The sequence below is a fragment of the Nuphar pumila genome, chromosome 7 (assembly GCF_984573655.1).
Source record: "Nuphar pumila chromosome 7, dmNupPumi1.hap1.1, whole genome shotgun sequence".
Lineage (NCBI taxonomy): Eukaryota > Viridiplantae > Streptophyta > Magnoliopsida > Nymphaeales > Nymphaeaceae > Nuphar > Nuphar pumila.
The window spans coordinates 120964668-121225452 of record NC_143255.1 but is presented as its reverse complement, the minus strand read 5'-3'; the positions used below and the strand labels follow the sequence as shown (position 1 = coordinate 121225452).

General features: G+C 37.2%; 3 protein-coding genes, 1 long non-coding RNA gene and 1 pseudogene across 9 annotated transcripts; 1 reads left to right on the top strand and 4 right to left on the bottom strand.

The window, feature by feature from the left end:
• Positions 1-22003: 22003 nt before the first annotated feature.
• LOC149833230 (Tetratricopeptide repeat (TPR)-like superfamily protein) lies at positions 22004-169630 on the bottom strand. 3 transcript variants are annotated; one of them, XM_090015003.1, is made up of 16 exons: positions 169550-169630; positions 168222-168380; positions 164438-164490; positions 116813-116850; positions 115296-115386; positions 113792-113897; positions 113616-113686; positions 112803-112872; positions 99925-99987; positions 98192-98263; positions 98008-98109; positions 96479-96553; positions 94887-95000; positions 72450-72566; positions 25974-26030; positions 22004-22244 (listed from the first exon to the last, which is right to left on the bottom strand). In XM_090015003.1, exons 1-16 carry the CDS (start codon positions 169571-169573, stop codon positions 22185-22187), a joined length of 1272 nt encoding a protein of 423 aa, XP_089871129.1. In that variant the 5' UTR covers positions 169574-169630; the 3' UTR covers positions 22004-22184. The 3 variants fall into 3 exon arrangements, with proteins under 3 accessions (XP_089871129.1, XP_089871130.1, XP_089871131.1); XM_090015004.1 differs by lacking the exon at positions 25974-26030; XM_090015005.1 differs by lacking the exon at positions 96479-96553.
• A 24079-nt stretch (positions 169631-193709) lies between these two features.
• LOC149833229 (uncharacterized) lies at positions 193710-202692 on the bottom strand. The gene is made up of 4 exons (XR_016433150.1): positions 202575-202692; positions 195278-195380; positions 194422-194479; positions 193710-194202 (listed from the first exon to the last, which is right to left on the bottom strand). It is a non-coding gene; the product is annotated as an uncharacterized LOC149833229 (long non-coding RNA).
• An 18681-nt stretch (positions 202693-221373) lies between these two features.
• On the top strand, positions 221374-222490 carry LOC149833228 (arogenate dehydratase 3 pseudogene; annotated as a pseudogene).
• Positions 222491-224453: 1963 nt separating this feature from the next.
• LOC149833227 (putative xyloglucan endotransglucosylase/hydrolase protein 32) lies at positions 224454-225633 on the bottom strand. Its single transcript, XM_090012754.1, has one exon. It carries the CDS (start codon positions 225454-225456, stop codon positions 224812-224814), a length of 645 nt encoding a protein of 214 aa, XP_089868880.1. The 5' UTR covers positions 225457-225633; the 3' UTR covers positions 224454-224811.
• A 26055-nt stretch (positions 225634-251688) lies between these two features.
• LOC149833226 (Polynucleotidyl transferase, ribonuclease H-like superfamily protein) lies at positions 251689-256576 on the bottom strand. 4 transcript variants are annotated; one of them, XM_090012751.1, is made up of 11 exons: positions 256179-256576; positions 255409-255539; positions 255101-255289; positions 254889-255001; positions 254091-254207; positions 253897-254011; positions 253588-253803; positions 252521-253216; positions 252230-252310; positions 252006-252085; positions 251689-251904 (listed from the first exon to the last, which is right to left on the bottom strand). In XM_090012751.1, exons 1-8 carry the CDS (start codon positions 256481-256483, stop codon positions 252564-252566), a joined length of 1839 nt encoding a protein of 612 aa, XP_089868877.1. In that variant the 5' UTR covers positions 256484-256576; the 3' UTR covers positions 251689-251904; positions 252006-252085; positions 252230-252310; positions 252521-252563. The 4 variants fall into 4 exon arrangements, with proteins under 4 accessions (XP_089868877.1, XP_089868879.1, XP_089868878.1 ...); XM_090012753.1 differs by having other exon boundaries at positions 252230-252395; positions 252527-253216; XM_090012752.1 differs by having other exon boundaries at positions 252527-253216.
• Between the last annotated feature and the right edge of the window lie 4209 nt (positions 256577-260785).

Here is a 260785-nt window from a genome sequence, read left to right as displayed (position 1 = left end):
CACATTTATAGGCCCCTAACCGCATAAAAAGCAATGGAGAAGCCCGAAAAACCCATTTAACACGGGATTTAGCACCAAATTGGTTTAGCACGGACCCATTTTCCTATATATATACACGAAATATGAGAACAGAAAGTTTCCAACACTTTTTTACAAATCCAACTTGTTCTTGTGTTTTTTATGAGAAAATATGATTTTTGAATGCTTGAATATTTATGAATAATACATTGATTTTAAAGCCTTGAAAAAATATCGTTTATGCATCAAAGTAGGATGATTCAAAAGCTCTTCTTGTGAAACCAAGCATGCAGATCATATCCGTATGTTAGATTCAAGAGAAAAAAATAAAAAATTATAATATATAGAGAAAGAGAGAACTGAACATATTAAGCCTTATTTCTCGTTTGCCCCATCTTGCTTAATAGGTTTTAAGTGTTTTATGATAGATTTCAACTGTTAAATGTGTTTAGCATGCACTATTTAATGGGGATCAACTCTCGGATTATATTTTTTGACAAAAATATATTTTTTTGAGACAAGAAAAACTAGTGCTTTCATAGCCATAGATTTTGGATCACCAGAAAACCCTATATACAAGTCAGATTATGACAATCTAAAAGCTGATCACATCTGCAGTGTTAGATATGAGAAAAAAATACTTAAAATCATAATTTTTCAAAGGGCCTAACGAGACCTAACTGAAAAGGAGGCCTAAGAAATGAGTTTCTTGGGCTTCTGAAATAGTACCCATACTAGGTACACCTAAGATGGGATACATTGGCCAAAATAGATTTTTTTAGCAACTATGTTTTGGAATATGGAATTGCATTGTGGTTGTCATGGACTTAGAAGGGAAGGCCCCCGCGACGTAGCTTCGGGTAATCACAAACACCAAAAGCACGCATTTTTAGATGTCTCCTACATTGCTTCCCAGACTTATCTTTGTTATTCTCCTTATCGGTAGAGTTAACACAGTAGTGGAAATTCATGAAATATGAATTCCTAAATCTGACTTTGTAATGTGTGCTACTTTATTTCATATTCTCTTCTTACTACTATTTTGATTTGTTATTCAATTCAGTCGTGAAAATCTGGTAGCAAGTGTTGTGACAGTGGCTGGAACTCCAATGAGCATTTGAATCTCTTGTAGCTGATTTTATCTTTTAGTTCATAACCACTCAACTAGTGACATATTTTACTGAACATGCCACTGCACTGGAGCCTACATGTTTGGGTGCTTTGTATGTATAACTGCATATTCTAAAATTGTTATGCTCAGATTACTGCATGGTTTAGAATAGAAGCATGCACATAATGAATGATTGACAAATTAATTTTTTTAGCTTTGGTAGATCAATAACCTGTACACAACCGATCCATATGCAGGACAATATCTACAAGTATATATGGGTAGTTATAATAGAGATTGCCCTATGTATTTCCTTTGCTAATTGTTGTATAACCTAAATGATAGTTCTTATACATTTATATAATCATAGTTCTTACACATTTCTACAGCTCACACATTCCTAATGTGACATACTCGTATTACACACGTTACAAAACACATATATTCATGTGTTTTATGTTGTGACCTTGGTTGTGATTACATTCAGCCTTTGCTATAACTTTGTGTACACAGAAACAAATGGATATGAACTTTATGTTTAAAAACATTTCGCATTTCCATGGTACTCACACACTCATTACGCGACATTACCCTGCACATATTGGGGTGCGTACACAAAAGTATATGGGGGTTATACACGAAAGAAACCACTTATTTTCAGAAATGTTTGTCGTATAGGGTCATTACTAAATCTCTGAAACTGCATGTCTTATTTATGCAATGCGTATTTCCTAAGTAAATCAACTACTATTATGTGCCAGCTGCTCTGGAAAAAAAAGAGAACAAACTGTGTTTTAATCTTTATTGCCATTATGAACATGTATACGACATCCTGATTGTAGTGGGAAATATGTGATGCTATATATTTGTGAAACACTATGTTTTAGGCTTTAGTGATAGAATGAATTGTAACTTGATATAGAAATGGGCGTATGTGCAATTTGTTTATATCTGAAATTATGTCATGTAAGCTGCTGATATTCAAATCTGGAAATGTCTGAGTTTTGACTGCTTTCTATAGAAGAGTTGTGAGATATATTAAAGAAATGTCATTTATTGAAATTGTTTGTTGCATGCAGTCAAGTTATGTGAATTGCTTTTCATTGTCCACTGTGAAATCAAAATGAATGATAAAGTGTTTGGGAAATCTTGCCAAATTGGGCAATATGGGTTGGGTACCTGATGTAGGTACTTGGGTTGATAAGCTTGTACCCAATGTCACTAACACTAGTGAAAAACTTAAATTTAACTTTTGTGAGCCTGACTGGTTTAAAGATATCGGGGCATCCGTGCTTGACTGGTTTAAAGGTACCAGAGCACCCTGAGTGAGTTTGTGCAATCAAGAAAAAAAATTATGATGTTTATACCTTGGTAAAATGGCTAAGGTTGGGGACCTACTACTATGGTAGTAGACGGTAGTTGAGGAATTTGTCGCTATACTTTGGGAAATTTAAATAAATGAAAAAATTAATCCACTCAGTTTCGGGCTTACCTTGGAGAGGGTAGGTGGTACAAAACTTTAGGGACATGTGTTTAATTGTTTCAAGCGAAAAGGACTCGTTGGGCCTCAGTCCTCAGAGTTGGGAGACTCGGACTACCAATGTGTCCTAGGTGGTAGCTCTTTGTTCTTCTGCAGAAGTTAGGGATGCATCCTATTTTGGTTTGGGCATTTGAGAGGTTCTCTCGGTCACTGGCCGCTCTCTTAGAATTTACAGTTTCGGTTAGAACGTTCAGGTTAATAAAACACCCATGAATAATAAACCTCTGAATGTTCTCTTCTGTTACGGGTGATTTAGCCTGCGTGTACCCATGGGATAAATAATGATAAACATTAATTAAAACATTTTAGGTATCACATCTGAGTAGGTAGTGACAGATTTACAATTGTATTCATAAATAGTTACCTTTGAAATATGGTCATTCACTTTTAACATTCAATGAAAAATGTGGTTATGAGATATTTAAATGATGTTAATGATGTTACCTTAGCATGAATTAAATTCTTTATTCCTGTGATGGTTGATTTGATCATGTTAGTATTCATATATTCTAGCTAGAAACTTAAATTGGCAATGTGCAGTAGTTTAATCATGTTCATATTCTCATGCTATGCTTAGTGCTATGCCTTATTGTTTGTAATTAAACAAATCTCTTCCATACTTGTTACTTAGTATATTTGTCAAATTCACAGTAATTCCTACTTAGACAGTTGTAGTCTAATTCCTATAAATTACTAATTTCCATGTGAAGATTAGAGTCTGTGATTGGTTGCGGGATGAGGCTTCAATCAAGATTTTAGATTTACTGTTACTGGGATAGTTTGAGTTTATTTTATTTTATTTTATTTAAACACGTCATTACAACTCTGATGTTATTATTCATTGATAATGAAATGAAATAATGTTTTGGCTGGCACTCCACTGTTATGTTTCAAAATGCTTACCCTTATAGTATTACTTGTTTTCGCTGTTAAAAAAAATATCAAAAATTTGGGTTAAAATTTTAGGGTGTTACTATTATGGTATCAGAGCCTGAGAACAATAAATCAAAGATCACGATCATGCCACACCCTGCAATCGCTCTGTGAGTATAATTTATTTTGTTTTGTTATTGGTCATGTTACTTGTTCTTTTTATTGTGATGCTCATATTAGCATATAGGTGAATTCACGCCTACATAGTTTCATTGTAAATGATTGTCTGAATGGATCTAGCATACTTGCATTGCATGATTGATGTGTGTATCATGGACACATGGGTTTCATGTCGAAATAATCGAATGTGAGGTGATGTAAGAATTATCAATGCTCATGAAATGATCTGAATATCTTAGATGCATATATGATTTGAGTCATGTGTGCATAACTCAAAGTATGTAGAAGTTACGTATCTTAAAGTTTAGTTAATTCTTGATATATACAGGATCACATTGTATAGAACTCATGCTTCGAGGTTAGATTTGAAAAATACAATGCTCCTGGTGGCAATGATATGATGCATAGGATAATATGTTTTTGTATGATATGATTGAAATGCCACGTGATTTGAAATTTTGAAAGTATACGATATATGCTTAAGTTTAATAGTAAACTATGATTTATGGAACCTTATTGATGAAAGGTGTGATTTTATGATTTATGTGCCATATGAAGTGATGATATGTATGCTTGTGCCTATATTGGTGGGTATCGACCTTGAGAGCGGTCATTTGTCAGTGCAATGAGATGTCCTTCCTAGAACAACACCCCTCTGATTGCGAAGCTAGACACATTAGTCTGTACTTCAAATGGTTGCCGATAGTCGGACAACTTTAGCAATGGTTCCTCTGTCAGGGCATGCTTTAACCCATCAAAAGCCTTTGGCATGCATCAGACCATAGCCATGGTCTGTCTTTATTAAGCAGATTTGTGAGCGCAGTAACAATCTATGAATATCTCTTGATGAAGCACCAGTAGTAATTTGCAAGTTCCAAGAAAGAGCGTAATTCAGGAACCTTAGAAGACGATTCCCAAGATTGAATAGCCTCAATCTTCTTGTGGTCCATCTTCAATGTGCCTCCTCCCACAATATGGCCAAAGAAGTGAACTTTCTTCTAACCAAATAGGCACTCCTCTCGCTTGACATACAACTCATGGTCCTTCAGAGTTTGAAACACAATTCGAAGTTGTCAAACATGTTGCTCGATATAATCATTGTACACCACTATCTCGTCTAAGTACACAATGCCAAACTTATCAAGGTGAGTGTAGAAAATCTTATTCATCAGGGTTGAGAAGGTGGTGGGCGTGTTCGTCAAGCCAAATGACATAACAAGGAATTTGAATGCCCTATATCGCGTCACACAAGTAGTTTTTGGTTCGTCCCCTTCAGCAACTCTGACTTGTCAGTAGCCTGATCTCAGGTCCAACTTAAAGAAGACCTTCACCTTTCTGAGCCGATCAAACAAGTTCGTGATCAAGAGAAGTAGATACTTATTCTTCACAATCATTTTGTTTAGGGACCTATAGTTGATGTACAAATACTTTGACCTATTGTGCTTTGCCTAAAACAACACGGATGCTCCAAAGGGAGCTTTGGATGATCCCTTCTTCCAGCATATCATCAAATTTCTTGCTTGCAGCTCAGGAATTGTCATACGATAGGGAGCCATTGCGGGTGGTTGTGCACCTAGCACTAGCTCAATTTGATGGTTTACCTCATGCCTTGGAGGTAGCTTATTCAGCAATTCGGCGGGCATAACATCATCAAACTCCTTTAATACTGACGCTAAGGCCTCTGGGACATCCGTAGCTTCTTCTGCCTCGTCTGTAGTGCGAATTGTGACAAGAAGAGTCTCATCATTACTTTTCATGTCTCTCTTCAACTAGAGCGTGGATACCAAGTGCTCGCATGGATTCATAGATATCGCGGTAACCCTGCATGGCTAATTCTCACCCTCAAAACTAACAGCGTTGAGGTGAGGCATCAACACTGCCTTATTGCTTCTCAAGAATTTCATTTCGAGGATGACTTTGAAATCATCTATATGTGCGACTGATAGCGTGATCCTTCCTAACTAGTTATGGATCTGTACTGGAACATCATAAACAACACCGTAGATGGTCCTTGCTTCAAAGTTAACTGCTTTCATGTGTCCCTTATTCTTTTCCGACTGCAGTTTCAACCGTTCTGCCTCTTCATGTGAGATGAAATTATGCGTGGCACCTATGTCTACCAATGCCTTGGTGAGTCTTTCATTGAGTAGAAGTTCTAAGTACATCAGTTCTTTGCATACGATTTGTTCTGTAGTGTCTCACACCTTCACTGCATTCATCATTTGCATTGCTCTGACTGTTGACACCTCTTCAGGTTGATGAACTTCCTCACCCTAAACAACATTCGCGGCTCGGGGTGCATGGTTATCTCCATTCCCTTGGCCGTGATTTCTGTTGAGACATGTATCCACCTAATGATCATCATGGTAGATACGACAATCACGACGATGATAGTTGCCACCTGAAAGTTATTTTTGTTCTGGTTGTTATTTTGGCCATCCAGTCAGCTCTGATTCTGCTGGTTCCCATGGCCAGCATTCCGTGCGTGATCATTCTTTCGATTGTCCCTTTGATTGTTACAGTCATTTCTATGTTGTCTGCCTTGAAATGTTGCGTTGTTTTTATCAAGCTCAACAAGTTTCTCTGCAACCATAAGTGCCTCAACTAGCGTTGCAAGGTCATGCTGAATGAGTTATGTGTTTGCCCATCCTTGCAAACCGTTACTGAAATAGAATAACCGGTATTGACCATCCATTCTCTTGACTTTCAACATTATCGAAGATAATGCCTTAACATAGTCATGCACTGACCCTATCTGTTTCAATGTCAGCAATCTTTTGCAGGCCATTTTTTTCTTGGTTTTTAGGCAAAAAGTAGTCTCGTAATTCCTTTTTAAGGTCCTCCTACATGACTATAACAACCAACCACTGTTGAACATCACCCAAGCGATGTCTTCACCAAAGAGTTGATTTATCCATAAAGTACATTGTTGCGGTCTGCAACACATTTGTGTCTTCCTCTATTCTCGCAGCTTCCAAAAACTCATTCATTTCATAGATAAAGTTCTTAAGATCATTTGAGTCCCGCGTGCCCTTATACTTTGCGGGCTCAGGTAGCCTGTAACGTGGCCCATCCACATGCACCACAACACCGCCAGTTGGGGCAGTCTTTAACTGCCACTCCAACTGATCATTTTTTCGTCAGACAACATCCAATTCAACAACCATGATATTGAACCGACTCAATAGATCATCAATTTTGGTGGCAAGGTCCTCCACCAAATCGCTGAATCTAGTGGCACGATTTTTCATAGAGTCTTCCACCCCCTCTACCGTTGTCTTGATCTCCTTGTTGAGATCCATAAAAGCAACGTAAGTCCCATTGACCAATTTCTTCATATTGGTCATTGTTTCAGTCAGCTCAGCCATATCGTCCGAGATAACTGACACATGATCATCGACCATGAAGTCTTTTTTAGGAGGAATCATACTGCCTGAAGGAGTCATGGTATTTTTCTTCAATGCCATTATCAATCCCAATGTCGGCAAGGCTCTGGTACCAATTTGTCATGGGCTTAGAAGCGAAGCCCCCCTATGACATAGCTTTAGGTAATCACAAACACCGAAAGCAAGCCTTTTTAGCACACAAGCAACCCACAACATACACGCATGAGCGAAAGCAAGAGTATACACATGCATAATCAGAAAGGGAGCAAAGTGGTAAGGATGCAAAAAACTTATTTATAGATACTTGAAAGCAAAGTACATCAAGAGGAAAACAGAGGGTTCAAATACACGGGGTTCTTAATCCGTGAGGCCTTTTGGGGTACTCGAGAGTGCCAAAGAGGTATATACATCATAAACAAAAAAGTGAAAAACATGACGGTCCACAACAAACCATAGTCACATATATTAACTTTGTAAAAACATTGCAATAAAATCAAGATATTTTCAATAGGCAAAATTATACAATGTTGTCAGTATCGTGGTGAATCATATCCTATCAACAAAAAAATTAGCACGAAACGGGTTGGATTAGCTTGTTTTTTAATATTTTTTAAGGTTTTAAAATATTATTTAATATTTTCAATATTATTTTAATAATTTCCTAACGTGTTATGGTTAAAAATTGAGCGATTCAGTTCATAATCAAAACCGACCAATTCCCTTAATCGTTTTGAAATTGAATTTTTACAACTTGTTATATTAAGAAAAAATTGATAGTATACTAAGAAACAATTGGCATTTTCAAAGTATCACTTGTTATTAAAATATCACATTTTCAATCTGGTATTGACACAATGAATCACTTTTTGCCTAGTTAGTTATACAACAACAACAACAACTACGCCTTCATCCCAAAACAATTGGGGTTAGCGATATGAACCAAAAAAGAAATTCATTTTGGGTCTTCCACATGAATCCTTTTCCTCCAATCATTTCTATCCAATGCCATGTCCTCGGTGAGGTTCAAAGCATTCATATCCTTTCCTATCATCTCCATCCAAGTCTTCCTAGGCCTACCCCAACCTCTTTTAACTAATATATTTTCCCATTTCTCCAACCTTCTAACTGGAGCATCATTAGGCCTTCGCCGAATATGTCCAAACCACCGTAAACGATTCTATCGCATCTTATTTTCAATGGGTGCAACACCTACCTTCTTACGTATCTCCTCGTTCTGAATCTTATCTTTTATTGTATTTCCACACATCCATCTAAGCATCCGCATCTCAGCTACACTCATTTTTTGAATATGATGTCTCTTGGCAGCCCAACATTCCGTACCATATAGTAAAGCGGGTCTAATAGTCGTCCCATAAAACTTTCCCTTCAACCGCAATGGCATTCTACGATCGCACAACACTCCAGTTGCACTTTTCCATTTCATCCACCCAACCTTTATCCTATGATTTACATCTCCATCAATTTCTCCATACTTTTGAATGATGGATCCCAAATATTTGAAATAATCATTCACCGATATTTCTTGCTCACCAAGCTTCACTACACTCCCATCACTACTTCGTTGCTTACTAAACCGACATTCCATATATTCAGTCTTACTCTTACTCAACTTAAAACCTCTAGCTTTCAATGTCTGTCTCCATAATTCTAACTTAGCATTAACCCCAGCTCTAGACTCATCAATCAAAACAATATCATCAGCAAACAACATACACCACGATACATTTTCTTGAATTGATCTCGTAAGCTCATCCATCACTATCGCAAATAGGAAAGGGCTTAAAGCAGATCCTTGATGTAACCCAACCGTTATCGGAAAATTGGTTGTCACCCCTCCACAAGTGCGGACATTGGTTACTACTCCTTCATACATATCTTTAATTATACTAATGTACTTGAGAGAAACACCTTTCTTCATCATTGTCCACCAGAGAACGTCCCTAGGTACTCTATCGTATGCCTTCTCTAAATCAATAAAAACCATATGCAAATCTTTGTTCCTCTCTCTATATCTTTCAATAAGTTGTCTAAGAAGATGAATAGCTTCCATAGTTGATCTTCCAGGCATAAAACTAAATTGATTCTCCGATATCATGACAACCTTCCTCAACCTAGACTCAATCACCCTCTCCCAAAGTTTCATAGTATGACTCATGAGTTTTATACCACGATAGTTTGTGCAATCTTGTATATCACCCTTATTCTTATATAAAGGCACCAAAGTACTCTTCCTCCACTCATTAGGCATCTTATTTGTTCGCCAAATCAAGTTAAAAAGATTTGTCAACCATTCTAAACCTTTCTTTTCCAAGCATTTTCAAGCCTCGATAGGTATACCATCTGGGCCAACTGCCCTTCTTGATTTCATTTTCTTTAAAGCCTCTGCAATTTCTTTCTTTTGAATCTTGCGCATGAAGTCACGATTTATCTCATGAAAAGGAATGAAGAAGTCTCCAAGATCTTAAGCATGACTATCATTAAATAGCTTATCAAAATAATCTTTCCATCTCTACTTAATCTCCTCATCTTTGACTAAAACCCTTTGCGTTTCATCTTTGATACATCTAACCATACCCAAATCCCTCGATTTCCTATCTCTCATCTTTGCAAGCCTATAAATATCCTTCTCGCCTTCTTTGGTATCCAACTTGTCATAAACCTCCTTATATACCTTAGCCCTCGCGTTTCGAACTACTTTTTTAGCTTCCTTCTTTGCTATCATATACTTCTCCAAATTCTCATTATCCCAACTCTTACTTAGATTTCTATAACACTCTCTTTTAACCTTAATAGCTAATTTGACATCCTCGTTCCACCATGATGTATCCTTACCTAGTGGTGCACCGCCTTTAGACTCACCCAATACCTCCTTAGCCACTTTTCTCATGCCACCCGCTATCTTATTCCACATTGATTCTGAATCCTCCTCGAGACACCAATCAACTTCCTTAACTACCTGCTCTACAAACATTCCTTGTTTAGCTCCTTTCAGTGCCCACCACTTAATTCTAGGATCTATCCTATGTCTATCCCTTTTGCGGCATTGTCTAATTCTAAGATCTAAAATTAAGACTCTATGTTGTGTAGCTACACTTTCTCCCGGTATAACCTTACAATCGATGCAACAACCCCTATCTCTCTTTCTAAGTAGGAAAAAATCTAGCTGACTCGTATTAACCCACTTTTAAATGTTACTAGGTGAGACTCCCTCTTCCTAAACCAAGTGTTTGCTAAGATCATATCATAGGACAAACAAAAATCTAAAATCCTTTCTCCACTTTCATTTCTTTCTCCTATACCATAGCCTCCATGGATACTCTCAAATCCATCCCTACTAATGCCTACATGTCCATTAAGGTCACCGCCGATGAAAAGCTTTTCTCCATAAGATAACCCTTGTACTACTCCATCTAAATCTTCCCAAAATTGATGCTTAATGGAATCATCTAAACCTACTTGAGGTGCATAAACACTAATAATATTAATAATATCCGTACCTAATACTAATTTAATAAGTAAAATTCTATCACCCTTCCTACGGACCTCAATTACATGATCTATAAACTGACGACTCATAACAATCCCTACTCCATTCCTATTCCTATTTATTCTTGTATACCAAATCTTATATCCCCAAGGTTCTATCACTTTTGCTTTCTCACTTACCCATTTGGTCTCTTGTAGACATAAAATATCAATCTTTCTCCTACACATAACATCTACTAACTCTACCAACTTACCAGTTAAAGACCCTATGTTCCAAGTGGCTAACCTAATTTTATGGTCTTGGACTAACTTCTTTACCCCCACCCGTCCAACAAAGTGAGGGAACCCTTGCCTATTTGACACCACACCCGGGCGCCGGTGTGACGCGTCGCTTCTGGGCGACGACCAAGCAACCCTTGCCCATTTATCACTGACTCCGGGCCTAGAGAGTACAACGCGTCGCTCAGTAGGGAACGCCCCAACGAAATTCTCATATTGGTTCATTTTCATAGGGTATGACTAAGTTTTTATGCTGGCTGTCACAGGCCTACCGCAACCCTCCTCCTTTATCCGGGCTTGAGACCGGCAGTGTATAACTAAACAGTTATACACATGCGGAGTTAAAAAGTGGTCACAAGCCTGACTAATGAGCCAAAGTGTCTTTTTTTTTTTTTGCCTAGTTAGTTATATTTATATATTTTATATATTCACAAAAACTGATATTTTTTTGAACCTCCAGAGAAGAACAAGCCTTTTTTAGAACATCACAAGGTCTTCCCTTGCTGTCGTTTTCCCAAGAACAAGATTTGAGTTTGATGGCTCCTTTTTATATGTTTTGATTTTCATATTTGTACATTTATTTTATTGTTACTTTTAAATATTATGTATACCAAGAATTTTTCATACTTCGTACAAAACTATAAAGCCTAACAATTACATTGCTTGTCAAGAACAATATCAGAACAAAGTTTTTTTTAAGGCTTCAAAATAGTAGAAAAGATTTTTTCAATGAAAAAACATGAGCTCAGTCGCTGTGCTCCCTCACTCATTATCTCGCTATGCGAGCTCTATCATTCGATTGATTTGCTCCCTTTTTTTGCGTCCCAACGAGCAAAGCCCTAAAATTTTGCTTTGCTAGTGCTTTTGAGTAAACTTCATCCAAGAAAGTCTTGTACTCCCTCTTCTGGAATTTCACACATATTCTTCTATTTCTTTCTTCTTTTAGTAAGCAGGTTGGGCCCACAACAACGTCGGGATAGCGAGCCTTCTTTCTCAAGTTGGCAGAGTCAAAAGGGTGTGACTGTTGTAGACTCTCCTAAAAGAAGAAAAACATTGACGTCTGCTTAAGCCCCCCACCTCGCACAAGTAGTTTGTGCATACCTTGCTTAAGGGTTTTCATCTTCTATCCAAGCTAGAGAGACAAGTTTGATACTAAAGAGATAAAAAGATGGCTGGCAGACTCGTTCGCTGGCCCACTTCGATATCTCTCTCTCTCTTTCAAGAAAGTATCACACATTGTAGGCCACTGATTTTTTGAAGCCTTACAAAAATATGCCTACTTGTTGTAATGGGACCATTGAATAGCCGATCTCCACTAAGCAAAACGTGTATATTACATTTATAAGGTTAGTTTCATGAAAAAAAAAATAGCATAGTGTATGAGTGGGCACTGTTGTTTGCTGATGATATTGTTTTGATTGATGAGTCTAGAGCTGGGGTTAATGCTAAGTTAGAATTATGGAGACAGACATTGGAAGCAAGAGGTTTTAAGTTGAGTAAGGGTAAGACAAAATATATGGAATTGTCGGTTTAGTAAGCAATGAAGTAGTGGTGGGAGTGTAGTGAAGCTTGATGAGCAAGAAATACCGGTGGATGATTGTTTCAAATATTCGGGATCTATCATTCAAAAGTATGGAGAAATTGATGGAGATGTAAATCATAGGATAAAGGTTGGGTGGATGAAATGAAAAAGTGCAACTGTAGTGTTGTGCGATCGTAGAATACCATTGCGGTTGAAAAGAAAGTTTTATAGGATGACTATTAGGCCCACTTTACTATATGGTACGGAATGTTGGGCTGCCAAGAGACATCATATTCAAAAAATGAGTGTAACTGAGATGCGTATGCTTAGATGGATGTGTGAAAATACAATAAAAGATAAGATTCAGAACGAGGAGATACGTAAGAAGGTAGGCGTTGCACCCATTGAAAATAAGATGAGAGAGAATCATTTACGGTGGTTTGGACATATTCGGCAAAGGCCTAATGATGCTCCAGTTAGAAGGATGGAGAAATGAGAAAATATATTAGTTAAAAGAGGTCGGAGTAGGCCTAAGAAGACTTGGATGGAGATGATAGGAAAGGATATGAATGCTTTGAACCTCACCGAGGACATGGCATTGAATAGAAATGATTGGAGGAAAAGGATTCATGTGAGAAGACCCAGAATTATTTTCTTTTTTGGTTCATATCGCCGACCCCAATTGTTTTGGGATGAAGGTGTAGTTGTTGTTGTTGTTGTATGAGTGGGCACTAGCACAAACTCATGGTATGACTCTTTGGGAACTGGTATTTGGGATGAAAGTTTATGCATTTGATAAGAACTTAGTCAAACTACCTTGGTGGTAGATGTTTGGGATAATAGCATTATAAAAACGAGTCTATGCATATGGAAAAGAAGGTGACTACCACCTCATAAAAGTGGTAGCTGCCAAATATAGAAATGTGCTGCCGCCACTTTCTCAAATGCATCATTTTTTAAAGACCCTTCTTTCTTGGTGCTTTGTTGTTAATGCTTTTAGTCACCAATACGAGACCATTAGCCCTTTGTGTTCAACCACACTTGGTCCCATGCATCATTCGAGGCCGTACTGTCCTTTGTAAAATGACGCTTATTCGAAAATGCCTCACACTTTACTGAAATCTCCTCATATTCAAAATTTTGATTTTTGAATTTTTAGGATAATTTTACCCTTTCCTTACATTCATATATATATATATATATATATATATATATATATATATATATATATATATATATATATATATATATATATATATATATATATATATATATATATATAATGTGTGTGTGTGCACGCGCGCAAACCTCTTGATGTTGACACAAATATATTGCTAACCTCGTTAAGTTTGCACAAATATGTGGTGAACCTCCAGACGCTTGCACAAATATATTGAGAACCTCCTGACATTCATACAAATATGTTGCTAATCTCGTCGATAATTTTAACCATATTTAGAGGTTCCCAACATATTTGTGCGAATGGCAGGAGGTTTGCATGTGAACGGCAGAGGAGGTTCATATTATATATGTGTGTATGAATGTGAAAAGGTTCCCAAAGGGTAAAAATATCCTATTTTTTTTTAAAAATCAGACATGAGAGAGATTTTGGCAAATTGTGAGACATTTAAAAAAACATGCCATTTTACAAGGATATTACGGTCACTTCTGGTGATTTAATCCATTAACAAAAAGGATTGCTAAATAGAAAAGAGTTCTACTTTGATCACCCAACATAATACTAATACTGAACAGAATCATGTCAGGTCGTCCCATAAACAAATATCAACGAATAGAGAATAAGAATAACTTAGAAGTCTGCCATCAAATTATATTCACATATGCAAAAAGTCACGGTCCAAACTATTTCCTAACATTAATGGCTGCAATTAGTCAATATGAGAGATTTGGGATCCAGCCAACTTGATTAGATTATAGCTATCCATAGCTATCATGAGACTACAAGACAAGGACAATTCAAGTGTGGCAAAACAATAGAGTGAAGAGAAGAGTCCAGCTTTAAAGGTTTTTTTTTTCATGTTTTCCTGAAATCCGATCGTATAGATGTGTTTATACATGTTTGATTTTATAGGAATCAACTCTTGGATCACCCGGTTCCAAGGTAGTTTTTTATAAAGTTTAAAAACCGATGGCCTAAGATTTTCATAAATATTAAATGCTTAAAAAATCATGTTTTTTATAAAAAAAATGATCTAAGTGTGATCCAGCCAACTTTGATCAAATTATAGCAATCAAGAACTATTATAAGACTACAAGACAAGGGCAATTGAAGTATGGCAAGATAATGGAGTGAATACTATAAAGTGTTTTTTTTTGTTTAAATGGCAACTTAAGGTTGCATAAAAGGAACGAGAAGCATAAGTGCAAAACCAAGGGAAAGGGAAAACACCTCATTTGTTTCATGCAGCATTCATGAAAAAGTACTAAGCAGGCAATCCTTTCTCTTTTTTTCACCTTGAATGAAACAAACATCAAATCATCATCATAGTGAAAAGTGTCTAGTACAAGTAGGCCCAAATTTTCATACCACTTACCATAAAAACTTTTGTGTGAATCCTTTCATAATTGATACCTCCTTCCATCAAAACATTCTCATGAAAAGAGCGAAATGCAAGCCCTTTTTACCCTTCCATAAGAGTGAAACAAAAGAGGGAGAAAACATAAAAAAATGATCGTATTGAGCTTGTAAAATGATATGCTCTGCGAAATGACTATCAATTTGCCTAAACCCCTCATATCCAAAGTCTTTGATTTTCAATTTTTTAAGGGTTTGTTTGCCCATTTGTAAATATGGTACGAACATCGCAAATCATATTTGTAAATGTCACTCAAAATGTGTGAATCTCCTTTAACTAAATACACCTGACGTATGTCTGCAAACACAAAATGACTTTTGCAAATAATTTCTGTGAATGTCCTCAAAATATGTAAACTTATTTTAACTAAATACTTAAACATAGTACAACCTTTGCAAATAATTTGTATGAATGTTCCCAAAATGTGTGAACCTTCTTTAACTAAATACTTCTTATGTACCTTCTCAAACATAGTACGATCTTCACAAATAGTGTATGAATGTCCCCAAAACGTGTGAATCTTCTTTAACTAAATACTCCTGACATACCTCCACAAACATGACGTACCTTAGTAAACATAATATGACATTTGCAAATAATTTGTGTGAATGTTCGCAAAATGTACAAACTTTTTTTAACTAAATACTCTTGACGTACCTCCACAAACATAGTACGAATGTCTCCAAAATATGTGAACCTCCTTTAACTAAATACTCCCAACTTATGTCTTCAAGAATGGTAAGACCTTCACAACTCATTTATGTAAATGTCTACAAAATATGCAGAACTCCTTTAACTAAACAATCTCGCCATTTGCTTGCAAATATGGTATAATATTCAAAATTCATTTTTTTGAATGTCTTTAAAATGTGTAAACTTCCTTTAACTATTTTTCTCAAAGTACGGTCTCAAATATAGTACAATATTCACAAATAATGTTTGTAATTGTCTCTAAAATGTGCAAACCTCCTGTAACTAAATGTAACTAAGATGTGAATGTCCTGACCTTCGCAAGTGGATGTTGTTACACATTTGTGGATGTCCTCCCGATGTTTACTTGATAATTCACGAACATCCTTATATGCGAAACTTCTTACCTTATTTGTGGATACGTCAAACATTCATACATTCGACATGGGATTCGCAAAATTTCTTATGACTTTACAACAAATCATCTTTGTATGAGCATTAAATTTGATGCTTTATTTTTTCTAAATGCATTGTTCACATTTGAAGACTATTTTTGCATAAACTAGTGTTTTTGTGATCCCCAACGTGATTCTCCAGTTAATAATTTTTGGTGAATCTCTAATATTATTGCTTTCTTTCTATCACTCGATGGCACCTCAGCAATGAGTTTTTGAGCATCCAACACATCATCGGTGGCAAAATATTTTGATAAGCACATCTTTAATGATTAAATCAATTATGTTTTGAAACAGTGGCATGGATAAGTTATTTTTTGAAACATTTGCATGAATATGTTATTTTATGAAAGAATTGCATGGTTCTCAAGTTTTTTTAGTATTCAATAGCTTATTTTGTTTTTTTGTTTATTTAATTTTTTTTCATGTGAGTGTATGTTTCATGTTTTATTTTTTTAATTTGGTTGCTTATTTGTTGTGTATCTTATATTAAAAAGATGACTATGAAATACTTGCATGGTTTTCAATTTTTTGCATTGTGAATCACCTATTTCATTTGTTTTTTGTAGTCCTATTTTAATAGCCTATTCGGTGTCTCCATTACCGGCATGTTTACCTCTATGCTCTATTATGTTTTTTGCAAAGAAATTGTTTATTTATTTTTTATAAATAGACTATCATGGAGACAACAACACCTACACTAACACCTATTGATAGAACATAGCAAACACATTACATACTGGGTGATTCGTCCTACTACGGAGTATGAAAGAAGCTTGACATGTGGATAGAAAGAAAACTTGTTATATGACCAAAAGTATGGGTGACCAACATATTTCATAAAAAATGCAGCATCAGCAAGCGGAGGCCGAAAAATTTATGTTCAAATAAACAACATTGAACATATTCATTGGTAGCAAGAAGATCTATTGCTACTGCGCAAAAAAGTTGATGAGGTAGTGGACAAAATTTTGTCTCCCATTCTGTAAGCATTTAAGAAGGAGAATCCATGTGTGTAGTAAGCAGTGAAGAAGTTGAAGAAGCCATTGATTGGGTTTGAGGTTGTTGATAACTTGTGCGTTCAGTTAGAGGAAGCAAGAGACTTAGCCACTTGTAGTGGCTGTGAGATAGAGGGAGAGTGTGGACAGTGTGAGGGTGGAAAGGGCAAAGAAGAAACTTCAACAAGGGGGGATGTCAAGGTTGAGGTTGAGGAGATCGTGGAGAAGAGATAAGGTAAAGATGTTGAGTATGAAGTGGAGATTGATGTTGATGATCCTCAACAAATAGAGGAGGCGAAGGTTAAAGTGGAGAGTAAGGGTGTGGTGGGTCTAAGGGGTAGAGGAAGATCTTCAACAAAAGAATGAAGTTGGGGTGGAGAGTGTAGAGGAGGGTCCTCAAGGGCACTGAGGTGAAGAGATCGAAGAAGGAACCTCAGGAGTTTGAGGTGGAGAGGGTTGAGAAGGAGGTGGAAGATCATCCATTAGAGGAGGAAATACATGCTCTGAGGAAGATGTCACAACAACAAACAAAGTCCAATACTCATGGACACATACTTTATTAATTTGCTAGTGTGTGCAGTATGTTTATAAGATGTTTGCAAGCAATTTCAATGTTACATTCAATAATTAATTAAATTGGCATATAAGTGGTATGAAGCATGCTTATAAGATAACTAGTTTGAATATTATAATTTAATAATTAAATTATCATATATGTGTGAAGCATGTTTTTAGAATAACTAATTTCAATATTGTAATTCAATCATTAAATTATCACACACACACACACACACACACACACACACACACATATATATATATATATATATATATATATGTGTGTGTGTGTGTGTGTGTGTGAAGCATGTTTGTAATATAACTAGTTTGAATATTGTAATTCAATGATTAAATTGTCATATATGTGTGAAATATTTTTTTATGATAACTAGTTTGAATATTGCAATTCAATCATTATATTGTCAAATATGTGTGTATGAAACTTATTTATAAGATAACTAGTTTGAATATTGTAATTCAATGATTAAATTGTCATATATGTGAAATATATTTTTAATATAACTAGTTTAAATATTGTAATTCAATCATTAAATTATCATATATGTGTGTTTGTGAAACATGGTTGTAAGATAATTAATTTGAATATTGAAATTCAATGATTAATTTATCGTATACGTGTGTAAATTGAATTTGAGTGTTATATTCAATAATTAAATTATGATATGTGACTAATTTCATACAAATTTTAGTGTGATTGCAGGATTTGCAACAACAAAAAATAGAGGATTCAACAAGCCTTTTGCATTGGTTCTACTGATTCCAAGCACAAACACTATCAGAGGATGTGAACAACTTGTTAGATCCAATGCATTTTTGACAATTTTTGGAGGTTATATCATAGAAAATTGGTCATAGTCTCGTAGATTTCATGGTGCAGTTTTGAAATCCGATAATAAACACATTTAAGTTCTCTAATTTTGTGATAACCATCACCTTAGAAGACGTGACACACATCACAAGATTGAAGTTCCATGGAGATCCAGTGAATGCACCTCAGTTTAGATATTTCAAACACCTATGTCATGTTTTATTAAGAGCACACGAGGATGCATTCGAAAGTGAAAGGTTGAAGTTGTCATGGTTGAGAAAGACATATGACAACAACAAGGCAAAGAGAATGAAGGAGAAGATACCAAGTGTTGGATGAAAGGTCGGTCCTAGGGAAGATAAGGAGTTGAAGGCATTTTTCCTCTACTTCTTTAGCACTTGTGTATTCATCGACACTGGTGAAAAGTTGATTCATGCATCATATGTGCAATTGGTATAAGAACTGGACAGTGTCGATGAATATGCATGGGAAACAACTTCACTTACATACCTGTATGCAAGTTTGAGTTAAGTAAAATGTAAAAAAAAACTTTGCCGACATGTTGGTTTTGTTGATGGTACAAATATTGATTCATTAATTTGATTTGATTTATATAAAAATATAATTTTATTATCTTTATGGACTAATTTACGTATTAATATGTGTATTGATCTTTGCAAGTTTGGATATGAGAGTATATACCAATTAGAAGACTCCTTATACGTGACTAAGTTCTTAGGTTTTCATGTATTGCTATGTGGAGTAGGTCACATAAGGGAGAAAACTTAGATAAAGAAGATGAAAAAGAGGGAAATGATGGAAGAAAGATGGGTCATCAATTGGGAATGGTCATTTTCACTGCAAAGTTGCGCATGTGAACCAAAGTACATATAAGTATACATAAAAGAAGTGGTTATACTTTTTATAAATAATGCAATATAAGACTGACCATGAGTGCAATTTCATTATGTAGGTAACATAGCACCCCTACAAAAAAGATGCAGATGAGGAGGAGGATGTGGTTGTCCATGCCATCAACCTCGCAAATAAAGATATTTGGTTGCACAACAAGAATAAAGTTGAACACCAAATGGATAGCCGAGTGGTTCGGCAATTTAGGTATACTTAACAACAATGCAATCACCCTCCCATAGTTACCAGAAGTGTTTCATGTTGTTCGATGGATCAATTGAATGATTACTCCAAATTGTTCTTATTCCAACTTAAAAACTGACATGATGATGATGATAACATCGACTTGTATTCCATGGTATATGTCCGCCATGAGAATGTAATTGCTCCTAACCAACACTTGACAAATAGTTCCAACACAAAGAGGGGCAACAATATGGTAATGCACTTATATATAATGTGATTTTCGTATACACTTTGATATTCATAATTTAATTATACATTGATTACAAATTAACTTTGTTTATAAATTACTTTCATTACAAATTTATTACATTGTACACTTATATATATACTTTGATTACAAATGAAAGAAAAGAACAAATTAGAGTTAAGAGTTTGAAGCTTTGAAGGACTTCAAGTGGAGTGGATGTCGTGACATAGTTAGCTTTTGCAAGGACTGAAATTCATAGGTTGCATGACTTGCTTGAAGTAAATAAGATCCTTCTTAAAACCCGAGAAGAGATTTTGCGAACTCAGGTAGAGATGCACTTTACCAAAGATAAAGAGTTTGATGAGCTAAAAGCATAAGGACAATTTATGCAACATTCACAAGAGTCGCAAAGCTCTGAATTTATCGTAATTTTGATCGGAATCACAAACAATTATACATTGTATAGATACTCTTATAATTTGTATATACTTTTGCTACAATTAATTATAATTGAATATCAGGTTTAAATTGGAATAAACTTGTATATTCATTTGTATATACTTTTATTTCAATGTTTGAATGTATATATTGTGTTTTCTGTTTATGAATGTATTGATAGGTTTTTGTGTAAGGATGTATGTATAATTTATAACAGGTTTCTGTGTGTGAATGTATAAATAAATTGTAACAGATTTTTTATATTGTGACTGTGTGAATATATGACATGAACGTATGTAAACAACAAGTGTTTAAACAATATTTGAATGATGACGATTTATATCAGAGTCTGCGAACATGAGGACCTTCACATACTTTTCTATTTACCTTATCAATTGGACGACATTCACACACTAGAGTTTACAAATGTTCTCATGTTATTCACACACTCTAATATAAACCTTATCAATTGGACAACATTCATATATCAAAGTCTGTGAATCTCAAGACATTCACGCGCTCTGATATAAACCTTATCAATTTAAATACATTCTCATGCTCTGATATAAACCTTATCAATTGTACGACATTCATATATTAGAGTGTGCAAACCTCAGAACATTCTCATGAACTGGCATTTACCTTATCAATTGGATGACATTTGCAAAAGGTACCTCATTATCATCAAAGGGTTGCAAAGGTCAAGATGTTCACAACACATACAAACTTTCTCCTGTATTTGCAAACATCAATGTTGAACTTAAGTGTCTGTATACTTAGAGATCCACATGTAATGAACACTCAAGGCCCTCAGTTCTAAAAATATGTGACACCAATACGCAAACCTTGTAATCATCACATGGTTGCGAAGGTCGGGATGTGACCTATTTGCAAATGCCTTCTGTTTGCAAGATGTAAACTATATTTGCAAAACAATAATTTTTTACTACAAAAAAATTCAAAAACAGTCCAAAAGTTTTCATAATAATCAAAGGCACACCTAAGTTACCTAATTATAAAATACATTTAATGACATCTTTGGCAAAAGTAACTTTAGATTTTTTAAATTAACCATGCAAAAAGTTTAGTATTTTTAATTATATCAAAAACTTAGAAGTGTTTTTTTATTATCCCCAAAGTTTAGGTGCACTTTTGAAAATTTTTCTTCTCACCAAATTTTTAGATATTTCAGGAAACATGCCATTTTACAAAGACAGTACAATCATTATTTCTTTCATTTAGGCTTCATTTGTTTCACCCATTTTACACATGAAAATGAGGATTTACATATAAAACTCCCTATTTTCGTGAAACAAACATGCCAACTCCATTTTCTTGTGGGGCACACAATCAACAAGTTTTTTTTTCATGTTGACCATGCATTTAATGCGTCACATTCTCACCACCATCCTCTGTGAATGGATTTATTTTTTCACACATGGGATGCCTTTCCCATTGGGGTCTTTTCTTATTGGTTGGAATAAAACAAATGAATCCTGAGTTTCGTAACTTAAAATTGTTAGTATCTTTTATACATTAGTCATATTGAAAACCAAATAAAGGAAAGTACCAAGATAACCCATAATATCCAATCACACAGAGAGAGAGAGAGAGAGAGAGAGAGAGAGAGAGAGAGAGAGAGAGAGTACTCCCATCAAGGCCATGACCCAGTAAGCATTACAGCATAATTTTCTCATTTTAAAAGAAAAAACTAAACCTAAATTTTATGTTTCGATGGTGTACTCACCGTTGGAACTTGTCAATAACAGAAAAATAAAGTACAATTAAATTTGCACCAATATACCCTTTACATTGTTGTCTTCTATAGACTATAACAGAACCACAAGCTATGGAGTGATTAAAGACGTGAATAACGATCAACAAATGCCTTGGCTTTATCTGGTGCAAAGAATTTAGCCTGCAGTTTCATATATGAAAATGCACGCAATGGAGTAAGAGAGAAGGGAGGGCACAGTAAAACAAACATGACATAAACATCATTGAACTACAAACTTTTCTGCGAAGCTACACAAATTATTTGCACAAAATAGATTATAGATGACAATATTCAGAATCTACCAAGCTACAATCTGTGAAGATTACAAGCCCCAGCAGTCAAATGTTGGAAGGCAAGAATTCACTGGAAGCACCTTTCCCACATGTTTTATGTACTAAGCTACAATCTTCCCATCTTATGATGTAATCTATCACGACCTGCACTTTTCTCTTATGAGTGCTTTTTCCTATCAATAAATGGAAACATTGACAGATGTTTACCGCACAAAAAGCACAACCACATCTTGGGTATAGTGCAAACTAAAACAAGGTCTGTGAAGCTTAAAGCAAAAATCTCCCCCCTTCAGCACCTCACGCACCCTCATCCCCGTTTGCTATCCACATCCCATCAAGTACTCTCTTCCCAGACACCAGATTTGAGCCAACTTCTAAGCGCGTAACAAGTGGAAGACAGCTTTTAAGACTCGGGAGGGATTGCACAGTAATATCTGTGGCTCAATTTTCAAGCACCGATTTCTATAAATTAAAGAACAGAACTTGATTTTATAATCTTTTCATAAAAATGTACTTATTGAGATCTAGATTCAGGATATGCAGATGGCTTCTCTTATGTTTTTCAAACCTAGGGGGGCACAACGAGCCGAGCTAGCTTGGCTCGGGCTAGACTCATTTAAGCTTGATTTGAATTTGACTGAAAAAATAAACTAGCCGAGCTTGAACAATGACTCAGGCTCGTTATAGATAAATGAGTCGAGCTTGGTTAAGCTCAATTGGGCCAATTAAGATCGGTTGATGTAGATATATAATGCTGTATATTCATATATGTATATATTCTGTTGGCAAAACTATCAAAAGAAAAGGATTACCTCAATGGGTAAGATGTTGGGCTTTTACAGCAGAGAGCGGAGTTTTAATCTGGCTTCTCTTGCATGTTTTTTTAAGGTAAAGACGTTCAACTCGAGCTGAGCTGAGCCAAATTCAAACTCGGCCCTCGAACAGACGCCTTTGAAGCTCGAGACGAGCTTGAATTACAAATTTGTTTACGAGCCGAGTTCGGCTAGAACCCGGTTTGTGTGCAGCCCTACTCAAACCATTACCATTGGTGGCGATTGTTCTTCCTAAGATTTCTCTACAATCACTAGAAAATTTGTCACTTCTCATTTTCTGCAATTGGTGGAAGGACAAACAGAACTCCAAAACAAAACAAACCCCCATCACAAAACAACATAGCCTCATACTTCTATACATCTTGCCCAGGATTAGTGTGGTGGTGTCAGGCATGCGAGCACAGGTTGGTTTATCAATGACCACAATCAATCACCGTGGGAAGCTCCTCTTATGGATGCAATGGAGCTCTCTCAAATCATCCTGTACAGCAACTTTCTGTACTCTTTTCTTATCAGTCGTCTTATAGAAGCATGTTGGAGATTCTTTCATATCAAGTTGCACCATCACTTTGAGAGCTAACCAGTCGCCAGAGCTCGGAAGGGAATCACCCCCATGGATCCACTCTTCTTGAACTAAATTCCAATAGGCACTTCATTTCCGCTCTAATATAGCTGCAAAAATGGTATTATTTTGAAAATGACACATTATTAATATGTTATCTTAGACGCAGCTATTAACTCTGTTAACAGGCCCAACCATTAGTAAAATGTTTTCCCTCCATATCTAATATATAACATTGCTAACCTGTTTCAGCACCAACCATGAACCCCATTAAAATGACTTGTAAATTTTCAAGCAATTATTCAATTTTCTATATTTATCGGTATTTAATTATACATATTTGATTTGTTATTCATTGGAAAGGAGAAGTTTCTGCCATCAAGATCTGGCTGGATCTCCCTCCATCACTCAAGTTCCAACTTCCATATGGCCATCCAAGGGCCCCATCTACCCAGAGAGAGAGAGAAAGAGAGAGAGAGAGAGAGAGAGAGAGAGAGAGAGAGAGAGAGGCCAACATCCAGCCTAAGGATTAATGACTGGAAGACTGCTACATTAAATATGTATAGGTGTTTGCACCTTAATTGAGTATTTGCTCCTGTTTAATGGTACAACTCTATATGATTGGATATTACAAAAATGCCAAATTATTTGCCCTGTTTATGTTAATGTAAACATATGTATATATACACATGTATTTCTGTACATACGTATCCTAGGGGCATTTTGGTCTTTTCACATGTACAAAAAATCAATAAGTAGATTTTTATTTTTCTATTTTTTTCTACCTAATACATATTATTCTTTTATGTCTATCCTCTTCTCCTCTTGATTTAACTGCATATATATTCTGATTCTGATTGAGGGGAGACCCCAATGATCAACTACTGGTTTCAGTATTTTTTAGGAGATTCTTTGGTATCATGAAAGTGTAAAACACAACAAAAAAGTTTCTCTATCCTCTACAGAAGCTGAGTATCAGGCCATAAAAACTACTACATCTGAAATTATATAGTTGAGGCGTCTTCTCAAGAATATGTGAGTGACTGTGACAGATCCATCAAGAGTATGTTGTGACAATAAGAGTGTCATTTATATTGCTGAAAATCATACTTTTCATGAGCACAATAAACACATTGAGATGGACTATCATTATGTTAGAGAAAAATTCCTGAAGAAGACTATTTCATTGCCCTATGTGACCTCAGAATATCAACTTGAAAACTTCTTCACAAAAGCCTTGCCTTTCCCAAGGTTTCATTTCTTGTTGGGCAAACTTTCGGTGATCCCACCGTAAATTTGAAGGGGAGTGTTAATGTAAACAAATGTATATATATATATATACATGTATCTTAGGGGCATTTTGGTCTTTTTACATGTAAAAAAAAATCAATATGTATATTTTTATTTTTTATTTTCCCCTTTTTATTTTTTATTCATTGTAAATATTCCCAGCCACAAAGGGCATTTTGGGAATGTTGTAGGAGCCATTGGACCCTACCCAACGACTCTCTAAGAGCCCTTTCATGTATATAAAGGGGTAAGCCCCCTTTCCCATTTTGTTGTAATTTCAAAAGGGTTATTCCTTAATACACATTATTCTTTTATGTGTGCTCTCAGCCCTTTAGTGGCTCTTTCTTGTATTTCCTTTGTGTTGACTCAAAAGTGGTCATTTCTCAAGTTGTGTTTTAGCCCATAAGTGGCTCATTGTAGAATCACATTGGTTAGTGACAGTTTAATGGTACAACTCTATACTCTATATGACTGGACATTACAAAACTGCCATCAAATTCCTCTAACACCAGAAGTATACCATAATACCAGCTATCTTCATATGATTTCCGAGGTCATCCACTGATATCTCCTAACTTCTTATTTGCATTTTAGCAAAGTGATCAACCAATAATGACTTTTTTTATCTAGTGCCCCTTACTTCTTCCACTGTTAAGACAAACTAACTTTTTGCTTTATGTAGATAATATAATCTATCAAATTGGTTAAAATGTGACTGCATGCACTTTTTGAGATGGAAGATGCGTATTTGTTTGAGTGGTGCCATAGTTATCTGATGTTTCAATACAAGTACACTATGGATTGGGTGGTCGGATCATAATTGGAGGGTTCTTCTGCATGGTTTGTGGTTGCAATCTTGTAAAGAATAAGGCCAACGAAAAAAAATGCATACCTGAATAAACATTCTTTCTGCATCTCCAACCTTTCCATTTTCTTTCAAAATGATACCCTGCATAAACATAGAGTATTGAATCCAATTCTAATTGTGTTCACATGCTCAAAATGCTGTAGGACAATTAAACTGAGTGCTATAGTGTCTAATTATTGAAATTAAGTTTGAAAGCATCTCAATGTGCAGCATATCAATGATAAAAAAGAACTACTTAGATCTGGCAAGAAAATACAAAGGTTTCTGGCTCAAATTCTTAAAAAGGTATGCAACACAATAAAAGGAAGAATAGACAATACTTGGTCCATTCAATAATCTCTCAACTGCCATTATTGGAGTTTTCTGCTCTTCAAGACCAAGCCTGGATAAAAAAGAGTTGGTTCAGGTGGCAACAGGAGATGAAAATATTGCCATATCCTACAAGTATGATCAATCTGCCACTTTTCCTTGATTTTTTCCCCATTTGACTAATAGCATTTTAACTTCAGTTGTAGGCTAGTTTATTTCCTAGATCCTTAGAAGCAAGGAAGCTTCTTGTATGAAAATGTGGGTTAGTGGAACACTTGTGTTCTGACCTAGACGGCAGCATGCTACTTAGAAAACATCCAGAGTTCCAGACCCCTAGTCTACCACGCTCTAGGTAGAAAGAGCAAACTCTCAATGGCTGTCAACGTATTTTCATCAATCCATCATAGGTCCCAACATCATCATTTTCATGAAAGACTCTAAAGCATCAATGAAGGAGCATGAGCTGACTGACTCAGTTTGTGATTATTTCATGTGGGTATGGTCGAAAATCCAAACTGATCCAGATTTTATTAGGGAAATTAGGGCATTGGTTCTTATTAGCACATCTCGCACAGTAGAGGGATACACATGGTGATATTGATAAAAAAGGGTTTGATTCTCTGTAAGGTTCCTAGTTATCACTCAATATAAGAAAGATGCACTCATAAGATTGAGCTAAGAATATTCAACTTTTGGAATAGCACGCTGAGGAGGCGAGTTATGAGAATGGTTTGACATACTGTTTGGCCAAAGCATCATATTCATGTTTTAACGACATCTAGGCTGTCTATAATGCATATCAGGAGTCTCATTCATCTTTGTGTTGCCAAACTTAATACTAGTCATCCAATACATGTACGGAGTTTGTTTAGCATGCCCCAACAATTGTACATACAGAAGTGCAAGGAGACCTTGTTCTCCACAAGGAGCCCAAGGATTCGGAGTTGATCCCAGATTTGTTACGAGAGTTCCATGACTCCTATGGCGGGACACATGGGTATGTCCAAGACCTACATGCGGGTCAAGGCACGGTTTTATTGGTGGGGCACGAGGCAAGATGTTAGGGAATATGTGCGGAGGTGCCCGAAGTGCCAAAGCAACAAATACGAGGATACCAAGTTGATCGGTCACCTCAACGCTTTGCCCATTCTGGAGAGGGCATGGGTGGACATATCTATGGACTTCATTGAGTCACTTCCTAACTCCTAAAAGAAGGAGATGGTCTTTGTTGTGGTGGACCGATTCACCAAGTATGCTTATTTTATAGGTTTGCCCAAAACTTACATGGTGAAATCAGTAGCGGAAGCATTCATGGAGAACGTTGAGAAGTTATTGTTAAAATGTATCTCTCTTTATGTAAATATTTACATATATATATATATATATATATATATATATATATATATATATATATATATATAAAGAGAGATACATATACATATATACATCACGTATATATGTATATGTATCTATCTATATATATATGTAAATATATATGTTTCTTTTTTCTTGTAAAACCTGCAAGGGTATTTTAGTCATTTCTCTTCCTCTTGCGCATATTCATAATTATGAATATGTTGTAATTCTTTTAGCTTTTTTACTTTTCTTTTTTACTTTTTTCTTTTCCCTTTTTTGTCTTTTTTTCTTTATTTCTTTGTTGACTCAAAGTCAACCTTGGAGGGCTCAACACTAGCTGTTGAGCCTCTCCAACGGTTAGAATTCTAACCGTTAGAGGGGCTCCAACAGCTAGTGGAGCCCCTCCAAGGCTCCTTTTTCTTCTTATAAATAGGGGAGTTCCCCCTTTGTAAACTTCACTTCTTGGAGCTTTTGTTCTCCATTCTTCTCAATAAAATTCTTTATATTTTGTATGCCTTTGTGCATTTGAGTTTCTTTATTGTACCTTTGTGTACATTTGTTCTAAGTGTTCTTGTGCATTTGTGCACATTGGTGGTGTTGTGCTTATCGCACACTTTATCTCTTTTTTGAGATATTTTCACATGGTATCAAAGCTAAACTTAAAGGAAAAGAAGATCGTGCTCTTTTCTCTCTTCGTTGGAGTACCTCGAAAAGCATGCCATTAAGTTGTGGTAGTTGGAGTGAAGACTCGGCTCTTCATTCTATATTTTAGAAGCTTCCTACATCAAGAAGGGACTCATTTCGCATTGTGGTACACATTTATTTCTCTTTGTATCCTCTCTAATGGGCGAAAAGGATTCTCACTTCTCTCTTGGCTTCAAATTGAATGGAACAAATTATCATGTATGGGCCGGGAATATGGAGGCCCATATAAAAGGTAAGAGTCTTTGAGGATATGTTCAAGGAACTATTCCCGAACCCGAACAAAAAATTACTACCCTTGAGAGAGGGGAGATCAAGGTTCTTGAGAGAGAAGAAAGAGAAAAGGCTTTTGAAGATTACAATAAGAAGCATGAAGAGTGGGAAATGAAAAATTACAAAATACTCTCATGGTTTTTCTCTTCGGTTGAGACCAAAATTAATGCCAACATTCTAAAATTCAAAAAGGCATATCAAGTATGAAAATATCTTGAAAGAATGTATACCTCAAGAGATTTATCCCATAAATACTATCTCCAAAAGAAGGTTTTAACCCTTCAACAAGGAGAAATGTCCGTTAGAGAGTATTTCGCCGAGTTATCCACTATTTGGGATGAGCTTGCCCTCCAAGAACCTAAATGGAGTGATGAGGCTATTGAATTGAGGGCCAAACAATTAGAAGAGGATCATTTCTTTAACTTTTTAAATGGGCTTAGACCCGAGTTTGAACAAACTAGATCCTCTCTCTTATCTTCCTTCTCTTCCCCTCCTTTGGAAGATGTGCTTACCAAATTAAGTGGAGAAGAAACTAGATTGGGAATGAATAAAACCAATCTAAGTGTGTTGGCCGTTCCCTCTAAAGATGAGGATGAGGGTGCTTATGCCGTCTCAAGACCGGGGAATAATGTTAAAACCTATAAACCCCCTCATTTTAACAAAAATCAAGGAGGAAGAGAAAATGGTGGGCATTATGGAAGAAGAGATTATAGTAAGATCATATGTCATTTTTGCAAAGAACCGGGTCACATTAAACCGGTATGCCCTAAATGGAAGAAGATGGTGGTTATGTCTACTACTTTCCAATCAACCAAGGAGGAAGGGCCTTCTACTTCCAATCATGCTACTTTGTCTCTCAATCAAATCATGTAAGCTCTTCAACCACTCCTCAAGGGATCCGTTTCTGGAGCTGCCATGACCACCTTCTCTCCTCCCGGTAAGACTCTTTGGCTCTTAGACTCGGGTGCATCCTTTCATATGACTCCAAATGTTTTTTCACTTTCTAAATACTCAAAAAATTTGTCACCCTCTTTTGTCTCCACCGCGGATGGGGCTTCTCTTGAAATAAAAGGAATTGGTGATTTTGAAAGATAAGGTTTTTCTATTCCAAAAGTTAGATTTATACCAAAACTAAATTTAAATTTGCTTTTCGTCTCTCAACTATCGGATCATGGGTGTGATATCAAATTCTCATCAAATAAATGTTGAATACAGGATCGCCGGTCTGGGAAGTTGATTGGGGAAGGCTCTAGGAAGGGAGATCTTTATCTCATGGAATTTCTTCAAATTCCAAAAACCTCTTTTTGTAATGTTGCCCAACATAAGGATATAAATGTCTGGCATAAACGCCTTGGGCATCCAAATATTGTCAAGCTTTCGTATTTACATTTTGCTAAAACCTTATGTAAAGACAATTTCAATTGTAATGATTGTATTCTTGGAAAAATGAGAAGCTTACCTTTTGAACAAAGAACTATGTTTTCAACTAAGCCTTTCGAAATTGTGCATTCGGATGTTTGGGGACCGGCACCCGTTGTGTCTAAGGGAGGTTTTTCGTATTATGTTATTTATGTGGATGATTTCTCAAGGTATAGTTGGATATACTTCCTCAAACATAAACATGAGGTTTTCTCTACTTTTAAGGTTTTTCACATGTTAATACAAAATCAATTCAATAGTAAATTACAAATTCTTAGAACCGATTCGGGGGGAGAATATCTCTCAAATGATTTCAAAAGTTATATTGAAAATAATGGGATTGTTCATCAAAGGTCTTGTCCCAAAACTCCTCAACAAAATGGGTTGGCCGAACGAAAACATAGACACATAATTAAAACTACAAGAACTTTGCTAATTTCTCAAAAAATTCCAAAAAGATTTTGGGCCGAAGCGGCTCTTGCATCGGTTTATCTCATCAACCGACTTCCATCCAAAAACTTGAATCAAATATCTCCATATGAAATCTTGTATAAAAAAGAACCCGATTACAATAGGTTAAGAATTTTTGGTTGTAAATGTTTTGTTCTCACTGATAAGAATGATAAATTATCTCCCAAAGCTATTCCTTGTGCGTTTTTAGGATATTCGGAAACCCAAAAAGGTTTTAGGTGTTATGATATTAAGAATGATAAACTATATGTTTCAAGAAATGTAACCTTTTTAGAAAACATAAGTGGTTTTGAAGAACACAAAACTCATGAAGATAATGCCGATTATTCATTTTTGTTTGAACTATTATCTAGAAATGAAGATTTTTTTAGCGATGACGAATTAAATGAGAATGAGGATATAAGTGAAAGTATTCCTCAAACCATTCATGATGAAGAAGAAATGATAAATGAACCAATTACCTATACACATAGAGATAAAAGCACTTTTAGAAGTGCAATAGAGAAATATAGTGACCTTAGTGAATCTTCCAACAACTCTCGAAGAACTGAAAGATCTAGGAAAAATCCTTCTAGATTTATATCCTATGAGTCTTTTTCTCCAAAGCATAGGGCATGTCTTAGTGCTATTCACTCATATCAAGAACCTAGAAATTTTAAAGAAGCTAAGGAAATGATATAATGGAGGGATGCCATGGACAACGAACTTAGAGCCCTCAACAAAGCCAAAACGTGGGTTTTTCAATGTCTTTTAGAAGGAAAGAAAACAATAGGATGTAGATGGGTTTTTAAAATCAAAACCAAGAGTGATGGCACTCTCGAAAGATATAAAGCCCGTCTTGTCGCAAAAGGATATAGTCAAGAATACGACATCGATTACGAAGAAACCTTTGCTCCTGTTGCACGAATGGTTACTGTAAGGTGTTTGATCACCATTGCATCTATTAAAAAATGGAATATTTACCAAATGGATGTTAAAAATGCATTTCTAAATGGGGACCTTAATGAAGAAGCCTACATGGATGCTCCTCCTGGTATGAACATACCAAAGGGGAAAGTCCTTCGTTTGCAAAAAGCGCTTTATGGTTTAAAACAAGCCCCTAAGGCTTGGTATGATCGATTTAATGATGTAATGGTTCAAAATGGTTTTTCCTCATGCTACACTGACACTGCTCTGTTCGTCAAAAAATCTAATGCAGGAATTGTGATTTTACTGTTGTATGTTGATAACAGGTAGTGACATAAAGGGCATCAGAAACATTAAAACCACTTTAAAAGAAAAATTTGAAATGTCTGACCTGGGGTATCTGACTTACTTTCTTGGTATCGAGGTAGCCTACTCTCATAGAGGCTATTTTTTGTCTCAAACTAAACTTGCCTGTGAGATTCTTGACAGATCAGGTATTACTGATGATAAAATCTGTGAGACCCCAGAAATTGTGGGATCAAAAATGAAGATTGATGATGGGAAACCTTTGGAGGATCCTACCCCCTACCGGCAACTTGTGGGATCTCGAATGTATCTTAGCATCACAAGGCCGAACATCTCTCATGCCGTGCATACTGCAAGCCAATTTCAGCATGCTCCTACATCCGTTCATATGAGTGCCGTTCTCCGAGTTGTCAGATACATAAAGGGAACTTTAAACAAGGGAGTTTTCCTTTCCTCATCTTCTGAGTTAAATTTAATTGCATATACTGACTCTGATTGGAGAGGTGACCCAAATAATCGTCACTCCACTACAGGCTTTTGCATTTTTTTAGGTGAATCCCTGATCTCATGGAGATGTAAGAAACAACAGAAGGTGTCTCTATTATCCACCGAAGCAGAATATCGAGCCATGGCATCTACAACTATGGAGATTGTCTTGATTCATCAGTTGCTGCAAGACATGGGGATCCCAATTCAAGAACCCACAAAGTTATGTTGTGATAATAAGAGTGCAATCTATATTGCTAAGAACCACACGTTTCATGAGCGGACAAAGCATATTGAGATGGACTGTCATTATGTCCGAGAGGCATATCTACAAAAAGTCATCGATCTTCCTTATGTAACGTCAGAATATCAGTTGGCAGATTTCTTCACCAAGGCGCTTTGCTCTCCAAGATTCAACTTTCTCCTTAGCAAACTTTCGGTCATTGTGCCCTAAGTTTGAGGGAGGGTGTTAAAATGTATCTCTCTTTATGTAAATATTTACATATATATATATATATATATATATATATATATATATATATATATATATATATATATATATATATATATATATAAAGAGAGATACATATACATATATACATCACGTATATATGTATATGTATCTATCTATATATATATATATATGTAAATATATATGTTTCTTTTTTTCTTGTAAAACCCGCAAGGGTATTTTAGTCATTTTTCTTCCTCTTGCGCATATTCATAATTATGAATATGTTGTAATTCTTTTAGCTTTTTTACTTTACTTTTTTTCTTTTTTCTTTTCCCTTTTTTGTCTTTTTTTCTTTATTTCTTTGTTGACTCAAAGTCAACCTTGGAGGGCTCAACACTAGCTGTTGAGCCTCTCCAACAATTAGAATTGTCTGGATTCATCAGTTGCTGCAAGACATGGGGATTCCAATTCAAGAACCCACAAAGTTATGTTGTGATAATAAGAGTGCAATCTATATTGCTAAGAACCACACGTTTCATGAGCGGACAAAGCATATTGAGATGGACTGTCATTATGTCCGAGAGGCATATCTACAAAAAGTCATCGATCTTCCTTATGTAACGTCAGAATATCAGTTGGCAGATTTCTTCACCAAGGCGCTTTGCTCTCCAAGATTCAACTTTCTCCTTCAACCTTGGAGGGCTCAACACTAGCTGTTGAGCCTCTCCAACGGTTAGAATTCTAACCGTTGGAGGGGCTCCAACAGCTAGTGGAGCCCCTCCAAGGCTCCTTTTTCTTCTTATAAATAGGGGAGTTCCCCCTTTGTAAACTTCACTTCTTGGAGCTTTTGTTCTCCATTCTTCTCAATAAAATTCTTTATATTTTGTATGCCTTTGTGCATTTGAGTTTCTTTATTGTACCTTTGTGTACATTTGTTCTAAGTGTTCTTGTGCATTTGTGCACATTGGTGGTGTTGTGCTTATCGCACACTTTATCTCTTTTTTGAGATATTTTCACAGTTATATGGCGTACCCCATACTATCGTGTGTGAAGAGAGTACTTCACTCTCATGGGGATCAAGATGTACTACAACTCGGCCAATACTAACTGCACATTGGAGACATACTTTAGGTGTTATGTGAGTAAGCGCCCCAAAAAATGGAGCAAGTATTTAGCTTGGGTACAATATGCCTACAACAAGAGCCACCACTCCTCCCTTAGCATGTCCCTGCATGAAGCTCTCTATGGGCAGCCGCCCCTAGTTAGCGCACTTATGAGCATGGCAGTTCTTCAGTTTTTGAGGTGGATAAGTAGCTATGAACTCATGATGAAGTGTTGCATATCCTAAGGAAGAACCTCACTAAGGCCCAACGAAGGATGGATCAAATTTAGAGTTACCGGAAGCGCCTAGGCATATGGGGAAGAGCGCTTCCCCGATACGCGCTTTGGAAGCGCAAAACGTCGCACTTCCGAAATGCGTGGGGGAAGCGTCCCCCTTTTTTGGGAAGCGCGCTTCCCTTTTATGGGAATCACATTTCCCTTTTATGGGAAACACACTTCTCCCTGGCTTCCCCATTTTTTTTCATTTTTTTCGCTTCCCCCTCGCTTTCGGTTCACTTCCTAGGTCGCTTTCGAGACGGTTCATAATTTTCTTCTAATTGGTCCCACGCTTCCCCGCTTTCTAAATTTTTGAAAGTGCCTCGCTTCCCGCTCCCACTTCCTCGACTGATAACTCTGGGTCGTAGCGATCAAGAGTTCCACATAGGAGATTGGATTCTTCACAAGAGGCTTTTCAAGGGGCAAAAGTCACTGTTTAGGCAACCCTATTCCAAACTTCTTCTGAAGTTTTATGGCCCGTACCAAGTAGAGGAGAGGCTTAACAAGTCAGCCTACCATTTGAAGTTACCCCCATACTGCATTGGTTCACCCAGTTTTTCATGTGAGCTGGTTAAAGCCATTCTGAGGATATCCCCCTACGAGTGAGGTTGATGCCGCTGATAAGAGTACTCCAGCCCCTCAAGGTACTCAAGATGAGACACATGGAGTCATTCGGGCTCAAGTTCTTGATTGAATGGGATGAAGGTAGGCCCTAAGGAGCGACTTGGATGTGGGAGGATACGTTGCAGAAGAAGTTCCTGCACTTTACCCCTTGTGGGCAAATAGATAGAAAGTGTGGTGGAACTGATGCAGCCCAAGATGATGAGCCCATGCACCAGGCATGAGCATGCCCTCACACGGTTCTATTTGGGCATCCAAGGTCATTAGGCCTAACTTTTGACTTGTTTAGTCTTTTTAATTTATGGCTTAATGGATTGGATTAACTTGTTTGAATAAGATCCGAGGCCTGACCTGGATCTGTTTAGGGCAACTCTCCCTATATAAGCAACTTATGAGAGAGCCCCCATCATGAAATTATGAATTGAGGTATTTCTTTTAGAATCTCTCTCTCTCTATGTCTCTCTCTCATGGGACACACCCCTCTCTCTTTCTTTCCTTTCTCCTCTCCCTCTTGCCTAATTTCTCTTTCCTTCTTTCCCCCCTCTTTTCATTTCTTTTCTTCTCCCTTCCCCTTCTTTCCTTCCTTCTCCCTTTTCTCTCCCAAAGGGCGCACCCTTGCCGTGCCCTCCCCCCTTTGCTTGGGCATGAGTCTCTCTCTCTCTCTCTCTCTCTCGTTCTCTCCCCCTCCTGGTTGCAGTACCCCTAGGGGCTCCCAGGTCTGGCGTGGAGATTGTGGTGTCCTTACGAAGCAACCATAAGCCTCCAAAGGGTTTGCCCGACGCATAGAGCATGTCATAGCCGGTGATACGTCCTACTGTCAGCATAATGGAGGAGCTCGACATTCAACGCGTAGGGAGGGTCACATGCACACAAGCTGCGCACACGCATGCGCGCGCAAGCGCCCAACGACTGCAGTGCTCGCCACATCAGATTGAAATATAAGGCTGACATGGCGAGCTAGTCCCCTGTTAGTTACATTTTCAATTTGAGTTTGTTTTCTAAACCACTTGTTTTAGCTAAACTTAGGAGGTTTTCAAGCCCATGGTTTTTATGAGTTATTTTGGTTTTGTAATGAGCTTAAATAGCTCAATTGGAGCCATTTTTTATAACTCTTAAATCTTTGAAATTGAATTTGTGATTTTGCTTACTTAGGCTGATCTCATGATGAGAGGGCTTTGGCTCAACCCCTGGGCTAGCTGAGATCATCTTGATCTCGCTAGATTGGTTAGAGTCAATCTTGATCTCTAGTTTGGCTACCGCCTAGTCAATGGGCTTAGCGGTGGAATAGGCGCACATCCGACGAGTTTTGATCCCTTCTCCGACATCGTGAAGCTGTGAAGGTTGAGGACAAACAAATTTTCTAGTGAGGCAGAAGAAAATTGATGGATCAACAACGACATCACTTCCACCGGTGTTCCGTCGGATTCCAGTTGGCTCCTAGGTCTTGTTCTTGTGAACTCTCCAATTAAATTGAGTTCGATCGATTGTCTAGAGGCTTAGATCAGTGAATTATGCATGATTATTGTTCTAACATGGGTCTAAGGCCAGAGATCATGAAATGCACCGTTAGATCGCATTAATCAATAGTGAATTTCATTTGATCAAAAGTTCATCACCAACCAATAGTAGTTTAGGATTTTCTAGCAGAATTTTGGCCAAACCGGATGTCAACGAATAAATCTAAGGCCAGATCTGAGTTCCTCATTATGAGAACTTCAAGATCAAGCCATAGATCACTTGATTTGATGATGTTGATGCACACAGGACTAGGAGTGCGCATAGCAGCCCAGTGCCTGTGATGTCCATTTTCCTAGCAATCGGAGTTGTCCTACATGTGATCTTTGTCGGCAAATCCCCTCCTGTGTGTCGAGTGATCTGATCTTCGCACGAGGAAGGTGTTTCTGGTGGTCTGAGTGATGAGGCACCCTCATCCAGCTCCTGCGCAGAACCTATGCATCTGTCAGAACATGACATGTTCTTCTCTGGTGTTTTTCGATTGATCTCCACTGTTCTTGTGGGCGTTCTTTCAATTCTTGCCGGCAACCGATTGGTTGCGCATCTAGTGGGCTTTAGACCGCATGGTAGAGAGTTTCCCATGGGTCCTGCGCCTTGAGCCTGTTAAAATGTAATTCAAAATCATCATTGTACACACACACACACACACACACATATATATATATATATATATATATATATATATATATATTTCATTCATAATACCCGAAAAGGGTATTTCTGTAATTTCACCTTTTGCGCATATTCCCCTTGGAATATTGCTTGTAATTTCTTTTTCTTTTCCTTTTATTCTTATTTTTCTTTTTTTCAAGATTGGAAATCGCACCACATTGGGGGCCTCCCAAAAGAGTCGTCAACGGTCACAAATGTGACTGTTGGGAGCTCCCCAACGACTCCTTTGGGAGCCCCCCCATGTGGCTTCTCTTGCATGTATAAATAGGGGTGTTCTCGCCTTGTATTGAATAAGCTTGAGGGACTCAAGCATTCTCTTTTTATTGAAACACATGCCTTAGTGCATGTTTGCTATCTTTTCGCATTTGTGCGAAGTTGTTCAAGTGTTGTGTGAGTGCCTTCGTGCACATCTTTTGTAAAGCATTTATGCTTGTATACGTATTGTCTCTTTGTAGACATTTTTACATGGTATCGGAGCCAAGTTGGTGATAGAGGATCGTGGGATTCTTCGTTTTCCGAGTGCCTCGAAAAGCGTGCCTTCGGTGTTTTGAAGATTGAAGTGGTGGATCATCCTTCTTCAATATTTTAGAAGAATCTTGTGCAAGTAAGAATTAAAGATATCCTTTTGGTACGTATTTCTCCCTCTATCTTTACTCTCTAATGGGCGAAAAAAAGTCCTCCTTTGCTCTCAACTTTAAACTAAATGGCTCCAACTATCATGTTTGGAGCCGGAAACATGAAGGCTCACATAAAAAAGAAGGGTTTATGGGGTTATGTGCAAGGCACAATCCCGAAACCCGAACCGAAAATTGTTAAAATGTAAAATTGTACATATATGTATATATAATAATATTATATTATTATATATATATATATATATATAAATACATTTTTAATTTCTTTCTTTTTTGTATTTTTTTTCCTTTATTTTTATTTTTTGTCTTTATGTCATCTAGTTCAGTTTGAACTAGAATGACTGTTGCTAGTCAAGTCCTGTCCAGACTTGACTAGCAATAGAGCTGTTGGACTGACACATTCCAACAGCTCTAAATAGAGCTGTTGGACTGTGCCCAACAGCTCTATTGAGTCCTCTTTCAGCTGTGTATATAAAGGGGTGCAGCCCCTCTTGTATTTAACTCCAATGCTTCTTAAGCAATTGGTTTTTCATATCAATAAAGAATACATTTTTATTTTTATTTTGTTTCCAGTTATACCCTTTTTAAGGGTTATGCTTTAGTGTCATTCTTGACACTTGCTCTTGTTAATCAAAGCTCGTGTTTCGAAGATCCCCATTTCATTTCATGGTATCAGAGCCGCGGAAGTACTAAATCTTGAGGAAAAGCTGCCTCGGTTTCCGTGCCCGTTTGCAAAAGTGTTCGCCACTTGAAGAGAAGTGTTTTATCACTTCATTGGAGAAGATTTCACATCTTGTTGTATTGTTTTTTTTTCTTTCTTTCTCATTTTCCTTCTTGTTTCTCTTCTATCCCTATTCTTTCTCTCCTTGTAATCGATGGATGACAATGATAAAGTCACCATCATGCCTATGAAACTAAGCGATACGAACTATGTAACATGGACTTCAATCATGAAGCACCATATATGGGGAAAAGGCTTATGAGGGATTGTGGATGGTTCCGATTCGGAACCTAAGCTATCTCTTACTAAAAAGGAGGGAAATAAAGACGTCCCTCTATCGGAAGAAGAGAAAATCAAGGCTATTGCCTCATACGAGAAGAAATGGAAAGAATGGAGAATATCTCATGCGAAGATAATGTCATGGCTTATCAATAGCGTTGACATTAAAAAATGCTCAAGTCTTGCCAAATTTGATCATGCCGATAAGGCATGGGAATACCTTAAGAATATGTATTCCCTTAAAGATATTGCACACATGTGCAACCTCCAAGAAAAAGTTCGAATGATGACACAAGGAGACAAAACTATTCGTGAATATTACAATGGGTTGTCCGAACTTTGGGAAGAACTTTCCCTTTTAGAACCAAAGTGGCATTGTGCCGAAGACATCGAGCTTCGTCAGAAACAACTCGATGTTGAACATTTTTACCAGTTTATCACTGGATTAAGGCCGGAATTTGAAACCACTAAATCGGCCCTACTTCACCGGGGAAAAATTCCTTCTATTGTTGAAACTATTGAAGAGTTAACAATGGAAGAAAATCGTCTCCGGAAAGGTTCTTTAAAAATTGAAGATGATTCTATTTTAGCCGTGTCTAGACCAGGGAATCATGTTCGATCATATAGGCCTCCTCACTTTAACCGACAAAATGGTGACTATGATAAGAAGAAAGTTATTTGTCATCACTGTCATGAACCGGGACACTACAGGCCACAATGTCCCAAACTTAAGGAGCTGAGAGAAAAAAGAGCTGCAATTGCTGGATCAGAGCCTAAAGATCAGGATGCACCAGTTTTCCTAGCCCAACTAATGGAGATCCTTCAGCCTCTCATCAAAGGTGCCTCTTCCTCATCTGAAGCTTCAACCGGCGCAGCAGCCTCATCTTTTTCTGATTTAGGTAAAATTTCTTGGCTTCTTGACTCTGGTGCATCTTTTCATATGACCCCAAATAATCAAAGTTTATCCAAATGTGTTAAAAATAAAACAAGTGTGTCAAAGGTCTTTACTGCTGATGGGACTTCTCTTGAAATAGAAGGAATAGGAGATTTTGAAAAAATTTATAAAACAAAATTTTTTTTTATTCCAGAAATTAGACATGTTCCCAAATTAAATTTAAATCTTTTATCTGTATCTCAAATTTCTGATTATGGGTGTAATATTTCTTTTTCTTCTCATGGTTGTTGGGTACAGGATCGCCAGTCAGGCAAGCTGATTGGGGAAGGTCATAGAGAAGGAGGACTCTATTACATGGATTTTTTGGAAATGCCGAAGAAAGCTTTTTGTTATAATATTCAAAAAATAGAGTTGGAACTGTGGCATAAGAGACTTGGTCACCCACATATAGCCAAAATCCAACATTTTCCAAATCTAGGGAAATTTTGTAACTCTGAATCATTTGATTGTAAAGATTGTATTCTCGGCAAAATGAAAAGATTACCATTTCAGAACAGAACCTTTTTCTCTTCAAGACCACTTGAATTAATACACTCGGATGTTTGGGGTCCTGCACCAGTAATTTCTAAAGGAGGATTTGTTTACTATGTTATTTTTGTCGATGATTTCTCCCGACATACGTGGATGTACTTTCTCAAACATAAGTCTGAAGTATTTTCATACTTTCAAACTTTTCATAATATGGTTAAAAACAAATTTCAAAATGATATTACTATTTTTCGCACAGATTCAGGGGGAGAGTTTTTATCCACAGATTTTCAAAATTATCTTAAATTGCATGGCATCACACATCAAAGATCTTGTCCTTATACACCTCAACAAAATGGACTGGCAGAACGAAAACATCGCCATATTATAGAAACCACTAGAACTTTATTAATAGAAAATCAAGTCCCTAAAGACTTTTGGGCAGAAGCTGCCTTAACTGCCACCTATCTCATTAATAGGATGCCATCTTCTTCGTTACAAAATATCACTCCCATTGAAAAACTTATGAACATTTCTCCAGACTACTCTAGATTAAGAATATTTGGGTGCAAATGTTTCATATTTACTGACAAAAATGATAAACTTTCCCCTCGTGCGATTCCCTGTGCCTTTTTAGGATATGCTGAAAACCAGAAAGGTTATAGATGTTTTAACTTCAAAAATAATAAACTATATGTGTCTAGAAATGTTTCCTTTCTTGAAAAGGAGAGCTTCTTTGATTTTAGAAAATTAAAAGACGTCACTGAGTACTCCTTTTTGCTAGATCTAACATCAACATCTGATGAATATGACCTTGATTGTAACTTTGATGATGATCCAAGAATTATTGATCTTAATGTTGAAAATGAAGAAGTTCATAGAGATACTAGTATTCAATATTCCAGGCGACAAGAGTCTAATACTCCATGTGCACTTGAGAAATATTCTAACATTCCAACTAGACAATCATCCCGAATCTCGAGGCCTCCAGAAAAGTTTGTATCATACGAGTCTTTCTCACCCACATATAGGGCAGTTATTGCATTAATTCACTCATATGAAGAACCATCCACATATTTTCAAGCAAAAAATGATATCAAATGGATAGAAGCCATGAAAGTTGAATTAGATGCACTTGAAAAGGCTTCTACATGGAATATTCAAGATCTTCCTTCAGGGAAGAAAACTATAGGATGTCGATGGGTTTATAAAATTAAAACCAAGAGTGATGGTACTCTTGAAAGATATAAAGCCCGTTTAGTAGCCAAAGGTTATGCCCAAGAATATGGGATTGATTATGAAGAAACCTTTGCTCCGGTGGCTCGTATGACTACTGTCCGAACCTTAATTGCCTTAGCTTCTATCAAAAAATGGTCTATTTTTCAAATGGATGTCAAAAATGCTTTTTTAAATGGAAAGCTAGTTGAAGAAGTATATATGGAACCCCCTCCTAGTCTAAGTATTCCTAAAGGTAAAGTCCTTCGCTTAGAAAAAACTCTTTATGGACTTAAACAAGCACCAAAAGCTTGGTATGATAGGTTTAGTCGTGTTATGATTGATATTGGTTTTCAATTCTGTTTAACTGACACTGCTTTGTTTATTAAGAATTCTGATGCAGGGATCATTGTGCTTCTTCTCTATGTGGATGATATGATCATCACTGGAAGCGATAAACAGGGAGTTGAAACAATCAAAACACTTCTTAAATCTCATTTTGAAATGACTGATTTGGGCTTGTTGAGATATTTTTTAGGCATTGAAGTTGCTTATTCTCCTAGAGGATATTTATTATCTCAGACTAAATTTGCTTTTGATATTGTTTTCAGGTCTGGTATTACTGATGATAAGAAAGTTGACACTCCAGAAGTTGTTAATGTTAAAATGAAGATTGATGATGGAGAACTTCTTGCAGACCCTACTCCTTACAGACAGCTTGTCGGGGCACTTTCCTATCTATCCATTACCAGACCAGATATAGCACATGCTGTTCATACAGCAAGTCAATTTCAACATGCTCCTACTTCTGTTCATATGGGAGCAGTCATGCGTATTATCAGATACATCAAGTCCTCTCTTTCACGAGGACTTTTCTTATCTTCCTCTTCTCTTGATTTAATTGCATATACTGATGCTGGTTGGGGAGGTGATCCCCATAACAGACATTCAACCACTGGCTTTTGTGTCTTTTTAGGGGAATCATTAATCTCGTGGAGGTGTAAAAAGCAGCAGAAGGTATCTCTCTCATCCACCGAAGCTGAATACAGAGCCATGGCAACCACGACCATGGAAGTAGTTTGGCTCCGACGACTGCTTGCTGACATGGGAGTTGAAGCAACAAAGGCTTCACAAATGTGTTGTGACAACAAAAGTGCGATCTACATTGCCAGTAACAGAACATTCCACGAACGCACCAAACACATCGAAATGGATTGTCACTACGTCAGAGAGGAATATCTACACGGGATAATTGATCTGCCATATGTCACTTCAGAATATCAGTTAGCAGACCTCTTTACAAAGCCTCTCGCTGCTCCCCGATTTCACTTTCTCTTAGACAAACTTTCGCTCATTGTACCGTAAGTTTGAGGGGGAGTGTTAAAATGTAAAACTGTACATATATGTATATATAATAATATTATATTATTATATATATATATATAAATACATTTTTAATTTCTTTCTTTTTTGTATTTTTTTTTCCTTTATTTTTATTTTTTGTCTTTATGTCATCTAGTTCAGTTTGAACTAGAATGACTGTTGCTAGTCAAGTCCTGTCCAGACTTGACTAGCAATAGAGCTGTTGGACTGACACATTCCAACAACTCTAAATAGAGTTGTTGGACTGTGCCCAACAGCTCTATTGAGTCCTCTTTCAGCTGTGTATATAAAGGGGTGCAGCCCCTCTTGTATTTAACTCCAATGCTTCTTAAGCAATTGGTTTTTCATATCAATAAAGAATACATTTTTATTTTTATTTTGTTTCCAGTTATACCCTTTTTAAGGGTTATGCTTTAGTGTCATTCTTGACACTTGCTCTTGTTAATCAAAGCTCGTGTTTCGAAGATCCCCATTTCATTTCAAAAATTACTATTGTTAAAGATGGAGAAATCAAGGTTCTTGAAGGGGATGAAAGAACAAAAGCACTTGAGGATTATTCCAAGAAACATGACGAATGGGAAATGAAGAATTTTAAGATCCTTTCTTGGATTTTTTTGTCAGTTGAAACCAAGATTAATGCCAATATTATTAAGTTCAAGAAAGCTTCAGAAGCATGACATTATCTTGAAAAAATGTATACCTCAAGGGATCTTTCCCATAAATACTACCTTCAAAAGAAGGCTCTTACTCTTCAACAAGGTGACATGACTATTAGAGAATATTTCGTCGATCTTTTTTCTATTTGGGATGAGCTTGCTATGCTCGAACCAAAATGGAGTGGAGAAGCAATTGAACTCCGTCACAAGCAACTTGAAGAAGACCGTTTTTTCAACTTTTAGAATGGGCTAAGGCCCGAATTTGAGCAAATAAAGTCGTCTCTTTTATCCTCATTTACTCCTCCCTCCCTTGAGGATGTTCTCACCAAATTAAGTGGTGAAGAAACCCGTATGGGTATAAATAAACAAGGATCAAATGTACTTGACATTCCTTTTAATTATGAAGAAAATGATGGGGTCAATGCCGTATCAAGACCCAGAAACAATGTAAAAGCCTATCGTCCTCCTCATTTCAAACCACAAAATGAAGGATGAAATAGTGGACAAGGGGGAAAGAAGGACTATAGCAAGATTTTTTGCCATTTTTGTAAAGAACCAGGGCATATCAAACCTATATGCCCCAAATAGAAGAGACTTCTAGCCATAGCCACCACCGGTATACCGCAAAAGGAGGAGGCATCTTCAAGTGGATCTCTTTCACTAAATCAAATAGTTGAAGCTCTTCAACCTCTCCTCAAGGGAGCTACTTCTGGTGCCGCCGTATCTACCTCTTCCCCTCCAGGTAAGGTTTCTTGACTTTTGGACTCCGGTGCATCTTTTCATATGTCCCCAAACATATATTCTCTTTCCAATTATTCAAAAAGTATTTCACCATCTTTTGTTTCCACTGCGGATGGAACCTCTCTTAAAATTAAAGGCATAGGAAATTTTGAAACTCAAGATTTTTTTATTCCAAAAATCATATTTATACCTAAGCTTAACTTAAACCTTCTCTCTGTTTCTCAACTCTCGGACCATGGTTGCGATATTAAATTTTTTTTTGATAAATGTTCTATACAGGATCGTCGGTCCGGGAAATTGATTGGGGAAGGCTTTAGGAAGGAAGACTTATACTATATGGACTCTCTTCAAATTCCAATTTTTTTTGTAATGTTGCCCGACACAAAGATGTAAATGTGTGGCACAAAAGACTTGGTCATCCTAATATCACCAAGTTGTCTTATTTACATTTTGCAAAAGATCTCTGTAAAAGCTCATTTTCTTGTAATGATTGTATTCTCGGAAAAATGCGAAGTTTACCCATTGAGCAAAAAACTATGTTCTCTTCTAAACCTTTCGAAATTGTTCATTTAGATGTTTGGAGACCCGCACCAGTTGTTTCAAAAGGAGGTTTTTCTTACTATGTAATCTTTGTGGATGATTTTTCTAGATATTCCTGGATTTATTTACTCAAGCATGAAGTATTTTCGTGCTTCAAATCCTTTCATGTAATGATCATGAATCAATTCAACAACAATATAAAGATATTTAGAAGTGATTCTGGAATAGAATATCTCTCCAATGAATTCAAAAAATATCTTGAGGATAGTTGTATTGTTCACCAAAGGTTTTGTCCTAAAAGCCCTCAACAAAATGGGTTGGCCGAAAGAAAACATAGACACATCATTGAGACCACTAGAACACTTCTTATATCCCAAAATATTCTTAAAAGCTTTTGGGCCGAGGCTGCCCTTGCTTCAGTATATCTCATAAATCGCTTACCTTCTAGGAACTTGGGAAAGATCTCTCCTTTTAAAGTTTTACATAAGATGAAACCTGATTATAATAGGTTACGAGTCTTTGGTTGTAAGTGCTTTATACTTACTGCTAAGAATGACAAACTCTCTCCCAAGGCTATTCCTTACGTCTTTATTGGATATTCCGAAACTCAAAAAGGGTTTCGATGTTATGATCCTAGAAATGATAAGTTATATGTCTCAAGAAATGTGACTTTCTTAGAAAATGAGCGCGGATTCGAAACAAATGTCTACTGATTATTCTTTCTTATTTGACTTATTGTCTAGTAATGATGATATGTCGAGTGATGATGAAGTATCATCAAATCATGATGAGGAAAATGAAGTAGATATTGATGAACTTAACTCACCCAATATCCAAGAAGGCAGAATTTCAAATGACCCTATAACCTATTTTCGTAGAAATCGAGATACTTTCAGAAGTGCTATTGATCAATATAGTGAGTTTGTTCCCACTCCTGATCACAGAAGATCTGAAAGAAATATGAGACCTTCAACTCAATTTGTCTCCTTTGATTCGTTTTCACCCAGATATAGGGCTTGTCTTAGTGCTATTCATTCTTACTTTGAACCAAAAAATTTTAAAGAAGCTAAAAAATGTATAGAATGACAAGAAGCTATGCAAAATGAACTTAATGCTCTTAGGAAAGTTGAGACATGAGAATTCCAAACTCTACCTATTGGAAAGAAAACTATAGGTTGTCGTTGGGTATTTAAGGTTAAGACTAAGAGCGATGGATCTCTAGAGAGATACAAAGCTCACTTACTTGCAAAAGAGTATGGCAAAAAATATGATATTGATTATGAAGAAACTTTTGCTCATGTAGCCCGAATGGTTACAGTTAGATGTCTTATTACTATTGCCTCTATAAAAAACTGAAACATTTTTCAAATGGATGTGAAAAATGTTTTTTTAAATGGTGATCTTAACGAAGAAGTTTATATGGATGCCCCACCAAGCATGAAGATTCCTAAAGATAAAGTCCTTCGCCTTCGAAAAGCGTTCTATGGTTTGAAACAGGCTCCCAAAGCCTGATATGATAGATTTAACTGTGTAATGCTAGAAAATGGATTTTCTTCTTGTTATACTGATATTGCATTATTTACTAGAAAATCTGATGCAGGGATTATGATATTATTGCTCTATGTTGATGATATGTTAATTATAGGTGATGATGTTCAAGGAGTCAAGGGTATTAAGTCCGTCTTGACTTCGAAATTTGAGATGTCAGATTTAGGTTTTCTGACATACTTTCTTGGAATTGAGGTTGCTTATTCTCAACGTGGTTATTTTTTATGTCAATCTAAATTTGCCTGTGAGATTATTGACAGGTCAGAAATTTCCGATGGCAAAATTTGCGAAACTTCTGAAATAGTTGGCTAAAAAATGAAGATCCATGATGGGATCCTTCTAGCCGATCCTACTCTTTACCGGCAACTGGTAGGCTCGTTGATGTACCTTAGCATCACTCGGCCTGATTTGTCTCATGCAATTCACATTGCCAGTCAGTTCCAGCATGCTCCCACAATCACATGAGTGCTGTGCTTTGCATCATCAGATATTTAAAGGGAACTGTAAATAAGAGAGTATTTTTATCTTTTTCTTCTGAATTAAAGTTAATTGCTTATATTGACTCAGATTGGGGAGGTGACCCTAATAACCGTCACTCCACCACTGGCTTTTGTGTCTTTCTAGGTGAGTCACTGATTTTTTGGCGATGTTAAAAGCAACAGAAGGTCTCTCTATCTTCCACAGAAGCAAAATATAGAGCCATGGCGTCCACTACCATGAAAATTGTATGGATTCAGCGCCTTTTATAAGATATGAGAGTTTTTATTAAAGAACCGACAAAGTTATGTTGCGACAACAAGAGCACAATTTATATTACCAAGAATCACACTTTTCATGAGCGAACAAAGCACATAAAGATGGACTGCCACTATGTCAGAGAAGAATACTTGAAGAAGGTCATTGATCTACCGTACGTGACGTCCGAATATCAACTGGCAGACTTCTTTACTAAGACACTTTGCTCGCCCAGATTCACTTCCTTCTTGGCAAACTTGCGGTTGTCACACAGTAAGTTTGAGGGGGGTGTTAAAATATAATTTAAAATCATCATTGTACACACACACACATATATATATATATATATATATATATATATATATATATATATATATATATATATATATATATATATATATATATTTCATTCATAATACCCCAAAAGGGTATTTTTGTAATTTCACCTTTTGCGCATATTCCCCTTGGAATGTTGCTTGTATTTTATTTTTATTTTTATTTTTTTCAAGATTGAAAATCGCACCACATTGGGGGCCTCACAATAGAGTCGTTGCCCCCCCCCCCCCCCAACGGTCACAAATGTGACCCCAACGACTCCTTTGGGAGCCCCCCATGTGGCTTCTTTTGCATGTATAAATAAGGGTGTTCTCCCCTTGTATTGAATAAGCTTGAGGGACTCAAGCATTCTCTTTTTATTGAAACACATGCCTTAGTGCATGTTTGCTATCTTTTCGCATTTGTGCGTAGTTGTTCAAGTGTTGTGTGAATGCCTTCGTGCACATCTTTTATAAAGCATTTGTGCTTGTATAAGTATTGTCTCTTTGTAGACATTTTTACAGAGCCCACTCGGTTCAGCTGTGCATAGCCTGCCTGTGGAGACCTGCGGCAGCACCTTCAGAGGTGCTCCCTACATAGCTGTGTTAGATTTTCAATCTCCAGGTCATTCCACGCGTGAGAGCTGAGAAACAGAGAGATAGAGAAAGGGAGAGAGAAGCTGGGGAAAAACCGATACCCTCTTACATTAGGGTCGGCTGCTGTGTATACTCATTTATATTAACATGCGATTACAAAAATTAGGGTACTAAAGTACCCTCATTACAATAAATTATATTACACAATGCCATTAATGAGAAGTTAATGTCACGGGTCTGGATCTCCAGATCCATGACCCGTAACAAGGGAAAACACTTCTTTTCACCCCCCCTCAAGTTGTGCATGATCTTGAACCATGAACAACTTGCCTTTTAACATCCAAAATCTGTCTTTTGTCAATCCTTTTGTAAATATATCCGCCACTTGATCTGTAGTTCGTACAAATTCAAGCTCAATCTCTTTCTCTTCTACCTTTTGTCTCATAAAATGCTGGTCTATTTCAATATGTTTGGCACGACTGTGATGAATTGGATTAAAGGACATACTAATGACACTCTTGTTGTTACACAAAAGAAGTGATCGATTCTCCTACTTCTATCAGTAGGTGTCTAATCCAAGTAGCCTCAGCAGTGGCGGCTGCCATTGACCTGTATTCAGCCTCTGTACTGGATCTGGCAACAACCTTTTGTTTCTTACTACTCCAAGAAACCAAATTCATCCCAACAAACACACAATAGCCGGATACTGATCTGCATTCATCTGGGTCTACTGCCCCGTCCGTATCAGAATAAACAGTGATCTCATGTGCATTTTGCCCATTTGTCTTTCACTTATATATGAGGCCATCCCCAACCGTTCCCTTCAGATATCGAAGTATCTGTTTAACTGCTTCCATATGCCCTTCACATGGTGCATGCATAAACTGAGAAACTTGATTCACTGAGTAGACTATATCAGGGCGAGTAAAAGTGAGGTATTGTAACATACCCACTGTGCTACGGTACTGTGTGGGATTATCAAATGGATCTCTGTCTTGAGAGCTAAGCTTTTGATGAAGAACGCTAGGAGTGCTCAAGGGCTTGCAGTCTTTCATACCCGCTTTATTGAGAACATCAATGGTATACTTATGTTGAGTGAGAGTCATCTCTTTAGAAGTACTGTCGACTTCAACTCCAAGAAAGTACCGTAGTTTGCCAAGGTCTTTCATTTTGAACCTCTGATTCAAGAGATGTTTGACTTCTTCAATGTGCTCATTGGAATTACCAGTGATGATGATATCATCCACATATATCAACAACAGAGTAATTGTGTCTTGGTTCTTAAATATAAATAAGGAGTGGTCAAGAAGAGATTTCTTAAAACCATATTTTTGTATTTCAAGAGAAAAGCTGTCGAACCAAGATCGAGATGCTTGCTTCAATCCATATATCGCCCTTTTTAGTCTGCAGACATATTTTGTAGGATTGCCTTCTGCGTAACCAGTGGGTTGTTCCATGTATACTTTTTCTCTCAAATCTCCATGAAGAAAAGCATTCTTCACGTCAAGTTGGCTAAAAGTCCATTGATGTTCAATAGCTAAAGAAAGTATGACTCTGATTGTCCCCATCCTCACCATTGGACTAAAGGTTTCATCATAATCCTGTCCTTGCTCATGTGTAAAACCTTTGGCTACAAGTCTCGCCTTGTATCGCTCTATAGTCTCATCTGGTTTATACTTTATTTTGTACACCCATTTCGAACCAACAACGTTTCTGTCAGGTGGTCTTGATACGGCATCCCACGTACCACATTCATGTAGAGCTTCCATCTCCTCATTCATTGCTTCAATCTATCTTCTGGAATTTGATGCTTGAGAGAACGTTGTGGGTTCATCTTCTTTATTCAAGACTGTTAAAAAGAATTGAAAATCTAATGAGAATTTTTCATAACTGACCCACCTTTCAATTGGATGGCGAGAACGTGTGGATCTTCTAGTATCAACGATGTTGGATGTAGAGGATGCGTCCATATCCGAATTAACTATGGTGGGCGGCTCTCTTTCTCGTCGAGTGTAGACAAGGCCTTTATACCTTTCTGGATTCAAAGTTGGGTCTGTATTTTCATGGGCAATCATTTCATCAGTAGACACAGGTTTCTTATCCTTTTGAGTGCAGTTTGAGCAAACATCACTAGCTCCTGAGAGAAGTTCATAATTCAACCAAGGATAATAAGACTCAACTTTAGGTTTTGATTCTGAAGAACTAGTACATCGAGAATCAAAATTCAATTTATCGAAGATGACATTTCTTGATATTTTGATGCGCTTGTTCACCGGATCATAGCACCTGTACCCTTTATAGTCATCAGCATAACCCACAAACCTGCACTTCAGGGCCTTGTCCTGAAACTTATGCCTCATTGAACTGTCAACATGAACATAGCATAAACAACCAAACACATGCAAATCATAGTAGTTGGGATGTACACCAAAAAGAGACAAGTAAGAAGACTTGTTTTCCAAAATAGTCATTTGTAATCGATTTATCACATGAACTGCAGAATGAAAAGCCTCTGTCCATAAAGTGATCGGAAGACTACTGTCATGCATCATGCTCATCGCACTCTCAACAATATGACGATGCTTCCTTTCAGCAATCCCATTCTACTGAGGTGTGTGTGGGCAAGACACCTTTTTCCTTATCCCGTTACTTTGAAGAAAGTTAGTAAAGTCAATGGAAGAGAATTCACCTCCTCCGTCACATTGGAAACTTAGGATGTTTTCAGAAAATTGGTTTTTGACAAAGGAATGGAAGTTTTAGAACAACTTGAAAGTCTCAGATTTTTGTTTCATGAAAAATATCCAAGAATAGCGAGAATAACTGTCAACAAATAAAAGATAATATCTAGTTCCAGATATAGAAGCAACTGGAGCAGGCCCCCAAACATCAAAACAAATAGTCTCAAAAGGTCTTGAAGCTCTTTTATTGATAGAATGAAATGGTAAAACATGACTCTTACATAAGAGACAACTAAAACATTTGTTGTCATTGACATTTATTCCTAAACTTGACTTGGGAATGAAGTTATTTGAAACAAGTTTTTCAATGAAACTACTACTGCAGTGACCTAGACGACCATGCCAAAGGTTTGGCTTATTGATTTCAGAGACACTAAAAACACAGGTAGGATTTTCAGAAGGCAACGATGATTGGAGCTTCAAGTTTGGGTCTGCAGAGCGAATATGTGCTGAAGGATCTTCTTGAAAGACATACATATTGCCTTGCCGTTTTCCTCTAGCGAACGTCTCCTTCGTGCAGAGATCCTTGACAAGAACAGAAGAGGGAGTAAATTCAACTGAGGCTTTGATATCATCAACAAGTTTAGAAACTGAAACGATGTTTTTCTTGATATTAGGAGCATAAAAAACTTTTGAAAGGTTGATGGAAGATTCGGGCAAGGGTATAATGGAGTTTCCAATATGAGAGACAGAGTGGTGTGATCCATCTCCAGTAACTATACTACTTCTACCAATGTAAGGAACAAGTTTTAGGAGCTTACCAGCATCACCAGTAACGTGAGTCGCTGCGTCAGAGTCCACATACCAAGTACCTTGCTCATTTTGTTTCAGATTCAATTCTGCTAAAGCTGACAACAATAACTCCTTTACTTCTCCGTTGGTCTTTGTACTGTCTGTGCCTCTTTTTGCTTCAGTTTGTGTTGATTTTCCTTTATTTAAGGGATTGAACCAGCAGTTAGCTTTGATATGCCCCTTTTTATTACACAGAAAGGGGGTAGGAATTGGCCTCTGTCTTTGTGGATTGGTATATGTGTTGGGTGTAGGCAATAATCCATGACCTCTTTGACCACTTCTCCCTTGTGCTCCCTTTCCCTTGATATCATACCTTCCTCGTCCTCGTGCATAAGTAACCCCTGTAGCAAGAACTTCTTGTGCCCCAGTATGCATAGATGATTCTTCAGAAAATCCCTTTAGATTCATCTCATATTGTAACAATTTTGCACACAGATCTTCAAAGTTGGGCAACTCAGGTAAACATAACAGGGAAGTGACAATCATATGATAGTCGTGTCCCAATCCACTGAGGGTTTGCTGTACCAAATCTTTATCAATTACTGTACTTCCAACAACTGCTAGCTGATCTGTGATAACCTTCATTTTGTTCAAGTATTCCATGATGGTCATGGAATCCTTTCTTAACATTTGAAATTCTCTTTTAAGTAACATAATCCTGGCCTGAGAAACCTGTATGTCTGAACAAGTCTGTTCCAAAGTTGCATGGCAGTGCAGTCATCTGGAATGGAAACAAGTACCTCTTGTGACAGTGTAGATGTAATATAAACAACTAACGCTTGGTCTCTTTTCATCCAAGCCACAAATTCAGGATTTCTAACATATACTGTAGTAGATTCCCCTTTGCTGTCCCTTTCTTCTCGTGATATGAACTCAAGAGGAACTGGAATAGATCCATCCAGATGTCCAGAAAGATCCTGACTCCTAATGAAAGGTATGATTTGCCTCTTCCAAGTCAAGAAGTTACCATTATTTAATTTTTCAGACACGAGTTGGCTGAGGAAACTTGAAGAAAGAACCAACTGGCTAGGAAGGGAATCCATGTTTCACAGTATTAAGAGTGTGTTCAGCACAATCTGCCTACAGTTTCTGTAACCTTTTTTTTTTTTTGCAGAAACTAATTCAGATCAATGGCTATCAGATTGCTGATTTGAAACAGAAATTGAATATCTATCAGATTTCTGATTTGTATAGGAAATGGAATATTGGATATGAAAATCACAAAAAAATTTGTGAATATGAATTCCCACTCGGTATTGACGCAATGCTTTTAAGCTAAAGGAGATAAAATGGTAGAAATGAGAGTGTATCAGCTTGATTAGATCTGATCAAGGGTGCAACTGGATCAAAATAGGGCCCCGATTGCGTGATTAGATCACGCTCTGATCAAGAACGATAAACAGGGTATATTGATGACAGAATGAAGAATGAAAGAAAAAGGTATATTCAACAAAGGGTTTGGGGTCGAAAATTTGGGCTGAGTCACTCAGTCCTCTCTGAGTTGACTCAGATTAGGTAGGAAGATAGTTTGATCAGATCTGATTAACGTCAGATCTGATCGAGTTCAAGAGACAGGGAAAAAAAAAGGAAGGAAGGCAAATCTGATTATCGTCAGATCTGAATGAGAAGAAAAGAATGGACTGGGTCAGACGTAAACAAAAAAAAAAATTCAGACGAGATGGGGAGACAGAAAAAAATTTTCTTTACTTAGAAGAGAAAATCGAGAAGAGATAGATCTTTCAGACGTACCTTTGAGATCGATTCCAATTTCAGCTGAAGCATCGCTCTGATACCATGTTAGATTTTCAATCTCCAGGTCGTTCCACACATGAGAGCTGAGAAACAGAGAGAGATAGAGAAAGGGAGAGAGAAACTGGGGAAAAACCGATACCCTCTTACATTAGGGTCGGTTGCTGTGTATACTCATTTATATTAACATGCGATTACAAAAATTAGGGTACTAAAGTACCCTCATTACAATAAATTATATTACACAATGCCATTAATGAGAAGTTAATGTCACGGGTCTGAATCTCCAGATCCATGACCCGTAACAAGGGAAAACACTTCTTTTCAAGCTGTAACACACATCCTGTGTGTTTCCTACGACACGTTAAGGCTGTGGTAGTAAGCCAGCTTAGGCCACAAACCAAGGTTGAATAACCTCGGGAAAGCTAAGGACTGAATGAATCCCTTGGCCTTTGCGAACCTCCCTTGAGGTTGAATAACCCCAGTACTTTGCCGGGTGATTCCCTCAAGTGGGGCATTCCTGCAACTGCACACTGATAAGAGGTGTAGCAAACATAGGTGCGTTGCATGAGCGTGCGCACAACGGACGCAACGCAAGAGAAGCAGCAAAGCGAGCATCACCGCCCAACATGCACACGATAGCACTACCCGCACCGCAAGCGCAGTAGCGCACATGCGGGCACCTGTGCCACAATAGCCAAACCTCATTTGTACACGTGTCGCTCGTGAGTTCTCAAATTTTATGGGTTGCTGGATGACTGTATAAGGATCTGCGTGTCCAAATTTGGCCAAGTACAGTGGTCTATAAGTAGGGCTTGTACGCCTGAATTTATTAAGCTTGTAACCTAGCTTTAGAGCTAGATGACATCCCTTGCTCCCAGCCTTGTGATCTTCTTTTCCTTTTGTGGTGGGTGCTCACATGACCAAGGCTGGACTTTCTTGATAGTGTACCCCATGCGCCAAGAAATGAGCACGGAGGTTGGGAAATCCTAAGGCACTTTGGTCTTGTGTTGGTTGACAAGACTATTAAAGGCTCCCAAGAGGCTCTAGCCCTCGAAGGCAAGATATTTTCTATTAGAGACCCTTTCTTGCTTCGGGTCCGACCAGCCAGATTCGCCCCAGCCAAGACCCACCCAGCTGGGACTGCACAAAAGGAGTTTCCCTTTCTCCAAGGACTCCTAGAGAAACCCACCCAGCCTAGAGTCCTACCCAGGCTGGGACTCTGGTGGGACGCACCCCCTAGAGTCTTCTCTAGGGTAGAAACTGTGTATTTTTACTATTTTGCCCTCTTGTATTTCTATAAATAGTTGTATCTTGCTTAATTTATTTTAATGAAATTTATTCAGAGATTTCTCTAAGCTTTGTTCTTGGTTCATGTTTTTGTTTTATAAGGAAACATATTTCCTCATTGTCTCTCTTTTATGCCTGTCATCGACCCAGAGGTAGCTCCTTTTTTTTCCTCCCTTGTCGTCGACCCCACAACGCTACACGCCCCTCCTGCTTATGGTGCACGCCTCTCTCTGGAGTCGTGCCTCATGTCTAGCTTGCCAAAATTCGTAAGACCGTCATCCGTGGGAGTTTGGGTCCTAACATTGCCCACCGATCCTAAGGAGGTCCCATCATTGACCAATGGTCACCACAACCCCTGTTCGCATATTGGGCATCTAGATTTGTACTAACAATATGTGGGAGCCTCCCACACCTCGTAACAAACATCCAAGGTCAGATCGAAAAGCCTAGCAATCCCCTTAGGGCTTGCTTGGGTCGTTTGAGGTCTCGACACTATTGGGGAATTAGTAATCCTCTTAGGGTTCTGCCATGTGCGTTGAACGTACCGGAAGCACGTTCCTCATTGTTGTTGGTCCTTCCTGTAATGAGATATGCGAAAATATAAAGAGTGCTATAAGCACTTGCAATGTCCTACAATGGACAAACAAAAGAGACAATAGCCAAGTCCACTAAGGGACAATACATACACAAGCCTTAAGAAAGGCAAAAATATAAAAACCTCTTTATTGAGAGAGAGAGAGAGAGAGAGAGAGAGAGAGAGAGAGTTCTTAAGCATGAAGAAATTACAAAGGGGTTCACCCCTATTTATACAAAAAGAAATGAGAAGAAGGGAGGCCACATGGCCTCAAAAGAAGAGCCAAAAAGGGGGATCCCATGGAGTCGTTGGGAGCCCCCTGAAAAGAAGTCGTTTCTGGTTCCTAACCCAAGTCGGGTATGGACCCGATTTCTGTAGTGGATCGGATCCAGATCCAAAGTGATAAATGTCTGTTGTAAATGTGTATATTATTAGAGGGTATTTTAGTACCCTAAAAAGGTTATGTATTAGTTATATATTAAACCTCTAATACAATGAAAAAAAAACACCCTGGAACCTATTGACGTGTTTTGCAGCCTCTTCTTCCTCTTTTCGTTTTTCTCTTTCCTGCACAGGTGAACGTGGAGGTCTTCACGTTTTAACATGGTATCAAAGCAACGTTGAATGCTGGGCCGGAGATTACTTTCCAGAAAGAACGCCCCTATCCAACTCCAACTTTGCGTGCGCCTTCTTCCCTTTCTCTCTATTCTACTTCGGCCCTGGTAAGAACCCGACTTTTGGGTGCGTCTCCTTCTCTTTTTCAAATCTGGTAAAAACCCTCTCAGTGTGCGTCCTCTTCAGCGTGCGTTCTCTTCCTTTCCTTTCTGTTTATCTTCTTCTCTACTCTTTTTGACGTCAACGTGTCCTTATCTTCTTCATAACTGATTCTCTTATAATCAGTTAACTGATCCCAGAGGTGATATTTGTTCACTTAGATCTGCGTATTCAGTCGTTAAGATTAATGCTTGTGGTGTTTCTTGTTTTTCGAATTATTAATAGTCCTGTTTCATGTTTTATCAGATCTGAAACCACTTCCACGTTTGATATTCATTATTGAACTGCTTTAAGTCTGGATACTATACACTCAAAGATCAATATTGTGCTGCCTCAGTTTGCAACATTCTATTTCACGTTTTGACATTCTTTTGTGCGATATTCAGGCCTTGTCTTGAAAACTGTTTAATCAGTTACCTCTCTGGTCATACCCGAATATAATACGTCTGCCTTAATTTAAAAAAAAAAGGCAGGATACTCGGGTGACTGAATTTTTGTTTGATTCAAACTTTTCTTTTCCTTTTTTTTTGCCAATGCACTCACCCTTCCAACAGTCAGGCCTTTCCTCCAACTTTGTTAGCCAATTGGTCTCTGAAAAGCTGAATAATTCCAACTTCTTGACTTGGAAAAGGCAAATTGTTCCTTTTATAAGGAGCCAGGATCTCTCTGGTCATCTGGATGAATCGGTCTCAATCCCTCCAGAGTTCACCTCGCAGGAAAAGACATACGATAAAGGGGCACAATCCATCGTTCTTCTAAAAAATCTATATTATGTTGCTTGGATGAAAAGGGATCAAGCATTAGTGGCATACACCACCTCAACACTCTCACATGAAGTTCTTGTTGCCATTCCCGATGATTGTTCAGCCAAAGAGTTGTGGGACAAGTTAGTTCAGACATATTCACAGATCTCTGAAGCAAGAATTGTGTTTCTCAAGCGAGAATTTCAAATGTTGAAGAAAGATTCGATGTCTATTATGGAGTACCTGAATAAAATGAAAGGCATTACAGATCAACTGGCTATTGTGGGATGTCTCGTCAGTGATAAAGACAAAGTGCAGCAGACCTTGAGTGGATTAGGGTTGGACTATCATGTTCTGGTGACATCCTTGTTATGTCTCCCGGAACTTCCAAAATTTGAAGATCTTCGTGCAAAGCTACTACAATATGAAATGACCCTGAAAGGGTTCTCTGAGGACACCCATGTTCATTCAGGAACTCAAGATGTGCTGGCCACGGGACTGACTTATGGCAGAGGCAGAGGAGGAAATTCTTTTCGAGGAAAGGGAGGACAAGGGAGAAATGTCTTTGGTGATCGTGGTATCCTTCCAATGCCCAATATACAGGAACAAAGGCCTATTCATACCTGCTTCCTATGTAATAAGAAAGAACATATTAAGGCAAATTGTTGGTTCAATCCTCAAAATAAGAGAAAAACTCTACAAACAGAGGCTAAGAAGGATGGAGAAGTAAAAGAGTTGTTATTGGCAGCCTTAGCAAGCTTAAATATGAAACAAAATGATAAAGGCATATGGTACATCGATTCTGGAGCAACGACACACGTCTCAGGTGATGCGGGTAAACTCTTAAATCTTAATCCTTATGTTGGTAAGAGTAGCATAGTCACAGGAGATGGTTCTCATCACTCCATCTCACATATTGAAAATGCCATTATACCTATGTCCAAGTCTTCTCTTAATCTTTCAAATGTTATTCATGCCCCTAATATCCAAAAGAACATTGTTTCTGTCTCAAAACTTGTTGATGATGTTAATGCCTCAGTTGAATTTACTCCCTCCTTTGTTTATGTCAAGGATCTTCACACGAGGGAGACGAGGCAACATGTACATCTTCCAAGAAGATCCTTCCTTCGTTGTTCATTCTGCTGATTCATCCTTGAAGCCTCAATATTCGTCTTTTGTTCCTTCTAAATATGTGTTTGCCATCTCTGAATGTAATAAGCCAACTCTTTGGCATAGTCATTTGGGTCATTGTGGTCGTCATTTTATTGAAAAACTTGTCTCGAATAATTTCATTCCTAAGTCCAGTTTGGGTTCAGAAGCTAGTGAAATAAAATGTCCTAGTTGTCATTTATGTAAGAGTCATGTTTTGTCTTTCAATTTAATTAATAAGAGAGCTTCAAGGCCTTTTGAGACCATATGTTCTGATGTCTGGGGCCTTGCCCCATTTGCTTCTGTTTCTGGTAGCAAATATTACCTCATTTTCATTGATAGTTATTCCCGCTATACTTGGATATTCTTCATGAAACACAAATCAGAAGTTTTTGGATTGTTTCAAAATTTTCATTCCTTTGTCCAAAATCATTTCTCTACCAATATTCTCAATTTCCAACGCGATGGAGGAGGGGAATTCTCTTCCAGTGATTTTGTTAGTTTCCTTCAACATAATGGGATAAAGAGAAGAGTGTCTTGCCCACATACACCTCAACAGAATGGAATTGCAGAGAGAAAGCATCAACATATTGTTGAGAGTGCAATGAGCATGATACACGAGACTAATTTACCTATCATTCTATGGACATAAGCTTTCCACTCTATAGTTAATGTGATAAATCGATTGCCCATGACCATTTTAAAAAATAAGTCTCCTTTCTTTTCTTTATTTGAAATACACCCTGACTACCATGAATTACGTGTGTTTGGATGTATTTGCTATGTTCATGTTGACAACTCATTGAAAAATAAGTTTCAGGACAAAGCATTGAAATGCAGGTTCGTGGGATATGCTGAAGACTATAAGGGGTATAGGTGTTATGATCCATTGAGCAAACGCGTCAAAATATCGAGGAATGTAGTTTTTGACGAGATGAACTTTGACGATCTGCCCGTTAATCCAAGTTCATATTGCTAGTTCAGGTCTCAGTGTTGAGGTGTACGATCCATGGTTAAATTCAGAACTCTTCTCCAATGCTAGAGAAGATTGTCCTAAAGATTGCAGCCAGAAGGAGATATGTCAAGAGTCATCAAATGTATCCCAAACAGAAGAGGTTACCACACAAAACTTGGAGCCAATAAGGTATAAAGGTATTGTATACACCCGGCGAGAAAAAGAGCAAGAGCCCTCGTCTTTTTCTTGTGACAATGATTCTGGTCCTTCTACTTCCGCTCCACAGATGTTGGACAACATCAGAAGATCCACCCGGGCCCGACATCCATTTGACAGGTGGGTAAGTTATAAAAAATTTTCATTGGATTTTCAATTGTTCCTAACATCCATAAAGAAAGAGGATGAGCCTCTCACATTTTATCAAGTTGCAAACTCTAGAAGATGGATCGAAGCAATGAATGAAGAAATGGAAGCTTTACATGAATGTGGTACCTGGGAAGTTGTACTTAGACCACTAGATAGGAATGTAGTTGGGTTGAAATGGGTATACAAGATAAAATATAAACCAGATGTGAGCATTGAAAGGTATAAAGCTAGACTTGTAGCCAAAGGATTCACATAAGAACAATGACAAGATTTTGATGAAACCTTCAGCCCTATTGTTAAGATGAGAACCATTCGTATTGTGTTGGGCCTTGCCATTGAACATGGATGGACGTTGAGCCAGTTAGATCTTAAAAATGCATTTTTACATGAGAACCTAAAAGAGGAGGTCTATATGGAACAACCCATCGGGTATGCAGAACTGTAAAAGTATCTTCAACAAGATACTTTAGTCGATAACGCAACAACCTTAAGAATAAATGTGTGAACATACACACCCAAGAACACTTGTGCACAACAAACACAACACACCGAATCACAAATGTGCACTTGCACCCATAAGTTTCATAAACACTAAAGAGGTTGGGCTATAATCCCAAATCCCTTGAAGAAATACAAGAGGAGCTGCCCATATATATAGGGCTTTGGAGGAGGCCTTGGGAGGGGCTCCACATAGTCGTTGGAGCCCCTCCAACGGTCACAAATGTGACCGTTGGAGGGGTCCAACGACTAGTGGGTTGGGCCCCTCCCAATGCATGTACAATGCATTAAATGCAAAAGAAAAAATAAATAAAGAAAAAAGAAAAAAGAAAATACAAAAAACATATTCTTGAAAAAGAATATGTGTAAAATTCCTAAACTACCCTTACTATGACTATATATATTTTATATATATAATTGGTAAATACATATACATATATTACATATATGTATATGTATTACCTTATATATATAAAATATATATACGAAATTACAAGTTTGATTACATAATTTAACACCCACCCTCAAACTTAGGGCAAGATGACCGATAGTTTGCCAAGAAGGAAGTTGAACCGCGGAGCGCACAAGGCTTTAGTAAAGAAATCTGCCAACTGATATTCGGACGTGACATAAGGAAGATCGATAACTCCTCGGAGATATGCTTCACGAACATAGTGACAGTCCATTTCGATGTGTTTAGTCCGCTCATGAAAGGTGTGGTTCTTTACAATGTAGATTGCACTTTTGTTGTCGCAGTATAGCTTGGTGGGTCCTTCAATTTTGATTCCCATGTCTTCTAGCAGTTGGTGAATCCAAACAATCTCCATGGTAGTAGTGGCCATGGCACGATATTCAGCTTCAGTTGAGGAGAGCGACACCTTTTGTTGCTTCTTGCATCTCCACGAAATTAGTGAGTCTCCTAAGAACACACAAAAACCAGTGGTGGAGTGACGGTTATTTGGGTCACCTCCCCAATCTGAGTCAGTATAAGCAATCAATCTTAAGTCAGAGGAAGAGGACAGAAAAACTCCCTTATTTAGAGTACCCTTTATGTATCTTACGACCCGTAAGATGGCACTCATGTGAACGGATGTAGGCGCATGCTGAAACTGGCTTGCAGTATGGACTGCATGGGATATATCTGGTCTGGTAATACTCAGATACATCAGAGATCCTACAAGCTGTCTGTAGGGTGTAGGATCCAACAGGGGAACTCCATCATCAATTTTCATCTTTGCTCCTACTACCGCAGGAGTTTCACAAAGCTTCTCATCTGTAATACCTGACCTGTCAATGATCTCAGAAGCAAGCTTAGTTTGAGATAAGAAATATCCTCTAAGAGAGTATGCCACTTCAATTCCCCAAAAATAAGTTAAAAAACCCAAGTCAGACATTTCAAATTTATCTTTTAAGATAGATTTTATACTTTTAACCCCGTTAGAATCACTCCCAGTGATGAGCATGTCATCAACATACAGAAGTAAAATTACAATCCCTGCATTGGATTTTCTAACAAATAGGGCAGTGTCAGTAAAACAAGAAGAAAAACCATTCTCAATCATAACAGAGTTAAATCTATCATACCAAGCCTTGGGAGCTTGTTTTAGGCCATAGAGTGCTTTATGAAGACGAAACACCTTTCCCTTAGGAGTCTCCATTCCAGAAGGAGCATCCATGTAGACTTCTTCGCTTAAATCGCCATTTAAAAAGGCATTTTTCACATCCATTTGATAGATGTTCCATTTGTTGATAGAGGCAACGGTTATAAGACATCGAACAGTGACCATACGAGCTACAGGAGCAAAAGTTTCTTCATAGTCAATTCCATATTCTTGACTATATCCTTTTGCAACCAAGCGAGCTTTATACCTTTCAAGGGATCCATCACTTTTAGTTTTTACTTTGAAAACCCATCTGCACCCTATTGTTTTATTGCCTTTAGGAAGATTTTGGAATTCCCAGGTTTTGGCTCTTCTCAGAGCCTCAAGTTCATTATCCATGGCATTAATCCATTCAGGGCATTTACGTGCTTCTTCAAAATTTCTAGGTTCTATATAAGAGTGGATGGCACTAAGGCAGGCTCTATATCTTGGTGAAAAAGAGTCATAGGAAATGAACCTAGAAGGAGGCCTTCTACTTCTCTCAGTTCTACGAGGGATCACTTCATTCTGAGAGGCACTGGGACTGGCATCATTATATCTATCAAGAGCACTCTTAAAGTTGTTTTGATCTCTATGAGAGTAGGTGATAGGGTCTCTAGGTAAATCAATAGGTTGATGTGACGAAGGAGACAAGGAGATGTTTTCCTCAGTTTCAAGTTCATTTGGGTTACTTTGATCTGACTCATTATCACTAGTATCATCGTCCTTATCCAATAAATCAAATAAAAAAGAATAATCCATATTTTCATTATGGGGGTCACAACATTCAAATCCACTAACATTTTCCAAAAAACTCACGTTTCTGGAAACATACAATTTATCACTTTTGATATCATAACAACGAAACCCCTTTTGGGTTTCAGAATAGCCAAGAAAGGCACAAGGAATGACTTTTGGAGAAAGTTTGTCATTCTTATCAGTAAGAACAAAACACTTACACCCAAAGACCCTTAACCTGCTATAATCAGGTTCCTTATCATACAGTTTTTCAAATGGAGAAATTTTGTTTAAATTTTTTTGATGGAAGTCGGTTTATGAGATAGACAGAGGTAAGGGCTGCCTCAGCCCAAAGATTTTTTGGAATGTTTTGAGAAATGAGCAAAGTCCTAGTTGTTTCAATGATGTGCCTGTGCTTTCGTTCGGCTAACCCATTTTGTTGAGGGGTTTTCGGACATGATTTTTGGTAAAGAATTCCAAAATTTTCAAGATAACTCTTAAATTCATTTGAGAGGTATTCTCCTCCAGAATCAGACCTAAAGATTTTTAAACATCCATTGAATTGATTTGAAATCATCATGTGAAAACTTTTAAAGGTTTAAAAAACTTCATGTTTATGTTTAAGGAAATAGATCCAACAAAACCTAGTATAGTCATCCACAAAGATCACATAATATGAAAAAACCCCTTTTGACATTACCGGAGCCGGTCCCCATACATCGGAATGGACAATTTCAAATGGTTTTGTCGTAAACATGGATCTTTGAGGAAAAGGCAAACATTTCATTTTCCCAAGAATGCATTCATTACACAAAAAGTCACTTTTACAAAGATGTTTAACAAAAGGCAAATACGAGATTTTAACAATATTGGGATGACCCAATCTCTTATGCCATACATGAATGTCTTTGTTTTGGACGACGTTGCAAAATTGACTCTTGGGAACTTGAAGAAAATCTACGTAGTAGAGGTCTCCTCTTCTACAGCCTTCCCCAATCAATCTCCCGGACTGGCGATCTTGTATCCAACATTTATTAGAAGAAAATTTTATATCGCAACCATGGTCCGAGAGTTGGGAAACGGAAAGAAGATTTAGGTTAAGGTTTGGGATAAAACGAATTTTTGGAACAAAGAAGTCTTGTTTTTCAAAATTACCTATTCCTTTAATCTCAAGAGATGTACCGTCCGCGGTTGATACAAAGGATGGAAAAGCATTTTTAGAAAAATTTGAAAGAGTGCAATAACTAGGGGTCATGTGAAAGGATGCCCCGGAATCTAAAAGCCAAGATGTCTTACCGGGGGAAGAGGATGACATAGCGGCTCCGGAAGTACCTCCCTTGAGAAGAGGTTGAAGGGCTTCCACGATTTGTTGAAGAGAAAGAGACTCACTTGATAAAGAGGGTCGTTCTTCAACTTGAGATGCCATAGCCGTTGCAATCAATTTCTTCCATTTAGGACACAAGGGTTTGATATGTCCGGGTTCTTTACAATGATAGCAAGTTACTTTGCTATAGTCTTTTTTTGCCATACCGATCATTTCCTCCTTGACCTTGATTCTTGAAATGAGGTCTATAGGTCCTCATGTTATTTCCCGATCTTGACACGGCATTAGCCATTTCACCATCTTCTTGAGTAGAGGAAGTAACAAGAATGCTAGGATTATTTTTGCCAATCCCCATACGGGTTTCTTCACCACTTAGCTTGGTGATAACATCTTCGAGTGATGGGGATGTGAAGGCGGAGAGAAGAGAGGACCGAACTTGTTCAAATTCGGGTCTAAGGCCATTTAAAAAATTGAAGAACCGGTCTTCTTCAAGTTGTTTGTGCCTTAATTCGATTGCCTCACCACTCCATTTAGGTTCAAGGATTGCGAGCTCGTCCCAAATAGAGGATAATTCGGCAAAGTACTCCCGAATGGTCATGTCATTTTGTTGGAGAGTCAAAGCCCTCTTTTGGAGAAAGTACTTGTGGGATAGATCTCTTGAGGTGTACATTTTCTCAAGATATACCCAACCTTCGGAGGCCCTTTTAAATTTGATGATGTTGGCATTTATCTTGGTCTCAACGGATGAGAAAATCCAAGATAAGATCTTGAAGTTCTTCATTTCCCAATCATCATGTTTCTTAGAATACTCTTCAAGGGCCTTTTGTCTTTCATCCCCTTCAAGGATCTTAATATCCCCTCCCACAACAATGGTAATTTTGGGTTCCGGTTCCGGTATGGATCCATGAACGTAACCCCAAAGCCCCTTTCCTTTAATATGGGCTTCCATATTACCGGCCCAAACATGATAGTTTGAGCCATTAAGCTTAAACCCAAGAGAGAAATGGGAGTCTTTTTCGCCCATTAGAGAGGAAAGAATGCAAAAGATAGTATGTACCTTAATTACTTTTTGCGTCTTTCTTGACAAAAGAGGCTCCTAAAATATTGCTCGAAGAAGATGATCCTCTTTGATTTCAAAAAGCTTGAAGGCACGCTTCCCGAGGAATGCAAAAGAAGGCGAACCGCAATTCTTCTTCTTCAACGAGGCTCTGATACCATGTAAAAGTATCTTCAACAAAATACTTTAGTCGATAACGCAACAACCTTAAGAATAAATGTGTGAACATACACACCCAAGAACACTTGTGCACAACAAACACAACACACCGAATCACAAATGTGCACTTGCACCCATAAGTTTCATAAACACTAAAGAGGTTGGGCTATAATCCCAAATCCCTTGAAAAAATACAAGAGGAGCTGCCCATATATATAGGGCTTTGGAGGAGGCCTTGGGAGGGGCTCCACATAGTCGTTGGAGCCCCTCCAACGGTCACAAATGTGACCGTTGGAGGGGTCCAACGACTAGTGGGTTGGGCCCCTCCCAATGCATGTACAATGCATTAAATGCAAAAGAAAAAATAAATAAAGAAAAAAGAAAAAAGAAAATACAAAAAACATATTCTTGAAAAAGAATATGTGTAAAATTCCTAAACTACCCTTACTATGACTATATATATTTTATATATATAATTGGTAAATACATATACATATATTACATATATGTATATGTATTACCTTATATATATAAAATATATATACGAAATTACAAGTTTGATTACATAGTTTAACAAGAACAAGATGTCAATCATTATGTATGCAAGTTGAAAAGAGCTTTATATGGATTGAAGCACGCTTCTCGGTCTTGGTTCGAGAGTTTTTCGTTGGAAATACAGAAGCACGGTTTCTCCCGGTCTCTTCTAGATCACTCATTATTCATCTACAATGAACGAGATATAACCACTTTTCTGCTAATATACGTCGATGATATTATCATCACAGGAAACTACAGAAGCCATATTGTGGAAGTAAATAATATATTAAATCAGAGATTCAAAATGAAAGATCTCGGTGATCTGCGATATTTTCTTGGGGTGGAAGTTGATAAAACGTGTGATACACACTCTTACTCAACACAAATACACGATGGATATTCTTAGTAGAGCAGGCATGAAAGATTGTAAGCCATTGGCAACTCCAAGCATCGTCCATAAAAAATTGAGTTCTAAAGAAAGGGATTTATATGAAGATCCCACTAGATATCACAACATCGTGGGCATGTTACAATATCTGACCTTTACTAGACCTGACATAGTCTATTCGGTGAATCAAGTATCTCAGTTTATGCATAAACCTCATACATCGCACATGAAGGCAGTTAAGCGAATACTTCATTATCTAAAAGGTACAGTTGGTGATGGGCTGGTGTACAGGAAAAGTGAATTAAATAAAGGTGGTCATGAAATCATTATATATGCTGATGCTGATTGGGCGGGTGACCCAGATGAACGACGGTATGTATCTGGTTATTGTAGTTTCATTGGATCCAACATGGTCTCTTGGAGTAGTAGAAAGCAAAAGGCAGTTGCTAGGTCAAGTACAGAGGCTGAGTACAGATCGATGGCTGCTGCGACTGCTGAGGCTACGTGGATAAGACATCTCTTAACAGAGATGGGAGAACCGATTGTTCGCTCACTTCTGTTGTGTGATAATCAAAGTGCCATCAATATGTCCTTTAACCCCATCTATCATAGTAGAGCAAAGCATATTGAGATTGATCAACATTTCGTCAGAAAAAAGGTTGAAGAAAAAGAGATTGAACCTATGTTTGTGCGAACTGAAGAGCAAATTGCAGATATATTCACCAAAGGACTGACAAAGGACAAATTCTGGTTTCTAAAAGGCAAGTTGTTCATGGTCCAGGACCATGCACAACTTGAGGGAGGCTGAAAAGAAGTCGTTTCTGGTTCCTAACCCAAGTCGGGTCTGGACCCGATTTTTGTACTGGATCGGATCCAGATCCAAAATGATAAATGCCTGTTGTAAATGTGTATATTATTAGAGGGTATTTTAGTACCCTAAAAAGGTTATGTATTAGTTATATATTAAACCTCTAATATAATGAAAAAAAACACGCTGGAACCTATTGACGTGTTTTGCAGCCTCTTCTTCCTCTTTTTGTTTTTCTCTTTCCTGCACAGGTGAACGTGGAGGTCTTCACGTTTCAACACCCCCAACGGTCACATTTGTGACCGTTGGGGCCCTCAACGACTCTATGGTGGGGCCCCTTTTTGGTTATTGCAAAAAGGAAAAAAATAAATGAATTTAGAAAAGATAAATTAAAATATAAAATAGTTGTTTTCTAAAACAACTATGTGAAAAGACAAAAATACCCCTATCGGGTATTACATACACACACACACACACACACACATATATATATATATATATATATATATATATATATATGTACGAATACATGTTTTAATACCCCCTTCAAACTTTATGGGGAGATGAAGGAAAGTTTGCCAAGAAGAAACATGAAGCGGGGAGCAGAAAGGGCTTTAGTAAAGAAATCCGCCAACTGATATTCTGAAGTGACATATGGAAGAGTAATTATTCCTCGTAAAAATTTATCCCGAACATAATGACAGTCCATTTCGATATGTTTGGTGCGCTCATGGAAGGTGTGATTGCTTGCAATATATATGACACTCTTGTTGTCACAACATAACTTTGAAGTTCCAGCAATATCACCCCCCATGTCTTTGAGAAGACTGCAAAGCCAAACTAGTTTCATTGTTGTGGTTGCCATAACCCGGTATTCAACTTCAGTAAAAGATAGCGAGACTTTTTGTTGCTTCTTGTATCTCTAGGCAATTAAGGAATCTCCTAAACAGACACAAAAACTGGTAGTTGAGATTCTATCATTAGAGTTACTTCCCCAATCTGCATCAGTATAAGCAAGAAGATTTAATGAAAAAGATGATAAAAATAACCCTTTATTTATAGTGTTTTTGATGTATCGGATGACCCAGAGCACGGCGCTCATATGCACAGTTGTAGGAGCATGCTGAAATTAGCTTGCAGAGTGAACCGCATGAGCGATGTCTGGTCGGGTGATGGTTAGGTAAGTGAAAGATCCAATGAGTTGTTTATAGGGTGTGGGATCTTCCAGAAGAACCCCGTCCTCCAACCTTAATTTGGCATTAATGACCTCTAAAGTCTCTACCTTTTTATCATCTGAAATGCCAGACTTGGTACATATATTTGCAACAAGCTTCATCTGTGACAAAATATATCCTCTAGGAGAATATGTCACTTCAATACAAAAAAAATATCTAAGGAAGCCTAAATCAGACATGTCAAAATTATTTTTTAACATGGTTTTAACATCGACAATATTATTTTGATCATTCCCAGTGATAATCATGTCATCAACATAAAGTAATAAGATAACAATGCTAGTACCTACACTTTTAACAAATAAAACAATGTCAGTATAACAGGAGTAAAATCCCAATTTAACCATGATATCATTAAAACGATCATACCAAGCCTTGGGGGCTTGTTTAAGACCATATAAGGCTTTTAAGAGTTTGACCTTGTCCAATATTAATTCCGGGTGGTGGATCCATATATACTTATTCATTTAAATTCTCATTTAGAAAAACATTTTTCACATCGAGTTGATATATAGGCCATTTTTTGGTTGATGCGACAACTATTAGAGTTCTGACACTAGCCATTCGGGCTACAGGAGCGAATGTTTCCTCATAGTCTATTCCATATTCTTGCGAATATCCCTTCGCTACTAACCTGACTTTATATCTTTCTAAGGACCCATCGCTTTTAGTTTTAACAAAAAGACCCAACAATATCTAATAGTTTTTTTTATGCGGAGGGAGTTTGACTATTTCTTAAGTATTAGACTTTTTTAGCGCATCTAATTCTATTTTCATTGCTTCAACCCAATGTGGTAGAGTTTTAGCTTGATTATAATGAGCGGGTTCATAATATAATTGTAAGGTTATCAAACATGCCCGATAATTGGGTGCTAAAGACTCATAGGATACAAACCTATTAGGTGGTATTGATTCTCTAGAAGAGTGCCGAATGGGGGGCTCTTCTGAAGATTCGAAAATTCGAGAGTATTTCTCTAAGGCACTAATAGGCCTTTCTTGATCTCTTCAGGTGTAAACATTAATATTTTCATTACTGGTACCATTACTTAGTGATGACACATCAAAATTGGACACATCACAAGTGTCTTCTATACTTTCAAGATGATTCATAGAATCATCATTTGTCATCAATAAGATCACGTAAAAACATATAATCACTTTCATTTGATTTTCCATTTTTTCAAAACCATTCTCATCTTCTAAGAAAGTTATATCTTTTGAAACATACAACTTGTCATTTTTTAAATCAAAACACCTATAGCCTTTTTGATTTTCCCCATAACCTAGAAAAACACATTCAATTGCCTTTGGAGACAACTTATCTCTCTTATGTAAGAGAACAAAGCATTTACAACAAAAAATACGGAGGCGATTGAAATTCAGAGAGAATTTAAAAAGTTTTTCATAAGGAGAGGCATTCTTTAATTTTGAGGAAGGCATTCTATTGATTAGGTATGTTGAGGTTAAGACAGCTTCGACCCAAATTTTTTCCAGAATATTTCTAGAGAGAAGCAATGTTCTAGCAGTTTCTATAATATGCCTATGCTTTCTTTCTGCTAGTCCGTTTTATTGTGGAGTTCTAGGGCATGGTTTTTTGTGACAAATTCCATTTTGAGTTAAATAATTTTGGAATTCATTAGATAAGTATTTACCACCGGAATCTGTTCTCAAAGTGGATATATTACTTTGAAATTGATTTTGAATTTTTATATGAAATTCTTTAAAGGAAAACACTTCCGATTTGTGACTAAGAAAATAGATCCAAACATATCGAGTAAATTCATCGATGAAAGTGACATAGTAGGAGTAACCCCCTTTAGACATGACCGGAGATGGAACCCAAACATTTGAGTGCACCAATTCAAAGGGTCTTGAAGAAAGAAAAGTTTTAGTTGGAAAATGAATATACTTCATTTTTCCAAAAATACAATCTTTGCAATTAATGTCTTTTTCGTTACAAAATTTGTTTCCAAACGGAAAAAGATACAATTTTGAATAGCTTGGATAACCAAGCCTTTTATGCCAAGTTTCAATAATTTTTTCTTGGACATAAGAACAAAAATAGTTTGTAGGAAGGTTTAGAGGATCCATATAGTAGAGCCCCCCCCCTTCCTATGGCCTGCCCAATCCGCTTCCCGGACCGAAGATCCTGCACAAAGCAACCATTAGATGAGAAAGATATTTCACATCCATGGTCGACAATTTGGGAGACCGGAAAAAGGTTTAAATTTAGTTTTGGAACAACTCTAACTTTTGGAAAAAAAAGATTTTGAGAATTTTTTGAGTTTAGAGTTTCAATACTAGAAATTTTCAAAAAAGTTCCATCGGCCGTAGAAACACAAGAGCCTTTTAAATTGGTGCAAACATCGACTAAAGCATTTTCATGAGGGGCCATATGAAAAGATGCTCCGGAGTCTAAGATTCAAGTGTACGTACCGGGTGATGATGTAGACGCAATGGCCGCACCCGATGTGGAGGAAGTAGCTTTAAGGATTTGTTGAAGAGCCATGGATATTTGACCAAGGGTCTCTTTGAGATCACCATTTTTGCCTTCATCTTCTTTGGTGGTAGATTATTCAAGAGAGGTCACCTTAGGTTTGAAAGTTCCATTGAGCTTTGGGCAAGCGGGTTTAATGTGACCCGACTCATAGCAATGATGGCAAACAATCATTTTTCTTCCTCCATTGTAGTTTCCTTGTTTACCAAAGTGGGGGGGAGGGTTATAGGTTTTTACATTGTTGCCGGGTTTGGATACGGCATCATCAACATTCTTACTCATGCAAGGCCTTGTTTCTTCTTGAGTGATTTTGGCAATGACATCCTCTATTGGAGGAAAGATAGATCTATGGAGAAGTGATGACCTCACTTGCTCAAATTCAAGACGTAACCCAAATAAGAATTGGAACAATCGATCTTGTTCCATTTGCTTTTGTCTTAATTCGACATCTTCCATAGCAACCCATTTTGGCTTTAAAAGAGCCAACTCATCCCATAGTGGATTTAAAACACTAGTAATCTTGAATACTTGAATCACCTTGTTTGGTGGTTCAAATTTTTTCTTGCAAAAAATATGCTCTTGCAAGATCCTTTTGGGTATACATACCCTTTATAAAAAACCAAGCCTCATTGGGCCGGCGAAATTTAGCTATATTAGCATATACCTTGAGTTCAACATTGTTCATGAACCAAGCAAGGATTTTTGCGTGATTGCTTTCTCAATCTTCAACTTCTTTTTGATGATTTTCAATGACTTTGAGGCGAGCATCTCCTTCAAGAACCTTTTCTTGGCCACCTTCGATCTTAGTGAGCTCCAATCTAGGTTCCGGAATGGAACCCATAACATACCCCCAAAGTTTCTTACCTTTGAGGTTCTCCATAGCCGATGCCCACATCATGTAGTTCTTTCCATTGAGTTTAAAGGATAGGTCAATTTTTGCTTCCATAATGCCACCAAGAAGGGAGACAATAGATGAGAAATATACGTACCACGCTTTTTCCTCTAAGAACCGAGTGACTCTGATGCCATGTAATGAGATATGCGGAAATATAAAGAGTGTTATAAGCACTTGCAATGTCCTACAATGGACAAACAAAAGAGACAATAGCCAAGTCCACTAAGGGACAATACATACACAAGCCTTGAGAAAGGCAAAAATATAAAAGCCGCTTTATTGAGAGAGAGAGAGTTCTCAAGCATGAAGAAAATACAAAGGGGTTCACCCCTATTTATACAAAAAGAAATGAGAAGAAGGGAGGCCACATGGCCTCAAAAGGAGAGCCAAAAAGGGGGCTCCCATGGAGTCGTTGGGAGCCCCCAACGGTCACATTTGTGACCGTTGGGGGCCCCAACGACTCTATGGTGGGGCCCCTTTTTGGTTATTGCAAAAAGGAAAAAAATAAATGAATTTAAAAAAGATAAATTAAAAAATAAAATAATTGTTTTCTAAAACAACTATGTGAAAAGACAAAAATACCTCTATCGGGTATTATATATATATATATATATATATATATGTATGTATGTACGAATACATATTTTAACACTTCCACTATGGGTGACTTATAGAGGTCACCCTTTATGTGTTGAGACTCCCTACGACTGTACCAACCTACTGTGAGCATTTGAGAGACTTCAAGACCCGAACGTGCGGTGGGTGTCCCGCCGCAAGCGCTAAACGAAGCCCTGAGTGACCCGATTGCACAAGTATGCGTCGGATTTGGACGTTGAGAGCGTGGGCCGCACCACTTAGTGCCCAATTTTGTAATTTTAAAATTATTAAGTGTACTTTTTATGACTTAATCTTTTTATCATACAGCCATATGTTCAATTAAAATATTTTGCCCTCTAAAATATGTTGTATACATCACCGAGAAAGACCTTGAACTGTAAGATGGCCACTTGCACCTGTACTTCCCACATAAAGCATCCAATCCATTTGGATGTTTGGAAATCTAATCCTCAGAATTTGATCCATATTTAATGATGGCATTTCCTCTTCCCATCAATCACGATGATATCTTGAGGGGCATAGTTAGGCGGTGGTGGAGTAGAACCATCAAAATGAATTGGCATATGATAAAGGGGCCAACAAACATTCCACACCTTGATGTTGCTGTGATGTAACATATTGGGTGCTGGAAAAGGAAAAGGGTTAGAAGAATTTGATTGGGTCAAAGAAGGGTACATAATATGCAGATAAGAAACAAGAACGAAAAGAACACACAGATAAGATAACAACAGTGAAGGTGAATGTAAAAAAAAAATACAAGATGAGATCACGTGAGATCTTAATCATGCAAAAATCAATTGGCCCATGTGGCAGACATGGATAATGATCTCTCACAATAAAAAGCAATGAATATGTCTGCAGATGTGGCCATGGATGAGATATCAGCAGGTGATAGAGGAATTTGAGAAAGCCAAAATAAGGAAAATTGGTAGGATAAATGGATGGCAACTAAAGAAAGAACATTTTGCAGAAAGAATAGGATCACAAGGATCTAGGGTCAGGTTAACAGGTTGGTGACCACTTTGTATTTCATACAGCGATAAGATTGATATGGTTGATCAGTGGTACAGATGGACTACTGTAGACAATAGAGGCAAAAAAGGATGTTGGTCTTACCATGAGATACTGTGTACATAGCACAAACTACAATAAGAAGGGTATAAATATCACAACATTTTCCTTCACATAATAAATAAATTAAAACATAAAACACATGATTAAAACATTAGTAAGTACACAAATGCCTACTATAGCTCCAGAATGGAAATAGAACATACATTAAGATCTCTAATAATATATACAAGACCAAAAAGCTACAGTACCTTTGCTAGATATCCTCGAAAGTCATCAGGATAGGTAGAGATTAGTCGGTCGTAAACAGAAACAGCATCACTGACATGACCCCAGTTGGAATAAGCTTTCCCAAGAAGTAACTCAATCTTCACAGGAAGGGAAAGATCAAGTATCACTAGATAGTATTGCTGATGACTATATCAGAAAGCAATAAGATAGGCAAAAGACAAAAATAAGTTACACTAATGACAAAGAAAAAGTAAATAATTTTAGAAAAATAGGTTACAAGACATTTTATTTGATGGCATTTTCTGTTAATCGGTTTAACAAGCAAATTGATTACGGAGGCAAAAAAATATCCAGATCCTTGACACTATCAACAGCCTCAAATTTGTTAGTTATAAAAAAATGGACACAGCTCATGGAATTTAAGTGGAAAGAAGGGCAGATATCGATTCTTATCAGCTAAGCACTGTAATGAAATAAAAGGAGAGAGAGCGCACAATCACAAGGCCACTAATGGGCTAAGCACAAGAGTCACCATGGGAAAACACAACACAATCGAGTTCACAAGCACAAGCCACTAAGGGCTGAACACAATATAAAAAATATATTTTTATTAACAACACAAAAACTAGTTTAAACAATGCAGAGACCATATCAGGTAGATTCAAAGAAGGATGCATTTACACAAGACACAATCAAAGCTACAACCAGCTGGCCCTGCAATACCAACACCAATCGTCAAATCAAGAGAGTCAACTCGGCATTAACTTTTAGTGTTTTCTCATTCAAATTGGGACGCAGCAGGAACCCAAAACATTTTAGCATGCATTGCAATCAAATAGATGGATAGAAGCCATGAATGAAGAAATGCAGGCCTTACATGAGTGTCAGACTTGGGAGATAGTGAAACGACCGCCTAATAAAAATGTAGTTGGCTCGAAATGAGTGTATAAAATAAAATACAAATCTTATGGCACCATCGAGAGATACAAAGCTTGGCTAGTAGCAAAATGATTCACCCAGGACTAAGGGCATGAATATAATGAAACCTTCAATCCTTTTGTTAAAACAAGCAATATTCGAATCATTCTTTCTCTAGCAGTTGATCATGGTTGAAAATTAAGTCAATTGGATGTAAAGAATGCATTTTTACATAGGCATCTTAAGGAAGTATATGTGGAAAAGCCACTGGGGTATAGTGAGGATGATCCAAAGGCTTATGTTTGCAGGTTAAATAGAGCCATTTATGGGTTGAAGCAAGTTTTCTATGTTGCAATTCAAGGCTATTGTTTTACTCGATCCCCATTAGATATTCACTCTTCATTTATAAAGGTAACAATCTTATTACTGTGTTATTCATTTATGTTGACGATATAATTGTTACTGATAGTTGTGATGAACATATTGAAGAAGTGAAAAAGATTTTTGAATAAAAAATTTAAGATGAAAGATCTTAGTCTTTTGAGGTATTTTCTTGGGATAGAGGTAGATCGACTGGATGATTCTCTTATTCTAACTCAACATAAATACATGATGGATCTCCTAAGTAAAACGGGCATGAAGGACTGCAAACCGACTGCAACTCCAATTCCTATTCATCAGAAATTGGGAGAAAATGAAGGAGAATTATATCATGATCCCAAAGAATTTAGAAGCACAGTTGGAATGCTGCAATATCTTACGTCTACTCATCTAGATATCGTTTTTGCTATTAATCATGTGTCGCAATCCATGCATCAACCTAGATTGTCACACATAGAGGGCGTGAAAAGAATTTTGAGATATTTGAAGTGGATTGTTGAAGATGGTTTGCTTTTATAGAAAAAGGGCAACACATGAAGATACGATGATGGTCACGACTTAGATGCTGATTGGGCAAAGAGATCCTGATGAGAGAAGGTTTGTTTCTCGATATTGTGTTTTTATTGGAAGACATCTGGTCTCATAGAGTAGTAAAAAACATAAGGTTGTTACAAGGTCCAGTACAGAGGCAGAATATTGTTCCATGGTTGTTGTTACCGCTAAAATGACTTGGATCAGACACATGCTATATGATTTGGGAGAAGTTACTCCCAAGTCACTATTTCTATGTGATAATCAAGGTGCTATCAAGATTTCAGTATATCTCATCCAACATGGGAAGACAAAACATATTGAAATTGAACATTTTATTCGTCAGAAAGTAGAGGATCAAGAGATAGAGACCATATATATCAGGACTAAAGAACAAGTTGCTGACTTATTCACAAAAGGCCTCACGAAGAACAAATTTTGGTACTTAAGAAGCAAGTTATCCATGGTTGATAACCATGTACAATTTAAGGGAGGCTATTAGCATGAGGTTGGGGTCGGATCTGAATCTTGATCCAGATCCAGATCCAGATCACGTCTAATGTGGTCTAATATGTTTATTCTGTAAATTATGTCTTATTCCTTAAATGCTCCTCTTTAATATGCCTTTGTATTTTATGTAGTTGAGGGTATTTTAGTCATGATGTAATTTAAATTGTAAAGTCAATATAAAATCATAGTGATAGACAATTTTCCCATATTGGGAATCGTGTGTGTTCAGCCCAAACCCTATCGTCATCTTTTTTCTCTGCAAGAAATTCAGAAACCCCAAATCTAACAATATATTCAAATATGCTTTTACAAAGGGATAACTTCAGAAACCCCAAATCTAACAAACCCCAAGCCCTATCGTCATCATTAGCATTTACAAGGGAGGGAGTGCCTTTAAATAGGCATTGCCATACACAAGGGTCTGGCCCAATTAGTTGTTGGGCCAACCCCAATTTCTAGCCGTTGGGGATAGTCCAATAGCTAGTTGAACCAGCTCCCAATAGTCTGTTACAACAGTCTCAATACAAAAAGTAAAATGAAAAAAGAAGATAAAAAATAAGTCGTCAATCCCTAGTGAATTGACACCTATTATAATAATAAAATGATTGAAATACCCCTGATGGGTATTTCAAATTACATAAACAAGAAGGGATATATTTATTCATAATATATACATATACAAAATACATTTTAACCCCGCCCCCCTCCCTCGAACTTATGGTGTGATCACCGAAAGTGCCTTGGTAAAGAAGTCTACTAGTTGATACTCGAAAGTAACATAAGGTAGGGTGATGGTCTGCCTCAGAAATTCTTTATGCACACAGTGACAATCCATTTTTATAAGCTTAGTTCTTTCATGAAATGTATGGTTGCCAGCTGTGTATATTGCACTCTTATTATCACAACACAGTCTGGAAGGTGTCTGAAGATGAACACTCATGTCTTCAAGTAATCTTCGCAACCAAACAATCTCTGATGTTGTTGTAGCTATTGCACGGTACACTGCTTTAGTGGATGATAATGATACTTTTTGTTACTTGTTGCACTTCCACGACATCAGAGAATCACCTACAAAAACACAAAAACCAATAGTTGAGCATCGATCATTCGGATCTCCTCCCCAATTTGAGTCAGAATAAGCAATTAACTCAAGAGAGGAGGGGAATAATAAAAAACCTCTAGAGATAGAGGTTTGTAAATATCTAACAATTCTCATCACAACACTCATGTGAATTATGGTGCGAGAATATTGGAATTGGCTAGCAGTATGAGCTGCATGTGCAATATCAGACCTAATAATAGTTAAATAAGTCAGGGCACCAATCATTTGGCGATATGGAGTAGAATCATCAAAAGGTGTCCCATCATCAATCTTCATCTTGGCATTAATAACCTCAAGTGTGTCCACCATTTTTTCATTAATAATTCCTAACCTATAAATAATATCATTAGCAAACTTGGTTTGAAAAAGCAAGTATCTTCTAGGAGAGTAAGCAACCTCAATTCTAAGAAAACATCTACGAAATCCAAGACCAGTCATTTCAAAATATTTTTTAAAGATACATTTAATATACTTTACTTTCTGTTTGTCTTCACCTATAATGATCATATCATCAACATAAAGCTTCCCTCATTAAGCTTTATCAAATGTGCTAGCTTGATTGGGCATAACAATAATCAGGAAATGCGCACGTGTCAAATGCAAGAAACCATTTCTAAATTTCGTGATGGCTGTGTTACATTACTCGTGGCTACTAGCGTGGCTGAGGAAGGCCTGGACATTCGGTAGTGCAATGTCGTCATTCACTTTGATCTTGCTAAAACGGTTTTGGCATACATTCAGTCTAGGGGTCGGGCAAGAAAACCTGGGTCTGATTACATATTGATGTTGGAGAGGGGTAATTTATCACATGAAACATTTTTGAGGAATGCATAAAATAGTGAGGAAACTTTGCGAAAGGAGGCAATTGAGAGAACAGACCTTAGTCATCTTAAGGGCAATTCAAGGTTTATTTCAGTTGAGACGGCACCTGGATCCATGTATCAGGTTGAGTCAACAGGTGTCTTTGTCAGTCTAAACTCTGCGGTTGGGCTTATACATTTCTACTGCTCTCAGCTGCCAAGTGATAGGTACTCGATTCTTCGCCCTGAGTTCATCATGGAACGTCATGAGAAGCCCGGGGGTTCTACTGAATACTCATGCAAACTTCAACTTCCTTGCAATGCCGCATTCGAAAAGCTGGAGGGTCCTCTATGCAGTTCAATGCGTCTTGCACAACAAGTTGTTTGTTTGGCTACGTGCAAGAAGCTTCATGAGATGGGTGCATTCACCGACATGCTTTTACCTGATAAGGGGAGAAGCGAAGAGGCAAAGAAGGTTGATCAGAATGATGAAGGAGATCCACTTCCTGGAACTGCCTGACATAGGGAGTTCTATCCTCAGGGTGTGGTCTAATGTTAAGGAAGTGCGTACCTGACCCCTCGCATGTGATCCACTACGAGGCGATTGAGGTACGTCCTGACTTGACGACAGAAGAGAGGTCAGTGGAGATTGTAGAGCACCAGGAGAGGGCACTGCGCAATAGGACGATCCTGTTCGTGAAAGTGCGTTGGCAGCATCACGGGCTGGACGAGTGCACCTGGGAGCCGGAAGCGGATATACGACAACACTACCCACAATTATTCGATACATCCAAATTTCGTGGACGAAATTCTTTTAAGTGGGTAGGGATGTAATATCTTGTATTCTTACACTTAGTTGAAATTGAGTTTTCGAAAATTTGGCTAAGTATAAAAGAAAAAAATTGGGTAAATCTCGATAATAGGCCTGTGTTCTTTGAGTCTGGCATCGACCCAGGTCTCATCGACAAGGTCTAAACGAGTCAATTAAAAGGTGCGAAAAAGTTTTATTTTCGACCTTTAAATTCAAGCGAATTTCAAGCGAAATTCAGGTGAACTTTAGAAACGAAATTCAAAGTATGTGTCGTTGGATGCATCTCGGAATCTCGAGTCCAACGATATTTTACTTTCCCCAATCCGAGCTAAGGTTGGCCCAAACTTTTTTTTTTCCAGAAAGGGGCCGCCTCGATGGGCCAGGTCCAGATTTGGATCGGGCTAGATCCAATGTTTTTGATCCAAATTAACATGGATCTGGACTCTGTCCAAGACCCATAATTAATTAGGATTTGATCCAGCACAGGATCCAAATGGGATTTGGGTATGGATTTGGATCTTGGATCTAGATCCAGATCCAAACCCATACCCAACAACAATATAGTTGCAAATTAGTTTTTATATTAAATTTAAAGTTAAAAAGGCCCCCAGAGGGATAAGATACCCTTTGGAAGCTTATTTAGTAAAAAATAAGTCATAAATAATTAATTTATTATTTAATAGGTATTAATTCCGAATTTCAAAACTTACCTTATAGTTATTCTTGAGAAGATTCTACCCTACCCATGGAACGAGGAGAGAAAAAGGTAAGTAAAAAGGAGTAAAGAAGAGCAATTAGTGAAAAAGGGAAAGTAGTAAAAAGGGTTTGACAAAGTTAACAAAAATGGTTGAGGAAAAATGGGGAAGGTGGGATTTGGAGATAGAGTGAAACTCCATTTCCAGCCCACCATATTGGGAAACCCTAGAGGGGCATCACCTCTAGGGGCTTCCTCAATAAAAAGAAAAAAAGGAGAGAGAGAGAGAGAGAGAGGAAGAAAAACGTGAGATTCTTTTCACATCTCGGAAAAAGGTATGGGCCCTCTCTCTTCTCAAATGGGAAAAAGAAGATGTAAATCAGACTCTACAAAGTATGAATCCAATTCATTCTTCATTGATATCTTGTTATTGATTCCCATTTCATGAAAGAAAAATCTGAAAAAAAAGAAGTCTGGATATATGAATTTGTATGCAGATCTGTCCACTTTTACAAGTAGACAGATTTGCACATATCAGCCACATATAGTGTGGGCCGATCTGGACAGATCTGACACACACACACGTGATGTAGTTTGAAAAAGATCGACCATGACTGCCATGCGCAGATCTGGCCCAGATCCGATATAGAGTAGGATTAATAAAAAAAAATGTGTGTATAATGAATCTGCAATTTATAGAAACGATATTCAATGCATAGTGAATGCTAGCTTGGTACATTACAAAGTTTTTATTCAATGCATAATGAATCTGTAATTTTTTAAAGTTATGTTCAATGCATAGTGAATGCTAAATTGGTGATCTGTAGGACTGTCATCCAATACAAAATGAATTTGTTATTTCTAATGTTGTGGTGCCTAACCAATGTTAAATCTGGGATCTATATATACTGGGATGTATTATACTGCCGTAGTTCAACTCTTTACATTTCTATTTTTGTGCAAGTTTAGATCATGGACTGTCCAAGCATATGTCATGCAAGTTCATGTATTGAAACAGATTCTTTTTGCTGTTATGATTCTTGTTTTTACCAGGCCCAGCCGAACCCTGGGTTTCGGCTGGGCATATGCCTATGGCTGGACCCAGCCAACATAGTTGGCTGGCTGAATATTAGCAGGGCACAAACCCAGCCAACTGTGTTGGCTGGGTAAGCCTTAGCATGACATATACCTATGGCTGGGTAGGTCTCAGCAGGGCACAGACTCAGCTGAACTGGGTTCAGTTGGGCCAGGCGTCTGCAAGCAATATATATATATATATATATATATATATATATATATATATATATATATAATAATAATAAAAATAATAAAAAAAAAGATATTTCTTTTTTATTATAGTAGAGCATTTTTGCAGGCCCCGCTGAATCGGGTTCAGCTGGGTAACTGGCAGGCCCAGCCGAACCAGGCTAGGGCTGTTTCACAGCCTGTCAAGACCAGCCAGACTGGGTTTGGCTGGCAGGTGGGCTGAAACCTTGTCAAAAAAAAAGGGCAGCATGTGGACACGTAGAACACAATATATATATATATATATATATATATATATATATATATATATATATATATATATATATATATATATATATATATATATATATATATATATATATATATATATATAGTGTTATACTAGGGCAAACAGTTGCCCTTTCAAACCCAGTCAAACCGTGTTTGGCTGGGCAAGTGCAGAGGCCTGCTAGGCCCAGCCAACCTGGGTTCGGCTGGGTTGAACAGGGCCTGCCAAGCCAGGCTAACCAGTTGAGTTCAGTCGGGCTTACATGTGCAGCCCATGAGTCCCAGATGAACTCGGTTCGTCTGGGTATGCTTGAACATGTTATATATAAATATACGATCGGTATGTATATAGATTGTAACGGCCCCAACTCATACCCTTTGAAAATGCGGAATATTTTTTTTTATAAGAGTTGCGGAAAACTTCCCAGAGACCTGGGGTCCTCACAGTTCCAATTCCAACTGGATAGCCAAACACCACAAACGAACTTACAACCATCATCCATAAGAACCAAAACAATTTCTTTATTTATGAATAAGAGTAAATTTCAGATGACAATGTTTTATTCGACTGAAAATAAAGCAACAACTGAAAAAGCAAGAACTGAAACAAAAGAAAGAGCAACTCTGTCTCCTGCTGAAGCTGTCAAGCCCAAGTATGACTCTCATCCATTCCCAGTAGCCAGTCAAACCTCACTGCTCATCATTTCTTATGAAAAACTAATAAAGTATGATATATAATTTACTTCCTAAAAGTCTGCTGAAATATTTTGTTACTTAATGCTTGCTATATGTTACTGCTTTATTGTTCTCGATTGGTGAGTATATGCAATCTGTCGCATGTATGAATTGTTAGACACTGCAAATTGTTATATCTGCATTCACTCAAATCATTATATGAAATCTTATCCATGTTCTTTATCTCACCTGGTTTCTTTAGAAGTAGCTGTGCTCAGAATTTCGGTTACCATGTCATGATATAGAGAACAATTCAATTATGCATGATCTAGTGCAGAACAGGAGAATGCATGATACATTTTCAATGCATGAATTTCTTTATTATCTTACCTTTAAGTTCCCTTTTTCCTTTCCATATGCATGCCCTATTAAATGCATAGAAATTTAAGTTCCTCTTTTTAATTACCATTGCCCGCAGATACACCAAACGAGTACAATCCCCGAGATCAAGTAGATTCCCAGGGTGGCTTAGCACAATCATACCAACTTATGTGGTTTAAGTGATGTAGTTAAAAACATATGTGAAAAGAACCAAACCCACGACTCTACAGGCCGATGATGTTCATTTAAGCCATCGATGCATCACATAATAAAACCAAAATAGTGTTTTATTTATAACACTAAGCCAATAGTGCCAAAAGCATGTGCACTCATGCAAACATAACCCAACCATATGCATGTCATTTCTCAATCATATGCATCTTTACTATGTGTGGTACCTACATCACATACGGGTATTAACCAATGCATATCTCTTTTGAGTGCGTGAGTGTATATGTAAAATTTCACATATCCATCAAGCGTACATGCTCAAGAAGAAACATTAATTGAGTCATACTCACATTCAAGATTACACAACTAGTATCATGAAATGCAAAAACAACATTTACAAAATTTTTCGGGCAGAAGTGTAAGCTTTGACATATGCTAAGTCGAGCTTACCAATCCCGGACCCCCATCCTCCTAGGTGAACAATCATTTCGGTCCAGCCGACTACAAATCTACCCATCACACCGAAACTACACGGTCAATGTCATCAATGACTCCCCAATAGTTGCAGATCAGAGATATAAGGATGATCCCAACGACAATAGTATTGGGGATAACACAACTACTTATAACCCTCAAGCTATAGGATATTAGGTTGATGTGCAACATTCTGTCAATGTGAAAGTGAAAAGTAAAGTAAAGAAATTCCAACTTCTATCAATAGACCGCTTACAGAAAAACACTAATGAACCCATTCAAGATTCTGTCAATGAACAACCTGAAATATCAGTGAGGATATCCAGTATTTCTGTAAATGGGTAACTTAGAACACATTAATGAAAACCGTCAAACTCTCAATAAGATTTTGAAAACAAACAAAAATTCAGTGAGTTAATGATAACAAATGTGCCCAGATTACATGTTATACCGAATATGAATGAGACTGAAAAATATAGAGTTCAATTCATGTATAAAATTTTCTGAAACACCCTCATCACCCTATTATTCTAAGACCAACGGCAGATCAGCCAATCTTAGGTAAAGCTGGTGGCCAGCCAAATTAGGTGTCCAGAACCTCATACTGTATCATTTTCGGACTTCACCCTGGTCTGTTTACATGCTGCACACATGGTGTTGCTTGTGTACCTAATAATTCTGTCCTCCTATTTGGCACATCACAATATGAAATTGCAAGGCAAAATTTGAAATAGATTTCTGAGGCTTGATTACTCAAATAGAAGCAGCAAAAGCAAATCAAATCTGGAAATCATGTGTTGGACTTCAGATTTACATGCCCTTTCCTCTTCTTCTTTTTTTTTTCGAACAGGTTATATCGAACACTATTAGATATAACTGGCAACTCAAGTTATGTTTCAGGAATCCCATACTGCATCCTACAGTTATGTGTGGAAGTTGCACTCAAGAACAAGCTTGTGCCACTAAAAAAAAATGTAGGCATAGTCAGCATGTCACGGTATAGCCAGTGGGTGCCAAATAGGCAGCAAGAAGAAAACAAGTATTCCTCTATGCTCCTGACGTGCACCCATGACACGAACGCAAACCAGATTTGAAATATTTTTATTTTTCTTGACTAGGGATCATAGCATCCATAGCCTTTGCAATCATCTGCATACCCAACAAAATGGCAAACATGTGCTTTATCTTGAAATTTATTTCTCAATTGGCTGTCCACATGAACATAACACACATAAACAAACACCTTCAACTCATTATAATCTGGATGTTTCCTGCATAACATAAAATAGGGAGAATTATTTTGCAAGAGTTTCATGAGCAACCTCTTTATGATATAAACAATTGTATGAAATGCCTCAACCCATAGTTTTATAGGAATTTTGCTTTCATGAATCATGGACATTGCACTTTCTATAATATGGTGATGCTTCCTCTCAACAATGTCGTTTAGTTGAGGTGTCCGCGAGAATGAAATTTTCTGACTAATTCCATTATTTTATAAAAATGCAATAAATTTTTTTGACGAGTACTCACCACCACCAACACAGTGGAGATTTAGAATATTCAATAAAAATTTAGTACGAACATAGGCACAAAAATTTCTAAACACACGAAATACTTCAGATTTGTGCTTCAAGAAAAATATCCAACAATAATGAGAGTAGTCATCAACAAATGAAACATAATATTGACTACCATAAGAAGAAAGAAGTGGAGACGGTCCCCATACATCAAAATGAATAATGTCAAAAGGTTTTGAAGCCCTCTTATTATATGAATTAAATGGCAAAACATGACTCTCACAGACTTGACAACTAAGACACAAACTATCACGAGACTCTTCACCCAGAATAGATTTTGGCAACAATTTATTTGAGACTAACCTTATAATAAAGACTCCACCACAATGACCTAACCTACAATGCAAATAGTTGGCTGATCGGACTTTGAAATTTTGAAGACCCATGCAGGGGACTCAGGCTTCAAATAACTATCCAAAGTAACATGTGCAACCAAAGAATCTTCTTTAAAGACGTACATATTGCCACATCTTTTTCCTTCAGTGAACGTCTTCCATGTTTGAAGGTCCTTAACATATACAGAAGATGGAGTAAATTCAATATATGAATTAGTATCATCAACAAGTTTAGAAACAAACACTATATTCTTTTTTATGTTGGGAGAACATAATACATCATACAACTAGATGGCATGACATTTGGACAAAAGAACAAGAACATCTCCAGAATGTGTGATACAGTGGCGTCTACCATCTCCAGTAATAATGTTATTTTTTTCAAAATAAAGAATTAGTTTAGAGAATTTACATGCATCATCTGTAACATGGTTGGCGGCTCCTGAATCAATATACCAAACACCCTGATCATTCTGTTTGAAGCTCAATCCAGAAAGTGCAGCTAACAAAAGTTCCTTGTTAGGGCCACTCTGTCCTTGGTTTTGCTATTGATCTCTTGGAAAGGCTTACTTCTAGCTTCAGGATTGTACCTCAGATCATCCTTGAACCAACACTTTGCCTTTACATGACCCTTTTTTTTACATATGTAACATGTAGGGATGTTATTGTTAGAAGAACCTCTTCCTCCTAAAGGCATATTTGGAGTAGGGAGGATTCCCCGTCCTCCCTAATTGTAACCTTTGTCTCTGTCACATCCTCCTCCACATCCACGACCTGAAAAAGATCCCGTAAACAACACATTATGTGAAACTGCTTCAGTCTTCTCTGTATTTGACATACTCTTTAATGACATCTCATAACTGAGGAGTTTGACCTTGAGATCATCAAAATCAGAAATGGTCCTGGTATACTGAAGAGTTGTGGACAACACATGATACTCAAGTCCCAAACAAACGAGGGCTTGCTGAATTTTATCTTTCTTAGATATTTGGCATCCAATTAGGGCTAACTGATACGTAATGGATTTGATGTTATTGAAATACTCCATAATGGACATGGACACTTCCTTTCTCAACATTTGGAACACTCTTTTCAGGTACATAATCTTAGTTTCTGAAATCTGGGAATAGTTTTGCAGCAAGGTACTCCACGATGTCATGGCAGTAGAGTCATCTGGGATTCCTATCAATACCTCCTGCGATAAGGTGGAAGTGATGTAGGCAACTAGAGCTTGGTCCTTCTTCATTTAATTGGTGAATTCTAGATTGCGAATGGTCCTCGATGCAGTGATAGCCCCTTTGTCACCTTTATCTTCATGCATAAGAAATTCAGGTAAGCAACTACTGATCTACCCAGGTGACCAGCGAGATCCTAACTCCTAATAAAACGAACAATCTGTCTTTTCTAGGTAAGATAATTGGAATTGTTCAACTTTTACCAAGTTAGCAGAGATGGATTCGAAAGAACTTGAATCCATGAGGGACGAACTAGGGAACAAGATAAGAAAATTAAATCGGGACAATCAACAGGGAGCAAGATGAAATATTACTAGATAAAATTTTTGCAGAAAATCAGGGACAATGCAAGAACAATAATCTATCACATTTTTTTAGGAAAACATGATATCAGCAGTCAAAGGAGCTTCGCCACGAATGAAAATCTTGCAATCCAATATATCGATAAAGATTTTGCATTTGATTTTTTGATTGCTAAAAATTGAAAAACGTAAGTGCTAAGATGACGTCAAATCTGGTTTTCAACTTGATAAATCAGATCTGATAAAAATGAAATAACAAAGGAAAAGAATTGAAATAGTGACCCAAGCACCATTCAATACAAATCTATTTGAAACCTCAAATCAAAGATTTCAGAGATTTCAAGAAATAGAGCGCAGCCAAACACAGATCCGATTTAGAGAAAGAAAATAAGAGAAAAATGAATCAGATCTAAGAGAGAAAGAGGAACGAGAAGAAACAGAAATCTAAGAGGAGAATATCAAGAGAAACAGATTCAGATTTGAAGAGGAATGAAGAACCGAAAAGAAGAGAAGGATTGAAGAAAACCAATATCACCTGGAAGAAGAAGATCAGATCTTGAAGTTCACCAAAATATCATAGCCCTGCTCCGGATCATGGCTCTGATACCATGATAAAATTAGGGTTCTTGACTACTTTGTAGGAAGAAAAGAAAACAACAGAGTTGTGGGCTGAATTCACACGATTCCAAAAAACGGGAAAATCGTGCCCTCATTGAGACTATTTATATTTGCTTTTTACCTGTCACATGGGTGCCGCAAAAAAAAGTAAAAAAAAAAAAAAAATATATATATATATATATATATATATATATATATATATATATATATATATATATATATGTCACATGGGTGCGGGTGCGGGAGCGAGTGCGGGTGCGGGTGCGGGTGCGGGGATTCGGCACTTCCAAAAAACCCGGGTGCGGGGGTGCGGCAGGGGCAAAAATGTAAAAAAAAAATTATATATATATATATAATTTTGAAGTTTTAACAGTTTAACATTTGACAGTAAACATTGTCATAAACTCATAATATAATTCATCATGCATGCAGTATATCAACCTAAATATCAAATTATCAATCAAATAAGTAAAGCAATTACATAAATCGACCTAAATATCAATCAAATAAGTATTGCATAAAAGAACTAAATTACATACCAAAGTATATCCTGATGAAGTAATGGATGCTAATAATTTTCTTCTTCATCATCAAATGCATCATTAGAAGGAATACTGGGCTCAGCTAAATCCATGTTTGTTACGTTGAATTCATGTTCTCCCTCGAAGTCACACTCTTCTGGGTTTACATCCCAAAATTTGGATGTTCCTTGTCTGCATTATAAACCCAATTTGAAAATGATAAATACAATACAAGTATATTTAAATGAAAACTAAGAAATAATCAAATAACTAAGAGAGCAAATTAGTACCTGTATTCATCATTGCTTCGTGAAAGTAATCGAAGATTTGAATGAACATATACTAAATCCTCTGCACGCTTGCTGGTGAGTTTATTTCTCTTCATGTTGTGGATTTGAGAATATGTGCTCAAATTTCTTTCACAACAAGATGAACTAGCAGGCTGCGATAGCAATCTTAATGCAAGACGTTGCAGAAGAGGTGTTTCTGATCCAAATGTTGACCACCATGTGATAGGATTTTATATTATCTTCTTCTCTCGCGAATAATGCCGGTGCATATAATCTCGAAGATGAAAATTTTCCAAACTCTTGTGTGACTTGATGTAGAAGATATGTTTTTGGAAAAAGTCTTGTCATACACATATTTCTATGTCTTGATAGCTCTGGGTCTAAATTTGGAGGGACACGACCAATACCACCAGCCCGCCACTTATTTGCATAATATTTTGGATTAAGAGAATGTGCCATGCAATGCAAAGGAGTGTTGCTCTTATCCCATCTTCTGACTAAAATTGAATGAATAGGATTAAAAAAAATTGAATCATCCAATGCAGGATTTTTTTCTTCATGCATGAAAACTATAACTTGTATTTTTTCAATCATATTATCCCACATTTCATAAACTCTGTGAAGCATGGGCTCATCCTTATCAAATTCTCTTAACATTTCCCAAATAGGTTGCGTAAATTGAAGAAAGTATACCACTTTGTCCCAAAACTCATCATCAAGAATGAATTTCTTAATTTCTTGAGCCTTCATATCATCATCAACACGATAGAATGTCCAATTTTCATCAGTCACCATGTTAATCAAAGCATTCTTCACTCTTTTAATCCTCTTCATCATCACAATGATGGACGCAAAACGTGTTTCAGCGACCTTCAACAATTTCAAATCAGAATGCCTATTAAATATAGCATTAGCACGATGGTGGTTAACAACAAAATTCCTAATGCTTTTGACATTTCTTTCTAAATCTTCAATCCATTAACATAAAGCATATGCTTGTGAATTTTCTTCTTCTTTGGGGTTGCATATGCTCTTTAGGGCTAGATTTAAGTTGTGTGCTACACAGGGAGTCCAAAAAATATGAGGGTACTCACTCTCCAAACTCAACGCTGCACTTTTACAAACCGGAGCATTGTCTGTAATGATTTATACCACTTTCTGATCACTCACTTCTTTTATCACTTCTATAAACAATCCCTTCAAATACTCTGCATTTTTATATTCCCCAGATGCATCAACTGTTTTCAAGAATATTGGGTCACTAAGCGAACAAGCAATGAAACTGATTAATGGACGCCTTTGAATATCTGTCCATCCATCAGACACAATGGAAACTCCATTTTGCTCCCATGAATATTTTTAAATTTCTAGCAACCTCTCCACATTTGCCCTCTCTTCTGCAAGAAGTGTGGTTCGTATTTTTTCTGAACTTGGAGGCACATAACCACTCAAATTACAATTTGCCAAGGATGTTACTAAATCCTTCCAATAAGGATTTCTAGCCGCATTAAATGAGAGTGAACCAGAATAAAAATACCTCCCAACTTTTCTATCCAATTCTTCTCTTCCATATGTATTGAATGTTGCTTGTATCGTTCCTCTACCTCCTAGATTGACTTTTCTTTTCTTTTCAGCATCTTCTTGGTGGCTTGCAAATGGCACACTGACTGCAGAAGAATCGGCCATTGCCTTTCTCTTCTCATATTCTTCTTTTATTTTCTTGTATTGCCTTCGCATTGCCTCATCAACTTTTCTGCAAGCTGAAATGCCATGTCCTGGTATCTTCAACAAATGAGCCTTCTCTCTTGTGTAAGACCCAACAAAATCTTTTTCGCAGAGCTTGCATCGAAATCTTTTGTTTCCACCACCTCCTTCTCCAGTTTTTGCAAGTTTATCTACATGTATCCATAGTGGCCCCACATCATCAATCCCACTGCAACTATCAGCAAAACTAGCAGCAGAACTCACATGTTGGGATGAGGATGACGCAAGTCCTTTCCCTTTATCCGTCATTTTTATCCTGAAAACACAAAAAAAAATACATTACAATTTTCAAATCAATTCGAAAACACAGGGAGAAGGGGGGGCTCAGCCCCTCCCCTGCCAACCCAACAAGAGAGCGAGAGCGAGGAGGGCTCGGCCCCTCCCCTGTCGACCCCAAAAAAAAAAAAACAGATGGGGGAGGGGCCTCCTGTCGACCCAAAGAAAAAAAACAGATGGGGCTCGACCCCTCCCCTGTCGACCAAAAAAAAAAAAACAGATGGGGGAGGGGCTCGGCCCCTCCCCTGTCGACCCAAAAACGAAAAACATAAAAGGGAGGGGCTCGACCCCTCCCCTGTCGACCCAAAAAAGAAAAACATAAAGGGGAGGGGCTCGGCCCCTCCCCTGTCGACCCAAAAACGAAAAACATAAAGGGGAGGGGCTCGACCCCTCCTGTGCCGAAAAACGAGGGAGAAGGGGAGGCTCAGCCCCTCCCCTGCCGACCCAACAAGAGACCGAGAGGGGGGGGGGGGTGCTCGGCCCCTCCCCAGCCGACCCAAGACGAGAGTGAGAGACATACCTGCGAAAGGAGAGGAGGAGCCGAGAGGAGGAGCCTGGGAGGCGGAGCTGGGGGCGGCGGCGCTGGGAGAGCTCGAGCTCAGGGGGAGAGAGAGGAGAGATTAGGGCAAAAAAAATTTTTTGCCCTAATCCTCCTCCTTTTCATCGGGGGGAAATTTTTTTTTTCGCCCAAAATTATGGACAAAAATGACCCTGGGTGCGTTGACCGCACCCAGGGTCGTGTTGACCGCACCCGCACGCGATCCCGCGTCGCGTCGACGCGGGTGCGGCATCTGTTTTGCCGAGTCCCTGTGACATATATATATATATATATATAATTTGTGCAGGGGGAGGGGTCGAGCCGATGAGTTGTGGAGCTGATTCAGAGTTTTTGCCTATGCAGAAAGGGGGGTCCAGGGGCTCCCCCCGGCATGGGTCCCGCTGCGCGGTCAGCGGTCCAGAGGGGGCCGCCCCTGGCGAGGGGTTTAATAAAAAATTGGACCAAAATGACCCTAGGTGCTTTGACCGCACCCGGTGCCGCACCCGCGTCGAGTCCCATCGACGCGGGTGCAACACCCTGCTAGCCGAATCCCTGTGACATAGCTTTTTACACTAAAATACCCTTATTTACATAAAATACAAGAACAATGATAAAGGGTATTTTAGGAATAATATATATTGTAAAATACAATAGACAATGCAGGAAACGTGATCAGTGAATCACAGCTGACGTGATGAGATGTGACGGGTCTGGATCACGGCACAGTTGATCCAGATCTTGACCTCATACGCTAATAGAAAGGCTATATATATATATTGTAACGCCCCGAAATCTTAACCCAAATTTTGAGATTTTTTTTCTTCAATACAGCGGAAACAAATAATACTATAAGGTTAAGCATTCCAGAACATTACAGTGGGGAGCAAACCAAAATCATTTATTTCATTTCAATATCAATGGAAATTAACATTAGAGTTTCTCGAACTATCCCTGGAACAGTAAATCCAAAATCTCGATTGAAGCCTCATCCAGCAGCCGCTCATAAACTCTACCATTCACTTGAAAAATGATAAATTTATAGGAATTAGACTACAACTATCTAAGTAGGAATTACTGTAATTTTTCTTACAGGTATATCATGTGTCAAGTATGTGGTGCGGGTGCCGAGTGTAATTTTCAGCATATACCAGAATAAGCAAAGGTTTAAACTATGACAGTCAACAATTTATCAGAAGTTAACTGACAAGTAACATCGTTAGCAACATTTAAATATCCCATAACTACAGATATGAATTCATGCAATAATTCAGAGGAATGCATTTATGACAATTACATAATTCAGGTAAACATTCATACAACATGGTGCATCCATTAGGCATAAAAGAACATTAATCAATATCATGAATTACAATTCAAGTAGAACAGGGCATTTAACATGCATTAGAAGTTAACATCACGCATCTACCAAACATATAACAATTAAAGGAATAGATAACGTATGCATGTTCTAATGCATAACATGAATATACATGATTTATGTGAAATGCATGAACACTTTATTATCTTTCGTTAAAGTTCTATTTTCATATGTATGCCCTATTAAATGCATACAATTTAAGTTTCTCTTTTTAATTAATTATTGTTGACCGCAGATACACCAAACATGTAAAATCCCCGAGGTCAAGTTAGGTCTCCAGAGTAGCTTAGCAAAAATTTGTATTTTATTACTGGGTTCCAAACTTACCCCTCGACCGAATCACCTTCGGAACATTAGACCTCCACATCTAATGTCGGGGACACAAGGAACACCACACGCCCACAAGTGTCACTTCCTTGGTACAAAAACAACAGCTGTGTCAAACACACTACCCCCAGTTAAAGTGACGGACTCTCTCTAAAACCGTGGCCAGGAGAAGGAACCTCAATATCGGGTTCAGGGAACAAAATAAAGCACACGGAGTTTTTGTATCCTCACAGTCTCTCCAAGATCGGAACTCTAAGATTCGCATACTCCAGATGAGATATCCCAGAACGTATATTACATTGTTCTTATTCATTATCTTTTTATTAAGAGCCAATTATTGAGTTTTGCAATTCAGCATGCAAAAACAAGGCAAAAGCTCGCATCAAGCAATAAAATTACATTTGCAAATCCATATGCAAAATTAATAACATAGGCTTGCAAATCAACATGCAATAATAAGCTCGCAAATCAGCCTGCGCAACTCTTCACGATCTACCACCCGTGACAACAATAGAACAACGCAATTAAAACCATAGTATAAATGTGATTATTGCGATGCATTTAAACAATTAAAGAAAGAGCAAAGCAAAGCTCAAAGCTTTCCAGGCCTGTGATGGTTCATTTAGACCATCGTTGCATCGTATGCAAAAATCATAACAATATACAATTATGCAATGATACCAACATGATTCCAAATGCACATTCATTTATACCAATCTAACAATGTGCATGAGCTACCACAGTCACATGCATGTGTTCACCATCCATGTGCAAGTGCTTTCATGTAATCACTCAACACACATGCATTCATCCAAAATTCATAAGTACATGAGAACATTTATGCATGATTGTACATGCCAACCACACATCAATTTCATGTATGCACATGTACTGAAAACCAATTCATAAATGCACGATAATCAAACGTCCCATAAATGTAAGCACATGAAACTTTTCGTTCATAACATGTGTTAACATCCGCACACATGAACATAACCCGGATCTAGAAGTTGAAATTTCAGAGTTGCACACATTCATATCATGTATGCACCTGTACCAAAACAATAACATATTAACAAAAATCAAATATCTCACGTGTTACCAATTCTACAACACAAACATTGATGCCCCGGTACCTTTAAACCAGTCAGGCATACAACATTTAAGTTTAAGTTTTTTATCAGTTTTATTGTTATTGCGCACAAGTTAACCACCCAAGTACCTGCATCGGGTATTCAATCCACATAGCCCGTTAGACAAGGTTTTCCCAAGTGTCTGCCTCGCGGAAAGACACATGTCCATATGTCACTAAGTGCACCATCATATTTTTGGAACCAATATAACCTTATTCCTTAAACACAGTTAACATGTTGCATACAAGCAATTTAAATCATACATTTTCTGACAAAAAGCAGTTTAAGCACGTGATATTTCATGTAGATCAGTCACAACACTAGAGAAACCTGGAAGAATGCAATTTACTGTACAACATATTACAAAGTCTGTTGTTTCAACCTTGAAAACACGCAAACCAGATTTTTGTTTTTCTTGAAAGCCATGTAGCATAGTCACAAAACCACAATCTGTTTGAATTTGGTTTTATAATTTGACCATTCTCAAATATATTGGTAAACATAGCAGAACCCTAAATTGTGTGGATCCGATGCAAAATTTGAACATTCTCAAATACACAATATAACAGAACCTTATGTTGTCTGGATCAGATTTACAATAACAGAACCGTAAGTTATGTGGACCAGATTCATAATTTGAACAGAAATAATATAACTGGTAGTCATTGTATGTGTCAAATGCTAAGGATTTAACTTACTTCAACCTGTGTTACACAACCTATATTATCTTTCAAGGGTTGAAGTCTTCTTTATTGGGCAAAGATGATAAAACAAGAAAACATGCCAGTTGAATGTTGAATGTCAAGATCTCGCAGTATTGTCATTAGCATAGACTTGATTAGCTAAAGGGCATGTTCACTATTTCACTATCATTGTTCAGAACATGAACAAACTGATCAACATTAGCCAGTAGGCTGAAAACCTACGACACATCAATGACAAAATACCTTTGTTTATTAATTCAAGATTTTCATTAAAGACAACAATCTTAATAATAACTGTAACTTTTACCATAGATCATGAGTTCTGAACATTTATTCACTAGAAAATTATACAGGGTTTACATGCGGGAACAAACCGTAATGCTTTACAAAGAATTTCTGTAAGGTAATCCTTTAACAGTCATTATAGATTCTCATGTCTAAAATGTTGATTGCACACGTTTCAGCAACAACAAGAAATCAATACAAGTAGAAACACATGCATGTCAAGTCCATCTCCAGGCATGAATCAAATAAATCAACACAGTCACAATGTCACCTTCATATCAATTTGCCAGAACATAACAGTAAACTGGTCCAATAATGATATGCATGATAAAACACACAAATCGTCATATTGTTCTGGTACCAACAGTGTACCCAACAACGACCCAGTCTACATGAATCGAAGGGTACCCCTTAACACCAAAGGAAAAAAAATATTAATAGGTTATTAGGGATTCGAGAATCCCATAACAGAACTCAGCAAAATTTATCACCCCCTTCAAGGTAAGGTATGATTATTGCCTAAGCTAATCATTGCAATGAATTTGTGCAAACATGAAAACAAAGAATAACTAGTGTTTACTCATCCTTGAATAAAAACCTGAAATCACACTGTCGAAAAAAAAAACGAAATCCCCAAATCGGAGATTTGGGATTTTCAGCACCTTAACCCCACTCTAAGCAAGAATCTGCAACCAAACCCCTTCCTCATAAAAAAAAATATCCGAAACCCCCAAATCATGGATTCGGGGTTTTCGGCTTAGGGTTTAACAACACCCTACATCCATATAGCAATTTGAAAAAATAACCCCTTTTTCCGATTTGGGGTTCGTGGACTCCCACACACACACTAGCACACTTAATAACCCGAAAGCCAAGGTACAAAATCCTACCTGTTCCGACGAGGAGGAAGAGACTGCTGCGGTTGGGAGGTCGGCGGCGCCGGTGGTCCCGCCGCCATGCACGAAAACGAGAAATCGGGGCGAAAGACAGAGAGAGAAGGACGAGAGGTGGAAGAGAGGGAGAAAGCCAGCGAGAGTGGGAGAAGAGGTACCAGCCCTTTTAATTTGAAGGAGGATGCCCTCCGAATCATGGCGGAGGTCGTTACCATCTAGACGGTGGATGCGGCCCATCCTCCCCCCTCTTTTCCTTGTGATCAAGGTTAGGGTTTTCTCTTAACCTTAACGCCTGTTACAGAAAATCGGGCAACCCTTATCGGGTTGCCTTATTAACCCACCCACCCCCCTCCTTTTATCGTTTTAACGAGCGGGCCGGGTCCGCGACTCGGGGTCCAAACCTGGTCGCGGTTCTGGACCTGCACCTCCCACTCAATATGGGTTCACGGATTGGATCCAAATGAATCCAATCGTGGATCCCCCGAAAACTCTTGTATAATATATATATTTCATCATTTATATATATATATATATATATATATGTGGTATTTTACCTATATCCATAAGGATCCTATTTGGGTCTTGGATCCGGAATGTGGATCCCAAGCCCATTTATGCATTATATAAATAGCTATCACTTGAATAATTTGATTAATTAAAATTATTGCACTTATATATATACATATAAGTTTATACGAGATAAATATATACGTAAAGATACTTTTATGGGTCCCGGATCCGAGACTTGGATCCCAGGCCCAAATCACAATGTTATGAAATTTATATATAACATTCCTAAATAAATGCCTAAAATTTGCAGTTATTATATATATACATTTTATCATATACAAAATACATTTTAACAGTTTTGAAGTGTGGTTACATAGTCATGTAGCAATTGGCATCAATGATAAAAACAAACAAACAAACAGAAAATCAAAGATACTACCTTATTAACTGGTCTATTCTTGAGTGATAACTATGTCACATAAATACAGAGAATACAGACATGGATGCAACACAAATAGATGATTTTTACAAAAATGCGAACATGAGGACACTTTTTTTAATTTCATATTTTTTTCTAGTATTTATAATATAAACATATACTATGAATAAGTACAAAAAATATCAGAATTTATAAACTGTGTCAAACTTGTGTCACAGAATGTCATGTGGCATATCTCTGTGTTTACATGTCCCCTAGAGATGGAACCCCAACTTGTATATCCCTATGACAAAGTAATAAATATTTTTATCGCAGACAAATAAACCCAATAAATATTCAGGGGCTCACTTGAATGGGATCAACTTTCTGGGCACCCATGCCAGCAGTCTCAGCAAGAACTTCAGTTTTTTTCTCACTTTCAATGTTCAGTTGTTTGCGTGAATCTAGAAGTACCTGAACAGCCTGCAATAAAAGCACCTCTTTGAAAACTGCAAGAAAGGACAACAATTATCTTCAAAACTAGGAGGTAAACCATGAATCCTCAAGTCAGATAAATTTAGTGTCTAAGCTAACATGCTAACCACATTCATAATTCATATAGTAACAGGAAATTTGGGGCGCATTTGATAAGACAACAGTGACAGCATTTACAATTGGTTTTCAACGGATGCAAGAATTTTGTTCCCTTGTTAATCTTAGAGTAATTACATTCTTATTTGTCTCTTCAGACAAAATCACCTAAAACATGTGAAAAATTACATCATCATGGTTACATTATAAACATAACACAACATATCATAATAATACATGTATAAAAGTCACCCTCTCCTAAACATGCAAATCAAATTTATGGGTCTGCTGCTGCTGATTATGACAGTGCCACTGTTATCATTATCCCTAACAAAAGGTGCAAACTTTTTACTTTCAAGAACCTCATAGCTAAGACACCTTGCTAGCAAGTGCATGCTTTTGCTTAAACAATGAGGTAATGATGCTTCATCTAATCTTTTCACCCTACAACCATTTTTTATGGGGTCAGCAATTGAAGCTAGCATGGCCAGGCAATGAATATTCTTTGGCACATCTACCATGATTGGGATCTAGCTACTGGGTAGGACATTTGGAGGGAGAAAGAAATAACCAGTTTTTTATGGATAAGCATGAGCAGTACCTTGCCTTCCATTCACATGGCCATCTGCGAACTTAGTCAATCTAAGTTTGGAATACCCATGAATCAGCTCACAATGCTTGGGCCAGGTTCTCTTGATTTTGTGATGCATGTAACCATACCTTTTCCTTGTTTGCTTACCCATCTATGTTGGGTAACATCTTCCCCGCCCATTGCTTTAATAAAAACTCATCTTTCTGGATTTCAAAATAAAACACAAAAGCTGACATGCCCAACTATCGTATCTATGGATAGTTAATTGGGAGTTTATATATCTTAATTGAACACCACATAAAGCCTTTTTCTGATACACACTGACAATCCACCACATAAAGAATTATTAGTTTGATTTAGTTGCAGTTTTGAACATCGTTGAGATACAAAAAGTTTAACCTTTGCTCCTATTATCAACACCCTTTTCTGGAGTTCTCACCCTAGATTGGTCTTAAGTCCTAACATTAGGGTGGATCTGTAATTGAGCAAAAACCAACAGTGGAGTTTGTGTCCTTACGCTTTATTATTCCTTTCTTGGAGTAGGAATCAACAATAGATAGCTTAATCCATTATAAAAGTAGAGTATGGAAACATGATTAAACTAGTACACATAAAATATTGTGGTACAAACTACAAACAACCCAAAGACTGTACAAGGCAAAACCAATGTGTCATTCCTTGCACCAGTTACATAAACAAGAGGAGCTTATAATGCAGAATTTCATGTTCTTTTCCTTTTTAAGCAAGAAGTGGCAGGTAACAATTAGAATGAACAAACCTCATCTGGTTTCTTGACAGCTAGCAAAGCATTCACCAGACCACGCAGTACTTCAAAATTATCTGCATGTGAAAGCTGAAATGCACAAAAACCATAGAAGGTACATGATCTATACAAAGTGATGTCATGCCCATAGTATCAAATATTGAGTTTAACATGACGATTGTTAAAGCAGGCAATAAACATATAACCAAACAAGGTTTCTCTTCATATTTTTGGGAATACCACTTAAACCTTGGTGGAGTTCAGATCCAAGATATGCAGTGAGGAATGCTAAAATCATCCATTATAATAACATGTGCCAAAAGAAGATAAAAATATTATAGCCAATCACCAATCCATCTGCTATTTTATCGACATTGGGAAGATCACAGTACTGTATCTTGATTTTCAGAACACTCAACATCACATCATTCACTATAAGTGCCATGAAACATGCATATAAAACAAATAAAATGGTATTGAAATGATTACATTGGTTAAGATCTGTACAATTTCTAATTTCTCCATATCGGCCTAAAGATAAATTTCAGGGAAAACAACATCAATTATTTATCTGAATCAGAAATTTGCAGTAGCACATGCATATCCTGTTTTTTTTTACAGATAATTGAAATTATTTCAGTTCTGGAATATTTAAGCTTGCTTGTATGTCCCGTTTGATCATGGTTATCATGATTCAACATGTAGCAATAAAATATCGACAAGTTTCAGGGAGAGCCCCTTCTCTTACATGAAGAATATTGTGTTTCGTGTTACCAGTACAATTACTAAGTATGCAGCTGGGTAAGAGGGAAATTTGTGACTTTTGACTTAACTTTGGTGATATATATATATATATATATATATATATATATATATATATATATATATATACAGAGAGAGAGAGAGAATAATGTTGAATCCAATAACTTTGTCGGATCAAGATATAACTTGGCCAAGTCAGCTAATGACTTGTCTTGAGTTTTGAAGATAGGTTGACCAGGTTAGGTGCCAATCCTGGGGCCTCAAGCTAGTAACTGGGTTGACTCAGTGGGTTTGTATACACTGCATAAGACAAGGTGCTAATGGATAGCCAGTACGTATATAGTGTTTTCATGGTATTGTCTTATGCATCCTCGTTTTACGTTTGACTCTGTTTCTGACTTGTCTTTTTTAATGGCACTGTCATCATTTTGCAGAATATTATTAAGAGGTGCAGGAATGTAAATGAAGACGGATGATTTTTCTTCGTTCGTTTCCTTCTCCTAACCCATTTTACACTTCAATTCACATAAGGTAAGGAATCAGCTGTACATGCTAATGTTGGTAATTCTTTTAAACCACCAGTAGTTCCTTTATTTGTATAAATTTTGCTGGCTAAATTGGATTTCTTGATATTTTACTATATGGATACTATATGAAGCTGATAATAATATGGTAGAGTACATTAAATGTCGTGACACTATTTCTCGAGGTATAAGGAACAAGACATGATAGTTAGTACTAAATTAGAAGAGATCCTTGCAATTTGATTGCAAAGTACCAACCGATAAGGAATTTCTATAAGCAGCAACACTCCCAGTATAGTCTTTAAGCTCATATTTTACTTCTCCAAGAAGACGATAAACATCAGCGTCATTTTCCTTTTCCTGAAAAACATAGATAAGCAATCAAGTCAAACCCAAGCATATTTAACAGCCCCAAGACAAAAAGAAAAAGAATTCATTAAACCTTTGTAAGCTTCTCAAGAAGAGAGTCAGCACGGCCATAATCTCCCAATTCTACAAGAGTTACAGCAGCTCCCTGGAAAAACACTATTGAATAAAGGTAAATCTAGTAGGCTGCTATGGCAAAGTGACAATAACATGTGACAAAATTTGATGTCTACATAAGAGCCTTAAAAATTGATTTTGAGACACAAGGTAATGAATATGTATGACCAATCATTGTCATGTTAAAAAAGTGAAAAACCCACAAAGTAAAAAACATACAAAAATGCATGAATACCTGCTCAGAGAAAGGAACTTTGTGTAGAAACATAAAAAATGATGAGAAAATATGGGAGAAGCTATAAAGTTGCAAGGAGTGACCGAAATAAAGATGTCAACCTACTAGCTACCAAAATATCCAACCATCAAATGGATGGCCTCACATCACTCAAAGTGACCAGGACCCATCTACACAACTCCATCATCCTTGAGCCTACAAAGTTCAGAATTATAGAGCTCTCCAGATAAAACCCCAGAATACCAAGTGTCACGAACTGATGTTTATGCTTTAGTGAACCACTTATGGGCAAAAGAACACTTTGAGAATATGACCTCTTATAGGTCAACACAATAAAACACACGAGTAAGACACTTAAGGGCCGAAAATACACATAAAAAATAAGGAATATTATTAAGGAAGAACCCTTTGAGATTACATGAAATGAAGGGGTAGACCGTAGACCCTTTTGCATATACATCACAAAGGCTCATAGAGAGCCGTTGGGTAGGGTCCAATGACCTATGACGGCTGGGAATACTTGCATAAAGAATAAATAAAATAGAAAAACAAAAAAGATAAAAACATACTTATTTATGCCATACATATGAAAAGACAAAAATACCCCTAAACTACAAATATACAGAAATACATATGTAAACATATACATACATATATGTTTACATTAACACTAAGATGAACCTAAGCTGAAGAAAACCATTAAGCTACAGATTATAAGGCTAAAAAAGTCCATATGATGCAAAAAGAGCAAAATTGACAAACCAGGTCATCCTTTAATGCCAGGCTTTATAATTTTCAAAATCAAACCTCCACATGATCTGGTCCTGGAATTCTTAAAATTAGCATATAAGTTGGATCTGCCCCTCCCTCGTGCATGCACACACACACAGAGACACAAAGACACACAAATGCACACAAAGGGCGTGTGCATGCACACACACACAAAGCTCACACCAACAATGTATAGTCATAGGCGCATATCAAACCATTAACAACCAGGCCATTGTGGGCAGCAAGAAATGCATGCCGGTTACTTGGGTGCCAAGTCAAACTGAGCAACCTAGATGCCGATTTTGCTTGAGTGGCAAGGTAGAGCGGAAACCCTAGATTGGACTGACCATAGTTCACTTCATATCACATGAAATCTCTAGAGCCCACTAGTTACCATATATGGCATCACAACTTTGCAAAATCATTTGGTGAGATGTTGCATTTCTTTTCCCTAAAGCAGTTTCCAATTTCTATTCTTTTACTTGTCCATGTCTTGACACAAGGTTGATCACAGTTGAGATTTGACAAATTTGAATTTATAAATTTCAACACTTCTTATGCATGTGCACACACACACACACACTCACACAGTAGATAAACTTTTTTTCACTTTTCTTTGTTAACAACACTATGTTAACAGAAGAAATCTAAAAGTATTTCGAGCATTTTCAGAAATCATGACTCACTTCAAGAGCAACTGTATCACTTGGTGAGGAATTAAGTGCCACCTCATACTCTTGAAGCCTTGCCTGAAACACAAGAAAAATGTAAAAATCAACACAAAAATAAAACTTTTCCACACAAGGGAAAAAAGGTATAGCTAAATAATATGATAAATGGAAGTCAATAGAACATCAAACAAGAGAATAAAGAAATACGTGTAAGATGAGGAAGATAAAAACAGACAAATTGCAAGTGCACTCTGCCTTCTTTTTTCCTTGATCACTAAAAAGTGGTTAGTATACTACTAAAATTCGTTAAAGAGAAAGACAGAGTTATATCTGAAGCATTAGGATGTAAGAAAAGATTGTCCTACCACATAAATTTCGTTCTGCAACTGGACAAAACCAAACAGAAAACACAAACCAGCGGCATGTATTTAGTTGTCAGGATCAAAAAATATACCTTCAAAGGTATACTATGGCAAATAACTGCAACGATATACATACACCTTAACTTCAGCATTGGCTGGTGATCTTCTTGGGTCAACCTGGTGACCCAGGCAGGTTATGTTTAATATTATTCAAATCAGAAGATATTATGTAATAAAAAAAAGCATAATTGCAACATTTAAAAAGAAAATAGGAGGTTAACAAACATTCAACAATAGCAACTCTAAATTTTTACAGTATCAAATTGCCAAACAAAAATAAAAATCAAATTTGAGTTGATAAACCTTTCAAATGTTGATCAGTGGTTTGTCCTCCCATTTTGTGCTTATAATCAGTTTTTGTGAATGACAGTTTTGTATGTGCAGGGACTTCTTGCACTATTACATATCTGGGAGAGATCGCCATGCATCCCAGTTCCCCCTAGATCATGAAAACACAAGAATGCCTTTTGCTTTCTAGAAACGGACTGTGGAAGAGAGGAAAGGAGCATCTTGGTCTTTTCTAATGACTGAGAGTGGGCTCATAGCAGGGATATTTGAAATGAAACAAGGGTACACTAATACAATGTCAACAAAGGGCTAAACAAGTGCACAACAAGATCGTGGTCTCTAATGGACCGATCACAAACACATAAAAGGTAGAAAGCACAAAGGCCTATAAATGAGAAGGATTTTATAATACACACAATGCTTCAAAGAGCATTGAATTACAATTAGGGAGTGAGGCTCTACTCAAGGAGTGGGAGGCAGTCCAACGACTAGTTGGACCGTCTCCCATCAATCATAATATGACTGATAAAAAGTTAAAAAAAAACATAAATAAAAAGAAAGTGAAATATTATACTTAAGTCCCTAGTGGTTTGTACTTCATACAAAAAAAAAAAAAAGAAATACCCTTGTCGGGTATTTGTATACATATAATGTTAACACTCCTCAAACTTATGGTGAAATCACCGAAAGTTTGCTAAGAAGATATAAAAATTTGGGCAGTGGAAGAGCTTTGGTGAAGAAGTCCACAATCTGAAATTCGGACTGAACATATGGCAACGTAATAGTCCCCTTCAAATATTCTTCGTGAACATAGTGACAATCCATCTTAATGTGTTTCATTCGCTCATGAAATATGTGATTGTTGGCTATATAGATGGCATTTTTGTTATCGCAGCATAGTTTTGAAGATTCAGAGACATCAACACCCATATTGAAAAGTAGTACTCTCATCCACACGACTTCAGTGGTTGTGGTAGTCATTGCCCTATACTCAGCTTCTGTAGAGGATAAAAACACTTTCTGTTGTTTTTTGCATCGCCAAAAAATATATAAATCACCTAAAAACACACAAAAGCCAGTAGTTGAGTGACGGTTATTATGATCTCCTCCCCAATCAGAATCGATATAAGCAATAAGATATAAGGAAGAAGAAGAGGATAATAATAACCCTTTAGATATGGTTTTCTTGATGTATCAATGTAAAACCCCATTTAAAAAAAAAAATTGTTTAGACCCGGGTCGGGTCCGGACCCGACCCGGGCCCCTTTTTTTTATTAGGGTTTTAAAAACCCGAGCTTTCGGGCGCCGCAACCCCCCCCCCCCCCTTCTCCCCCTTCGCTTCCAGGCAAATTAGGGAAACCCATCGAGGGTTTCCCTATTCGGTTGCCACCTTGCGCCTTTAAGAGAGAGGTTGGAGGGCGAGGGGAGTCACGCCTCCCTCTCGCAGCCCTTGCCCCATTTGCGCCGAGCTCCTCCCTGCTGCGCACGCCGCCGACGCCGGCCACCACTCCCAGGTACGCCGCTCTCTTCTCCTCTCTCTTCTCTTCTCCTCTCTCTTCTCTTCTCCTCCCTCTTCTCTTCCTCACCCCCCCTCTCTGTCACCTCGTCGGGAGGCCGACAGGCGGCGCACGGCCCCTGTCGTGCCCTCCCGCCTCTCCGGTACTCATCGGAGGGCCGACAGGTGGCCTGCAAGGCCCCTGTCGTCCCCTCTTCCCTCTGGGGGTGCGTCGGAGTGCCGGCAGGGCACCAATGGCCCTGCGACACTCCCTCACCTCTGGGGGTGATAGGGAATCCGACAGGAGGTCGGTTGCCCCCTGTCACCCCCGTCCCGAACTCTCTCTCTCTCTGGCAGGGGTTAGCCCCTGCCGCCTCTCGATCTCCGGTAGGCAGGGGCAATGCCCCTGCCGTTTTCTATTTTTCGGCAGGCAGGGGCTTGCCCCTGCCGCCTCTTGGCCTCTGGGAGGGCAGGGAATACCCCCCCTGCTGCTCTTGACCCTCGGCACGCAGGGGGCCGGACACCCCCTGCGGGTCCATGATTTTTGCCAGGCAGGGGTCGAGACCCCTGCCATTAGTAGGTGTTTCTGGCAGGGGCCGAGGCCCCTGCCGTCCCTTAATTCATCAGGCAGGGGCTGGGGCCCCTGCCATTCCCCATTTTTCGACAGGCAGGGGCTGGGCCCCCTGCCATTTCCCCATTCTCGTCAGGTAAGGGCCAAGGCCCTTACCATTCTTTTTGTGGTAGGCAGGGGCCGAGACCCCTGCCATTTCTTATTCGTTGTGCAAAGGGTCGAGGCCCTGCCACCTTTTTATTTCAGGCAGTGGCTCAGCCCCTGCCACCTAATCGTTTCTGGCAGGGGCTCAGCCCCTGCCACTCGATTGTTTTGGCAGAGGTTCAGCCCTGCCACTTTGGTTGTTCTGGCAGGGGCTCAGCCCCTGCCACATTCATTTTTGCTGGCAGGGGCCCAGCCCCTGCCACCTTTTTTATTGCAGGCAGGGGCTTAGCCCCTGCCACTCGATTATTTTCGACAGAGGGCTCAGCCCCTGTCACCCCGCGGTTGTCTGCAGGCAAGGGCTCACCCCTTGTCGTCTTTCTGATTTCGGCCAGCAGGGGCACACCCCTGCTGCCTCTATCTTTTTCTATAGGCAGGCTCGTTTTTCTATTTCTTCGCATAATAATTAACGTAGTACTGTTGCAGACCTCGCATCGGACCCCCGCTCTGGCTCCGTGGCCTGAGCCTCGTATCATCTACATGCGTAGACGCACGCAGCTGCACGACATCCCGAGGTAGGGGAAAGTCGCACGAAAAGTTTGTATGAACAAAATAAAATAAGACTTCTGAGATAGAATAGTTATTTACATACCTGCTTATCTGAAGAAGTATTGGCTGGTCAGAGTTTTACTCATTTTGATTCTTTTGAAATTGCATGCTTAATGTAAATTCTGTGGTTAGACTCATTCTAGAAAGAATCAAGTAGTTTAATTGGCATACTTGTTTACGTGTCAGATTACTTAACTCGTGATTGTCTGTTCTGCATGCTTATTATTTTGAAACTGCATACTTAAGGTAAACTTTGTGAATAGACTCAATTTTGGAGAGAAAACCACTGCAATTGCTATTGTAACCGAACCTTAAGTCATGTACGGTATGAATTTTATGTGAGGTCATGGAGTATCCTGAAGTGGGAAATCAACACTTTATTGATTTCGATGTGATATTATCGGCCTCCACAGGCCAATTGCTCAGAAAAGCAATACATGTCATGTATGAACCAAAAGAATCATAAAACATTATATGTTGCCCTCTCATCGTAGTTGTACCTCTAGGGAGGTACAACCGTACTTTTGGACAAGTATGTCCCATGTGGGTTACGATGGTTGGAGGATGAGGTTGTGGCAACCTCAATGAGTACAATTAGCACAATGCTGAGATCACATAAATGGTGACCATTCGCCTTCACAGGCAAGATGCTCGAGTGGGTCTAATAGACCAGAGCATGCAGAATGGGGCGGCGGTTAAGAAACCCCCGTCGTACCCATCCGATCTTCACGGTTCATCAAGGGAGATGATGGATGGTACAAAGACTCTGATGGACAGGTTGTTAACAACCACCCCACGGGCAAAAGACTCGGTTTCCCCAGTCATCAGAGTTAGGGGAATTGGGATTACCATAAATTATCCTAGGTGGTAACTCCCAGGCACTTCTGCAGAAGTTGGATGCATCCATGGGCCACGAATGCCTTTAGGGATTTACTCTCTTGGTCACTGACCGTCCCCTTAGGAGCGGACTCAGTCAGCCATCCGGGTTAATGAAAACACCTGACATAATAAACCCCCGGATCAGTCTCGGCTGTTTCTACGTTTCGCGTCTGTGCGTACCAACAGGCCAGTTAATATCAGAACTTAAGGAATATCTTCATGAATAGTTGTAGATGACTGAGACTTACACTGTTTCAACTAACAGCTCTTTGCACTTATTACATTTGTTAGAATAAACTACAATTGTTTTAATTGCTTAAATATCATAACTGCTTATCTCATGAATGTCCTGTTTTATTTTCATTCTACTTATCTGTTCGTGCACCTACTGGTTTGTTATGAATCTGACCCATTTCATGAGCAGGTGAGGAGTAGGACTTCACTGGCGGCCGATGGCGTGGTGCAACATGGATCAAGATTTATCTTCTTTCTGCTGGCGGCTTGGCTCTGAGTCTTTTTGGAGTTTTCTTTAGATTTATTGAACTTTGGGACAAAATGCTCATTTTGTAATAAACTACAGATTTTTAATCTATTGCCTTATTTCTTAAATTCCTTTAAGTTGTTGTACATGTGAATGATGGTTTTTCAGCTAACGTACCCAGGATTGTTGACTTGTGTTCCTTTCTAAATGTCTTCCGCTGTCGTTTTTAAAAATTAAAACTTTAAATCTTTGAAAGGTTTTTTCGATAAGGTTTTCGAAATCACAAGTCGAAATTTTGGGGCGTTACAATCAAACTATTCTTAATACTGCATTCATGTGGACCGTCGTGGGTGCATGCTGAAATTGACTCGCAGAGTGTACAACATGCGCAATATCTGGCTTTGTAATGGACATGTACATTAATGATCTAATAAGATGTCGATAAGGAATTGGATCATCTAATAACACTTGATCTTCAACTCGTATTTTCGCATTTATCACTTCAAGAGTGTCAGCATATTTTGTCAGTGATTCCCGAACGCTAAACAATATCAGCTGCAAATTTGATTTGAGATAAAATATGTCCTCTTGCTGAATAGGCTACTTTAATTCCTAAGAAGTATCTCAAAAAAGCAAGGTTAGTCATATCAAAGGATTTTTTAAGCAAAATTTTAATATCTTCAATTTTCTTTTGATAATTCTCAGTGATGACCATATAATCAACATACAAAAGAAGAATGATCAATGAGGTAACTAAAGATCTCACAAAAAGAGCAGTGTCAGTGTAGCAAGATTTAAATCCAAGTTTTAACATCGTACTACTAAACCGATCATACCATGCTTTGGGAGCTTGTTTAAGCCCATATAGAGCTTTTTGAAGACAAATAACCATGTCATTTTCAATAGTCAGACCAGGAGAAGGATCCATGTATACTTCTTCATTTAGGTTTTCATTTAAGAATGCATTCTTAACATCTAAGTGATATATAGGTCATTTTCTAATGGATGCTACTGCAACTAGAGTCCTAACTGTAGTCATATGAGCTACTGGAGCAACAGTCTCATCGTAATCTATATCATATTTTTGAAAATATCCTTTTGCAACTAAACTTTATTTATATATCTCAAGAGACCCCTCACTTTTTGTTTTAATTTTAAGCACCCATCTACACCCTATTGTCTTATTTCTGATAGAAAGAGGTTGGATTGCCCAAGCGTAAGCATTGTGTAATGCATCTAATTCAATTTTCATGGCTTCAACCCATTCTTTTATGTTTTTAGCTTCGTTATAGTTGGATGGTTCATGATAAGAATGAATGGCTAGAAGACAAGCCCTATAGTTTGGAGAGAAGGATTTGTATGAGACAAACCTACTTCGAGGCCTATGTGGTCGTTCCGACTTTCTAACACTAGTTTCTTCGGTATTTGTTAGTTGATTATATCTTTCAAGGGCACATGGATTCTCGCCATTATTTCGTCTAGACTCTGGAGTATTGAAGATCATGAGATGACTAGCTACTTGAGTCATTAATAGACTCGAAAGTTTCAATATCATTACCAATACCTTTATTGGGTAATAAATCAAATAAGAAAGCATACTTGGATTCTTCCTTAGGAACTTCAAAATCAAATCCATTGTCATTTTCTAAAAAAGTAACATTTTTAGAAACGTAAAGTTTATCATTTGCTTTATTATAACATCGATATCCTTTTTTATTATCATCATAACCAAGAAAGACACATTTTATGGCCTTGGGAGAGAGTTTGTTATAGTTTTCAAGGAGAACGAAGCATTTGCAACCAAATACCCTTAGCCTTTTCAAATCAAGAGAAATTTTAAAGAGTTTTTCAATAGGAGATTTGTTTTCCAATGTTTGAGAAGGCATTTTATTTATTAGATATATTGCTTTTAGGAAGACTTCGGCCCAAAATTGTTTTGGAATTTATTTTGAAATAAGTAGAGTTCTATTCGAAAATTTGGCCAAGTCTGGGAGAAAAATTGTTTGAACCTCGATTTTTAACCAATGCTTTTAAGTTTGGGCTTGGCCCATGTCTCATCGATTAGGTCGAGGCGAGTCAATCGAAGCTTAAGAGAGAGTTTTAATTTCGACATTTAAATTTGAGTGAAATTTGGGTTATTTTTAAGCGAAATTCAGAATTTGATATTCGTGTAATATGTCGTTGGATGCGTCTCAGAATTCTGAGTGCAACGATATTTTATTTTATTTGATTCAGATTACGGTTGGCCAGAAAATCACATTTTTTAAAAATTAAACAGTTTGTCGAACTGGATCCGAATTTGGATTGAATTGGATCCAATAGATTTGATCTAAATTAATATGGAGCTGGACTCTAACCAAGACCCATATTAATCTGTATTTGGTCCAATCCAAAATCTATTTGGGGCAACCAAAAGCACATAAAGTGCTAAACCCACAAAGGGGTTAAGCCAAAAGGCTAAAAGAATATCTCTTTATTATGAATAATTGGGTAAAAACCCTTTTACAATGGAGCTAAAGCTCCCTCAAGAATAATCAAAATACAAGGGGAAGATCCCTATTTATAACACCTTAGAAGAGCCACATAAAAGGCTCCCAAAGGAGTCGTTGGGAGCCCCCAACGATCACATTTGTGACCGTTGGGGGCTCCCCAACGACCCTTTTGGGGAGCCTCCCTAGGTGACACAAACCACAAGAAAAAAATAAAAATAAAAACAAAAGGAAAATTACAATCATATTCCAAATGGAATATGCGTAACAATAAGTAAAATGACTTAACTACCCCTACAGCTAAGAATAGAGAAATATATATTTTATATATATAATTAAGAAGATACATATACATATATACCATATATGTATATGTATCGTCCTTTATATATAAAATATATATATATATATGATTACAATGATTAAAGAATACATTTTAACACCCCCCCTCAAACTTTGTGGGGGGGAACGAAAAGATTGAAGAACAAGAGGAAAAATCTCAAGGCTCCAAGAGTCTTCAGTAAGGAAGCCATTGAAATTTGCAAATGTCTTCCTCTAATTGTCTTTAATGGTGAGCACCTTTCATGATCTATCCAAGGTACCGCTTTTCATCTCATCTTCAAGATCCTGCGGAACAAACCAAGAAATGGTCCAAGTAAAAGATATCTTTGCACTTTAATCAAGTGGAATATTCCAAACAAGATGAATCAATCAAAACTATATCAGATGATTCATCCAAGAAACAATAGTGCAAAAATATATAAAAGCATAATTATTTTATTTAAAGCACAGGATTCGTTAGGACAAGATAATTACTTATGCATGCAAAATAATTTTAGAAGACCAATTTTCAAAATCATATACTTAAAAAATAATGAGAAAATTTTAAAGTGTATGCGGAAGTATATAATAAGAATGCTTAATGCATTCACACGATTCAATAATGAACAAACAAGAAACCACAATGAGGAACATTAAGATAGTTCATGAAGGGACAACATAAAGAGTCTTCAAAGAGCCAACACATAAGAAAATATATGAATCTTAATCAAATGCGAGCTTAAAAAGTCATTATGAGCATATGCATATTGAATCAACACTTAAAAGAGTCATTAATGAACATGCTCCAATCATACTTTAATCAAGTAATATTACTTGAGCTTACAAGATAGGAAAACAAGTGTTTATCGATTTGAGCAATTCTCTTGAAGGCAATTCACAAAGGAAATGCTCAAGAGCATATGATAAAAGAGTGTATAAAACACAAGAGTTCAAAAGTTTTAAGTCCACTTACGAGACAAAACAATCAAAATATATTCATTGATTTGAACAACATGTGCACATAGCAATTGTACTATAAAATGAACATGAGTTAGAAAATCTCATATTAAAACCAAATTTCAAATTCTCATAAATATGAAATTTTGTAAATATCAACAATAGTTTATCCACTACAAGCAATCACCTTATTAGACCTCCAAAAAACCCACAAATCAAGTGTATAAGCTACTAGAACAAGAACATAATGCCACTAAAGGCCAAAGGCACACACAAAGGTGTATAAACACATCTTGTCTACATGTAATAATACTTTAAATGAGTGTATCAGCGACTAGAACAAGAGAATAAATGCCAACATGAACTAAAAACATCTCTTGTCTACATAAAATAACACTCAAAATCAAGCATGTTTAGCTATTAGAACAAGAGTACCAAGCCAACCATGGGCTAAAACACACACGAAGGTGTGACAATACATCTCTTATCTACATAAAATGACACTTGAAATGAGTGAAAGAAGCCAACCATGGATACACATCTTAGCGACTAGAACAAGGACACAAATGTCAACATGAACTAAAATCACACACAATGGTATGAATCAACGTACCTTGTCTACGTATAATGACACTCAAGACAAGTGTGTTTAGCTACTAGACCAAGAGAACAAAGCCAACAAATGGCTAATAACACACACAAAGGTGTGAACAATATGTCTTGTCTACATATGATAACACTTAGATAAGAGGCATAAAAAAGGGAAAAAAATACTTGAGGTAAGAAAACTTGTAATGAAAATACAATTAAATAACATCAATTTCTCAATATACCTTGAAACACTAAGGTTTCAAACTTTAAACATCCATCACAAGTATACATAATTAAAAACATCCATAAAATCAATGGCCAAAAAACAAATGAGTGACACACTCATAATTAGAGATCTCAAAACAAGTCATTTTAGAGTCAAACTACAAGTTGACAATCTAAAATGACATAACACGAGGTGTCCATAACTCACCTCGACAAACATCTCTAATAAAACAATAACAAAGCAAAAAAGGATTGATGCATCATATAACAACTTGTGATAGATAAAATAAGTTTCATAAGAGGCAAAAATACTCTTTCAAAAATACAATGACATATACAGAAATCATCTTGGGATAATCAAGAGAAAAAAACAAGCTTTTAACAAAGGAATCACAAGAACCATAACGGTTCACAAAGAGAGCTTTAACACAATACCCAAAGAAAGGATATTAAAAAATACTTGAAAATTTTATAAAATTGGGATTAAATCCTACACAAGTTTTAATATTCTTTGATTGTGATGAGATATGCGGAAACATACAAAGTGCTATAAGCACTTACAATGTCTTATAATGATCAAACGAAAGAGTCAATATCCAAGTCCATTAAGGGACAATGCACTCACAAGCCTTGAGAAAGGCACTAAAATATAAAAGAATCTAAAACAGTTTCATTAAAAAAAATGTGCACAAAAGCTTCACAATGTAAAAATGTCTACAAAGAGACAATACATATACAAGCACAAAAGATGTGCACGAAGGCACTCACACAACACTTGAACAAATACGCACAAAGGCGTAAAAATAGCAAACATGCGCTAAGGCATCTATTTCATAGAAAAGGAATGCTTGAGTCTCTCAAGCATTAATTATGCAATTATATGCTTAACAAGTGCAATTTAAGACAAAGGAAACCATATTACGGCCAACGTAGGCATCATTTAAAAGAAGAGATACAATCAAGAGGTTTTGAAACCTTATGTGAAAAATACAAACAAACAAGTTTATAAAGTTGCATCATTAGAAGAAAATCCAAACTAATGAAATCTTTTATACCAAAAGATGCAATAGACACACTATGCATATTAAGATTCTATATAGTGTGGGAAGTTCTTTTAAAAGATCTTTCTTAATGAACATAATGGTTCATACAACATATTTATCACAAAAAAAAATTCAAAATTCTTTAAATAAACCAAAAACATTGAAAGACCTTTACAATCCTTCTTTTCACAAGAATCGTGGAATTCTCACAAATAGTTATCATTAACAAGAACCACTTAGAATTCATAAAAAAGTAAACAACAAAGATTTAGATGTGAGAAATTCTCATACAAGAATTATATCATTTTTTCACAAAAAATGCACTAAAACCCATAAACAAGAGAGGACCTCAAAAAAAATTAGATTTCATATGAGAGTCAAGAGCTTTAAGCAAAGATCATTAATTTAGCAAGAAAACATATATAATTTTAGAAGTTAACTTATAGGTCAATCATGAAACAATTATGTAAAAAATCATCAATCTCACATAATTGAAGACAATTTTGAAAAACATAAATTACTATTATATGTGATGGGTAATCGATGAATGCGTAGAGAAGTATGTGAATTATCACAATCCTTCATATACTAAAAATTTTAATCTCATCCAAACTTTCTTTAAGAACTTCTTACACATACAAAAGATTTTTATCACAACCATGTATGTTCATTTATGTAAAAATATCTAAAAAATATTTGTGTATAAACACAATGCTAAGAAGTGTGCACAAGGGCACAAGGAGAACTCTCACAAGTGCACAAAGGCACAAATACACATGCACAAAGACATGGAAAATATGAACTTCATGCTTTTAATACTTGAAGTCAACATAATAGAAAACTCCTAAAGCCATACGAGTTCAAGTAGGATTGACATCAAATTTAAAAATATGATATACGACCCATTTTTGAGCAATCATATATTTGGAAAACAAATAAGTTTACCAAATTTAAAAGCAGATATTTTAAAGCATGTGAACAAGTGAAATGTGATATGTGAAAAGAAAGGATTCAAGTATCATAAACACTAAATGTGCAAAATATATGCAAGAAAAATAGTTTTATAATGCATAATACTTTAAGAAAAGGGATACATACCGAATAACTTCAAAAAAGAGAAAAACAATGAATACTTCACCATTTCTTGAGTGACGCACTTTCCGATGCACCAAAAGACAACCCGATCATGACCTTGCTCTGATACCATGTTAGAAAACAAAGGGTTTGATAATAAACCCATAAATGCACACTTAAGGTGCAAATACACAAACCCACTAAAGGGCAACCAAAAGCACATAAAGTGCTAAACCCATAAGCCCACAAAGGGGTTAAGCCAAAAGGCTAAAAGAATATCTCTTTATTATGAATAATGGGGTAAAAACCCTTTTACAATGGAGCTAAAGCTCCCTCAAGAATAATCAAAATACAAGGGGAAGACCCCTATTTATAACACCTTAGAGGAGCCACATAGGGGGCTCCCAAAAGTGTCGTTAGGGGCTCCCCAACGACTCTTTTGGGGAGCCTCCCTAGGTGGCGCAAACCACAAGAAGAATAAAAGAAAAAAAAGAAAAATAAAAATAAAAGGAAAATTACAATCATATTTCAAATGGAATATGCGTAAAAATAAGTGAAATGATTAAACTACCCCTACGGCTAAGAATAGAGAACTATATATTTTATATATATAATTAGGAAGATACATATACATATATACCATATATGTATATGTATCATCCTTTATATATATAAAATATATATGTGATTACAATGATTGAAGAATACATTTTAACACTCGGTCGGGTCATGTTAACTTTATATTTTATATAAAATATATAAATATATGTATATATTATCTATATTTTATAGTATTTTACCAATATATTATATATAATATACATTATATGATATTTTTAAAATATATTTAATGTATAATTTTATTAATACATATATAATCATATTTTTGTATATAATATACATAATATTTATATTATATTTCATATGATATATGTAATTATATATAAAATATATTATATATGTATATATATATATGCATGACTCGTGACTCGACCAAGTCATGGCATGACTCGGCCGAGTTTTGTTAAAGCCAAGTTAAACCTGTTTTTTGACCCAGTGATTGGGCGATCCGGGCCGAGTCAACCGAGTCACCGGGTCAACCTGGCGAGTTTTTAAACTATGGCTCAAACAACAAACAAAATCATGCAGTGACATGAACCTTATGTTCAATTTTTCTGGAATTTCAGAAGGGGCAGAAACTAAAAGTGAGTAAACTTGCATTAGATCATGTCTAATAAATGGTGTGCAACATTGTTCATTAACAGAATAAACTTATCAACAATCCTCCCCTTTTCATTTTTGTTTACCTGTAATGCTTTTTTCTCCTCCTCTGAGAGCTTTTTGCTTTCCACTGAAAAATTATTACTGGTGCTAACGCTGGAAAAAGAGGTAACAGATAAAATGGGTTGGCATAGACATGGCATAAAGACATTAAGAGAGAAACAATTCAGAAATCAATCAATTAAGTGAAATGTGATGTGTATAATAAACAGAGAAAAATGAAAATTTTGTGCAACACAACCATGATATATGGTCTTCAAACACCAGATAGTAGGAATCTTCACCAAACTCAGCAGCCAGAAATACGCTCTGAATTTAAAAGCATATCTATATCATAATGAGTCAAATTTGAAGACAAATAAAATCACAGACAGAACCCCAACTTCCTTCTCACAGACTTTTCACTTTCTGTAGCAAACAAGCAATAACTTCTAGAAGATTCTTGTGATCACCCACCAACTAGACTCTAATACTTCCTGAATCATGCCCCATGGCAATCCCAGCTGTATAGTTTGACTTCTTTACATCTAAAGCCTCATGCTTCTCAGCACTAGATGCCAAAACGTAGTTTGGTTGCTCTTCTCATTCATTATCTTGTTTCAGTAATTCAGCCTCATTTTGTGTCATTTTGCAAATAATGGTATACTCACAATACACTCATTAGAACCATTCACTTTATATCTAGGTCTTTCCACCCTATCAAACAACTCATACAACCAACAACGAACAAGCACACTTTTAAACTTATTAATGCTTTCAACCTAGGGCTGCCACCAGGTCGGTTATAGGGCAGGAATCAAGAAAATTTTGAAAAAAAAAAGGATGTGGCTTGCTCATACCTTCCTGAAGGAAGAAAATCACCCAAAGTAAACACCAGACCCAATGCCACAACAGCAACACCAACTCCAACCTACCTTGGATTAGGTTCACAACCAAAGATTAGCAATCTACAGGGATGGAACCATAATGTGTAATCAACAACTGACAAAGTATTCAAAGTTCCTTTACAAGTTACCTTGGTGCCAAGTCCAATTGAACCTTTCTCTGGTTCAATGGGTGCATCATAATCAATTGCTCTATATTGTTCTTTTCCCTTTGACTTTTTCTGTTCAAGAGCAGCCCTGCGAAAATTTGGTAGAAAGAAACAGCACAAATGAGGACTGTTACATAATAAATAATTATTAGGAAAATGTATAACCAATATTCACCATGATAATACAGGTCAAATGTACTGAAATAAAGAAAGAGAAGTCAAAATTTCCTTCAACCTATGTCTAGAGACTCATATAGAACTAGACTAAAACCCATTTGAGGGTCTTACATCAATCTTTTCAAAGTTGCAGAGTCAGAACTCAGGATGACTCTGCTCAATGAACCTATAAGTTGGACGAGTCAAGGACTCTCACCAAATCCCTCTGTTGTGTAGAGCTTGAACCCTTACCTATTCACATGAAGTAGACACATCTTCAAAAGGTCTATAACATATTAAAACCACCATAAATTGGAAAAACTGACAAAGGAATAAGTATAACAGTCACTAAACTAAAACCATAAATAGCATCACTGACATACAAATTATTGAGCTACAAGATGAAGCACATCAAAAGAATATCAAGGTGTAGCTTAAAGTTAAAAAATTTACGAGATATCAAGAAAAAACCGTGAAGCACTGTGTATTCTTTCAGAAAACTATACAAGACCACTAAAAAGAGTGAGCATGGTATCCAAAAAGTTATTTTAACATATGAAATAACATGAAGAACTCTTGCAACATGATAGAGACAATTTCATAAACCTTTACAGCTCTTTGCTGTAAAGATCTATAAAACAAACAGATACAAAGCAAAAATTAGACAATCATATTATAAACATCAAACAGGTGACTGATTTGAAAATCATAATAAAAGTGTACTAACAGGGAGAAAAGTTGTAAAATCAGACCAACCTCAACCCATCCAATAAATTTAAACTGAAAAAATTTAAGAATCAATCCACTAAAGGCATGTACAAAAGCTTAGAAAACAGTGTGCAATATGTATATCTGTAATTCCAAGTGAGATTCAGGATAAAAATACATATACACTTCTGCAATTTACCTATGCTAACACTCAGAGACAATATGAAGCACCAAAATCCCCACATTTAGACACCAAGGCAGTGGCAATAGATCTCGTAAACTAAGAACTAAAATTTTAGAAGAAACAAAACTCACTTTTTTAGCAAAAAAAAAAATCTGAGTTTAAGACTAATTCGAGCAAACAACTGTCATCTGACACAGATTTCACTACTGAAAAAAAATAGATATATAGTTATAAGTTCAAGGCTATTATATACATTTTCGACAAGTACTTTCAGCTAACAAGTTGGTTTAACAATTTAAGAGGAAAAAACAATGGACAAAACGTTAGTAGCATAAAAGTATGACCACACTACCATATGGCTCAGAAAATTGTGCATGTTTATAAACTCTGAACCATAGAAGTAAAGCAGCGACCGGCAATAAAAGAAGTCGACCTTACCTTCTAACTGCTTCCAGTCTCTCATTAAATTTACTATCAAATGCAAAATTTCCAGACTTTCCATCAACACTGCTAGCTAATCCAGGTGCCTCTGTACAAAAAGGACGACAATGTAAGCAACACAACATGAAGATCGCATCATCCTCAAAGACAAGATATGAATGGAAACATGACAAACAAGGGTCAACATCCAAAGTTTTGGAGGAACTTACTGGATTACACATAAATATCAGACCAGGTTCTGCCATATGAACATATTCAAGAGTTTGTACAATTACATTTTAAAGGTAGTACAAGAATATTAATGAAGGAAGGGGAGCAAATAAGAAAACAGAAGAAAAGATAGATGTAGATGTAGGTCACACTCTTAAAGCAAATCTACATTGAACTCATTTTGTTATTTAACAAGCCTATAATATCGTATGATATAAAAATAATCGACAAAGACAAATGTCATCGATATTAGACAAAGACAAGAATACCACCCATATGATAAAGCATATGTTTATCATCAACTTTTCCTTAGGGATCTAGGATAATCAGGAAATTGCAATCAACTGGATAAAATTACAAAAATAAGTCAACTGCATTTGCTTAACCTAAGATTGAGATTTTATGAGATCTTCTAATATATGTGTATGTATGTATGAGAACCGTTAACATCCATGGTCTTTGATGGACATTAATATTCTCACTACAAATTTATGCCCCTAAAAAATTTGGAAAATAATATGATGATTTCAAACATTAATTGTCACCAACCATGGGCAACTTAACAATTTATAAATGAAAACACATTAAAAGACAATGTGAATTTCCAAAGTATCGCTAATAAATGTCATTTATTCTTTATAATATTACAAAAATGTCCATGGTGACAATTAATGCATGAAACCACCATTTTCTGAATCTGTGGACTGATCTTTGAAAGAGGCTTATCCAGTCATTTATAACTTGGCTAGGTGCCAAGATCATCAATAGCAGATAATTGGCCATCAAAAGAAAAGAGAATAATTGGTATGTCATGCAGAGATATTAGATGCTACAGACTTGGCAGCAGATATCGCTTCAACATAATGATAAAATCTTTGAGGGAAGATCCAAAACAATATTTACAATTCATCTTAATCTGCAAAGGGCAGTCTTGATGCAGTTTCGATTAAAATGGCAGCAGTCAGAGTTATCTTGATTAGGCCACAGGGGTTGAGTGTCGAAATTTGACCAATTTTTTGGATAATCTCTATGTAAAGTTGGTCTTTGGAGTGTTCCATTTGATAACATTTTATTTTTGTACTGTTGTGTTTTGTTGGGCATCCCTTGTCACTCAACTTTATTTCCTTTTGCAATAAAACTTCTCTTTTATTTAGCGGGGAAAAGAAAAAAGCTTGGGGACAAATTTGTGGTTGCTTACTTCCACAGAAGGTTTCAGAAGTCATAAACTCCCTATATACAAAGACAACATACATACATCTATATATATAGACAAAAAGAAATAGAGAGAGATACTTTGCACTTACGACCAATTGAAGATTCAGATTGACTTGATGAGGGCTTCCTGTACCAGAATTTCAGATTCATCAATGAAAGCTATATTGGACAAAAGAAGAGCACTAGAACACAAAACTGAGAAGAGATGATGTGGAAAAATAAAATGAGCGTGATAGGGTGAGAAGCTTTTGTATCAATGGTTGATCACATATAAAGTCAAATAATACATGAGAATACTTCCTAATCAAACAGTTTTATATGCAATTAAAAATCATCAGGCATACATCATAATGAACCCAAATATGAAGAGAATTGCAACTATACAATCTAAGCAGAATACCAGGATCATTTATAAGTAACGGTCAAGCCCAGATATACACTTTATAATGGTCAAGACTAGAATCATTCTCATGGCATAATGTGAAGAAGTTGAAAAGGTACTGCCATTTTCGAGGGACGACTACAACATAGTAAAAAAGAAGTGGCACTAATCCAATCCTTCCTTCCTAAGCCATCTGCCTTATCTATCTTTCTAATAATCCCCAATTTCTATTAAAGTTGAGGGTGCGGCAAGACCTGTAACGCCCCGAAATTTCTTAACTTGACAATTAAAGTTTTCTGAAGAAAATCCCTGAAAGTTTGAACTCTGTTGTTCTGAAAACTCTTCAAAAAGTATCTTTCTATTTTGAAAATCAAGTTTTGCAAATCCCAGGCACGTTAGCTTGACAATCCAAACATGACCACGGCGATAAATAGCAGACAGCTGAAAAGAGTACTAAATTCTTAATAAAAAGTCATTGTACAAGGAAAATCAACAGGAGGCCCAGCCCCTAGATTAAGACAAAAACCTAAAACTCAAAACCCTGCAACGGCAGCCAGAAGTCTGGAAGGAAAAGTATAGCCTCAAGCCACGTCACATGCACCGTTGACTGTCTGTCACCGCTACTCATCACCTGCCTATAAAATGGGTCAGCCTCACGAAAAACTAGTAAGAGTGCAAAAAGAACAAGAACAACTAGCAGGTAAAGCAGTTAAGCATACCACAACAACAACAATGAGAAAAGATATACTGCACAGGAAACTCACCAGTATGCTAACATGTAATACCACAAGTATGCAAAAACAACAGTTGAAGGGTGAGCATGCTTAATTTAGTTATCACTTGTTAGCCGGTCATGTGGGTACGTACATGGCACACGAGCCGAAACAGTCCAGACTAATCTGAAGGTTTATTATGCTATGTATCTTAAGATACCTCGGTTGACTGACTGAATCCTATCCTAAGGGGACGACCGGTGGTCGAGAGAGCAAGCCCCCAAAGGCCCAGCAGGGATGCATCCAACTTCTGCATAAGTGTTAGGCTATCTAGTGCAGCCTCTTTCCCCTAATCTCCGATGATCGGGGAAGCCGAGTCTTTTGCTCGTAAATAGCCATTAATGGCATGTCCATCGGAGTTGGTACCCTTCGTCCTCTCTCTTGGCGAAGCTAAGTCGAATTTAGCGCGACGGGGGTTTCTTAACCGCCGCCTCATTCTTCATACCCTGGTCCATTAGACCCAAACGAGCATCTTGCCTATGAAGGCGCCTGAGACCCTTTAGGTGTATTCTAAATCAGTATCATTGCACGATCGAGGCCTAATCTGCCTCGTAGTACTCATTGCACTGTGCTAACTATATTAGCGCTGCAATAGTACCCAAAAACCAAACGTCTGCCCAAACTCAGGAAACAGCAGCCCTTCGTGCAACGAGGCTCTTGTCTCGAGTTAGGAAAACCAGTATCTCATTTCGTAACTCACTGCAGAGTTCAAACGTTGATACTTGCGCTTTTACGCTAAGCTAAGCTCTGCTGTCAAACCCTGTCAATCCACGGCAAGGTTGGGACTACGACATTAAAAAGAGGAGTGACATGTAAATGTATGAAATAGCAGAAGCAACAACAAATGAAAACAACAGGGACCAGGATCGTGAAACCGCGTCCTGGAAGCAAAAGACAAGAAAGGAAAGTGCAAAAAGAGAAGCCTTGGCACATATAGCGCGACGGCAACGAAAAGTAAAGTGCAGAAAGAAAACAGGACCAGGATCGCGAAACCGCGTCCTGAAAGTGAAAGACAATAAAGAAAGGTACACTAAAAGGAAAGCCTTGGCACATATAGCGCGATGGCAACGATAAGTAAAGTGCAGGAAAAGTAAAGTGCAACAAAGGACGTACATATATACTATATGTAAATGTTTTAATTTATTAGTTAAGTCCTTTGTTTTTAGCAGTTCATTGTTCATGTTTCTTTTTACGCAAACCCCTACCTAGAAGGGGTGCGAGGGTCTATACGCTTGCGAGCGTAAGTGATCACTGTCTCGGGCCGCGTAGCACGAGAAGGCTCTGTGGTGCAACCTGCAAAGCTAAAAAGGTCAATACACCATAATACCACGAGGAACGGGTCCGGTAAGACCTGCAGTGGTACCGGACCCCAAAAACTAGGGGAGGCAGGGAGCTCAGCTCCCTGCACAAGAAGGACAGAGGCAGCAAGGCAGGGGAGGGAGCAGAGGCTCCCTGCCAAACCCACCTCACCAGGAAACAGGGTAGGGGGCAGACCCCCCCCCCCCTTGACGGGAAGCAAATAGGAGAGCAGGGGGAGCTTCGCCCCCTGCTGGAAAGCACAAGGCAGGGGGCAAAGCCCCCTGCTGGAAAGCACAGGAAGGCAGGGGCCTCGCCCCCTTGCCAGAAAACGCAAGGCAGGGGAGCGAAACCCCCTGTCGCAACACATAAGAAGGCAGGGGGCTCGCCCCTTTCCGGAAAGACATAGGAAGGCGGATGGGCGCCGCTCGGTAGGCCCTTACGGCCTACCGATAGCCCTCCCTTTACGGGGATTGGATCCGGGTCGGATTCGGATCCGACCCGGGTCCGAAATGATTAAAAAAAATTTCTGGTTATTACAAGACCGCTTCTGCCCCTTTCCTTATCACATAACAAGAGCAAGGAATGGGAGAGAATCAAGATTTTATGGTAGGTGTAAGAATGTTTGATAATTAATTTTTCATTGTTAAGTTTTAAGACTCATATTCTTTTGCTCTTTATTTCACATAGCATATAATAAGCAAGAGATAGGGAGTAATACTCTTTCTTTCTTCATTTTCTATGACCATCCTCATTTTTTCACAGCTATCCCCCCATTTATTTCTCATAAAATGCCATCACATTGCATGAAACAGAAGGTACATCCTGATGCAAAATCTAAAACTGAAAGTTGCAGTCTGGCATCATAAATGGAGGTCACAAACTCCTCTCTCAATCTGCTGGGTTTAGCACTTGCAAATGACATAATTTATGATGTCACTCAAGGTCACTAAATGTTTTGTGGACTTTTTGCATGTAAAAACTGATAAATTGTATATATACTATATATATGTGTGTATTTATCTATATGTATACATATTCAAGTGTGTGTATATATAGATATATACGTATATACATATATACATATATGTATAATATCCATTTTGTATTTTATTTTTCCTTTTTCTTTTTCTTTTTCTTTTTAGAACCAGTCTAACAGCTAGTTTTTTTATCCCTCTTGTGTGTATAAATAAGAGGTGTTTACCCCATTGTAGGTATGCTTCTTCTTAGAAAGGTCTTTACGCTCACCTGTGCAGGAAGAGGGAACGAGATTGTTAAATTATGTACATAATCATATAATGTAATATATATATATTTTATATATATATGGTAATACATATACATATATTAATATATATGTATATGTATCTACTCAAATATATATATAAAATATATATTTCTATTTGTTTAGTCATAAGGGTAGTTTAGTCTTTTCCTCTATTTTTGCGCACATTCACTTTATGGATGTGATTGTAATTATTTTTATTTTTTCTTTTTGTTTTTTTCATTTCTTTTTGTATGTGTACCAAAAAGGTACCTTGGGGGGCCCACCAACATAGTCGTTGGGCCCTCTCCAACGGTCACATTTGTGACCGTTGGAGGGGCTCCAACGACTATGGGTGGAGCCCCTCCAAGGCCCCTCTTGTGGTGTTATAAATAGGGGCTCTCCCCTTTGTATTTTCTCATGGCTTTGAGTCAAAGCCCAAGTTCTCAATAAATTGATTCCATTATTTTATGCCTTTGTGCATTTGTGAGTTATTTGTGGGTTGTGCTTTTTGTGCACAAGTGTTCTAAAGTGTTCTTATTGTGCTTTCGTGGTGGGTTCAATATCAAGAATATTAAGGTCTTGATATTAGTATCTTGTTGGAGATACTTTCACATGGTATCAGAGCCTCGTTGGAAGAAAGAAGATCGTGTATCTCGCCTCTTGTGAAGCACCTCGAAAATCGTGCCCTCAAGCTAGTGAAGTTTTTGAGTAAAGCATTTGCTCCGGGCAATATTTTAGAAGCAACTTTTGTCAAGAAAAGGTTGAAAATCCGTTAAGGTACGCTTTATTTTTCATCTTCTCCTCTCCATAATGGGTGAAAAAGACTCCCACTTCTCCCTTGGTTTTAAACTTAGTGGTTCAAACTACCATGTTTGGGCCGGCAACATGGAAGCCCATATCAAAGGGAAAGGTCTTTGGGGTTATGTTCAAGGTTCCATATCGGAACCCGAACCCAAGCTTTCTATTATAGAGAAAGGGGAAATCAAAATTCTTGAAGGAGAAGATAGACAAAAGGCCTTAGAAGAATATTCCAAAAGGCATGATGAGTGAGAAATGAAGAACTTCAAAATATTGTCTTGGATTTTTTCGTCCGTAGAAACCAAGATCAATGCCAACATCATCAAATTTAAAAGGGCCTCCGAAGCTTGGTTATACCTTGAAAAAATGTATACGTCAAGGGACTTATATCACAAATACTACCTCCAAAAGAAAGCCTTGACTCTTCAACAAAATGATTTATCTATTCGGGAATATTTTGCCGAATTATCATCTATTTGGAATGAGCTTGCCATGCTCGAACCAAAATGGAGCGGAGAAGCTATTGAGTTAAGGCACAAACAACTTGAGGAAGATCGTTTCTTCAACTTCTTAAATGGTCTTAGACCCGAATTTGAGCAAATTCGGTCCTCCCTTCTATTGGCTTTTACCTCCCCATCTATTGAAGATGTCATCACCAAGCTAAGTGGTGAGGAAACACGTATGGGGATTAGTAAAAATAACCCAAGCATTCTTGCTACACCTTCTCAAAATGACTATGAAGTGGTCAATGCCGTGTCAAGACCCGGTAATAATTTGAAAACCTACAAACCGTCCCATTTCAAAAATCAAGGGCAAAATGATCGATATGGCAAGAGAGATTATAGCAAATTAACTTGCCATTTTTGTAAAGAACCGGGACATATCAAACCCAATTGTCCCAAATGGAAGAAATTCCTCGCCGCGGCTTTAGCATCCCAATCGGAGGAACGGCCTTCAACATCAAATGAATCTCTTTCGCTTCATCAAATTATGGATGCTCTTCAACCTCTTCTCAAAGGAGGCACTTCTGGAGCCGCCATGTCATCTTCTTCCTGTAACGCCCCGAAATTTAACCCAAATTTTTAGGGATTTTTTTTTTTTCAAGAGGAAACAACTAATAATTCTCGGGTTAAGCATTTCAGAACGATACAGGAAGGTAAAAGCAAACCACACCATTTATTTCCACTTCAATAATAATAAAATCCAACATCAGAGTTTTCACATTGAGTCTCAAAACCAAAAATCTCAATCTGAAAGTAAGCAGAACCGCCAGGGAACAAATAGATCAAGTCTCGGTCAGTGCCTCATCCCGTATCGCTCATAGAACTACTCTTCTCCTGAAAATAATAGAAATTATAGGAATTAGACTACCACGTCTAAGTAGGAAAACTGTAATTATTCTTGCAAGTAGATCATGTGTCAAGTGTGATGTGGGTGTCGTGTTTGAATTACAGTCTAAACATAACCACATAAGGATTTCGATGCAATAGCAATCATAGACATATATCTGAATAGAAAGGTAGATTATGTAACAATTATACTTAAGCACAAGAAGCATTTTATGCAACTACAACAATTAAGTAAGGTATTAAGCAATTAAAGCAGAACTTACACTAACATGAACAACATCCATAATATGAATTCAATTAACTAATAAATACACAATTTAGGATGTCGTTTCATCATAAGCACCGAATATAAAACATGATGGAAGAGTAAGCAATTGTCTCTTTAATGACTCTCATACAGTGATACCTAACTGTTCTAGTTAGTGTTTATCTTTTCTTATCCCGCGGGTAGACACAGGCCAAGGCAACCATCACAGAAGAGAATGTCCGGGGGTATATTATTCAGGGTTGTTTTATTAACCCGAACATTCTAACTGTGACTGAAATCCCAAGGGAGCGGCCAGTGACCGAGAGAAACTCCCAAAGGCCAAAACCAAACCAGGATGCATCCCTAACTTCTGCAGGAGAAACAAAGAACTACCACCTAGGACAAATTGGTAGTCTGGGTCCCCCAACTCCGAGGACTGGGGACCAACGAGTCACTTTAGCTCGAAACCAAAAATTATGTCCCCGGAGTTTTGTACCACTTACCCTCTCCAAGGTAAACCTGAATCTGAGTGAGTAAAACTTTTCATTTAGTTAACCTTTCAGGGTGTAGGGGCATTTTTTTTTCAACCCCAATATTATCACTGTAGTAGATTCCCAACCTTAGTCATTTTACCCCAGTGTATGAATTAACCCCATCATTTTCCATATTGTTTTCATAAACTCACTCAGAGTGCTCCGGTGCCTTTAAACCGTTCAAGCACAGAAATTAATATTTAATTTTTCTTACCAGTATAATTAAATCAAATCACGTACCTACATTAGGTACCTAACCCGTATCGCCCATTGAGCAAGGTTTTCCAAACAACCCCCCTCCTACTAGAAAGGGATAACCATGACTTACTTAATCATTTACCTATTTAGGTTATCACTAGATTATTTCCTTTCTATTCACAATGCTCCAAGGAAAGAAATTCACATACTCGGAGTACGGGCAATATACAATATCAATACCTAACATTTCTTTGGTATGTCTTACTCATTTCCTACATGAAGAGATCAAGGAATTATCTTAAGAATTCACACTATCATTGGTGTACTGCTGCTACTCTAAGGTAGAAGTTGGAATGTAAGAGAACTTGCAGTTTTATGTGGAATCTAATAACAAAGACTGTAAAACCCATTCAACTTATTTCAGTAATACAAACACAAGAAAGTTCGTGCACAAAAGAAGTGACAACTAGATATCATTCAGCTAGCATACTGAAATTCTAAATCCAACATACCAAAGCATAACCTTTTTATGTGTATCACCATACAGGTCAAAAGAAAAAAAAATAAAACTGTAAGCCCATTCTACCTATCTCAGTTACACATCCCAGGAAATTTCAATGTACTAGATCACCCAATTATTACAATGTATATTTTTTTTTTTTTTGAATAATTAAGTATAGTATAGCACAGAGTTACCGGAAGCGCCTAGCTAAAAGGGGAAGCGCGCTTCCCCGAAGCGCGCTTCGGAAGCGCGAAACGTCGCGCTTCCGAAGCGTGGGGGGAAGCGTCCCCCTTTTTTGGGAAGCACGCTTCCCTTTAATGGGGGACGCGTTTCCCTTTAATGGGGGACGCGCTTCCCTTTAATGGGAAGCGCGCTTCCCCCACGCTTCCCCAACGCTTCCCCCACGCTTCCCCCTCGCTTCCCCCACGCTTCCCCCACGCTTCCCCCTCGCTTCCCCTGTTTTTTCAAATTTTTTGTATTTTTTATTTTTTATTTTTTTTTTTTCGCTTCCCCCTCGCTTCCGAGACGCTTCCTGGGTCGCTTCCGAGACGCTTCCTGGGTCGCTTCCGAGACGCTTCCTAGGTCGCTTCCGAGACGCTTCCCGAATCGCTCCTAAGTGGTCCCACGCTTCCCCGCTTCCTAAAATTTTGAAAGTGCCTCGCTTCCCGCTCCCGCTTCCCGTATCGCTTCCCGCTCCCGCTTCCTCAACTGGCAACCATGGTATAGCATGCTGGGTTACGCAATAGACCAATAACTCTAACTAGATACTGTTCAGCCATATTAATTTAAGTATCATTTAACATTACAGTTCACTAACACATAACATGTACAATAATTATTAGTTTAGCAAATTACTGTACTAAGTATAGCACAGCATGGGAAGTTACGCAAGAAACCACTAGATCCAACTAGACACCGTTCAGCCATATTCATTTAAGTATTATTTAACATTTCTGCTCATTAAATACAATATGTTGTATTATGCTGAACAAAAAAAAAAACTAACAACCAACAGCTAAACATTCCTCCATGGTGTGATTCAGATAACTCGGCTGGACCCAACAACAAAAGCAGCTATCGGTTAGGTTCTTCCACAAGTTAAATTAGAAAAATCAATAACTCCTACACATATCTGTACACACAGTAGTAAGATATTAATGCTACCCGTAAAAAAAAGTATTAATGGAAAGCATGCAGTATTCATTATTCAAGTATCCAAAATGATTTCAGCTATGATTTAATGCAATATCAGCCCTAAAATTGAAACAGTCATACACATTTTAGACTTGCACGGATTGCAAAAGACCCATCAGACTCTTAGTTAGAGTTTTCAATACCAAGGTCAAGAAAACCTGATTCAAACTAGGGTTTTCGATTAAAAAGAAGATAAATTTTTTTCCATCTAATTTCGGTCGAAGTAGCTAATCCGAGAATGAAGGGTAAATTTTTAAGCAGCACACCCAATCGGTTCAAAACAAAACAGGCTCCCCCAATCTCCGATCTTATTAACTGTCTGGCAACAAAACCCCCTTTATTTTAAATCAATTGATTTGGGTTTTAGACAACCCACACCCCACTAACCCATGATTAACCTGAAAAAAAGTTACAGACCCTACCATTTTCCGGCGAAGTTGTTGCGGCAGCTACGAGAGAGGAGGTCGGTTGCGTCTCCTAACACGGCTTCAACAGCAGGCCGAGCTCGGGGGAGGGGAATCCGAGGGTTAGAGAGAGAAGAGAGAGAGAATGAGACCGCGAGAGAGGGAGAAGAAAGGGTTCGGGTCCCCCTTTGTAGATGGGTGACCTTCCAAAAAGGAAGGAAGCCCGGCGGCTTCGGCTTCCTCCCCCCCCCCCCCTTCCCATTTCCAAAATGTTAGGGTTCAAAAGAACCCTAACCAGCGACTTATCGGGGGGGGTTTCCCCCCTTTATTTTTATCGGGCAGCCCCCGTATCCTTTTTACAGGGTGTGGGCCGGGTCCGGGTCCGAACCGCGACCCGCGACGCTGGACCCGGTAGCGATTTGGATCCGGGAAGAAAAAAAAATGTGGATCTGTGTCGTGTGAACAATAGTGGATCCATGGGTTGGATCCACTTGGGTCCAATGTTGGATTCGACCAGTTTATTTGCTATTATACCCATATTTTTTTTTTTTTGGATTCGGGTAGCGGATCCTAGGCCCAAATCATGCTAAAAAAAATATATGTATATACACAAATTTTCTAGGTAATTGTATAAAATTTGCGATTATTACACTTCCTCTCTTGGTAAGACATCTTGGCTACTTGATTCTGGTGCTTCGTTTCATATGACTCCAAGTCATTGTTTTCTTTCTAATTATTCTGAAAATCGCCTTCCATCTTTTGTCTCAACCGCGGATGGAACCCCTCTTGAAATTAAAGGAATGGGCAATTTTGAAAAACAAGACTTTTTTATCCCAAAAATTCGTCTTATTCCAAAACTAAACTTAAATTTACTTTTCGTTTCTCAACTCGCAGACTATGGTTGCGATATAAAGTTCTCTTCTAATAAATGTTGGATACAGGATCGCCAGTCCGGGAAATTGATTTGGGAAGGCTCTAGGAGAGGAGACCTCTACTATGTTGATTTTCTTAAAATTCCCAAGAATCAATTTTGTAATGTTGCTCAAAACAAAGATATTCATGTATGGCATAAGAGATTGGGTCATCCCAACATTGTTAAAATCTCTTATTTGCCTTTTATTAAGCATCTTTGTAATGAAAATTTTGTTTGTAATGAATGTATTCTTGGAAAAATGAGAAGTTTTCCTTTTCCTCAAAGATCCATGTTTACAACAAAACCTTTTGAAATCGTTCACTCCGATGTATGGGGTCCAGCTCCGGTGATATCCAAGGGAGGCTTTTCTTACTATGTTATCTTTGTGGATAATTTCACTAGGTTTAGTTGGATATATTTTCTTAAACATAAATATGAAGTTTTTTCAACCTTTAAAACATTTCATATGATGGTTTTAAATCAATTCAATGGAAATTTTAAAATTTTTAGAACTGATTCGGGTGGCGAATACCTTTCCAATGAATTTAAAAGCTATCTTGAAAACTATGGAATTCTTCATCAAAAGTCTTGTCCCAAAACCCCCCAACAAAATGGGTTGGCTGAACGGAAACATAGGCATATTATTGAAACCACACGAACTTTGCTCATTTCTCAAAATATACCGAAAAAACTTTGGGCGGAGGCCGCTCTTACTTCTGTCTATCTCATAAATAGACTTTCATCTAAAAACTTGAACATGATTTCCCCGTTTGAAAAATTATACGAAAAGAACCTGATTATAGCAGGTTAAGGGTTTTTGGATGTAAATGTTTTGTCCTTACTGATAAAAATGACAAACTCTTCCCTAAGGCCATTCCTTGTGCCTTTCTTGGTTACTCTGAAACTCATAAAGGTTTTCGCTGTTATGATGTTAAGAGTGATAAACTTTATGTTTCCAGAAATGTAAGCTTCTTGGAAAATGTTAGTGGTTTCGAAAAACTTGAAACTAATGATGAGAATATAGATTATTCTTTTCTGTTTGATTTATTAACTGAAGATGATGATACTAGAGATGATGAAACAAATCAAAATGATGAAACTCATACTGATCAACCCATTAATGAAGAACCACTTAGAGATCCTATAACCTACTCTCATAGAGATAGGAGTACTTTTAGAAGTGCCCTCGAAAGATATGATAGTGAGTCTACCCCTTCAAGTGAAGGAAATCTTCGTAGGACCGAAAGATCAAGAAAACCCCCTTCTAAGTTCATCTCATATAAGTCTTTTTCACCAAAATATAGAGCCTGTCTAAGCGCCATCCACTCGTACATAGAACCTAGGGATTTTGAGGAAGCACGAAAATACCCAGAATGGATAGTTGCTATGAATAATGAACTTGAAGCTCTAAAGAAAGCAAAAAACTGGGAATTTCAAGACCTTCCTAAAGATAAGAAAGCAATAGGGTGTAGATGGGTGTTTAAAGTCAAAACTAAGAGTGATGGGTCTCTTGAGAGATATAAGGCTCGCTTAGTTGCAAAAGGATATGGTCAAAAATATGGGATTGATTATGATGAGACTTTTGCCCCCGTTGCTCGGATGGTCACCGTCCGATGTCTTATAACCGTTGCTTCAATAAATAAATGGAACATCTATTAGATGGATGTTAAGAATGCGTTTTTAAACGGAGATCTAAACGAAGAAGTATATATGGATGCTCCTCCTGGAATGGAGTATCCTAAAGGGAAAGTGCTTCGTCTTCGGAAAGCACTGTATGGTTTAAAACAAGCTCCCAAAGCTTGGTATGATAGGTTTAACTCTGTGATGTTAGATAATGGTTTTTCATCATGCTTTACTGATACTGCTTTGTTTGTTAGAAAGTCTAATGCATGGATTGTTATTCTGTTGCTATATGTGGATGACATGCTTATTACTGGGAGTGATTCTAAAGGGATTACAAGCATAAAGTCCATGTTAAAGGATAAGTTTGAAATGTCTGACTTGGGTTTCTTAACTTATTTTTTGGGTATTGAGGTTGCATACTCTCATAGAGGGTATTTTTTGTCTCAAACTAAGCTTGCATCTGAGATTATTGACAGGTCAGGTATTACAGATGATAAAGTTTGTGAAACTCCTGCTATAGTAGGAGCAAAAATGAAGATTGATGATGGTGTTCCTCTCTCCGATCTTACTCCCTATAGGCAACTAGTAGGCTCGTTGATGTATCTAAGTATCACCAGACCAGATATCTCACATGCGGTGCATACGGCAAGTCAATTTCAGCATGCACCAACTTCTGTTCACATGGGTGCTATCTTGCGTGTCGTGAGATACCTAAAGCACACTATTAATAAGGGAGTTTTTCTGTCTTCCTTTTCTGAGTTAAAATTAATTGCTTATACTGACTCTGATTGGGGAGGTGACCCAAATAACCGTCACTCCACCACTGGTTTTTGTGTATTCTTAGAGGACTCATTGATCTCATGGAGATGCAAGAAGCAGCAAAAGGTATCTCTATCATCAACTGAAGCTGAATATCGTGCCATGGCGACTACTACCATGGAAATTGTTTGGATTCATCAGTTGCTGGAAGATATGGGAATCAAAATTGAAGGGCCTACCAAGCTTTGCTGTGACAACAAAAGTGCGATTTATATTGCTAAAAATCACACTTTTCATGAGCGGACCAAACATATACAGATGAACTGTCACTATGTTCGGGAGGCGTATCTCCAAGGAATCATTGACCTTCCATATGTCACGTCCGAGTATCAGTTGGCGGACTTCTTCACTAAAGCCTTGTGTGCTCCGCGCTTCAACTTCCTTCTTAGCAAACTCTCGGGCATCCTGCCCTAAGTTTGAGGGGGGGTGTTAAATTATGTACATAATCATATAATGTAATATATATATTTTATATATATATGGTAATACATATACATATATTAATATATATGTATATGTATCTACTCAAATATATATATAAAATATATATTTCTATTTGTTTAGTCATAAGGGTAGTTTAGTCTTTTCCTCTATTTTTGCGCACATTCACTTTATGGATGTGATTGTAATTATTTTTATTTTTTCTTTTTGTTTTTTTCATTTCTTTTTGTATGTGTACCAAAAAGGTACCTTGGGAGGCCCACCAACATAGTCGTTGGGCCCTCTCCAACGGTCACATTTGTGGCCGTTGGAGGGGCTCCAACGACTATGGGTGGAGCCCCTCCAAGGCCCCTCTTGTGGTGTTATAAATAGGGGCTCTCCCCTTTGTATTTTCTCATGGCTTTGAGTCAAAGCCCAAGTTCTCAATAAATTGATTCCATTATTTTATGCCTTTGTGCATTTGTGAGTTATTTGTGGGTTGTGCTTTTTGTGCACAAGTGTTCTAAAGTGTTCTTATTGTGCTTTCGTGGTGGGTTCAATATCAAGAATATTAAGGTCTTGATATTAGTATCTTGTTGGAGATACTTTCACAGAGATATCGAGAGAAGAGGCTATGAAAGAAAAGACGTCAAATAAAGAAATCAGCGTATTGCTTTTCGTATTAGGTTTTGAGAATATATTTAATACACAATTTTAGGGTACAAAAATACCCTTTGACAACAAGCTTAATAACAACACTATCAACATTCGGATCTTGACCCAGTCCAATACAAGAGTCGGGTCTGGTCCTGACCCGACTTGGGTCCAAGACCCAATAACGACTTCTTTTCAGCCTCCCTCAAGTTGTGCATGGTCTTGGACCATGAACAACTTGCCTTTCAGAAACCAAAATCTGTCCTTTGTCAGCCCTTTGGTGAAAATATCCGCAACTTGCTTTTCAGTTCGCACAAACATAGGCTCAATCTCCGTTTCTTCAACATTTTTCCTGAAAAAATATTGATCTATCTCAATATGCTTTGCTCGACTATGATGAATGGGATTAAAGGACATGTTGATGGCACTTTGATTATCACATAACAGCAGTGATCGAGCAATCGGTTCTCCCATCTCTGTTAGGAGATGTCTTATCCATGTAGCCTCAGCAGTGGCAGCAGCCATCGATCTATATTCAGCCTCAGTACTCGATCTAGCAACCGTCTTTTGTTTTCTACTACTCCAAGAGACTATCTTCAATCCAATGAAGCTGCAATAACCAGATACTGACCGTCGTTCATCTGGATCACCCGCCCAATCAGCATCAGCATAAATAATGATTTCATGACCACCTGGATTTTCACTCTTCCTGTACACCAGCCCATCACCAACTGTACCCTTCAAATAATGAAGTATTCGTTTAACTCACTCCATGTGCGGTGTATGAGTAGGGATGGCAATGGACCGGGGGAAAGCGGGGCCCCACCTCGCCCCGTTTGGACCGGGGATAAAGGGTATGAAACAGGGATGGAGGTGGGGACGAAGGTTAAAATCCATCCCCGTCCGGGGGTGGAGGCGGGGATGGACGTGCACTTTTCCCTGCCCCGCCCCGCCCAGCCCCGTCCCCGCCACGATCCCTGCCTCATCCCCGCCCCAACCACTTTTCCCCGCAATATCCCCGCCCCGCCCTGCCTCATCGCCGTTTGAACCGGGGATATAGGACATGAAACGAGGATGAAGGCGGGGATGGAGGATAAAATCCATTCCCCGTCGGGGATGGAGGCGGGGGTGAAGACCTTGTCCCCCGCCCCGCCCCACTGCCATCCCTATGTATGAGGTTCATGCATAAATTGAGATACTTGATTAACCGTATACACTATGTCGGGTCTAGTAAAGGTCAGGTATTGCAGCATGCCAACTATGCTACGATACCTAGTGGGATCTCCATATATATCCCCTTCTTTAGAACTCAATTTTTGATGGATGACACTTGGAGTGGCCAATGACTTGCAATCTTTCATGCTTGCCCTACTAAGAATATCCATCGTGTATTTGTGTTGAGTAAGAGTGAGTGTATCACTCGTCTTATCAACTTCCACCCCAAGAAAGTATCTCAACTCCCCCAGATCTTTCATTTTGGATCTCTGATTTAATAACTTCTTTACTTCCTCAATATGATTTCTGCAGTTCCCTGTGATAATGATATCATCTACATAGATCAATAGAAGAGTGGTGACCTCTCGTTCATTGTGGATGAATAATGAGTGATCTAGAAAAGACCGAGAGAAACTGTGCTTCTGTATTTCTAGCAAAAAACTCTCGAACCAGGACCGAGAGGCTTGTTTCAATCCATAGAGTGCTCTTTTTAGCTTGCATACATACTGATTGGCGTCTTGTTCTGCGTACCCAGTGGGTTGTTCCATATAGACTTCCTCTTTTAGATCCCCGTGTAAAAAGGCATTTTTAACATCTAATGGCTCAATGTCCATCCATGTTCAATGGCTAGACTCAACACAATACGAATGGTTCTCATCTTAATGACAGGATTGAAAGTTTCATCAAAGTCCTGTCCTTGTTCTTGTGTGAATCCTTTGGCTACAAGTCTAGCTTTATATCTTTCAATACTTCCATCTGGTTTATACTTTATCTTGTACACCCACTTTGACCCAACGACATTTCTATTTAGTGGTCTAAGCACAACCTCCCATGTCCCACATTCATGTAAGGCTTCCATTTCTTTATTCATTGCTTCGATCCATCTCATAGAACTTGCAGCTTGATAGAATGTGAGAGGCTCATCCTCTTTATTTATGGACATTAGGAATAGTTGAAAATCCAATGAAAAAATTTTATAGCCTACCCATCTGTCAAGCGGATGTCGAGTCTGAGAGGATCTTCTGATGTCCAACCTCTGTGGAGCGAGAGTAGGACCTGTATTTGTGCAAGGAATGGATGAGGGCTCTTTCTCTCGCCGGGTGTATACAACACCCTTATACATTACTGGCTCCAAGTTTTGTGTGGTAATCTCTTCTAGTTGAGATGCATTTGTTGATTCCTCACATATCTCCTTCTGACTGCAGTCTGCAGAGCAATCCTCCGTAGCATTGGAGAAGAGTTCTGGATTTAACCATGGATAGTACACCTCAACACTAGGACTTGAGTTAGCAACATGAGGACTTGAATTAGCCGGGTGATCGTCAAAATTCATTTCGTCAAAAATAATATTTCTCGATATTTTGACATGTTTGCTCAATGGATCATAGCACCTATACCCCTTGTAGTCTTCAACATATCCCACAAACCTGCACTTTAAGGCTTTGTCTTGAAACTTATGTCTCAATGAGTTGTCAATGTGAACATAGCAAACAGATACAAACACACGTAATTCATGATAAATGGGTTGTATGCCAAATAGAGAAGAAAATGGTGACTTATTTTCTAAAATGGTCATGGGCAATCGATTTATCACATGGAATGTGGAGTGGAAAGCTTATGTCCATAGTGTAATAGGGAGATTACTCTCGTGCATCATGCTCATTGCACTCTCAACAATATGTCGATGCTTTCGCTCAGCAATCCCATTTTGTTGGTATATGTGGGCAAGACACTCTTCTCTTTATCCCATTATGTTGAAGAAAACCAACAAAATCACTAGAAGAGAATTCACCTCCTCCATCACATTGGAAATTGAGAATGTTGGTAGAGAAATGGTTTTGGACAAAGGAGTGAAATTTTTGAAACAATTCAAAAACTTCTGATTTGTGCTTCATGAAGAATATCCAAGTATAGCGTGAATAACTATCAATGAAAATAAAATAATATTTACTACCAGAAAAAGAAGCAATTGGGGCAGGACCCCAGACATCAGAACATATGACCTCAAAGGGCCTTGAAGCTCTCTTATTAATTGAATTGAAAGGCAAAACACGACTCTTACATAAATGACAACTAGGCCACTTTATATCAGTGACTTCTGAACTCAGACTGGACTTAGGAATGAGATTATTCGAGACAAGTTTTTCAATAAGATGACGACTACAATGACCCAAACGACTATGCCAAAGAGTTGGTTTATTACATTTAGAGATGGCAAACACAAATTCAGAAGAAACAAAAGATGGTTGTTGATGATGAGGCTTCAAGAATGAATAGGCAGAATGAACAGAGGAAGGATCTTCTTGAAAGATATACATATTGCCCTGTCTCTTTCCCTCAGCGAATGTCTCCCTCGTGCGAATATCCTTGACATAAACAGAAGAGCGAGTAAATTCAACTGAGGCATTAATATCATCAACAAGTTTTGAGACAGAAACAATATTCTTCTAAATATTAGGAGCATGAATAACGTTTGAAAGGTTAAGAGAAGACTTGGACATGGGTATAATGGCATTTCCAATATGTGAGATGGAGTGATGAAAACCATCTCCTATGACTATGCTATTTTTACCAACATAAGGAGTAAGATTCAAGAGTTTACCCGCATCACCTGAGACGTGGGTCGCTGCTCCGGAGTCGACGTACCAAGTGCCTTTATCATTTTGTTTCATATTTAAGGCTGCCAATAGCAACTCCACTTCTCCATCCCTCTTAGCCTCTTCTTGTGGGGTTTTTCCTTATTTTGAGGATTGAACCAGAGTTACCAGTTGAGGAAGCGGGAGCAGGAAGCGAGGCACTTTCAAAAATTTAAGAAGCGAGCAGCGTCAGACCACTTAGAAGAAAATTACGAACCGTCTCAAAAGCGACCTAGGAAGCGAACCGGAAGCAAAAAAAAATAAAAAAAAAATGAGAAAAAATAGGGAAGCGTAGGGGAAGCGTGTTTCCCATAAAAGGGAAACGCACTTCCCATAAAAGGAAAGTGTGCTTCCCAAAAAAGGGAGATGCTTCTCCACGCATTTCGGAAGCGCGACATTTCGCGCTTTCGAAGCGCGTATCGGGGAAGCGCGCTTCCGGTAACTCTAGATTGAACCAACAATTTGCTTTAATATGCCCTTTCTTATTGCATAGGAAGCAAGTAGGAATGGGCTTTTGTCCCTGTATATTGGGCGTTGGAAGTAGACCACGACCCCCAAAAGCATTTCTCCCTTGTCCTCCCCTTCCTCGAAAGAAATTTGCTCCTTTACCTCTATCGTAAGCTATCCCCGTGGCCAGCACATCTTGAGTTCCTGAATGCACATGGATGTCCTCAGAAAACCCTTTCAGGGTCATTTCATACTGCAATAGCTTTGCACGAAGATCTTTAAATTTTGAAAGCTCTGGGAGACACAATAAAGACGTCGCCGGAACATGATATTCTGGCCCCAATTCACTCAAGGTTTGTTGCACCTTATCTTTATCACTGACGAGACATCCCACAATAGCCAGATGGTTTGTGATGCTTTTCATTTTATTCAGGTACTCCATAATAGACATCGAATCTTTCTTCAACATTTGAAATTCTCGCTTAAGAAACACGATTCTCGCTTCAGAGATTTGTGAATATGTCTGAACTAGCTTGTCCCATAGCTCTTTGGCTGAAAAATCATCGGGAATGGCTACAAGAACTTCCTGTGAGAGTGTTGAGGTGATGTATGCCACTAACGCTTGATCTCTTTTCATCCAAGCAACATATTCTGGATTTTTTAGAAGAATAATAGATTGCACCCGTTTCTCATCCGTCTTTTCCTGCGAAGTGAACTCTGGAGGGGGTGAGACCGATCCATCTAGATGACCAGAGAGATCCTGACTCCTTATAAAAGGAATAATCTGCCTTTTCCAGGTCAAGAAGTTGGAATTATTCAGCTTTTCATAAACCAATTGGGCGAGAAAATTAGAAGAAAGGCCTGACTGCGAATAAGATGAGTCCATTTGAAAATGTTGTAAAAAGGAAATAAGAAAAGAAATGCCTGAACTGGACAAAGAAATTAATCACTCGAATATTCCTTTTTTCTTTTTTTTTTGGAGTGACGAGTATTCAATATTCGGGTATGATCAAAGAGAAGAAAAGCAATATCAGAAAATGAATCAGTGTCAGATTCAGCAAAAACGTGAAACAGGGTTATGAATGTTTCAGGATAAAAGAATTGCAAACTTTAAACAGCACAATATTGATTTCAGAAAAAAGAATATTCAGACTGAAAACAAGTCAGACTGAAAACAACACACTAATGAAGAAATGGTTCCAGATTAAGTCAAATCGTGAAACAAGAATATGAATATTTCAAAATAAGAGATTATGCAAACAGAAATACCACAAGTATTAACTTCAGCAAGTAAAATATCCAGATCGAGTAAAGGGAAACTAGTCTGTGTCTCTTCACGTCGGCAAATCCAACCGAAAACCCCTTTGGTTCCAGATAGTTATGGAATCAATTAACTGATTTCGAGAGAATCAGATTTTAAAGAAAAACAAGAAAAAGAGGAGACGTTGATAAGAAGGAAGAGGAGGAGAAGTTGCTAAGAGAAAGGAGATGTTATCGATCTTACCAGGGCTGAAGAACAACGGAAGGAAGGAGGAAGAAGGCACAGACGAGGAGGCGATCTAGTTATCGATCTTACCAGGACTGAAGAACAACGGAAGGAAGGAGGAAGAAGGCACAGACGAGGAGGCGATCTCAGGCCAGGCTTAAGACTATAAGGAAGAACGCAGACGAGAAGACGATCTCAGGCTCTGATACCATCTTAGAAAGAAGGTCTTTATGCCCACCTGTGCAGGAAGAGGGAACGAGATATCGAGAGAAGAGGCTATGAAAGAAAAGACGTCAAATAAAGAAATCAGTGTATTGCTTTTCATATTAGGTTTTGAGAATATATTTAATACACAATTTTAGGGTACAAAAATACCCTCTGACAACAAGCTTAATAACACTATCAACGTTCGGATCTTGACCCGGTCCAATACAAGAGTCGGGTCGGGTCCTGCACAGACCCGACTTGGGTCCAAGACCCAATAACGACTTCTTTTCACTTCTTGCATACTTGTGATCAATCAATAAAATAATATTTTTTATATTGTGAGCCTTCTTTGTGTGTGCCCTTTGTGGGTTTGGTGAGTGAGCCCTTAGTGGCCACTTTTGTGCTTGTCCATTTTGATTCTTGGTGGACACTTTGTTCATGATTGAAGGCGCTTGGTTCTTTACATGGTATGAGAGCATGGTTGTGCTTGCTCATTTATGATTGACGTTCAAGTGTTTGTGTGATTGTGTATTGCCCTCTTTAAGATTGGCTTGATTCATTGGTTCGGGTTCTCATGGATTGTACCCATAGTTTGTGGTGTGGTGTGGTGCTCGTGCTCTCTCTTTCTCTACATCTATCTATGTTTCTCACCTTATCTCTTTCTCTCTCTCTATCCTTCTTCCTCTTTGTAAGAATGGATGACAAAGAAAGTGTCACCATCATAACCAAACTTAACAAACTAACTATGTAATGTGGTCTTCAATCATGAAACACCATATCTGAAGATTGTGGGGATCGGTGGATGGATCCAACCCAGAGCCTAAGGAGAATGAAAAGAAAGTTCCTTTTTTAGATGGGAAAAGAACTAAGGTCATATCCGATTATAAGAGAAAATGAAAAGTGTGGAGAATGGGACATGCCAAGATTATGAATTGGCTTATGAATAATGTTGATATTAAAAAATACTCTAGTCTTGCGAAATATGAGTATGCTAATAATGCTTGAGATACCTGAAAATATGTATTTTCTTAAGGATATTGCACGTGTGCAATTTACAAGACAAAGTTCGAACTATGGCCTAAGGTGACAAAAGCATTAGGGAGTACTACAATGAGTTATCCGAACTTTGGAAAGAATTGACTTTTCTTGAACCAAAGTGGCATTGCCCCAAGACATTAAGCTCCGACAAAAACAAGTTGATGTGGAGCATTTCTATCAATTCATAAATGGTTTGAGACCTGAATTTGAGACCACCAAATCATCCCAACTTCATAGAAGAAAATTTTTCTCTATTGTTGATACCAAGGTTATCTGTATCGTGTCGTATTGTACGATATGGTATGATACTTTTGGGGTTTACGATACAATACACAATCGTATCGCTATATACAAGTGCGAATCGTACCCGTATCAAGTGTATCGTACGATACACCCATATATCGTACAATACACCCCGTATTGTACGATACGAGTCTGGCGCACTTAAAAAGACTCGAAAGTAGTTTTTATTTTTATTTTAGGTTTACAAGGCCTCTTGAGGGTTGAGTTCTCCATATGTCTAAAGGTTGTTAAAAGGAAACCCACGCACCTTAGGTTCTGTGAAATCGATTTGGGGGCCAATTCATACACAAAGGAGAGGGCTTTTGCGATTTTCTCAAGAAAGCATTTTCACACATTTTTCCACTCATGACAATGGGTTAAGGTAAAAAATCTCTATTCTTTGGTTGTTATTGAGTATTTTAGGGGGAAGATGGCATCGAAAGATCCGGCATGGCAATGGTGCACTCATGTAATAAGTGAAAACCGATTAAAAATCAAATACAACTATTGCCAAAATAGTTTTTCGGGTGGTATCTTTCGATTGAAGCATCATTTAATCGAGACACATCAAAATGTGCATGCATGCATATCAAGAAAATTGTCAAATGTCGTAAAATAACAATGTCAACAATTACTTGATAATCTTAGAGCTATGTCACATAGGTGCGGGTGCGGGTGTGGGTGCGGATGCGGCGATGCAGCACTTTAAAAAAACTTGGGTGCGGCAGTACAACAAGGATATATATATATATATAACAGTTTTAAGTTAACACTGTGTATTTGTGTGCATTTATGTATTTATATATATATAATATAGATAAAAATGGACTTGATTAGGGTTAACTAAATCTACTTTTGGATAGAAATGGACCTCAATATGGTTGACTTCACCTAACATAAAGGAAGTTTTGTCCAAGTGTCGCACCCGTCGGAGTACGGGTGCGGTGCCCTGTTAGAAGAGTCTGTGTGACATAGTCTTAGAGGAAAAAGACAAGAAAGAGAGATGAATGAGGCATAAATGGGGTATGTGGAGCCCTGGGAGGATGTGTATTACGAAGATGAGCTCCCTACTTCTGATCCTACAACCCATAGCATAGGATCAAAAGTAGGAAGTTCTTCAGCGAAGGAAAAATGTGCAATTGGTGTCAGTAGTAGTGTTGTGGCTGCCATCAAGAACACAAAAAGAAGAGGAGAACGGAATTCTTCGAGAGGGCCAAGAGATAGAGCTAATGTAAAACCCGTAACCAAATAAAAAATGATTTTGGATCCGGTCGGATCCAACCCGGATCCAAAATGCTAAATCGCCCTCCCGTGCTTATAAATAAGCATGTGGGGGAGGGTTCCTCTTACGCAGAAGAGGAAATCCCTCCCCCGCTCTCTTCTCTCTCCCTGACAGTTTCCTGTCCCCCCCCCCCGACTCTCGTCTCTCTTTTCGCCCGACTCTCCCCTTCTCGCCTACATACCCCCTCTCTGTGTGTTTGTCGGCAACCTCCAGCCAACCCCTGCCGAAGCCCTGTGTCGGCAACCCCCTGCAGGTTGTAATGAAGTAAGCGGAATTAGATATAAAGAATGCTAAAGCATACCCAATGTGTAAAATCCAATGCAAAAAAAAAGTTAGTTGGACCCGGGTCGGATCCAAACCCGACCCAACCCGGAACACCCTCCCTCTCTCGCGCCTATTTAAAGCAGCGGGGAGGGGAGGGGTTTCACATTCGAAACCCCTTCCCCTCTCGCTCTCTCGTTCCTCTCTCAGTCCCCCGACCCTCTCTCTTCTGCTCGACGGAGGCCACCCTGATGACCCTCGCCACCGCCTCCTTCTCGTTTCCTCCATACACCTCTCTCGGATCTCTCCTACTGTTGGGATCGGCGCAGGCAACCCCCTCCAGGTACACGCCGCCTCCTCTTCACCTTCCTTTTCTCCCCCCTTTTTCCTCTGGGTGCGTCGAGGAGCTGACAGGAGGCTGACGACCCCTTGCCGTGCTTTCCCCCTCCCTCTGGGTGCTTCCTTCATGTCGGGGAGGGGTCGAGCCCCCTCCCTGAGTCCTCTTTTTGCAGGGAAGGGGCCAAGCCCCCCCTGCGCTCCCTATGAAGTCAGAGAAGGGCTCGAGCCTCCTCCCTCCTCCCTCTGAAGGCAGGGGAGGGGTCGAGCCCCCTCCCTGCGCCTTCTTCTTCTAGTAGGCAGGGGTGTGTTAAAATATATAATATAATAAAAATATGATATATTATTATATTATATATATATATATATATTTATGTAATAAACATTATCTAGTTCACATAGAACTAGATAATGTAATTTGGTCAAGTTTCGGTTGGAACTTGACCAAATAGTCTAGCCGTTATAACTAGTCCAACGGCTAGATTTCTAGCCATTGGACTAGTCCAACGACTAGAAAAAGAGAGCTCCTTATGAGCTCTCCCTCTTGCTCTTGTATAAATAGGGGTGCAGCCCCTCCTGTTTAGACACTTCTTGTAATGCTTTTCAAGCATCTTTTTACATAATGAAAATTATTTATTTATGTGTGTTGTTCCTATTTTACCCTTTTCAAGGGCTTTACTTAAAGTGTCTTTTAGACACTTCTTTTGAGTGTTCCAAGGGCGTTCGTTGAAGACCATCATTTCATTACAGGGTGAAGCCCCCTTCCTCCCCTTTTGTGACCAACCGGCAGGGGGCTCGCCCCTGCCTCTTTGCTCCTCTGGCAGGCAAGGGCGAAGCCCCCCTGCCTCCCTCGTTGTTTTTGTTAGGCAGGGGCTTTACCCCTGCCTCTCTTCCACCTTGTTAGGCAAGGGCACAACCCCTGCCTACTCTCGCTTTCGGAAGGCAAGGGCGCAACTCCTGCCTCTGTCCAATCTCTCGGAAGGCAGGGACACAACCCCTCCCTCTGTATGAACCATCGTCAGGTATGGGTGCAGTCCCCTGCCTCCCTGTTCTTTTTCGTTGACAGCAGGGGCTCGCAACCCCTGCCCCTGCTTCTTGCACTTACAACAGGTCAGCAGGGGCTCACAGCCCCTGCCCCTGCTTCTTGCACTTACAGCAGGTCCGCAAGGGGACGTTGCCCCTGCCTCTGCTTCTTTCACGACAGAACAACAACAGTGTCCCTGTCCTCTCTACTTATTTGATTGAGATAGCTTGTTGATGCCTCGCTTTTGCAGCTCGTACGACTGATCCAGTTCGCGCCCCACAGCCCGAGTCGTTGATCACATACACTCGCCGACGATTGCAAGCTCGCAACTCCCCAAGGTAGGGAAAGATTGCACGGAGGACTTGGACAATTGAATTAAGTTCAATTAATTAACAAGACAATTAAATAAATAAATAAATATATATATATATATATATATATTTATATAAGTATGCATTTAGCTCAAGGACGCGGTTTCGTGATCCTTGTCCTTTACTTTCTGTCATGTCTTTACTTTGCCGCCGTGCATTGCGACTAGGCTTTGCTTACGCATTTTTGCTTTCAGTATTTCTTTTGTCGTCGCGCTTTGCGCACAGGCTTTACGTTTACACTCCTGCTTTCAGTATTTACTTTGCCGCCGCGTATTGCGCCTAGGCTTTGCTTACGCATTCCTGCTTTCAGTCTTTCCTTTGTCGTTGCACATTGCGCCTAGGTTTTGCTTACGCATTCCTGCTTTCAGTCTTTCCTTTGTCGCCGCGCATTGCGCCTAGGCTTTGCTTACACGTTCCTACTTTCAGTCTTTCCCTTGCCGTCGCGCTTTGCGCATAGGCTTTGCTTACGCACTCCTGCTTTCAGTCTTTACTTTGTCATCGCGCTTTGCGCCCAGACTCCTGTTTTTGCAAATGTGTCATTACCGCCTTTCCATTGCACATGACACTCATGTTTTCGCTCATCGCATGCACTATTAGATGCATCATCGTGGAGTATGCACAGGCATTTACCACTCTGCCTCTTACGATAAGAGATGAGCCGGGGGCTTAAATGATACATCCTCGACTAAGAAGAGGGATTCCTAGCAAGGATCCTGGCTTTTCGAGTGAGCAGTCCTGCAAAGTAGACTTGAGGATTTTTTAGAGTTGCGCTAAAACATCAAAGACTACCCAAATCTACGTATTTGGAAAGGGGATGTTTGTCTATTTTAGTTCGTGCATCCGACACATCTCAGATAACCTCGAATTGAGGATCAAACGAACTTCTTGGTGGGGGTTCTGTTGAGAAACCCGTATCTCGTTCATCAAGGCCAGTATCGAGCAATGTGAGGCATGCAGATACTACGATAACGGATGAGAGATTCTAGAAAATCACATGCCATATGTTGGCACGAGTTGTTGACTTTTTCGAAAGATAAAGAATGTCAAAAGTAAAGTTTGAGAAACATTACATCTTTGTAAAACACTTCTGTTGAGGCTCCTGTTAAGGAACTATATCTCTTTCATCAGAGTACTTGTAGACGTGCACTGCTCGTTAGTACTACGATGATCGGATGAGAAGGACATGTTGTAAAGAGTCTTACACACAATCAAGTCTACAAACAACTTAGGCAAAACATACATTCACCCAATATGGTAAACCAAAATAGCATACAAAATGCTCCACAGCACAAACATAAGAATAGTGCATAAATGCACTTGAATCTGAATATGTAAGAGGTAAAACCCTCTACCTTTGTTTTTGTATATACATACTCTTGTATTACGAAAAGTATGTATATATATATAAATATATATATTCAAGTATATACATATATATGTCATTTTCTAACAGTCTCCCTCAAACTTATGGTGAAATCACCGAAAGTTTGTCAAGTAAAAAGTTAAATCTTGGTGAGCATAGTGCCTTGGTGAAGAAGTCAGCAAGTTGATATTCTGATGTCACATAGGGAAGATCAATAGTCTTCTTCAAATATTCTTCACGAACAAAATGACAATCCATCTCTATATGCTTAGTTCTTTCATGAAATGTATGATTTCGAGCAATGTATATCGAACTCTTATTGTCACAGCACAATCTTGTAGGATTCTGAAGGTGAATCACCATATCTGAAATCAGTTGTTTGAGCCACACGACTTCCATAGTAGTAGTTGTCATTGCTCTATATTCAGCTTCTGTAGATGATAATGACACCTTTTGTTGTTTCTTGCACCTCCATGAAATCAAAGATTCACCTAGAAATATACAAAAACCAGTTGTTGAGCGCCTGTTATTTGGATCTCCTCCCCAATCAGCATCAGAATATGCAATAAGATCTGAGGAAGAAGAGGACAAAAAGACTCCCTTATTTATAGTGCCTCTGATGTATTTAATAATTCTTATGACTGCACTCATATGAGCTGATGTTGGAGCATGTTGAAATTGACTGGCTATATGTACAGCATGGGCTATGTCTGGTCTTGTAATACTTAAATACATAAGAGATCCCACTAGCTGTCTGAAGGGAGTTGGATTGTCCAAAGGAACTCCATCATCGGCTCGCATTTTCATTCCAACAATCTCTGGAGTATCAACAACTTTATCATCTGAAAGTCCTGACCTGTCAATAATATCTGAAGCAAACTTTGTTTGTGACAATATGTATCCTCGGTTAGAGTATGAAACTTCTATACCAAGAAAGTATGTTAGAAACCCAAGATCTGTCATTTCAAAAGAATTTTTCAAAAACTGTTTTACTTTCTTGATTCCCTCCTTGTCACTACCTGTAATTAACATATCATCAACATATAAAAGTAAAATTATAATACCAGCAGAAGAGTTCTTGATAAACAAAGTTGTATCAGTATAGCATGGTTTAAAACCATACCTTGTAATAACATTGTTAAAAGTATCAAACCAAGCTTTAGGTGCTTGTTTGAGGCCATATAATGTCTTTTTTAATTTAAGAACTTTACCTGAAGGAATTATTAATCCAGGTGGAATATCCATATATACTTCCTCATTGAGATTCCCATTTAAAAATGCATTTTTAACATCCATTTGAAATATATTCCAATTTTTAATAGCTGAAATAGCTACAAGCATTCGAACAGTGGTCATCCTGGCAACAGGAGCAAAAGTTTCTTCGTAATCTACTCTGTATTCTTGAGAATATCCTTTGGCAACTAATCTGGCTTTATGCCTTTCCAAGGATCCATCACTTTTGGTTTTTACTTTAAAAACCCATCTACAACCTATTGTCTTTTTACCTATAGGTAAATCCAGAATTTCCCAAGTATTAGCATCTTTAAGAGCTTCTAATTCTATGTGCATAGCTTTTATCCATTCAGGTAAATTTTTTGCTTCATTGTAACATGAGGGTTTAAAATATGAGTGGATAGCTATAAGACATGCTTTATGTTTAGGAGAGAATGAATCATAAGACACAAATTTATTTGGGATTCTTGATGTTCGTTCTGATCTACGAATAGTGGTTTGTTCTGAAGGAATTTCTGATGCTTCATGATTACTTTGATTTACACCTTCATTGAATGCATTTCGATTTCTTCTAGTGTATACTATTGGTTCAACTATTGTTCTATTTTCAATAAGAGGTTCTACATAAATATTTTCATCATTAGACAATAGTTTGAACAAGAAAAAATAATCAGAGTTTATGTCTTCCGACATGTTTTCTTCAAATCCACTTTCATTTTCAACAAAATTAACATTCCTTGAAATGAGAAGTTTATCATTTTTGGTATCATAACATTTAAATCCTTTTTGTGTTTTTGAATAACCAATGAACGCACAGGAAATAGCTTTAGAAGATAGTTTATCTCCTTTATCATTCAAAACATAACATTTGCAACCAAAGATTCTCAGTCTTTGATAGTCAGGTTGATATTTGAATAATTTTTCAAAAGGAATTTCATTAGATAAAGTTTTGAAAGGCATCCTATTTATAAGATATACTAAGGTTAATGCAGCTTCAGCCCAAAGATTTTTTGGAACATTTTTAGCAATAAGAAGAGTTCTTGTAGTTTCCATAATATGTCTGTGTTTCCTTTCTGAAATTTCATTTTGTTGCGGGGTTCTAGGACATGATCTTTGATGTAAAATTCCTTCATTTTCTAAAAATTGTTTAAACTCATTTGACAAGTATTCTCCTCCAGAGTCAGTTCTGAGAATTTTGAGTTTACTTTCAAATTGATTTTTAATCATGTTATGGAATGTTTTGAAGGTTGCAAATACATCTGATTTATACTTAAGAAAGTAAATCCAACAATATCTAGTGAAGTCATCAATAAACACAACATAGTAGGAGAATCCGCCTTTAGAGGCTACAGAAGCAGGACCCCATACATCTGAATGAACTAATTCAAAAGGCATTGAGGAGTAAAAAGTTCTTTGACCATAAGGCAAGACTGTCATTTTACCAAGTAAACATTCTTTGCATTCAAAATTATCTTTACAAAGATTCTTGGTAATAGGTACAAAATATAATTTTCTTATATTTGGATGCCCAAGTCTATGATGCCAAGTCCGTATGTCTTTTGTTTGGGCAGTGTTGCAAAATGATTCATTTGGAATACAAAGGAAATCCATATAATAGAGATCTCCTTGCCTAGAACCTTCCCCAATCAATTTCCCGGACTGGCGATCCTGCACCCAACAATTACTTAATGAGAAAATGACATCACATCCATGATCCGAGATTTGAGAAACAGAAAGTAGATTAAGATGAAGTTTTGGTATAAGTCTTATTTTCGGAATATAAAAGTTGTTATGTTTTGACAAATCATTTTTAAAAATTCCAACATCCTCTATTTCCAAGGCAGTACCATCGGCAATGGAAACAAATGATGCATTTGAATTAGGTTAACATTCGGATAGTATAGATCTATGTGGGGTCATATGAAAAGAAGCTCCTGAATCAAGAAGCCAAGAGCACATACCAGGAGTAGAAGAGGTTGCAATGGCCGCTCCTGAGGTAGATCCTTTAAGCAGTGGTTGCAATGCCTCCGTCAGTTGAGATAATGATTTGGTGAGGTCTTTGAGATTCAAAGTATCTTCATCTTGTTTTGATGGTGCAGCCACAACACGCTTTTCTTGAGGCCTATATTTGTATCTAGGACATTGAGGCCTAATATGACCGGGCTCATTACAATTATGGCAAATGATTTTTGATTCTCCTCGATTCTTATTAAAATGAGGAGGTTTATATGGCTTGATATAGTGTCTTGGTTTTGATGCGGCAAATGCGCAATACTCTTCTTGACCATTGCTAGAAGTAGCAAGCACACTAACATTTTTACTCATGTTTAGCCTAGTCTCTTTTCCACTAAGTTTAGTGAGAATCTCATGAATAGGAGGAGGTGATGAAGATGATAGCAAGGAGGCCCTTGTTTGTTCAAACTCGGGTCTCAAACCATAGAGAAAAGCGAAAAGTCTCTCTTCTTCAACTTGAACTCTCCGCATTTCTATACACTTTCCTTCCCATTTGGGTTCAAATTGGGCAAGTTGGGTCCAAATGGAAGATAACTCCATAAAATAATCTCTTATATTCTTATCTCCTTGTTTAATGTTTCTAACTTTTTCTTGGAGATAATACTTGTGAGCCATATCTTTTTCGGTAAACATACCTCTAAGATATTCCCATGCTTCATTTACCTTTTTATAACACAAAAGGTTTGAGGCAATTTTTGTCTCAACTCCACTAAGCATCCATGAAAGAATTTTGGCATTTTTCATTTCCCATTCATCTAATTTTTTGTAGTATTCTTCCATGGCTTTGTTTTTTTCTTCAAGACTAGTCTCAACGTCATTTTCACCTAATGTAATTTTGGGAGTGGGTTCAAGAATAGTACCTCTTACAAATCCCCACAAACCTTGACCCTTGATGAATGTCTCCAAGTGTCCCGCCCAAATGTTATAGTTGCTTCCTTCAAGTTTGAATGGCGGAATGAAGTTGGAGTTGCTTGTATTGTGCGGAAAAAATTCACCCATGATGAATCCAAAGAAAAAAAGGAACCACCAATCACGAAAGAAAGAAGACACGCTTTACGAGGCAGCTCACCAATGCACGGTTGATCATACACCAAGCTTTGATACCATGTAAAAAGTCTTACACACAATCAAGTCTACAAACAACTTGACAAAACATACATTCACCCAATATGGTAAACCAAAATAGCATACAAAATGCTCCACAGCACAAACATAAGAATAGTGCATAAATGCACTTGAATCTGAATATGTAAGAGGTAAAACCCTCTACCTTTGTATTATAATTACAATGGGCAGCATGCCCTTATTTATAGAGAGGTTACATGAGAGGATCTATTAAAATAGCTGTTGGGCTACTCCCAACAGCTCTAATTAGAGCCGTTGGGAGTAGCCCAACAGCTCTATTCAAACAGTCAACATTTTGACTATTTGACAGAACCTGACAAAAAGGCTGTTGGTTGTTTTGACAGTCCAACAGCTCTAGTCAATTATGACTGTTTGACAAAAAGACAAAAAAATAAGAAAGAAATAAAATTACAAAAATAAATAAATAAAAAGGTATTACAAGAATATAAGTATATACTTTAAATATATAGTTATATACATATATATATATATACATATACATACTCTTGTATTACGAAAAGTATGTATATATATATATATATAAATATATATATTCAAGTATATACATATATATGTCATTTTCTAACACATGTGACCTCGAACAAGTGCTAAATGCAAAATGTTGTAATCACATAAAATGGTGATCGCCTTCACAGGCAAGATGCTTGAATGGTTGAAAGACCAGAGCATGTAGAATGGGTCGTCGGTTAAGCAACGCCTGACGCACCCATTCGCCTTTTGTTTCTGTCAAGAGAGAGGATGGATCGGTACAAAAACTCCAATGGACAGGTTGTTAACAACCACCCCATGGGCAAAGATCCGGTCTCCCCAGTCATTGGAGTTAAGGGAAAGGACTACCAGACATATCCTAGGTGGTAAATCCCATTGACTTCTGCAGTAGTTGGATGCATCTGTTGCCAAGTAACTGCCTTTAGAGAATCTTCTCTCGACCAAAAGTCGTCCCATTAGGAGCGGACTCAGCTAGCTATTCGGATTATTGAAAATACATAGAATAACAGACGCTCGAACTAGTCTCAGTTGTTTCTACGATTCGCGTCTGCGCGTACCCGCAAGCCAGTTAATATCGAAACATAAGTTTGTTCACACTAGTTAATGGGTCATAAAACTTGCTAGTTGCTTCGTAGTTTACAGCTTACGATTGAATGAATTGTTACGCTGTATTTGACAGTTACACTGCTTATCTGCTTTAACTGTTTATCTGTTTTAAACTGCTCAGTATGCTGAATCAAATGTACTTAATTCAGTTTCTTGTTGTCTCACTTGTGCACCTACCAGTTTTTCGTGAAACTGACCCATTTTATGGGTACAGGTGATGAATAGGTTGCGAGACAGGCGATGGCGCGATTGCAAGATGATCTCAAGATCCCACTATTTCTGTTAGCAGCTCGCATTCTAGACTTTTGGGTTTTTGGCAAGGGTTTCCTCAGGAAATCCTAATTTTGTACTACTTGAAGTTATTTCTAATACAAATGGCTTATTAAAATGTTTGCAAGTTATATGAGTTGGAAATGTAGATTTTTACGCTAACGCGCCCAAGGTTGTCAACTTGCCTTTCTTATTCAAAGAAAAAAAAAACGTTTCCGCTGATTTGTTAAAAACTCTGAAAAGAAAAAAGAATTCTCTAGTCTTTTGACCCTTTTGAAAAGGTTTATAAGTTTGAAATTTTGGGGCGTTACACAATGTCCTATAAAGAACAACCACAAGAGCAATAGCAATGAACAAGTCCACAAGGGACATACAAAAGCCAACAAAAGAACTTACAAAAAGAATGTTATTGAGCAATAGGGCTTGGAAAAGCCTATATTACAATGGAGTGAACACCCTTATTTATACAGCTGAAAAAGGAGACAGCATTGGGGGGCTCAACTAGGAATCATTGGGCCCTCAACGGTTATATTAATGACCGTAATGGTTATATTAATGACCGTTGGGGGTCCCAACGACTTTTAGTTGGGACCTCAAATGCAATACACTAATTAAAATAAAAAACAAAAAGAAAAAGATAAAACTAAAAATAAGAAAAAGAAATAAAGAAAAAGAAAACAATAAAGAAATAAATGACAATACTGCCCCTATTGGGCAGATTTACAGAAATACCCATTATCGGGTATAAAGTAACATATATATATCTAGATATATATATATATATGTACTTAAGTACATATGTTTTAACACACTCCCTCAAGCTTTACGGGGAGATAATCGAAAGCTTGTTAAGTAGAAAGATAAAGCGAGGAGCAGCAAGAGCTTTGGTGAAGAAGTCTGTCAACTGGTACTCGAATATAACGTATGGTAATGTGATAGTCCCTCTTAGATATTCACCACGTACATAGTGATAGTCCATCTCAATGTGTTTAGTATGCTCGTGGAAGGTGTAGTTGCTTGCGATATAAATGGCGCTTTTATTGTCACAACACATCTTCGAAGGTGTAAAGATAACTATGCTCATATCACTAAGAAGGTTGCAAAGCCATATAAGCTTCATGGTTGTAGTGGCCATTGCACGATATTTAGCTTCTGTTGAGGACAAAGATACTTTGTGCTGCTTTTTGCATCTTCAGGAAATCATAGTCAAACACACACAAACCTGTAGTTGAGACTATCAGTGGGATTTCCTCCCCAATCAGCATCAGTATAAGCAATTAAATCAAGTGACGAAGATGAGGAAAGAAAAACTCCCTTGGTTATAGTGTTTTTAATGTATCTGATGATTCTTAAGACTGCACTCATGTGCACCGTTGTAGGTGCATGTTGAAACTGACTGACTGAATGAATTTCATGAGTAATGTCTGGTCGAGTGATAGATAAGTATGCCAGGGACCCGACAAGTTGACGGTAGGGAGTAGGATCTTCAAGAAGAGTTCCATCTTTCAATCTTAATTTGGCATTGATAACTTCAAGGGTTTCTGTCTTCTTGTCGTCGAAAATGTCGGACTTTGAATAAATGTCAATTGCAAGTTTCATTTGAGAAAGAATGTACCCTCTAGGAGAGTACGCCACTTCAATACCTAAAAAATATCTTAAGAATCCAAGATCAAACATGTCAAAATTTTCTTTTAAAACTTTCTTGATATCATTAATTCTCTGCTTATCACTTCCAGTGATAATCATATCATCTACGTAAAGCAGAAGAATAACCACCAAAGACCCTGTACTTTTCACAAAAAGAGCAGTGTCAGTATAGCAAGACAGAAAACCCAAACATGTCATTACATTGTTAAATTTATCATGCCAAGCTTTTGGGGCTTGTTTTAATCCATATAAAGCTTTGTTAAGTTTAAGAATTTTATCATTACCAATACATACCCCTAACGGTGGATCCATGTAAACCTCTTCATTTAGTTCGTCATTTAAAAATGCATTTTTAACATCTAATTAATAAATAGGTCATTTTTTAATAGAAGCAACAACAATAAGGGTCCTAACACTGGTTATTCTAGCAACTGGGGTGAAGGTTTCTTCATAATCAATATCGTATTCTTGAGAGTATCCTTTATATACTAACCTAGCTTTGTAGTGTTCTAAGGACCCATCGCTCTTAGTTTTGACTTTATAGACTCATCTGCATCCTAGAGATTTCTTTCCCATAGGTAATGAAGTTATTTCCCAAGTTTTTGTTTTTTCAAGGGCACTAGGTTCTAAGTTCATGGCTTTAACCCATTAGGAAAAATTCTTAGCCTCATTATAGTGGGATGGTTCATGGAATGAGTGTAACACAATTAGGCATGTCCTATATTTTGGTGTTAGTGAATCATAGAAAACAAACCTGTTAGGGGGATTGGAGATACGACTGAACCTTCTAAGTGAAGTTTCCTCTATGCTAGAATCCTGGGAGTATTTTTCCAATGCATTCATGGGAACTTGTTGACCACGCCGAATATAGGTTTGAATTGGTCTACTATCAATGATACCATTTTCATCAACATTTTCATTTTCAATATTGTCCAAAGGAGTATCCTCTTGGTCATTTACGGAATTTTCATTAGGAATCACTTCTTCTTGAGGAAGAAGATCAAACAAGAATGCATATTCGCTTTCATTAATGTCTTTAGTTTTTTCAAAACCATTTTCATTTTCCAAAAAGATTAAATCTTTAGACACATATAGTTTGTTATTTTTGGAGTCGAAGCATCTAAATCTTTTTTTATTTTCTCCATAACCTAAGAATACACATTCAATAGCTTTTGATGATAATTTATCTCTTTTATGTGAAAGAACAAAACATTTACAACAAAAAATTCTTAACCTATTGAAATCGGGTATTCTTAAAAATAGTTTTTCATAGGGAGATATATTTTGCAAAGATGATGAGATCATTCTATTTATCAAATAAATTGATGTTAGAGCGGCTTCGGCCCCAAAAAAAATTAGAATTTTTTTTGAAATAAGAAGAGTCCTAGTAGTTTCCAAAATGTCTCTATGTTTTCTTTCGGCTAAACCATTTTGTTAAGGAGTTCTAGAACAAGATTTTTTATGGCAAATTCCATTAGTTTCTAAATAATTTTGAAACTCTTTTGACAAGTATTCTCCACCTGAATCGGACCTAAGGATAGAGATATTACTTGAGAATTGATTTTTGACAATCATATGAAATTTCTTAAAGAATGAGAAGACATCGGATTTTAAGTTAAGAAAATAAATCCAAACATATCTAGTAAAGTCATCAATAAAAGTAACATAATATGAATATCCCCCTTTTGATATGACATGATAAGGCCCCCATACATCCGAACGAACTAATTCAAAAGGCTTCTTAGACACAAAAGTCCTATTTGGAAAAAGAGTGGATTTCATTTTTTCAAAAATACAATCCTTACAAACAAAAATTTTCTCATTACAAAATTTTTTCCCAAAGGGAAAAGAATACATTTTTGAGAAACTTGGATGTCCAAGTCTTTTGTGTCAAGTCTCAAAATTTTTATCTTGGACATAATTACAAAAAGAATTGGTGGGGAGTTTCAAGTAATTCATGTAATAGAGATCCCCGCTCCTATGGCCTTGCCCAATCTGCTTCCCAGACCGGAGATCCTGCACAAAGCAACCCTTATTTGAGAAGGAGATTTCATATCCATGATCGCAAATTTGAGAAACGGAGAGAAGGTTTAAATTTAGTTGTGGAACAACTCTAACACTTGGCACAAGAAAATTTTTAAGAGAGCTTAATGTTCCAACACTTTTGATTTGTAAAGATGTTCCATCGGCAGTTGAAACATAGGAGGTTTTTGAATTAGAACATAAGTCGGATAGCCCATTTTCAACCGGTATCATATGAAAAGAAGCTCTTGAGTCAAGGATCCAAGAAGACATACCTGGAGGAGAGGAAGAGGCAATGGTGGCACTAGACGTAGATGAAGATTTGAGTAGAATTTGAAGCGCCTCCGATAGTTGAGCAAGAGAAAAGGAATCTTTTCCTTTGGTTAAATCTTCCTTCCTTGGAGTGGTTTCTTCAACGGAAGCAACTCTAGGTTTGGGAGCTTCATTTATCTTGGGATAATTTGATCTAATGTGTCTCGGCTCTTGACAATGATGGCATATGACCTTATAGTTACCATTATAGCCATTTTGCCTCCCAAAATGTGGAGGCTTATAAGTCTTAACATGGTTATCGGGCTTAGATACGGCTAAGACTTCATCTCCTCCTTTTATCATGCCAAGACGGGTTTCTTCTTGGCATATTTTGGCAACCACGTCTTCTAGGAGAAGAGGCTTAGATCTATAGAGGAGAGAAGATCTAACTTGCTCGTAATCGGGCCTAAGCTCATGTAAAAATTGAAAAAAGTGTTCTTTTTCCATTTGTTCTCTTCTAAGTTCTACATCTTCACTAGCCACCCACTTGTGTTCTAGGAGAGAAAGCACATCCCATAAGGGACTAAGAGAGCTAAAGTAATCACCTATGTCACATGGGTGCGGGTGCGGGTGCGACACGGGTGCGGCGCAATTTCAAAAATTTTGGACACGGGGACTCGGCTATATATATATTAAAAAAAATATAAAATATATATATATATAAGGCTCGGTCAAAGTTGTGCCCATTAGGGGACAGGTGATGAGTTGTGAAGGCATTCTGTACACTTTCTTCATACAGGAATAATTCACTTTTGGGCACTTTCTTCATACACTGTAATAATTCACTTTCTTCATACAGGAAAAAACCACAAAAACTTGAGTTGTGCCCATTCTGTACTTAAAACTTGAAAGTGTACAGGTTTTTTAGTTGTGATGGGTTTTTTTCCTTACAGCTGTAGCCCAGAAAATTTTAAAAAAAAAATTCAAAAAAAAAAAATCCAAAAAATGGACCAAAATGACCCTGGGTGCGTTGACCGCACCCAAGGTCGGGTTGACCGAGTCTGAGCCGCACCCGTGTCCGCACCCGTGTCGGTGCGTGTCGACGCAGGTGCGGCGACCTTGGAGCCGAGTCCGTATGACATAGGTAATCACGGACACACATGACCCCTTGCTTAATGGTATGAATCTTTTCTTGAAGAAAGAATTGTCTAGCGAGGTCTTTTTGTGTGTACGTACCTTTCATGAAGAACCATGCCTCGTTAGCTTTATGGAATTTGGCAATATTTGCACAAATTTTTAACTCTACATTGTTCATAAACCATGCAAGTATTTTTGCATGTTTACTCTCCTAATCCTCAATCTTGGATTGATATTCTTCAATCGCCTTGATTCACGCACCTCCTTCCAAAGCCTTTTCTTGATCTCCTTCCATTTTGATAAGTTAAAGTTGAGGTTTCGGAACGGTGCCCATCACATAACCCCAAAACTTTTTGCCTTTGAGGTTGTTCTCCATAGCGGATGCCCATACTAAATAGTTTGAACCATTTAGCTTGAAAGAAAGATCTATCTTTTGTTCACCCTCCATGGTGATTAAGAGAGAGGAGCAAGAAGAGAGATACAAGAAAATACTAACTTTAACAAGAATCAAGAGCACAACCATGCTCTGGTACCATATAATGAAGTAAGCGGAATTAGATACAGAGAATGCTAAAGCATACCCAATGTCCTATAAAGGACAACCAACTCAGTTAACTGGGCCCTGTTAGGGCCAGTTGCCCAGCCAACCATAGGTTTAGGTTAGCCGAGGCTTTAGCAAATAAAGATTTTATAAAAAAAAATCTTTTACATGTATATACGTTTTGTTTTGTTTTCTCGTTATGACAGCGTGCCAGCCCCAACCGACCAGTGGGCTGGGCTGGGACTGGACTGTTCCAGGTTCAGTCCAGCCGACTGAATCGACTGGAGCCAAATATATATGTGTGTGTGTGTGCGTGCGTGTATTATAATATTTTCCACATCAACAGTGGTCCAACACCAATCTGGACAGTTGTCTGGTACTGGACAGCAGACTGTCCTGTCCCAACCAACTGTCCAGGCTGGGACTGGACAGTCGTCAGTCCTGTCTCGAACCAAAAAACCTCCATAAATTCAAATTTTTCGCATTAACTGAATATACACATATTTTTTTTTTCATAGATCTGGTTTTGTTTTAAGAACCACAGCCCCATGTCCACCTGTCCATAAATATCCATATGTCCAGGGGACAGATTTATCCAGAACGGACAACATGGACAGATGCTCAAATCTGGCCAGATCTGCCCATCATCACGGTGGCCAGATCTACCCGCAAAAAGCATGGGACAAAACTGTCCAGATCTGTCAAAAGTGTCCATACAAGGAAAGAATATATATATATATATATATATATATATATATACATAAACATACATGCTTCTATATGTATATATATATATATATGAATGAGGGAAAACATAAAAACATGTAGAAAATCATAGAAAAACGAATATTACATATTCTAAGCCTTCCTACGTTGATTCCCAAGGATTAAACCATGAAAATCAAGATAGAATCCATGGTTCCTCATAAAAATATTGCCTAAAGCTTATTTAGGCTCTTTTTCTCATCCGAGACAAGAGAAAGACCTGTATCATGAAGAAAAACGACGGTAGATATTGAAAAACATGGGTAGATAGCTGAAAAAGATCAAATATCCTCATCTTCTTCCCCCTTTTGCCTCTCTTTTCCTCACTTTCTATCTCTTCCTCTTTTTTTTCCTTCTCTTTCACTTTTCTCTCTCTTTTTGAAGTCTTTTTATAGGCCTTATAGGAGAGGACGCCCCCCATCTCTAGCCCATCTAAAAGGGCTGGAGAGAGAGAACTCTCATGAAAATAAAATTCTTTTATATGAGTTTTCCAAAAATTTTAAAACTCTTCAAGTTTGACTTTTTGAAATTTTGTTAAAAAAGAACTCTTAGTCTCTCAAATCCTCTTGAACTCTTCCATAGATGTTTAAAGGCTCTTTCAAGAGTCCTAAACAAACCCCAAAATAAATTTTGTTTGAATTTAAAGGTTAAAAACAAAACTTTTTCTCACGTTTCGATTGGCTCGTTTAGACCTAGAAAATAAGACCTGGGTCAAACCTGGACTCAAAAACATCGATCTAAAATCGAGGCTCAAACGATTTTTCTCCTAGACTTAGCCAAATTTTCGAAAAAATCTCAAAATGGCTAAGCGTGAAAATACGCGATATTACAGCATGAATCAATGCAATATGCATGAATAACTTTTTAAGTTAAATTATCAGAATTGCTTTCACATGCATGTCTCTATTTCATAGATAAATTTAATTTTCACTTTCTTACAAACCGGCGGATACTAAAAAACGGGCAAAGTTCTCGAGGTCCAAGTCAAATCCCAATCGTAGCTTAACACACAATTTGTATTTTAATTACTTGGTTGTACATTTGTTCATCGATCGATATTAGGAATCTACACCATCAATCGGAATATTAGAAATTTTCACCTAATGTCGAGACATCAAGAAAATCCACATCCATTGACACCACTTTCTTAGTATACCAATAACTACAACTGAGTCAACAACAACACCCTCAGGCAAAGTCGCTGAAGTTTCTTACAACTATGGCTGAGAACACGAACCATACATCGGGTTCTTGAGGACAACAAATATACACGGTGTTTAGTATCCTCACGGTCCCCCATGACCGTCATCCAAGGTTCCCATCCTTTCAGAGGAATACCAGGGAAGAAAATTATTACATTATTTGCCTCTTTTACCATCTTAATTAATTAAAAGTTTTTCACACAAGAACAGTCATGTAAATCCACATACAATGTAATTATTTCAAAATCAAATTTTTCAACAAAATCATTGTAATGAAAATTACAATTTAACATTTCATAAGCAACACACGCTCATGGCCTAAAACGGCCCATAAGTGATTCAGACATTACCACAATCAGATACCATAACATTCATAAATAGTCAACTTTTCATGTTCATAACACAATTCATGGTACAATCATGGTAATTTAATGAATGCATATTGAACCATGTATAATAGTATTATCATACTGTCAGAGAAGTCAAAACAGTTAAAAATTCACAGATTGAATAATTGTCCATGATATATTTTTGATGCGAACTCTATCAAAATCGCAGACATGCATATATATATATATATATATCTTTCTGTTGTAAGTGTTGTCAAGTTCACAAACAACTATATATATATATATATATATACTCTCAAGATCGCAGGCATATATATATGTTGCGAACACTGTAAATATTGCAGACAGCTATATATGCATGTGTTGAGATCATTAACAAAAATTGCAGACAGTAGTATATATATATATGCTGTGAATATTATCAAAATCGCAAACATATACATATATATCTATGCTGCAAACTCTAACCAGGTTGCAGACAGATATACATATGTATGTGCTGAGAAACTTAACCAAGATTTCAGACATATATACGTTCATGCTGCAAACAAAAATCCAGATTTGGAGACACATATATATCAGTGTTGTGATCACTAACAAGATCGCAGACACACATATATATGTATGTTGCATCCACTATCAAAATTGCAGACTGATATATATATATATATATATATATATATATATATATATATATATATATATATATATATATATATATATATATATATATATATATATAAAGGCTACGAACACAGTCCAGACATATATATCAGGGCTGCTAACACGATAAAAAACGCATACTGATATGTATGTATTAAAGCAATGAAACAGTCTAGATTTACAGACTGATATACATATGTATCAGCGCTGCAAACTCAATCGAAAATGCAGACTGATATATATGTGTTAAAGTTGCAAAATAGTCCAGATTTGCATAACGATATACATATATATCAGCGCTGCAAACTCAATAAAAAACGCGGACTGATATATATGTATTAAGCTGCGAAAATAAACCAGATTTGCAGACTGATATACATATATATCAGCGCTGCAAACTCAATAAAAAATGCGGACTGATATATATGTATTAAGCTGCGAAAATAAACCAGATTTGCAGACTGATATACAGATTTTATATATATATATATATATATATATGGGTTGCGAACAAAATCAAAATTGTAGGTTGATATATATATTTATATATATACTGTGAATCTTGTTCAAGAATGCAGAAAAATACAGGTTTACACATGCAGAAACAACCGCAGATTACATACAGGAAGTTTCAGGCATGTTCATGATCAAATAACAAGTTTATGCATGCTTAAAATTTTAGGATCAAGAACGCAGAAAATAACATAAGCATGCAGAAAATTGTAGACTTTTATATCTATCCAGAAGGGTAGGAAAAACAGTCATATACATATTTTCAAGACTGCAGAAAATCACAGACTTGTATATATGTTCAGAAACGCAGAAAAAAAAACAGGTTTGCACACACATACACACACATATATATATATGTGTGCGTGTGTGTGTGTGTTGTGTAGCTTGTTCAAGAACAGGAAAACACAGGCATATATATATATATGCTGCATTTTCTATTCAAGAACAGGAAAACGCAGATTCGAGTTCTCTTAACCCCATGCAATTCGGCTCATGCCAAAATCCTCGTTCTATCAGAAAAGAGAAGAACCCATACCTTTTTCTTGCAGAGTTACAAAAAAATAGAAGGTGGAGAAGGAAAATCGTTGGAGGAAGTGACACCCTTCTCTCTCTCTCTCTTTTTCTCTCTCACTCACGGTTCAGCCTGTCTCCCTCTCTCCCCTTTTTTTTCTCTCTCTCCCCCTCTCTTGTTCAGCCCTCTCCTTTATCTCAAAAGTTGATTTTGAGAGAGAGCGGCTGATGGGATTTTATAACACATACGGACTCCCCATAGAGGGGACGTCCCCTAGTGTTTTAGAATTAGAAGAGTTCTATTAAAACAGAAACTCTTCTAATTCTCACCTCTTTATATATATCCATCTATATATATATTGAAATATATCTTAGTTAAATAATTAGTTTTTTTTAAATAAATTAGATTACCATAGCATACATGGATTATGGATCTTGGCAATGGGTTCAAGATCCATATCACTAATGGATTATAGATCTTGGCATCAGGTCCAAGATCCATACCATAAATAGATCATGGATCTTGGCATCGGGTCCAAGATTCATACCATAAATGGATCATGGATCTTGGCATTAGGTCCAAGATCCATATCATAAATGGATCATGGATCTTGGAAATGGGTCCAAGATCCATATCAAAATCCGCTTGATGCCTGCAACTATATACATATTATATCGATTTCAATAAAAATATATTTTTTAATAAAATTTACATTTATTAAATTTTAAACCTGAGGAAAATTTGCGAGATATTACACTTATGATCTTTCAAATCTAAAACGATTATATATACGCTTATGATTTGGAAAATCTGGAAATACCTATATGCATGATTATGTTCTTTTAAATAAAAATTGATTATATACATGCTTATGATTTGGAAAAATCTGGAAATGACTATAATGCATACTTATGATCTTTCAAATCTGATATGACTATATGCATGCTTATGATTTGTAAAATCTGGAACATGCTTGCGATCTTTCAAATCTGAAATGACTATAGGGATGCTTATGATTTGTAAAATCTGAAAATTTCTATATGCATGCCTATGATCCTTCAAATTTGAAATGATTATATGCATGCTTATAATTTGAAAAATCTGAAAATACTTATATGCAGGCTTATGATCTTTCAAATCTGAAACTTATGATTGCTCAAATCTGAAAATGATTATATGCATGTTTATGACTTTGTAAAATCTGAAATGATTATATGCATGTTTATGATGTACAAAATCTGAAATGATTACATGATGCTTATGATGTCATATAATCTAGAATAATGATATGCATACTCAGTTTTGAAATCTGGAATAATGATATGCATAATTATGATTTTCGAAATCTGGAATAGATGTAGGCATACTTATGATTTTAGAAAATCTGAAATGCATGTGTATGCATTTTGATCTAGAAATGTACGGGTAGGCACATCAATGTTCAAATGCCTATAGGGATTTTTCAAATATGCCTATATTGATTATAGACATGCCTATGTTAATTTTTAGTAAATTCTTGAAAATCTGGATATATTACGAAATCAGATTTTCTATAAGTAATGTGATATGGATGAGCACTTAAAAATCATATTCGAAGAATGATAATTATGCCATATTCATGTGCACTAAAATTTACATGTGAAAGAAATATTATACCATGTGTATGATAAATATCTGATTTTAGTATCATGCTTGGAATGAATGTATATTAAGCATGTTGACTATATGCGGATTTGAAATTGAATAATGTCTATGATATCGAGTATGATCTTATATGTTATCATGATATGTTAAACACCGCACGATGATATTACATGTTGATTCATAGTTCTATAAGGCACAAAATGTATGTTTGCACTATTTGATTGCTCATATTGGAGCTTGTGTGGTGCCTTGATATTATATGAATGTATGACATGTGATTTAATTGTACATTGCAATGCTTAAAAGCAAGGTTTTAAAACCCGTGACTCGGAACTCGACTCGTTCTTTATTGACTCGTGACTCGGTGGGTCAACTCGGTGGGTCAACTCAGACCGGGTTTTGTTAACTTTTGATTTTAAAAGAAAAACAATATATAATTTGTCTGAAACCATGTTTTTGAGTAAACATAGTCTCCAAATGTCTGTAAGAATATAAAAACAACTGCAAAGAGCTATAGAGGTTTGCTTGAATAATTGAATTTGATATCTATACAAGCACTTTGACTAATTCATGACTTGAATTAGATGATGTGGTCACCATGAGTTCAGTCTGCTGCTACCTAAGGTTCCTAAAATGGCCAATCATATATGCTAGCTTGTTTTAAAAGTTTTAATTCCCTCTCTAACAAATCCATAAATGTAAAATAGGGATATATGTGCATATTGAAAGTTTACAGAATGCCCAATATCAACATAAATAAGCAATTTTCTCATGTATGAAAACTATGCAGGAAATATATTAATGGCACAACTATAAAAAGACTACTAATATTTGAATCTGTACAATACTTGTTCACATAACAAATGGATGATGAAACCTAAATGTGACTTCCCATAGGCACATTTGACCCTCCATATATAGTGACAATCATTTTTTTAAAATATTTTGCTAGAATAAGTTGATAGCACAGGGTGAACAGTAGTTCGAACAACATGGCAATTTTATTCTATAGATTTAAATGATTTTTTATCTTTAAATGATTTTTATTTTCTTTTTTATACAAAATCTGGGGGTAACCCTTGTTAAAATATATGTACTTATATATTTCAAAACTGTAATTTGAAACTCAAAAAACAAATTTCAAACATCCCAGAACTCGCCCGAGTCAAGCCGAGTCAGCCCGAGTCAAGCCCGAGTTTTGGCAAACCGAGTTTGCCTTGCCGGGTTGACTCGTTGGAGGGTCGAGCCGAGTCAACGAGTTGACTCGACGAGTTTTAAAACCCTGGTTAAAAGCACCAGAGCACACTGAATGGATCAGAAATATATCAAAATAATGGATCTATCTAGAATGGGTAGTGAGTGTGTGACCTATTGAAATTAGGCACACTTGGTGAAATGTAAACCCTATAATAAAAATGTCATATTAACCCATTCGGATCTACGGTCTACTTTGAAGAGGGTAGGTGGTACAATCCTGAGTGACCCCGTTATTAAAATGTTAAGTATTGTTGAATCGCGACTCACTTGGTCTCTAGTCCTCAGAAGGTAGGAGGCCTGAAACTACCGAATTTTATCCTAGGTGGTAGATTCCCACGACTACAGTCGTTAGTATAGGATGCATCCTAGTTTGTATAATGCCTATGCAAGGATTTCTTCCGGTCATTGACCACTCGCATTTGGTTTTCGATTCAGTTAGACACTCAGGAAAGATAAAATACATAGCATAATAAACACTTGATGTTTATCTCTTCTGTCTCGAGTAGTTCCACGAGTACCCGTTGGAACGAGTAATAACGAGAAACAAAGACCTTATACAAAGATCAGTTTCCTTTCTGCTAAACTAAAAACATGTCTTAATAATGCAAACAGAAACGCACAAGTTTTTATTTTCAATTTTAATTTTTTGGTGATTAAAGTTCGACCTGCACGGAAAATACACTTCTAATGGTGATGTCACCAATTTTTAACAATCCTTCCTCTAAAACCCAACTCCGATTAGACAATGCTCAACTCAAACATTAAAGAAATTCAACCACACAATATTTCAAGAAATAGCTTCACAAATCCAAATTCTTTAAAAAAAAAAACAGATTTCAAATATGGTGCAAACATAATCCAATTCTAACAAATCCAAGAAGCAAATAACAACATCCACAACACAATTTTAACAAAGCAATCAGGTTCTAGCCAAACTGATGGAGACGGAAGTTGGCCGATTCAAGCAACAAACACGCTCCTTCAATTCCAACGGTCACAAGTGCAGTCTAAAACTGCCACCAGCAAACACACGCAGCACTATGGGTCATGAACAGCAGCGATGGTACACTCGAATAGCTGCAATAACGCACGCCCAATGCTTCACAAACGAGCTTGAAGCAAACAAGCTTCCAAGCTTCAAGTTTCCAATGACAGCAAGGTTCACATGGTTCAACAACTTCTCAAAACGCAACAAGGGTTCAAGGTGCAACAATGGAATTCTCAAACAGAAGTAGCAAGGATCGACCACCTTCACACGACTAGGGTTTCACCAAGAGAAAACCAACCTCTCTTTTTCCATTTTTTTTTCAGAGGTTCAAAGATGACAAAAGAACTGCACCAACGTTCCTGAAGAGGGGGTTTAATAATCATTTAACCTCAGCCCTTTCTAAGGTTCTAAAGATAGAACTATGAGTTTTAATCAGCTCTACTTTAGAGAGGGCTTCTCAAATCTCTAGGCTCTTTCAAATGGGGCCATAAAGCCATCCAACGGTTCTCTAGAAGCCTCCTTTACTCATACACGACTTTTTTTAAAAGGCTCTACAATGAAGATCCAGATCTACATTGGCCCAATAAATGTGTTCTCCCACAAGTGGCCAATAAAGATCCAAAATCAGAATTTTGGATCCCTCTCAAGATCCAAGCTTGGAAATTGGATCTTTTTCAAAAGAATGGACCAAAGGTCCAGATCCATAGCTGGATCAATAAAATTCAAAAACTACCCTCTTTTCCAATACACCCTCTAGCACCCAAAGTTAAGCGTAACGGATACCCAGATTATCCAGATTTGTAGAATCTGGCACCTATAAAAAAATAAAACAAAACAAAATACAAATATTTTTTAGTGATTTCAAAGTCACAAAAAAATGGAACCACATATCAAAATGAATTTTCTGAGATGGATGAAACAAAAATCTCAGAAAATTAAATCACATAAAATCACCAAAATTCCCCTAAGATCCATTTGGACCCAAACGGGTCGAATTAGGCTTGGATCTTCTGGGGTAAGACTTCCTGGGGCGGGTCTTCAAAGATGGATCGCTCTCCTACTCCTTGCTAATATCCAAATGCTCTGCATCAGATAGGTTCTTTAGTTTATCGTCATATACATTGTGTATGATATACATTTGTTATGCAGTTATGCATTGTTTTGTTTGCTTTATTAGTACAATTTACTTCTTTTCTACTTGACTTGTTTGATTGTTTCATATTTTCTAATTCACTTAGCAGAAATTTAATTGTGTTGTGTTATTTTTTATTGATTAGGATTTAGGAATTGCAGTTGTAAATTGTTAATTGATTTCTTGAATTAATTTATACATGATAAATTGATAATTGTATTTATTTTATTAATTTTAACTGTTAAATATAAAAATATAACTGCATTATATATATACCCTCCCCGCACCCTCACACACAAGTTTTTTGAAAGTGTCGCATCGCCGCACCTGCACTTATGTGACATAGGTACTACTATAACTTGTGAAACACTACTATAACAAACTAACAACAAAACAAAGGTTTACTATTAAAGAGTCATGTTAGATAACAAACAAAAGAAAAAGTTTCGAGTAAACAAACTACAACAATCACATAATACACAAATAAAATCTCGTACATGGCATGTGACATATATAAGGAGAGTTTCTCTTCTCTTATGCAAATATTAGTGTTGAACAATCAAAGGTGAAAAACCTTAAGGACACTCAAAATCTGAGAGGAAATATGACTGTTTATGGCCAACATATTTTAATTATTATTCGCCATCAACAATCATTTATACAATCATTTATAATGGTCAAGGGGTAGCAAAATTAGCCATTCATAGAAACAAGAAGCTTGGCATTATGATTGGTAAATGAACCGAGCTGCTCGTGAGTTGGCTCAGTTCAGCTCATTACCAGCTCCTTTGAGGTTCATAAAACTGGCTCATTGAGCCATAGCCAAGCCAATTTCATTACATTTGAATCAAAATCGTACATGGCTACTCAGCTCAACTCAGTTGATATAAGCTTCTTAAGGGTGTAAATATACATGGGTGTAAATGTCAATGAAAAATGCTGTAGAGTAAAATGGCTGAGGTGGGTCCTGTTCATGGGAAGGTAGGGAGATCAAACCTCCATATTAAAAGTCCAAAAAATATTTATTGTTCAAGCTCAGATCAAACTCATGACCAAGTGAGTGTCGTTAGCAAGTTCAAGCTCATGAGATACCAAGTGAGTGTGGCTAGCAAGCTTAAGCTCATGGCCGCAGCTAGCTCAGCCTTTGACATAAGGGAATGGCTCTGTTAGCTCCCTAGCCAAGTCACAACCATAGATGTAAATGAGTTGAAAGTGGGTGGGATGAATAACTTTTGTGCAAGTCGAATCCAGTATGTACAATGAAACCAAATTCATACTTTATGCATTTTATCTCCCATAACAATTAAGAAGAATCATGAACAGCCTCAAAATCGCGATTGATTCCTTTTTCAACACCAGCTGCAGCTGCATGGACCCTTCCTAGATGACAAAAATGACTCACAAAAAGAAGAATCCTAGAACCAAATAGAAGGTAGCTACCCAACTCTTGGCAGAGACACAGTTGACTGCATTTGATCTTTGTAGACACACCACCCATCGAATTTAAACAACCTAAAGGAGAATGAGTAATATATTTCATTGAATGTGCTTTTTGCCCTGTTGTATCTTTTTAAAAGAAAAACCTTTAGCAAATTATTTATCAACATATCCATTTGTTGGCTTGATAAGCAATGTCAAACGAAAATGTTGATCCATAGCAGCATTTCTCAATGGTGTTGCAGAGTGTTTGCTACCACATAAAGAGAAAATGAAAAAAAAAAGTCACAATACACAAGATAATAAAGATAAGAAAGGAATGGAAGATATCAAAGAAATAGAGATGGGGATATCATAAAGCACCAAAAGTTTTCAATCTCGCTAAATATTTCAAACTTAATATGGCAATCTCTGTGAACGTAAAAATAGTACAGGCCAAGTAGCTTTATCACTCACAATAGACTAGTACATAAAAGTGTACAAAGTCAATCCAAAAAAAAGGCATAAATATCCCTATGTTTCAATAATATCTACAATGCATGCATTTCACTTCATGCAGCAAGTGTTTCAGGGTACCTTGGCAGTGACAAACCATCTCTGTCTTCTCTTGGGATATCAGAACGACTACTCTGACAATTTACATGATTGGTTAGTGAAAACAACATAAACATAAAAAACAATAACAACAACAACAACAATAATAATAACCTTAAGTATCAGCCTACAAGCGGCATAAATAAATCCTGGCACTTTGGCAACAGGAAACAAGAACCTAACCCAAGAAATGTATAAGCTTTTTATGCAATTGTTGCTTAGTTGTCAAAAGTGGTGCCTAGGCGCCGCCTAGGCAAGCTAGGCACAGGGCCACCGCCTATGCTTATGGGTCTAGGTGGTAGGGTCCTGTTTTTTTACCTACGCCGAAGGGATATGGTTGTCATTTTTTTTGTCTCCTTTCTTTCTTTTTTTATTTTTCTTCTTCCTCTCGCCCCAAAAATTTGCATTTTTGTTCCCTCATTTTCTTAATCTTCTTTTGCTTTTCTTTTTTACCTTCTTATTTTTTTATTTTTTTATTTTTTCTTCTTCCTCCTCCTTTCACCCCTCCGCCTTCCCTTTTTCTTCCTCCTTTCACCCCTCCGCCTTCTCTTTTTCTTCCTCTTCCTCTTCTTCTTCTTCTTCCTTTTTTCCCCTTTTTTCTTCTTTTTCTTTTTTCCTATTTTTTTTTTCTTCTTCCTCCTCCTCTAGCCCCTACACTCTCTTCTTTTTTTTACCCCTCCCTTTTTTTCCTTCTTCTTTTTTTTTGTTTACATGTATGCATGTGTTTTTCACACGCATATATATAATCAGTTTTTTCAGTTATCTATATATATGAGAACAGGGTTCATCCTGTCCCTTTTTTTTTATTTACGTCACCGTTAAAACCCTTCAAATATCAAAGTTTGAGGTTTTATGCTCAATTTGAACCATTAGATGTGATTATCAATACTTATTTATTGAGGAACAAGCTTTGTTTCAAATTGATTTGATGTAGAAATATGAACATTTTATCATGAAATTTTAGTATGATATCAACTGATGATTTTTTTACCTCTTTAAAATACACATCTGAGCATAATGATGCTTAATCAATTACATGTTTTCTATTCAACAACAATCATAAATGCATCTAACAGTTTAGACCAAGCATAAAACATCTAAGAATTATGATTTTTGGAGGATCCTAACTGTTACGGGCAAGATAATCCTCTCTCTCTCTCTCTCTCTCTCTCTCTCTCTCTCTCTCTCTCTATATATATATATATATATATATATATATATATATATATATATATATATATATATATATAGAGAGAGAGAGAGAGAGAGAGAGAGAGATAGATAGAGAGAGAGAGAGATTATATATATATATAGATAGATAGATAGATATAGATATATATATAGATAGATAGATAGATATATATATATATAGAGAGAGAGAGAGAGATAGATAGATAGATAGATAGATAGAGTAATCGGATGGTGTGCCCCAAGTTTTGGTGTATGTTCAATATTATACAATTTCATGAATTTTGTGACATGTTACACTGAATTACACACTCCATTCATAGTTACAAATACAATTATATGTTTGTTACTAAATTTATCTATTTATTGTAATATTTTTGTTTTTCTTGATATTTTATTTTTTTTGTTCCGCCTAAGCCTCGACTAGTCCTTTTAGGGGTCTTTCGCCTAGGCTCCGACTAGCGCTTTTGACAACTAAGAATTGTTGAATGAACGATATTGCCCAAAAGAAGTTTCCACAGTGGTGTTATTGTCATTGAGAATATAATGAATGCATGAGGATAATGTTGTTATTTCATATTCACTGAGCATTTATTGTAGTTTCATGCTGGCAAGGGCATATTCATTTTAAATTACGAACAAAACACGTTATTCTACCTCATTAAATGTGTTTTCAGAATTTACCATGCCAACATATACCCATAAACCCATAAAAACCTGACCGGATCGGTATATAAAACCAAATCTAATTGGGTTTTGCTATTTAAAATCAAACCCAACCTGAATATATAATTGGATGCAAAATTTCATACCAAACCCAATCGAATGGGTTCGGGTCAGTCGGATATCCAACCCAAACCCATACCATTGACATCCCTAATTCCAATATAATATGGATACAGATATCTCAAGGAATTCATGCTTTCTCCAAAATCCCTTTGTTTTCTTTTGATTCACAAACTGATGAGAGACAAAAGAAAATTTTGAATATTCTAAAAGAAAAACCTTATAGAACCTACAATTAAGTATAGAATATAAATTATGCAGATAGAAATATTCTAGCCACCAAAAATCTATAACAGGAAGATTACTTGATGCGAACTTCTTAGTTAAACTTCAGCAGAACAAGAATAATAAAGTGTGCCTAGCACCATGAACAAGATCAAGAGAAATGCAAGTGCATGACTATTTTTTTAATGTGACAATTTTGGTAAAAACAGAGCATAACCAGTCCATTCTTCATCCCAGTCACTAGCATGGACTTTGAGCAAAAACAATTTAACAAATTGTTATAATTTCTTGCTGAAAACAGAAAGGCTAATGTGCATCACCAACCAATGGCTTTCATGGATTTGGTGTCTTCTTGATGATGCCATGCACATAGGGATCCACATTGAGACAATGGCCTTCATGATTTGCAAACTCTTATGATCGAATCACATTCAACAAATTTATCACAATGTCACTTTCCATTATCTCTGCCTCATATTGCTTCAGAAGCTCGCTGGCTTCCCATAAAGTTTCATACTAGTGCCGATTTTCATGATTTCCTTTTTAAACTCAATGTTGATTCTTCTTCCTTTGTGGGCTAGAGGAAGGCACACATTTTGTCACATACGCTACTCGTGTGCACACATGCATGCAGACTCATACATACATATATGGAGATAGAAGGTTCAGCATCGATGAGATTCCAAATTGCTTTTCACAAACTTCATATATATATATATGGAGTGTGTGGTAGCTGCGCAACCCTTAGGTGGGCAGCTACCTGCTGTGATGGACGGCCACAAAAAAAATGCAGAAAAACTCAATAAAAGCGAGTTTTTCTGCCTTTTTGGCTTTAGACGGTCAGAAATCTGTCATTAAAGGCCCCAGCAGGAAAACTGGGCATTTAGTGACAGATTTCTGACCGTCGCTAAAGGTCTCAGTTTCCGCTGGGACCTTTACCGGCAGTCATAAACCGCCGCTAAAGCCAAAAAAAAGGCAGAAAAGCGAGTTTTTCCACGCTTTTTGCTCTGGCCGTCAGTAGAGTCTCGCTAGCTACCACCTTTTCTATATATGTATATGTACCCATATATAGGGTTAATATTTGGTGTTGTTGAAGGCAGAGAATCATTGAGCTGGAAATCATATGTTTAAGCTTTATCAACTCAATCTAACCACATAGATGTGTTCATCATGGTTTGTTGCTGAGGATCAAACCTTGGATTGTATTATTTCAATATAAAAATATGATTTTTGAGCCATGAAATTTTAGTGCATTGTGGGACGTTGATTTTTGAAGCCCTTAAAAAACCAGCTTACACGTCACTATCACATGTTCAAAACTCATTCTCTACCAAACAAACCTTGTAGATCACATCCATAAGGTCAGATCTACAAACAAAATCCAAAAAGTATGAAAAGAAAGTGTTTTAGACTCAGTAGTTCTATGCCTTCAATAGCACCAAATATTAACCCATATATATATATATATATATATATATATATGAAAGAGAGAGAGAGATCATAATGGATGAGATTCTATATTACTTCTCATAAACTCTTCTTTGCAATGGGAACAAAAAACCCGCACCTTCCCTTTCTTCATAGGCTGAGCTCCAAAACCACGTTTATCCCCTGAAGTCGAGCATATAAAAGAATTTGAGTATTTAGAATAGCAAATGCACAGACGGATCTTTTCCTGCCCAGGACTCCAAATGAAAATCGTATTTCCTTTAAACAGTTGCTTTGCCTATAAAACAAATTAGTGCACCCTTAGGCATCAAATTCAATGACAATGATCAAGGAAAAGAAAACAAATAGTCATTCAAACAATGTGTTTTCACTGGTTACATTACAGATTTACAGGTTTTCATGAGAAAGCTGCTTCAGCATAATCAAAATCTACAAAATACAACTGCAATTTTTGTGGAAAGCTGCTATAGCATAATCAAGAATTCAACATTTACAAAGAACAATTCTCTTAAAAAAAACATTTATAAAGAACAATTACAGGTTAAAAGAACAAATCACTATACCAAGTCTTCAGGTTAATTGCTGTGAAATTATACGAAAGATTGATAAGGAATTATAGGCATTGGTCACTGACAACAAAAAATACAACTATTCAGAGGGATTAACATGGTAATGGCCAAGAAGTACATGTAACATCATTAGTTCCAAATCATTTCAAAAAAAACTAGATCCGATGCAAGGCTGCGAGGAACAAGAACAACCCAAACCTCCTAGTTTATGGAAAGGAGTGGTTTGGCATCTCGCATGACTCTAAATCTGTTCCATTTGGGTATCTTGTAAACCATCCTCATCTATCAGATTCGCCTTTCTATCTCTTCTCTTGCGTTCACAAGATACCCACATGGAATTAGATAACCCAAATGCCTCCAAATATCAGCTGGAAACAACTGGTAATCCCAATACAATAAATAAATAAATACAGATATAGAAGATAAAATTCCCCGTTAAACAAAATAATACTAAACCCGCCATCAACACAGAACATAACAAAAAGGGTAAGTGGACTGACGCATATTTCCCCATGCTTACAATAGATTGCGCCAAAAACCAAGTGCACACACACACACAAAGCAATAATTCGTGTTGAAACGTGGCACCATTAGTAATCAAGGGTACCTACAACGATTATCAAAGCAATTTAGGCCACTTTTTGGCTAAAAATTTATTGGGTTTCCTTGGTTCTGCCTGGAGAGAGAGAGAGAGAGCAATAATTCGTGTCGAAGCGTGGCGTCATAAGTAATCAAGGGTGTCTACGACGATTATCAGAGAAACTCAGGGCACTTTCTTGGCCTAAAATTCCCTATAATTTAGGACGAGAGGAAGGAAAATCAATTTACAAATACGTCAAGGAAGTCGGATTTCAGGTGAGGAAACGAGAAAGAATACCTGAGCGAGAAGATGGCGTTCCATGGCGGAAAAACGGTCGAGCAATGGAGTGAAGGAACTCGAACAGGCTTTAATTCTATCCTCCCGGCATTGAAACGTGATTGCATAAACACCCTCCATCTTTTCATCTTATGACGAAACAATGCCAAACGGTTCTGATTCGATTCGGGTCCCGCGATCTGCACCGTGCGTTGGACTCTTGCGTCTTCTAGTTGGGTCCCACGTGTTTTTTCAGAGCCGTTGATGCCTTAGATGAACGGCGTCTAAGGTTTGTAAAATGAACGGCTGAAAATTAGTTTCTATGTACGATATTAGGGATGTCGTTCATTGCGTGGATGAACGGCATCAGAGCGAGCTATAGAGATCAAAGTCAGAGCACACTCTAACCTGATAAGTAATCTTTTATAACAAATCATAATCCTTTGAAAAGAAATTTGCATATCTGAACTTATTGATCCTTACGCAATTATATGAACTTTACGGGAAGTATGACAAGAATAAATTTATTTATTTTATCTTTAACATGTAAAAGACATGATTTTAATACGGATAATGACATTACTGTATGGTAAAAATGAAGCCTTGCTTCAAAATTCTTTACAAATTTTGAAATCTGCCCTATGTTAAAAATCACAAATGACCTACTTCTTTAGGACCTTTTTAGTCTTCACAGCAGTGAACCTCTTGAGGTCCGCACAATAAGTAGCACTCTTGGTATCGCAGACTCGTTAAAATCTAGATTTGAACATTTTTTTTGTGAACCTTACAACCTTCACATAACTAAATTTGCCAACCTCGTGTAACTGAAACCTAAGTAACTTCGCATATACTATACTAATTTTACATATATAGTACAGCAATCAGGAGATATCGTGTGAACCTCCTTTTGATAACTAATCTTCAAGGAGATCCGAAAATATACGGTGATTTCTGCACAAGTTTGGAATGCAGATTTTTGTACATCTGCATGCTTGTTAAATCCTATGTAGTCATTTATTTTATTTTATTTTATTTTATTTTAATAGTTTGTTTCTGAAAATAACCCTAACCTTGTTTCCTTTATAACTCCCAACATTTTCTCTCTCCCCTTGTGATGATTAGGGACGCACACTAGCCGAGCTCGAGCTCAAGCTGAGCATGGCATGGCTCATGAAAAAAAATTGGTTGAGCTGAAAACTTTTATTTTAAAAATGTTTTTAAACTTTTTAAAATTTGTGTTAAATGTTTTTTTGAAAGAGAGGAAAACAGTGAGATTTGAACTCATGTTACTTCCAAAGATGAACAATGAATTATATATTAGGAAAAGACCATAAATTTGGCTAAGTCTGAGAGAAAAATCGTTTGAACCTCGATTTTAGATTGATGTTTTTTAGTCTAGGTTTGACCCAGGTCTCATCAACTAGGTCTGACCCAGGTCTCATCAACTAGGTCTAAACGAGTCAATCGAAATGTGAGAAAAAAGTTTTATTTTGGACATTTGAATTTGAGCGAAATTCAGGTTATTTTTTGGTGAAATTCATAATTTGATATTCATGTAATATGTCCTTGGATGTGTCTTGGAATTATGAGCGCAACGTTGTTTTACTTTTCTTAATTTGAGCTACGGTTGGCCTGAAAATCGTAATTTTTCAAAAAAATAGCAGCTTATTAAAATGAATTCGAAGCTAGATCGAACTGGATCCAAGGCCTAGGATCTGGATCTTTATGGATTTGGGTTCTATTTAGGTCCTACTCTAATCTGGATTTAATCCATATCTTGGTCCATTTTTATTTTGGGTATGGGTTTGGATCTGAGATCCAGATCCAGATCTAAATCCAAGCCCAATGTTTTCCCAGCTTTAAATTCAATACAAAACCTTTAATTTGGGGCTTATTTATGTTAAGAAATCTCCCTTATTAATTTGGTAAATTTTGAAAAATTTAGGGAATTTATTTATAATTTAATATTAAATAAATAAATAACTAATTAATCAATTTAATTCAATTCCAAAATTTTACTTTTGATAGTTGATTAGGACTCTTTATGGAGCCATGTCTAGGCTTAGTGGTTTTAAGAAAGACTTCTAAAAACATAAAACTTGGAAAAGTCAACATTCAAAAGAGTTTAAAAAAATTAGGAAACAAAGGGAGAGAGAGAGTTCCATCTTTTGAAAACTCTCTTAGAGAGGGCTGGAGAAAAAGGGAGGGGCGACCTCCCCTATGGGGGCCTATAAAAAGACTTCAAAAAGAGAGAGAAAAGAGAAACAAAAAGAAAAAATGAAAGGGGAGAGAGAAAGTGAGGAAAAGAGAGGTAAAAGGGAGAAGAAGATGAAGATATTTAAACTTTTTCAGCCATCCATCCACGTTTTTCAACATCTACTATTGTTTTTCTTCATTTTATATACAAGGTACGGGTCTTTCTCTTGTCTCGGATGAGAAAAAGAGCCTAGATAAGCTTTAGGCAATATTTTTATGAGGAACCATGGATTTTATCTTGATTTTTCATGGTTTAATCCATGGGAATCGATGTAGGAAGGTTAGATTATGTGAGATTTATATTCTTACGATTTTTCTGCATGTTTTTATGTTTTCCCAATATATATATATATATATATATATATATATATATATATATATATATATATATATATATGTGTGTGTGTGTGTTTGCCTTGTATGGACACTTTGGATATGTTTGGACAGTTTTGTTCCATGCTTTTAGCGGGCAGATCAGGACAGATAGTAGTGATAGGCAGATCTGGTCAGATTTGAGCTCTTGTATATGTTGTCTATTTTGTTCATCCTGAGCAAATCTGTCTCCTGAACAAGTATTATGTATGGACAGGTGGACACGGGACTTTTGTTTTTATAACTAAACCAGATCTATCTAAATAAATTATGTGCATATTCAGTTCATATAGAAGATATGGATTTTTGGTGGTTTTTGGTTTGGGACAGGATGGACAGTTGTCCAGTCCCAACCTGCACAGTTGGTTGTGCTCTCCAGTCCGAGACAGTTGTCCAGAATTGTGTTGGACCACTGTTCAAGTAAAAAAATATTAATAACATACGCAGATCTCTCTCTATATATATATAATGTGAGGGTTTCAGTAAGTTCAGTCAGGCAGCTCAGTCCCAGTTGAGTCCTGCCAGAAAGAAAAAAAAAAGAGATATATAACACTTTCTTTGATGTCGTGGGGCAGTTGGCCCAAGCCGACTGAGTCGGCTGGGTTAGGACTGACCCAGCCGACAGCCTGCTGAGTGCAACCGACTGTTGCACTTCAAGAAAAAAAGGGTTTTCAACAAACATTATATATATATATATATATTTATTTATTTATTTATTTATTTATTTATTTATTTACGTTAGACCTTAGCCAACCCATAGTCGGTTGGGCTTATAAATGTTGTTGACCAAGAGTCATGCAAAATCAAGCAAATAAGACACAAAAATGAGCATAGAGACATATGTAAGCTTGGTACCACAAAGGAGTTCTGTAAAACAAGGACAACGGAGCACAACCATGCATTTTATTTATATGAATGCACATTCAAATTTCTTAATCTAGACAATAAAGCAAGAAAAATAGTGTAAGTGCAAATTAACAAATCTAAATCACTGTGGTTACACAATCAATAAGAAATCCAAGTTGAAAATTAAAATCCAATATAACACAAGGAAAATATAAAATAAACATTCAAGAGTATAAAAAGAAATAGATAAAGTAATCTTTATAACAAATCATAATCCTTTGAAAAGAAATTTGCATATCTGAACTTATTGATCCTTACGCAAATATATGAATTTTAGGGGAAGTATGACAAGAATAATTTTATCTATTTTATCTTTAACATATAAAAGACGTGATTTTAATACGGATAATGACATTACTGTATGGTAAAAATGAAGCCTTTTTCAAAATGCTTTACAATTTTTGAAATCTGCCCTATGTTAAAAATCACAAATGACCTACTTCTTTAAGACCTTTTTAGTCTTCACAGCAATGAACCTCTTGAGGTCTGCACAATATGTAAGTACACACTCTTGGTATCGCAGACTCGTTAAAATCTAGATTTGAACATTTTTTTTGTGAACCTTACGAACTTCACATAACTAACTTTGCCAACCTCGTGTAACTGAAACCTAAGTAACTCCACATATACTATACTAATTTTACATATATAGTACAACAATCACGAGATATTGTGTGAACCTCCTTTTGACAACTAATCTTCAAGGAGATCCGAAAATATATGGTGATTTCTGCAGATTTTTGTACATCTGCATGCTTGTTAAATCCTATATAGTCATTTATTTTATTTTATTTTATTATTTTGTTTCTAAAAATAACCCTAACCCTTTTTCCTTTATAACTCCCAACATTTTCTCTCTCCCCTTGTGATGATTAGGGATGCACACGAGCTGAGCTCGAGCTCGAGCTGAGCATGGCATGGCTCATGAAAAAAATTTGGTTGAGCTGAAAACTTTTATTTTAAAAATGTTTTTAAACTTTTTAAAAATTGTGTTAAATGTTTTTTTGAAAGAGAGGAAAATAGTGAGGTTTGAACTCATGTTACTTCCAAAGATGACCAATGAATTATATATTAGGAAAAGACCATTCTTTGTGTTAACATTATCAACAAAATATGTACATATATAAATATATTTCTTTTATAACTATGTGAGCCGAGCTTAATCGTGATGACTGAGCTTATTCGAGTTGGATTGCCTATTCAAGCTCGGATCATTTACGTCTATCAAGCCCGGACCTGTGCTCAAGCTCGGCTCATTTAGTTTTTTGAACAAGTTTGAGCCGATCCTGAGCTAGCTCGACTCGTTGTGCAACTCTAGAGGTGATTCTCGTAAAAAAAATTGGTTGCATTTCGACGAGGTTGCATTATCCTTCTCATCGACTTTCTAAGATAGGTCAAAAGGTGAGTTCCATACAAACAATATATATTGTTTTATTTCAAACTTGTTTCTTTTTTTATAGATATGAACATTTAATAGACTTGTGTACTTTTCTTCTTTGGTTGTTGTGGATTTTTTTGTATGTTTTCATGTATTTTGTTTAATAGTTGCCATAGGATTTACCGTTTAGGTATATATATATTGTAGATTATTTATGTTTGTTTGTTTGTCCTTTAGTTAATATTTGATGTTTTTATGTTAGTGTAATGGAGCTAGGGTTGACTGTACACAAGCAATGATTATGAGTTAGGGGTCATTGTGGGTAGTTGCTTTTCAGAGTGGTTATTGTAAGTAGGTAAATTAATTGAATTTATGGAGTTTATATAAATAATCTTTTTTTACATGTTATATTTATTAAATAATGTTATGTTGTATGGTTGGTATAAGTAGTTAATGATGGCCTCTCGAAGGGTTAAAATATACTAACATAACACTGATCACCCTAATTTGAGATATATAATGGTCTCCAAAAATAATAGCTATAAGAAATTTATTGCTTTCATGTTTTGTAAAACCGAATATTTGGAAGAGTCAATGATCATCCAGTATAGTTGTTATACAAAATTAAATGTTTAACATATATGAATAAATATCTTGGACTATGATGATATAGAATTAATGTTATTTAGTGATGATGTTTACTTAGTTGCTCGCAAATTTAAAGAAGAAGTTGTTGCTTTCGGAGTTAAACACAAAATAGTTGAAAATGATGTACAAGATGTAGTTGATAAATTGAATGGTAGAAATATTGTGAAGAATGTGCATCTATCTCGTGCACCATCTATCGAGCTTAGTCCTTTGGCAAACATTTAATTGTCTCAAACAACGAATGATATTGATGTCTCAAATATTGAGCAATGCACGCAGTTGCTCAAACTGACTAAGGATATAGATATTCGACATGTAGGCAATAAAGAACTTTCATGAACAATTGATGTTGTACATGATCAAAGGATCACTACGGATGATGTATAACCATGTGGGCAAACCAGTATCATCGATCTTCATCGCAACAATGTAGATGACATTCAGCCTTCCAAAAAAAATGATAAAGTCAGGTACAAGTTGTTGGACTTTATAATTTATCTTTGAGATGTAGGCATGATGATAGATGTTATATTTTTATGGTTAATTTTGAAAGTTGAAAATGCATGAATGTTGCATGTATAGAAGCAAAAGAAGTAATAGATACGATGAATTATGATTTTGTTTGTGAAACGAAACAATCAATTGGTGGTAGCAGCGATGATATAGATAGTGAAAAATTAGATGACATCGATGATGATCATTATATCATATTTGCTAAGTCAAACTAAAAAACTATAGGAGGATCAAGACTGATAATATGAGACAAATAATGGTGGGTGAAAATGATGCACAAATAGCAATTGAAAAGTCAAACCCTTGATATGTTGTATAAGTTATATAAGCATTTGTTGGGCAGTAAAATTGTTTTATGTTTTTACACTAATGAGACGTGGTTGAATTCTTATACAATGAATAACAAATAAAAATCAATGAAACATATGCATCTCAGTTAAATAACGTGTTGCGTAACAAAAAACTTAATTATTGTGAAGATTTTCAATGGCTAACAATAGGCTCAAGCGATCAAGAAATTAATTTCGACAGAAGGTTTAACGATTTTAAGCATTTTTTAAGTTTTTGAAAGATCATGTGATCAACAATAACTATAAAGCAAAATTAATAAAGAGTAGCAATAACATAGTCACTATTATATGCTTGAGAAAAAACCTATAGACTATGGTTGATTGCCCATGGAAGATTCATTATACAAAAGTTCATGGAGCAGCGTTCTTTCAAGTGAAGAAGTATGAAAGTGAGCATAAATATGGTGGATTATTGGGCAACCATATAGTGAATTTCAAGTGTTATTCACAAACACATGCATAATAACCCCAAGATGACTCCAGGAGAAATCATGAATGATATCAGTCGCGATGAAGGTATGGAGGTTACATATAAACAAGCATGTTGTGGATAAGAACGGACAAAAGAGGCACTGTATGGTTCATTCAAAGATTCATTTAGTATACTTTCTACCTATTTTGATAATTTGATAAAGGCTAATTGAGAATCGCTAAGGTACATTCAGATTGATCGAAAAGATTGATTAAGTACCTATTATTATCCTGTTGTCCATGCATCAATGAGTTTTTTAAAGGATGTCTTACAATTCTTATGGAAGAAGGCACATTTCTAACTCAAAGATGCATGGGTATATTGTTACCGGGTTATGGTATTGATCCTTATAGTGAGATATTTTCAGTAGCATTTGCAATTGTAAATAAGGAGTTGAAGGATTCATGGGTGTGGTTTTTAGAGCATGTGAATAAATAGTTCACTAACTTAGACAAATATAAAAAGGATTATAATTTACAGTTATCTCATATAGGCATGAATATATGAAGTATAATGTCTCTCACACATATCACACATAACCTGTATGTTATGTTGGATATTACATAAAGAACTTGACGAAGAATATTTTTAAGAAATTTGGTTTACCACTCAGTGCATTTTAGTATATTACAACTTGAGCAACCACAAAACAATAACACACTTATTTTTTTCAATAAATCTGGGACCAAGACTTAAGCGCATACAATTATGTCATCACTGACCTGAAAAGGAATATTGGTCTAACAATCACTTTTTAGCAAAAAGATATATGTGCTTAAGGTCTATTATAGTACAAATCTTCAATTTATGGATTTTCATCATATGTGACATGACCCTAATTCTTCTTATTGATATGTTTTGTCTTATGTTGATGAAATTTTTTGAGAAAAAAAAGAATAACGTGAAGAATATGTGAGACATTGTAGTACTTGAGGTCAAAGATGTAACACCCCAAAATTTATAACGTAAAAAATTTAGGAAAAATTTTAAAATTTTCTTTGTTGGTCTAAAGCACAGTGGAAAATGTTTGATTGGCCTAAGTTAGCAAACCACAGGAGGGTTACAGGTGTGTTGTGAACCACGTAGGTTTGGATCCAATTTCCCCCATAGGGCTTAGAACTAGATCTAACAATGAGGATTCTATTCTGAATCCCAACCCCTTCTATTTTTTTATAAATAAATCAGAGCAATTTAAATGCTCGTAAATAAAACAAGGCAAATTTGAGCAAAAAATAAATATCATTCTAAAATAAATGTGATGCAAGGTTTAGACAAAACAAGCTTATCAAAACATCCAAAAAATAAAGCCTAGAAGCCTTCCATAATCCTTGCCTCACATCCTAACCTATGTTGTTGAGCAAGTCATTCCTCACATGTAATCCCTTTAAATGGTTAGACTCGTGAAGTATATACACAAAAAATTGCAAGGAACTATATAACATTAAAACAAATATCACCTTTCAGATATTATCAGTTTGGTAAATATGGAAACCATGCAATATGTATACTTATCTTTCTGATATGTTCAGGCATGTTTTCAATACACGTTTGCATGATATTCAAGGTCTTTGTTTCTCTTGACTTGAAAGCTCCCTCAAGTAAGTTGGGAATACATAGATATCATAACATAACAGAATACTTTGAATGCTTATTATGCTATTGTAGTTTATTGCCCGAAGGTCTAACTACCCGGGAGTCCAAGCGAACGGCCAGTGGTCGGGATATAGCTCCCGCATGATACTAGAACACAAAATTTAGGTTTCATCATGTACTAATTGCAATAGTTAAGGACCTATCACCTAAGACACATCAATAGTCCAACCTCCTAACCTCTGAGTGATTGGAGATCAACTGGGATGCCTTGCTCCCATAAAATATTAAGAAGATACATGAACCTATCATATGTCACTTCAGGCATGTACCACCTACCCTCTTCATGGTAACAAATGATCATAATGGGTTATGGGGGTTGTTTATCTCATAACCCATCTATTTGTTGTGGTGCTTTGAACAATTTGAGCATCACGCCAATGACAACATATTAAACGTTTATTAGATGTGCATGTTTTTATCAAATAATATGTGTATCCTTTGCACTCATAGAGGTTCTTATTAACTCAAGCTCGTTCGAGAGATATCACTCGTACGAAAAAGCATATGCTACACCCCGTAATTTAAGACATTAGTCTTGGTTTCTTGAACCACAAGCTCTTATACGAGCCAAGAACATACATCATATGCATACTTAAATTTCACATGCAAAAACAACATAGCATAGCCATAGCTAATATTTCATTGCATCATGTATACATAGCCCGATTTTTGTTCCAAAAGTTAATACACATGGCCAACAAAGTATTTTTGGAAAATATAGTCAAAACTGGATTCATCAAGTTAATAATATCCATCCAATGATAACCAACCCTTACCCAGGCACAAACTATCATAAACCCACAATCAAGGTTGAAGGAGGTGCATATCGAGCTTAAGAGTCAACTCTCCTAACTCAGGAGTTGACTCACAAAATCATGGGACTGACTCTTATGCAGAAAAGTTGATTCCCTAGATACAGGGGTTGAGTGTCTCTTCAAAAGAGTTGACTCTCCCTTCAATAGAGTCAAAACACAACAAACAGGGGTAGACACTTTCTAGAAGAGTCGACTCACAAAGTTAAAAGGGGTTGACTTCTGACAATCTCCATGTAAAAGATCCTGAGAGTCGATTCTTCAAAACAGAGGGTCAACCCTCGGGTCCAGCTTAAAGAGACTAAGAAGTAGTAGGGGTTGACTCTCAGAAATAGAGGTCGACCCTCATGTTTTTTTTTAATCCATAACACACCGTAGGCAAAGCAGGTTATATGTTCCCCCCCCGAACAGGGCAGTTAGCTACATCTCATGATCAGGGGTCCCAAAGAGCACCACGTATGTAAGCATGTGCGTCTCGTATCCCCATGTTTGTCAGCATTAATTAGCATTGGAGTTTGATAAGATTGCAAAGACTTAAGTACCCTCTCCTCCATTGGTGCAAAAAAAATGACGGTTCTTGAAAAGGAGTGGTTGTAAAGACTTAAGTGCCCCGAAGATGATTATTTAAGACCCAGTCTCTGCACTGCAGGATTATCCGAGAAAGAAATCTCCCCTAGAGGAGGCCATGAACATCAACCCTCTCACTCTCTCTCTCCCTTCTATTTTTGCTTCTGTGCACATCCATTAGAAGATCATACATTGCTCCATCAAGCACCGACTGACCTATACATTGACTCTTGTGAAACCTGATTCAGAGTTTTTACCCTTACAGAAGGAGGGTTTGGGGGCTCCTCCCAGCGTGGGTATCATCATTCAACTAAATGAGTTGTAGATCCTGATTCAGAGTTTTTACCCTTACAAGAGAGGGGTAAAACCTCATCTCACTCTCTCTCCCTTCTCTCTCTACTTCTATGCACATCCAACAAACGATCCAACATTTCTCCATCAAACACCGACTGACCTGCACACTAACTGTAGCATCGTTCAACTTGATGAGTTGTGGAACCTGATTTAGAGTTTTTGCCCTTACAGGAGGGGGGTTTGGGGGCTCCTCCCAGCGTGGGTAGCATCATTCAACTAGAAGAGTTGTGGAGTCTGATTCAAAGTTTTTATCCATTCATATTTTAAGGCATTAGATCTCATTTTTGAACATCCACGCATGTGCAGTTTGCTTTCATCATGTTCAGTTGCTTTCTAGATGATACTTTGAATTCTTGTGCATTTTAGATCTATCGATTTGTATGTAACCAGAGCTCATTTTAACTTGAATTTTTTATTGCAACTTTATGCATATGTCTTCATGCTCTCCACTAAAAATCAGATCATTCTGAGTTTGTTTCACGCACTTTAAAAATCGAGATTCAAAACCTATTATTTTACGCCGTCAGGATTTTATCAGAATCAGGACCAACTTGCAGAAGTGATTTCTCCCTAACCAGAAATGATCTTTCCAATCCGTAAAAAGGGCTGTTTTCTAAATTGAATCTAATTTGTTCATACCAAATTTCAGCAATTTCTATGGTGTTTTCGTACCAGTTTCGGGTCAAAAACCGAAACCCTGTCACCCTGTATCATTTTAACGGCTCAGATTTTGATCCATTTTGTTTGAATTTTATTTTCCTAATGGAAGATCATTTTTCAATTCTGTAAAACGGTTTCTTTTCGTTTATGTGTCTAGTTCATCCCTGTAAATTTTCAGAATTTTTCATGGTCAATTACTATTTTATTTTAATTAAATACCATAAGCTTGTATCCAGATTTTATAAATGTTTTGATTTTGGCCCCCATATCATGACTGTTGTAGGACTTCTTCAACAAATCATTATTTGATTGGCAATATTCTTCAGCAAATTACTGTTATGATTTTTTTGAGTCTCTAATGAGTCTCTACTATGATTTGTAGTATTTTTGGGTCTCCAACGAGCCTCACAATGATTTATAGTGTTGTTCGATCTTTTAACTATGATTTATAGTGCTTTGGGGTCTCCAACGAGCCCCATAATGAATGTAGTGTTTTTCGGTCTTTTAATTATAATTTATAGTATTTTCGGGTCTCTAACGAGACTCACAGCGATTTATAGTGTTGTTGGACCTCGCTATAGCGATTTGTAGTGTTTCTCGCTAAACACTACAGCGATTTGTGATACAAATCGCTATCCGAATCAGGACCAACTTGTCAGGGTCATATCTTCCTAATCAGAGATTGGATTTCAAATTCGTAAAAAGTGGTGTCTTCACTATGAAGTCTAGTTTATTGCTGTAAATTTTCAGCAATTTCTATGGTCATTTGATACCTCATTTGGATCTAAAACCAGACCCCTATCAGTCTGCCTTATTTGAGTTACATAGGTTTTTATTTCATTTTGTAAGAGTCATATCTCCCCAACGGAAGATCATTTTTCAAATCCGTAAAAAGGGTTTTCTTCCTCTATGTGTCTAGTTTATATCTGAAAAGTTTTATAATTTTTTATGCTCATTTGATATTTCGAACATGTTAAAAACCGAGACATGTTATAAAACTTAAAAACTTTGAAACTTCCTCTATGTGTCTCAATTTTTAACAGATTTGAAATATCAAATGAGCATAAAAAGTTATAAAACTTTCCAGATATAAACTAGACACATAGAGGAAGAAAACCCTTTTTACAGATTTGAAAAATGATCTTCCGTTGAGGAGATATGACTCTTACAAAATGAAATAAAAACCTATGTCACTCAAATAAGGCAGACTGATAGGGGTCTGATTTTAGATTCAAATGGGGTATCAAATGATCATAGAAATCGCTGAAAATTTACAGGAATAAACTAGACTTCATAACAAAGACACCACTTTTTATGGATTTGAAATCCGATCTCTGGTTAGAGAGATATGACCCTGACAAGTTGGTCCTGATTCGGATAGCGATTTGTATCACAAATCGCTGTAGTGTTTAGCGAGAAACAATACAAATCGCTAAACACTACAGCGATTTGTGATACAAATCGCTATCCGAATCAGGACCAACTTGTCAGGGTCATATATCCCTAACCAGAGATCGGATTTCAAATCCGTAAAAAGTGGTATCTTTGTTATGAAGTCTAGTTTATTTCTGTAAATTTTCAGCAATTTTTATGGTAATTTGATACCTCATTTGGATCTAAAACCAGACCCCTATCAGTCTGCCTTATTTGAGTGACATAGGTTTTTATTTCATTTTGTAAGAGTCATATCTCCCCAACGGAAGGTCATTTTTCAAATCCGTAAAAATGGTTTTCTTCCTCTATGTGTCTAGTTTATATCTGGAAAGTTTTATAACTTTTTATGCTCATTTGATATTTCAAACTTGTTAAAAATCGAGACACATAGAGGAAGTTTCAAACTTTTTAAGTTTTATAACATTTTATAACATATCTCGGTTTTTAACAAGTTTGAAATATCAAATGAGCATAAAAAGTTATAAAACTTTCCAGATATAAACTAGACACATAGAGGAAAAAAACCCTTTTTACGGATTTGAAAAATGATCTTCCGTTGGGGAGATATGACTCTTATAAAATGAAATAAAAACCTATGTCACTCAAATAAGGCAGACTGATAGGGGTCAGGTTTTAGATCCAATTGGGGTATCAAATGACCATAGAAATCGCTGAAAATTTACAGGAATAAACTAGACTTCATAACGAAGACAACACTTTTTACGGATTTGAAATCCGATCTCTGGTTAGGGAGATATAACCCTGACAAGTTGGTCCTGATTCGGATAGCGATTTGTATCACAAATCGCTGTAGTGTTTAGCGAGAAACACTACAAATCGCTAAACACTACAGCGATTTGTGATACAAATCGCTATCTGAATCAGAACCAACTTGTCATGGTCATATCTCCCTAACCAGAGATCGGATTTCAAATCCGTAAAAAGTGGTATCTTTGTTATGAAGTCTAGTTTATTTCTGTAAATTTTCAGCGATTTCTATGGTCATTTGATACCCCATTTGGATCTAAAACCAGACCCCTATCAGTCTGCCTTATTTGAGTGACATAGGTTTTTATTTCATTTTGTAAGAGTCATATCTCCCCAACGGAAAATCATTTTTCAAATCCGTAAAAAGGGTTTTCTTCCTCTATGTGTCTAATTTATATATGGAAAGTTTTATAACTTTTTATGCTCATTTGATATTTCAAACCTGTTAAAAATCGAGACACATAGAGGAAGTTTCAAACTTTTTAAGTTTTATAACATTTTATAATATGTCTCGGTTTTTAACAGGTTCGAAATATCAAATGAGCATAAAAAGTTATAAAACTTTCCAGATATAAACTAGACACATAGAGGAAGAAAACCTTTTTTACGGATTTGAAAAATGATCTTCCGTTGGGGAGATATGACTCTTACAAAATGAAATAAAAACCTATGTCACTCAAATAAGGCAGACTGATAGGGGTCGGGTTTTAGATCTAAATGGGGTATCAAATGACCATAGAAATCACTAAAAATTTACAGGAATAAACTAGACTTCATAACGAAGACACCATTTTTTACGGATTTGAAATCCGATCTTTGGTTAGAGAGATATGACCCTGACAAGTTGGTCCTTATTCGGATAGCGATTTGTATTACAAATCGCTGTAGTGTTTAGCGAGAAACACTACAAATCGCTATAGCGAGGTCCAACAACACTATAAATTACTGTGGGTCTCGTTAGAGACCAGAAAACACTATAAATCATAGTTAAAAGACCGAAAAACACTACAAATCGTTGTGGGGCTCGTTGGAGACCCTAAAGCACTATAAATCATAGTTAAAAGATCGAACAACACTATAAATCATTGTGAGGCTCGTTGGAGACCCAAAAATACTACAAATCATAGTAGAGACTCATTAGAGACTCAAAAAAATCATAACAATAATTTGCTGAAGAATATTGCCAATCAAATAACGATTTGTTGAAGAAGTCCTACAACAGTCATGATATGAGGGCCAAAATCAGAACATTTATAAAATTTGGATACAAGGTTCTAGTATTTAATCAAAATAAAATAGTAATTGACCATGAAAAATTCTGAAAATTTACAGGGATGAACTAGACACATAAACAAAGAGAACCCGTTTTACAGAATTGAAAAATGATCTTCCATTAGGAAAATAAAATTCAAACAAAATGAATCAAAATCTGAGCCATTAAAATGACACAGGGTGACAGGGTTATGGTTTTTGACCCGAAACTGGTACAAAAACACCATAGAAATCGCTGAAATTTGGTATGAACAAACTAGATTCAATTTAGAAAACAACCCTTTTTACGGATTGGAAAGATCATCTTTGGTTAGGGAGAAATCACTTCCGCAAGTTGGTCCTGATTCTGCTAAAATCCTGACGGTGCAAAATAATAGGTTTTGAATCTCGATTTTTAAAGTGGGTCAAACAAACTCAGAATGATCTGATTTTTAGTGGAGAGCATGAAGACATATGCATGAAGTTGCAGTAAAATTTTTAGATTAAAATGAGCTCTGGTTACATACAAATCGATAGATCTAAAATGCACAAGAATTCAAAGTATAATCTAGAAAGCAAGTGAACATGATGAAAGCAAACTGCACATGCGTGGATGTTCAAACATGAGATCTAATGCCTTAAAATATGAATGGGTAAAAACTTTGAATCAGACTCCACAACTCTTCAAGGTGAATGATGCTACCCACGTTGGGAGGAGCCCCCAGACCCCTCTCCTATAAGGGTAAAAACTCTGAATCAGGATCTACAACTCATTTAGTTGAATGATGCTACCCACGCTGGGATGAACCCCCGGACCCCCCTCATGTAAGGGCAAAAACTCTAAATCAGACACATAAGTAGAGAGAGAAGGGAGAGAGAGTGAGAGGGTTGGTGTTCATGGCCTTCTCCAGGAGGAACCCTTTACCTCCCTTGATTTCTTCTCTAGAGAGAGAGAGAGTGTTTTACAGTGTTTTACGAAAAAGGAAGAAGAAGAAGATGACGATGGAGCAATGTAGGATTGTCTGTTGGATGTGCACAGAAGTAGAGAGAGAAGAGAGAGAGAGTAAGAGGGTTGTTGTTCATGGCCTTCTCCAGGAAGAACTCTTTGTTTCCCTTGATTTCTTCTCTAGAGAGAGAGATGGTTTTACAGTGTTTTACGGAGAAAGAAGAAGAAGACATGTTTGTCCTTTTTTTGAATAGAAAAAGAAGAAGACTTTGAAGAGTCAACATCATCCTCGACTTTCTGGATGGAGGACATGTTTGTTCTTTTTTTGAACTATTTGTTTTTTCTTTTTTGAATAAAGGGCATTTTTGTCATTTTCTCAAACCATCACTTTATGAGAAAAATAGCAAGAAAGGGTACTTAAGTCTTTGCAACAACATCAGAGTCCGATGCAAAGTTATGTCAACATACACGGGAATACGAGCCCCATGTGCTTGTATACGTGGTGCTCATTCAAAGCCCCGAATACAGACGTGGGATTCAGTGAATCATCGAGGGCGAACATACACCACCGTAGGTGTCGACCCTTGTGGGTTTTTTACAAGGAAAATGCACAACATGGGTCGACCCTCCAAAAATAGGGGTTGACCCTCGCTGGTTAAAACCCAATACTGTCCCCCGGGTGTCGACCCTCCAGAATTTCGCTAATCAACCTCTAAACTGAATTTCGCAGTCTTGCAAACCGAGATGATTCTGCATGAAATATGTACGAGATACATGCATGAATATATATTAAAATATCATATAGCTCTATGCAATTCGTGTAAGAAAACCTACCTCGAAAGTTTGTATAGTTGGATGAGGGCAAGGCGAACATAACATAACACGGTGGATGTCGTTTGAACAATTTGACGAAACTGGCGGCAATAATGAATAGTGGCGGTAAAGGTGCAGTGGTGTTGTGCACATAGGTGGATGGCAGTGGTAAGTAGGGTGGCATGGAGGTAGTGCCTGACAAAACTAGCGATGAGGTGAAGGGCAATGCACCAAGGAGGGCAGCAGTGTCGGAGGGTGGCATAGTAAGGAGGTGGCGCAATAGCGTCGGGTGGTGTTGCACAACAACCAAAATCAAGGGAGTGGGGAGGTTGTTCTGGCAGGAGAGTGTGAGGGAAGAAGTAGATAGGAGGGTGTAAGGAGAAAGACAAAGAGGGAAGTGAAAGAGAGAGAGGAGAGTGGAGAGCAAGTGAGACATAGATGGGGTAACATGGACATGGGAGAGGTGGGGATCGTTTGGGCTATTTATAGAGAAGGGAGATGCCAAGTGGTAAAAGGGGTGACATTTGGCAAGAGTGAGAGGACAAATGTAAAATGAGAGAGGCCAAGTGGAAAATAAGAGAGGGCAAGTGGAGGGGGTGAGGGTAGTAAGTGTTATGCAAAAAAGAATGTTTTTTTTTTATCTAGGTTGGATCTTGTGTGGTCCAATCTAGGTCCAAATAGGCTTAGCATAGTTAGTTTTATTTTGGTCTAGTTTCACTAACTGGTTTCTAACCTAGTTAATGTAACTAGGTCCTCACATTATTATGTAATTCCCATTAACTCCTTAAAAGGAAATTTTTTCAAGAATGGCATTATATAAAAATGAATTAACATCTATGTTCATAAGTAGTTGACTGGGTCAATCAACAAGGGTTTGGATGATTATGAACCTTGGGTCATAATTGTCCTTGCAACTAACCTTGAAAGGACCATTTTGCCCCAAAACATTGTCAAGCGAGTTTCAAACTCGTCTCAACTTCTATTTTAGTAAAACAAAGATTGTTCTTCTCAAATTTTTGATATGGACAAAATCATAAACTTGAAAGTCACAAAATATGCTTCTAAAATTTTATAATATTCTATTTAAATATTTACTATTTTTTTTTAATATTACAAAAGAAAATATAGAGACATTCAAGAGAAATGCACAATAACTATGGGTGCATGTAATGCATTGTCACCGACATTGATACACAACCCGTGATCGATCTCACGATTATAGTGTTGATCTCGAGAAGCAATTATGCTCTTGTGAAGAGTAACAAGTTAGTAGAATTTCATGTGAACATATGAATGCATGCATTTTGTATAAGTGCAAGCTATCAGAGGATTATTACGACAAGTACTTTACAATTGAATTGTATAGAGATGCATATAATAATATCCATTCTTTCTCATGACAAATAATGTTTCATGTATCGCTTCATCGACTCTTATTTTTATCTATCTACCAAAAGTAGTTCGTAAAGGAGGGTGACATAAGGTGAAAAGATAGAAAACATAACACAAGGATGTTGTGTCATACAAGTGCAATGTACATAGTGAGGTTGACCACAACAGGCGAAAGCACCAACAACAGTATGTTTGAGTATCTATGTTTTGCAAAATGTATATTTGTTAAGAGTTGTTTAATGAATTGCTTCTTTGTATTTATCTATTATTTTTTAATGAACAACTTTAATGTCTTATGTCTTTTATTTATATCTTTAGTTTTTTGTGATGAATACTTATACACATAAAGACAAACATGATAGAAGAAAGAGAACACCCCCAAGCAAGGACCCAATTATAGTGCTTAAAGTATAATGAATGTCCTGAGTTATGTGTGTATACAATCAATGGTACTGACATGTATGTGTTTATATTTAATTTCAATTAATGATGAGAATAAGTTAATAAGAAAGAAAAAGATGTGTAGCAACCAAACGAGCCGAAAGACATGAATTTTATGAAGAAACTATGTTGGCAAGTGACATAAGAGTTTAGTTTGTAGTTCCTTTTTTCCTTTGATACGCATCACATGAATTTATCACATATTTTGATTATGTAACATCTCGCAAGATTTATAGAAAGAGTATAAGTGGGTGAAACTGTCAAAGACCATTTACCTTACCTTATATTTCTCTATGATTCTCAAAAATAATATTTTTTTTTGTTTTTCTACTAACTAATAAAAACTAACCGGTAAACATTAATTATTCATAGCAAATGCTCGAAACTAAAGGGATGCAAGATAAGGTTCGTGCATGCTTGGAGACTGGAAAATTATCGTATCCTTTCTTTGAATCTGACAAGGCATTCATTGGACAACTTTGTATACTTACAAAATAAAAAATTTCATATGCACAACGACCTTAAACTCGATTTATGTTGCAACGACCTTAATCTCCAACACTAGGTTCTTTGAAAGATGGATATGAATATGATTAGGTTGTACAACTTCACACATATACATGTTTATATGCCATATTTTGTTATCTTTTTGAAATATAAGTTATACTTAGTTGTTTGCTAATAACATTTTTTTAAAAGTAATGTAATAAATTACAAGAATCGTATGATAAAATTGTATAAACATGTGAGGGATAAGACGAGTTTGGAGGGTGTCAAAAAGAAAGTTGAAAAGATAAATAACACAAAAGGACCACAACAAAACACAAAAAGTCCAAAGGCCAAACAAAAGACGAAGGATAAGGAAACATCAGACAATGAGATGTCAAATGGTAAGATATTGAAAGCTGAGTTGTGGATATTTATGGGGAGTATACGTTGATTACTATTGCAAAACATTAGATATAAATTTGATCGAATTGTTTTGTAAATTATGAGTCTAAAATTTGGATGTTCTTTAAATATTCGATGTTCTATAAATTATGTTTTGTAAGTTTTGAATATTCTTTAAATGGGCATAAGTTCAATAAATTTTGTATGTTTAACTTTGATTTAATATTTTGTAATGAGGACATGCACAAAACATAGAAAATTAGCATATTTAGAAGAAAAATCATATATTTAGTAAGAAATGTGCATATTGAGGAGGAAAATCACAGTTTTTTTGTTAAAAGCACATATTTAAGAGGAAATCACATATTTAAGAGAAAATTTGCATATTTAGGAGATAAATCATATATTTTTTGTTGCAAAAGTCCTAAATATCCTTATGTTTCACAAATATTAGTCATTTTACGCAAAACTTTTTTGTAGACTTCCCCATCCTTACAAATCTTAGTCATTGTTCACATACCTCCCTATGCAAAGATGATTAACTACAATCATAGTGTGTGAAGTTACATGTAATATTCAAATTTACAAATCAGTAGATACACAATTTACCTGTAATATTCAAATTCACCTGTAATGTTCAAATTTACATCATGTAACATTCAAATTCACCTATTATATTCAAATTTATAGATGGTAATATTCAAAATTAGATACATAATTCATCTGTAAGATTCAAATTCACCTGTAATATTCAAATTTGCATCGAGTAACTTTCAAATTTATAACAAATATATAATTCAATTGTTATAGGTATGCAAATACAAAACTATATACATAGGTATATACAATTCAAACTTGGTATACATTCAAACTAGTTAAACAATTAAAAAAATTTAATTACAATTGCATTTATATGTATTTACAAGATGAAGTGAATAGGATCCGCCAAAAAATATTGACGAAATGTCCAACGCAACTTAGGGCATCCACAATGTTTACTTAATTACAATGATTTACAAAACAATAAAAAACGAAGTCATTGCTATCCATTAGGCTTGTTCGTATTTCCTCGATGACCTTATTATTATTAGCAATAAGGTCAACTTGAGTTTGTATAATAGATTTTTTTGCTTAAAGAAAATCCTTCAACATATGATTTTTAGTCAATGCAAGAGCAAACTCCGTGTCTGCTCCATTTGCAATTTTATGATTTTGACTTCTCGCCTTAAGTTTGTCTTCCTCCTCAATGCCCTTATTTTTAGAGAAACTGCTTGCAAACTGTGTATTACTATAAAATATAGGAAATTGTTTCAAGAATACTTACATGCGTCGTAGTCAACCTGCACAACAATGCAACACAATGGATCCTTCCCATGTGAGGACCCAACGCTCTTCAATCACTCCCATCTTTGTTGCGTGATTGATTCTACATTGAAACACGTGAAAATTCAAACCTACAATCACATCTTAAGGGTCTTTCAATGGATATGTGCTCTCATGTCCAAACCTGCGAGAATCAATACACAAATTAATACACATTATAGTACATCAATAATATTAAATAATGTTTGGGTATAAATCAAAAGTTTATATATAATGGAGGAATAAATATCTCAAACAACTCCAACATGCCATATATATTTTTTCTTCCATGCCTCGTGCTACTCAAACTTGCATATAGGCATGAAAGTGAAGTTGTTTTCCATGTGTATTCATCGACGTGATCTAGCTCTTGCAATAATGCAATGTACGATGTATGAATCAACTTTTAACTAGTGTCGATGAATACACATATGACAAAGAAGTACAACAAGAATGTTGTCACCTCCTTCTCCACCCTATGACAACCCTTCTGTCCAACATTCAGTACCTTCTGTTTCATTATCCTCGCCCTGTTGAGATCATAGTGCTTTCTCAACCATTATAACTTGAGCCTTTCATATTCAAATGCATCATCATCTGCTTATAAATAAATACCTAAAGTGTGCTTGAAATCTCTCCATCGATGTGCATTCACTGCCTCCCCATGGTACTTAATTTCAGTGAATTATGTCATGTCCTCCAATGTGATGGTCATCTCAATATCTCTAAACTGAAATGTGTTGGTTGTCGAATTTCAAAACTGCACAATGGCCTCTGCGATCGATGTTTCATGGTGTGATCACCATAAATTTTTGAAAATGCATCTGATCCAGCCTATCATTTGCTTCATCCATTAGTTTTAGGAATCACTGAGGTGCTTGAAACTAGCAGAACTGGTACATATGACTTATTAGATCCTCTAAATTGTGTTGTTGCGGATCTTGGAGTCACAATTCATTTTAGTGAAATCAATCAAATTAATAATTGAATTACACATACACAAATATAACATTTTAACAAGTGCAGTACAAGATTAAATCCAGTTATCCTAAAAGCATCCTTCACACACATATACATATATAACAAATTAATAAATGCATATATTCAAACTAGTTATTATAAAAGAATGATGCAAACATATATGACAAATTAATCAATGAATTGTAATACTCAACGTAATTATCTTATAAATATGCTTCACACACACACACACACACACACACACACACACACACACACACACACACACACACACACACACATATATATATATATATAGCATTTTACACATTGAAGTACAAGAATCAAACTAGTTATCCTAAAAATATGCTTCATATATATATATATATTAATATATATATATATATTAATATGACAATTTAATTAATGATTTAATATAAAATTAACAATAATTGCAAATATCTCACAAACATCTATATACAAAATAACAAATCAACAAAGTACATGTCCACAAGCATCTAACATTGTTCCTTGCTCCAACTTCTTTCTTGGAGCATGCACTTTCTCCTCTAAGGGCTGATTTATCAGGACATCAACCTTGAACTCTTGAGGATGCTTCTCTGATCCCTCCAAATGATCTCCCTTAGGATTTTTTGGTGCATCCAATCCAACCAAAAGACACTCACTCACCTCTACTTCCTGAGGACCCTCCAGATTAACCTCAACCTTAGAGTTCACATCCTCTCCTTGTTAAGGTACCTCCTATGCTCTTGTACAAGATCCTTTCCATTTATTCTCTATACTCTTCATATTCATCTTGCCATTGCCACAATAGGTGATTGTATCTCCAACTTTATTTGTCTAGGCATTGAGGTTAACAACAACCTCAAAGTGAGTCAATTGGGTCAAACTTCTTTACTATTGAATCTCCCTCCTTAAATTCTTTTGGAATATGAGACATGAATGTGGCCACAAACTCGTCAACCTTTTTCTGTAAATTTTGCCTCAGATTTAGGCCATGATGAAATTGTTAGTTGTTGTTTGGCCTACGTTAAAGGTTTTAGCTATTGCTACTACTTTTTTAAGCACATATTTTTGGGTTTCCAGTCTTCTTAATCACCGTATTATAATAAACAAATTCATAATTTTATATAACAACAAAATAGGGATTATAAGTAAACAGGTGGGCAACAAAGACAAGACATAAGCTATTGAAAAAGTATTGCAAAAAACAAATATAATAGCCTATTGACAATGCAAAAATCCAAATCGTTAAGGAAACAAAAAAAAACAAAAACAAATAATGTTCTCAAATCATGTATATAATACAAGATACACAACTTATAAATAACCAAATTGGAGGATAGAGGCATATGAATCGTTAAGAAAACAAAATATTTAGGATAACTAATTAAACAAATAGACACTCACACAAAATGATTTAATTAATGAAAAAATAAAATAAGCTATTGAACATGCAAAGATAACTTAAAACCATGAAATTCTTCTACAAATTAATTAACTCATGCCAATGTTTTAAAAAAATAACTGATTCAAGCCATTATTTCAAAAAAATAACGGGTTCAGTTGTTAAAGATGTGCTTGCCGAAAAAAGTTATTGTCAATAATTCTAAAAAAGTCGACGATGAATGTTGTCGATGAATCGTCGAAAAAAGTTGCAAAAAATAATCGAAAAAAATTGTTGTAGGGAAAAGCACGTTGGGGATCACAAAAAAAACCCTAGTTTATGTGAAAATAGCCCTGAGGTGCGGACAATCGATTTTTAAACAATCGAAGGGTTGCATTTAATGCTCATACAAAAATTTGCAAACAAGAAAAAAAATTACATTATATTCATTCCTAATATTTGTGATGTTTATGTAAATTCACAAATTTGTCAACAAATCTGCATATAAAAAGCATATTCTCAATGACCTTATTTGCGAAGCTCGTACCTTATTTGCGCTGATAGTTTTGGAGTGCAAAGTTCACAAAATTTTGCAGCATATTATATGCGTAGATCGCCACATATAGATCTTATTGAGGGTCAATTACTAAAAGGAGGTTCACACGATATCTCGTGAATGTCATAATATATATATATATATATATATATGTGTGTGTGTGTGAATTTAGTATGATATTTGTGAAGTTACATGAAGATTGCAAATTTAGTTATGCAACCTTCGTGAAGTTCGCAAAATAAAATATATAAATCTATATTTTAGTGAAAGTGTATTGACATTTTGAGCGAACCTCAGAAAGTTCGCTCATGCAAAAGGTAAAAAGGTCCTAAAGAAGGTAAATTTGAAGATAGGTTGGATTTCAAAAATTGTGCGTCATTTAAAGAAACACAACATTTTTACCATACTATAGGATTACTTTTCGATTTTAATAGGTATAACACATCAAATACATCTATTAATAAGAAAAACATAAATACCATAAAAAATAATTAAAGTATCTAAAAATTGTTTTTTTTAAGATGAAAATATCTTAATAGATGTAAAAAATGTGTCCTGTCTGGTCCGCTTATAGTGCCAGTGTCCTAGACCCCGAAATGCGAACCCCTATGACAAACAAGTAGTTAGTGGCTGCACTTTGATATATCACATCAGTGATCGTATCAAAGTAACACTGTTTTGATCACGTGTTCAAGCTCCTTCAAAGTGCCAGCCTGTGGGAGACACATTGAGGGGGGTAGTTCATGCTTTTGGGAAAGGAGGTGCGACTGTCTACCCTTTGTATTTGAACAAAAAATTGGCATCCTAATTTAAACCCAAATATAAATCCAACGGACAATCTCAATTATTTACATCTAAAACATATCCAATTAGCTAATCAGATCTGGATTTGGTATTACATTTTTCCCAACCAGATCTGAACTCAAATTCAATCAGGATGGATCCAGTAATGCCTACATCTGAACTGAATCCCGACCTGTTTACATCCATGTTTTATCATATTTTATTGGATGTTCACTAGTCAAGGGCATGTTCTGCCACCAAGCTGAATATATATTTAATTGCAACAGTTTCCTTCCTCATAAGCAAAAAAACAGCTGCAGTAGACAATCTTACAGAAGTTTTACAGTTCACATTTAACATCAATGATGCCGCACTTCTGATCTTCCCAAACTAAATCAAATACGTGTTTGCACATCAAAGGAAATCTCTGCATCATATTTTGCTCTCAACTATCTATTAGAAAGATTTCTTATCATGCCTACCTAGAGATGAACAGTGTAAAATTTCATGGTCGAGTCTCAATGGGAGCAAGAACAACCTCCAGAACCAGAAGATGCCAACTTGTAACTACGTTCCCATGTATCTGTTGGCTCAGCATTTGCATGAGGAACATGACGCGGATGCTTCTCTCTCATCTCCTTTCAACTGCTTCAATGTGTGTGGAAGGGCAAGCGTTTATGCACTCTGCCACAGCATTTGGGTTCCCTGGCATATTGATTATCCGAAATCTAAAAGGAAAACACACTTAAGAATACAAAACAAAGATATTGAAGGAAACCAATTACTTTCTCCTACCCTTGTCATGACTAAAAAAGAGAATGATGCTAAAACAATGCTGAAGGATTGAAGCCACACTTTGAATCAAGAGCACAATTTTGAAGAAAAGACAACACAATGTAAATGTTACCACAACCACAAAAATTCAAAAAATAGAGTTTTAAATTTACCAGGGTCGACCCTCTTATTCCTGTGGCAGCACGACAGAGTATAGCAAATGGGGTAAATCTGTTTCACAGCAAGAAACATGAATTAAGATGACCCTAAATTATCAAAGAACTAAGTAAAATTGAAAGAACCATAGCCGTCATACTGAAAAGTGAAATCAGTATAAGAATGAACTACTGATTTAGAGCGACCACAAGCATAAGACCAAGTTGCATAAAAGCGTAAGTTCATGCACAGGTGATACTCTATAAGGCAGGCGTGACAACATAAAGGTAGAAAAAATGAAAAGAATAATAAGTGCCGATAGAAACAATTTGCCAATGATAAGGCAGAATACAACTAATGATAGGACCCAACTAAGTTACTGTTTTATTTGTCCTCTTAACACAGCTCTCCTCCACTAGCAAAGTAGCTAAAACAGAAAATCATCCATTTAGAAACATGATTAAAGTAGCTAAAACAAAAATCATCCATTTAGAAAACATGATTGCAAACACCAAAAGAGAAACAATTCAAACAACTCGGGTTTATTTGGAATTTGAATTTCCTACTGACGTTTTTTTTACAGTGAAATCGTACATTCAATTTCTGGAAATCAAAATGACACAATGTCCAGGTGGACTCTGAGAATCACTATTCCCATCTACTTTCCAGAATTGAGAATGCACAATCTCATGGCAGGAAAAACGATGCCACCCTAATCAGAACATATGAAATATTGTCTGCTAACCTATACAAAAACATATGTACGTACAGACTGACAGTATTAAAATACTTGGGAAATTATCCCTTCCATTTCAAACTTTATACAAATCTAGATTGGCTAATTAATATTGCATATGAGGAGGAAAAAGATACCTTGAGACTCTCTTGCATCATCACATACAAAAGGCCAGAGTCTCCTCGATCAAACCTTTTGTTGCTCCAGGTGCAACATCCCTGGGAGTGAAGCCTGTCCCACCTACAAATGCCACAAAGATAATCCAGAACTTATGTTTCATGTTTCCTTATTCTTTCCTCCCCTCCATGTACACATGCACAATCAACATTATGATATTTTTGTATTGAAAATGAATTTAAAGAGAAATTTCAAAATCTTAAAATTTTAAAGATATCATAACATATCACTAGAACATTAATATAGTCATTTGCTTCTACAAATTAAACATGACTCTTGTTTTTCAACTTTAGTTTTTTCCCTAATATTTCAAAGAGAAAAATAAAAATCTATTTTTATTACCTTTACAAATTCATTTTCTCCATTTTTAAAATGCTCAGATTCCCCCAAAATATAGACACACGTGCACACACACATGCACACATATATAATTATATGTGTATGTATGGATGTATGAGTGTATAAGTTCCGCAGTGGTGGAATATTGCCAAGACCAAGTGTGGCCATTATTCCACTATATTCTAGCATCAACGAGCCCAGAAACTGGGGACACAAAAACCTACATGAGATTTGGTTTGATCATCGTGGGTGCTGCCAACAGAAAGTTGATGTTCTTTCCAGACAACCCCACCACCATAAATTTCCATCATTAGCAGTGCTAGAAGCAAGTGAGGCTGAAGCTTATCAGCTTCAGCATTATTCTTTTACCTTATTTGAAATTCTAGTTTCTGAGAAGCCATGAAGCGCCGCAAAAATAATCAGGCAGCATAGATCATTGTTTAGGCCATTTTCGACAAACCTTTTCTAGCAGAATTTCCATACATTTACAGTCAAATTTCAAAATGACATATTCCAGTATAGACGGCAATAGCTGGCTTCAGCACATGGTTAAGCACAAGAGTTGCACGTAGACTTTATGGGTATTAACATGTTCAAATTTCTTTTAGCCTTGACAAATTTTGAAAAACATGGTGGCCCTTAATATTTATTTTAACCACCAAAGGCATTTTAATATATACATAAGAAAATAACTAAAAGATGCCTCTCAGTTTATGTCACACGGACTCGGCTCCAAGGTCGACGCACCCGCGTCGACATGCACCGACACGGGTGCGGCTCGGACTCGGTCAACCCAACCCTGGGTGCGGTCAACGCACCCAGGGCCATTTTGGTCCATTTTTTGTTTTTGTTTTTTTTAAAAAAAAAAAAAAAATCTGGGCTACAGAATTTAAGGAAAAAAAACCCTTCCTGCAAGGAAAAAAACCCTGAATCAGGCTTCACAACAAATATATATATATATAGCCGAGTCCCCGTGTCCAAAATTTTTGAAATTGCGCAGGACCCGCACCCGCACCCATGTGACATAGCTCTCAGTCCTAAATTACAAGTTTACAACTATGGAATGTGCCTTTTACCTTTTGTAAATTCACTAAATTACTCCTAATATTGGTAATTAATATATGGAAAAAATATGATTTATGCTATCTAGAGATCGATGCCATATATGTACATGTGCTCGCATGTATGGGTATGGCCATCTCACATACGTCCAGTGATAGCACTACTATGACAGTTTTCCAAAACAATGGTGCAAGGATGCAGCTGGGTTGTGTATATTGCACATAACACACATAATATACATATCTTAAATACTGTAAATGGTGAGCTTCAATAAAATATAAAGAACACATACACAAAGCTTAAAGTGTTTGCACAAACATATACTGCATCCTATATATTATGTCTGCATGTGACAGCACCCCTACACACACACATGAACCATTTGCATGAGAACAGAGGAAATCTCTGTTAAAATGTAACATATAAATATATAAAATAATAATAATATTATATTTATTATTATATATATTTGTTTTTTTACTTTTACTTTTTCTTTTATTTATATTTTTTGTATCTAGTTCAATAGGAACTAGATACCCTTTTTCAGTCAAGTTCCAGTTGGAACTTAACTGAGATATAGCTGTTGGACTCTAGTCCAACAGCTATAATAAGAGCCGGTGGGCTAGAGTCCAACATCTCTTTCTTGGGAGAGCTCCAAATGAGCTCTCCTCGCTTGTTCTTCTTTGTATAAATAGGAGTGAACCCCTTCCATGTAAATCATCCAAAATGCTTCTTAAGCATTCTTGCTATTAATAAAGATATTTTTATTTCATTGTTGTGTTTTCCTTTTATACCCTTTTATGGGTTTTACTTGAAGTATCTTTCTAGACATTCTTGTGGTGGATTCAAGTGCTTGTGTGGAAGGCCACCATTTCATTACATGGTATCAGAGCCGTGGAGATCTTAGATCGTAAAAAGCCTCCGCCTCATTTTCCGTGCATCACTTGCAAAAGGTGTTTCATCACCTTGTTCTTGACTCAAGAAGGTTCGTTTGAAGAAAGAGGTTATTGAAGTAACGCTTGCTACAAAAGTTTGTATTATTCATCACTCTCTTTGCCTCTTATCTCTTCTTCTCTATTTCTATTATTTCACTTTTGTAAAAGATGGATGATAATGACATGAAGCTAAATGATACAAATTATGTAATGTGGGCTTCGATTATGAAGCACCACGTTTGGGGAAAAGGGTTATGGGGTATAGTGGATGGTTCCGATTCAGAACCTAAACTATCTCTCACTAAAAAAGAGGGTGATAAAGAAGTTCCTCTAACGGAATATTACAAGACAAAGTTCGGACAATGACTCAAAAAGATAAAACCATTCGAGAATATTATAATGAGTTGTCCGAACTTTGAGAAGAATTGGCTCTTTTAGAGCCGAAATGGCATTGTCTTAAAGACATTGAGATCCGTAAAAAACAACTTGATATGGAGCATTTTTATCAATTTATAAACGGTTTGAGACCCGAATTCGAGTCGACTAAATCGGCTTTTCTTCATCGAGGAAAAGTTCATTCTATTATTGATACTATAGAGAAACTAACTATGGAGGAAAACAGAATTAGAAAAAATACTTCAAAAACCGAAGATGATTCCGTTCTAACTAAGTCTAAATTGGGTAATCATGTACGCACTTACATGCCTCCTCATTTCAATAGACAAAATGGTGATTATGACAGAAAAAAAGTCATTTGCCAGTTGCCACCATTGTCATGAACCAGGGCACTATAGGCCTCAGTGTCCTAAACTAAAAGAGCTCAGAGAAAAGAGAGTTGCGACTGCTGGATCGGAACTCAAAGATCAAGATGCACCGGTTTCTATGGCTCAATTAATGGAGATTCTCCAACCTCTTATCAAAGGAGCTTTCTCCTCATCAGAAGCCTCAACTGGAGCAGCGGTTTCATCCTTCTCCGATCCAGGTAACTTTCCTTAGCTTCTTGACTTTTGTGCTTCTTTTCAAATGACCCCAAATAACAATAGTCTATCCGAATATTTTAAAAATAAATCAAGTACGTCAAAAGTTTTTACAGCTGATCTCTCTTGAAATAAAAGGAATATGAAATTTTGAAAGATTCCATAAAACTAAAGAATTTTTTATTTCAGAAGTCAGATTTATTCCTAAGCTAAATTTAAATCTTTTATCTGTTTCTCAAATATTTGATTATGGATGTAATGTCTCATTTTCTTCTCATGGTTGTTGGATACATGATCGTCAGTCAGGCAAGCTGATTAGGAAAGACCATGGAGAAGGAGGACTCTATTACATGAATTTTTTAGAATTGTGTAAGAATGCTTTTTGTTATAATATTCAGAAATTTGAGTTGGATTTATGGCACAAAAGACTTGGTCATCCTCATATAGCCAAGATCCAATACCTTCCAAGTTTAGAAAATTTTTGTAATTATGAGAATTTCATTTGTAAAGATTGTATTCTTGGCAAAATGAAAAAGTTACCATTTCATGATAGAACCTTTATTTCTTATAGACCACTTGAACTTGTACATTCGGATGTTTGAGGTCCTGCACCAATTATTTTAAAATGAGAATTTGCATACTATGTCATCTTTGTCGACGATTTTTCTAGACATACTTGAATTTATTTTCTTAAACATAAATTTGAAGTCTTTTTATACTTTCAAACATTTTATAATATGGTTAAAAACGAGTTTCAAAATGATTTTTCATTTTTCGCACGGATTCAGGGGGATAATTTATGTCCAAAGAATTCAAGGATTATCTCAATTTAAATGACATTACACACAAAAGGTCGTGTCCATATATACCACAACAAAATGGACTAGCTGAACGTAAACATCGACACATTATGGAAACAATTAGGACATTATTAATAGCAAATCAAGTTCTAAAGGTTTTTTGGGCAGAAGTTGTCCTAACTGCTACCTATCTAATTAATCGAATGTCATCTTCCTCTTTGAAAAATATAATTCCTATTGAAAAACTTGTGAATATTTTTTCAGACTACTCTACATTGAGAGTATTTGGATGCAAGTGCTTTGTTTTCACTGACAAAAATAATAAACTCTTTCTCCGTGCGATTTTATGTGCCTTTTTAGGATATGCTGATAATAAAAAAGGCTATAAGTGTTTTGACTTTCAAAATGACAAATTATATGTATCAAGAAATGTCCCTTTTCTAGAAAAAAAAGTTTCTTTGGTTTTGAAAAACCTAAGGAAGTCACTGAATACTCTTTTCTGATAGATCTAACATCAAAACCTAATCTTGAATATGACTTTGACAGTGATTAAAGTACTATTGATGTTGAACACAATGATGACAATGAAGAGCAAATCCATAGGGATGTTAGATTATAATATTCAAGATGAAATAAGTCAAATCTTCTATGTGTACTCGAAAAATATTCTGAAGCACCAACCAGAAGGTCGTCCCGAGTCTCAAGACCTCCTAGAAAATTTGTGTCATATGAATCTTTCTCACCCACCTATAGGACAATTATTGCATTAATACACTCATATGAGGAATCATCATCGTACTCTCAAGCCAAAAATCATGTAGAATGGATAAAAGCCATGAGAACTGAGTTAGATGCACTTGAAAAAACTTCTACTTGGACTATTCAAGATCTTTCTCTAGGTAAGAAACCTATATGGTGTCGATGGGTTTACAAAGTTAACACCAAGAGTGATGAAACTCTTGAAAGATATAAAGCCCTATTAGTGGTCAAAGGCTATGCCCAAGAATACAACATTGATTATGAAGAAACCTTTGCCCCAATTGCTTGTATAACCACTGTTAGAACATTAATTGCCTTAACTTCTATTAGAAAATGGCCCATATTTCAGATGGATGTCAAAAATGCTTTTTTAAATGGTAAATTAGTTGAAGTGTACATGGAAACTCCACCGGGTATTAGTATTCCCAACGGTAAAGTTCTTCGTTTAGAAAAAACTCTTTATAGTCTTAAACAAGTACCAAAAGCTTGGTATGACAGGTTTAGTCAGGTTATGCTTAATATTGGTTTTCAATCCTGTTTGACTGACACTGCTTTGTTTATTAAGAGTTCTGATGCAGGGATTATACTACTTCTCTATGTGGATGACATGATCATCACCAGAGGCGATAAACAGGGAGCTGAAAATATCAAAAAACTTCTTAAAACTCGTTTCAAAATGACTGATTTAGGTTTAATAAGATATTTTTTAAGAATTGAAGTTGCTTATTCCCCTCGAGGGTATTTAATGTCTCAATCTAAGTTTGCTTTTGATATTGTTTCTAGGTCTGGAATTACAGATGATAAGAAAGTGGACACTACAGAAGTTGTCAATGTTAAGATGAAAAATTGATGATGAAGAACCTCTCGAAAATCCTACTCCTTACAAACAACTTATCAAAGCACTTTCCTATCTTTCTATTACTAGACTAGACATAGCACATGTTGTACATACATCCAGTTAGTTTCAACATGCTCCTACCACAGTCTACATGAGAGTCGTTTTGCGTATTGTTAAATATATTAAGTCCTCTTTTCTTGTCTTCTACCTCCTCATTAGATCTAATTGCATATATTAATGTTGATTGGGGAGGTGATCCTAATAACAGACACTCAACTACTGATTTTTATGTTTTTCTAGGTGAATCATTAATTTCACGGAGATGCAAAAAATAACAGGTCTCTCTCTCATCCATAGAAGCTGAATACCGAGCCATGACAACCATAACCATGGAAGTAGTTTGGCTCATACGTCTACTCGCCGACATGGGAGTTGAAGCAACACAAGTTTCACGTATGTGCTATAACAACAAGAGTGTGATCTATATTGCAAGCAACTGAACATTTCATGAACCCATCAAACATATTGAAATGGACTTTTACTACGTCAGAGAGGAATATCTACATGAAACCATTGATCTGCCATATGTTACATCATAACACCAATTAGTAGATTTTTTTATCAATCCCCTCGCTGCTCCCAGATTTCACTTTCTCTTAGACAAACTTTCGCTCATTGTACCGTAAGTTTGAGGGGGGAGTGTTAAAATGTAACATATAAATATATAAAATAATAATAATATTATATTTATTATTATATATATTTGTTTCTTCATTTTTTATTTTTTTTATTTTACTTTTTCTTTTATTTATATTTTTTTATCTAGTTCAATAGGAACTAGATACCCTTTTTCAGTCAAGTTCCAGTTGAAACTTGACTGAGATATAGTTGTTGGACTCTAGTCCAACAACTATAATAAGAGTAAGAGTCGTTGGACTAGAGCAGAGTTACCAGAAGCGCCTAGGTAAAAGGGGAAGCGCGCTTCGGAAGCGTGAAACATCGCGCTTTCGAAGCGTGAGGGGAAGCGAAATGTGCTTCCCTTTAATGGGAAATGCGCTTCCCTTTAATGGAAAGCCCGCTTCTCCTGCGCTTCCCCCATATTTTTCATTTTTTTGTATTTTTTATTTTTATTTTTTTCGCTTCCTTCTCGCTTCCGAGACACTTCCTAGGTCGCTTCCGAGACGCTTCCCGTCGCTCCTAAGTAGTCCCATGCTTCCCGCTTCCTAAAATTTTGAAAGTGCCTCGCTTCCCGCTCCCGCTTCCTCAACTGGCAACCATGGACTAGAGTCCAACGTCTCTTTCTTGGGAGAGCTCCAAATGAGCTCTTCCCACTTTTCTTCTTTGTATAAATAGAGGTGAACTCCTTCCATGTAAATCATCCAAAATGCTTCTTAAGCATTCTTGTTATTAATAAAGATATTTTTATTTCATTGTTGTGTTTTCCTTTTATACCCTTTTATGGGTTTTACTTGAAGTATCTTTTTAGACATTCTTGTGGTGGATTCAAGTGCTTGTGTGGAAGGCCATCATTTCATTACAATCTCAACCTGAAGTAACTATGAAGTCAACTTTCTCTCGGTCACTCCACCTCAGAAGAACATCTCTAATTTTATCCACTTCATCAGGGCCAACAGCTGTTGCAACCACCCTTGCTCCTCCTAACCTTTCTGATAATGAATTTATAACAGAAACTGCCCTTGGTCCACTGAAAGCAGCATAAAAGCAAAATATTTAGTGATTCATTCCAGCTGTACCCAGTTACCAAATTGAAACTGGAGTAAATAGATGCATAAGCCATGCATTACAAGAAACTAACTTGAATTGAGCCTTTTTTTTCTATTCGACTTAGTTTACAGTGCATGTGTACACATAAGTAAAATGGTCTTATAATACATAGATCATACATAAACTTCAGAAATAACACCAGATTGAACCTTTATTCTACTTGACTGGTTCCTAGTGCAAGTGCATGCATACATTTTGAATTGGAAGTGAACAAAAAAGAAACCAGTTTACTAATTCCAGGAAAGCACGGGCCATGGAAGATTAAAAGATGAACCATCACCTACTGCCTCCCGTCTTCACTAATTTTTCATAAACATGTTTCATGGTTTCATACATTAGGCCCTGGTTTTGTTTTTTTCTTTATTATCAACACTCATGGCAATTCCAGAGCTATTCAAGATAAAAGTAGATTGATGTCTGCAATTCAAGTTAGTGTGACTCGGTACACAGTAGAATCACAGTCTCTAGGATGAATAGGTGCTAACATATTAAGATTACCAACACTTTTCTCCTAAAGAGGCAAAAAATTAAATATTCTCAGGATTAACATGACAACCATTATCAACATATTGTTAAAAAATAACAAGCAAAAGCAAATCATTATCATCTAGCGCTGGAGGGTCCAAAATTTTCTCAACAGCTTAGCTCACCTATGCAAAAGGTTCAGACTTTAGAGTTATGATCATTTCATTCTATGGCTATTCATATGTTTTATTCCTCTGAATAACAAGGCAACTTGGCTTAAGATTCCAATGTGATAATTTGTGAATAAGTAGTTGAAGATGGATCAGACTCAAGGATGTTGAAGATTTTCAACCTGAGAAAGCAAGGAAAGATGCCATCAAAAAATTCATGCTTGCTTAAATATGAAGTTTTCATGACAAACATTAAATGTACAATGTAGTGCTGCTCTTTCAACTTCCTCGTCAAAAGAGCGGCAGCCACTCTGCAGCCTTTATTATTGCATCAATTAAGTGGCCCGTGTGAAATAATCTTTCACAGAGGTGTATCCAGATGCATTAGATGTTCATGTGAAACAGAATGCGTTCCTGAAGATATTTATATCGTGTCTGTCAATAACAACATGATCTGGCTTGACTTTGTTGAAATACAGGACATCAGTCATATCATAGCTCACACTGCCAAGAGAGATCATTGTAAACAACTACAGGCTCTCCCAAAGCGTTCATGAGTCCTGCTGGGTCATGGGCCATGGATCACTGACTAGAGACGACCACGTGCTCTTGGAGAAGCACACCTGAGAGAGAGAGTTGGTCTTCAGGTACAAGGTCATGATATCTGAAAATTAGTACAATGTCATAGTTGTTTTGAAAAAAAACACATCCAAGTACATGCACATGTACACAAGCACCACACTCATATAAGCAGAAAGAGACCGCATTGTAGAAGAAAAAGAAACCAGTTTACTAATTCCAGGAAAGCATGGGCAATGGATGATTAAAAGATGAACCATCACCTACTGCCTCCTGTCTTCACTAATTTTTCATAAACATGTTTCATGGTTTCATACATTAGGCCCTGGTTTTGTTTTTTTCTTTATTATCAACACTCATCGCAATTCCAGAGCTATTCAAGATAAAAGTAGATTGATATCTGCAATTCAAGTTAGTGTGACTCGGTACACAGTAGAATCACAGTCTCTAGGATGAATAGGTGCTAACATATTAAGATTACCAACACTTTTCTCCTAAAGAGGCAAAAAGTTAAATATTCGCAGGATTAACATGATAACCATTATCAACATTTTGTTAAAACATAACAAGCAAAAGCAAATCATTATCATTCAGCGCTGGAGGGGCCAAAATTTTCTCAACAGCTTAGCTCACTTATGCAAAAGGTTCAGACTTTAGAGTTATGATCATTTCATTCTATGGCCATTCATATGTTTTATTCCTCTGAATAACAAGGCTACTTGGCTTAAGATTCCAATGTGATAATTTGTGAATAAGTAGTTGAAGATGGATCTACACATAGCCAACAGACTAAAAAATGTTGAAGATTTTCAACCTGAGAAAGCAAGGAAAGATGCCATCAAAAAATTGTTGATTGCTTAAATATGAAGTTTTCATGACAAACATTAAATGTACAATGTAGTGCTGCTCTTTCAACTTCCTCGTCAAAAGAGCGGCAGCCACTCTGCAATCTTTATTATTGCATCAATTAAGTGGCCCGTGTGAAATAATCTTTCACAGAGGTGTATCCAGATGCATTAGATGTTCATTTGAAACAGAATGCTATCCAGAAGATATTTATATCATGTCTGTCAATAACAACATGATCTGGCTTGACTTTGTTGAAATACAGGGCATCAGTCATAGCTCACACAGACAAGAGGGATCATTGTAAACAACTACAGGCTCACCCAAAGTGTTCATGAGTCCTGCTGGGTCAATGGCCATGGATCACTGACCAGAGACGGCCATGTGCTCTTGGAGAAGCACACTAGAGAGAGAGAGAGAGAGAGAGAGAGAGAGAGGTCCATGATTTAACTGTCAGTGACTAAGCAAAAAAAAACAAAAATATTGTCAGAATTAACTTTCAATTTGAATTCAGCATCGTAGCAGAAAAAGGGTGTTTCTTTTTCAGAAAAAAACTTCCGAATTTCTTATGGAAGGGGTATCAAAAGAAGCTAGTAATGTTTTTTCAGGAAAATTCTCCACAATATATTGGTCTGATTACAAAAAAATCGCAGAATATATTGAACAATATATGCATGTGTACTAATTCAAAATAGTTGGGGGTTAAAGAATCATGCGTCCAGTTGTCACATAAGCAACTGTTCCAGAAGTAACTTGGATGCCAACAGCATCATTCCCAGCCCTTGATTCAGCAATTACAGGATATTCACCTAGTCCATCTGATGCAATTACAGCATAATCATCCTACAGAAGACAATGCATACCTCACACACTCAATATAACATAAGAGAAAAGACCATAGAAGAGGGTAGGCTCATTGAAACAAAGAGAGAGAGAGAGAGGTACCCAGAAAGAAAACAGAGAAGAGGGTGAGAGGGATTGTTAACCTTGATGGATGCTCTGTAGGGAGGCAAGGGGTCAGGAGCATGGACATCCTCGGCCAATACCAACCCTATCGCGTCCTGAAGCGACACGGTCACAGGCTTCAAACGTCGAGCGACACTGAAACCGGTTTACATATAGGAGAAGCATGCACCTCCATCAAAGTAATGTTTTCATGCACTGCAGTGAACCATACGAGTAAGCCTAACTTTCAAGTGAAACCGGTTTACAGAACGGCAGTGAGAGAAACAATGCATTTGCATGTAAACATAAAAAATACAGAACAACAGTCCTCTCTTCATCGACATGACTAATATTTACATGTAAACATAAAATACAGAACAGTAGTGATAGAAACAATGCATTTGCAAGTATCAATAAGATGGATATGGTACCCACATTAAGAGTAACATCCAACAAACATGCCAAAGAAAAACAATTTCAAGCAACTACATAAGAAGCAAGATATTAATGGTTGTTGAATGCACATATGAGCGTTTCGAAAGAATAGTGTCATACACGTTTTCTCAGGGAAGAGAAAATCATCTACAGAATCAACTACCATCACTAAAATGGCTCCAAACTAGATTGAGTTCAAACTATCGTCAATCCAAAACCGCTCAAATGTCAAGGAAAAACAGGCAAAGAGAAACCAAAACAAGAACTAGTGCCTAAAACGAACAAGACAAGAAAGATCACAATAAAAAGTCAAAAATACAAAAAAGACCCTTAAAGCATCAACACAAACCAAAGAAAAAACGGCTTAAAAGGAAAAAGAATGCACACCCTCTATTCAAAGAAACACAACCAAGTACCAATCATGAGATAGAAACACCCACAAACCCCCAAAACACTAGAAACCCAAAAAGAGAGAGAGACGCTTCCAGCTCTTCTATGATTTCTGGTGCCCTGAATCGGATGCAGAGGGCCGGGCGTTGTTTCCGGCGGGGCGAGGTAGAAGGCTTCGTCTTTGCATTGAGAGGGAGTAAAAGCGTGCTCAGGCCTCAGGTATGTTGACAATCCATGGAAAGGTAGGCGGGTATTTGAGAGTTATTATTCTAACCAGGCACTATTTGTAAAATCCTAAATTTTAGGCGTGTTTTTTATATTTAATTCAAATGCTAAGGGGTATTTGTATTTTTTTTGGGTGAAAAACCCTAACGAAAAACTGGGTCACTTAATGAGCTCACCCTCTACCAGGTAAACCCTGAGTGAAGTCGACCACTACGAATACACCCATGCACTACCAAAGCATCATCCTGCGTCTTCCTCTCAACTCCTTCAAGGAAATCTATTGGAGAATGTTGGACCAGTGATGTTTTTGAAGGAATCGCTTCCTTCCTTCAAGAAAATCTATTGGAGATTGACCATCACACCCATGCGATGAAACGATTTGCTTTCGCAAGAATTTGTGTTTCCGTTCCGTTGAATTTTATTTTCAAATCCCACATCAAAATAACGATTGTCAATCACCGCACGTTTCAAGAGGAGATCGTCTACGGACAGAAAATTCGGTTTTGTTCTCAATGTTGTTCGACGAATCACACTGATGCTACATGTCTCATTTGTCGATCAAGCCCGACGGAAAGGAACGATCCTCCCCATCGGGATGAATGAAAACAGGTGAAAATGCACCGTTGTCCCAAACCGCCGGTGATTCGGAACCATCAGGATCCCAAGGCAAAATGTTTCTCTGTCCTTTCAAGAGAAGCAGGAAAACCGTCATCGATCAGGCCCCACTGCCCACCAGGGCGTGAAAGCCCACGCTGCTAACCATGCTGCAGATTCCCCAATGAATATTGAACGGCCAAACTCACCGTCGCAGAAGTTAGAGACGATACAATCGCTACTTCCTCTGTTGCCAGCAAAGAACAACAGCCGGAAAATCGGCTAGAGAAGTTCCCTGGTCCCCCAGGCTCGCCGGAGCAGTTGCATAACTGCCCATCACTGGACAACGTAATGGATGTGGCCTAGGTGGCGGAGCACCCACTATCCGTCAGTGGGCAACTGCGTGCCACCGTCTTTCCTTGGGGGGGGGGGGGGGGAGTGGATCTGGGAGAAGGCTTAAATGAATTTTTTTATAAAAAAAAACATGTCGAAGCTAGGAACATCAAGAGCCTCAGAGCTGCCTTGGATGCCATTCATCCATTTGATGAATGGCAGCCAGTGTCACGGGCCTATTTCCTTCCATGGGCCAGCGCGGCGCGACGGTCCTTCCTTACCGCCGCAAGCCTACTCGTCAGCTCACTTGTCGGTCGCGAAAGCTTGTAATCAAAGTGCAAAAGAGAGCAAGAGAGAATAGAGGGAGAGAAATTGCAATCACAAGAAGCAATCACAACGAGGGTGAACAAAAGAAAGCTCAACGCATTTAATTCATTCACAATTTTGCCCGCAGGCTATTACAGTTCAAGTATACGGGCTGCCCCTTCGAGGTATTGATTCACCTAAACCGGGCATCTTACATCAGACTCAACAAAAAGTAAAACAGACTCTAAGCGCAACTGTACACTGTAAGTTGCAAGGGAACATGCTTCCCCCTTCAAATCATGCGCCGTCCTCGGCGCCATCTGTTTCGTGGTAAGCCCTGACTTCAGCCGGGTAGCGGCTGTTCATTCGAAATGCAGGCTCCCACGTTGGTTCCGCTGTTTCCTCTCACTGCACCAAGTATTTCTTCGCTTGCCCCAAGTAGTTGACCTTGTGGCGAAGGATCTGACTGAGGTGCTTCTCGGCCCGTTGTGCTGTCGGGGCCCTCTGCATGATGGGAGCGCGTTGCGGCACATTGCGTTCCGGGTCTCCATCATCTGGATGGAACTGCTTGAGGTTGCACACGTGGAACACCGGGTGCACCTTGAAGTCTGGGGGCAACTTCAGCTTGTATGCCAGCTTGCCCACCTTCTTTGTGATGGTGAAGGGTCCCTCATACTTTCTGAGTAGTCCGCGGTGCCGCCCGCGGAAGATGCCTGTGCGACCAGGATATAACTTCACCAACACTTGGTCCCCAACTTGGAACCCTGCGGGCCGACGGTGTTTGTCCGCCCACTTCTTCATTCTCTTTGCCTCTTTGTGTAAGAATGCCTTCGCTAACTCATTTTGCTCGTGTCAGTCGCGAACAAACTGATAGGCGAATGATGGCCTTCCCTTTTCCTGTGTGGCAAGAGTGTGCGGGGTCAGTGGCTGCTGCCCTGTGGCTATCTCGAACGGACTGTGGCCTGAAGACTCGCTCTTCTGCAGATTATAACAAAACTGTGCCACATCAAGGAGCTTCACCCAATTTTTCTGATTGGCACTAACAAAGTGCCTAAGGTACTGCTCCAGGATCCCGTTGATACGCTCTGTCTGCCCATCTAACTGCGGATGAAAGCTAGTTGAAAACAACAACTCAGAGCTAAGTAACCGAAATACTTCACGCCAGAACTTGCCCGTGAAGCGAGCATCACGATCACTCACAATGCTCTTTGGTATGCTTCAGTGCTTCACCACATGCTTTACGAACAACTCTGCAGTCTTCTCTGCAGGGCACTCCTTAGAAGCTGGGATGAAGGTGGCATATTTTGAGAAACGATCCACCACAACCAGAATAGAACTGAGGCCCTCTACCTTTGGCAGACTAACAATAAAGTCCATGGAGATGCTATCCCAAGGACGTTCTGGAATTGGTAGAGGCTCAAGGAGACCGGCAACCTTCTGGTTTGTCCCCTTATCCTGCTGGCAGATGAGGCATGTCCGCACATACCCCTCAACACCCCTCAACGTCGTCTCTCATCTGCGGCCAATAGTAGCCGCGCTCAAGGAGTGCTAAGGTCCGCTCCTGATCAGGATGGCCGGCCCATAGTGTATCATGGCACTCCTTGAGTAGCTCTCGGCGAAGGCTTCCCCACCGTGGTACAAAGATGCGTCCCCCTTTTGTTACGAGGAGACCATCTTGTAGCCAAAATCGCCGAGTCTTCCCTGCCTGCGCCAGAGAAACAAGGTGTTGTGCGGTCGGATCCTGCTGCGTACCCTCGCGGATGCGGCTCAGCAATGCACCCTCCAAATGCACTTCAGAAGACTCCGCATGCGCGGCTGCCAGTTCAGCCCTACGGCTCAGGGCATCCGCCACAACATTGGTCTTTCCAACCTTGTACTCCAAGGCAAAGTCGAACTCAGCCAAAAACATCTGCCATCGAGCTTGTTTAGGCGTCAACTTCTTTTGTGTCTGAAAATAGCTCGTGGCCACATTGTCCGTTTTCACGACGAACTCGGCACCCAAAAGGTAGTGCCGCCAGGTCCTGAGGCAATACACAATGGCGGTCATCTCAAGTTCGTGCACTGTGTAACGCCTCTCTGCATCCTTCAGCTTGCGACTCTCATATGCGATCGGATGACCATCTTGCATAATAACTCCGCCAATGGCAAAGTCTGAGGCATCAGTGTGGACTTCGAAGGGTCTCGAATGATCAGGCAGTCGCAACACTGGCTCCCTCACTAAGGCTTTCTTCAAGCCATCAAAGGCATCTTGGCACGCTCCTGTCCAGAGCCATACCCGATTCTTCTTTAACAAATCCGTGAGGGGCGCAGCAATGAGGGAATAACCTTCGATGAAACGCCGATAATAGTTTGCCAAACCAAGGAATGACCGCAATTCTGACACTTTGTTTGGCGGAACCCATTCCTAGATGGCCCTTATCTTCTGCCCATCCATACGCAGCACACCACGCCCCACAACGTGGCCAAGGAAGCTGATCTCCTCCTACCCGAAGAGACACTTCTCTCGTTTGACACAGAGGTCATTATCCTTCAGCACCTGAAACACTGTTCGCAAGTGCCCGACATGTTCCTCCATGTTGCTGTTGTAGATCACGATATCATCCAGGTAGACTACCACAAACTTGTCTAAGTAAGGGTAGAAGATCTGGTTCATTAAAGTCGTGAAAGTGGCTGGAGCATTTGTCAACCCGAATGGCATTACTAGAAATTCGTAAGCACCATAGCGAGTGACGCAAGTTGTTTTCGGCTCATCACCTTCGGCAATCCTCACCTGCCAGTAACCCGATCGCAGATCTAGCTTGGAAAAGATACGAGCACTGCCTAGCTGATCGAACAAGTCTGCTATCAATGACAATGGGTACTTGTTCTTCACCGTGACCTTGTTCAAGGCCCGGTAATCCACACATAACCGTTTAGAGCCATCATGTTTCATCTGAAAAAGGACCGGGGCACCAAATGGGGCTTTTGATGGACGAGCAATGCCAGCGTCCAACATCTCATCTAACTGCCTACGCAGTTCCTTCAGCTCAGCTGGCCCCATACGGTATGGAACCATAGCAGGAGGCTTCGCTCCCGGGGTCAACTCAATCTTGTGGTCGACCTCGCGTCTTGGCGGAAGACGCTTTGGCAATTCTGGGGTCATCACCCCCCGAAACTCCTCCAACAGTGGGGCTAGGGTCGGTGGCACTGCTGCTTCCACCTTCCCTTCCTCTGCGCGCACTGTCACTAAGAATGTCTGCTCCCCATGCTTGACACCCTTCTTTAGTTGCATTGCCGACAACACTGAAGACTTGCCTTTCTGCGTAAGGCACTGCACTGTGTGGGACAGGTCTGACTCCATGATCGTCAGCATGTTGAATTTTGGCAACATCATAACATTCTGGCTTCGCAGAAACTCCATACCCAAAATCATCTTGAAATCGTCCAGGGGCACCACAGAGAAGTTGGCTTTACCGACCCAACTTCCCACTTGAATAGCCACATCCCTTGCTTCACCAAGGATGGGCTTGGCCTCAGAGTTTACCGTTTTAATGGTCCTCTGCTTTGGCCCATGCTTCAAGCCCAACCGCTCTGCCTCTTCCCGCGAGACAAAGTTGTGTGTGGCCCCGGAGTCTATCATTGCTGAAGTAGACTTTCCATTCATAATAACTTCAGCGTACATGAGTTCCTTACTGACCTGCATGTTTTTAGCTGCACAACTTCTGGCTGCATTAATCGATCGCATGACGCCCATCCTCGGTTGCATGGTCTTAGTGTCGCTGCATTCAGTATCCCTGCATTCTTCCTGTGCAGCATTGGCTTGTCCGTCGTCCTTTACAAGGCGCTTTGGGCATTGCCGGGCGATATGTCTATCACCACAGAACCAACATGTCACAATCGCACCCTTGTTGTTGTTATGCTTTGTGTAGTTCTGTTTCTTTTCGGATTGATGGCGTGTTGACGCCTCACCTTTATCGTTGCACTGCTCATCCTTCTTGCCTCTGTGATCAGGCTTCTTCCCAACTTTGGTTGATGGGGTGAAAGGCTTGCGCTGAGTGTCAACTAAGCGCTCAGCCGCCGCATATGCATCTTCTAAAATATGGGGGTTACTCCTTTCCACTTCAGACTGTGCCCATGGTTGAAGTCCCACAATGAACCAGTTGAGCATGTCGTCTTCTGGCATGTTAGGTATCTCCAGCATAAGCTTCTCGAACGTTCTGACATAGTCTTGCAACGAACCAGTATGTTTGAGCTCACGAACCATCCGGTAAGCCTGTCTCTGCGCATTTCTTGGCATGAAGTAGTTGCACAACTATACTTTGAAGTCGTCAAAGGTGTCTATCACACATTGACCCCTCTCCATGTCATTGCGTTTCCGCCTCCACCAAGCGATAGCATCACCATCAAGTAAGGCCGCTGCAGCCTTGATCCTCAGATCTTCGAGGGTCACATTCTGGATATCCAAGTAGTCTTCTACTTGGAACAAGAAGTTCTCAATGGCCTTGCTGTCGCGAGAACCATTGAATTTTGCGGGTCTAGGTACATCAATCCTTGATGGTCTCTCACCATTTCCGCCATTCAGGGTCACCGTCCGCTGCAACATACGGTTCCTCAACTCAAGATCGGTCACTGTAGTCGTCAACGAAGTGACCTGCCCCATTAGTAAGTTCACCTGCTCTTGCAGGCTCGCCACCACATCATTCAATCCATTGAATGATTCACATGCGCGTGAAATTGCTTCATCATGCGAAGTCACATCTTCCACCAGCTTGTTAACAGTTGCAGTCAACTCTTCTTGGCCCCGAGGTGAACCCATCTCCTCAGCTCTGGCAACTGTCTTGCCCTTGGTGTTGCGCAAGTGTTGATAACGCGCCACGATGTCTTGCTCACAAATCGCAGCCTGTCGGCGTGTCTGTCGACACCGACTCCAGAGTCCCTTCCCCAACACGAGAACGGGCTCTGGTACCACTTGTCACGGGCCTATTTCCTTCAATGGGCCAGCGCGGCGCGACAGTCCTTCCTTACCGCCGCAAGCCTACTCGTCAGCTCGCTTGCCGGTCGCGAAAGCTTGTAATCAGAGTGCAAGAGAGCAAGAGAGAATAGAGGGAGAGAAATTGCAATCACAAGAAGCAATCACAACGAGGGTGAACAAAAGAAAGCTCAACGCATTTAATTCATTCACAATTTTGCCCGCAGGCTATTACAGTTCAAGTATACGGGCTGCCCCTTCGGGGTATTGATTCACCTGAACCGGGCAGCTTACATCAGACTCAACAAAAGCAAAACAGACTCTAAGCGCAACTGTACACTGTAAGTTGCAAGGGAACAGCCAGAACACCATCTGAAACTTTGTTTTGCCCTGTAAATGTTCATCTAAATCTTTAATGACTCCAAAATTTTGTATGACGCATGTAACAAACAATGGGAGGGTGTCGTATTCTCGGCCTAAGACAAATTCGTGTGTTCCGAGTATCTTGGACCCGTGATAATTCATATGCTAATGTTACCCACGATGATTTTATAATAAAATAACATATAAAAAAGATAAATATGGTTTTGGCAAAATGTCATTCCTTTAAAAAGATATTCGTTTGGCGAAAATGTCTTCTCGTAAATAGCTTTACATATTCTTGCGACTATTATCATTGCCTTAGTTGGAGTTCATCGGCTCTTTTAAGGGGACAATGCGTGAACTGAAGTTTGTGAAGCATATTTTCAAGAGTGCACCATTGCTAAAGTCTATAAGAATCAGCCTCAGTCTGAGGAAAATAGTGCAGTAGGATGTTATTACTAATGAGTTTGTTTGCTTGGAGATGATGTATCCTCAACTGCACATAGAATCGCTTTGCAGCAGGAAGTGAACGCGATGATGAACGTTCTGAATCACCCTTTAACAATGCACCATCTGTTGTAACATGAGCTTCTTTTGATGATGCACCCTTTGTCGTCGTCTGCTGCCACCAGAGTACCCTTTGTCATCGTCTACTGTTGTCGGAACACCCTTTGGCATCGTCTGCTACCGTCGGAGCATCATTTATCATCGTCTATTGTTGTTGGAGCACCCTTTGTCATCGTCTGCGCGCGAGAAATAGTTAAACTACCAAAAGAATCAGTATTCTGTCTATTGTTCATCATGATACCAGGGTGCAAACATCGAACTGAGCAGACAAAGAATAATGATTTACAGAAGACATAATGGTGGTAGCGTTAAACTGAGTAGACAGATAACAATGATTTACAACAGAGATCAGATCATAGAGTAGTGATTTACAGTAGAAATCAGATCAGAGTGTAGCGATTTACAATATAAATCAAATCAGAGAGTAGCGATTTACAGTAGAAATCAGATCAGAAAGTAGCAATTTACAATAGAAATCAGATCAGAGAGTAGCAATTTATAGTGGAAATCAGATAAGAGAGTGACGATTTACAGTAGAAATCAGATAAGAAAGTAGCAATTTACAATAGAAATCAGATCAGAGAGTAGCAATTTACAACAGAGATCAAATCAAAGAGTAACAATTTACAGTGAAAATCAGATTAGAGAGTAGCGATTTACAGTAAAAATCAGATCAGAGAGTAGCGATTTCTATTATAAATCGCTACTCTCTGATCTGATTTCTACTATAAATCGTTACTCTCTTATCTCATTTATACTGTAAATCGCTACTCTCTTATCTCATTTATACTGCAAATCGCTATTCTCTGATCTAATTTCTATTGTAAATCGCTACTCTCTGATATCATTTCTATTGTAAATCGCTACTCTTTAATCAGATTTTTACTGTAAAACGCTACTCTCTGATCTGATTTCTACTGTAAATTGATACTCTCTGATCTGATTTCTATTGTAAATCGCTACTCTCTGATATGATTTTTACTATAAATCACTACTCTAATCTGATTTCTGTTGTAAATTGTTGCTCTATGTCTACTCAGTTCGACGCTGCCACAATTATCTCTTTTGTAAATCGCTATTCTTTGTCTACTCAGTTTGACGCTTGCACCCTAGTATCATAATGAACAATAGACAAAATATTGATTCCTCTGATAGTTGAACTATTTCTCGCGAGTAGACGACGACAAAGGGTGCTCCGACGACAATAGACGATGGCAAAGGTTGCTCCGACGGCAACATACGACGACAAAGGGTGCTCTGGTGGTAGTAGATGACGGTAAATGGTGCGTCATCAAAGGAAGCTCATGTTACAGCAAATGGTGCATTGTCAAAGGGTGATCCAGAATGTTTAGGGCAAAATATTACGAGGAGCTCCTGCTACATCAAAGGAGTTTACTGCTTAGGTCAAAAATAGAATGTTTGGACTTTAAAGAGTTAAGATCATTCTCTCTTTTATGGATGAAGGACATTTTTGTCCTTTCCTAGAATCATCGTTTCATGGCGAGAAAGGGTACTTAAGTCTTTGCAACAACATCAGACTCTGATGCTAATTGATGTTGACACACACGGGATACAAGCCCCACGTGCTTACATACATGACGCTCATTCAAACCCCCAAAGATGCATCTGCGTGTTCGGGGGAGGCATATAACCTGCTTCGAAGAAACAACCTATCAATATGTGGTGGTCCGACTGTGGCATCCAAGGCAGCTCTGATGGTATAGCGTTAGAGTTGCCTCTGACCTGACGAGCTTTAAAAAAATGTCAACAAAATCGTTTATTATGACAGGCTTAGCATGACCGATCATCTTTAATTTTTCATGGATGACATGCTGGCTAAAAAATCAATGGAAAACACAACTTACTAAAAGCCACCACCAACGGTTCAATCGAAGCTTTGATAAATGGGAGTGGTTGGCATTTTTCTCAACCAATCAATGTCCTCAATGAGCTCAGGCCATATGTGCCATATGTCGAGAGAGAGATACCACGGAGAGATATATCACCTTCGTAGTTCTCATCAATTTACTATGAATCTTTTTATATAGTGGGAGATGAGTGAGGGTTTCATGCATATTAAATGTGAATCATTCTCATTCCCATAACAACCATCCCACTCTTATTATGTCTCTGGGTATGTCCATGTCAAACTGGGTCACATCCAGTTGGACCCTAATTCAAAAGTCCAGCATTCTCTTACTTGACCCATTGATACGAAAAAACACATAATTTAGGTTTTTTATTGTTTTGTTGATTCAATTTTCATGTGGGTTCACATGCTATCCTGAATCACAATAATAAATCATACAAGTCATAGAGATAAACATCTCTATATGAGATGTTATATTTTCATGTACTACAATATTATTCATTTTAAGTGTTCAACATGTTAATAATACATTTATGAACAGGTTGGTCTTTAACTCATTTTATTAGTCTTTTTAATATTATTATTATGTTATTTTCTCTATACGAATGAGAGATACTTCATACAAAATTAACAATTTACAAAACTGTAGAGAATCAATTTAGTTTCATAAATGTGATAACATATAACCATAATGTTTTGTCATACATTAGAATGAATCAAATAGACTCGTCTCCATTATACATTGGGAATATAATCCCTAACCCTTTAGTAGGTGGATTCACAATCATTTTTTTTGTACCGATTGTATCAATACACACTAAATTATTCTCAAACAACAAAGTATTTTAACTCTATGTATTTATATGAGGCATAACTCATGTTGTTATTCGAGAAGCACACAACAACTTCATTATCACATAAGATCTTAGTGACCTCTCAATAGAGTCCACTATACCAACATTCATAATGAAATTTTTGATTCATATAGCTTGAGATGAAGTCTCATATAAAGCAATAAATTCTACCTTTATGGTGTGAGCGACAATTGTAGATTGATTCTCACTTCTCCATGAGAGAGCATCACCTCCTAATAGGAAGACATATCTAATAGTAGACTTTCTAATGTTGAGACATATTCCTAAGTTCGCATTAGAGCATCCAACGACCTCTAGGTTGATAATCCTTCGTTCCTTACAAATAATACATGATCTTCTTTGCCGCCTTCCAGTGTGTAATGTTTGAATTAGACTGATATCTACCAAGCATCTCAACCACAAATATAATATTTGATCGTGTGCAAGTCCGCGCGTATTGTAAACTCTCAATTATTGAAGCATATTGGACATTTGTCATCTTAGTCTTTTCATTATCATCCTCAAGATAGTCCTTTATACTAATTTTATCTCATTTTACTATAGTTACAGAACCAGGAGATCAATTCTTCATCCAATATCTTTTAAGAACTTTAAAGATAAAGAATTTCTGAGAGAGGTCCAGTACACTCTTAGTTCTATCACGATGGATCTCAATTCTAAGAACAAAAGCGGCCTCACCCATGTCGTTCATATAAAAATGATAGAAAAAAAACTTTTATTTCATATAACAGATCCAAATCATTAATTGCAAGAAGAATATCATCAACATACAAAACCAGAATTATGAACTTACACCCATTAGCCTTAAAGTATATGCATTGGTCAACAATGATTTCAGTGAATTCAAAATTAAAAATCACCTGATTAAACTTTTTATACCACTTGTGGGAGGCTTGTTTAAGTACATAGATTGATTTATTCAATTTGCAAACTAAATTATTTGAGTCATCTAGACTAAAATCATGAGATTGTTGCATATATATCTCTTCGTCCAGATCCCTATTTAGAAAAATCATTTTCACATTCATTTGATGTAGCTCTAAATCAAATTGAGCTACGAGGGCCATGAATATTCTCAATAATTCCTTAGTTAAGATAGGAGAAAAAGTTTAATTATAATCAATGTCCTACATCTATGTGAATCTCTTTGCAATAATCCTAACCTTGTACATCTTCACCCACCCTTTAAAGCATATTTTGATCTTTAAGACACACTTATAACCAACAAGTTTTACTCTATCAGGTCGAGGTACAAGATTTCACACTTGATTTTTTACCATAAATTCAAGCTTTTCTTTCATGACATTGATCAAATATGTCAATCTTTTACTTTTAATGGCTTCCACAAAGGTTAAGGGATTATCATCAATATTTATAAAATTATTAGGCTCTTGTAAATACACCACATAGTTTGGACGGATAGCAAATTTTTTGTTTCTCATGGACCTCTATACAGGTGGTTCAAATAGAACTTTTGCACCATGTTGTTGTTGTTTATCTTCATCAACTTGTTCTACTTGAGATTGTTGTTCATTGACCAAAATTTTTCAAACATCATCCAAAGAGACAATGAACGAGAAAATTGGACATTTTTCCTTCGCAGATATGAAAACTCAATTATGTAATTCCTCAAATGCTAGACTTTTAGATGCATCTATGCCAAAAGAACTATTTTCAAGAAGTCTCACTTTATCTGTTTCTACTAATTGTGGTATATGAGATGGACAATAAAACCTAAAGCTCTTTGATCTTTCTAGATGTTCAATAAAAAATTTACTAGCCATCCTATAATTAAAGGTTTTTATATGTAGGTTATACAATTTAGCTTTAGCCGAAATGCCCAATATACACATATGATACAATGAAGGGTTTTTACCTGTCCATAACTCATAAAAGGTCTTTTGAACAACCTTCGTAAGAATCTTATTCAATATGTGCACAAGTGTCCAAAGAGCTTCACCCCATATGATCAAAGAAAGGTGTGAGTGATTTAACATCGCTCAAACCATTTTCTTAAGTATACAAGTTTTTTTTCAGCTACACCATTTTGGTAAGCACTATCTGGCATAGTGTACTGAGGCATAATGTCTTCCTCTTTTATAAACCGCACAAATGACCCTTCTTTTTGTTTTATCTTAGTGAAATGACTATAGTATCCACTACCTTTATGAGACTTAACCACTTTTATAACTTCACCAATCTTTTTTTATACTTCTTTCTTGAAGTCCTTAAAGATTCAAAACACTTCAGATTTCTCAAAATAACAAGTAGAGATTCATATACCGCGAGTAATCATTTATAAAGGTAATAAAATATTTTTTACCCATGTAACACGGGAAAAACGACCCACACACATTCATATGCACAATCTCTAATTTTTCATTGCTATGTTTGACATATTTCTTATATGTATTTGATTGCTTAGTCTTTATGTAGTCAACATATGGTTTCAAATTTGTAAAGTCAAAGGATCTAAGAATCCATTCTTTCACAAGTCTTTGGACTCTTTCTTTCGAGACGTGTCCTAATTTTTTATGCCAAAGAAAATAGGATTGATCATCCTTTAAACCATGTTTATTGCCAATCAACATATTCTCAACTGAGTGAGATTCATAGATTTGTAGTTTGGTTTTCAAAAAATACAAATCATTACATAAATATGCAAAACCAACATGAATAGAATTTCTAAAAATAATAAGTTTGGAGCTCTCAAAATTAAAAACAAAACCAAACTTATCAAGTCTTGAAATATAAATAAGGTTCTGACTATATGATGATAAATAAAATCTGTCGGCCAAATCCAAAACAAAACCAAACACCAAAACTACTTTGCAGGTCCCAACGTTCTTCACATGAGAATACATCTTGAAAGATGCTTATTTCATGCTCAGTTGGTTTCTTTTTAATAAAAAAATGTTTGCAATGAATTGCCAATGTGCACATTGGCACCAAAATCAATGCACCAACTACTTAATGAAACATGGATTACTAATGAGAAACAAATGACTTATTAAGAAATACACATTTTCGTGTCTCTTCTTACATAAGAAACACTTTATAGAAGAATCACTAGTCTGGGATTTGGGATTTGGCTGAGAAACAACTCTCCTAAGATGTTTTCTTCTTGCTTTTCTTCTTGAAGGAACACATCTTTGCCCCCAGCCTATACTTTCCCTGATGAAAAGTCATATATGCACTCTGCACCTTCTCATCCTTCAGTCTATTTTCCTTTTTAATATACTTAGTTAAGAAAACATTAAATGACCACTTATCGTTATGTGTGTTGTAAAAAATCTTGAAGGTCCATATTTAGTAGGCAAAGAGGTCAAAATTAGATAGACTAGGAAGTATTCTGAAATGACGAACTTCATGTCATTCAACTGAGATGTAATATTGCCCATTTTCAAAATATATTATCGAATGTGACTATCTTTAGAATATTTCAGATATACTAACTTGGACATCAGGGTACTGGCCTTAGCCTTATTAGAACTGACGAATTGAGTCTCAATGGCTCTCAAATTTTTTTCTATTGTCTTGCTGTGATAAACGATGCCTAGAATATTCTTAGCAACCTAAGATTGCAAAAACAACAAGTTAAACTTATTTGGGCACTCCCACTTCTTAGAGGTAACCTTCTAATTGACTGTGTTCTGGTCTATAAGAGCAAGATATTTATCAATTCTTAAAGCCAAATTTAGGTTCATGTATCTTAAAGTGAATAGCACTATTTCTTTTCAATCCAAAAAATTAGATGTCTAAAATCTAAGCAGAGTGGTTGGAAGCACTAACTCTGACTATGCACAACCACAATCACCTGCGGTTGCCATGGGTGGTAGGCATTAGGCAACAAGTTGATGTCAATCAGCCTCAAACGGTCTGTCGCTACTCGATAGTGTCTGTTCTGGCCTTATGGTGGTTGTGACGAGCTGCCTACGGGGAACTATGAAACCCTTATTGTAATCAAGATTTGGTGTCCCTGCTCGCCGGTAGAGTGCACCAACGTACCCACGCTGAAGATACGCGCAATTGAGGCATGGAGTGGGCCTATAACCTAATGTTGGCAAAAAATCAATGGAGAAGACAACTTACCAAAAGCCGATGATTTGGTCAAAGCTTCGATAGATGTGGGTGGTTGGAGTTCTCTTCAGCCAATCAATGCCCTCAATGAGTAGAGGTCATCAGGTCAAATGGTGAGCAGGACCCTTGAACCTAGAGACACAGATATCACCTTCGTAGTTCTCATCAAGCTACCATGAATCTCTTTACATAGTGGGAGATGGGTGGGGGTTACATGTATGGCATTCATGCATATTGAATGTGAATCATTCACATTCTCATAACAGTCATCACACTCTTATTATATCTCTTGGTGTGCACATGTCAAACTGGATCACATCTGGTTGGACCCTGATCCAAAAGTCCAACGTGACGATCTTTGGACTTACCAAACTCTTGTGACTTTTTTAGTCAACTTTTTCTCTTTTTTGTTTGGTACTTGCCCTTCAATCATTTTGAAGATTTTTCTTGCTCATCGTCAGTCTAATAAAAGGCAAATATCAATAATTGCAAGACTCTCTCTCTCTCTCTCTCTCTCTCTGTGTGTGTGTGTGTGTGTGTGTGCATTTCTAAGCAGCGCTCTGGTGATTCATGGCCCTAGCAACAGAGTTCCTGCTAAATAGCGGCACGTTAAGCTCAACCAAACAGGTGGAATACAGGGTATCAGCATCAGCATCAAACATGACACAATTTCTGCGTGCAAGATTTTCAGAGCGGATCAGCAGCATGACTAAGATCAAACAACAGACATCAGGCACCGATGTCATCAATTGGAAAGAAAAAGAAAGAACAAGATAAAAAAGACCAGATCATGAGCATAAGAGCACGCAACTACGAGTAGCATACCAGGGAATTCCAGGTGCATACAGTGAGGTTGCAGCCAAGCTAACTTGTCCAGATTGCACCACCCTTTCATGCAAAGCCATCATCGATGCTGTTGAGGCAGTTGAGACTGGGCAAGCTGATCGTGCCATCGTGCCTGTAGAAAGCACGACAGAGGGCAACAAGGTCCGGAACTACAATCTCTTGCTAGAACATGGTCTTTATATCACTCAAGAGATAAATTTATTTGTGCACTATTGCTTGCTGGCAATTCCAGGTGTGAGAAAGGAAGAAGTGAAAAAGGTGATCAGCCACCCGGTGGCTCTGGCTCATTGCAGGCAGGGCCTAGCACGGCTTGGATGCATTGCAAAAAGCAGTCAACGACACTGCAGGGGCTGTTAAATTGCTGCTATCACAAAACATTCTTGACACAGCAGCCATAGCTAGCACACATTCTGCCAAACTCTACGGTCTCCATGTCCTTGCACAGAGATTGCAAGATGAGCCCAGGAATGTCACTAGGTTCCTCATCCTCTCCAAGAACCTAGAGGCAGTTGCAACAATAGGGAAGACGAGAAAGTCCAGTATGGTCATAGCTCACCAAGGTGGTCTGCAACAACTGCTTCGAGTGCTGTCGGTATTCTCATCACAGAACATCAATCTTGCAAAGCTGGAAGTGAAGAACTCATTGGGAGAACCTGTGAGGATATTAGATACCACTGGAGGAGGTATGATAAAAGAATTCCAACATGTTTTCTATGTTGACTTTGAAGGGTCAATGGATGATCAGAAGGTGTTGGATGCAGTGGCAGAGATTTCTGTTTTTTCCCCATTTATTCGAGTCTTGGGATGCTATGCTGCTGATACTAAAATATATGATATTTGAGGATTTTATCTCAGGGTATCAAGATTCATTGTCTGGAAAGGAGAACCACTGATCTAGATGTATTGGTACATGCACTCACCAGAAAGGAAGAAGAGAGACAGGAATATATGATCAGAGTACACAAGTAATCAGAGACGGCAAGTGGGTGAAATAATGTGAAGAATGTCAAATGGTCCATACAAAAAGGCTATCCATCAGGCTCTGGACTTGTTCTTTTCTTTTTCTCTTTTTTTACGTACAACCCTATGAATGAATTAACGTGAAGAGTGCCAAATGGTCCATACAAAAAGGCCATACATCAGGCTCTGGACTTGTTCTTTTCTTTTTCTCTCTTTTTTTATGTACAACCCTATGAATGAATTTGTACTTATAACGCTACTAGGAGACCACAAAAGCAACACAGCACTGGCTGTAAGATTCAAAAGCTAATGTTGTGTGTTTGTGGCTCATTTAAATGATACAAACTGAAAATCATTTCAAGCATTCTTGTCAGGAACCTGTTACAGATCCACTTAACGTGCACTCTTAAAACAGATTCCCAAGCAATCTTCAAATGATAATACCTTAATCTCCTATCATAAATCATAACCTTCAAATCAACAAAGGAGAGATGAAGAAGAAGAAAATGAACAGATGGCATGACATTGGACTTGGAACCTAAAAATTGATGCAGATTGACAAATTTTATTCTTTTCACGGTAAAAAATGGCATTATTAATGTTTGAAAAATAAAAAGACAAGAAGACTATGACCGGGCGAAAAACAATGCATGCATTATAGATTGAGATATATGTATATAAAACAGACCTTAGAAAAAATTTAGTGGCCATAAAATAAATAGTTGGACTCTAGAAACGCATGGTTTAATGAGTAAGATCCACTAAGGTATTGAAAAATGAAAAGACAAGCTGACTATGACCAGGTGAAAAAGCAGTTCACACATTATAGATTGAAATATACGTAGATAAAGCAGACATCGGAACCAATCTAGTGGCCATAAAATATATCTTGGCCTCAAGAAACACATGGTTAGATTTGCATGAACTGGACAACAGACCAACTTCAGTAATGCGGCATCTTCAGATGAACAGCGGTCAAGAATCCTCTGCCCATTTATGATCCCAGCCCATCATTCTCCACCAAGGATTTCAGTCTTCAATCAGCATATGAGGAAAAAAGGGCAGCTGATATCAACTGTTCATAGGCAGCAGACATGATATTTGACCCAAATCAAATTGATTTTTTTGATGAGCTGGATCATGAAAATTTTCTCTACCATTTCTCCACCTCTTAAGATATGGAACCTTTCATATGTACGTCTGGCCAAATTGTATCAAAATTGAAAATTTCTCTGGTTTGGAATAGCATGGGAAGATACAATCTTTTCACATATTGTGCACAATTTTTTCATTTTTTTCGCACACACATTTGTGGCACAAAGACAAAGAAAAGAGGAAGTTTGTAATGATAAAACTGTTACAGTAAGATTCAGGTCAAATCAAAATGGAGGAGGCAACAAGAAGCAAAGAGAAGCAAGAACAGAGTCCTAAACAAAGAAACAGAACTAGTTATCTATCGGTCTTCCAATACAGGCATTCCCAACGGAACAGATGTCATCAATCTGTCATATATGGCACAATGCCGAATCATGCTTTCGGGAAGCATAACATTCCTCATGGTTGTTGGTAACAAACAATTCTATGGGAAGCCCACACCTCCATCACTCAACAGCTGCTTCCAAATTCCACATTTTGCAAGCTCTATCATTTAAATTTTAGAACTTACCATGCATCAAGAAGAGAAGAAATTGCAACAGCATAAAATCCTAATGGAGCTCATTATTCGATATAGTTCAATTTGTTTGATTTCCAACTCCCCACAATGCAAACTCTTTCTGATCACAACTTATCATACATTAAATATGAGGCCATATAAAATCTTACTATCATTGCTTCCAAAACCTAAACATTGAGAAATTCAAATCCCAACATGGTAACCATATCCAATAACTCATCATACCAGCCAGTCAACATACAACAGATACAAAAGCCACCTACAGAACACCACATTAAATCCCCCAAGAAGAAAAAAGTACACGCACGCACTTAACAAAGAAATAGGCAGAAAACCACCATTATTGAACAAATTAGAACATGTCCAGAACAAAATCCAAACACCAACGAGATTGGCAACATAAAACTTCGAAACCAAAATCGAAAAACGATCACTAAAGAAAGACAAACGAAGCCAACCAAAAACTATTGAGATATGGGCCTACAAACAGAGCACCACCATCAAAGAAGAACCCCAACTTACCCTCGTTACCCATCCACCTCCTCCGCTTCTGGAACGTGAACCTCCAAATATTTACACACATAGGGCGCGTCGCAACCGACGTAGTGTCCCGTCCACCTCCCCTCATCGATGTAGCTAGCGTCCCAGACGGAGGCATACAGAAACATGGGTTTCGTCGGGAAATCCTGGCCGTCCTTCCTCTCGTCCCTCCTAACAACCTCACCGTCGATCAACCACTCTATGGCGGTAGGCCCCCACTTTATGGTGTACTCGTGGTACCCCTCTGAGGGGTCGAAGCCGAGGCGGTGGATCTGCTCCCGGTTGCCGGTCCCGTTGGTGTAGAAGTTTGTCTGGACGATGAATTTGTCCTTGCCCAAGAACTCGAAGTCGATCTCGTCCTGGGACTTGTCGCCCTCGAGGGAGGAGAGGTAGATGTTGTAGTTGAGGCCGCTGGTGTTGCCGGTGGGGCACTGGATCTTGGCGCTGAACGTGCCGAACTGGAAGCGGGACGTTGACCGCCACCGGGCGCCACCCCTCTCGTCGAAGGTGATCTTCACCTCGTTGGAATCGGGGTCGTGGTGGCACACCTCCGGGCAGTAGTCGATAGCGATCTCCTTGAGGTGCCTCGTTCTGTGGAGGGATGAAGACACTATTGCTGCGTTCTCCGCCATTTGCAGGCAATGGTTGGATCTCTCTCTCTCTCTCTCTCGTGGAATACTAATCGCTGCCACCGTTTTGGGGGGCAGATCCGAATCTTTGAGCACCAAATCCAATCTCTGTGGTGGAGAACCGGATGAGTGCTGAGTCGGGAGTAGACTCGACTTGTGTTTGGCTCAAGTTTGCCAAAAAGCGAAACGGAAACAGGAAAACGTGAGGTTTTTCAGGTGCATGTCAAATGAGACAAAAAATGAACCGAAAACTAATGGAAAATGTTTAAGAAAGAAAAAACTTACCAAACATGAGAAACGTGTATCCCACAAAAGAAAAACAAACGGGAAATGCATGGGAAACATATTTCCCTTAGGGTGTTCCAATTTTTTTTTTGGTGTTTTCCATACGTTTCAGAAACGAAACGTGTTTCTCATGCTCCTATAGCTTTTTCGTTTGGTTACTAAAGAGCTCGTTAACTCATGAAATAGGCTCCAAAAGACTCACACGAACGACAGGTGTGTTTGGCTTCCCTCGACTCGTATAAGGTTGTTAACTAGTAAAAAGTATATTTTATATTATAGTGTAGATAGTTGGAGTGTTTGGTTTGCTAGCAATAAGTGTAGAGTTAAAAATCTTATTACTTACAGTATTAAAATAAAGTATTTATTTTGCAAACGAGCCGATTTAAGCTTGGCACATGAGCTTTAGAGGCCAAGCTTTATTATTTACAATTTTAAAAATGAAGTGTTTTTAAGGGTTCCACCGTGGTTACGCAAACACTGACCTCTCTTTTCCCCGCGAAAAGAGGTTGTTTTCAATGTTATCCCCCTTTTCGCAAAAAGCTTTTACATTGGACAAGAGGGGATTTTTAAGGGAATGAAGACTCCACAAAAACCTTGAGTGGAGTCTTCTTCAGCTGCACACAAACGACCCCTTAGTTTGCCCCTACCTTCTAAGAGATCCACAAGGATTCTTCCAATATCCTCTCATGAAACCTCAATGCAGACCATGTTTTCTCTAGGAATGCAGCTCAGAATCTCTATCCATCCTCCATGTTCTCTCTAGGAATCCGACTCGGAATCTTTGTCCATCCTCCGCATTAGCGATCTGCAGTGTGACTTTGGTGGGTCATCCAGCCAGCAGACACATAGTAGTCATATTGGTCTCCAAGAGTGTACCCTGTCTTTCAATATCCTGATAAGATGCAGGACATATTTAAATTCATCTTACCATTGAAGGTGTTAGAAAAAAACACTTAACTTGTGGGTAAGGAACCGGAGCTAGAACCAAGTGCTCTCGGAGGCACGCATACATTATATCTTTTAAATGATAGTTCTTTCACTTAGGATAAGTCCTTGATGCAATGGTATTTGTGCAACTACGCTCCAAGATATAACTGAGCTTTCGTCTTCTCACAAAGATCGAACTACGCCTTGTATTGAGTGAAATCGATAACCTTAATACAAACCACCTTGACACAAACCACCTTGAATGGCCTCTTGACTAAGTTAGGTTGACCTAAGCTCAATTGTAGGCTTCATCCTAAGCTCAGCTTAGGCATTAACTCTAGGCTTCCCTCAATGAGGGACCCTAGGTCATTGGGCATGAAAAGTCTTGACTAAGTGAAGGTAAGAGCTTAAGTAGGCTAAGAAACTAGAAAACTCAAGAGAGCAGGGAGAAAGAGCAAGCAAGCGCATGAGAGCAAGAGGGACGAGAGAGCACTCATGAGAGAGAGAAGAGAAGATAGTTGGGGGATGGAGAGAACGAGAGAGGGTTAGGGTTTATTAGGCCCCTTAGGTCAAGAATGTCCACATTCAGAGTCTCAAGGTCATCAGGTTTGATCAATAGTCTGCTTTAGATTTAATGCTAAACAGAAACCAAAATCTGAATCCAAAGTTCAAGATCCAAGATTCAAAGTTTAAAGTTTAATCGCAAGCTCAAGATTCAAGCTCTTTGCAGGTCTTGCCCTTTAAGGCAACACTTCACTTTTTAAAGCTCCCATGTGATAAGTGGGGTCCTCTATCAAGCCGAAGGCCTACAATTAATTTGTACAGAGTGAATTGCATTTCAAATCATATTTACTTGCTTCTTGGGAATTGGGATTTTCGTTTTGTCTTCCGGCCTTCTGTGATCTTTAATTGCATATTACACAACTAGCAGGATTTGTAATGGTCATTATCTCAGAATTTTGCAATGAAAAGGCTGAATGCAACTTCATTAGCTTGAATGCTCATAGTTGAGTCTTAGGATACTTTCTGCTTTTTGTGGCGACAACTGTCTGGCATCTTGGTATTGCTTGTAGGAAATGCTGATGCAATTATTTTAAACTCTTTTTTATTCCAAAAGAAATTCAAACTGAGCTGAGTTCTGTTAAATGTCAATTAGGTATGCCCTGTATGCTATGCTGAGGTATTGGTTCGTGACACTCTGTAACGGCCCCTCCATATTCTGCTCCATTATGACAGAGCTAGTTTCTCTTCAGGGATGTATGTGAATATGATTTTATCAAAGATGAATAAAAGGATTCAAAAGTGTGACCCTAGTTTTATTTGAACCGACTGTTGCCGCATTCCGCAGGCAGATGTTCAGGAGATTATAAAACTATCTTGCAATGTGAATTTGTAAAGTCAGCATATCTCTCTCTCTCTCTCTCTCTCTCTCTCTCTCTCTCTGTGTGTGTGTGTGTGGAAGCAAAAAAAAATAGGAATGGATTATTAACATTATTCTTAACTTCCCTTGGTATCGAGGAAGGAGATATTCTTACTTAATAGAAGCTTTAGATTTTCAAATTTCTTGAACTTTTTTTGTTGACCAGACCTTATAGATATGATCTATAAGCATTATTTAGTAGAAAACAAGTTTTAGATCATGTGATTATAGTATACAAGTATGTTTTGTATGACCTCTAAAAATCAACAACTCACAATGTATCAAAATTGTATGCCTTAAAAAATCATATTTTTATGTCAAAAAAACATGATCCAAAGCATGATTCCTATCAAATAAATTATGTTGACTACATCCATAAGGTTTCATTGAAAAGACACAACCTACAACCATGATTTCTAGTATGTGGGAGTAGGTTTACTCTCTCTCTCTCTCTATATATATATATAATTATATATATGTGAGACCTGAAAATATGAGAACAAATGTGTGAATCACTACTTTCATAGATTTTTTTTTCTCTTGAATCTAACCATACGGATGTGATCTACATGCTTGGTTTTATAAAAACCTGTTCTTGAATCGTCCGATTTTGATGCATAAATGGGATTTTTTAAGGCTTTAAAATCAATGGCTTATAATCTTCATAAATATTCAAGCATTCAAAAATCATATTTTTTCACTAAAATACACGATTTAATAGTTGATTCCTAGCAAATTCACCATGTGAAGCACATCCACATGGTTGGGTTTGCAAAAAAAGTGTTGAAAATGCCCATATTTATAATTCTCATATTCTAGTGATTATATATATATATATATATATATATATATATATATATATATATATATATATATATATATATAGAGAGAGAGAGAGAGAGAGAGAGAGAGAGAGAGCTGGAAACATGAGAACTAATTTGTGAACTGCAATGTTCAGGGACTTTGCTTTTTGCTCTTAAATCTAACCACACAGATATGGTCTATATGCTTGGTTTTATAAGAACCCACACTTGAATCATCCTATTCTAATGCATAAAGGAGATTTCTTAAGACTTTAAAATCAATGGATCATAATCTTTAGAAATAGTCAAGCATTCAAAAATCTCATTTTTCATCAAAAATACACAATCCAATGGTTGATTCCTAGCAAATTTACTATGTCAAGCACATCCACGTACTTGGATTTGCAAAAAAAGTGTTGAAAATGCCCATATTTAATGTTCTCATATTCTAGTGACACTATATATATATAGTCACTAGAATACTAGAACTGAAAATATAATAGCTAATGTGTCAACCATGGTTTACATGGATTTTTTATTCCTTTCTCTTGAATCTAATTGTACGGATGTGATCTACATTTTTTGTTTTATAAGAACCCGTTCTTAAATCTTTCGTTTTGATCGTATTTTTTATCAAAAATATATGATCCAATGGTTGATTCGTAGCAAATTCACCATACCAAGCTCATCCACATAGTTGGGTTTGCAAAAAAAGTTGTTGAAAATGCCCATATTTCTAGTTCTCATATTCTAGAGCACATATATATAAGACAAAAGATCAAAGAAAGAATGTTCATTTTGTTTTGTTTGATGCAATTACAAAAATTAGGTATTGCAAATCAAGTTGCACTTGCGGTATCATAGAATATGGGTGGTTGTAACATAGTTACAAACCCTGTTCCCAACAAAATATTAGTAAGGAAAAATATTGTGATATTTAAAAAAAATTGTTCTAAAAAAATCTCAAAAAAATGTCAATAAGTATAAATAACAAAAAATGGCTGTATTGTACGACAAAATGACATTTTTATGAAAAAACCATATGATTTTAAAAAAACCACCCATTGCCTAAAACCACAAATATCTGGCACTAAAAGAACTATTTTAACCTTTGAATGAACAAATTTTCTCCTAAATATGTGCCCAACTAATGCATTAAAGATATGTGACAAACTTTGCCACTTAGTTTTTACTGAGAAAATAAAGGATTCTGAAAAAATACAAAAAAAATGGGCGTTGAGTACAACACTGACAACGTTCCTAAAATAAGAGATGAACATGCGCGATTATGCCTATCCATATTATTTCATGCTATTTTTTATCAACCTGCATAATAAATCCAGAAAAACAATAAAAAAGATAGAAATATATCGAGGCGTTAGCTTTCCAACACCACCAAATTACCTTGATATGATAAGCGGTTGGAGAGAAACGTCCTTTGAAAGATAGAATGTTTGGTTGTTGCAATCTACAGAGCATATTTCTATTTTGGTTTTGGAACTTAGAAATGGGGAACCTAGAGGGATTTTCGATGCTGATTCAAAACTTGAAATTGCAGACATGTGTTTTTCAGCTTTTCAACGACTGTAAAAATTGTAGTTTTTTTACATTAGATCGAAGAGATACAAATATGAGAACAAAGATTGTTCTGCAAAAAATATATGAATATATGGATTTCCTCCTAAATATGTGAATTTTCTTTCAAATATATGAATTTTCTCCTAAATATGTGATTTCTCTCATAAATATTCAATTTATCTCCTAAATATGTGCCCGAGTATTGCATTCAAGATATGTGACAAACTTTGATACTGATTTTCGACCCAAAAAATGAAGTATTCTAAAAAAACATAGAAATGAATAAAAAAAAACTAGACAAAAGTATTTTTCCAATAACACTTGATTCGTTGAAAAACAATGAACAAACGTTGAGATACAACCCTCAAAGCATTCTTAAAGTAGGAGATAACAAGTGCAACTGCACCTATCATGATTATTCTATGCTATTTTTTTTTGCCACCTGCGCCAAAAATATGAAAAAATAATAAAAATAACATAGGCATATCAGAGCGTTAGCTTTCCAACGCCAATAAGATCACCTTAATCTGATAAGCGATTGGGGTGAAACTTCCTGTAGAAGTTAGACCATTTGATTGTTCCAAACTATAGAGCATGTTTTTATTCCAATTTTAGAACTCAGAAACAAGAACCCTAGAAGAGTTTTTGGTTCTGACAGAGAACAGAAATTTTACAGCCCTATGTCTTAGCTTTCCAATTACTATAAAAACACATGTTTTTGACGTTTGATGAGAGGGAGAGATACATATATGAGACCAAAAACTATTTTGCAAAAAGTATGCGAATATGTAAATTTCCTTATAAACTTACAAATTTTCTCTTATATATGTGATTTTCTTCTAAAATGTGAAAATGTTCTCCTAAATATGTGATTTTTCTCCTAAACATAATTGTTTCCCTATACATGTGATTTTCCTTCCAAATATGATTTACCACCTAAATATGTAATTTGCCTTCTAAATACATAGTATTCCTCATAAATATGCAGTTTTCCTTCCAAATATTTGAATTTTGTCTTAAATATGTGATCTTCTCTCAAATATTTAGAAGACAAATTGCATATTTAAGAGAAAATTCACATATTTGAGAGGAAAACCACATATTTAAGAGAAAATTCACATATTTAAGAGGAAAATTATGTATTTAAGAGAAAATTTGCATATTTATGAGGAAATTCATATTTTGGAGGAAATGCACGTGTTTAGGAAAAAATTTAAGAGACATTTGCATATTTGGGAGGAAAATCACACACACACACACACACACACACACACACACACACACACACACACACACACACACACACACATATATATATATATATATATATATATATGAGAAAATTTGCATATTTAGGAGGAAATTTGCATATTTGCATATTTTTTGTAGAACAATGTATGTTCTCAAATAGGTATCTCTCTGATCTAACATGAAAAACGTATATTTTAATAGTCATTGGAAAGTTGAGACACAAGCCTATAACTTTTCCTTTTTTAGTCAGAAGCAAAAACCCTTCTTGGGTTCCTGTTTCTAGGTTCTAAAAATGGGACAAAAACATGATCTGCATAGTAAAACAACAAAACAATCTATCTTCCAGTGATCTTAGTAGAGTTGCAAACCTAATGCTCTGATCTGTCTATGTCCTTTAAAAGTCACCAGAAAATAGCATAGAATAATCGAAAAAGGTGCAACCGCACTTGTTCATCTCTTATTTTAGGAATGTTGTCATGGTTGTATCTCAATGCCCGTTTGTCATTTTTCAACGAATTAGGTATCGTTGAAAATGTACTTCTATATAGTTTTCTTGTTCTTTCTCTTTGTTTTTTTTTATATCCTTCGTTTTCAAAGTAAAAAATCAGTGGCAAAGTCTATCACAGATCTTAGATCGTATTTTTAGGAAAAAAATTAAATATTTGAGAGGAAATCACATATTTAGAAAGAAATTCACATATTTAGGAGAAAATTCAGATATTTAGAAGAAAAATCATATATTTAGAAGAAAAATCACATATTTAGAGAAAATGTGTATATTCGCATATTCTCTATAGAACAAACTCTATTATCGTATCTATATCTCTTTGATCTGACGTAAAAAATGTGTGTTTTTAGTCTTTGAAAACTTGAGACATAAGCCTGCAACTTTCTTGTTTTGAGTAAAAACTGAAAACCTATTTAGGATTTACGTTTCTGAGTTCCAAAACCAAAAGAGAAACATGCTCTGCAAATTGGAACAACTGAATAGTCTATCTTCTAAAGCATGTTTCTTCCTAATCGTTCATCAGATCAAGATGATTTTAGTGGCATTGAAAAGTTAACAACTCGAACTATTTATAATATTTTTATTGTTTTTCCAATTTTCTAGAGCATGTAATCGAAAAATAGCATAGAATGATCAAGATTGGCATAATCGTGCATGTTCAGCTCATGTTTTAAGAACATTATCGGGATTGTATCTAAGCGTTCATTCATCATTTTCCAGTGAATCAGGTGTTGAAAAAATATTTATGTCTAGTGTCTTTGTTCTTTTTTGTATTTTCCAAAATCCTTCATTTTCTGGATAAAAAATCAATAACAAAATCTCATAGATTTTTTAATGCAATACTTGGGCACATATTTGGAAGGAAATTAACATACATGGAGAAAATTTGCTCATGCGAAGGTTTAAATGATCTTTTTAGCGTCAAACACTTGCAGTTTTGGACATCGAACTGATTTTTGAAAATTACAAGATTTTTTTGAAAACACACCATTTTTTTTGTCGTACAATATGATCATTTTTCGTATGTGAAATGCATTGAAATAAGACAAGTAGCGATTGTGTGCCACTTTTCTAGCCTACCATGAGCAAACAGTAATACTTTGACTATGTTTTGTTTATAAAAAACAAGATTTTTTAGGCCTTGAATATTTATGAAAATTTTAGACAATATTTTTAAGCATTATAAAAATCTGCCTGCATGTTTGAATTGGACAATCTAAGAGTCAATTCCTATAAAATCAAAGCATGCAAAACACACATGTATAGTTAGATTTTAGGAAAAACAAAGAAAAAAGCCCTTCAAAAGGCTGATTGGCTGGCTAGGCTAGAAAAGTTGTAGGCAGATACTACCTACTCGAAACATAGATAAATATAAAATAAACCATATATGTAAGCAAATTGTTTTTTGCATCAATACCGGCCTAAAAATGATACTTTCATAAAAATAATATTTTAAAAATATCATTTTTCATATATCATTATTTGACATTTATCGTGATAAAATGACAGTATTTTCAAATTATCCCTGATGACTGCAACCATGATTAGAAACAAGAAATACCAAGCTCCACCAGCCATAATTCACCAAGCCAAATAAGCCATAGTTCTCGGCTAGGGATGCAAACGGTTAAGATCCGGATTTGGATCTAAAACCTCCCATTTAGGCAATGAATTTTTGTTCTCAAAAACTCCAAGAAAATGACATCAGACTCAAAGATAATAGCAGTTGCTTTATTTTATTGTTGAGGCAGCCAACCCTATTAAAAAGATGAGAAAAGGAAGTTTGCCCAAGGAGCGACAGTGCATGTTGGTGATCCAAACTCATACTCTCAGCATCCATCTCAAAGCCTTAAACTTCGGAAACTACTTTGTCATAGACAATAGTAGCATAGAAGGATCAAATCCATTTTGCTATAAACCAATGTTTAAATTGGTTTCTGAACCGAATCAATTCTAAAAAAGATTGAGAGAATTGGCTCAAGCTCAATTAAGGGGTGGGCAACGGGGAGCTAGGTGGCCCAATGGGCCAAACCGACCCAGTCCGCCATGGCCCATGATTGGGCCAAGATTTTAGGCCTGGACCCATTAGGTACCGAGCTGAAACCCATCCGGTTATATACGTGGGGGCTCAAGCCAGCCTGATGGAGAGGGTGGTGTATGTTCTCCCCCGATGATGCACTGAATTCCACATCTCGTGTTCAAGGGTTCGAATGAGCGCCACGTATGTAAGCACATGGGGCTCGTATTCCCGTGTGCATCTGCATCATTTAGCATCAGAGTCTGTTGCGGTTGCAAAGACTTAAGTACCCTTTCTTGCTATTCTTGCCATGAAACGACGGTTCGAGAAAATAACAAAAATATCCTCCATTCAAAAGTTGGGAAACCACGGTTCGAGAAAAGGACAAAAAAGTCCTCCATGCAAAAGTTGAGAAACGACGATTGACAAAAAAGTCTTCCATCCAGAAAGTTTGATGTTAACTATTTATTAAACTCTTGCGCCATTTGCTGTAACAGTAGCTCCCATTGACAACACAAACTTTGCTGTTGTCTCCAATCGATGTTCCTGCCTTGTTTTTTATCCTGATCGACACCACATTGTCTCTTTCTCGTTCCTGCCGTTAGGCATTATGAAAGAAATCAACGATGCACAAACATTCCAACCAGTGTCATTATGGCATCGTGAGTAGCTTTCCATCTCATCATGCTATCGATGAATAACGCATGTCGCCTTATGTGCCATTAAGGCGTTGTTTTGTTATTGCAGGTAGATCTTGTCCTTACGGTGGTTGGAAACTTATCGATATTTGTAAGACGCTAGGACCTGTTGACAAGAATGCTTGTTTACAACTGCTAGGAAGGGCCTCTACCCCCATCAGGTATCCTCTATTCACTCGGTATATGCATTGTATCTCAAACCGTTGTATTACTAACATACTACCGATTTGTGAGGTATTATTTTGTTAGTTAATATCGATTTGTTTGCTATTATGTTCAATTTCTGTATCGATTTGTAATATATTTTGTGATATATTTATTAATTTTTAAGATATTATGGTTTTGTACAGTCGATTTGTAAGTTATTATGCTGAATTGTTGTATCGATTTGCAATATATTATTCGACATTTATATCGATTTGTAAGATATTATATGTTTTGTAATATGTATTTGTAAGATATTTGTAGACAAACTTTGAAAATGTGTGCGTGCATAAACACATTTTTACACGCCTGCAGTGACGATTTTTGTATTCAAATCGCTGCTCAGTTAGCGATTTCTATTAAACTCGCTTCACAACCTCGTGGATATAATGAAAGTGTTGTCGTCAACAAACATGGACGACATGTCATTTCTTTTATTGGCATGGTAAGTAATAACTCGATGCTCAGTATAAGCAAATATCAGACCGTAGTTGCTTTTATACTGTGATTCATTAAATCATTTCTTTGACTTGCTTAACCTTATCAGTATCCGTTGTTATATGCATCCTGATTAAATTGTAGTAAACGTATGTGCTTGCTAACACAAATTGATATCTTGCTTATAACAGTGGTGAGCTTATCATCTGGTTGTAATGAAGATGATTTATCTCAATCATTTGAAAGATATGGAGACTTGAACATCTATACTAATGACGCACCTGAAGAAGTCAACATGTGCACTAATGATGCACATGATAAGAAGGGTGCGGGCATTAGATTCACTCTTGACTTGAATGTTCCAGTAGAAGAAATGCAATTCGATAATGAGGTAGACGATCATGACAGTACACTTAATAAAAGTGTAGGCACAAGGAATGTACATGGAAGTACACTTGACTATGTTCCAGTAGAAGAAATGTAGTTTAATAACGAGGAAGCTGCATATAAATTTTACAATGATTATGCCTTAGCTTCAGTGTTAGAAGGTTTTCTTGGTCAAAAAATGCACAGGGTATCATGGTGAGAAATACTTATGTTTGTTCCAAGCAATGTTGGAAGAAATCAATTGGAAATCCAACAAGGAACATGCCAGAATCAAGATGTGAATGTCAAGCGAGAATGGTGTTGAGAAGACTTCCAAATGAAAAATTTGTAATTCGTACTTTAATGAGTGATCATAATCATGATTTATCTGCATGATTTATGACTCCTGTGCTAAGGTCACATCGTAAAGTAACTGTAGCGCATGCTACAATGGTTGAAATAGTCGATAGCGCAGGCATTGCACAAAGGAAGACATACAATTTGTTTGCCCACATAGATGGTGGTCGCGATAATGTGTCATTCACACATTTGGATCTAAGAAACCACTTGAGAAGAAAGAGGACATATAACATGAAAAATGGGTAAATATGTTCTTTGGTTGATTACTTACAGAAGAAATCAAGCATTAACCCTGGTTTCTTTAGTGCAATGAAACTGGATGAAGATGGATATACTGTGAATATGTTTTGGGCAGATTCAAAGTCAAGAGTAGATTATGAATGCTTCAATGATGTGCTTGTATTTGATACTACAATGAAGATTAATACTGTGCAGTTGCCATTTGCGCAGTTTGTCAGAGTGAATCATCACTCACAGAGTTGTATATTAGGCGACACTTTTTTGTATGACCAGACCAAGGAAAGCTTTGAGTGGTTGTTCAGAGCTTTTACACAGGCAATGAATGGGAAGCAACTTGAAGCTGTACTTATAGATGATGATCACACAATTGCGGCTACAGTGCTTCATGTGTGGCCAGATGCACATCATCGCCTATGTTTATGGCATATCTTTAAAAAAGAAGTAAAGAACATAGGACACATATTTAATCAGAAGACAGGGTTCAACAAAAAGTTTATAAGGTGTGTACTTGATAACGTAGATGAGGTCACCTTTATGTCAGATTGGGAGGAAATGATTAAGATATACGACCTTAAAGGCTGTCCTTGGTTACAAAAATTATATGCAAAAAAAGAGAAGTGGGCATTGGCATATGGAAGATAATACTTTTGTGCAGGTATGATAAGCACACAAAGAGTTGAATCTATGCATGCCACGCTGAAGAAAACTTTGTATTCATGTTTAACAATGTTTCGCTTCATGGAACAATATGAATTATTTGTAGACGGTCTAAGACAAAATGAGCTTGAACAGGACGTGAAATGCTTCAATACTCGACCTTTAACTTTGGGCATAAAATTATTGATGCGACCTGCAGATCTGTATACACTAACTGTATTTGAATGGATCAAAAAAGAGGTTATACATGTCATGAATTGCAATATAGAAGGACTCGTGTAAACCAGTAATATGCACAATTACCATATTTTATGGGAGGGCCAAGAGCATCAGAAAGTGCAAGAAGCACATGTCATGTACAATGTTGACAACGAAAAAGCTGAATGTTCGTACAAAATGTATAAATTCAAAGGTATTTTATGTCGTCATGCATTAAAGGCACTTAAACAAGAGAAGATACAAGAAATACCTGAGTCTTATGTAATGCGAAGATGGAGGAGACAAACAAAGATTGAAATGTTGGATATGGTCAATGTCAGTAAATCTGGTATTGACGAGAAGTGCCACATAGCCTTCTGTTACCAACAACTGTGTAGGTCATTTATGCATATTGCTCATTTGGCATCGAAAAGTGAAGAAGGTTATGTATGCATGAGAAAAGAGTCAAAGGAGTTACTTGAAAACGTGCAGTTAATTCACCTTCAGTCTGTTGCAGCTAATGAATACCAGTCAAAGATAATGAGATCGAATAACATAGGTGAAAATCATGCTTCTCTTGACACTTCTGAGAAGTTGCGTCGAAGCATAAACATCATCTTCAACAAGTCAGTAGTGAACGTTGTTGATTATGATGAACATATTCATCAAGCGAAGGGTATCAAAAGAAAACATGCCTCTGATCGCAGTCGTCGGAGGGAAATGGGTGCACTAAAATTGGTTGGCAAGAAAAGGTCGAAGAAACAACCAACCTGTAACCAAAAGCAACAAAGGCCTTCGCATGAATAGGTATGTAAGACATTATATTGCTTCCCATGTTATTTGCATTACGTGAAGCTTGTCAATATGTAACTCATGTAATGTTCAACATGCAGCAATACCCTAAAGACTTAATATCCAACATTGTAACCGTCATTCCTTTCGACCAGATTTCTGGGAACGATAGCTTCAGTTTTACAAGTCTTTTGGTATGTAATCAATGTTGGGAGGAGGTTTGCATTTCTTGTAAAACTTAATGCAGTGTCTTATATTTTTTGTTTCATGATACGCTCAGATGAATTCGAAAGTGAGCTATGGGACACAAGAATCTCGTGTGGACTATTAATTTAGTTGGCATGCCTCTTTGCATGACCCGATTTCCATATTGTCGGATTTGTTAAGAGTTTAACAAAACAGCAGAGCTCGTTTACTGAGACATAGGGTACAGTGGGATGCCATTAATACTGAACTCCTTTACATTGGAGATGATGTATCCTCAGTTGCTCATAGACATTGTAACCAACTATTAATATTTTTTATATACAAAAGTGGTTGTAACTCATGTAATTCATGTGGATTTATAGTTACGAAGTTACAACGACAAAGATTTGTGTCTGTTTTTATTTCCAAACGAAATCATTTTTATTCGAGAATCTAACTCAATTTTTATCATTGAAGCAAAAAATTGAAATCCTTAAACCATCTTTCCCAATCGCTCGTAAAAGCGAATAGGAAAAATCGTTGACGTAGACATTTACCATACTAGCAAATCGCTACAACATGTAGCCTTCATAGGTCATGGTGTAAATCGCGAATGTGGTTATCGTTCATTCAAACAAACCTCTCTATCCAGTTGATAGGCATCAATCTGTAAAATGCCATGGTATAACGATTGACAAATTCATTTCTACATCGGTGACAAGTGGATAACAATCGCGTTGTACACTTATATAAAGGCAAGTTAAAAAAAACTCATCATTTCCCGTTTACACAACCAGAATCGCTGGAATGATTATTAGTTGCGAGGGGCGAACATATCAGCGATTTGATTTTAAATCTATTTAACATATCCTTCTCTTTCTTTATTGTGGCCTCACAACTTCTTCTTTTTCTTCTTCTTCTTCTTCTTCTTCTAGTTTTTTCTCGCCTGTCTTTTTCTTTTTCTTCTTCTTCTTCTTCTTCTTAATTAGTAAAATAAAATAAACCACAGCGATAAGAGATGTTTGTCGTTCATAACTTGTTGTTTTGCTCACCCTTCGTGAATGAAAGACGCAAAAGAGACTCGTGATGCATGCGGTCAACGGGGGCTTGTAATGTTTGCCTTTCGTAAATGGAAATATTCCACAACGATAAGAGTTGTTTATTGTTCAGAAATCGTGATCTTTCTCACCGTCTGTGAATAAAAATCGTAATAATAGATTTGCGATTTATGCGCTTAACAAACCTTATAATGTTCGCCCTTTAAAAAAAATAATCCACAACGATAAGAGATGTTTGATGTGCAGGAATCGTGGTATTGCTCACCCTCCGTGAATGAACATCGCAATAAGTGATTTATGATTTTTTTGGTCGATAAGGGCTTTTAATGTTCACCCTTAGTAAATTATAATAGTCCACAATGATAAGAGATGTTTTTATTTGAAATTTACACAATGATTGATTCTACTTACACAACTCTAATCACTAACCACAAATTATTGCCAACAAATCGCTGATCCTCAAACTCTGATCATCTGAATCATCATTCAGTCGAGAGGACTTCCAATTATCGCTATCCAGCGAATACGAAAAACATATGAATAGATCAAATAGATGAACATCAACATCACCCCACGCAGAATATTTGCGCTTGCTGCGGCATGGCGGCAACGATTTGGGGTTGGTTTCGGGTTTATGAATTTACGATTTGGGGTTTATGGTTTAGGGTTTAAGGTTTAAAGTTTATGGTTTAATAATATATTAAGGATTTAGGGTTTAACATTTAGGCTCTAGGGTTTAGGGTTTATGTTGTAGGGATTGGTGTTGACGGTCTATAATTTAAGGTTTGGTGTTTAGGGTTTAGGGTTTGTGAATATAAGGTTCGGGGTTTAGGATTTAGGGTAATATATTTAGGGTTTGGGTTTTGGGTTTTCGGTTTTGGGTTTTGGGTTTAGGGTTTAGGTTTAGGGTAATATATTTAGGGTTTGGGTTTTGGGTAATATATTTAGGGTTTAGGGTTTGTCGTATCGATATGTAGTACATTATGTGATACGTACATCGATTTGTGTATTTAAATCGTTGCTTTGTTAGCGATTTCTAATAAAATTGATGCACAATATTTGAAGTGTGGATGGTTGTAAATATATATTATGTGTTTGCTAGTGTCAATAATTATGATAGTTGTCGTATGAATCGCGTCAAAATAAATTGATTTAGTTCGCAAATAAAAACATCTCTTATCGCTATGGACTATTATAATTTATGAAAAGCGAACATTAAAACCCCTTATTGACCGAAAGAATCGCAAATCACTTATTGCGATGTTCATTCACGGAGAGTGAGCAATACCACGATTCCTGAACATCAAACATCTCTTATCGTTGTGGATTTTTTCTAAACATCAAACATGTCTTATCACTGTGGACTATTTCTATTCAAGAAAGATGAACATTACAAGCTCTTGTTGACCGCATTCATCGCGAATCGCTTTTCCGATTTTTATTCATGAAGGGTGAGAAATACAGCAAGATATGAACTACAAACATCTCTTATCGCTGAGGTCTATTTTATTTTACTGATTAAGAAGAAGAAGAGGAAGAGCAATACAGACGATGAAGAAGAAGAAGAAGAGGAAGAGCAATACAGACGATGATGATGATGAAGAAGAAGAAGAAGAACATTACACTGCCTTTGTTGAACACATACATCGCAAATCTCTTGCGATTTTCATTCAAGGAGGGAGAGCAGCATAACGATTTCAGAACATCAAACATTTCTTATCGATGTTGACTTTTAAAATTTTCGAACGTCGATTACATGCCTTTGTTGACCGCATAAATCACATATGTGTGTTGCGATGTTCATTCAATGACAACGAGGAGTATTGCGATTTATGAACAACAAAATTGTCTTATCGTTGTTGACTATTATCATTTAAGACGGAGAAACTTGGCCAACCTTTGTTGACCGCATACATCGCAAATCTCTTTTGCGATTTTCATTCACGGAGGTTGAGCAATACAACGATTTATGAACATCAAAATTTTCTTATCGATGATGACTTTTATCGTTTACGAAGGCCGAATAATACAAGTCTATGTTGACCGCATGAATCGCAAACCTATGTGGCGATTTGCATTTACGGTTGATCAGCAAAAGAGCAATTTCTGAGCAGAAAGATTTTTTTATCGTTGTTGACTTTTATCATTTAAGACGGGCGAACATTACCATGCTTTTGACCGCATACATCCCAAACCTCTTTTGCGATGTGCATTCAAGGAGGGAGAGCAGTACAACAATTTCTTAACATCAAACATTTCTTATCGATGTTGACTTTTATCATTTTTAAACGTCGATTACATGCCTTTGTTGACCGCATAAATCACGTATGCGTTTTGCAATTTTCATTCAATGACGATTAAGAGTATTGCGATTTTGGAACAACAAATATTCTTTAGCGCTGGTGACCATTATCATTTAAGATAGGCGAACTTAGCCAGCCATTGTTGACCGCATACATCACAAATCTCTTTTGCGATTTTCATTCACAGAGGTTGAGCAATACAGTGATTTGTGAACATCAAAATTTTCTTATCGATGATGATTTTTTTCGTTTACGAAGGCCGAATATTACAAGTCATTGTTGACCACATGAATCACAAACGTATTTCGCGATTTGCATTTATGGAGGCTCAATAAAAGAGCGACTTCTGAATAGCAAACATTTTTTATCGCTGAAAAGCATACATTTTTTATCGGTGTCGACTTGTATCATTACGGCAAACATGGCCAGCCTTTGTTGACCACAGATATCGCAAATCTGTTTTGTGATTTTCATTCACTGAGGGTGAGCAATACAGCGATAGCAGAACAACAAACATTTCTTATCGCTGTTGACTTTTATCATTTCGAACATTACAAGCCTTTGTTGACCGCATACATCGTAAATCAAATTTTGCGATTTTGAATCACTGAGGTTGAGCAATACCATGATTTCTGAATAGAAAATATCTTTTATCGCTTAAATTATTTTTATTTACGAAGTGCGAACATTACACACATTTGTTCACCGCAAACATCGCTAATCCATACTGCAATTTAAATTTACATAGGTCACACTTTACTACAGTTTTCAAGATTTACAAGATTTTAATCTTTTGTATAGTTTTAGAAAATTTGCATACAAAAATTGGTGTACGCACTCTACAAAATCAGTTAGAAATCTATGTACATCATATTAATCCTAGATGGATCGCGTCGTTCGTTTCTTTGTAATCTATGGATCTCGGGTTATAACGATTTGTTCAACGAAACATATATGTTAGAAGTACTAAAAAAGAATTAAACAATTAAAGAATGTTACGTATAGACAAATACTTACAGAATTATAACAAATAATTATCGAGATAAAAAGAATAGCTATGGTTTATTCAGTGACATTTGACGACTCAGATGAAATATGATAGACAACTCGTCTCTTTATTTTTCTTGGTGGACTGTCTATCCTCGGTGGCCTCTTGGTTCCCTCGATCGTATTGCAAACACTGATCATCATCTCTACCAGTGAGTGCAACTGTCTCCCCATATTGCTTACCTCCTTCCGTAAGTTTGTATTCTCCCTCTCCAATAGCTCGAACCTTGCGCGGGAGACAACGTTCTCTTTTGTGAGTTGTGTTCGCTCTTCATCGTGTACTGTTACTCAGAGAATCGTTGTTGTAGTCGAAGGAAGATGATGGACGGGTTATAGATGCTGGGATGCGACATGAAGGGGGGCAGTTGGGAGGCATGGGTTCCCAATTTTCACAATCTCCATATTTCGTCGCATAGGTTCCCAATATCTTTGGAAATAAAAGTGATCAAATCGTCGTCCTTTATAATCATACGCTATGGCACGAACACCTCATGTGCTTCAAATAACTAATTCGTACCTGTAGCGTTCGTGCAAATTCACGTTCCTGCCCCCACCACTATTCATCTTCCTTCTCACTTCCAAAGGCTTCTTTCGGATAGACTGTCCCAAGCCAGATTGTAGGAGGACTCGACTACCATGCTGCAACTCGACTTCATAATTATAAAACAGTCGGATATCGCAGTGAGACAATCTCGCAACCCCGGCAACAACCACTTGGTCATCGTTCTCCTCATCTCCATACGGTCTCCACACAACATGTACATTGATAATACTTTTTAATAACAAGTGCTAAATACATTACAATGACTGTTACTAAGAATGCTTACGATTATTAATATTTACAGTACAAAAAGATAAATGCTATGGTGACAACGATTTGTACAAACGAAGACAAAATCTGGCATCGATGATTACTTAAGAATGCTAAACATTTCAACGATTTATAATACTGAATGATAAATGTTAAACCGATTGTAAACAATTTTAGACCATTTACCTCATTTAGTTGCAACCCATCTAAAATGAACTTAGCATTATGCACTGTGACATTTATTTTAGCCCACCGACTGATCTTTGGAAAACCATAAATCGCAGGGTCACACTGAGGATGCAATGCGATAATATGTTCACATGCCCAAGCCTACAAAAACAATATATTAGTAACACTACAACCTTCAATGAGCTTAGTCTACAAGTACCAAATATGTAATAAACAAATACCTGAACAAATTGCCAAAACCTCATGACGGTTTTTCTACCCTCACTCGCACGGTAAAGTTGACTGTATAAGTGTGCGAGCATAGCGGGACCCCATGCATAGTTGTCGACTATGTCTAAGTCTTCTAGGTACTTGTGATCATCGCAAAAATTTTTCTCTCAGTTTCTCTCTCTTCCTTATCTTTTCTTTTTCAGCCTCTATTTTCCTTTTTTGAAAGAAAAATAAAAGACATAAAAGAAAAGAGAAAAGAAAAGAAGAGAGAGAGGAACTCTTTTGCGAAGGTCTCACTTGACCTTAATTTTGAAAATGCTTTAAAATTACTCATCTCTGTTTTGAAATATTTGCGGGAAAAAAGGGAGACGAGATTCACTTGTCGGTACGAGGTTCGACCGTTCCTGGCGCCTTTACCAGAGGTAATCGAACCAAGGATCAAATTGATGCATTTTTGCTTTGCCAAAATATTATCTAAGAATTTATTCTAAGTCTAAGATACACAAAAAATCATGCTTGTGTAAATGTAAAAGATGTATGCTTTTTAAGAAGAATCATTTTAGAAATTTTGGATTTATCCAAGTGGTTTTTCGAAATAGGTTTGAAGATATTTGGAGAAATGATTCAAAGGGTCAAAATTGATCTAGAAAAGTTGGATTTTGAATATAAACTCAAAGTTTAGAATAAATTTGAGTTTTGAGAAAGATAACAGATTTGACTGTAAGTCGAAATTATACAGATTTGAGAAAGATAACAGATTTTGAATATAAACTCCAAATTATCTTATCTTATTAACAGATTCGAGTGTAAGTCAACTTTTGTAAGAAGAAACGGGACACTCCATCGCTAACTTAATCAACATCTATAAAAAAAAAAATCAGAGAGATATTGCAGTGGGGAAGCTACAGGTTGGACTCACCGCCAAGCAAACAATCAAGATCTCCGATGGGTACTGGGCATTTTCTAGGCTTTTCCAGATCTGATTCCCAAGCATTTACCTGTCAAAGAAAATGTATATAAAAAATTTGGGTTGTCACAACTCATATTTCATCTTTGTACGGTAATGACATTCAATTATTTCCTCCAACTGATCTCAGCATACTCAAATCCTAAAAAAAAAATGCTAATAACTAAGGATTTGAACAAGGAATGAAAAGAAAACATATCTGAGAGAGACTCTGAAATATCTATTGGAACTCTTGATGCTTCCATTAATAAGTCCTCAGCAGATGTTTCTTTGAGTTACAGATTCTTGCGCATAGATCCCATAGGAAATAAATTTATGATTATTACCTCCATAGCAACAGTTATACCCTCAAATGATTCATTTCGTATCTGGCAAGCTCCAGGTTCAGTATCAACATGGGGAACGATACCTGTCAATTTAGCTTGTCTCGAGGTTCACAACCAGCATTATCTTCATAATGCTCCATTTTATCGGATTGTTCTGTGAACACCTTTCCTCCTGCTCCTGTTTGTTCGTATTCAGCAATCTTGATGGATATTATTATCTCTTCAAGAACATTCATAGTTTAGTGGCACATGCCCTGGCAACTATGCCCACAAATAATGCTGATGGAATTTTTACCAAACTCGATCCCGATTCGGAAGGAGAGAGATAATGAGGGCAATGTAAGGGGCCGAAGCCAGAAGAGATCAAATTAGACACTCACATTTGTTTTCACGACAAATCTGACCTGCTGGTAAGGCAGATCAGATTTGTTTTCACGCTATGCTTGAATTTCTTTTTACAATAAAGGCAGAGAACACTTTTCACAGTAATGATTAGTAGATATTTACAGCAAATAAGATTTTTATGGCAAATGATATAAGAGCTCAAGGCAAATTACAACAGGTACCGACGACAAGAAGTAAGTATTTACAATAGGTGCGAGAGGAATTTATAGTTAATCAAGTTCAAATAGTGGACTCTACGGTAATCCAAATGTAAAATATCATCTTAGCCAAACCAGGTTATCAGATTCCTGTTAGCAGCCTGGGAAGACATCCACTGATGTCCCCAATAACCTTCATAGAGACAACAGTAAGTGTTCCCACCCACAGTTTGTTATGCGTTCTTTAAGGCCTCCAGTAGTAAGGATTACATCCAAAAATATCCTTAACAACTTTCAATAAAGCAACAACAACTGCATTCTGAGGGAGAGACATGAGTTGATGCTAATATCCACCTCTGAGCCAACATATCGACTAGTAAGATGAGAATGAAACGAAAAGAAAAGAGAAAAGGGGGGGGGCAACTACAGAGTATAAAGAGGGAAAACTGGGTGCAATCTACTGCTATTGACGACTGGGGATCAAATGCCGAATTGACAACCCGATGGAAGTATCGAGGGCAAATGAAGAATCTACGGAGATTAGATGAAGACAACTGTGGACAGGTATTCAAATAAAACCGAAAATTAAGGAAAATCAGCCACAAGAAATTCAGATGAAAACAGAAAATGACATAGGAAACTCGATTGGATATTATCAAAGCAATAAAGATCGAGTATAAAACAGGAAAATCGAATAAAATGTGAAAATTAAGAGTAAATTGAAAATTAGCATAACAGCAAGACGTAAATTGCAAAACAGCAAATTGTAAAGGAAAGCAGAGAACATGAAATATTGGAGCGAGAAATCAGATGTGTTTCAAAAATCGAAATAAACACAGGAAATCAAGATGCAAAAGGAAATTCAGAATATGAACAAATAATCAAGATCAAGGGGCAATAAAAAAAAAGGACAAACGAACGGGAAAATTGAAAAATCAACAGAGAAATCCAAACACAAACCATCATTAAGAAGAAAGACACGGATCAAGGTTATGAAAATAGTAGATAAAGATAAAAAAAATGTTGGAATGTAACCATTCCGTTGATCAAGCACAGGGGATGGGTTGACGTTGCACAAGCAACTCATCACCACCAGAAGTGCGTCAATGGGGCCGGATTTGAAAATTATGAGAAAAGCCGAAGAGATAAAAGGGAAGAAAGAGGGGAAAACTGAGAAAAGGAGGGGGGAGAACCACTTATCTGCTGTTGCAGGGATTCCAAGGAGAGAGTTCACCTTTTGCTATCGTGAAAAACCCTCTGTTGTTGTAGAGGAAGAGAGGACAGTGGGAGGGTGAGGACGGATGAGCGTGAACTTGATGGCGGTGAAAATGGATCCTAAAAGAGAAGAGGGATGCGATGGTGAAAACAGATAGCTTATCGACCCCCCTGAGGGTCGATTTTATAGGAGATGGCCGTTAGGCCTCTTTCAGATCGGGTCCCCTCCATTTTTAAAACTTTTCAAAACAATGGCTCTTTTATAAAGAAAAATTTCTAAAAGGGGTTTTAGCAAGAATCCAATTTCAAAAAAGGATTTTCTAAATTTTATTATTTTTTAGCAACTATTTTTGTATTTTTCTTTTCTAAATTTTTTTTTTCTTTGCATTTTCTATTTTTTTGGTGTTTTTGATGTAAAAACTTTGAACACTAAAGGGTTTTAAACTAATTTTGAGAAATATTTACAAAAGTGTTTTCTGAGAACTCAGGTTTAAATTTGAAAAAATTTTCAAAAAATGGGTTTGGATCCAAATTTTGAGGAAATATTCAAGTTTTGAACCTCAAATCGAGAAATATAGAGCAGTGGATCCAAACGAATGCCGGATGGACTGTCCAAGTCATTCAAAAACTATTTTTGGTATTTTTTGTAATTTAAAAAAAAAATGGACAACGAGACTCAGATTTGAATTTTGGTACTGGATCCGGATCTGAAATCGAGTCAGATATATGAAAATGGAGTTTATTCTAGAAAATCTGAAGAATAACTGAACTTAATATTGAAATTGACTCAATTTTCTCAGAAAAATGGGGGCAAGGGGCAAAAGGAAAATATTTATAAAATTTTGAAAAATTTGGGGTGTTGACAGTACTGCAGCCACATGTAACTTATTCTCGAACGAGAACAATCAGAAAACAAAGTAAGATAAAAAAAATAAAGAAGGAAGTCGGCAACTCTTAGTCAGCTCTTTCAGATGCACATGTAGCGGACCGACCTTCCCATTTATTACGGAAAGAAGAGACTTTCATTGATGTGAAATTGTTTCCACCAGAAATACATTGACTCCAGTCGTCCATCGACATTCCTAGAAGGGCCGTGTATTTTTCTCTTGCGTTATAGTTTGAATCCTGTAATAGGACAACAATGCCATCGCACTTAAGGCCAGTGATCCTCGCCACATCTTCTAGGGTCATGGTGATTTCAAAATAATCAAATTGGAATGTGTTCATCTTATCACTCCACTTATTTACCAGGTGGGTCATGGTGTTCCAGCACGTTTCAAAATAATGTTGGTCCAGAAGGCCACCGAAGTGCATATTTCGTAATCGATCTTTCTGATATGCACTCAGTTGACCATACCACGACAGAACTACAGGCTACTGACACCGCTCTTTGAGCTTTTCACCTGGTGCTCTACTTCTCTTCTTACCTCTCTGTAACACAAAATAGCATATTATTCGTACCAATTGTAAATTAGTTTCATTTGTACTTATAAATAATATTTTACTAATCACTATAAATAATATTGGTTGCACACACACACTATCACAATAATTGCTATACATAATAATATCTATCACAGTAATCGCTATACAAAAATCGCTACACATAGTAATCGCTAACACAGTAAATCTTGACAGACATGACGAATTTATGTACGTTGGTCGCATTTTTCTCCTCTTCAACCCATCCCTCCAACCTAGGCCTTTCTTGTTGGTCCACTGCCTCCCACTGCTTTTCTACTACTACCGTCCCTAGCTCCATCACCTTTGTCATCTGCTTTTTAATTTGTTTTTTCCTTTCCCTTTCCTTCTCTTCCTTATACTTTTTCATTTCCCTTTCCTCCTCTTCTTTCTCCTGCTTCTTCCTTTCTCTTTTCTTCTCTTCCTCGTACTCCTTCTCCTTCCTTTGCTTTTCCTTCTCTTCCTCAGCCTCCTCTTCCTTCTGTCGCTTTTCCTTCTCTTCCTCATACTTTTTCCTTCTCCTTTCCTCCTCTTCCTCCTTTCTCTTTCTTTCTCTTCCTCGCACTCCTTCTCCTTTCTTTGCTATTCCTTCTCTTCCTCATCGTCCTCCTTTTGTCGCCCTTGCTTCTCTTCCTCATACTTTTTTCTTCTCCTTTCCTCCTCATGTTTCTTCCTTTCTCTTTTCTTTTCTTCCACATCCTCCTTCTCCTTCCTTTCTTTTCCCCATCCTCCTTCTCTTTCCTTTGCTTTTCCTTATCTTCCTCAAACTCCCTCACCCTCCTTCGCCTTTCCATTTCTTCCTCATCTTGAAGCTTCTTCCTTTTCTTCTCTTCCTCATACTTTTTCAATTGCCTTTGCCTCTCCTCCTCTACGTCCTTATTCCTTTTTTACCTTTCACTCTTCTCCGCCTCCTTTATTTGCTTTACCCTCATTCGCATAACTTTATGCTCCATCAACATCTTTTGCATTTCCTTCCTAGTCTCCTCCTCTATATTCTTCAATTGCTTTTCCCTGTCCTCCTCATTCTTTTTTTTCCTTTCCTTCTCCTCTGCCTTCTTCATTTGCATTTGCTTTTCATTCTCCTCCTTATTTCTTTGATTTTTCTTCTCTTCGTCATCCTTCTTCTTCTTCAACTTTAGTTCTTGCCCATTCTTCCTTTGGTCTTCAGCCTCAATATCTGATGTATAATCCTTTGCATAATACAATTCCAACGCTTTCTCCCTGTCTTTATCATTCTCAATCTTCAGTATATTTTGGTACCTTTCAAAACGCTAAGATAGATGGGACTGGCGGACAACTTCTCTAATACACAACCTATAGAACGTCGGGGTATTTCTTCTCTGATAAGCTGCAAACATTGCTAACCTTCACAACACATTAATTTAACTGCATCATTATACGTTACAACCGCCTCCCCATGTATATAATAATACAAATGATCTCATTTGTTAAACGATCACCATCATTACAAATCATCACAATATTTGGCTTCATAAGTAAACATCGTTGTAAGATTTAACAAACTTAAATACAAATCGAGGTATCTTCATAAATACACATCGCTATTGCTTTGAATGTATAAATCGTTGCAGATTCAAACTTACAAATCGTTATATAAATCGTAACCTTTATAAGTACATATCCTTGAAAGGTTTGGCCTTCGTAAGAACCAATCGTGCAAACAATTTTTCGATGCCAACAAGGTGGATATGTACAAATCGATTTATTTTCGTATGATACTAGGTGTTATTTAGCATGGAGACGGCCACCCAGTTGTAAGATTTAGCATTCAGATTTACAAATCGCTTTGATTGCATAATGAAACCTTACACGAAACTCACTGAAACAATAAGAGTTTGGGTAATCCAACTGTAAACTAAGAAACACCTAGAAAATAGATGCAACAGATGATAGCAACAATACTGCCACTGCACATAAGACAAAAAAGGATGCTATGACGGCAACAAAAGAAGGCAAAGGATACTTAGACGACAACAGATGAAGGAAAATGATGATCCGATAGACTTTTCTGCTTAAGGCAAAAACGGATTGTTTGGACTTTTTAAATCTTAGAGATAAACCTTCCAAACTACGCAAACTTTGCTGAAAATTTTGGCCCGTTCACGATGCGTCATTTCACTTTTCTAGATAGAGGATTGTTTTGTCCTTTTCACGAACCGACGATTCAGTTTTCTAGATTGAAGGCATTTTTGTCCGTTCTAGGAAGATAATGGCAGTAAAGAGTACTTAAGTCTTTACAACGACAACAAATTACAATGCTAAGTGATCCGAACACGCATGGGGATACGAGCAGCACTTGCTTAAATACGTGGTGTTCTTTGGAACCCCCAAACATGAGATGTAGCTACCTGCCCTGTTTGGAGGGGGCATATAACCTGCTTCGGCCTGATGGGCCTGAGTTATTTATTAATTTTTAATAATATTTTTTTTTTAATTACATATTGCATAGTATCTTGGCAACTATTACTATTTACCTAATAGTTGCATTAATTTTATAAAAACTAGAAAGATAATTAGTTGGGTACACAGAGATTGAGATCTTGTTAATCATTACTATTTACAAATGAATTTAGGTCGGGTCAGGCCAGACTTGGCCCGCTTCACCTTAGACCATTGAGCCAATGCATCGTCGGGCCATAGGTTGTTCTTCAAATCGGAACCGTTAAAAAACGGGCCAAGCCATCTCCGGGCCGGGCCGGGCCGCACTTAAAGCCCAGAAGGCAGAGATCTAAACGGGCCCAGCCCGGCCCAATGCCCCCTCTCCTAGGCTCAAATATAGTAGGGCTGAATTGGCCAATTTGATTTTTTAAAATTTTAATACAACAACAACTACTACGCCTTCATCCCAAAACAATTGGGGTCGGGATTTTTTTTTAAATTTTAATAATCATTAAAATTGAAAAATAAAAATGTAGAAAATAATAAAGAAGTTCGATTAAACACCGATTCAGGATTAAATTGGGCTAATCTTTTGATATGGCCAATGGCTTCAACTGCCGATTTCAATTAGATCCTGATAACATTGCTATCAACCATGGAAATCAGAAAACAAGGATTACTACAAGCGAATTAACCCACTGATTGGCTTTGAACATTCTTAATCGAATTTGCAAAGCAACAAGTTTAAGGTTTAGGTAGAACAAGGGGGAAGTGAATGAACTCAAGAAAGTCAAGAAATAAACATTAAAAAAACATTAAGTTCACAACATTCACCTTGTCCGACAGATGAGGAATCCATCAATTTTATTACAGGTTGCAATAAGAACAGCATACACATCCAAGAATATCCATAATTATTCACCAAACTCAATAATGCTAAAAAGGTAACCCTTCACCCAGTCACACCCAAAACATGGATAAGTTACCACGGCACCTGATCAAAGTGAAGCAGAGAAAACAATCAGGCTTTCTGAATTCCATAGAAAGAAAAACAAACTAGCCTAATCTTAGAAACTCAAATCAGCCACAGCAAACCTCTATCAATCATCATCCTGCACTTGTGGGAAGAAATAGAACAAAATAATATCCTTACAAATACAAGGTTCTGCATGCACCTGCATCAGTTACGACTGAAAACATTAGCGCGCACACACACACACAACACATGCATTGGCTCCTCCCTGGAGTTTTCTTTTATAAGTTGGTATAAAATAACTTGGGAAGTGCAAAAAAGAATAACAAGCTTTAGTTGGCGAAACCTGAAAACGGCATGACTATAGAGCAGTTTCCACGTGCCAGTTAGAAGCTCTTGTCATTAATTGATTCGCGATCAGCTTTCCCTTTATTCAGAAAATGCAACAGTTAATATATCCACTTTGTGTGCTGTCAATTTTTATGCTTGATAGGCTCCAATGCAATGCATTGCTACCATTCGCAAAAACAACAAATGGGGAAACAACCATACAGTGGTAAGCCATAGATCCATGTCACACATACTCCATTTTGACTATCCCCTAATCACATTGGAAACTTCAGAAAGATGGCCGTACCTGTACCTGTATCCATGTGACAAATCCATAGGGGCACCGGTTCTCAAAGATCATTTAGATGAAGTGAGGAGCCATAATTTTCATCTGCACCTGAACTGTCCACATTCATCACCATTGGAAAATCAACCGACTCATTACCAACTCTCTCCAAAGATTCTGCCAGCTCAAACTCCCAAAGACCCAACTTGCAAACACGCTCATAATCCCTGTATGTAGCAGCTTTCAACCCATTGCATACCATTTCATGCAATGCAGGAAACCCATCATGCCCTGATTCCATATCCTGAATGAATCTCTTGGCAGAATCGGCCTTCCAAAAGGCAATGGCTGCACAACTATGATCGAGCAACCGAACATCAAATCCTTCACCAAAAGCATAATGGATACCAGAAAGTTGCCTCTTGAATGCCTCTGGAGAAATAAATCCACCAAACCCCCACAAAAATACTAAATTTTCTGTGTTCACTCGGTTTTCACTATTCATCCACACACAGTGATCTCCATCCATGGGTTCTTGAAGGTTTGCATGGCAAGGATAAAAGATATTTGTGTAATCCTCAATGTATGCTTGGTCATGCCTACTTGATGATTTGTAGGCGGAAAGAGATATTTTCATCAAAGAACAAAGCTTTGCAAATAAGTGTGTGAACCTTAGAACATTATGACCAAGGTTCTTGTTATCTGCAACTCCCTCAGCTACAAAAAGTAAAGACAAGAACACTTTTATGAACATATTGCACTTATAATTAGAAGAAACTGTCCAGCAAACCTTATGTGGCTCAACAATTAAAATCAGCAAAATTTGAAAACAAACTCTTTAGCCATCAAAAGAAAGAAAATCCAAGACAAACTTTCACACAAGCTTCAATAGAAGTGTTAGAACACAGTCATCAAGATTCTTGGTACAAAAAGATTCATCAAACATTTTGAGGACCATCATGTTTCTTGGTAGTTGCTATCCCAAGTTTTCTGGGTTAAATGTGTGTGTGAGTGTGCGTGCATGAGTTGAGTTAGGTGGGGTGGAGAGAGAAAGATAATGGAAAATTTTGACTAGTCAAAGGTCATACCTATGTGTGGTACCTCCATATCGATGGGCAAAAAAAACCGTCTCTTCACATATGAAAGAGCAGCATGTAAATTATTTGCCCTTTTTAGTGGTGGCACTTCCTTTAATAGATGGCTGATGTCAAGGACATTTGGAAAAGCAAACCGTAATGAACACATGAACTCAGTCAAGGTCGGAGGCAGAGGAGATATGAATTTAGAATGGATAAATGCAAAATCTGCAAGCAACAGTTCTATGAAGGTCAGCATATATTCTGCACATAGAGATTAACTCTCAAGTATTGTGGAGAAGAGGAGTTTCATGAGTTCACCATTCAGGCAGTTATATGCAACAATGGGTTTATGAGAGTCAGAGATTGCATCAATAACCTCTCGGAAACCACGAGCTTTCTTGCTTTGTTCATCATCAAGAATTTTAAGCTCATTCTGTACATGATACCAGTTAGTGAAGAAGGAATAGAAAAACCAAAATATAAAGAGCAAGAGTTCGCCAGAAATCATACACCTTAAAAAGAATTTTATCCTCAACTGAACTAGTCAAGATAATTCGTATTGCCTTAGGTGCACCATCTTTGTCTGGAACCACCAAGGGTACGAGATCATCAGACAACTTACTCAGCATCTGCATGAATATAGACACATAAAGGAAAAATTCAAGGGGAACAAGCACCAAAGGTCAACTTAAACCTAGTTTTAGGAGCACGAATGAATTGGCACTAAAATCATGAAAATGTCAGCATGTAAAAATTAGTTTTGTTCTTGCCCAAATATATATGCAACTAGCTAATTCATAAAACACTTTTTCAGTAAACATGTATGCATATATGCTAGCAATGATGGCCTCGACTTCAACTGGCCTTTTTAGGAATGCAGACAAGTGTACACTAAAATGTGTGTGTGTGCGCTTCTTCATGCATATGGGTCTGGTGTATGCACGTGGATCTAAATGTGATGCATATGCACAAGCATGTAGCTTCACTTGGGAACATTCTTGTTGCATGAATCACACAAACTCAGCTGAAATTGTGTAACTTGAACGTGCACATTATGCCTTCTCATACAACTTTTGTCTGTAATCTTTTGCATCTTAACTAACAGGTATTTTATACATGAAAAAACATGTGAATGCTGTGCAAAAACATGCAAATTTTATTGAACCAAACATTTATATAAAACACGAACAGGAACATATACTGCTAAGGAAATATAAAGTGAGATTTCATGGCTACACACTGTTAAAATTATGACAAGTAAAAAAAGAAAAAAACATTGTGACCAGGATGTTTTGCATTCTGCATCCCACCTCTAAAACTAGTTGGGATTGACGATCATTGCAAACATCAACACTAATGGAAGGTCTTGAACCAAAAAATTCAGCTCCTAACACAATCTTCCTCAACGATTTCACCAAAGCCTCTGTAAAACATAAAAATGAAGCCTAAAAAAAACATTTAATAGAATTAAGAAAAGATTCCTTAAAGTTCTTCATGACTTGAGTAATGATAGGATGCACACCATCAGGGTTACTGCTAGAATCTTTGCAAGAATCTCTCCAATGAGACACTCGAGATCTGATCCTTTCCACAAATATAGAATCAGCAATCGATTGTCTTTGTGAAGATGACAACAAACAATCGCTGGGAACAAAATATGCAACTCGACGCTTTGATGCAGATTCCTGTACTCTTGATAAGTATGATATGCCTGTTAATCAAACAAGGGTTTTCATACATGAAAACATATTAGTTTTTCTGAAAATAAATAATTAACAATATCATTGACAACAACAGTTACAGAGAAATCGTGGCAATCAAGTCGCTCACCATCATATATGCAGGTGTTAAAATCAAAACCTTCATGTGCCATGGCTGTTAAACATGATATTTGGCAGGAAAAGCTGTATGATGGCATGCCCATATTTAACTCATCCCGTGGAAATAAGTGAAAATTATACCTGCATTGCAATATACAGAATACTTTTGAGCACTAGAAACATTATCTCATTGATCGATGCTTCTGAGCACTAGAAACAATATCCCATCGATCTATTGATTCAAGGACAGGTGAACATTTTTCAGAATATAATATCATACTCATGGAGTCATGGTATCAAGATCACAACAGAAACTCTAGTGTTTATCAGAATATACAGATTTTGTCATTACACATTCATAACAACAGCAGTTCTTTTTTGAGGGGATTGTAATGACAATAGATGGATGAAAAACATTTGAGATTTGGCGGGAAATGGTCAAGAATAATCACAATTTTAGTGCATTGAGCTTGAATCTGAAGTGGGTAGCACGTGTCCCAAAATTGACACTAATCACCAACGAAAAAAAAAGCAAGATAATTGAAACTAATCAACAACGGAATTATTACTTTCAGGCTTGCAATTTTCAATTGTGTTTTTTTCTCAAAAATAAGGAAAAGATTCAATTTTCAGTTGCGATTACCAACAGAATCAAATGAATCCACTGTATCTAAGCAAAAACTCGCATCGTATCGCTCCAATTACGTCTTAACGACGCGGAAGACCGCGAGATTTTCAGGTGAAATGAGGGAGAAAGAAGCAAAGATTGAGAGGACTCACGGGAACGCGACGACCTTCTTCCCGTCGAATCGAAAGGGGCAGACGGCGAACTGGAACAGCTCAAACCTCTCGGCGGCGTCCTTCGCCTTGCAGTAGGCCGTCTCGGGAGTGTCGATGGGGAGGATGCGGCGCCACGGGGAGGAGTAAATCCCGGACTTGTGGGAGGAGATGCTGATGAAGTCGGCCTCCCGTATGCGATCCCTCACCTCCTCGATGAGGGAACCGAAGTTCGACCTCGTCACCTGTTTCACCCCCCATTCCGTCGTGATCCTGCTGCAGAAACCCCTCTGCAATTTGGGCCACATTTTCGGGGACAAGAGCTTCGATGGGGACGAGCCGTAGGGTTTAGGGTTTAAGGGATGGACGATCAGCAGCGGGAGAAGCTTCGGCCCTTTGGCCTCTTTAGGAGGGAAGCAACGAGGGAGGGTCTTGATCCGAGATATATGGTTGTCAATGAGTCAGGTTTGTATCGGGTATTTCACCCGACCCGACCCGAATCCCCAGACATGAAAACAGAATAACATAAAGTTAGACCTGAACGTCTATTACAATAGCAATATTCCATACGGGTTTTGGGTATAATTTTTACCAAGTACCTCAACTGTAACGTCCCTAAAAAAAAGTCCACCTTTTTAAAAAAAATTCAAACTCAGGATTTAAAAAAAAAAAAAAACTTTTTATTCATTATCAAATTTTGTATAATTCTCAAAAACAATAGGTCAACAAGTTCATAGCCTAATTTCAACTTTTCTAAATACTAAACAATTCACTTGACTGCAAACGCGAGTATATTAGTCTTTCGTTATCAAATTCAGTACAAAATCATTTATAAAAACAACTCAATTAAGGTTATTACTTAAAAAACCTTTACACGTAAAAAAATATGAAATACATTTATTTAAGGTTTAGGACAATCGAGGAGTTACATAAAGATTTAAAATTTTTAAATCATAAGTACAACCATTGCACAAGTGAAAAGACAATATTTATAAATATTCTTATTCGAAATTATTACAATTCTTCAAACAAACAAAAAATCAAACATATATAGTTAAATTGATATAAGTTTGTAATCCTCAAAACTTACTGGATCTTCCAAAGATCGTACTGGTTAAGAGTGAAGCTTTCAGCCGCACAACAATCTGCACTTCACTTCAGTCCTTTACAAGGTTATTTGTAATGTAGTAGCGTATCAACCACATGCTCGCAATAAACCAAAAACTAAACTTCAAGAGTACATATCAAGTTTGTAATGGTATAATAAAAGTATAATTTTCATCAATAAAAAAAATTGAAGATCAAGAGAATCCACAAGCAATATTCAATTAACAATCAACCACATTTATAATCATTCATTATATGACATTCATAATTGTGTAAGTTGTATGCATAAAACTCAAAATCACATTTATTCACATTCATGGCATTAAACATTATATCCATTCAAATCTATGACAGTTGTTCGCATAAATGAATGAGAATACGCAATTCACAACATGTTTCAAAGTGAAATAAAATATAACAGTCCATGAAAATGTAAACTTTCACTTTCTTTATTCTCAAAAAGAGCATACTCATATCTAATTCATGACTATGATATACATTATTTAAATGATTAAATCGCATGTTCACTCGCATAACATTAATACACATTTGCATTCAGATATATAAGGAACAAACCCTTATTCAACATTTTTTGTGTGCCTTACACACACACACAAGTACCTCACGTAAAACAAACAAGCATGTAACTTGTATCAATGGATCAATCACATGACCATAAATATGCATTTTTTATTCACATGTGAAATTCATATGCAAACATTGGTAGTCTTTACATGTTTACATCTATATGTTTATGCATATGATAGCAGTGATTCTAAAAAATCTAATTCATTGTTTCTCTTATTTATTCAAACTCATCTTATACAAAAAATAGTATAGACATCCATAAGCAACAATAAGAATATTTATTATTCTATATATTTTATTTACCCTCCTATGACTTAACTCGTTCTTTTTTGAGCGATTCAGCCCTGCAATGCAGTTGTTGGAAGAACGAACCCATGGTCCCAGGTCTTGCTTATGCTAAACCAAAATTGCTGGTGAAAAAAATCGAGAATGCATTCCGAACTATGCACAGTTGTCGTACTACTACCTAGAACTCATTGGTAGACCTGACCCCTATCTTCCTTGGGACGGGAATAAGTGGCACCTTTAGCCCTCAAAAACTTGATATGTCCTATGAAGCTTGTACCACCATTCTCTCTCTCGGGAGAACAAAGAGATCGGGACAAACCCAGTCATCTCAGAGAGCTCGGCTTTACCAACTCTTCAAATAGACTCATGGTCCAGAGTTATTTTTATTATTAAGTCATATGTTACAGTCAATTGTTATTTTCTCATGAGATAACACTCTTATACCCTCATGTATGACTAAACAGTCCATACCATATGCATGACCTAACTTTACAAGCTCTCGTGCATGCTATATGTCATCTTGTAATTATGGCCTCATGCATACTACATGACATATTGAAATTTATCTTTATTCATAATCCTATTATGACATGATTCATTTACACATGCTTTCATGTATAATTCAATTACAACATGCCTTATGCATGATTCTACTACATGTGTTTTTATGCATAAACATGTTATAGATGATTCAACTTCTCATGCTTAATATAAGTCATATCATAATTTCGCATACCAAGAAAATATATTTTAGAATGTATTCATGTTCTCACACATGATTCATTCATTTTCAAGTACACATTTAGAATTCATACTTTGCATACATGACATGCTTTACAAAACTATCATTTCATAAAAGCATTTACGATAGACATGTCAATCATATCAATCATGCAACATTCATCTCATACAATGCAAATTCAATGTCGATGATACCTCAAGTCCAATCACTTCAGCTCCTGCTGTCAATTCCAGAATTGCAAACTCACCCATCAAACATGTGAAAGTGTCCACATTGAGACCCCCTAGCGATAAAAGAATGGTGTGATTTTGGCTTTCTTGTATTGGGGTGTCTTTATGAGAATTGGGGATGATGCTTTTTGGGCATCACGTTTTGCTCAAAACATATATGAAATTATTGAGGGTTGTTAAAGTCTAACGGTGATAGAATCAACAACAAGCGGTGAGCCCCGTATCATTGCTGATTTTGAAACCCTTTGATCTTTTGGGTGTCGATTCATTATTCTTTACATTATTAAAGTAAGATACCTTAACTAAACTTGTAGAAAGCATGTGTAGGCATTAATAGTATAAGCAAATTATGCACACACACCACGTTTAGTTGTAAATAACTCAGACTGTAATATATATATATATATATATTTTTTTTTTAAATTGTCTATGTTGTATTGCAACACTGCATGTGTACACACGCCATTTAGTTGTAGATATCTAAAATTGTTGTGAATGTAGTTTGGAGATCATGTTGAGCATGATTTGAATGTATGATAATTGAAGTGATTTTTCTTATTATGGTCAAAGAGAACATAGTTGTCATGATTATAGTTAGCAGAATATGGAGTGTGTTTTCTACATGTACATGTTTGAGCATGCATTATTGAAATAACTGTTGCATGATTGGTGATGTAACACCCAAAAATCCTGAACTTGTAATCTTTTTAAAAAAAATTAAAGCTTGGCAATCAATCATTTTTCAAAGCTTTAAAATGGCAAAAAAATAGTGTTGGAAATAATAAGTCAACAGACCTTAAGCGCATTATAGGCGAACTTTCCTTTACCCAATGAATTTGTATCTTCATACAATTATGGAAACCATATAGATTCAAAATGAGGTTTTTATTAATTAAAATTTATACAAAAAAAGAAATCTCGAAGAAACCCTTATACAAAATTCCAAAACGTATTCAGGTGCGAAACAACAAAGAAAGAGTGAAATCTTGATATCATCACGGCATTGCACCATCGCCTGTCATATCGACCTAAACATCATTTATACCCCATAAAACAGGTAAGACTTATAAAAATCTGGTAGGTAAATAGATGTCAAAATTCAGAACAGGACTAAGATATGTGTTGTTCCTTTTGTGATGTATTGTTTGATAATAAGTAAAATGAGCATGATAATCTTGTTTCAATAATTACTTGTCCTGAGGCTACGCACAGGAAAAACGTATAAATAACTAAGACTGTTAGGAAGTTTATTATTTTATGCATATTTATACCCTGGACAACTAGTTGAGTCTGTTCTTAAGGAGACAACCAATCACCGAGAGAGAATTCTCTAGAAGCCACTTGTTCAAGGGGATTCATCCGAACTTCTGCAGAAGTCATTGGGATCAACCACCTAGTATAATTCTTGGTAGCCCAGTTCTCTAACTCTGATGATTTGGGATACTGAGTCATTGCTACTCGAGGAGCGTAGTTGTTAACAACTTGTCCATCAAAGTTTTTTTATCATCACATCCTCTCTTTTGACAGAACTAAAGAGACGAATGAGTATGTCAGGTTCTATTTTAATTGACGATGCATTCTACATGCTCTGGTCTTTTAAACCAAATCGGGTATCCTGATTGTGAAGACGACCATCACCATTTATGTGATTTTAT

Excerpts from the sequence above, each read along its gene's own strand:
- LOC149833230 (XM_090015003.1), bottom strand. The coding sequence starts at position 169,573 with ATGGAACGCCATCTTCTCGCTCAG. Across the intron at positions 113,687-113,791 it reads CAATTGGACTTGGCACCAAG|GTTGGAGTTGGTGTTGCTGT; the intron begins GTAACTTGTAAA and ends AATCCAAGGTAG. Across the intron at positions 26,031-72,449 it reads TTCGAGGATATCTAGCAAAG|GGTATCATTTTGAAAGAAAA; the intron begins GTACTGTAGCTT and ends ATGTTTATGCAG.
- LOC149833227 (XM_090012754.1), bottom strand. The coding sequence starts at position 225,456 with ATGGCGGAGAACGCAGCAATAGTGTCTTCATCCCTCCACAGAACGAGG.
- LOC149833226 (XM_090012750.1), bottom strand. The coding sequence starts at position 256,483 with ATGTGGCCCAAATTGCAGAGGGGTTTCTGCAGCAGGATCACGACGGAA. Across the intron at positions 255,002-255,100 it reads TTCTAGCAGTAACCCTGATG|AGGCTTTGGTGAAATCGTTG; the intron begins GTGTGCATCCTA and ends TATGTTTTACAG. Across the intron at positions 254,012-254,090 it reads AGGATAAAATTCTTTTTAAG|AATGAGCTTAAAATTCTTGA; the intron begins GTGTATGATTTC and ends TATCATGTACAG.